This window comes from Podarcis tiliguerta (genome assembly GCF_965153285.1).
Source record: "Podarcis tiliguerta genome assembly, chromosome: 18".
NCBI classification, from domain to species: Eukaryota; Metazoa; Chordata; class Lepidosauria; order Squamata; family Lacertidae; genus Podarcis; species Podarcis tiliguerta.
Genome location: NC_139551.1, coordinates 9,823,589 through 10,106,204, shown reverse-complemented (window position 1 = coordinate 10,106,204; position 282,616 = coordinate 9,823,589). Strand labels below are relative to the sequence as shown.

General features: G+C 48.5%; 6 protein-coding genes and 4 long non-coding RNA genes across 24 annotated transcripts; 5 read left to right on the top strand and 5 right to left on the bottom strand.

The window, feature by feature from the left end:
- The first annotated feature begins 1,709 nt into the window (after nucleotides 1-1,709).
- Nucleotides 1,710-46,899, top strand: MKNK2 (MAPK interacting serine/threonine kinase 2). The gene is made up of 14 exons (XM_083421716.1): nucleotides 1,710-1,827; nucleotides 3,748-3,907; nucleotides 13,591-13,672; nucleotides 14,846-14,947; nucleotides 16,175-16,272; nucleotides 21,236-21,315; nucleotides 21,632-21,705; nucleotides 22,722-22,826; nucleotides 24,791-24,846; nucleotides 25,601-25,696; nucleotides 34,869-35,063; nucleotides 36,375-36,539; nucleotides 38,967-39,010; nucleotides 40,611-46,899. The coding sequence occupies exons 2-14, from the start codon at nucleotides 3,860-3,862 to the stop codon at nucleotides 40,870-40,872; spliced, it is 1,407 nt and encodes a 468-aa protein (XP_083277842.1). The 5' UTR covers nucleotides 1,710-1,827; nucleotides 3,748-3,859; the 3' UTR covers nucleotides 40,873-46,899.
- LOC310668669 lies at nucleotides 45,729-56,947 on the bottom strand. Its single transcript, XR_014506777.1, has 2 exons — nucleotides 56,895-56,947; nucleotides 45,729-47,464 (listed from the first exon to the last, which is right to left on the bottom strand). It is a non-coding gene; the product is annotated as an uncharacterized lncRNA (long non-coding RNA).
- BTBD2 (BTB domain containing 2) lies at nucleotides 52,009-77,575 on the top strand. 4 transcript variants are annotated; one of them, XM_083421657.1, is made up of 10 exons: nucleotides 56,818-57,311; nucleotides 60,747-60,866; nucleotides 62,934-63,090; nucleotides 63,856-63,961; nucleotides 65,864-66,061; nucleotides 70,583-70,775; nucleotides 72,765-72,852; nucleotides 73,553-73,699; nucleotides 74,062-74,150; nucleotides 75,512-77,575. In XM_083421657.1, exons 1-10 carry the CDS (start codon nucleotides 56,842-56,844, stop codon nucleotides 75,552-75,554), a joined length of 1,611 nt encoding a protein of 536 aa, XP_083277783.1. In that variant the 5' UTR covers nucleotides 56,818-56,841; the 3' UTR covers nucleotides 75,555-77,575. The 4 variants fall into 4 exon arrangements, with proteins under 4 accessions (XP_083277784.1, XP_083277783.1, XP_083277782.1 ...); XM_083421658.1 differs by lacking the exons at nucleotides 56,818-57,311; nucleotides 74,062-74,150 and adding an exon at nucleotides 52,009-52,408; XM_083421656.1 differs by lacking the exon at nucleotides 74,062-74,150 and having other exon boundaries at nucleotides 56,819-57,311; nucleotides 72,765-72,840.
- LOC310668673 lies at nucleotides 59,016-60,527 on the bottom strand. Its single transcript, XR_014506781.1, has 2 exons — nucleotides 60,401-60,527; nucleotides 59,016-60,034 (listed from the first exon to the last, which is right to left on the bottom strand). It is a non-coding gene; the product is annotated as an uncharacterized lncRNA (long non-coding RNA).
- Nucleotides 77,576-82,589: 5,014 nt separating the features above from the next.
- CSNK1G2 (casein kinase 1 gamma 2) lies at nucleotides 82,590-139,287 on the bottom strand. 3 transcript variants are annotated; one of them, XM_083421725.1, is made up of 13 exons: nucleotides 139,120-139,251; nucleotides 115,124-115,729; nucleotides 101,668-101,708; nucleotides 101,315-101,384; nucleotides 98,293-98,441; nucleotides 96,981-97,215; nucleotides 95,554-95,639; nucleotides 94,962-95,046; nucleotides 92,926-93,074; nucleotides 91,296-91,379; nucleotides 88,378-88,485; nucleotides 83,646-83,752; nucleotides 82,590-83,326 (listed from the first exon to the last, which is right to left on the bottom strand). In XM_083421725.1, the coding sequence occupies exons 2-13, from the start codon at nucleotides 115,308-115,310 to the stop codon at nucleotides 83,272-83,274; spliced, it is 1,356 nt and encodes a 451-aa protein (XP_083277851.1). In that variant the 5' UTR covers nucleotides 115,311-115,729; nucleotides 139,120-139,251; the 3' UTR covers nucleotides 82,590-83,271. The 3 variants fall into 3 exon arrangements, with proteins under 3 accessions (XP_083277851.1, XP_083277852.1, XP_083277853.1); XM_083421726.1 differs by lacking the exon at nucleotides 88,378-88,485 and having other exon boundaries at nucleotides 139,120-139,287; XM_083421727.1 differs by lacking the exons at nucleotides 88,378-88,485; nucleotides 139,120-139,251 and adding an exon at nucleotides 118,576-118,775.
- LOC310668676 lies at nucleotides 89,132-89,492 on the bottom strand. The gene is made up of 2 exons (XR_014506784.1): nucleotides 89,292-89,492; nucleotides 89,132-89,255 (listed from the first exon to the last, which is right to left on the bottom strand). It is a non-coding gene; the product is annotated as an uncharacterized lncRNA (long non-coding RNA).
- A 14,471-nt stretch (nucleotides 139,288-153,758) lies between the features above and the next one.
- KLHL26 (kelch like family member 26) lies at nucleotides 153,759-169,483 on the top strand. Of its 4 annotated transcripts, none has more exons than XM_083421588.1 (3): nucleotides 153,759-153,965; nucleotides 161,481-161,663; nucleotides 167,308-169,483. In XM_083421588.1, the coding sequence occupies exons 1-3, from the start codon at nucleotides 153,847-153,849 to the stop codon at nucleotides 168,887-168,889; spliced, it is 1,884 nt and encodes a 627-aa protein (XP_083277714.1). In that variant the 5' UTR covers nucleotides 153,759-153,846; the 3' UTR covers nucleotides 168,890-169,483. The 4 variants fall into 4 exon arrangements, with proteins under 4 accessions (XP_083277714.1, XP_083277713.1, XP_083277715.1 ...); XM_083421587.1 differs by lacking the exon at nucleotides 153,759-153,965 and adding an exon at nucleotides 155,407-155,537; XM_083421589.1 differs by lacking the exon at nucleotides 153,759-153,965 and adding an exon at nucleotides 158,300-159,140.
- A 6,251-nt stretch (nucleotides 169,484-175,734) lies between these two features.
- Nucleotides 175,735-227,242, top strand: CRTC1 (CREB regulated transcription coactivator 1). 7 transcript variants are annotated; one of them, XM_083421613.1, is made up of 14 exons: nucleotides 175,736-175,923; nucleotides 205,128-205,244; nucleotides 206,649-206,786; nucleotides 207,513-207,574; nucleotides 208,133-208,227; nucleotides 209,175-209,260; nucleotides 209,521-209,564; nucleotides 210,917-211,137; nucleotides 214,014-214,150; nucleotides 214,746-215,003; nucleotides 217,856-217,957; nucleotides 223,867-223,953; nucleotides 224,389-224,569; nucleotides 225,908-227,242. In XM_083421613.1, exons 1-14 carry the CDS (start codon nucleotides 175,795-175,797, stop codon nucleotides 226,117-226,119), a joined length of 1,869 nt encoding a protein of 622 aa, XP_083277739.1. In that variant the 5' UTR covers nucleotides 175,736-175,794; the 3' UTR covers nucleotides 226,120-227,242. The 7 variants fall into 7 exon arrangements, with proteins under 7 accessions (XP_083277742.1, XP_083277740.1, XP_083277743.1 ...); XM_083421619.1 differs by having other exon boundaries at nucleotides 175,775-175,923; nucleotides 224,374-224,569; XM_083421616.1 differs by lacking the exon at nucleotides 214,746-215,003 and having other exon boundaries at nucleotides 175,735-175,923; nucleotides 224,374-224,569.
- Nucleotides 227,243-230,211: 2,969 nt separating this feature from the next.
- Nucleotides 230,212-234,214, top strand: LOC310668657. The gene is made up of 2 exons (XR_014506762.1): nucleotides 230,212-230,660; nucleotides 230,730-234,214. It is a non-coding gene; the product is annotated as an uncharacterized lncRNA (long non-coding RNA).
- Nucleotides 234,215-234,412: 198 nt separating this feature from the next.
- On the bottom strand, nucleotides 234,413-279,491 carry COMP (cartilage oligomeric matrix protein). The gene is made up of 18 exons (XM_083421667.1): nucleotides 279,392-279,491; nucleotides 268,870-268,921; nucleotides 267,263-267,435; nucleotides 265,972-266,109; nucleotides 263,963-264,040; nucleotides 261,871-262,029; nucleotides 258,980-259,084; nucleotides 257,730-257,837; nucleotides 256,448-256,607; nucleotides 255,431-255,549; nucleotides 253,141-253,193; nucleotides 251,258-251,451; nucleotides 249,354-249,532; nucleotides 248,332-248,380; nucleotides 245,997-246,193; nucleotides 241,976-242,148; nucleotides 237,161-237,300; nucleotides 234,413-235,328 (listed from the first exon to the last, which is right to left on the bottom strand). The coding sequence occupies exons 1-18, from the start codon at nucleotides 279,455-279,457 to the stop codon at nucleotides 235,279-235,281; spliced, it is 2,193 nt and encodes a 730-aa protein (XP_083277793.1). The 5' UTR covers nucleotides 279,458-279,491; the 3' UTR covers nucleotides 234,413-235,278.
- Between the last annotated feature and the right edge of the window lie 3,125 nt (nucleotides 279,492-282,616).

Below are 282,616 nucleotides of genomic sequence, written 5' to 3'. Positions count from 1 at the left end.
CAGCAGCAGAAAACACTCTGCACATGCTTTCAGGTACTCTTTACCCTCCCTCTCCTGCCACAGAGGCACTCTGCCCATGCCCAGGGGCACTCCCTTCCTGGAGGAGACGGCAGGGGCAGAAAACTCTCTGCACATGTTTAGAGGCACGCACTGTCTTCTCTCTCCTGTCGCAGAGGCGCTCTGCACATGCCCAGAGGCATTCCCTCCCTAGAGGATACAGCAGAGCAGAAAACACTCTGCACATGTTTAGAGGCACACTCTGCCTTCTCTCTCTTGCTGCAGAGGCACTCCCTTCCTAGGGGAGACAGCAGCAGCAGAAAACACTCTGCCCATGCTTTCAGGTACTCTTTACCCTCCCTCTCCTGCTACAGAGGCACTCTGCCCATGCCCAGGGGCACTCCCTTCCTGGAGGAGATGGCAGGGGCAGAAAACTCTCTGCACATGTTTAGAGGCACGCACTGTCTTCTCTCTCCTTCCGCAGAGGCACTCTGCCCATGCCCAGGGGCACCCCTTTCCTAGAGGAGACAGCAGGAGCAAAAAACTCTCTGCACATGTTTAGAGGCGCACTCTGCCTTCTCTCTCCTTCCGCAGAGGCACTCTGCACATGCCCAGAGGCACTCCCTTCCTAGGGGAGACGGCAAGAGCAGAAAACTCTCTGCACATGTTTTCAGGTACTCTTTACCCTCCCTCTCCTGCTGCAGAGGCACTCTGCACATGCCTAGAGACACCCCTTTCCCAGAGGAGACGGCAGCAGCCGAAAACTCTCTGCACATGTTTTCAGGTACTCTTTGCCCTCTCTCTCCTGCCGCAGAGGCACTCTGCCCATGCCCAGAGGCAACAGGAGCAGAAAACTATCTGCACATGTTTCGAGGCATGCACTGCCTTCTCTGTTCTGTCACAGAGGCACTCTGCCCATGCCCAGAGGCACTCCCTTCCCAGGGGAGACAGCAGAGCAGAAAACTCTCTGCACATGTTTAGATGCACACTTTGCCTTCCCTCTCCTGCCACAGAGGCACTCTGCCCATGCCCAGAGGCACTCCCTTCCCAGGGAAGACAGCAAGAGCAAAAAACTCTCTGCACATGTTTAGAGGCGCACTGCCTTCTCTCTCCTGCCGCAGAGGCACTCTGTCCATGCCCAGAGGCACCCCTTTCCTAGAGGAGACGGCAGGAGCAGAAAACACTCTGCACATGTTTGGAGGTGCACTCTGCCTTCTCTCTCCTTTAACAAAGGCACTCTGCACATGCCCTGAGGCACTCCCTTCCTAGGGGAGACGGCAAGAGCAGAAAACACTCTGCACATGTTTTCAGGCACTCTGCACATGCCCAGAGGCACTCCCTTCCTAGGGGAGACGGCAAGAGCAGAAAACACTCTGCACATGTTTTCAGGCACTCTGCACATGCCCAGAGGCACTCCCTCCCTAGAAGATACAGCAGAGCAGAAAACACTCTGCACATGTTTTCAGGCACTCTGCACATGCCCAGAGGCACTCCCTCCCTAGAAGATACAGCAGAGCAGAAAACACTCTGCACATGTTTTCAGGTACTCTTTACCCTCTCTCTCCTGCCGCAGAGGCACTCTGCCCATGCCCAGAGGCCCCCTCGCTGCCTCTCCCCGCTGGCCTCTGCCGGCTGCTGCCCTTCCCTTCCCGGCCCGGCCGGCGGAGGCGGAGGCAGGGGCGGGCCGGCGGGGCTCAGCTGATGCAAGCGGGGGCCGCCTCCGCCGCCTATATAAGGCTCCGCGCGGCGCCTGCTCGGCACCTCCCTTCCCGAGCCCGGCTGTGCCTTTTCCATCTACAGTGGCGCCAGCACTGCGGAGCCCGAGTCTCGGTAAGGGGGATCGCGGGCCGGGTGGGTGGGCTGCCGAGGGCCGGGTCCGACTCTTTACCCCCCCCCCCGCTTGTGTCCCCCCCCCCGATCCCCGGGCGCTTTTGCAAAGCTTGCATTTCCCTTGCATTCGCTATTGCGCTTTGCAAAAAGCGCTTTGCAAAAAACCAGAGACGACTGGATCTCCAATGGAAATGGGGGGGGGGAGAGAGAGAGAGAATGGTTGGGGAGAAGACTTCAGATGGGGGGGTGCGAATGACCCCCCATGCAAATAAAGAAAGCAGGCCGGGAGTATTGCATTCCCCCCCCCCCTTGTTTGCAAACTCATTGCATGGCGCGCGCAGCTGAATCTGCCGTGTGTGTGTGTGTGTGTGTGTGTGTGTGTGTTTTTAAGGGGGGGAGGGGTTTTGCAGTGGGAAAGGAAGGGGGAGGGGCTGGGGAGGCAGCCCTTCACTCCCCCCCCCCCGTTATTCCCTTTTCTCTCCCTATTTTACCGTCTTTTGGTGTCCCCAGATTTGCACCCCCCCCCATTTGCAAAAAATGTTTTTCCTTTTGCAAACCTGGTAGGGCCGGATTGTGGTGTTGTTGTTGTGTTGCAAGCCTGGGGAGGTGTGTTTGCGTGGGGTGGGGGTGGGAGGAAGCTTTGCGGGGTCGTATCCGTTTCACGCCCCCCCCCCCAAATAGTGAGCGATTCTTTTTCTCCTCCCCCCTTTTTACCTTCTTCCTGAATACAATAATAGAAAATGAACTCAACGCGAATGATCACTCCCCCTCCCTTGCTATCCAGGATGTAGGGTTTTTTTCTTGGGGGGGGGTGACTTAGGAAATAGTCCACCCCTCCTGGAAAAAGGGGTGTGTATTTTTGCTGTTAGCCCCCCCCCTCCAATTGCAGATTTTCAGAATAAAATCCAGAGAGCGTTGGGTTATTTTACTGCAAATCTGCGAGTTTCCTTCTCTTAAAGTCTATTCTATCCGCCCCACAAGCTGCAAAATATTATATCTGGTTTTTGTGGGTTGACGGGATGGTGGAGGAAATATTAAAATTTTGTGTTGCTAGGGGGGGATATAACATTCCTCTCCTACCAGTTCTCAGCTGCATCTAACTGCAAACCACTGTTTAGATCTATGGGCATGAGCACTGATTTCAGTGGGTCTACTTGTGAGTAGGGCTTGAGTTGGCTGCATAATCCCTGCTTTTCCAAAAGGCCTGTGTGTGTGTGTGTGTGGTGCCCACCCCCTTTGTACACACCCCCTTTTCCCTTCCTTCCCCGGGGCCTTCCAACATCTGCCTTGGCTCCAAGAATTTTGTTCCCCCCCTTCCTTTGAAAAAAATAAAATAAAATAAAGCAAAACCTCTTTCAAATAATAAACAAGGAATGTTCTTCCTAAGCTTTGCATTGCATCACAAAGGGACGAAAATCTGGTGCAACAGAGAGAGAGAGAGAGAGGGAGATATTTTTGTAATAAAGGCCTTGTGTCGAAGAGCTTGGGAACTGAATCTTAAATGCACAAACTATTATTACTGTGATTATGACGATGATTATGATTATTAAATACGAGGATTCCTGTGCAAAAGGGCCTCTGTTGTCAGAGAAAAATACTTGCTCCCCCCCCCCGAAACCCCCACTTCTTTGTGTGTTTATTTGCAAAATCTCCGCTTGCAATTTTCTATATTTCGGGACGCACTCTGTTCCTGTGTTGTGTTGTTTGTGTGTCATTTGCAAACCGCCGTTCTCATTTTTCTATCCTTTTTCCATGAGTCTGGTGCTTTGCTTTTAAATTTCCTTTGTCAAAAATGAGATCCCCACCCCCCCCAAAAAAAAACCCCAACAGCTATTTTATTGTTATGCGCCCAGTGGCTGAATCTTGAACTTTTAAAAAAATTAAAATAAAACCTTTCTCCTCTTTTCTCCCCTTTTCCAGGGTCTCCATCTGCAGACCCGGACTAGCTTCACCCCAGTTTTTTTTCCTTCTCCGCCCCCCTTTTTCTTTTCTTTACTCCCCCCTCTTCATTTGCATCTTCAAAACCTCCAAAATGGTGCAGAAAAAAACAGAACTCAAAGGTTTCCACCGTTCCTTCAAGGTAAGATAGATTAAAACTATTATTATTTAACAGAAGTCGTGTTGCGGAGTTAATGTGTCTGGGTTTTATTAATGCCTTCTGAAAGTTGCTTCCGTTTTTCTGTTTTTCCCTTTAAAAAAAAAAGTTGCGTTTTTGCAATGCAGTCCCAAGCATATGGACGTATAAAGAAGCCCCATTGAATTCAATAGGGCTTACTCCCAGGTAACTGGGCCTAGGCTTGCAATGCCTTTGTTGCTCATTAATTTGTGGAGAGACTTATGTTTGGGAATCAAAATCTGTGCTGTGAAACCGTTTGCACTGAAACCTTTGGAGCGCGTATATTCATTATAAAAAGGCTTAATTTTTTTTTAAGGTGCATGCAAGCTTCTGAGCTACACAGGACTCCTAGTCAGGAGTGCTGACTCGGGATCCTGTGTGGCACAGGTGGTCTTCCTCAGAGTAGTGGAAAATACTTCCTTAGTAGGCCTAACCCCGAAACTTTTGCTGCTGCAGATATAATAGTAGCATATAATTAATATAATATAATATAATATAATATAATATAATATAATATAATGTAATATAATATAATATAATAATAATCCTACACACTGCTACGTAGAGATGCTGAGGATTGGACCACCTTCTCCCTGCCCTCCGCCCCACCAAAAAGCGAGTTTTTGACCTTGTCTATCAAATTATAGAGGACCATCAGGACTTGAGGGTCTCTGCCCCGAGGAGATTACAATCAAAGGGGGGAAATCAGCACGGGGACATAGCAGGTGGTTGGAGCCAGAGAGGAATAATAATACCTTTATTGTCAACATGCAACCTGAAACCAACCAACATAATAATGATTAAAAGGAACTCGACATAATAACAATTAAAAATAATAATAAATAATGATTTACAACACCTTGTCGTAGGGTTTGTCTTGGTGGGTGTGCGTTGTCAGAAGCAATGCTTTAGCAATAAGTTGTGTTGCAGTTTCGGGCGTCTGCATGGAGCGTCGTACATTTTTACTTTTCTGAGTTGTGTGTGAGATTAATTTCTGCTTCCTAAGAGGAATTAATTTGCCTCCTAGAGAGAAGCCTTTGGCGCTTGCAAGCTCTTTTGAAAGAGAGATCCGGGTGCTTGCATTTAATGAAGGCTTGCTTGCCGTTTCGCTGGTGCCCTGACATGCAATGGTGCTGGGATTTTTGTGTCTGTTTTGCTGAATGAGCAAAAAGAGGGTTGTGTCAGTTCCTTTGACGTGTGTTTAGGGAGACGGCCGGGGCCCGACTTCTGTGTTGTGCAAGTGCCTCAGGGAATCCTGTCCTTCCAAACAGGTTGCCTGAAATGTTTGGGGAGTGATGCAAGTCGTGTGCATCAACTTCCGTGATTTCTGAGCCAACGGCAGTTCCCCCAAACCCTTTGGCAGGCTGGCTCGGTGGCAACATGACCTCTCGGCGTCTCTCTGCTCTCCATAGGCAGGTTTCTAGTCCTCATGGAGGCAGCGATATCGCCCGCACGCTTTCTGCAATTCCTGTTGATCCTCAGATGCTCTCTGCTAGTTGCAGCCAGGTTTCTAGCCCTCATGGAGGCCCAGATGTTGTTGCTACAGGTGTGTGCGTTTGTGTAGCAATGGTTGCTTGTGTCCTGCCTCCTCTGAGTAGAACCTGGTTGGACGCCTCCCAGGTTGCAGCCCGGTTTCTAGTCCTCATTGAGGCCCAGATGTTGTTGCTACAGGTGTGTGCATTTGTGTAGCAGTGGTTGCTTGTGTCCTGCCTCCTCTGAGTAGAACCTGGTTGGATGCCTCCCAGGTTGCAGCCCGGTTTCTAGTCCTCATTGAGGCCCAGATGTTGTTGCTACAGGTGTGTGCGTTTGTGTAGCAATGGTTGCTTGTGTCCTGCCTCCTCTGAGTAGAACCTGGTTGGACGCCTCCCAGGTTGAGTAAATGAGGCCAAACTGGATAATGCCGTACAAGTGTTTTGTTTTTATAATTTCCACGGAACAGGGTTATGGTTGCTGTGACTCAGGATCCCGCAATGTGGCTCCAATTGTCTGAGTGGCAGGTGACCTTTAGCTTGTGAGATGACGGGTTCCTGCCACTCCAAAGGTTCAACACGGGACCCTGCATTGCTTAGAGCCTGGTGCTGATATTGCCAAGGTTGTGGGTTCAAGTCCCCGTCAGGGACAACTGCAGGGCTGCACTCAATTTCAAGCAAAACACCCGGAAAACACTCCCAATATTTTAGCCTTTTTTGAACAGGCAAAAGGAGGGAGGAGTCCCGGGGCCAGACAGGTTTCCACGCCTGTCTCTACTGTCTTGTACCCATTTCACAGGCGGGATAGCCGAGTCCCGGTTGGTTGTTTGGCCCGGCAGATTAATTCCTCCCTGCAGGGCTGCCAACCCTGCGCTCAGAGTCATGGGGTTTGTCCCGTGATGCGCCGCCTCCCTCCCTCCCTGTCTGGTTGCCGAGGGCTCTCCCTAATTATGGGATGCCGGCGTCCTGGTTGGCAGAGGCTGGGAGCCACGCGGGAGGGCTGGTCCTCTGCGGCTCGGAGCCAGACCGGTTGGGCAGGTCGGAAGAGAAGCTGGGAACAGAATCATAAGAGTTGGAAGAGGTTCCCGAGGGTCATCCAGTCCAACCCCCTGCAATGTAGGAATCTTTTGCCCAATGTGGAGCTTGAACCCGCAACCCTGGGGTTTCATTGCAGTTCAGGCCTGGGCTGAATTTGCCAGGAGAACGTTGGAAAGACTGCAGGATGAGACCTGGCCTAGCAGTATCCTGTTCTCCCAGTGGCCAAATTACCCCCAAGAACCTAGGGATGCAGATAGACTGCCTCTGGATGGGGAAGTTCCATAGGAACATAAGAAGAGCTTTGCTGCAGGATCCGGCCAGTGACCCACCTAGCCCAGCTTCTGTTCTCACTGCGACTCACCCCATGAATCTGAGCAAAAGAGCAACTCTCCCCTCTTGCAGAACCGTCTCCTTTTGGAGGTTGTGGCCTCTCCTTCCTTGGAGGTCTTCAAGCCAAGGTTGGGCGGCCATCTGTCCTGGGTGCTTGAGCTGAGATCCCTGCATTGCAGCGGGTTGGACTGGATGACCTTGAGGGGTCCCCTTCCAACTCGCCGATTCCATGCTTTCCAGCAACTGGTCTTCAGAAGCATTTCTAGCCTTCCTGGCAAGTAGCCTTGTCTGCTGTGAAGTTGCCTCATCCTGTTTTTTTAACCCTTCTGGGTTGGTGGGCATGGCTGGCTCCTGCAGCAAGGAGTTCCATAGTTTTAACGGTGCACAAGAAGGGCTTTCCTCTGTCCGTCCCGGATCTCCCAACCGTCCAGCTTTGTTGGGACGTCCGTAAGCGTCTGTGAGAGAGGGAGAAAAGCTTTTCATTCTTTTTCCATGGCGGACGTAATCCTGCAAATGTATGCTTGCTTCCCTCTTCTCCAAATTAAAAGGTAGCACGATTTTTTGCAGCTGGAATAATCCTGCAAACATTGCAGATGAGTAGCCGTGTGGGTCAAGACAACACAGCCATGGGGGTCATCTCGTTCACCGGTCATCTTGGCTGGGCTTCAGCTCCCAGTCGCCACCATAGCCCAATGGTCAGGGATGATGGGATTTGTAGTTCTGCAAAACCCCGCGGTTTCCTTGGCCTAGAGCTGTTTCTGTGTTGGGATGGCGAGGCTCCCTATTATTTACTGTGTTTGTAGCCCGCCTTCTCTGTCCACTGAGCTCAAAGTGGCGTCGTTCCTCGTTCTGGTCAATTAATCACCCCGGCAACCTTGCAGGGTAGGGCAGCCTAGCCAGAGCGGCGATTCCGACAAGACCTTCCCAAAGGGTTTTGCTCTGTCCTTTCTCCTGCAAGAGGCCTGCCTCCTTCAGTCCTTTGCAGGTAGCAGAGTCGGGAGAGTTGAGTTTGTGGCTCGATAGGGGATTCGAACTCAGATCTCGCCTGCTCCAGCTGTGAGATGCCGGTTTTAAAACGGTGCTCAGACTTCCAGAGTGAATCTGTGTGGCGTCAAGGTCGGGCACCGAGGAGTCTGCGACTCCAAACCCTCACTGGCTGATCTCTGGAATATCTCTCGCTCAACTTCAGCCTGCCTCGCAAGGTTGTTGTGAAGATTAAACAGGAAGCTTCCTTGCTGGTCCGTGGAGCTCAGTATTAACAGCAACCAACTGGCAGTGCCTATCCGGGGCTTCCTAGTCAGATATGCGGATGACTGAGCCTAGGCTTTCTGCGTGCAAATCTTCCCTTCATCACAGCGGGTTGGGATAGATGACCCCCTGGTGTCCCTCAAAAATCTACGGTTCTAGGGTAACTATGGGGTGAGAGAGGGAACTTCCTAGTCAGAGATGTTGAGGATCAAACCTAGGCTTTCTGCATTCAAATCTTCCCTGCATCGCAGCGGGTTGGGATAGATGACCCCCTGGTGTCCCTCAAAAATCTACGGTTCTAGGGTAACTATGGGGTGAGAGAGGGAACTTTTTGTAGGGTCCACCGGCCGCCTCCATCCATGCCTTAAGAACATCTCCTATGTTCTTAACCCCACCCCCTGCCCTACAGCCAACCTCATGGGGTTTTCCGCCTGCAGATAACAGCTGCTCTTAGAAATAATCTTATTTTCGTTTCCCTCCCCAGCGCACGCTGAGATCCCGTACTCCGTTCCTCCTTATGTAATGCAAAATCTTTTCTTTGCAACTTAGAATGCGGGTGTGTGCCTCAAACGCCCAATTTTGCACGGGGCTCGACATGCCCCCCCCCTCCCCCCGGGTTGCGTTTCCTGCCAGTATTTTTCCAAGAGATTTCTTGCAAGACGCCTTTCGGGTTGGCAATGGTGGAAGCCTCCCGGCCACCCTGTGACTTTGCTGCCTAATCTCAAATTAATGCCCTTGCACTTATTTTTAAACATGCCGACACACACACACTAGATTCCCTTGCATTTATTGCTTGTCGTGAAAAGCCTGGGTCCTTAAGTCGATAAGTATTGCTGCACAACTCTCCAGTTTTAAAAAAGAGCAATGACTGTGTGTGCAGCCTCAGACCTGGGTTTGTGTGCGCGCACTAGTGTGTTTCACGGGGTGGAAGGAGGAGGCCGCTGAATGGATGCGCGACAGGAGGGTTCCCCCCCCCCCTTTTGCACTCTGCGTTTTGCAAAACTCGCTTGCGGCCGGGTGATGTAACTGGGAGGCCCCACGGAGGGATATTTGGCGCAGCGCGAACATGGGTTATGTAAGCGCATCTTGGGCTCCGCAGTCTGTGCGTTTGGTGCGCAAAGGCGCAAGGGAGTCTCATACGGGGAATTCGCAGAGCCCGGGTTTTGCAAAATCCATAGTGGCTGGAGCAGAGAGGTTGAAGGGGAAACCCGGAAATGGGTCTGTGGGTTTTCCTGTTGTTTTTTTTTGCATTTTTGGAGGGATGGGTGGAAATTAAACCGGCACAAAGGGGATCGGGGGTGGGCGCAAGCAGAGCGGAAAATAATAAGTAATAATAATAATAATTTATACTCCCCACTCCAGTCTGGCTGGGTTTCCTCAGCCACACTGGGCGGCTCCCGAAAACATAGAAAAACACAATAAAATGTCAAACATTAATAGCCGCAATCTTTTTTTAAAAAAATGTTTTTATTAACAATTTCAACATATCAAAACATATCATATCCATTATTTTCTCCCCCTTTCCCCCCCTCAAACTCTCCCTCCCCCAGAGATTTCTCAGCAAATATTATTCTCTACATCTTCCAAGATTATACAAATCCTTACATTATCTGTCTGCCATGTTATCAATCAGTAAATTTGTGTATGTTTATTCAACCTGCCAAGGAGTCCGTCCAACTCGTTTTGTTTGTTTTTAAGTAATTTGTAAAAAGTTCCCATTCTTCTTTAAAGTCACAGTTGTCCTTATCTCGCAGTCAGTTTAGCCAATTCTGCGTAGTTCATCGATTTCTCTTGCCGCTGTTCTTTATTAATAGCCGCAATCTAATACTAAAAAGTCACAATGTGCCCAGCCTCGTGCATTGAGAATGGATTAAAGGGGTGTGGGACAAGGCTGGCTTTCAAAAGAGGATCTGGAGGTGAAGGCTGCGATTAGAATCATAGAATCATGAGCTGGAAGGGAACCCCAGGGGTCATCCAGCCCAACCCGCTGCAAAGCAGGAATCTCAGGCCAAGCATCCATGACAGGTGGCCGTCGTACCTTTGCTTCAAAAACCTGCAAGGAAGGAGAATCTGCAACCTGTCGAACAGCTCTTAAAGTTCTTCCTGAGGTTGAGTTGGAATCTCGTTTCTGGACACGGGTTCGAGTCTTACCATCCGGAGCAGGAGAAAACTAGCTTCTTCTCTGCAACAGAGGGGTGTGTTTGTGTTCAGAGAGCTTGAACAAAACATTTCTCTCTCTCTACTGTGGGAAGCGCTTGCCTCCTTCACCTGAGTAGATTTCATAATAATCGGGAGGACAGCCTGTCTATCCAGGCTGCGGGTTCGAAAGGCGCCGCTTGTGATAAGCCTGCTGCTCCCTCCCTTTTTTGGGCCTGGAATGAGATGGGGGTGGATTTGGTTTGCGGTCAGGGGGTGCTAATGGGTTTACGATGGGAGCGGGGGGCTTAATTCTCGGAGGCTAGTTCCCCCCCAGGGGGAAGAGTTGCTTGAGCGCGTGCAGAGAGCACTCAAGGAGCAGGCTTGGAAACTCAGATATGGAAGCCAGGTGCCAAATCTGAAACTAGGGTTTCCTTTTGGATAAAAGGAATTGCAGGTTGCCTTGTTGGGGCCGGAGGACTCAGAAAATGCGCCTGACTCGGAATTTCAGACGCTGGTTTTGCTGCTGGCGCTGGTCCGGCTGCGACGACGTGGAGATAACCTGGGCGCCATTAGGAAACCTCTGCTTTAAGAATCTAAGAGATTCTTGGAAGACTTGAGTAAATGCTTGAACTATTTGAAAAGCAATAGACTATATGGAAATGGCGGAAATGACTGGCAGAATCCGAGACCAGGGAGAAGAGTTGATGGAGGAAGATTGGAAAAAATTTAAAGTATATTTACAGAAATATTGTAAAATTAATGAATGTTAGAAGAATATTGGAATGAAGTTACATGGTTTTAGCAGAAGTGTTGTTAAGAATTATATGAAAATTAATTTTCAATGTGCTAATGTGGAAAATTTAAGGTTAAATCGTGTTAGGATAAATCAGAGAATGAAAATTGAGGAAGAGGGAAAGGATTTGTTGAACCAGCTAATTCGAACTAGAATACAAAAAAAGGAGGTGCGAGGAAGTCGAGGAAATAAGTAAATGAAAGATATGGATATGAAACTTGGGTGTGTGTTTAAATGTTTTTGTTTTCTTGTTGTATTGTATTTTTTTATTGTTGATGTATTGTCTGTTGAATTTATGTGTTGTGTTTCTCTGTTTCTTCTTTTTATAATTATAAAACATTTAATAATAATAATAAAAAACTATTTGAAAAGCAATTGTAATAAACAGATTACCCTGGTGGGACTGCAAGAAGTTCTGTAAGGAGGACTATTTGAAATATTGCAAGTTAATGATAATTAAAAGTAATAGAGAAATTAAGAAATGCATAATAATAATAATAATAATAATAATAATAATAATAAATTTATTATTTATACCTCGCCCATCTGGCTGAGTTTCCCCAAGTGATAAAGAACAGAAAATCTTCAGAGCTTGTTGGCGGGAGCCTAAAATATTGTATAAGATAAGAACTTACGTTAAATGACTGTTGGAAATGATACGTTAAAAGATTAATAAAAATGTATATAAAAGAAAAGAAAACCTCTTCTTTAGTCCACACTCAATGCCATTTCCATTTCCGCTGTGCCTGTTTCTCTGCCTTACGAGTGAATTGTCGTAAGAGGAAGCTGCGGTCAAGCAACGTAGCTGAGATCGTTGAATTGTCACGTTGGAAGGGACCCCAGCGGTCATCTAGTCCAACCCGCTCCCCCCCAGCGAATAAACATTCTGCTGCGGTGACCACAACCTAGGTTTAAGGTGCCCAGCTTAGATAGCCGAGTTTCCGGGGGGGGGGGGGGGCTCCTACAAAGAGATGTTAAGGATTGAGGGCTGACTAGATGACTCTTGGGGTCCCTTCTAGCCATTCCCCGATTCTGCGACGGCCACTGTTCCCTGAGCTGCTCCTCTTCTACCTTCAAGGTACTGAATATAGAATGTGAACTTGAGGAGCTTGGATGAGAGCTCTGTTGGTTGGCGCGTGGAGCGTGATGATAATGGCAAGGTTGCGGGTTTGGTCACCGTATGGGACAGCGTTACATTGCAGCGGGTCAGACTAGATGATCCTCAGGGTGCCTTCCAGCTCCTAATATTCTACGATTCTATTCCTTAATATAAAAGCTGGGGGTGTATTCAAAGTCCATTTGCCACCCCCACCCCTGTGGCGCAGCCCAGAAAGGAATCTGCCACATGCTTTTTTAATAATAATAATAATAATAATAATAATAATAATAATAATAATAATAAATAAATTTCTTATTTTTACCCCGCCCATCTGGCTGGGCTTCCCCAGGTACTCTGGGTCCAACAAAATATTAAAATACAGTAGTGCATCAAACATTAAAAGCTTCCCTAAACAGGGCTGCCTTCAGATGTCTTCTAAAAGTCTGGTAGTTGTTGTTCTCTTTGACATCTGGTGGGAGGGCGTTCCACAGGGCGGGTGCCACCACCGAGAAGGCCCTCTGCCTGGTTTGCTGCAACTTGGCTTCTTGCAGTGAGGGAACTGCCAGAAGGCCCTCAGAGCTGGACCTCAGTGTCTGGGCAGAACGATGGGGGTGGACACCCTCCTTCTGATATATAAATGTGCAGCTCAGGTCTAGGAGAGGCTTAGTGCGCAGCTCAGGTCTAGCAGACGCCTCCTGTGTTTTCTGCTTCGGAGCACCTGGTGTCTGCAAGCTCCTCGCCTCGCCCTGCCCTGCCGTTCCCAAACAAGCAGTCTCCTCCCTGCTCATTATGGGATGGATCCCCAGCCCCAGCCGGTGGGGCAGCGTTCCGGCCGGGTCTGGTTAGGCTACCCTGCGGTTCTCCTCCCCGTTGGCCTCCTTTTGCGGCCTCAAACCTGTCCACGGAGACTGTGAACTGGGGAAGAGTCAGTTTTCTGGTTTTGTTCTCCCTCGCCCGGCTGTTGCGCAACAGGGAAGAAACCGGTTCGAGCGCTTTCAAGGGAGTCTGCTCCTGCAAAGCTGCAATTGCAGGTTGCTAAGTTTCTAGTCCACAAGAGAAGTTCAAATTACTTTTTATTTTTTTCTAATCGACCGGTTCCGTCCGGGTTGAACGACACACAGAGCTGCTTCTGGAAAAGCAAAACCAGCCCCAAAGTGGCAATGTGTTTTTTTAAAATGTGCAAAATTTTCTGCGCTTGGGTGGCTGGCCAGAAAAAGTTGGCGCCGATGGCGGCTGCCGTTTAAGAAGCTGGCAGCTCAGGTCTAGCAGAGGCCAAATGTGCAGCTCAGGTCTAGCAAATGCTTTTTACTTAATATGCACCTCACGTCTAGGAGAAATTGAATGTGCAGCTCGGGTCTAGCAAATGCTTTTTACTGAATATGCACCTCAGGTCTAGGAGAGGCTAAGTGTGTAGCTCAGGTCTAGCAGAATCCTAGTATCCCCCGGAAACTTCTTACCAGCATTTCCCCCCTTTAATTCTGGCTTGAATGTGACTCTTTCTCTCCCTTCCCCTTTCCTTCTCTACTCCCAGGGCCAGAACCCGTTCGACATCGAATTCTCCCAGTCCACTCACCTGGATTCTGTCTTCAACTTCGAATGCCCCTCTCGGCCCGGTGAGCACCGCTGTTTATTTCTGTTTTGCTTTCAGGAGGAAGAAAATCAGTTCCTGGCCTGGGAATTGTCCTAGGTTTACACCTCTTGAGGTTCAGACCATTTGATGGAGGGTACCTCTATTCCGGGTGGCGCTGTGGGTTAAACCACAGAGCCTAGGGCTTGCCGATCAGAAGGTCGGCGGTTCGAATTCCCGGGACGGGGTGATCTTCCGTTGCTCGGTCCCTGCTCCTGCCAACCTAGCAGTTTGAAAGCACGTCAAAGTGCAAGTAGATAAATAGGTACCGCTCTGGCGGGAAGGTAAACGGCGTTTCCATGCGCTGCTCTGGTTCTCCAGAAGCGGCTTAGTCCTGCTGGCCACATGACCCAGAAGCTGTTCGCCGGCTCCCTCGGCCAGTAAAGCGAGATGAGCGCCGCAACCCCAGAGTCGTCCGCGACTGGACCTAATGGTCAGGGGTCCCTTTACCTTTTTACCTCTACTCCGGGGATTGTGAACTGCAGGGCAGAGGAATGCGGCCCCCGATACATCTCCATCTGGCCCTCATAACTCTCCCATTTATTGCGTTCAGAATGCCACCTTTTCCCTCTAAGCTGGCATTCATGGTTTCCTCCCCATCCTGTGAGGTGGGTTCAGCTAAGAGGCGGTGACTGGCTTTGTGAACAGGTGTCGGGATTTGAACCCTGGTCTTGACCCAGGGTCTCCGAAACTTGGGTCTCTAGCTGTTTTTGGAATGCAGCGCCCATCATGCCCAGCTAGCAGGACCAGTGGTCAGGGGAATTGTAGTCTCAAAACAGCTGGGGACCCAAGTTTGGCAAGCTGCTCTAACCACTGCGCGGCACTGCCCTACTGCGCAAAGGTGAAGCTTTTCTTAATAGCCCCGCCCACATTTGCCTGTAGCCCCGCCCACAGCTGCCATGTGGAACGGCTTCCCCACCCTGGTCTTAATTGCTGTAATGGAGCCTCTGTTTTCAAAGAGAGTCTACCTTGAAATATATTTCTACCTTGAAATATAAGCCGTTGGCTGTTTCATGCAAAATGCAAAGTTTAAGGGCGACCTCAGAACCCAGCACACCCCTGGCTTTAGGGATTGTTGTTTCGTGCCTGGTCCTGGGTTCAAATGCTGCCTTTAACTGTGATTCTCCTCCCCCCCCCCCCCCCAAATCTTGTGGAACAGACATGCCTTCGAGTCAGCCCATCGACATCCCCAACGCGAAGAAACGGAACAAAAAGAAAAAACGCTGTCGGGCCACGGATAGCTTTTCCGGAAGGTTTGAAGGTGAGCGGCTCAAGTTGCTGGTCCTCAGCGTTTATTCTCGAAATCGTCACCTCCCGCCTTCCCCTTGCAGCAAAACGTTTTCCGCTCAGTCCTTGCGGCCTCGTGAGAGGGTCTGTGTCCGCAAGAAGCCTGCAGCAGCAAGAGGGTTTCAGGAGAGATGTGTGTTTATTTATCCAAATTTGCAAACTTTGAAAAAGTAAATAAAGCCCAGACCAGGAAATGATACAAATGCACAAAATCTGCTCCAAAGGCTGGGAAACGAAGTGGTGCTTTTTCAAAGGATTAGACCAGGAGAAGTTTGTTCTCATGCAGTTGTTGGACTACAACTCCCATCCTCTCAAACTCGCAGGGCTGGCAGCCAGGGATTATGGGGATTGTAGTCGCAAAACAGCTGGAGTCCCATATTTGGGAAACCCTGGACGCTTGCATTTAGCGAAAGGTTGGTGTAGACTGCACTGAGCTGGATGAGACCCAAAGGTGTGGCGCTGTTTGAAGGAGAGCTTCCTTTTTAAACCAGCCTGTTCGTTCAGAATCATGAGGACCAGCCCCTTGTTTTATTTTTGCAGGAACGGTGAGAGGCAATGAGGACTAGAACTTTAAACCGGCAGGGACTGCAGCTACGGGCTATTTAACTATTAGGCAGTCTGTCAGTATGCTTTTTGTTGTTGATGATGTTCTGTAATGTGTTTTGAATGATAAAGGGTGGCATGTAAATTGAAATAACAGCAACAACAACAACAATGATGATGATGATGATCTGTAATTTGAGGCGTCTGCAAAATTCAGGCAAAGGTGGACAATGTCAAATCAACAAAGCCATCAGTTAAAATAAGATGATCTGGTGCTTGGGTTTTGATTTTTTGAAGAATGGAAGCCTTTTCCGGATCATTTGGAGAAATACGGCAGCCCAAAGAATCCGTGATCAGGATTCACACTATGAGCAGCAGAAAGAGCGAAAGATTATTGTGCAACGACTGTGTTAAAAAAGAGGGGAGACAGGGAGCAGGGAGATAAGAAAAACATCACGAGACGGGAAGTTGGCGATATAAAAAGAACATTTTAAAAATATATATTGGACTTTTATCTGGAATTTTTAGAATATAAACACAGTTTTTTTTGGAATAAACAAAGTTCAGGCAACGATGCAGGGAATAGCACTTTGATCCCCCGCCATAATTCTCTTGTTTCCTTGTCTCTCTTTCTCTCCTGCCCCCCGCAAACCTTCAGACGTTTACCAACTCCAGGAAGAGGTTCTCGGGGAAGGGGCTCATGCAAAAGTCCAGGCCTGTGTTAACCTCATTACCAACAAAGAGTATGCAGTGAAGGTAAGGGAGCTTGGGGACTTTGGAGTTTGAGCCCCGGGTCGGGCAAGAGATTTCTGCATGGCAGCGGGCTGGGATGGATGACCCTCGGGGTCCCCGCCAGCTCCACAAATCTGTGATTCTCACGGAGGCCGGCCGGGTGCCCTGGTGAGAAGCCTGCAAGCGGGATTCTCTCCCCTTCCGCAACTGCGTTGCGTTTTGGGTGTGGGATGGTCGTGTTGCGCTTTTACTGTTGCCTGTTATGGCTGCCTCTGACCGCAGAGGTGCAGAGCGTAGCCAGTTGTGGCTGCCGGCCATTGATAACCCTCTCCTCCAAACCCTCTTTCGAAGCCGTCCACCTCCTGTGGCAAGGAGTTCCACAGGTCCTGCGTCGTGAAGGTCTTTCCTGGGCCAAAATTGGTGTGTGTGTGTGTGTGTGTGTCAGGAATTTCCAGCATAAAATGTCTTCGGTAGTGTTTTCCCAGTTGGTGTGGTTAGCCGGGATTGTGGAGGGGGGAGAGAGAGAATTAAAGAAATTATTCACAGGTAGGTTTTTGTGAGGTTGGAATAGGACAATTGGAGCTCAGGTGCTTTCCTCCACATGTGGTGGGAGTGTCCCAAAATCCAACTATTCTGGACAACAACCATACGAGAAATATGTAAAATAACCAAGTATTCGAAATCACTCCAGAATTGGCCATACTAAACATCTTCCAAGACAATAATTCCCATTTACACCGCAAAGAACTCATAACCAGCCTACTTTCAGCAGCCAGAAGTATCGTAGCCAGACACTGGAGAGACCTGTCAGGAGTAAGCATGGACTAATGGTACCAAATAGTATGGGAAACAGCCCTACTAGAAAAATTAACTAATAAACTGAAACTGACACGGGGACAAACAGAAGACGCCGCCTTCACCCCGGTATGGCTCCCCTTTATCACATACACAGCCCAACAGGACAATGACAATAATCCACCAACAGCATACAAATCAATATGGCTAACCTGATCCAAAACACCCACCCACCTCACTCACACACGAAAACAAAGACCACCACAGCCAACCACAAATGAACAATCACACCCTGGGCCAGGCACCCCCAAACCTGGCCCTCCAGATGTTTTGGGACTACAATTCCCATCATCCCTGACCACCGGTCCTGTTAGCTAGGGATGATGGGAGTTGTAGTCCCAAAACATCTGGAGGGCCGAGTTTGGGGGTGCCTGCCCCTAGGCCAACCCCAACCTCTCTCACCACCAAAGGAACACAAGCGAACAGCAGAAAACCTGCACAAGCAACACTGACACCAAACCCTACATATATTAAGCAAAATAGAAACATTGCCACCCGACCCCCCCCCCACCTCTTTCCCCCTTTACTTCCTAATGTCTCAACGAATGAAACTGATTTGTAAAAATGTTACATGGAGAAAAGAAAATACGAGAGAGAGGCATTGCAGACACTTTTGTAAATCAGGAAAATCTTTAATAAAAATACATTTAAAAAACTCGGGTGCTTTCCCAGCTCTTACTGTATTTTTTGCTCTATAAGACTCACTTTTTCCCTCCTAAAAAGTAAGGGGAAATGTGTGTGCGTCTTATGGAGCGGATGCAGGCTGCGCAGCTATCCCAGAAGCCAGAACAGCAAGAGGGATTGCTGCTTTCACTGCGCAGCGATCCCGCTTGCTGTTCTGGCTTCTGAGATTCAGAATATTTTTTTTCTTGTTTTCCTCCTCCAAAAACTAGGTGCGTCTTGTGGTCTGGTGCGTATTATAGAGCGAAAAGTACGGTAGCATTTGGCTTTAAGGAACGCCCAAGGATTTGAGTCTCGTGAGAGAGGAAGGAAAGTTTTTCTCCATCGGCTGGCACCGTGTCTGCCACCCTGTTGCAATGGCTTCCTTGTTTTCTGCAGACCCCTGCCTCTTTTTTCACCACCCACCCTAAAGAAGAAATTCCTCTCTGCAGTCTTGCACGAGGCTGTTTTTTTCCAGCGCATGGGAGATGCAGAGCGAGGGCGGGCGGGCGGTGGTGGCAGAACTGGCTGTTGTTTTGTGGAGGCAGAAGTTGGGGAGGGCCGAGGTTGCGACCTGCCTGGGCTGGAGGGGAGGAGAACAGCTGCTGGTCTGGCGCTGGCACACCCCCCCCCTCGCCCCCTTCCCTTTCAAGTGCAGGAGGAACAAGCAGGCCTTTTCATCGGGCTTTGGCTGCAAAACGGCATCTCGGGGCGAGGAGAAAAGTTCAGAGCTCCGTAAATAATCCGATTCTCGCTCCTTATGACTGTGGGTTTGGGGCTGCAGCTCCCGAAAGGAACCCCCTCGCCCCTTTCCGGAGCCAGATTTTGGGTGCAGGTGGGGATATAATAATAATAATTCAATTTGATTCCCTGCCCCTCTTTCTTTTTTTCCTTTCTCCTCCTGTGATGAGGCTGTATTCTAATGTTTTAATGTTGCATTTTAATCTTGTTTTTGAGTTGTATTCATTCAACTTGTTTTTATTATTGGTTGTTAGCCGTCCTGGGCCCAGCCTTGGCTGGGGAGGGTGGGGTATAAATAAAATTTATTATTATTATTATTAATGTAGTACCTCATTGTGAGTCTGCCCTGTTTAGTGTCCATTTCGTGGAATGTCCGTGGCAAACCGGACAAACCAGAACGGGTTACTTCTGGGTTTGCTGCTCGCACACGCGCACTAAATCATGCTTCACGCATGCGCAGAAGCGCAAAACCGCTCATGCGCAAAGCAGCGCTTTGTCGAACGTCCGGGGCTCCGGAACGGATCCAGCACTCAAAACAAGGTACCACTGTATTTATACCCCGCCCATCTGGCTGGGTTTCCCCAGCCACTCTGGGCAGCTTCCAACAAAATATTAAAATACTGTGATACATAAAACATTAAAAGCTTCCCTAAAGAGGGCTGCCTTCAGATGTCTTCTAAAAGTCTGGTAGTTGTTTTTCTCTTTGACATCTGGTGGGAGGGCGTTCCACAGGGCGGGCGCCACCACCGAGAAGGCCCTCTGCCTGCTTCCCTGTAACTTCGCTTCTCGCAGGGAGGGAACCGCCAGAAGGCCCTTGGCTCTGGATCACAGTGTCCAGGCAGAACGATGGGGGTGGAGACGCTCCTTCAGGTCTACTGGGCTGAGGCCGTTTAGGGCTTTAAAGGTCAGCACCAACACCAATATAAATGAACGTATTCCCTCTCTTTTCTTAAGAACTTTGGGTTGAGTGAAAAGTAACAGGCGTGTTTTTCATTTTACAATTTTTATTGTTATTTTGCGTTGCGGACAGTTGGTCGCTGTTCCCCAAACTTAGGTCTCCAGCTGTTTTGGGACTACAATTCCCATCATCCCTGACCGCTGGTCCTGCTAGCTAGGGATGATGGGAGTTGTAGTCCCAAAACAGCTCCAGGCGTGATCTTCTGAAATATTGTACCTAGATTACTCTTTGCGTCCCTTCGAACTCTGATTTTAGAAGGGGAGAGAGAAGCAAAATTTGGGGGGGGTATGTGCATGGGGGGGGAATGCTCCTCTCACAAAAGCAGCCGCCACCCCCAAGCGCATTCATAGAATTGTAGAGTTGGGACCCCTGAGGGTCATCCAGTCCAACCCCCTGCAATTGAGGGATCTTAGTTCAAGAACTCCTGGCAGATGGCCAGCCAACCTCTGCTTAAAAACTTGCAAGGAAGGAGAGTCCACCACCTTCTACCCATTGTCGAACAGCTCTTACTGTCGGAAAGATTTCCTGATGTTTAGTCGGAATCTCCTTGAAGCCATGGGTTCGAGTCCCACCCTCCGGAGCAGGAGAAAACAAATTGCGTATGTGTGTACGCATGCAGATATAGCAATAGACAATCCGTTTATTTTCTCGGCTTAGGAACATTTAACTTTTGTAGCGACAGATGAAAATTAAAAGAAGGGGAACTAAATGCTTCGCCCCCCCAAAAAAGGCACGTAGAACAAGTACCTTCAGGTGAAATAACAAAGCCCAGTTCATGAAAGAAAGAAAAAAACGAGAATAAAAGTCTTGGCATTAAGAGAGAATATTGGTGTTACTGGATTTTCGAGTGTCGTTTTCTGGCCTGTCTCAAAAATGATGGCTTCACTGTACATATGTAATGAAGGAATTTCAAATTATATGTAAAGTGTCTGGAAGTTCTAGTCCTCGTTTAAATCTCAATTTTCTCCATTATCACTGTATTCCAGAGTGGTGGGACCGAGTGCCCGGTGTAAGATTTTTGGGCTCTTTCCCATTGAGTTGCAATTCCTTTTTGAGCTGCTTAGATTTTAAGGACATTTTCGTGATCTGCGATTGTAGGCGTGAGAAGCAAAATAGGTTTTTCTTTGAGGCTGGAGCAAAACAAGGAAGTCCCTGGGTGAGCCCAAGAATGTCTTCGTAAAATACTTTTTTGAAAAGGAAACAGCTGCAAAGGGAACAGCTGTGTTTTGCAAAAAATAAAAAAAAATAAGGAAGTGGTGATTGGGGGCTGGTGTGTTTATGGTGCCTAACTGGGAGCAATTCCATTGCTGCGGAAAATCTTCTGTTGGTTCATGGTACGACCTTAGCTTGAGAGAGGCTGAACTTGCACAGAAATCCCTGCACGTAGAAACAAAGCCTCTCAGGGTCAACAATTCTTGATGTGTTTGCTTTCTAGTTGCGGAGAAACTTGCTTTTTTGGGTGTTTGGGGGAGCATTTGTGTGCAAGGAGATGAATCGTGACGCCGTTTTTAAAAGCAAGATGCTTGGGGGAACGGTCTTCTGTGCCCAAACGGCAGCCTTGCAGCTAGAGAGCTAGCCTTTCAAGGTGGGCGGGGAGTTGCAACAGGACAAGGGTGGCCATGAATGGCGCCTGTTATGCACACAGAATCCCGCAGAGACGAGGGAACGGCTTGAACCCGTGTTAAAAGGGTGCAAAACTCTTGATTGCACCCAACTCGCTGCTTTAAAATCCCTGATTGATGTTCGCTCCTTTGTGTGTGTTTCTCTTTAAAGATTATCGAAAAGCGACTCGGACACATCCGGAGCAGGGTCTTCCGGGAAGTCGAGATGCTGTATCAGTGCCAAGGACATAGGTATTTTTAATTTTATTTTTTGGGTGGCTTAAGCTGTTTTTTAAGGGGTAACTTGGACTGGCAGTGCCCATAATAGTGGCTCAGATAAACCTGAGGTTCCACCAGCAGCTGGTTCGCCCCCGTGAAACCTCCATGCTCAAGAGCAGTCTATCTGCAGCCTTGCTTTTGCAGGCTTCCTGGAGACGCATCCTGTATGGAGAGGGGGGCATGGACCTTTCTTGGACTGACTTGGCAAGGCTGTGCAGCGGGGGTGTGTGTGAGAGAGACGTCCTCTTCCCCCCGTTTTTAAATGTCCTCCCTCTCTTGCTCGCGGCAGGAACATCTTGGAGCTGATTGAGTTCTTTGAAGAGGAAGACCGGTTCTATCTTGTGTTCGAGAAGATGCGAGGAGGTAAGTTGCTGCTCGGGAACGTTTGGCCTGCGGGCCTAATCTGCCCAGCTTGTTTTGGCCCTCCTGGTAGTTTTGGCTGAGCCGTGCCCGCCTGTCCTGGGCGTTGGTCACCCAGGTGATCGGCTCCACCTGCCTGTCCAACTTTGCTTCCAGGGGGGTGAGGAAAGGGATCCCAGCTCGCAGGCTGGATTAAATTATTGACCTGGAACCTGCGAAAAGATTTTATTCTCGGGCCAAGGATGGCTGCTTGTCCTCTGGAAAAGCTTGATCCCTGTGTTTCTGCAGGAGTTGTTGCTATCACCATTTATTAAATCTGTATAATTCCCTTCATCCGGAAAATTATGAGATGAAAAACACAAAATGCATAATAAAAACGAAAGGCAAACCAAAGGGCATCAGGTTGAAGAGGAATGTTTTTGTCAGGCACCTAAAGGTGTATAATGAAGGCACCAGGCAGGCCGCCCTGGGGAGAGCATTCCACAAACAGGGAGCCACCACAGAAAAGGCCCTGTGCTTGTGTTGCCACTCTTGGGATCTCTTGAGGAGGAGGCACACAGAGAAGGGCCTTGGAGGATGACCTCAGGGTCCGGGCAGGTTCATATGGGGAGAGGCCAGTCCTTAAGGGATTGCGGTCCTGAGCCGTTTAAGGCTTTATAGGTCAAAACCAGCAATATCTGCCTCTCCCGGAGTTGGCAGCCCTGCGTGGGGAGCAAATTCCCTGCAGATTTACCTGCCGTAGTTGCAAAGAATGGAGCTGCTTCTCAGACACTACTCAGCTAAATTAACGGATGGTTAATGCAGCCGTTCTACTGCAGAGCAACAGCCTTCCTCCTAAAAAGTTATGTTTCTAGCCCTTTTGGTTCCAAATTGAGAACTGATTCGAGTCAGACCATCAAGTTCGGCATTGTCTGCTGCGCTGATTGTTCCCCAGGCCTGCAAACTTTTATTTTTTGCTGCCTGAGATCGCTAATATTGCTCTGTCCCCTCTTTTCTCTCCCTGCTCCGATCTTTTCCAGGTTCCATCCTGACACACATCCATCGCCGCCGCCATTTCAACGAGCTGGAGGCTAGTATGGTTGTGAACGACATCGCCAGCGCCCTCAATTTCTTGCACAACAAAGGTCAGCAAATTCTTTGCGAGTCTGCAGATACCACGGGGCTTGTTGGGTCTTATCACTGTTATTTTGTCTGCCAACCCGGAGGGGAAGTTTGGAAGAGGGCAGTCTCAATTCTCAAAGGGACCCCCCCACCCCCAGGAGGAAAGTTTGCAGCGTTTGCAACCTTTCAGTTTAGAGAAAAGGCGAGCGAGAAAAGAGTCGACACAGGAGAAGTTTTATGAAATCACGGAGGAAGCAGAAAGAGGATTTTTTTCCTTCCTCCTAACAACTGGAAATTGTGGAAGTGTGATTCTGGGGAAATAGCTATAACAAACTGAAAAAGATGTTTAGATTTTCATTTGGGGAAAAACAGAATCCTTTCTCCTAGGTATCATGTTAGAGGAAATAAAAAGAATGGTCAGACCAATATTTTATGTATGCAACTACTGCGGCAGGGTTAAAGGTAAAGGTACCCCTGCCCGTACGGGCCAGTCTTGACAGACTCTAGGGTTGTGCGCCCATCTCACTCAAGAGGCCGGGGGCCAGCGCTGTCCGAAGACACTTCCGGGTCACGTGGCCAGCGTGACATCGCTGCTCTGGCGAGCCAGAGCCGCACACGGAAACACTGTTTACCTTCCCGCTAGTAAGCGGTCCCTATTTATCTACTTGCACCCGGGAGTGCTTTCGAACTGCTAGGTTGGCAGGCGCTGGGACCGAACAACGGGAGCGCACCCCGCCGTGGGGATTCGAACCGCCGACCTTTCGATCGGCAAGCCCTAGGCGCTGAGGCTTTAACCCACAGCGCCACCCACGTCCCGCGGCAGGGTTATTGATTGCCAAAAATTGGAAAAGCAGCAGCGTCTCCAACTAAAACAGACTGGTTATCTAAAATGACGGAATACCTCCATATTGCCAAACTAACAGGGAGGATAAGAGGAGATAGGGTAGAAGTGAATAAGGAGTGGGCTATCATTAAGGAATACATCAAAATTTAAGTGGAAAAAGTAGAATTTCTGACAGATACTGAGTGAATCCAGAAAATGATTAGAGTGAAAGGAGAGTAAAGTTAAGATAAAAGGAGAGATTAAAGAAAGAATGAAATGCGTTTAAGCTAGTTGGAAAAATAAAGTAGCATAACGAGAATGGCTGGAAGTCGAAGTCACTTGGTGGGTGTAGGTGTGTAGGTTTGTTGATATGTACAGTATAGGTAGGTATTATATAGAGTAATGTAGGTATGTTTTATGCTATGAAAATTAGGTAGCGTGTTGTGTACGTGTATTGTGTAAATGTATATGTATGTGTTTTATATGTCAATAAAATAAAAAAAAGGAAATTGTGGAAGTGTGGTGAAGGCAGAAAGGCAGGGCTTCTTCAGTGTTGGAAACTGTGGAGCCCCCTTCCTTCAGGAGACCAGGATCTTCAAATGGTACAGTTGGAAGGGACCCCAAGGGTCATCTAGTCCAACCCTCCCCTGCCACGCAACCCAGTGTTAGAAGAGGAGAGATATAGGCCAAGAACCAGGGTTGCTGCTGCCCAAACGGAATGCCTCATGGCCATTTTTCAAGACTGTAATACTTCGGTTCTTGAAATTCCTCTGATAGTGCAGATAAAATACAACGAATAGGATTTTGCAGGATGGGGGATTGGTGTGTGAAAAGGTCCAGATCCGAGGATCCCCAGGCATGCGCCTCCAGGCGGTGGAGACGTCAGGCGCCATCCTGGCTCCCAGGAATCTTCACTTGGTCGCAAGCGGCCGCTGGCCAATTGCAAAATGCTTCTGGCGCCTTTTGAACTCTGCATCTGAAGGGAGGGTGTTCCACAGGGTGGGGGCTGGTTTTCTTAGGGACTAGTGCCTTGGCTTTCTCCTTCTCCAGTCCAGTTGCTGCTTTCATTTCCTCGCTGTGCGAAAAAGGTTTCTTCGATCTTGCAAGAAGTTTAGCCTCTCTGCTTTTGTTTGCTGATGCAGTCTCTCTCTCTTTCCTTTTCAGGAATAGCACATAGAGACTTAAAACCAGAAAATATCCTTTGTGAAAGCTCCAATCAGGTAAGGAGCGGCTTCAAGCACATTAGCAGGATGCTCCCTCTTGTCTTGTCTAAAGAGAAAGTCGCCATTTGGTGTACGATCTGTGGAACTGCCTTCTGCAGGATGTTGGAATAAAGGGCTTGCAGACGAACATGCAGCTGCCCTTTGCAATTTGCTCTACTCCAGATTTTGCGATGTGTTTCTCCAACGAAACAAAAGACTCTTAATCTCCGGGTTCTGGGTTCGAGCTACATATTGGGCAAAAGATTCCTGCATTGCAGTGGGTTGGACTAGATGACCTCCGTGGTCCCCTTCCAACTTTACCATTCTAGGATATTAGATGCAAAAATGGCTCTGTGAATAATGTCCAATAATAATGCCCAACAACAACAACAACTTATTATTTGTACGCTGCCCATCTGGCTGGGTTTTCCCAGCCACTCTGGGCAGCTTCCAACAAAAATTAAAAATACATTAAAATAATGCTTTGAATTGGAGAAAACCCCTTGCAGAATTATGCATATTAGTTAAAAGGGTGAGTTAAGATCAATGCATGTGAAAACATGCAGGAATTTTTAATGTGGACTTCGAAATTTTTCACTGTGATGTGGAAAGCAAAGGTGGGTGGGGGGAATGAACTGAATTTGAGCTGCTTGGGGAGGGAGAAATGAGAAACTGAAATTCATAGGTTTGTCTGATTAATTCTTTCTGGAGCTATGGATTTTTTTTAAAAAAAACAACAACTGGCAAATTCTTTTTCTTTCCTGCAATGCAGGTTTCGCCCGTGAAAATCTGCGATTTCGATCTAGGAAGCGGGATCAAGCTGAACGGCGATTGCTCACCCATCTCCACTCCAGAGTTGCTCACCCCGGTAAGTTCCCCCAAGCGTGGAAAACCCCAATTTATATAAAACGCTTTAAAAGTGGTGCTTGGAAGGAGAATCTGAACTGGGGCTCAACCAACAAAAGTGGCAGCCAGCAGGTTTTGAATGAGGAGGAAGGCTTTATATATATATATATATATATAATTGATGGAATTCAAAGGCATGAGATGTGCTGAAGTTTAGCAGGCTTTAAAAATGGGAAATCCTCCAGGAATTTCAGCGTCCATTCACTGTGATGGCTCAGATGGAAGCCTGCATGCTTGGGGGCAGTCTACCTGTCTGCGGACAAACGCCGGCTCCCTCGGCCTGAAAGCGAGATGAGCGCCGCAACCCCATAGTCTGATTTCCAGAGGTGTCTGGCTGTCCACTGTTGGAATCAGAATACTGGGGATGGATGGATTCCACCCCCACACCCCGATCCATATAGCCTTCTCTGTGTGTTTTGCTGATGTTTTGGCATTGGTGGAAAGAGGTGTTCAGCTTTGTATGGCTTGTCCGTGTGTATGTTCTGTCGTCATTTGCTGCAAGACGGCCTTCTAAAATCCCTTATGGGGGACACAAGAGCCCTTATAGAGTCCTTTGCAGGTTCTCCATCGGTCGGAGAAAATAACAGAGGCCAGCCAGAGAATATTGAGAAGCAAAGCAGCTAGTAAGCCTGATCTTTATTGATCTGTTGCAACTGGGTGCCCCCTTCACACTCAGGAAAGGAGGAGGACCCAGAACAAAGGTGTGCCCGCCCTTACATAGACATTTTAAATTGCCCGCCCTGGAGTCCAAGACCACCCCCATATACATCATACCTACATCACAGAAAGGGCGGTCTACAACAGAAATCTGAGTGCATTGTTTACCTCCTGTCTGGCAGGTTACCTTTTAATGCTCACTTGATTGGATACCCTGGGGAGCCTGGCCAGTCTTTTGCAATGACAAATACTTAGTTCCTGAGCCAGGTCACAGGCTCACCCTATTCATACACAGAAATACCCTTAAGACAGGATTTGTGAAGGAAAAGACAATGGGGAGGCTTTTCCATTTTCCTTGGCCTTGCAGAGAAATTGGTTTCAGGGCTGTTTTCCTGTGCTGCTTCAGATATGTGGTTTATATATTTATGTACGTTTATGAACATTTATCATATATATAAGACCTTAATTTTTTTACTTTTTATTTTATTTAATCCCCCCTTTGCATCTGTAATCTGTTTATTACATCCTTTAACTGGCTTTAACTAATGTGGTGGCTTATGGCGAGTCAAGGATGCCCCTAGGAGACCAGGAAGGGAGATGTTTGCAAAATGGGAGGACGTTGGTTCTTTCCTACCAGTCCCTGACCAATGCAGACTGGTCTTGTGTGGTCGTGCTTCTCCAAGCTGATTGGCGTGCCTTTTTTATTTAGAGTGTTGCCATAGTCAGATTTGATTTCTGGCTCCATCCGGCTGGCTTATTATATTTATTGTGTTTGTTGTTCCCAGGGATGGCCGACGTGCTTCTCCCCTGTGACGTAGATTAGGCTAGCCCCCAACATCACCCCCAGTGAGTTTCATGGTCGGGTGGGGCGATTTAGAATCATAGAATCCTAGAGTTGGAAGAGACCACAAGGGCCATCGAGTCCAACCCCCTGCCAAGCAGGAAACATCATCAGAGCACTCCTGACATATGGTTGTCAAGCCTCTGCTTAAAGACCTCCAAAGAAGGAGACTCCACCACACTCCTTGGCAGCAAATTCCACTGTCAAACAGCTCTTACTGTCATTTGAACCCTGGATAGCTTAGTCCAGGGGTCAGCAAACTTACTGCGCCTCGGGTCAGTGTCTCCAGGGCCCGTGCCCATACTTGTGCGCACACGCTATTTCTGGCGCACTTCCGGGTCCGAGGAGCACCGGAAATAGCTTGTGCGCATGTGCACTGGCCTTCTCTGACCCGGATGTGTGCCGGAAATAACACTTGTTCATGTGCAAATAACGCACAAGGTAATTCCGGTGCTCCTCCGACCCGGAAGTGGGCAGCCGTGCAACGCAGCGCCGGTAAGAGTGGGCGGCAGGGGTCACTGTGGGCCGGATAAACGAGTACCTCCGGCCTTATCCGGCCCGTGGGCCTTAGTTTGGGGACCCCTGGCTTAGTCGGTAGATAGAGCACAAGACTCTTAATCCCAGAGCTGTGGGTTCAAGCAAAAGATTCCTGCCTTGCAGGGGCTTGGACTAGGTGACCTGCGTGGTCGACTTCCAAATTTCACGGCCCGTTCCTGGGGCGCCGCGGAGATTATTAACTTGTGGCGTAGAATTGTGTCGTGAATGTGAACACCGCATCTTGTTCTGTATCTCGGCTATGCGGCTGGTTTGCGTTTCCTGAGAGGCTGTGCAGACTCGAAAAGGTCGCATTGTGTTGGCTGTCTTTTGAATGAAAGAAACAGTCTTGGGGTTTTTTGGGGGGGGGGGCACAGACCTGCAAAATACAAATCTGCATGTGCCGGAAGAAGCGAAGCAGCCAAGGGGCTCCCATTTGCAGCCTCCAGACAAAGTTTTGCAAAAATTAAGTGTTGCAGGGGGGAGGAATTGCCCGAAATTTGGGCACGTTGCAAAGACACAGCCCCCCCCCCCATCCCAGGTTTTGGGTTCCATAGTGCTCTTAATTTATTCCCCTTCCTTTCGAAAGCTTTTTAAAACTTGTTTTCCCACCCTAAGCAGAGAGAGGGGCCACCTACCTCTGGTCTTTCTTGCTCCCGCCCCCCCTCCAAACCACTGCTGAGATGCTGTAAAATTTGCCCCTAGCAACAGCTTGGCTGATTGGCTGTCAGGCCTGAGGTTTGGGGATTTCCTCTCCCCCCCCCCTCCTTCCATCTGTTTCTCTCTCTCTTCCCCTCCCCTTGCTTTGTAGAGGCTGCTCTGACCCATTTCTGCGGTGGGGGGTGGGGCAAGGAGACGGCCAGTCATGGACAGATTTTTTTAAAAAATAAAACTCTTGGACATAAGAGTTTTAGGTAAGATCAAATCCCAGCCCTGTGTGTCAAAAGGGTTATAAATATCACTACGAAAACAAAACACCCTTTGCTTTTTTTGCAAAAAAACCTTTGCATTTTGCAATTTTTTAAAAAAACGCCAAAAAAAACACACTAACCCACACCCTTTGCTATTTTTGCAGCTGCAGCAACAAAATTTGCTATGCAGCCCAGGGTTGTATTCAGTGTTACTCAAGAGTTGACTCATTGGAATTGATGGAAGTGATTCACGTCAATGGGTTCTGTTGATTATTATTATTATTATTCATTGAATTTGTATGCTGGCCTTCATCTGTAGATATCGGGGCGCATCTGCTCTCAGATCGTATTAACACCCTAGATTTAAAGCTCTGTGACGCCGCTTTGAACGGTCATGGCTTTGTCCCTCACAAAGGACGCCCCCCCCCCCCCCGGAAGTGCAAGTTGTTTAGGGTGCTGGGTGCTGTTTGAAGAATACCTGTGCTACAGTTCCCAGGCTGGTTTATTGCTCCATCCCTCCTCCCAGGGAATTGTAGCTCTGGGAAAAAGGGAGGCACAACTCTCAGCACCTTTTTAAAAAAATATTTTTTATTAGGAATTTAAACAGTACATATTATCTTACAGCATATCATCCTTAATTCCCCCCCCCCCAATAGAACAACACCCCCCCCGACTTCCCTCAGTTCCCATCTCTGGTTTCTCTGTAAATGCTATTCTCTGCATGTTACAAAATTGTATAGATCCTTAATTTATCTAACTGAATATTATCATTAAAAAGTATGTGTTTGTTCAAAACCTGCCAAGGAGTCCAGTTCACTTTGTTGCTTCTTTAAATGCTTTGTAAAAGGTTCCCATTCAGATATCCTTGTCCCGTAGTTTATGTGTCAGTTTTGTCGATTCTGCATAGTCCACCCGTTTCTCTTTAGTCGGGATTTCTTCGAACTCTCGGCACCTTTAAAGCTCCCAGAATTCTCTGCAGGGAGCGCCGACTGTTTTAAAGCGTGTTATCCTAGTGATTCGAACTCAGAACCGGTTCTCCGTGCTGTCAGACAGGCAGTCTCTTCCCCACCCTTACCTGGAGACGCACCTGAGGCCTTCTGCATGCCAGGCAGGTGCCCTGCCAATGAACTCTCCCGATAGCTATTGAAACGGTTCCGGCATTAGCTGGGTTGGACTGGATGACCTCGTGGGTTCCCTCTGTGAACCCTAAGCGTGCATCCTTCCCCCGCCCTCTTTACGTGCCCCCGAGGCAGATCGGCTCCAGAGAAGCTCTTCCCTCCTCCCTTTTTGTAAGCCGGCCGGTTGGGCGAGTTACCCAGACTCTGCGCCCTGCCCCTGTTCTGGAGGATTTGCCCGAGTCCGGATAATGTGGATTTGCGTATGTATTAATTTGAGGAAGGGCAGAGTTAGGCAGCTGACGCGGCGCCGGGCGGATTGCCCCTCGGCTGGTTTGAGCCGGTCTCGTTCGGGGAAGGGAGGTTGTGGTGAAAACGAAGAGTGAACTCTGTTTGCCTCGGTTGGTTGGCGACAAGCGAAGCGTTTTGGCGCTGTGTGGTTTTTTGCTGGTCTTGTTTTGCAGCTGCAGTCAACGGTTCCTCTGAGCATGTGCAGAGTTCCCTTTCCAGCACAGAACCCTTTCCTCCTCCTCCTCCCTTTGCTGCGTATCTGGGATTAAGGGACAGGGTTTAGGAGGCGGTGAGCAGGGGGTTCCCTGCTCCTCTCACCGATTTTTAAAGATTTCTGTATGTATACAGAAGAGTTCAGGCAGGGGCGTTCTATTTGAACCAGTTTCACTTTCCACTTCTCAGATGAACCAAGCACACAGTTTCCCCTCCTTTTAAAATCTGCAAACGACAGATTGATAATCCCGAAGCGTATAAACTGATCGTCGTTTTGGAATTAAAATTAATTTAGCGTGGAATAACTTGAAGCTCAAGTTTTCCCCTCTCTCGATAACACACCTGTGTTTTTTTTAAGAGCCAAGAAGGGTGTATTTAAGTTTGCTGAGGATACTAAAATAGAAACACAAGCTCAATGTCGCCAACTGGCTCCTATCAGGGCCATCAGCATTTTAAATCTCCCTCCCTGTGTGTTTTATTGTATTTCGACTATTACTTTTAGTTGATTTGTTTCACTTAATTGGTATTTTAAAATGGATGGGTTTTTTTAAAACGCTGTAAGCTGCCAACTTGGGAGAAGTCGCTGGGGCAACGCAGTCCGGTGGGTGGGGTACAAAGAATAAATGCTGATTATTACTATAAACACATCAAATGAATGTCAGCCTGGGTAGCTCTATTGGCCCTCCAGCTGTTTTGGGACTACAGTTCCCAGCATCCCTGACCACTGGTCCTGTTAGCTAGGGATGATGGGAGTTGTAGTCCCGAAACAGCTGGAGGGCCGAGTTTGGCCATGCCTGGGTTAGATCATGGTGCTGATAATGCCCAGGTTGCAAGTTCAGGACAGCTGCGTATTCCTGCATTGCCGGGGGTTGGGCTGGATGACCTTCAGGGTCCCTCCAACTCTACAATTCTGTGATAATAATTTTTTATGAATGGACTTTGAGGCTCCGATCTCCAAATCTGCCCCCGCCATTTTTGTTTTCTCTCTTTTTTTTTAATAAATATTTTATTGAGTTTTACATAAAAAATAGAACAACAAAGAAAGAGAAAAAACAAACAACAATAAAAAACAAAAGCAAATGCACAATCACACAAACACACAACAACAACAAAATATCAAAAAACAAAAAAATAAAAACAATTTTATCTTCATAATATTCCTTGCATTTACTTTTTTCTCCGAAACCTCCCTTCCCTGTATTCCGAAACCTCCCTTCCCTGTATTCCAAATCATATGTTTAAACAGCAAATCCCTCCCCTCTGTCTTGATTAATTTTTCTCTTAATTTTAATAACTTGATATAGCTTAATAATCGTACATCCTAAAATATTCTGTCTTTTAATTTTGAACTTTTTACTAATAACCTTTTATATTCAATCTAATGTCATCCTAACATTCATTGATCTTAGAATATTTCTGTAAATAATCTTTAAACTTCTTCCAATCTTCTTCCACCGACTCTTCTCCCTGGTCTCGGATTCTGCCAGTCATTTCAGCCAGTTCCATATAGTCCAATACCTTCATCTGCCATTCTTCCAGCGTGGGTAGCTCTTGTGTCTTCCCATTTTTGTTTTCTCCCGGCACTAACTAGATGGATTTATTTTCTTCTTCCATGCAAGAACTGTCCCAGCGGATTGTTTCAAAGGTCTGGTGGTGGGGGGGTTGCCCCCAAATTACAACTCTCTTCCCAAGCCCTTAACTGAACCCCCAATCTTATTCCAGAAAAACACATCTGCTTATCTCTTGTGGGGGATAAATTCTGGGGATACAGCATGAAGCCAAAATTATGTAGAGTCAAAACATGTTGGGTGAGATTCCCACTGGAAGTCTCCCCCCATTTTGGACCGCTTCTTAATTATTATTTTTTAATTGCCAGGCGTATATTAAGCAGAAATGGGCACAAGTGAAACACACAAAAGTTCCTCTTTAACCAAGGCCTTGGGCTGATTGACACCCACTGCCCTTTTAAAAATCTAGGAGGGTGTTGTTAGTTTGTTTTTATTTTTATTATGTGTTTTGAGGGTTTTTAAATTGTAATTTTCTCCCGTGAAGCGCCCTGAGACCTGTGGGCATAGGTCAGTATACAAATTTAATCAATAAAAATAATAACGATATCTGTTCCGATATCCAAAGTCTGGGAAACACCAGCTTTGGGGGCAGTGTGTTCCCCCCAAGAACCTGAGGTCTAGCAGCTTGGTTTGCACTTTTCAAAACAACGGACTTCCACATTTTCAAACCCTTGAGCCTTTTTTTGTGTGAGGTATTTCTGTGCTCCAGAACAGGTTTGGTTTTTTTGCTTTTATATTTTAGCTAGTGTGAGAAAAATGCATTTGCTCACAAAGGACTTTGGGTCAAATATTTGCACCAAGTTCCTTTGCAAGTGCAATTGGACTTTTTTTTTTTGTAAAGGGGTAGGGAGAAGAACATAATTCTTGCAGTTTGTGTATTTGGGGAGATCCCAGCCCTTGCATGTGCAATCCCTTCCCCTTCTTCATCGGACAGAACTATTCTGGCAGGTTTATAGCGGTGCCCTGAACATTGCAAACCCTTTTTCCAGGAAACGCTGCCCGGCTTTTTATAGACCTTGGATGGTCTCCCTCTTCTTGACCCTGAGGGCTTCTGGGAAAGAATGTCCCGGGTTTTTTTGGGGGGGGGGCTTTATGAGGGGTGAAATGTGGGGCAGAGGCATGGTGATCACGTGCCCCCCCAGCTGAAGCAAAACTCAGCTGGTGCCGTCCAGAGAGCATGGCTACTTGGCGAAAGAGAAAATGCTTCCGGGTCTGATGGGACCCCCAGAGCCCATCTAGACCAACCCGCTGCAATGCAGGCATCTCAATTGTAGCATCCAGGACAGATCACCTTCCAACCTCTGCTCAAAACCTCCAAGAAATGATGCCCCCCCCCCCCGAGCAGGATTAGAAATTCAACAAGCTCGGTTGCGGTCGCCATGATGGAATATCCAGGTGCCATTTTCTCCTTGGTGAATTTTATTATTATTCATTTCCGCGCCACTTTATGTTTTAAAGAAGAAGAAAACCTATCTTTCTAATAATCTATCTAATAGCGTTTTATCCTTTACCCCACATAGAATGTTACATTTGTTACTCAACAGCTATATTCCAATTTGACCAAACCACGGTTGCGTTTTAAGGTTCCAGTCCTCAGTGTCTTACCCAATTTCATCCTTTCTAACGTGATTTGTAACACGTTCTGCTGTCTTCTTACACTCCAAACCCCACTGGGGTCGTCCCGTATGGGGAAAAAACTTTTTTATAAATAGACTACGAATGGGTCCCTGCCTTCTTTAAAAGCCTTTAAATTTGTGTCTCTTATCGGTGCTCTCCGCGTATTCAAGGATTTTCATCTGCCATTTTTCCTTGGAGACTGTTCTCTCCTCCTTCCATTTCTGAGCGTAGGGAAACTATAAAGACCGTTGAGGCTTTCCCCCCCGCCTTGGCAATCCAGATGTGTTGCTAAATAATTTCATTGTGGGAGCCGGAGATCTTAGACACTAAAACAACTTTCCATTTGTGTAAAATGTGTGTGTTTCTGAAAGAGCAAACTGGAGTTTCTTTCCTGCAAAGTTAGTGGTTTCAAATCGCATGCATGTGAAATCCGGAACCTTTTCGTTTTGCGGTGGGGGAATTTTGAAAAGCAAAAGTGTGACCCTGCGGCTTTTAACCCTTTCTCTGCCCGATTCCTATTTATATTTTAAATTCGTCGTTATTGATTTAAAATATCATCTTACATATACATTGCAAACAGTTACATCAAAATTAAACACAAAAATATAATAGAAAGAAGATAAAGAAAATAAAAAGCAAAAAAGAGTTAACAATAAGAAATGAATATTGGCTATAACTTCCTGTCTTTTCTAATAAAGTCTTCTGAAAGAAACTTCCAATCGTTCTCGTTGTACTTTTTCTATTATCTTAATTTCATCACACAGTTTGTTTTATAACTTCTCCTGTATATTCATCTAGTATATTTGTTCCATTTGTTCATTATATACAAGTATCATTCAGTTCTGCTAGGATAACATCATTATTACAATATAATCTTATACATTCTCTGAATAGTCTCCATTCTCTGAATTTTTTTTGATTTGGGGCTCCTCTGACTTTTCCAGTCAGCTTTGCTAATTGAAAGTACAGTGGTGCCCCGCAAGACAAATGCCTCGCAAGACGGAAAACCCACTAGACGAAAGGGTTTTCCGTTTTTCGATGCGCTTCGCAGGACGAATTTCCCTATGGGCTTGCTTCGCAAGACGAAAATGTCTTGCGAGTCTTGAGATTTTTTTCCGCTCCCCACCCCCTTTTTCTAAGCCGCTAAACCGCTAATAGCCTTTTAGCAGCTAATCCGCTAATCCCTTAAGCCTTTAATAGCCGCTAATAGCGCTAATCCGCTAATAGGGTTGCTTCGCAAGACGACAAAACCGCTAGACGAAGAGACTTGCGGAACGAATTAATTTCGTCTTGCGAGGCACCACTGTACTCTAGCATGAGTGATTGCCTATCTATTATTGTGGGTGTTTTTTCACATTTCCAACTTCTGTTCTCCTCCTGATTCCAGTGCGGCTCGGCTGAATACATGGCCCCGGAGGTTGTGGAAGCCTTCAACGAGGAAGCCTCCATCTACGACAAGCGCTGCGACTTGTGGAGTTTGGGGGTAATCCTCTACATTATGCTGAGCGGCTACCCGCCTTTCGTGGGCCACTGCGGGACCGACTGCGGCTGGGACCGCGGCGAAGCGTGTCCCGCTTGCCAGGTGAGCAGGCCTCAGGTTCCCTCCTCTTATTCTGTTCCTTGCACAAAGGTTCTGCACTTCGGCAAGAAGAACCAGCTGCACCAATACATAGCTGTCAAGCGTCCCTTATTTGGCGGGACAGTCCCTTATCACAGCGCTGTGTCCCGCTGCTGTCCCTTATTGATGACGTCCCTTAAATTTCCCGGGTTTCAAAGGAAGTAGCTCCTCTCCCTCCCTCCCTGCTGGCCAGGGAGGAGGGAGGCTCCAACTGTGTTGCTTGGCTGCGTTGCTCACCCAATAAGGGAGTCTCAGAACGACTGGGGGGTGGAGCTTGCATGCCTTGTGCCGATCAAATCGGCCGCGTTGCCTGGGGACTCGCCTTTGCTCAGCGCTTCCCAGCAGAGAGGTGACGGTGATTTTCCTTGAGGCTTGAGGCTTCGCTTGGCTGCTGGCTGGGCTTTCTGCCTTTGGCTCGGAGGGGCTCAGAAGTTGAACATACCTGTGTTTGGGAAATCCCTTATTTTGGCTGCTGATCCCTTATTTCCGAGGCTGCTAGCTCCTTATTTTCAAATTTGTAAGTTGACACCAATATTTGTAAGTTGTAAGTTGACACCAATGGTTCCTCTGGATGTGAACGGGATCCGTTCTGGATCCCCATTCGCATCCTGAAGCGAATGCAACCCGCGTCTGCATGGGTCGCGATTCACCGCTTCTGCGCATGACGTCATTTTTAGCATCTGCGCATGCGCGAGCGGCAAAACCCGGAAGTAACGTGCTCCATTACTTCCGGGTTGCTGCAGAGCGCAACCCGAAAAGGCTTAACCTGAAGCGACTTCAACCCGAGGTATGACTGTACATGTGGAAAGGATCTAGGGGTCCTAGCAGAGCACATGAGTGAACAGTGTAAAAGGTAAAGGGACCCCTGACCATTAGGTCCAGTTGTGGCCGACTCTGGGGTTGCAGCATTCATCTCGCTTTACTGGCCGAGGGAGCCGGCGTACAGCTTCCGGGTCATGTGGCCAGCAGGACTAAGCCGCTTCTGGCAAACCAGAGCAGCACACGGAAACGCCGTTTACCTTCCCGCTGGAGTGGTACCTATTTATCTACTTGCGCTGGTGTGCTTTCGAACTGCTAGGTTGGCAGGAGCAGGGACCGAGCAACGGGAGCTCACCCCGTCGCAGGGATTCGAACCGTCGACCTTCCGATCGGCAAGCCCTAGGCTCTGTGGTTTAACCCACAGCGCCATCCGCGTCCCTTTTGTGAACAGTGTAATGCAGCAGTAAAACAGAAAAGGTGATTTTGTATGATTCCGTGACCCTTCCTTCCTTCCAGAACATGTTATTTGAAAGCATTCAGGAGGGGAAGTACGAATTCCCTGACAAGGATTGGGCTCACATCTCTTTCGGAGCCAAAGACCTCATTTCCAAACTGCTGGTCAGGGATGCCAAGAAGCGCCTCAGCGCAGCCGAAGTTCTCAAGCACTCGTGGGTGCAAGGGGTAAGCACAGTGGGGGGGGGGCAGGCGGGAGGGGTTCATTGATTTGGGGTTAGGGTGTTTTTCTGTTTTTTTGCAGCCCCCAATAAATCTGTCCCGTTTTCTCTCTGCATGAAATGAGACATGCCTTTGGTTCATCTAGTTCAGCATTGCGTACACTGACTGGCAACATCTCCACAGAGATTCAGGCAGGCCCCCTCTGGAGAGGGACTTAACCCGGGGCTTTCCCCTGTAAAGATTCCCTTGGCTAATAAGCAAGCCTGCACTTACCGTATTTTTTGCCCTATAGGGCACACCGGCCCATAAGGCGCACTTATTCTTTGGGGGGGGGGAATAAAGGGGTGGAATTTATTTCCCCCCCAAAGAGCAAAGAAGCCATGACAGTGAGCTGGATGGATCCCGCTCGCTGTCCTGGCTTCGTTTTTAGCCTTGGGGCTGGGGGTCCGGGAGCAAAGGCGAGGTTGCGCAACCTCGCCATTGCTCAGGGAGCTTGCGGGGATGGGGGCAGGGGAAGCCCGAGCTTCCCCTGACCCCAGCCCCCAGAACGGGCTGTTGCCCACAAGCCTTACAAGCAAGGACATCTGTGAGAAGCATGGGGTTCGCTCCAGAGTGTGCCCCGTGCTTCGGGCTGCAGGCTGCTGCCCACAAGCCTTGTGAGCCTGGCAGGAACTCCCGCCGTGCTCCCAAGGCTTGCTGGTAGCTTCCTGAAGCCTGTATTCGCCCCATAGGACGCACACACATTTCCCCTTCATTTTTGGAGGGGGAAAAGTGGGTCCTATAGGGCGAAAAATACGGTAACCGATATTGCAGTTGGGGCAGAGGTCCTTTGCCGTCTCTGTGGGCAATTGGGAACTATACATAAAGAGCCTAGTTCTTAACAGTTCTGCGTTTAACAAGTTAGCCTCTGGGAGAAAACCATCACAATGAGGATGCATAATCAGAAGCAAAACAGAGGATACCTGTCTGATCAGGATTCACAGTGTGGGCTTGAAATCTCTGGTGCTCTAGGTGGCGCTGCGGAGCTATCTGAAGGTTCCTCAAACCCTGCCTTTTTTAGAAAAAATAATTTTCCATTTAAACATACCGTATTTTTTGCTCTATAAGACGCACCAGACCATAAGACGCACCTAGTTTTTGGAGGAGGAAAACAAGAAAAAAATATTCTGAATCTCAGAAGCCAGAACAGCAAGAGGGATCGCTGCACAGTGAAAGCAACAATCCCTCTTGCTGTTCTGGCTTCTGGGATAGCTGCGCAGCCTGCATTCGCTCCATAAGATGCACACACATTTCCCCTTACTTTTCAGGAGGGGAAAAGTGAGTCTTAAAAGAGCAAAAAATACGGTATATAATCTCATCATTATTATCCACTTTGGCTCTTTAGAGCCTATCAACTTCCTTCCTACCCACCTCTTGGATTTCAAAGTTAACCTTTATATCATAGCATTTTATATATTTTTCAATTCTAATAAGGCTCATCACAAAATACCTCAAAGTTTAAATAAATATAGAAAGAAAATCTCATTACAGATCTTCAGATAACCCTACTAGTGGTCTTAATTGCATACAATGAGCTTTCAGGTGTTGAATAAATTGACTCCAGTCTTTTTGGAATACTTGATTGGGCTGGTTTCTGATTTTCCCCATTAGCTTTGCCAGTTCCGCAAAGTCCCATCATTTTCATCTGCCATTTTTCTTTCGTTGGTACTTCTTGTTGTTTCCATTTTTGGGCTAAAAGGGGTTTTGCCGCTGTTGTTGCATACATGAACAGTCTTTTATCTTTTCTTGGTATCTCTTCACCTGCTATACCCAGTAAAAAGGCTTCTGCAAAAGACTACAAAAGACTTTGGATGTAATATTCAGTTAGAATCTTGGGGAAGGCTGTGGAATGAAGGTATTAAATTTACTGCACGTAGTTCGCTTAAAGAAAATGTGATGAAAATGATGTATAGATGGTATTTAACACCATCAAAACTTGCTAAAATGTATAGGACAAGATCTAACGAGTGTTGGAAAGGTAAAGAAAAGGAAGATATCTTTCACCATTTGTGGTGGACTTCTAAAAGAGGTGAAGGCTTTCTGGGAAATGATATATCATGAGTTAAAGAAAATGTTTAAAAACACTTTTGATAAAAACCCTGCCTTTCAGATAAAATTTAGCAGTGTGAGAAAGTTGTACCTTAGTAAATTTGCGTTTTCCCCCTCCCTGCTTTTGGGTGTGGGAAGTCGCAGACCAGAGTTGCCCAAACTTGGATCTTTTTTGCACTACAACTCCCATGATCCCTAGCTAGCAGGACCAGCGGTCAGGGATGGTGGGAATTGTAGTCCGAAAACAGCTGGAGGCACAAGTTTGGGAAACCTGTTTGCAGACAGAAAATAATATTATATAATATTAGCTCTCACGCTCTCTCTCGTTCCTTTTTTTCTTTTCAGTGGGCTCCGGATAACACTCTCCCAACCCCAATCATTCTTCAAAGGTAAGAGGAAACCCCTGAACCTCCACCCCATGATTTTGAGCCCCTGTGGGGAAAATTAAGGGATTCTCAGGGCCCCTTTCCATTCTATAATTCTATGACTGTTCTGCCTCCACAATAGGGATGGATAATACCTGGTTTTCAACATCGCGATATATCGCCAGCTAAATGTCATGACGCAGGTGGCGCTGTGGGTTAAACCACTGAGCCTCTTGGACTTGCCGATCAGAAGGTTGATGGTTCGAATCCCTGGGCTGGCCACATGACCCAGAATCTGTCTGCGGACAAATGCTGGCTCCCTCGGCCAGTAAAGCGAGATGAGCGCCGCAACCCCAGAGTCGTTTGTGACTGGACCTAACGGTCAGGGGTACCTTTAGCTTTAAACGTCATGATACACCGATATATCACAATGTCTGAAATAAGGATGGAGCCATGTAGATGCCTTGGCTGGCTTCACAGTTTCCGCCATGTTGTGATTTTTGCATAGCACACACGTAGGTAAAGGACCCCTGACCGTTAGGTCCAGTCGCGGACGACTCTGGGGTTGCGGCGCTCATCTCGCTTTATTGGCCGAGGGAGCCGGCGTACAGCTTCTGGGTCATGTGGCCAGCAGGACTAAGCCGCTTCTGGCGAACCAGAGCAGCGCACGGAAACGCCGTTTACCTTCCCACTGGAGCGGTACCTATTTATCTACTTGCACTTTGACGTGCTTTTGAACTGGTAGGTTGGCAGGAGCAGGGACTGAGCAACGGGAGCTCATCCCAGCACGGGGATTCGAACCGCCGACCTTCTGATTAGCAAGTCCTAGGCTCAGTGGTTTAACCCACAGCGCCACCTGTGTCCCTAGCACACACATGCGCCCATGCTAAACAATACATTGCCAGGTCAAAAATTATGAAATCAATATCGTGATATGGGCTTGAAACCGGTTTTGGACGATATATTGCCCAGCCATACTTCACAGTTGGAGGCACCAATGTTTCTGAAACCCAGGTGCCAGAAGCCACAGGAGGGGGGAGAGAGCTGCTTTTGTGTTCGAATCCCGCTTGCGGGCTTTGCATCTGGTTGGGCCCATGAGAAGAATAGAAATAGAAATAGAAATAGAAATTATTATCTATACCCCGCCCATCTGGCTGGGTTTCCCCAGCCACTCTGGGTGGCTTCCAACAAAGTATTAAAATACAGTGGTCTGTTAAACACCAAAAGCTTCCCTAAACAGGGCTGCCTTCAGATGTCTTCTAAAAGTCTGGTAGTTGTTGTTCTCTTTGACATCTGGTGAGAGGGCGTTCCACAGGGCGGGTGCCACCACCGAGAAGGCCCTCTGCCTGGTTCCCTGTAACTTGGCTTCTCGCAGGGAGGGAACCACCAGAAGGCCCTCAGTGCTGGACCTCAGTGTCCAGGCAGAACGATGGGGGTGGAGACACTCCTTCAGGTCTACTGGACCGAGGCCGTTTAGGGCTTTCAAGGTCAGCACCAACACTTTGACTTGTGCTCGGAAACGTCCTGGGAGAAGAAGATGCTAGGCTTTGCAGGGGCTGCTGGCCTGATCCGGCAGGTCTCCTCTTCTTTCCTAAACACGCCCCCCCCCCCCCGTTCTCCGCAGGAACAGCTGTGCCAAAGAGCTGACGTCCTTTGCGGCCGAAGCCATCGCCGTCAACCGCCAGCTGATGCGGGACGAGGAGGCGGACGAGGCTGCCGTGGAGTCGCACTCCCCCATCATCATCAAAGCTACCTCACGCTCCATGCAGCTCTCCCCGCCGTCCGAGTCGAAGCTGGCCAAGCGGCGGCAGAAGACCAGCATGGCAAAATTGGACGCCAACCAGCATCTGGTTACCCCGTTGGTCCTGGTGGGGGATCACATGTGAACGCTCCCCCCCCCCCAGCTGCCTGTACATCCCCATTCCCCCCCCCTCCCCAATTTTGGACAATATATCTATATATGTATACTGTTTTTGATAGCTAGGGGGGGGGGAAGAAAAGCAAGATCAGAACCCTCTCTTTCAAGTTGGCTGGATTCCAAGGATCTATTATCTTCTTTTTTCTTTTCGTTTTGTATTGTTTCCTGGTCTTGTTTGAACACTGGCTTCTCTCGACTCTCCCCCCCCCAAACACTTCTCCCCCCTTTTTTTCCTTTATAAATCTCTCTTAAAGGAAAAAAGAAAAACCAACTTCCATATTAACTCACCTATAATTTTTTTTTATTAAACTCCCCCCCCCCCAAAGGTTGCATTTTGACACATGTGTAATATATTTTCGCTTTTTTAAAACAAAAAATAAATGGATTTCCCCGCCCCCAACTCCCTCCTGCGTCTTTGGAAATACCAGGTTGACACGCCCCCCCCCCCCCCCGGAAAAGCTTAAAAAAAAAACCCAGGCTACTGTTAACTCTGTTTTCTGTTGCCTCTTTTTATACTGTGAAAATATTGGGGGTTGCGGGGAGGCACACCCTTAAAAGTCCTCAACTTTTTAAAGGTAGCATTTTAAGTATTTGGGTGTATTATTCCTTTTTTTCTCCCATCTCTCTTTTTTTTAATGTGGCTTTGCTGTTTCTCTCCCTCCCTCCCTCCCATTTCTAAAAAACGTTTTGTTTCATTTTCAACCTAACGGAATTCTAGAACTGAAAACACCAGCTGCGGTTTGAGGGGGTGTGGATTTAGGTTTTTGCCCCAGAAAGCATTGTGGGCGCTTATGGGGGGGGGGGTGTCGGGTTTGTAAAGATCCATTTGATTGGGGTGGTAATCGTGGGCAGAGTCCTTCCCTCCCCCCCCCCAATACACCCCCCCCCCGAGAGCTGCCAATTCTGTAAGATTTGGGGTGGGTGTGTTTTGGGCTCTCCGGCGGTTGTCCCAAGAGAGCCGGCCCGGAGTATCAAGGGGGCCGTTCTTGTCCACCCCCCACCCCTGCCCCCCAAAATAACACAGCCCATTTTGTTTCAAACCCAGGTCCCCCCTATTTCTGCGGGGAGGAAAGAGATTGGCGTTGATCAAGATGGATTTGTCGCTGCCACCCCCCATCCCAAAATGGGTTTGTTTTGTCTAATGGAAAAGTCACTGCAAAAAAACACAACAGCCCTGAAATTTGCACATCCCGGCGCCACTGGGCTCCAGCTCCTGTCCGTGCTAAGCCAGCTCAGCTGATGGTCAGGAGGAAGGTGGGCGTTGTGTATCTGGGGCAACAACTTCTAGAGCCACGTTTCCCAAATTCCAGCTGTTCTTGGACAACAACTCCCATGATCCCTGTCTAGCAGGACTGTTGGTCAGGGATGATGGGAACTGTAGTCCCAAAAACAGCCAGAGACCCAAGTTTGGGACACATTGTTCTAGAGGGTCTGTTTTGGGAGGTTCTGGGTGGGGGCTGTCTCTTGCTGTTTCCCGTCCGTTTTGCGGCTGTCCCTCTCCGAGCGAAAAGTTTGGTCTGGTTCAGAGGGGGGGGGTCTTTGCTTGGGGTGGGTGGTCTTGCCTCTCGTTCCTCCATGCGAGGGTGTCTGCGGGGAGACCCTCTTGCCAGCTTGCAAGGTCATGGCATAGCTGTGCCTAAACCCCAGGCCCTTTAAGTGGGGCTGGGGCGGGTGCCACCCTCTTCCCTCCTTGCTGGGTGGGTGACGGGCGATGGGACCCTCTTTGCGTTGTGCAAAGCCCTCTGTCCTGCGATGGGACGAGGCAGAGCTCCATCTCCAGGACACTCTTCAATAGTTTTCAAACCATTTCTAGACCCCTTTGGAGGTTGTAGCCACAGACGAGCGGTTTCAAATAAAATTTGAAGAATTGCCCAGTGGGCCCAGGAATGACAAACCAGCACTGGCGGATTCTCCCTGGTTTGTTGTTGTTTTCTAAGTTCGCTTTATTTCAGTGTGGCAGGTTAGCCCCCCGGCTGTTTAACTTGCTTAAAACTCCTGTCCGGATATGCATATCTGGAATTTTGATAGGATTGTGTTATCAGAGTGATAATTTCTTCTCTTATTCTCTCTCCCCCCCCCCCCCGACTTAAGAAATACTATGCAATAGTTGTCTAGGTAGAGATAGATGATAGCAAAAAAACTTGTTTTTTTTTTTAATTCTTCAGGTAACCCTAACTTCCAGCGGTGGGTGTGAGAGGCGTAATTTGGGTTAGTTTGGCTTGACTGGTCTACTCCTCCCCTCCCACTTTGGATCCCCGCCCCCAAAGAAAACCACAAAAACTGAACACGGTATCTGGGGTTGTGTCCAAAGTCATTCATACTTGCAGTTAGACCGATTGGCATTGATTGACCTGTGTAAGTGCTGTCCATCAATTTCAGTGGTTCTGCTCAGAGTATGATTCCACTCCCCACTCCATCCCGGCTGTGAAATTTATTGTCGCTTTCTTTTCATGAACATTCAGCATCTAGCAAATGTCCTTTCAAGGGGGATGGGGGGGTCAGATTGGGATGTGAGTTTCACTGTGTAAAGTTGGTGAGAGAGTTTCTTTTTTTTAAGGGGTGGGGAACCCCTTTATCTTTCTTTTTAAACCTTGTTTTACATCACATTTTGTTATTTGGTTGTAGAGCTTCATCTTAGGGTAAGAAATACTTGAACATCGGATGGCTGTGCACCAATGCCGGTGCCTTTTTGTCATGAAAGCTGTCTCAAGGCTGCGGGTGACGGCTGTGAGATTGTTTTGGTGTGTTTCACCCTTCCAGGGCAAGAAGCGAAAGCAACTCTTTGTCTCTGGGACTGAGAGTGGCGGTTTCTATGCTGCTTTTGCTTGCAAGAGCATTCGCAAAAGATCTTGCAAGGTTAGCTTCAGTTCCTTGGGTGGAAAGAGGGGAGATTCTCTCCCCCTTTCTCGGCTGTAAGCAGCAGATATTCAGATCTATTTGGGACTGCTTCCCTCTTTGGGCTTATTTTACCTGTCCTAAAAAATTGTGGGAATTGCCAACTTCTGAGGGCATAGAGTCCTCTTGAATGTCCTCGAGATCCTGTACAGTTCCCAGCAATTGGGAGCCACAGTAGATGTGCAGTTCCCAGGATGCCCAGGATTGGGACCCACAGTAGATGCACAGTTCCCAGTGCCCGCAGTACTGGGAGCTACAATGGTTCAGAAACGGGTTTTAACGTTTGCAGTGGCACCGTTAAAATGATAGCTGATTTCTCCCTGGGGTGGGTTGTTGTTTTTTTGCGGCAGGGGCAGGGTGCCGGGCGTACCTTTGAAAAACAGCATACCCTTGTTTTTAAAAGCAGATCTTTTGAGCACAGGAGCGCTACCTGTGGCTTTTTCTGGGTTTTGCCTAAGCCCACTTATTCAGTACTACACCAGTACTGCGCATTTAATATCTCAGAAACACATAGTGGTTTCTGCAGTAGAAGTTGCAGATAGGTAAGTTGGTCTGCAGCCGTGTCGGTTCCTCCAGGAACAACGTGGCCCTCGTTTTCCGCTGACCCTGTTCAGGCGGTGGCAACCGCAAGGTCTGCGAGTGATCCTCGTTGCTTCCGAGAGGGCCAGATAATTTGTATGGGATCATCTTCTTCTTCTGCGTTAGTGATCCTGTTTTGGGGAAGGTGGGTGGACAAGCGCCCCCCACCCCACCCGGTTCATTACTGAAGGGCCAAAATTCAGGAGTGCTGGAAACTCCCTCAACAACAAGCCCATGTTGAGTTGTCGACTCGCAGGGTTGTGGTTAAGCTTGTGTGGTTTGGCTTTCGAACCAAAGTTCTTTGGCAAGAACCACTCCCTTCTCTTTTTCTCTTCCTCTCTTCAAATAAAGGGGACTTCTCAGGATAATTTCAGCGTGTGAAGGACTGCTCAAAGGTTTCCTTTTCCCAACTTCAGTCTTTTTGACTTTTGCCCGACGCTTAATGAAAACAAAACGCCAGAGAGTGTGCATCATTGCGCACTGTTGCAGAATAAAATGATTTGGAGCGCTTTAATGTGGCGGTTCTTCGCTCCCCCTTTGTGCTTATATACCTTCATATGCATACCCTCTCTGGCCAAGGGTGTGCATTATTTTGTGTGTGCAAGCGGGCAACGTTCTAGGATCGCGCCACCACAAAGTACCTGGATTTGGTAGCAAGCCAGCATTAGAAATCATTCGGCGTAATGGAATCAAATCCCATAATGGAAGTTTAATCAAGTCCACCTCTTCTCTCCTGAGTGGTGAATGACTTGCGTCTTTGTGTTTGGGTCTGAGCGTCGCTGAAAGTCGACTCTTCCCGCTCCCCCAATTTCTGATCGGATGATTGTTTTGTGGCTTGAAAACGCCAGGCGATTGTGATGGTTTGGCACGTGGTCCTTTTTGTTTCTTTAAAGAACTGCTGTTGTGAAGACGCAATCTTGCCTGCCCATTCTTGCATTGCCAAGTCAGATCAGGAACCCAGCCTTGCTTGGTTGGGGTTGGCTTTTGCCAACATAGTGATGAGCTCCCCCCCCCCCCCACTCCCCATCTTGCTTAAACTGGGGAGGTAAGAAGTCCGATTCAGTCCTAGCGGGGAGACACAATAAATTGCATTGAAAACAACAGTTACGGCTAACTTGTCTGGTTCCCATTTCAATGGGGTGAGTCGTGACTAGCAAGTGAGCTGGATTTTCTCCCCATGCCCCCCCCAAATATATTTAGGCTTTTCATATATGTGTGTTGAAATTTTGTTTCTGTTTAATGGTTATTCTCAGGACGTGGAAAAAAACCTGATCCTTCTCCTTACTCCCGCGACCGAGCACCTTTTTGTTTGTGTGACCAAAACTGGTGGTGCTTTTGATTTCTTTTTCCCCACCGCTCAATTCAGAGATAAAACGTGTGTTTTCTTCCTCTTCCTTTTAAGGCTCCCTGCCTCCCTTCTTTACTGGGAAATAAGTCTTCCTATCATACAGTCTCACACTACAATACACACCAAAGCTTAGATCTTTTAACATGCAAGGAATTCTGGGCTTTGGAAATGGGGGTCCGGCGAACCTGTGACCTTCTACTTGCTGACCACAGGTTCCCCTTAAATCCTTGGATTTAAGAATACCCTTTATTGGACCGCCTTGAAGTAGCCGCCCACAACCCCCCTGGTTTGGAAGCCGGAAGAGTTTAAACTGAGTTCAAAGTTACTTCTCCCCCATGGAGATATGAGGGACCTCTTGTCTCTATGATGGGGACTTAATCTAGTGTACCCTTTTGACATCATCTTAACCAGCCTTCTCAAGGTTGCTTTCCAGGTATACTATCTTTGGTTTGCGTTATTCCCCCCCCCCCCCAAGTCTTTAAACTGTGCATGGATTTTTAACCCTTATCTTGCCAAAGTTCTTAGTTTAAACTTCTCTTTCTTCCACCAGTCCCCCCTACCAAAATGTTTTTCTTTGTTAAATTCTTTTATCGGGAAGCATATTTTTTTCCCTGTACCTCCTTATTATGAGTTGTATTAACTGCAAATTTGAGGTGGTGGTGGGAATGTCATCGCTTTAAACGACGTCTCCTTCCTCTAGATTTTACGTTTCCTTGGATGTTGGTTAGCAACATTTTACTGTGAAAATCTGTTCCTTTTCACGTCCTTTTTTTTTTTTTTTTGCGGGGGTGGGATTCAGTCCAGGAGAAATATTTTCCTCTGGTTATCAGAAAGACTGCCAAAGGTTTTGTGGAGCTTTTAAATTTAAGTTTATTTTATTTTTTTGGGACATGCAGTCACCTTAACGTACTGTTGGGGACTCTTAATGAGCAGGAAGTCCTTCAGAAAGGGACTGGTTTAAAAAAAAAAAAAGGAGAAATTTAAAAAAGAATAAAAAAAGAGGAAAAAAACTATAAAAATATATAAAAAATAAAAACTTAAGACAACAGCAACCAAGCACTTTATTAACTGATACAGCTTGATGGAATTTTTTCCTTCGTAACACCTTGTTGATGCCAGAATTTTTTGTATTCTGTTTTGTAAGAATTTAATAAATGCATTGAAACACATAAACGAATTGAATGTTTTTGGAGTTGGAGTCTGTCTGTTTTCAGAATATAAATTTTAAAAATGCTACTTAAGGCCCCCCATACTTCCCAATATCCTCTTAGAAATGGTGGAACAACAAGTGACATACCACAATGTCTGCAATAAGGATGGAGCTATACAAGGGCATTGGCTGGCTTCACGGTCTTCACCGCATCATGATTTTTGCAATGCACACACAGACACATCATGATTAGCAATACATTGCCAGGTGAAAAAATTATGAAACCGCTATCACGATATAGACTTCAAGGTATTGGACGATATATCACCCAGTCCTACGGGCAACTAGCATAGCTTTTATAAAAAAAATGGGGCTGATATATAAATGGAAGCCCAGCCAGTAATCTGGCTGCTGCATTTTGGACCAAAGTGAAGGTTCTGAATTTACTCCAAGGGCAGCCCCACAGACAGTGTGTTGCAGTAGTCCAGACTGGAAGTTGCCATGGAGTCCATTCACCTAGTCATCTCTCTAGCAACCAGTTCACCATCATTAAAGAGAAGGGTCAGCAAGCATCCGGGACTGGAAGCCCTGTTCATCATCATCATAATAATAATAATAATAATAATAATAATAATAATAATATTTTATTATTTATACCCCACCCATCTGGCTGGGCTTCCCAAGCCACTCTGGGCGGCTTCCAAAAAAATATTAAAATACTGCAATACATCAAACTTTAAAAGCTTCCCTAAACAGGGCTGCCTTCAAGTCTGGTAGTTGTTGTTCTCTTTGACATCTGGTGGGAGGGCGTTCCACAGGGAGGGCGCCACTACCGAGAAGGCCCTGTGCCTGGTTCCCTGTAACTTGGCTTCTCACAGTGAGGGAACTGCCAGAAGGCCCTCGGAGCTGGACCTCAGTGTCCGGGCTGAACGATGGGGGTGGAGACGCTCCTTCAGGTATACTGGACCGAGGCCGTTTAGGGCTTTAAAGGTCAGCACCAACACTTTGAATTATGCTCGGAAAGTTCAGAGAAGTTTTTTATGTCTGACCTGACGCTTTATTATTTTTAATATTTTGCTGGAAGCCAGCCAGAATGGCTGGGGAATCCCTGCCAGACGGGTGGGATATAAACAATAAAATGATGATGGTGATGACGACGACGACGATGACCATAGGAGTTGAGTGGATGCAGCTGCGCACCACTGCTATGGTGGTGTGGTTGTTACACAGATCCTCCCCCTGTGATGATCATTGCTTGGCCTCAGGTAGCATGGCAAAAGTGTAGCAGGAAACCCCCCCCCCATCATTCAGTTTGTACAGACTTCACACACACTCACACTCACACACTACATACGCTACACTTCTGTTATAAATTCATAGAAAATCAACCATACATCAGATTTGCACTGTTCCACTTTTATTTTACTCCATGAAGGAAGGGCTACAAAATGGGGAAGGTTTGATACAGGCCACCATAATCGCTTGAGCATAGCAGCACATCCACAGGAGCCCTGCCCAGTTGCTATGCCAACCCTGATGGTCCTAGACAAAAGACCATCAACTACACTACAGACTGCATACAGGAGTGGATTCAACACGGACTATAACAAAAGAACAGTGATTGGATTCCCCCTCAGGGGCAGGAAACTGCAACTACCTTTGTCTTCAGAAAATGACTCATGGGAGGGGGAAAGAGGGGAACCAGCCAGGTGACAGGGCACTCAGGTTACCACCACAACTCCTCCCTCAACCCCTCCTTTCTGTAATGTATGCATGATGTTTCTGGGGGTGGGCTTGACCTAGAGGAGGGGAATTTCAAAAGTTTTTATAAGGTCTTGCACACCATTTTTCTGTCTCTTTCCTCTCTCCTGCGAGTGAGGGGAACACCCTGCTGCAACAGTACAATAAAGGCCAAGCCTACAGGCTGGTGATTTGCTCCAATTTACTCTGGTTGGTGTCTTTACTTTTTGTCCAAGGGAGCCCTCGGATTTTTCCAGTAACAAAAGCAAGACCAGAGACAGGAGCAGTGTGGCTGCAGTCTTTTCCCCAAGGGCATATCTGTTGCTCACGCGAAGCCCGGTAGGTGGGGAACTTCAAGCCTTGGGGGTGGGATGCGGCTCTGGGGGTGAAAAACCACTGCGTTAGCCAGCACTGAATTTTATACGCCGCCCATCTTGACTGGGCTGCCCCTGCCGCTCTGAGTGGCTTCATTCCCGGGCTTGTGGCCGCTGTCACCTGCTGGCAGCTTCTAGGAGCCACAGGTGAGAGCTGAGTGCTGGTGGGAACCAAAGGTGGACAAACTGCTCCAGACGGAGCAGGATGTGTCTCCCGCCACCAGAGGTACATTACACATTGTTTAGTTGTGTCTGACGCTTTGTGACCCCGTGGACCAGAGCACGCCAGGCACTCCTGTCTTCCACTGCCTCCCGCAGTTTGGTCAAGCTTCGAGAACACTGTCCAACCATCTCGTCCTCTGTCGTCCCCTTCTCCTTGTGCCCTCCATCTTTCCTAACATCAGGGTCTTTTCCAGGGAGTCTTCTCTTCTCATGAGGTGGCCAAAGTCTTGGAGCCTCAGCTTCAGGATCTGTCCTTCCAGTGAGCACTCAGGGCTGATTTCCTTCAGAATGGAGAGGTTGGATCTTCTTGCAGTCCATGGGACTCTCAAGAGTCTCCTTCAGCACCACAATTCAAAAGCATTCGGCGATCAGCCTTCTTTATGGTCCAGCTCTCACTTCCATACATCACTCCATACACCCTGGTTAAATCATCTCAGGGCCATGAATGAATGTCAAGGTAACCTTGGGAGCCAGTGTGGTGTAGTGGTTAAGAGCGGTAGTCTCGTAATCTGGGGAACCGGGTTCGCGTCTCCGCCCCTCCACATGCAGCTGCTGGGTGACCTTGGGCCAGTCACACTTCTCTGAAGTCTCTCATCCCCACTCACCTCACAGAGTGTTTGTTGTGGGGGAGGAAGGGAAAGGAGAATGTTAGCCGCTTTGAGACTCCTGAAGGGGAGTGAAAGGCGGGATATCAAATCCAAACTCTTCTTCTTCTTCTTGGGACAGTTGCCACCTCTTGGCGCAACCTACCCCACAGGGTTGTTGTAGGGGGTAAAATTAATTGTGTTGGTGGCGGCAGGTACACAGCTTTGTACAGCTTGCTGGATAAATGTCAGACAAGCCCTGTAGCATGATCAGACCAGAGACTCATCTGCTCCAACAACATACAGCCGTTGACTATATGCTTGGATACAGCAGTTGTCTATATGCTTCTGGGAAACTCAACAGCCGGGCATGATCACCTTGGCAACCTCCCTGTTCCTCCTCCCCAGCGACCGTGATTCTCAGGAGTATCCCGCCATCATGCCTAGCAGCCTTGGATAGTCAAAGCTTCCATACAGGTGAGCAAGAGGCCTGGGTTATAAATAAGGCAAACGCAGCTAATTCAGGCACATTTCGAAAAGAGTTTTTGCTTTCTGGTTTTTTCTCTGTGACTCACCTCTTTAAGTCTGATCTTTTGATGTTTGCGCTATAAGTATCTTTTAGGACCCACCCTATTCTTGCAACTACAGTCGTACCCCACAAGACGAATGCCTCGCAAGACGAAAAACTCGCAAGACGAAAGAGTTTTTTGTTTTTTGAGTTGCTTCGCAAGACGAATTTCCCTATGGGCTTGCTTCGCAAGACGAAAACGTCTTGCGCCTTTTTCTTAAAACCGCCAATGCATTCCTATGGGAAACCGTCAATGCATTTCCTATGGGAAACCGTGCTTCGCAAGACGAAAAATTCACAAGATGAAAAAACTTGCAGAACGAATTAATTTCGTCTTGCGAGGCACCACTGTAGTATTTTTTTATATTGAATTGTTGAATATATGCAAGCTACCCTGGGACGTTAGAGTGACGGGCGGGTAAGAAACCAAATAAATAAAACAATTATGTGCAATATTAATCCCCCCCCCATGTTTTCACAATGACCTTCAAATCAGATCATTGCATTGGTTCACGAGTTGACTTTCCACCCTCATCCGCAGTGTTTTTACTCAAACCTTTTCTACTGCATTATATCGTTATTGCAAAAAAATCCTCTATTACAATTATTTTGCCATTTTTCTTCCATTGCTTTTCTCGAATCCTGCCCACGATTTCATTTGTCTGCAATGCTTTCCCAAAGTCCATGAAAGGCCTTTATACTTCTATGAAAAGTTCATCGTTTTCATATCATATCGAGCAGTACATGTGAAAAGGATCTAGGAGTCTTGGTTGACCACAAACTTGACATGAGCCAACAGTGTGACACGGCAGCTAAAAAAGCCAATGCAATTCTGGGCTGCATCAATAGGAGTATAGCATCTAGATCAAGGGAAGTAATAGTGCCACTGTATTCTGCTCTGGTCAGGCCTCACCTGGAGTACTGTGTCCAGTTCTGGGGGCACCACAGTTCAAGAAGGACACTGACAAACTGGAACGTGTCCAGAGGAGGGCAACCAAAATGGTCAAAGGCCTGAAAACGATGCCTTATGAGGAACGGCTAAGGGAGCTGGGCATGTTTAGCCTGGAGAAGAGGAGGTTAAGGGGTGATATGATAGCCATGTTCAAATATATAAAAGGATGTCACATAGAGGAGGGAGAAAGGTTGTTTTCTGCTGCTCCAGAGAAGCGGACACGGAGCAATGGATCCAAACTACAAGAAAGAAGATTCCACCTAAACCTTAGGAAGAACTTCCTGACAGTAAGAGCTGTTCGACAGTGGAATTTGCTGCCAAGGAGTGTGGTGGAGTCTCCTTCTTTGGAGGTCTTTAAGCAGAGGCTTGACAACCATATGTCAGGAGTGCTCTGGTGGTGTTTCCTGCTTGGCAGGGGGTTGGACTTGATGGCCCCGGTGGTCTCTTCCAACTCTATGATTCTATGATTCTATATCTTAATTTCACTGTCAGCTTTCTGCTTAGTAATAAAACCATTTACCTTATTTTTCTCTCTGCCTTCAAGAGAGATGGGGGGGGGGGTGATGTCTTTAGTACATTTGGAGGGGTTTTTGTTTGTTTGTTTTGTTCATTACCAGCAAACTTGTGCTTACCAGAGGGCTCACCCATGAATCACAAAGTTTAAAAAGAAACTGTCCAAAGGAAGCTGAGTTGGGCACAAAGATTAGATGTCAGATGGGTGTCTTTCACCTCTCCAAATGGCAAGGAGAGCCTCTGGGACAGCGAAGAACTGTTGACAAATCCGCTGAAAATAACCCTCCGTAATCACATAGAAATCTGCATCTTTGCAGGGTTGGGCTGCCTTCCTTAACCCTTAAGTCCGATCTATTCATTCGGGTGCTGGCTTGTTCCATCCCTGGGCTCAGGAGAGGAACATTGCAGAACTGCGAGAAGATTCCCAGCGTTATATTGGAATGATTCACTGTTCCTAAGTCTTGCCCCTTCTTCCAATGTGCCTCCGATGGAAGGGGGCGCTTCCTTAAAACGCCCCTTTGCTCCTAGGGTGGCAACAACTCTGGAGGTGGTAGTTGCAGAGGCGACACAGAAGGACAGGTAATCTTATTTATTTCATAATGCTTGGAAAGCGCTCTCGGCGATGCACACAAACAAAACGGGGGACAAAGCACCTCCCTCTGGGAGGAGGAAGAACAATGGATGTCAAAATAAGGGGGAGCGGCGACACAAAAACACTGCACGCTGTCTAAAATGGCATGAGAAGCTTCGCTGAATCGTGGCTGTGAGATTTTGTACATCAAGTAATAGGGAAGTTAACAAGGCTTGCTCCCAAGTGAAATGTATGCATAGGGATTGCAACGTAATAGTCCCTCTGTGTGGGGGGGTGGGGGGGCCACTTGGCAGGTCCAGATTTATTTTTACTTATGTTTTTAATCTGCATGCAGAAGCTAGCTCTCCTTTACCACGTCTGTTCATCCTGTGGTCTGCAGCAACCTCTAGTGTTCATTTGGTGTGTTTCTTTAATGAAGGAAGGATGACGCTCCCATTACATTTCCTTTCCACTGTGGAAATTTCAATGCACTATGCAAAAAAAAAAAAAAAAAAAGAGAGAGAGACATCACCTTGCCAACAAAGGTCTGTATAGTTAAAGCTATGGTTTTCCCAGTAGTGATGTATGGAAGTGAGAGCTGGACCATGAAGAAGGCTGATCGCCGAAGAATTGATGCTTTTGAATTCTGGTGCTGGAGGAGACTCTTGAGAGTCCCATGGACTGTAAGAAGATCAAACCTCTCCATTTGGAAGAAAATCAGCCCTGAGTGCTCACTGGAAGGACAGATCCTGAAGCTGAGGCTCCAAGACTTTGGCCACCTCCTGAGAAGAGAAGACTCCCTGGAAAAGACCCTGATGTTGGGAAAGATGGAGGACACAAGAAGAAGGGGATGACAGAGGACGAGATGGTGGGACAGTGTTCTCGAAGCTACCAGCATGAGTTTGACCAAACTGCAGGAGGCAGTGGAAGACAGGAGTGCTTGGCGTGCTCTGGTCCAGGGGGTCACGAAGAGGCGGACACGACTAAACGACTAAACAACAACATGCATTGAAAGCTGTATCAAACTATTTAAAGCGGTTATGGCTTTAAAGAATTCTGGTAACTGTAGTTTTGATGGTGGAACAGGCTCCCCTGCATGGTGGACTCTCCTTCAATGGAAGTTATTAAGCAGAGGGTAGACAGCCACCTGTCAGCATAGGAGCCAACTCCTAGGGACTGAGGTCCCTTTGCCCCCCCCCCAATAAAATATTTGAGGGATCTGCCCCCCCAAAAAAGTTGAGGTGAGTTTCCATTCAAAGTATGTGTGTGTGTGATGTTATGTGATTATGTGGGGTGGAGCTCATCTCCCCTGCCCCCCAAAAGGACAATATTTTATTCAAGTTGGCACCCCTGCCTAGAGACTCTCTAGCTGAGATCCCTGCTTCACAGGGGGTTGGACTAGATGATGCTTGGGTGTCCCTTCCAACTCTAAAGATCAGGAAGAACTTTCTGACAGTCCAAGTTGTGGATCGTTCTCCCTTGGGAGGTGGTGGATTCTTCTTCCTTTAAATTGGAACCAGTGAAGATCCTAAGTGCCTGGAGGCAGTTGGAGGATGGATGGCGGCTAACGGATTGAGGTTGAATCCTGACAAGACAAATGATGTTTTGGGGGAACAAGGGGTGGGTGGGACTTCCTGGTTCTGAATGGGGTAACTGTGACCCTAAAGGACCAGGTGCACAGCCTGGGAGTCATTTTGGACTCACAGCTGTCCATGGAGGCACAGGTCAATTCTGCATCCAAAGTGGGTGTCTGCCAGCTTGATCTGAAACCCTCCCGGCCTGCTCTGTGTCTCACCAGAATGGTCCATGCTCTGGTTTTCTCCCGCTTGGACTACTGCCATGCGCTCTCTGTGGGGCTACCCTCGAAGGTGGCTCAGAAATGACAACTAATCCAGAATGCAGCAGCTAGACTGGTGACTGCCAGAGGCATACATATATATATATATATATATATATATATATATATATATGAATATAAGTCTCACTTTCCCCCCCAAATTCTGACTGTGAAAAGTTAAAGTGTGGCTTATATTAACGACCTTACGGTATGCAGCCAGGAGCGCAGGGCAAACAGTGCCAGGAGCACCGCAAAGTGGTTGAATCGCACACCTGCCCTGTGCATAGTCCCCTGCCGTCTCCCTCAAAGCTGGGAGGGGAGAGCCCCCCTCCAATTTTAAAGGTGCGGCTTTTATTTGGGCCAGTATGGTACCACGGGTCCTAAAGGATCTTCATTGGCTCCCAGTATGTTCCATACGTGACCTTTAGAGCCCTAGACAGCCTCGGTCCTGTATACCTGAAGGAGCGTCTCCACCCCCATTGTCCATCCCGGACACTGAGGTCCAGCACCGAGGGCCTTCTGGCGGTTCCCTCCCTGCGAGAAGTGAGGTTACAGGGAACCAGGCAGAGGGCCTTCTCAGTGGTGGCGCCCGCCCTGTGGAACGCCCTCCCATCAGAAGTCAAGGAGATAAATAACTATATTTCAGAAGACATCTGAAGACAGCCCTGTATCGGGAAGCGTTTTAATGTTTGAAGTTTTTTTGTGTTTTAATATTCTGTTGGAAGCAGCCCAGAATGGCTCGGACAACCTAGCCCATGGGTAGGCAAACTAAGGCCCGGGGGCCGGATTCGGCCCAATTGCCTTCTAAATCTGGCCCACGGACAGTCCGGGAATCAGCATGTTTTTACATGAGTAGAATGTGTGCTTTTATTTAGAATGCATCTCTGGGTTATTTGTGGAGCCTGCCTGGTGTTTTTACATGAGTACATAGCTGTCAACCTTCCCCTTTTTTGCGGGAAATTCCCTTATTCCAGCACAGTTTCCCACTGTTTCCCGCTGCTATCACGGATTGTTAGATATCCGGTAAACTGTCCCTGGGACAGGTGAGACTGCTGATCCCTTATTTTCGAGGCTGCGGATCCCTTATTTTTGAGGCCGCGGATCCCTTATTTTTGAGGCTGTGGATCCCTTATTTTCGAGGCTGCGGATCCCTTATTTTCGAGGCTGCGGATCCCTTAATTTTGAAATCTGAAAGTTGACAGCTATGCATGAGTAGAATGTGTGCTTTTATTTAAAATGCATCCCTGGGTGATTTGTGGGGCATAGGAATTTGTTCATATAGTCCGGCCCCCCACAAGGTCTGAGGGGCAGTGGACCGGCCCCCTGCTGAAAAAGTCTGCTGACCTAGCCAGATAGGCAAATGTATCAAGAACAGAGTCGTCATCGTTATCATCATCAGCACCATCATCCTTCCCTGACGGTTTCTAAGCAGAGGTCAGGGATGCTTCAGCTGCATTGGGAGGGGTGGCTAACACCCCAGAGGACAGGATCACACTTCAAAATGACCTTGACAGATTAGAGAACTGGGCCAAAACAAAGATGAATTTTAACAGGGAGAAATGTAAAGTATTGCACTAGGGCAAAAAAAATGAGAGGCTCAAATACAAGATGGGTGACACCTGGCTTGAGAGCAGTACATGTGAAAAGGATCTAGGAGTCTTGGTTGACCACAAACTTGACATGAGCCAACAGTGTGACGCGGCAGCTAAAAAAGCCAATGCAATTCTGGGCTGCATCAATAGGAGTATAGCATCTAGATCAAGGGAAGTAATAGTGCCACTGTATTCTGCTCTGGTCAGACCTCACCTGGAGTACTGTGTCCAGTTCTGGGCACCACAGTTCAAGAAGGACACTGACAAACTGGAACGTGTCCAGAGGAGGGCAACCAAAATGGTCAAAGGCCTGGAAACGATGCCTTATGAGGAACGGCTAAGGGAGCTGGGCATGTTTAGCCTGGAGAAGAGGAGGTTAAGGGGTGATATGATAGCCATGTTCAAATATATAAAAGGATGTCACATAGAGGAGGGAGAAAGGTTGTTTTCTGCTGCTCCAGAGAAGCGGACACGGAGCAATGGATCCAAACTCCAAGAAAGAAGATTCCACCTAAAGATTAGGAAGAACTTCCTGACAGTAAGAGCTGTTTGACAGTGGAATTTGCTGCCAAGGAGTGTGGTGGAGTCTCCTTCTTTGGAGGTCTTTAAGCAGAGGCTTGACAACCATATGTCAGGAGTGCTCTGATGGTGTTTCCTGCTTGGCAGGGGGTTGGACTCGATGGCCCTTGTGGTCTATCCCAACTCTATGATTCTATGATTGCGCGTGGGAGGGGGGGGTCAGACTGGATGACCCTGGGGGGTCCCCTTCCAACTCATGGGGGCGGGGCGGCCTTTTAAGCGGGGCCTCCGTCGCTGAGACCGCCCCCGCCGCGCGCATTTGGCCGGGGTCAGACTGGATGACCTTGGGGTGCCCCCCGCCCCCGCGCGCGTGTCTTTGGCGAACCCTCCCGTCGTCACGTCTGAACGTTCCCCGCCTCCCTCCTCCTCTTTCCCCGCCTCCTCTTCGCCCTTCTTCCCTCCTCCTCCTCCGCCGGCCGCCGCCCCTCGCAAAATGGCGGCCGGCGCCGGGCCCGTGGCGGGCGGAGGCCTCCCGCCGTCTTTTACCTCAGCCGCGGCGTCGCCTCAGCAGCAGCAGCCGCCTGCGCCTCCTCCTCCTCCTCCGCCTCAGGCCGGCCCTCCGGCGGCAGCGGCGGCGGCCTCCTCTTCTTCTCCCCTCACGCACAACCACCGCGTCGGGAACCCTCTGCCGGCCTCGTCGTCGTCTTGTCCGGCGGCCCCGGCGGTGGCGGCCGCTGCTTCTCCCGCTTCGCCGTCGTCCTCGCCGCCTTGCCCGTCCCCGCCCGCTCCCCCGCCGCCGCCGCCGGCCTCGCTAGGCCCCCGCGAGCCGGCCTACAACTGGCAGGCCACGAAGCCGACGGTGCAGGAGCGCTTCGCCTTCCTCTTCAACAACGAGGTGCTCAGCGACGTCCACTTCTTGGTGGGGAAAGGCCGAGCGGGGGCCCAGCGCCTCCCCGCCCACAGGTAGGAGGAAGGCGACCCCCCCCCATGTTGGAGGGCCGCCACCCCCACCTCGAAAAGGGTCTGGGGGGGTCGGCCCCCCTGGATTTTAGCCACGTCGATAGTGCAGAAGCAGCCCCCCATTTTATTCACGTCGGAGCCCCCCTGGTTCCCCAGACCCCCCCCCCATGTTGGAGGGCCGCCACCCCCACCTCAAAAAGAGTCTGGGGGAGGTCGCCCCCCCTGGATTTTAGCCACGTCGATCGTGCAGAAGCAACCCCCCCCCCGATTTTATTCACGTCGGAGCCCCCCTGGTTCCCCAGACCCCCCCCCCATGTTGGAGGGCCGTCACCCCCACCTCAAAAAGGGTCTGGGGGGGTCGGCCCCCCTGGATTTTTAGCCACGTCGATCGTGCAGAAGCAAACACCCCCCCCCCCCCCGATTTTATTCACGTCTGGTTGGGGGCAGAGGAGCGTGGGCGTAGCCAAGCCCCCCCCCCCATATAAATAAATAGAAATCAATGGAAATGCATAACTTGACTGAGGTTCTGCGCCCCCCCCCCCCCGTGATAAGAACCCACGTAAGGACTCTATGGATAAGGGGAAAAGGGCAGGTTTTGTTTACAACACACCCCCCCCCAATAACAAATCCGCTTAGGAGCCCCCCCCAAATATCCCATGCCTTTTTGAAATGGGGAGCAGGGGGTGGGGGTTGTTGTTGTTTATGTACTTGGGGGCAACCCTGTCGGATGGGTGGGGCGCAAAGAAAGGACCACGGCATTAGCGTTTTTATGTTGTGGTTTTGTGTTGCCAGTCGCCCCCAGAGCTGCGGGAGTAGGCGATGTGCAAATTTAATGAATGAATGAATGGATAATATATTTGGGGGGGGGGACGTGCACCCACCCACACCCAAGTCAATGGGCATTGCCATTCAGATAGTGTGAGCGCACTACGTCTTGTGGCCAGTTATACAGGGCAGGGCTTATCTGCCTCTCCCCCCCCCTATTTTATTCAAGTTAGCACCCCTGGTTGGGGGGCAAGTAGGGAGGGACAAACCCCCCCCCCCACACCGCTGACCTACTTAAAGGGGCGTGGAAAGAGGGGAATGGCCATGGGCCTGTTATCAGAGCCATGGGCCTTTTTCAAGGGGGAGGCTGAGAACAGTTAAATTTGGAGGGCTCTTAAGGCCAAGTTATTATGGGGGGGCAGGTTACAGTGGGGTTTTGAGTATGATTGGGGGGTGGAGAGAACTGTGCTGTACACATACCCCCCCCCCCGTTAGGCTGTCATTCATTGGATGTGATGGACTTGGCTGTTCTTTATACCGGTAGTTGTTGTTTGTTATGAAAATATGGGTAAAGTTGGGGAGAGGGGGGGCAGTTGTGGGTCCGAGAGAGGGGTGTGTGTGTGTGTGTTTGTGACGGGTAGGGCAGCTGCTGGAGGCTTTTGCTGCTGAGAAGGGCTGTGGGGTGGAAGGGGGCTTCATAGGGACAAATGGCTGTGCAACCCGCAAGGAAGCATCTGTGGGATGGGGTTTAAAGAGGATGCTGAAGGTCTCGGGTTCAATTCCTGACATCTCCAGGTAGGGCTGCGAATATTCCCTGCCTGGAATCCTAAAGAGCTGCTGCAAGCCAGTGTAGGCCCTACTGAGCTATAAGGCTGGTTCTTAGCTTGCTATGAGGTCGCAAATGCATCCTTGCTGGACTGTGTTGTTGTCTTATGCTATTGATTTAGTTTTTATGAATTATGGATCTCACTAGGATTTATCAGATTGCATTATGCTGTGGGATTATATTTAATGGGAAGCAGACTAGAAACAAAATGAGTTTGCTTATTCGCAGCTGGCTTTCCTGATGCACCTGCAGGCAGAGCTGTAAGCTAGCAAGGAGTGAGCTCCAATTCTGGCATGTTAGAGGCTCTGAGTTGTGGCTGGTTACACACTTACTACCCAAAACTAGGGGGAAACTTGCCCTGGAAATATGACACCATAATTCTAAATTACCTAGGTCCACTGATAGATTTATTAGGAGGGCGCATTCAGAAAGGCCCCAGGAAAGATGCAGCCAGTCTGCGTTCTGCTTGCTTGCTTTCGTTACAGAACTATTTGTTATTGGGCAGATAAATTTGTTGATTTCGAACCACAAGGATGTTCATTCTGAGCGTCTGGTTGTTCCTGGCTTTGGGCAAGAAAAATGATCCGGGCTTCAGGTGGAATGGATTAATTTCTACAAGCGTTTTACGTCATGCGTTCTCAGAGCAAGCATGTCTCCTAATTGGTGGCTGTAGCAGTTAAAAGCATATCTGTTTGCAAATAGAGCTTTTGTAGAGCCCAGGAGCGTAATAAAAAAACCCCATCTGATCTTGCAAGTTCCTGTGCCCTTTTACACTATGGAACTGACACCTACTTAGTGTCAGGGCAGCAATTGTGTTCTGAAAGGTTTCTGACTGGTTCTCTCTCCCTCTCCCTCCGCGTGTTAAGGACACTAAGCCAGACCATTGCCTTGAAGGTGGAGGGTCCAGAACTTTGCAGAAGCGAAGGCTGGTAGCTGCACATGGCAGATGCATGTTGCTCCCGTGTTTAGATGAAGTAAAAGCCTGTTGGGTTTTACTTAAGTTCTTAATGCAGTCTAAATATCCATAGCTTGCACTGTAAAACAAACAAACAATTTATTCTGCCATTAATTACAATGCTTGAATTTGGAAGTCATGTTTTTATTCGTGCTTCGTTCTTTTATGTTGAAAAAACACCTTTTGACAGCCTGTTTGAAGGGACGCGGGTGGCGCTGTGGGTAAAACCTCAGCGCCTAGGACTTGCCGATCGCATGGTCGGCAGTTCGAATCCCCGCGGCGGGGTGCGCTCCCGTCGTTTGGTCCCAGCGCCTGCCAACCTAGCAGTTCGAAAGCACCTCTGGGTGCAAGTAGATAAATAGGGACCGCTTACCAGCGGGAAGGTAAACAGCGTTCCGTGTGCTGCGCTGGCTCGCCAGAGCAGCTTCGTCACGCTGGCCACGTGACCCGGAAGTGTCTGCGGACAGCGCTGGCTCCCGGCCTATAGAGTGAGATGAACGAACAACCCTAGTTTCTGGCAAGACTGGCCCGTACGGGCAGGGGTACCTTTACCTTTACTTTTGAAGGACTAAAGAGCGTAGTTTTCAATACATTTGTGTAACATCCAGGTATCACATGGTTGTTAGGGTGCCTGATAAGTTGATAACAACCACAATGTAAATAAACCTGATCTAAGTCTGTTCCTTTTTTTTTAAGCATCGTTTTTATTACTCTGTTGTGTGAGCTGTGCACCAGAGGTTCTGAGGAGGAAGACTAACTTCAGGGCAGCGCACTGTGCAATACGGTTATAGCAAAATCTTAATTTGTGGTTCTTGTTGTGGGGAATGGACGAGATTCAGAGTGCAATCCAGTCAATGCCGGAACCCTCTTGTTTGTTCTTTCCAAATGTCAGGTTTGTGCTGGCTGTGGGCAGCGCGGTCTTTGATGCCATGTTCAATGGCGGGATGGCTACAACGTCCTCCGAGATAGAACTACCCGACGTGGAACCGGCTGCTTTCCTTGCTTTGCTGAAGTAAGCCCCCGCTTCCTCAGGAGGAACACAGTTCTCCAAAGAAACACAGGCAATCATTCTCCAAGGGCTGGATTCTAACAGCGGAGCGCTTGCTTCCCTTCTGCTTTTTTAAAATGTATTTTTAAAGCCACTAGCTCTCATGGTTATCTAGAAATTTTGGGGGAGGATTCTCAAGACGCCAAGCCTTCAGATCTTGTGCAACACCTTAAAGTGGCCTCCTGCCCCACAGCCGGCCTTTGCTTTTCTGTTGAAGTTCTTTTTTCCATCTCCCTCCTTCTTGTAAGTCCTTGAGCAGATTAAACCCTTTTCCCTTACGAGGCAGCAGGGCTGTGCTTCTGAGACCTGGGCAGCCTTAAGAGCCCGGAGATTTGTCTTTAAGTTTGTCCCTTTACCACTGGGCCTGCCTTCGCCAACATGGTGACCTCCAGGCATTGGTTGGGGCTGATGGGAGTTGTAGGGACCCCCAAGGGTCTCCCAGACTGACCCCCTGCAGTCCAGGAATCTCAACTAAAGCACCCAGGACACATGGCCAGCCAGCCTCTGCTTAAAAATCTCCAAGGAAGGTGAGTCCACCACCTCCCTAGGGAGACCGTTCCGCTGTGGAGCAGCTCTTAACATCAGAAAGTTTCTCCTGCTGTTGAGACGGAATCTCCTTTCTTGGTTCTTTGGTTTGGGTCTTCCCCTCCAGAGCAGGAGAAAGCAAGCTTGCTCCCTCCTCCAGGTGACAGCCCTGAGATATTGGAAGATAGCTCTCATCTCTTTTCTCAGTCTCCTCTTTTCCAGACTAAACATGCCCAGCTCTCTCAACCGTTCCTGATGAGAGAAGCTCCCTGATTCATCCCATGGCATCAGAAGCCGGGGGAGGGGGGGGAAGACCCTGAGTCTGAAATCCTGGAGAGCTTCCAGTCAGTGTAGACAATACTAAGTTAGACAGAACCAGTCTCCTGACTCGGTATGAGGTAGCTTCCTGCTTTACTAGAACGGAGATTTTTGTGCATGAGAGAGTTTTAATGAACATGTTTTTGGCTGCAGTCCACAAGGAGTTTGTTTTATTTCATTATTTGTTTATTTCTGCAGTTTGTCGGTCCTCCTTTGTCATGTCGACCTGACCCCCCAGGGCAGTTTCCAACATTCACTAAGTACAATAAACACCTAAAAACGTAACAGTTGTTAAAAGCAATCCAACTAATAAAACAAGCGTAGACATACAGCATAAAAGCAAATAAGAGTAAGTTACTCCCAGGGGGTGGATTATGTGTGTGTGTGTGTGTGTTTGTGTAGCTCGTGGAAACCGAGCTTTTAACTAACCCATGGAAAGCCAGACTGAAACAAGTGAATATACTTTTTAAAAACAAACAAAAATTGAAGGTCCAGGTTTGTTTGAGAGGCAGTATGGTGTAGTGGTTAGAGTGCCAAACTCTGTCTGAGGATAGCCAGGTACAAATTGCATCGCACCCTTAGTCACAAAGCTTGCCAGGTGCAGTTTGAGCAAATCGCTACCTCTCAGGCTAACATTATCCTCACACCCAACCTTGAGAGTTGAAATGGAGGAGGAGTGCAGTGTTATGCTCTTTGGAAGCTGATATTATTTATTATTATTTATTATTATTATTATTATTATTATTATTATTATTATTATTACCCCGCCCCTATGGCTGGGACTTCCCAGCCTCTTTAGGAAGCTTCCAGCACATACAAAAACATAACAAAACAAGCTATAAATGTGATTTAGCAAGTACGCATACCTGCCCTGCCCAGCCTACCATGCTCTCCACTCCGAGAGGTCCATCTTTAATTTTTAAAAAGAGGTTTCTAGTCCTCCTTGTGCCTGAAAATTGCAAGAAAGAGGAGGCAGACACCTCCAGGCTTCTGATGGTGTGCTATGACTGGGCTGCTGCTGAGTCAGGTGCAAAATGGAGACCCCCCCCAACCTCCCATTTATGGGCACGGAGAACCCTTCATACCTAACAACTAACTTATTCCATGCTAGTGCTGTATCTTAAGTCAAAATCCTTGTTTTTAATTGCAGCAGTGCTTTCTTCCTGCCCTCCCTGCTCTCGCTCCCAGGTTTCTCTATTCTGATGAGGTTCAGATAGGGCCAGAGACCGTGATGACGACCCTTTACACCGCTAAGAAGTACGCCGTCCCCGCGCTCGAAGCCCACTGTGTGGAGTTCCTCAAGAAGAACCTCAGGGCAGATAACGCCTTCATGCTCTTAACGCAGGTATGCTTGCACAGGAGGTTCTGTGCTGGCAGAGGCTGTCGCGAGGGGTGGTCCCAACTGGTCTGGAGGGCGTTGGAAAAGGTGTAGGCCGTGCCGGCCAACCTCCGCTGCCCCCCAGTTCTTTGCTGAGACAATGCCTTTCAAACTCTATGGGGAAAGGTTGCATCATTGGGAACTTCTTAGTTCAGAGAAGATAATGTCAATTATTATTATTTTATTATTTATACCCTGCTCATCTGGCTGGGTTGCCCCAGCCACTCTGGGCAGCTTCAAACACATATGAAAACATAGTAAAACATCAAACATTAAAAACTTCCCAATACAGGGCTGCCTTCAGGTGTCTTTTTAAAATTGTGTGGTTCTTTATCTCCTTGACATCTGATGAGAGGGGCTGTTCCACAGGGTGGGTGCCACCACTGAGAAGGCCCTCTTGCTTGGGTTCCCTGTAACTTCACAGTGAGAGAACCCCCAAAAGACCCTCAGAGGAGGACCTCAGCGTCTGGGGTGGAGACATTCCTTCAAGGATACTGGGCCGAGGCTATTTAGGGCTTTAAAGGTCAGCACCAACACTTTGAATTGTGCTTGGAAACGGACTAGGAGGCATTGAAGATCCTTTAGGACCAGAGTTATATGGTCCCGGCGGCCACTCCCAGTCATCAGTCTAGCTGCCGCATTCTGGCTGCTGCCCTCCATAGAGTCCCCCCCCATATTTTAATTAACCTTGTATATTTTTATTTCACTTGCTGGCTGATGACTGTCTTTCAGGCCAGACTCTTCGATGAGCCCCAGCTGGCAAGCCTTTGCCTGGAAAACATAGATAAGAACACATCTGACGCCATCAACGCCGAAGGCTTCACAGATATTGACCTTGGTGAGTAGTCTACTTTGCAGGCTCGGTGGGGATTGTAGCGTTGGTCGGCTGCTTGGATAGTTCTCTGTACTGCTTGGGTTCTGGCTTCCTGAAGGGCTGGAATTGAGCCTGTGTGAATAAAGGAAAAGGCAGAGGAAGCTGTACTATTCACAGAATTTGAGCATTTTCAAATTCATGATATGCATTTTTTTATTGTAAAAAAAAACCACACACACCAACCCCCAAGTTGCTAGACCCCATAGCTGCAAAGCATGCTGCCAAACAGTTCATGCAAAACCCAGCAGGGAGAAGTAGCAGAATAAGACTTTCAGCAAAGGGGAGGGAGTTCTTGCTGTGCCCCTGGGCAGATGTGCATAATTACAAATCTGATTCCTGCAGATTGGCACAGCAGTTCATGGTTGTTGTGTTGTGTGCTGGTGTGTGTGTGCATTTGCTGTTTTGGATACAAGCCTTTGAGGGTCCCAAGTTGATCCCAGAAACAACCGATTGAGGCTGTGCCAATTTGCGTCTGAGCTGAAGCGCCCCTTTGGGCTGCCGGTGGGGAAACTCAGCATGATTGAATGCTCCACCGTACAATATCTTGCTTTAAGATATTCCTGTGCATAGAAAGCTTATGCATCAAGGGTTTTGGCCTTGCCATATCCCTGCACCCAATTTTTATATGTGCATTGTGTGCATGTTTATTATTTATTTTAAATGCATGCAGGAGCATTTAAGCATGCAAGTTTGAAGCAAAACGACACGTAAGCCACGAGACAAGCCTCATTGGTCGGTATTTTGTGTCCCAACTAAGTCGGTCTCTGCGTCAGGCGGCAGAGAGGACATTCTGTCCTTCCGTCTTCCACCAGCCGAATGCCACAATGCCCATTGTCTGGCACACACAGGGTGCTTGCCAACAGAGGGCTCGTTTGTGCTGCTGCATTCCTCCCAAGCCTTGCAGGATGAAAAGGGCGAGTGGGAACAGGGCAGGGCAGCCAGCAGTAGCAGCCGTGGCTGGCTTGCCCCATGTGCGGCCTTCCTCCTTCCGTCACGGCGTACCTCTGCATACGTGCAGAGACTGATCCGTGCAGATTTGAGCCCTGGTTCCTCATCTGTGGCAGCGATCGTCAGGCTGCTTTGGGGGAAAGTTCTGGTCTTCTTGGCAAGGAGATCAGATTGAGAGAGCCCAAGCTCCCTGCTAGAACAGCCAGCCTTTGCTGTGTTGGGAGTGTTGCTGCTGCAACCAGGTCCCACTGACCTGGTGATACTTCAGCTTCGCCCAATAAGGTGCTTAACTTGTTAGCTCGGGTGTCCCAGGGTGTTGCTGTACTACAACTCCCATTGTCCATAGCCAGCTCAGGGATGGCAGGAATTTTACCCCCAGTGGGGTTTTGGGACTGGTCTGGAGAGTACGTGCTCAGGTCTGAGCACTCAGGTGAGAGCTGCATTTGCCCCAGAATTCTCTGCCACTCAGAGCAGTTGGCTCAGTTTGTGAAACGTTTCTCAAAGCTGCCTTTCAAAAACCAGCGAAGCTCCCAGGTTCCTTCCTTTCCTGGATGAAATGGCAATGAAAACAGCTCCATGCCGTCCCCGTTTGCCCTAATGTGTGGATAAGGGACCCTTCAGGGGGTGGCAGCTCCCAGAAGCCCCAGCGTTGTCAGTGGTCGGGATGATGGGAGTTGGAGTCCCGTCAGCATCTTAGACGTTGCAAGAAAGAAACAGCATTCCTTCTGTGTGCAATAAATGGGAACATGCCTCTTCTCAGATTAGGGATGAGGAGCAACCGTGAGCTGGCAGCTGGTGTGGGTGACGGAAATAGCTGCCCAGCAACATTGTGGAGAGCTGTGGCTGCCCCTCTTCCCTGCCCTCAAGCCCTATATCGCCGGGGCCTGCAGCTGACGCCCCACTCTGCTTGCCCGACAGATACACTGGTGGCTGTCCTGGAAAGGGACACCCTTGGCATCCGTGAGGTGCGCCTCTTCAACGCGGTGGTCCGGTGGTCAGAGGCCGAGTGCCAGCGGCAGCAGCTGCAGGTGGTCCCAGAAAACAAGCGGAAAACTCTAGGCAAAGCCCTCTCCCTCATCCGCTTCCCCTTGATGACCATCGAGGAGTTCGCAGCGGGTAAGCGGGGAGCCCTTCTTGAAATCCAGGGGGTCTGGAGACTTAGCAACTCAATGTCACAGGACCCTAAGCGGCCGTGTATCCCAAGTCCAGGGTGTCCGCCCTGGAGCCCTTTCAAGCCCTGCCCAGGATTGAACCCGGGACTTTATGTTGCTGAAGAGCGGCGTCCCCTTTTGGAGCACTCGAGGGAGTATCATGGCTGAACGAAGTCGCAAGCAGGATTCAAAACGTAAGCAGCAGAAAGGGAAAGACGCCGATTGCAATAGTGGAAATAACTGTGGGGTGTAAATGCGTCACGTAATGCAGCAGAAAAAAAGGGTGGGAACAAAAACATCATGGAGTTAAGGGTTAAGGAAAATAAGTATTAAAGTTGGAAGTTTTTAAAAAAAAAATTCTGAAATTTAATATTAAAAAGAGCCTGGGACCTTCTGGAAAGCAGGTGCTCTACTGCCAAACTCTAGGGTCCTTCCCCTAAATTTAAATTAAGATTCTAGTCCTCATGGTCATCCATAAAAGGCCAGCTTAAACAGGAACAGCGGTAGCTGCCTTTTGCCGAATCAGACCTTTGGCCCATCTAACTCAATATTGTCCACACTGACTGGCAGTGGCTCTCCAGGGATTTGGGCTGGAAGTCCTCAGACTTACCTGGGGGAGCCTTCGGGGATTGAACCTTCTGCATGCAGACAGGGTGCTTGCTCTCTTGCACAGAGCAATGGCTAGTCCTGAGTCGCCCTGTGGATTATTTCACTGGAAGCTGTTTTGGCCCACTCCCCTTCTCCCCAAAGCTGCTTGCGAATAAATACAAGCCATTAAAATAAATGTGCAGGGTTACGTGTGCTGCCAGCTCGCGCAGCCCCACAAATGCCTCCTGGGAACAAAGAGGCACTTTTGCCGCTTGCTGTGGGGGGCAAATATCGAGGGGGAAGCCAGGCAGCGATGCGGAGCAGAAAATATTCCTCTGCTGCCGCCGTTTTTTTTCCCATGGGAAAATTCAGTTTCTGAAAAAACAGATTAGTAACACAATGGAAACTACAGTAGTCAAACTGGTTCGTTTCCATGTTATAATGAACGGCATCTTTTAAAGGTCTCTTGCAGGCTTCTCATGAACACCTGGTTGGCCCAGCGTGAGGGCAGGATGCTGAATGAGGTCCCAACTGATTTTGAGGCAGCGTCGGGAAGTTTTCCAATTTATTCCTCCCCCCCCTTGAAAACCCACATCAGTGGGGCAGGCTCTGGAGGGCAGCTTGAGGTGCTGTGACAGAAGGGCTCGGGATGCTTGCAAGAACCAGAGGGTTCAGCGGATTGGGCGTAGCGCCCCCTTCTCTCTCTCTCTCTCTCTCTTTCCCTCCCACCCCCCAGTCCCTGGTTGTTGATACAAGTTCATTGACTGGTTCATCAGCAAAAGTGAAAGGGTTTGTGGCTGGAACATGTAGGAATGTGTAAGACAGCTGGTGTTGATAACTCCCAGCGTTGCAGTTTTGATCCCCTTGTGGTCCCTTCCAGATCTGCGATTCTGTTATTCTATTTATTGCATCTACATCCCACATTTTCTCCCAAGAAGCACATGCTTCTCCCTCCTCCTCATTTAATCCCCACAGGGGATTAACTGCAAGGGAAGTTAGGCTGAGAAGCAGTTACTGGCTGCAAGATCGCTCTGTGAGCTTCATGGCCAAGCGGGAATTCGAACCCTGGTCTCCCAGATCTGATGCCACTAGACCACAGTGGCTGCTGCGAGGAAACTGTTAGCAAACCACAGTTCCCAGGATTACCTGGGGGAAATTGTGATGGTTCAAAGTGGTATAGGTAAAAGGTAAAGGGACCCCTGACCATTAGGTCCAGTCGTGGCTGACTCTGGGGTTGTGGCTCCCTCGCTTTATTGGCCGAGGGAGCCGGCGTACAGCTTCTGGGTCATGTGGCCAGCATGACTAAGCCGCTTCTGGCGAACCAGAGCAGCGCACGGAAATGCCGTTTACCTTCCCGCCGGAGCGGTACCTATTCATCTACTTGCACTTTGACGTGCTTTCGAACTGTTAGGTTGGCAGGACCAGGGACCGAGCAACGGGAGCTCACCCCATTGCGGGGATTCGAACCGCCGACCTTTTGATCAGCAAGTCCTAGGCTCTGTGGTTTAACCCACAGCGCCACCCGTGTCCCCCAAGCGGTATAAGAGTGCTGTAAATGTATATTGTGGATGCAGCACCCACTGGCTTGGTCCTGACCGGGTATTTTGCCAGCGTGCGATGAGCCGTCCTCGGCAGCCATTCTCCAGCCAAACATTCACACATACTACTTGGGGGTGGAGAATGCAGCCTCTGCAGTCACAGTCTTTCTGAACAGACTAGCAGCTGTGCTGCCGCCACACCTTTCCCTCCAGAGCAAATATTTGCTGAAGGGCAGCACGCAAAAGCTGTGAAGCAACTGCCCCCCCCAGGTGGTGGATTTGGGATAAAGTGTGAGAGTGTATGATGTGGGCAGGAGGACACTGTCCATCATAGAATCACAGAATGGTAGCTGGAAGGGACCCCTAAAGGTCATCCAGCCCAGCCCCCTGCAATGCAGGAATCTCAGCTAAAGCTTCTGGGACAGAGGGCCATTCCACCTCTGCGTTGAGGGGAAGGGCCATTGCTCAGCAGCAGAGCATCTCCAGGTGGGATGGGAATGCCCTCTGTCTGAAGCAAAGTTGGAAGAACATCTAATCAGGGATTGATAAGGCCAAGGGCCACATGACCTGAGGCACATGACAGTGGTGGGCGGGGCCAGACGCTAGTGTCTGTGCATACTACTACTACTAAGTTTATATGCCACCCATCTGACTGGGTTACCCCAGTCATTCTGGGCAGTTTCCAGAAAATTAAAACACAGTGAAACATCACACATTTAAAACTTTTCCTATACAGAGCTGCCTTCAGATGTCTTCTAAAAGTCAGATAGTTGTTTATTTCTTTGACATCTGCCGGGAGGGCATTCCACAGGAGGTGCCACCACCAAGAAGGCCCTCTGCCTGGTTCCCTTTCATCTCACTTCTCACAGTGAGGGAACCACCAGAAGACATTCAAGTTGGACTTCAGTGTCTGGGCTGGACGATGGGGGTGGAGATGCTCCTTCAGGGATACAGGGCCGTTTAGGGCTTTAAAGCTCAACACTTTCAGTTTCATTAGATGACCCTGATTTCTAGCAGTGCGGGAAAAGGAGAGGGTCATTTCTCCTGTCCTTATTTTCTTCATGTCGTGTTTCAGCTTTGTAAGCTCTTTCCTAGAAACATGGTAGCAGTGAATTGTAGTTTTGGAGTGGAGAGATATTATTACTATTACTATTAGTATATTGCCGTATGCCTGCAGGTCTCAGGGCAGTTACAACTATACAGTGGTGCCTCGCAAGACGAAATTAATTCGTTCTGCGAGTTTTTTTGTTCTACGAGTTTTTTCGTCTTGCGAAGCACTGCTGTGTATTGACGGTTTCCCATAGGAATGCATTGGCAGTTTTTTTTAAAAAGGCGCAAGACGTTTCGTCTTGCGAAGCAAGCCCATAGGGAAATCCGTCTTGCGAAGCAACTCAGAAAACAAAAAACTCTTTCGTGTGGCGAGTTTTTCGTCTTGCGAGGCATTCGTCTGGATTTAGTTCCCCACGGCAATCTGCTCCATGACCCTGAACAGTTGCCCAGACATGTTCTCCCTCTTCCTCTCTCGGGTAAGAACATCCTAAAGAGTCCTGCAGCTGGATCCGGGCGACAAGGGGCCCGCCTCATCCAGCCTCCTGTTCCCACATTGGCCAGCCAGGTGCCTCAAGGGGAGCCCTCAAGCAGGACCCGGGTGCAAGAGCAGCTCTCCTCTTTCGTGATTCTCAAACCCTGGTATTTGGAGGAATTTACTTCCTCCGACAGTTGGGAGAGAGTGTGGATGCAGCAGCTCATAGCCATGAATCGCCTTCTCTGTGAATATCCTCGTTTGAAGTCACCTGGGTTGGTGACCATCCCTGCGCCTGGCAGGAGCAAATCCCACAGTTTAAACTGCACAATCAAACTACAAAATTCCCCTCCGGAGTAACCTTGGCCGGATGTGACTTGGTTGTGACAATTCAATATTTTTACAGGTGTTTTTTTTTAAAAAAAATGTAGTGCTTTATGTCTTTCGACTTGCTGTCATCTTAATCAATTATAGTCCAGTAATGATTTGTTGCAACCATCGAAGGTGATTATTTAGTGAGAGTTTGAGAGTTAATTTTGCTGTGTAATATTGTATTCCAAACGGATTATCGAACATTACATTACTCAATAGAAGCTGTTTATTTTTCATTACGACCTGCTTGCATCGGACAGGGCTGCTATAAGCCGTGTGAGCTTCGTTGTGCGTTTTGTCGTTTCTTCGGCTTGTAAATGGTCTCGTGCGATGTGGGAAGGCAGCGTACAAATTAAAAGCAAGATGAAATTAAAAGAACAAGGGAGGGACCAAGTGAAAAAACCCAGTAAGCGTGGTATTGACGCTCACGCTGTCCTTGTTGATGTTTCCCGCTGCCTTTCCCCAGGGCCAGCTCAGTCGGGCATCTTGACCGACCGCGAAGTGGTCAGCCTGTTCCTGCACTTCACCGTCAACCCCAAGCCGCGGGTAGAGTTCATCGACCGCCCCCGCTGCTGCCTGCGTGGGAAGGAGTGCAGCATCAACCGCTTCCAGCAGGTGGAGAGTCGCTGGGGGTACAGTGGGACCAGCGACCGGATCAGGTGGGTCCTGGGGCCCTGACTCCACTTGCCTGCTCCCCAGCAGAGAGCCTTCTGCCGCGGCTTGTCCAGCTGGGTTGGGAGGGAGGCTTCTACAACACTTGGAGCCAGATCCTGGCGCCTTCCAGGCATTGCCAGACTACGACTCCCAGCAGTCAAGGGTGACGGGAGGCAGCAGTCCAATGTCCGGAGCGTCCGAGGTTCTCCATCCCGGATTTAAAAAGCAGCATTTCCCTTAAGGTCCATAAATAGCAACACCCTAGAGGTCCCGGGCCCTAAGGAAGTCAGATTAGCCTCAGCCAGAGACAGGGCCTTTTCAACACTGGCCCCAGCCTGGTGGAACGCTCTGCCTCACGAGACCAGGGCCCTGCAGGATCTGATTTCTTTCTGCAGGGCCTGTGAGACAGAGTTGTTCCACCTGGCCTTTGGCTTCGAATCAACTTGATCCCCTTCCCCTCTTTCCTTTTTCCTTTCTCCTTCTGTGATGGAACTCCTATTTGGGGACTTCCCTGGCTTTTTTCTGGCCCACATAGGACCAGTCTGGATAGTTGGCCTTGGTGAAGACTTGACGTTTTCATCCCCCAAAACATTTTTGATTTGAATTCCTACTGTAAGGAGGTTGCATTTTAATGTTGTATTTTAATCTTGTTTCTAAGTTGTATTTCAATCAACTGTTTTTATACCAGTGTTAGCCGCCCTGAGCCTGGTCTTGGCTGGGGAGCACGGGGTATAAATAAAATTTAATAATAATAATACTGCAGGCAAGAGGTGAAAGAAAGGGAATGCATCTTCTTAGACCAGGGGAGGGGAAACCTGTCACCCTCAAGGCAGTGTTCAAAACTCGTGAGGTGCCTGGCACACTTTGCACCTGGATCTCGGCCGTTTGGAACCAAGTGAAGATGCCTGGGCGCTAGGATGGCTTCTGACATCTCCACCATCCGGGGATCCGTGAATCCGGACTGTTTTCACACACTGATACCCCATCCTGTAGAATTCTATCAGTTATATTTTATCCGCCCAATTGGAATGAATTTCAGCAACCAAAATGCTTTTTTCTGTGCATCCTGAGCAGGAGCGGTGAACGACGTTATAGCAAATTGTTGTTGCTTGTCTTTGCTTCCCGCCTCCTGCCCTGCTCACAGTTGTGAATAAGATCCCCACGTTACGAATGGTCCATGTCACCATTAGGAAAAAGAGGTCAGAATAGGCCAGTATATATGTGGACTGTCCCTGGGTCAAGGGACTTTTCTTCTTTCAGTTCGCAAAGTTTTTAAGCCAGCTCAAGGCATCCGAACCAGCCAGATCATAGAATCCTAGAGTTGGAAGAGACCCCAAGGGCCATCGAGTCCAACCCCCTGCCAAGCAGGAAACACCATCAGAGCACTCCTGACATAGGGTTGTCAAGCCTCTGCTTGAAGACCTCCAAAGAAGGAGACTCCACCACACTCCTTGGCAGCAAATTCCACTGTCAAACAGCTCTTACTGTCAGGAAGTTCTTCCTAATGTTTAGGTGGAATCTTCTTTCTTGTAGTTTGGATCCATTGCTCCGTGTCCGCTTCTCTGGAGCAGCAGAAAACAACCTTTCTCCCTCCTCTAGGTGACATCCTTTTATATATTTGAACATGGCTATCTCAGATGTTTAACTGAGAATCCACAGTCAGTCCCTCATTTTAAAAACAAGACTTTTATAGCTGTCTTGCTCAAAAATGGCAACTAGACATTCCATTTTGGCGACTGTAACCTTGATTTAAGGAGCCTTTTGGCACCTAGCTTATATATCTGAGTTTCTAACACTGCCTCCATGAGTTGCTGGGTTCCTCCCTGCGTTGGCCCCCGGCCACCTTGGCTGCTGCGTCAGGGATGCTGCAAGCAGGAGTCTGGTGTCATCTGTGAGACCCCCAAGCCCCCCCCCCCCAGCAACCTTCGCTTGCCTGTATCCAGCAGAATTTTTCTGTGCTTGATCTTCTGTACTTTCCCTCTCCAACCCTCCAGGTTCTCTGTCAACAAAAGGATATTTATCGTCGGATTCGGGTTGTACGGATCCATCCACGGCCCAACAGATTATCAAGTAAATATACAGGTAGAGAACTCTCCAGGTTTTGACTTGGGGCAGGGGGGGGGGGGCAAGGACAAATATCCGCAAAAGGGGCCAGGCAGTTGAAGGGATAAAAGGGGGATCTGCTGAGAAAAAGAGGGAGAGGGGCGTAACTGACTTCCATCTGCTTTTCCGTCCGTCCACCAACCGATGGTCGTTGAGGAAATGTGGTACCCAGCAATGGGAGGCAGCGGAGGGAAGTTTCCCCACAAATACTTTTTAGATGCTTGTTTTTGAAGAAAAGTGGAGCTTCCAGTGGCTGAGCGGAAGATCCCATAGCAAAGGAAAAACCCCGGTAAATCCAGGGTGGGTTGACTTTTATATTAAAAAGTATTTCATGTTGTTAAAAACAACTGTGTGTGTCTGAGCGCAATACTGCAGAGCAGGACAGCATCTGCGAGATCAGAGTTTCCAAAAGCTGTGGGTCTCCAGCTGCTTTTGGACTAAAACTCCCATTCTCCCTAGCTACCAGGATCCATGCTCAGGGATGATGGGAATCGTAGTCCCAAAACAGCTGGAGGGCCAAGTTTGGGAAGCCCAGGGCTAGGTGGACTCGGAGTTCTGGCTCCGTAGGCCAGGGAGAGGAGCTTACATCTTCATTTGCAGAGATGTCGTGAGTTGAAAAGGTTTCCCTTTGTTTTTGTTTTTCCCTTTCTCTGTCTCTTCCTCCCCTGCCTGCCCCCAGATTATTCACACCGACAGCAACACAATCCTGGGCCAAAATGACACCGGCTTCAGCTGCGATGGGTCTTCCAACACTTTCCGGGTCATGTTTAAAGAGCCCGTTGAGATCTTGCCCACTGTCAGCTACACAGCCTGTGCCACGTTGAAGGTAACTCTGCACGCTGGGCTGGGCGGGGGGGGGGGGGAGCTTTTTCTGCGCTTCAGGGAGTGTGCGCAAACATTTTTATATTTGGTTTTGAAGACGTGCTTTGTCCTGGCTTGGGAAGGTGAGGAGGAGGGGACCGCCACAGTCCACCAAGGCTGGCCTTGTGGCTCACTTGCTGCCTGTTCCTATCATTATTTTATTTTAAAATTCCATTTATTATTCCATTTATATATCCACATCTTTTGTACAAGCTCCTTGCTCCTCTCCATTTTATCCTCACAACAAACCCGCAAGGTAGGTTTGGCTGAGAGACGGCGACTAGCCCCAAATCACCCATTTCTGTGGTTTTGTTCTTGTTTTCGTAGTCTTGGGCGAGTAGAATGGCAAGTGGGCTCCTAACGGTGTTAGAAACTCGAATATATAAGCCAATCGCCAAAGGGTACCTTAAACTGAGGTATGTCTAGGTGCCTAACCCCCCCTCCCCCCGATGGTGTTTGTATAGTGGTAATAGTTGTTTTCATTTCATATCTATACCGCTTTATATTGTAAAGTAAAAATCCCAAAGCGGTTGACAACACATTAAAGCATCAAATTTTATTCCAGAATAAAACAAATTCAAATTTCAAGGGAAATATTTCGGATCCTTCTCTCAGGGACATTTGGCTGTCCCCCTATTTATTTACCTACTTAATTTATAGAGCTTCCCCCTAGCAGAAGGGCTCTAGGAAGGCAGGGTGACGTAGCGGTTAGAGCGTCAGACCTGGGAGATCAGGGTTCAAATCGCCACTCAGTCATGAAGCTCACCCTGGAGTCAGTCCCAGCCTTAGTCCACCTCACAGGGTCGTTGTAGGGATTAACATGGGGTGTGTGTATTTAAATCATGCAATCCTTGGAGAAAAAGGTGGGAGTTAAATGTAAAAAAACCAGCTCTTAAGGAAGCTGGAGGGGGTAGCCAGGTGGAGATGTCAGTAGCCCACCTAGTGCCCAGAGATCTCCAAAGCGTCGCAATCGGACGTGCGCCAGTCGCAAAAAGGGCTTGGTGCTTGGGCAATTTCTAACAGTGGTTCCTAAATGTCTCCGCCCCCCCCAACATGGGCCACGCTTTACGGCTAGTGGACCGTTCAGCCCCAACATCAGACGCAGGTCTCTCTTGTGTGTGGGGTCGCCAGCCTTGTAATTGCTCAGGTCAAAATCGCAGCTGTGGAGCTCGCTAACCTAAACGGCCTCGGTCCAGTATACCTGAAGGAGTGTCTCCACCTTCATTGTTCTGCCCGGAGACTGAGGTCCAGCACCGAGGGCCTTCTGGCGGTTCCCTCCCTGTGAGAAGCCAGGTTACAGGGAACCAGGCAGAGGGCCTTCTTGGTGGTGGCACCCGCCCTGTGGAACGCCCTCCTGTCAGATGTCAAAGAGAAGAACAACTACCAGACTTTTAGAAGACATCTGAAGCCAGCTCTCTTTAGGGAAGCTTTTAATGTTTAATAGGTTATTGTATTTTAGTGTTTTGTTGGAAGCCGCCCAGAGTGGCTGGGGAAACCCAGCCAGATGGGCAGGGTATAATAAATTATTATTATTATTATTATTATTATTACCTCAGCTTTGGGGGGCTTTAAAAAGAGGATTGGACAGATTTGTGGCAAAGAAATCTATTGATGGCCTCGGAAAATGCCTCCGAAAACCCCAGGAGAGTTGCTCTTGTGCTTTGAGTCCTGTGTGAGGGTTTAGCCCAGGGGCTTCTGGTCGGCCGCTGAGAGTAGGATGCTGGCCTGGGGCTTGACTGCAAGACTGCTTACATGCTCTCTCCCTTCTCTCTCCCAGGGCCCCGATTCCCACTACGGCACCAAAGGGCTCCGCAAAGTGATCCACGAGTCGCCGACGACGGGCGCCAAGACCTGCTTCACCTTCTGCTACGCCGCCGGCAACAACAACGGCACGTCCGTGGAGGACGGACAGATCCCCGAGATCATCTTCTACACATAGGGGCCACTGCGGGGGGATAGCTCGCTGCCGGGCGGGCGGCCATGTGCTGCCGCCCCCCCTCCTCCCGCCTCATCTCTCCCCCTCCATGCACACCCCTTGCGTGTCCTTCCCAGCTGAAACCCCAGGCCGTCCTCTGCCGTTCTGGCAGGAGGGCTGCTAGCCGGGGCTGGGGGCCCAGCGGGGCCGACACCGGGAGCCCACTGACGGGACGATTCGCTGGCCTGAGTCAGGCCGGGACGGCGGCTAGCGGTTCCTTCTGCCCAGGCCGGCAGCACGGCTCTACCATTGCATTGTGAACGTAGCCGCTTCTACATCCAGCTGTTGCAGTGGGGAGGCGGGTGCAGACTGGCTCTTGCGGATGGACAATCCCTGCCAAAGGAAGCCCCCCTCTGGGCCAGGATCAGGCCGGACAGGGGCATGCGGCAGGGCAAGGAGGAAACGTGTTTCTGACGACTTGTCACCTGGCAAGGCTTGACCCAGAACGCCCTTTCTGCAGGACCCTGGCCAGCCCAGGCTGCTCCTGCCCTCGCCGGACAACTACCTTATCGTGTCACGGGACAGATTTTTTAAAAATCGTTTTGGGGAGGGACTCGTCCCTGAACGCGAGGCAGTGAGGGCGATTCGCAGCCACAAAAAAACTTGCCTTGTTTGAAGAGTAACGGGAGTGGCTGAAGTCCCTGGACTCTGATCGTCAATATGTTGCTTGCTGCTGCTAATAATAATAATAATATAGTGCAACTCAACAATGCATTTTACTCTTCTACGGTCTCCTTTTGAGTCTGGTTCCCATTCACAAGCTGACTGCCGATTTGCTCGTTTGGGGGTTGGTTTTCGAGCTGGGAGACATCTTGCTAGGGCTTCGATGAGCTGCGTTTCCCGAAAGCCCAGCAGCCAAACAGAGGTTTAAAAATCCCCCTAGAAAACCCTGGGCGTCTTGGTGACCTGGCAGAAATTCATCAAACCTAGAAGGCTTTTGTGCTGAAGGTGGGATCCCCACCAGCACTGATTGGAGTGTTCGTTTGCCCATTCCACCCCCACCCCCCGTGAAATCTCCTGCCTGTGGAAACCTGTAAGCAACTTGCCTTGGGCACGCAGCTGTCATCACCTGAATCCTGGCTGTGTTCAAAAGCTGGCGCTGCTGGGCTTTTTGAAAAAAACAAATGCAAAAAAAGTTTCTTTGTGGTAGAGCACCCAGTGCAAGTCCCTCTGTTTGTTACCTGCACTTGTGAGCCTCAATATGGCCAGTATGGATAATGGAGCCATTCCTCAGCTACAAGCTTCTCATCGGTGCAAAAGCCTTTGTAGGTCTTTGGCTTCTTCCGAAGAGTGCATGTTGCTGCAGCAGTGCCGCATCAGTTTTGGGGGGGCTTTCGACTGCCTCTCCATTTGCTCCCCACCCCCACCCCCCTTCTTGAGCTGTGTACATAGACGCCCCCCCCCCCCCCAGTCTGTATATAGAGATCACTGAATAGGTTCCCAACACAGCTACTGACATTTTGGGTGGCTGAGTAGCTTAAATTTAACTGCCGTTGCAGCCCTCCCCACCCCCAATTGGAATCTCACTAGTGCCGCCCTTCTTGGTTATAGGATGTGCTTGGGATGGTGGCGGTTTGTTCACACCAGTCGAAGGCAGAATCATGCCCAGTCGATGGTTCTCAGGCCCTGGTGCGAATCCTGCCGTTCGCAAACTCGCTTGCCCACCATGCCTAGCCCCCAACCTCTTGGAAGGTCCGATGCGCCTGGAAATTTGCTCATGTTAATTACAACAGAAATATAATGAATGTATCAGATGTGCTATATATACATATTATATATATATATATATAATTTTCAGTGTTCACCCTGGTTTCTCTCTCTCTGATTTGTAAATAGGAAATCCAATAAAAGGCAGGTTGTCTTTCAGCAAGGGATTCTTTGTGATTCGACAGGGGGAGGTATACACACACACACACACACACACACACACACACACACGGCAAAAGCGGGGAATTTAAAATGGCAGAGGGAGATTCTTTTGCAGACCAGGTCCTTTGCGTATCAATAGGGAGAGGGAGACTTCATTCTGAACAGTTTGCCTTCCTCGTCTGCCACATACTTTGGATTACCAATGTCTGCGCCCAGCACAGCGACTTAATAACTTCATCTCCAGTATTTGGGTTTCCTACCTAAAGGTAGGACGCGGGTGGCGTTGTGGGTAAAAGCCTCAGCGCCTAGGGCTTGCTGATTGAAAGGTCGCGGTTCGAATCCCCGCGGCGGGGTGCGCTCCCGTCGTTCGGTCCCAGCACCTGCCAACCTAGCAGTTCAAAAGCACTCCTGGGTGCAAGTAGATAAATAGGGACCGCTTACTAGCGGGAAGGTAAACGGCGTTTTCGTGTGCGGCTCTGGCTCGCCAGAGCAGCGATGTCATGCTGGCCACGTGACCCGGAAGTGTCTCCGGACAGCGCTGGCCCCCGGCCTCTTAAGTGAGATGGGCGCACAACCCTAGAGTCTGTCAAGACTGGCCCGTACGGGCAGGGGTACCTTTACCTTTACCTTACCTAAAGGTAGGTCGGTTGCATTTCCTGGCAAGCGACGGAAGATGTGTCCATTTCTTTTTTAAAACAGGGAACCTCAGCCTCAAAAACTCCTAAGCAGGGTATAAATAATGAAATGATTGTTTTAAAAAGGTATTTTTTTGCTGCGTGTTTTTGCTTTGTCGTGTGAGCTGGGAAGCGTGATCCAGGATTTTGCTCGCAGGCGCAGAGGCGCTCCTACTCTTACCATCCTGGAAGCAAAAGAACGGTGCCTGCACATCTTGGTTGGCGGGGGCTCAAGGTGCGCTGCTTCCTGTCTTGACAGCCTTTAAAAACATGAGGAATCGACTGTAAAACGAAGAGATGAAATTGGTGTTTACGGAAAAATTGGAGGCCTTTTTTGGACTATCTCAAAAGTATTATAGCAATATGAAATCATGAGGATTTGAAGGAGCAGCAGAAAAAATTGACAAGACATGGGTTAGTAACCAAAATGTAAGTGAATATTGCTACATCCTTTGAAAAACCTTAATAAAAATTCATATATTTTAAGAAGCCATGGGACTGCTCCCAGTTGAGTAGATCAACTGGGGCCTAGGTGGGAGAAGATAAATGTTCCTTCTGGCAATAAATGAGGGTGAGGGGGATAGGAGTTTCACAGTAGCAGCTTACTTTCAGCATGGACTGCAAGGGAAATCCATTTTGCAGGGTGTCAATGTCCAAAGTGGGCAAGCTTCAAGCTTGCAGGACCTAATCTTTGGGGTTTTTCAAAATCAAAACGTCTACCAGCCAGCTTTTATGAGCGTACAACGCGCACCAGGATCAATGGCCTCTCAGATACTTTTTTTAACAGTCAAGGAGCATTCAGCCTTCACAAAAGTACCCAGATTTTTGCCCTGTCTGAAAGCGCGTGTTAGAAACCCTGGTGGAATAATTCCCCCCTTTTTTGGCAATTGGAGCTCTTTGGACTCCCAACTTCCTGGCCATCGGGAAGCAGCGGTGGCGGCATGAGCCCAACCATTCCTCTTGCAAGCAGCTCAGACGTTATGTGCTTTGCTGGCGCACCTCCACGCGCAAGCAGTCTACCTTGGATTGCCACCCAGCGCAAGACTGGTTCATAAACAGTGCTTGTGGGGTTCCTATTTGGGAGGAAGGTTGTGGTTCAGTGCTTAGGAGCAAGCGCAAGATCCCAGCTTCAGTTTCCAGACAAGGCTTGGAGACACCTGAAACCTCTGCTGCCAGTCAGTGTCGACAATACTGAACTACCTGGACCGATGGTGCGACACTTGGTTCCTGCTAAATCAGCCCTTTATTTAGAATCATTGAGGACCAGCATGGCTAGGAATGTCTGCTGCCTGAAACCCCAAATAGTGTGGTCTTCTAGGTCCTGGTATGACACTGTAAACCAGGGTTTTCCCAAACTTGGGTCTTTTGCGGCTTTTGGACTACAATTCCCATTATCCCTGACTTGCTAGCTATGGATGATGGGAGTTGTAGTCTTAACAACAGCTGGAGACCAAAGTTTGGGAAAGTGCTCTACACTATACCCTGGGTTATTAGGAAAGTCTGGAAACAAAACATTAAGAGTACCACACCCTCCTGTTTCAGCCAGAACCCAAAGAAACATCTTTGCAGAATTTATTTTTCAAGTTTTTTTTAATTTTTTTGTTTTTCAGGGTTTTTTTCCTCTTGTTTTTTGAATTTTTTTTAATTAAAAAAAAAAAAAGCCCCTAAACCTCTATGGCTTTCAAAGAAGCTTCAGAGAAACTTTTATATGCCATTTACCTGTGTACATTTTTGTTTTGCTTAAAGCAGTTAAACTAAAAACTGACAACGCAAAAGTGTCTCTCGCTGCCTCGAGTTTTTGGAATCACATCGGCAACAGATCTCGTCTCTGTGCAGACTCAAATCGATCACCCCCCCCCCCCCGTTTTGTTAAGCAAAAAATAAAAATTATTTTTTTCTAAAACACAACCAAACAAACCACCATTGCTGGGTCTGCAAGATTCATTTTGATGCAAGCTTCTGACAATCTGGCCCCAAACGGCAAAAACCACACCTTGATGTCGACCTCTGTTCTGTCAAGGTAAATCTTTTCAAAGTCTGCCCTTTTTCAAAACCAGAATAATCCACATTGCAACTGGTAATCCAAGCACACTCACATGCACTCTTTTTACATAAACATTTTAATTTTAATTTCTCTTTTACACCCTTCCTGGGACTGGAACTACATTACCACCCCCCCCCCCAAGCATATCATTTAAGGCTGATTTTTTTTAATTCCCTCCCCTCCTCTTTTGCACTGTTTGGGGAACAAGCTCAAACATTGCACGTATCTAAGGAACCCTATTTTTAGTGAAAGTCGCCAGAATCGAGGGTTACAATTTTTTCCTGCCCTTTACCTTAACGCCTCCTCCCATCTTTCCATTCCAATGCCCCCCTTCCCCCCCAAAAAACCCACACACCCCTCTTTTGAGGCACTGAGTTTATAAACCTAAAATCAGGTAGAGCAAGACGATAATCTGAATTTTTTATATAGTTCTTTCTCCTCCCCACACCTTGCCTCTTCTTCAAGTAGCCGCAAAAGAAACAATCGGCCATAAAAGAAAAAAAGGGGGCACCCCCAAAAAAAACCCCCCACCCCATCTTTAAAAGCACACACAACTGAAAACTTAAATTTCGGCTTTTTGCAAGGGGTCCGATGTAGAGAGAGGCATGGGGGGTGGTCAGGGTGGGCCTTGCATTCTGGCACTAACTCCCTCCAACGCAACTTGGGGTCGGCGGGAAGGGGGGGGGTCCTGCCGTCCAGGAACGAGGAGGACTAGAAACTTGAATCCCACTGTTAACCAATTTGACTCTAGCACAATCAAGTGAACAAGACGAGGGCAAGCATACACAGCTTTTGGTGGGTATTTTTTTTCTGTGGGGGGGGGAACAACAGATAGTGGGAACTGAAGCAACGGGGGGGTATTACTAGTGAGGAGGTGCGGCAGTTTTAAGACACGTAGAATTTGGGCGACGTGGGTGCCATTTAGTGCAAGAGACCAAGGATCCCCCCCCCAAAAAAACCTTCCCTGCCCGTCTAATCACAGCCCACCCACCTCACCCAACCATAGCCTGACATTAACAAGTGTCGTGATTACAACATTTGTGGGTGGGGGGGGGGGCAACGACAGGCTATTTTTATTTATTTAAAGGAAGCAGAACATGCTACTCTGGAATAGGTGCGAGGAGAGGCAGTGCCCTCCCTTTCTTCTCTGTATAAAAATATATTTGTCTATAAAGAAGCAGCAAGGCTTCTCAGTCCTTGTTTGGAAGTAACGGACCCCCCCCCCCCCAGTGTGCCCGGGAACTTTGCAGGACCTAGAAGGGCGGTGGTGGGGGTCCGGTTGGCTGGAAGAGATGGGGGCCTTCGTCAAAGTGTGGTCCTAACTGGGAGCATCCTTGGCAGCATTTAAAGATGGCCAAGAAACCCAGAAGGGGGGGGGCGCGCTCCCTACCGCCCCAAAACAACCCCCAAGGAAGGAATCTGCTTCTACGAATTTCCTTGCTCCCTGCAGCAAAATGCACAAGATTTAAAACTGCAGCTATAGCAGACACTGGAATTCGTCACTGTGTCTGATCTGTATTTGGAGGGGGGGGGCACAAAAACAACAGGGTGGATTGTCCTCACATGAATTTGTTCAGCCAAAGTTTCCTTTCCACCCCCTCCCTATGATCTTACGCCACATATCTCTTCCGGGCGGAAGTTTTAGGGGCCACGCTCGACGCCCGAAGATCAGATTTTGATTTTTGGCTTTGGCCACCCCAAACCCTCTCCTTTCTGAACTCCCCCCCCCCCCAATTTTCTCATAGCAATGGAAGTCGTTTTGGGGTTTCATCTTGGCCGGCAGCTGTTCCTGAGATCCAAGGCCCCCCACCCACCCCCAGCGAGTCAGTGGGTCTTTTTTTTTTTAATTAAAGGAGAATCTAGCTTTCTGCAAAACGAACCCCAAAGAATTCTCTAAAGCCCGGTTAATTCCAAGACGCAGGTGCTTCTTTGTATTGCTACCCAAAAAAAGTGCATTGAGAAATGAAGATTCGGAAGTGTAAACGAGCCGCTTTCCTCCCCAGACGCGAAACCCCACTTTGCCCCCCCCCCAGCCGCGCTCGAGACGGGGAGGGCACCCCAGGGACTTCCCTCTGTCTCCACAAAAGGACCTTGGCCACAACTAAATCGGCAGGGGTTGCGGGGAGAAACTTAAGAGAGTTGGGAAGGGGTGTCCGGGGGGGGGGGCACAAATCTAAAACAAAGATACTTTATGAAATAAAAAAAATATATGATGCAAAAAAGTTTGCACCGCTACAAAAACAGAGGGAAGGAGGGGGAGAAAGAAAATAAGGAGACTGTCCCACAAACGCAATGACTAAGATGCAATTTTTAAATTAAGTTAAAGAGACAAAGAAACAGCAAAATGGGGGGGGGGGGAGAGGAGGGATGGGGGGGGGAATATTAGCTGCAGCTGACATTCCCAGCATCGTCCCAGCAAATCTTCTGCAAAGAACTGATTCCCGGGGTTCTTTTTTTGCTTCCAAAAAAATAATTCCGTGAAACCAAGGTGAGGAAGGGGGGAGAGAAGAGCCCAGACAAGTGTGGGGTTTTTTTTCCCCCTTGGAGGGGGGCAGCTGCATAAATAGTTAATGCTTTTTTCTCTCTGCAAAACCAAGGAGGGGCGCGGGCACTTCCAAGGAAAGTTCAGCGACGTGCTTTTTCTTCCTCCTCCTGCCGGTTCCGCTTCCCTCTGCTGCTGTGTCTCTTGGAGGAAGGGGAAAGGAAATAAAAGAAATATATATATATATTCAGGCGGAGAGTGGGGGAGAGGCTTCCCCTCCTCTCCCCGGGTGAGCCTGCGAGCGGAGTCAAAGGCGGGCTTTACGCCACACGGACCCCTTGCGACTCCGGAGCAGGCGGAGGGGAGAAGGCCCGTCCTCTCCCATCCGACCAAAGGATCAAGATCCATTATCCACAGACAGGAAGTGAAAAGGAAGAGGGGCGGAGGGCGAAAACGTAGTCCCGAGGGGACGCCGGCCTCGGCCAAGAGCACGTCACTTGTGGCGCTGGATGGTTTTCCTCTTCCTCCGTTTGAAGAAACAGCAGCACCTGGGAATCGAGGAGAGGAGGGCGTTAGGAGCCTTGCAGGCGGATCAGGCCCAAGCGGGGCACCTCGGACGGGGCCTGAGCACAAGAGAAAAACTCTCCTGCTGCCACTTCCAGAAAGAGGCAAAAGCACTTGTGGAATCAGAGTTCGAATTCGAAGAGTCCTCTCCACCCCCAAGGTCATCTAGTCCAACCCGCTGCAATGCAGGGGTGCAAAACAGGGCTGGATTTGGGCGTCGGACCTGAGCTTCCTCCCCCAGGCCAAGCGAGACTCTGGGTGTGTCCCGTCCCCCCCGCGCGCAAGAAGACTTGGCTTACTCACTTAGTGTCATCAGCCACCTCGACCTCGGCGGGGGCGGTGATGGGGGCATTTGAGTGGCCGGCAGTGGGGTCATCTGTGTTCAGCTCCCCGTTGGTCGAACTCATGACCTGAGGAGGAAGGGAGAGGAGGCAGGTGAGATGGGGGGGGGAGTGCCCGGTGCTTGCACCCCTCTGCCTCTGGGGTTTTGCACAGAAATGCAGAGGTCAGGGTGCATTGGCCCCAGGACAGGACTCCCCCAAACGCAGTGCGTGACATTGAGCCTGGCATTGGGAGCCGAATCCTTTCCGGTGAAAAGTAGCAGCAGCAATAATAATAATAATAATTTGTACCCTGCCCATCTGGCTGGATTTCTCCAGCCACTCTGGGCGGCCTCCAACAGAATATTAAAATACAATAACCTATTAAACATTAAAAGCTTCCCTGAACAGGGCTGCCTTCAGATGTCTTCTAAAGGTCTGGTAGTTGTTTTTCTCTTTGACATCTGGTGGGAGGGCGTTCCACAGGGCGGGCGCCACTACCAAGAAGGCCCTCTGCCCGGTTCCCTGTAACTTCACTTCTCGCAGTGAGGGAACTGCCAGAAGGCCCTCGGCGCTGGACCTCAGTGTCCCGGCAGAACGATGGAGGTGGAGACGCTCCTTCAGAGATACTGGGCTGAGGCCGTTTAGGGCTTTCAAGGTCAGCACCAACACTTTGAATTGTGCTCAGAAACGTACTGGGAGCCAATGTAGGTCTTTCAAGACCGGTGTTATGTGGTCTCGGCGGCCGCCCCCAGTCCCCAGTCTAGCTGCCGCATTCTGGATTAGTTGTAGTTTCCGGGTCACCTTCAAACGAAGCCCCACATAGAGCGCATTGCAGTAGTCCAAGCGGGAGATAACCAGAGCATGCACCACTCTGGAGAGACAGTCCGTGGGCAGGAAGGGCCTCATCCTGCGTACTAGATGGAGCTAATAAACAGCTGCCCTGGACACAGAATTGACCTGCACCTCCATGGACAGCTGTGAGTCCAAAATGACTCCCAGGCTGCGCACCTGGTCCTTCAGGGGCACAGTTACCCCATTCAGGAGCAGGAAGTCCTCCACACCTGCCCACCCCCTGTCCCCCAAGAACAGTACTTGTGTCTTGTCGGGATTCAAAGCAAAGAATTCAAGGGCAGATGCTGAGCCCTTTTTGGTTCGGAGATGAGCAGCGACCCGATTTGGGTAGAAATGTGGGGTGCAGAGTCAAAAAGTCCAAAGACATTTTTCCACAAGGTTTCGAAACCGCTTGCACTGCAAGCCACAGGGTTTGGCTACTCCCTGCAAACCGTGGATTGGGGGAAGAAATCCGGAGTCGGGCACTCTTCCTTCCCGAGGCTTCGCTTTGATGCCTGGTGCAAGGAGAGCAACCTGGCTGCCTTCGTTTGCAAGCCAAGCCATGGTTTCTGATTGCTGGGGGGGGGGGTGGCAGGAGATCGGCCGCTGTGCACAGACCCTGGTTGGTGTTGAGCCAGGCTGGGCAGATTCGAGGGTAAACCATACGTGGAATGAATCTGCCCCTGCGGCTTGATGGAGGTAGAAACTGTCTCTCATGTCTTGTTACACTGCCGTTTCTACGGGGATATACGCTCGGTATTTATCACTCCTGTTATACAAAAATCTCCAAATGGGTCCGAAACTTCAATGTCTAAAACTCCTGATAGAGGACAAGGATCTAGAGATCATGCTAAGGGTGGCCAAATTCTGTGCGACTGCCATAAAACTTAGGGAACAAGCTGTACTACCAAAATGATTAAGGTTTTAAATGACAAGTGATCAAGATTTAATATATATTTTTAACTGCTGCTATATCTGTATTGGAGGGACGCGGGTGGCGCTGTGGGTAAAAGCCTCAGTGCCTAGGGCTTGCCGATCGAAAGGTCAGCGATTCGAATCCCCGCGGCGGGGTGCGCTCCCGTCGCTCGGTCCCAGCGCCTGCCAACCTAGCAGTTCGAAAGCACCCCTAAGTGCAAGTAGATAAATAGGTACCGCTCACCAGAGCAGCGATGTCACGCTGGCCACGTGACCCGGATGTGTCTCCGGACAGCGCTGGCCCCCGGCCTCTTGAGTGAGATGAGCGCACAACCCTAGTCTGTCAAGACTGGCCCGTATGGGCAGGGGTACCTTTACCTTTATATCTGTATTAGGGACACGGGTGGCAACGTGGGTTAAACCACAGAGCCTAGGACTTGCTGATTAGAAGGTCGGCGGTTCGAATCCCCGCAATGACGGGGTGAGCTCCCGTTGCTCGGTCCCTGCTCCTGCCCACCTAGCAGTTCAAAAGCATGTCAAAGTGCAAGTAGATAAATAAGTACCGCTCTGGCGGGAAGGTAAACGGCGTTTCTGTGCGCTGCTCTGGTTCCCCAGGAGCGGCTTAGTCCTGCTGGCCACATGACCCGGAAGCTGTACGCCGGCTCCCTCGGCCAGTAAAGCGAGATGAGTGCTGCAACCCCAGAGTCGGGCCACAACTGGACCTAATGGTCAGGGGTCCCTTTACCTTTATATCTGTATTGTCTCTGTTATACCCAATTGCAATTCAATGTATTCCTGTTGTGTTTTATGATTTTCCTGATATTGTTAGTGAGCCGGAACTGGTCTGTGACTGTAATAATAAAATTCAATTCAGTTGAGCCAGGCTGCACTGGGCAAAATCTGCAAGCAGCCCAGATCTGAACTTGAGGGATGAGAGGGTACATTACTGTAAAAGGCTGGCTCATTTTCAAACCATTATTCTTAGTACCACACAGGGGTTCCTCAAAGAACATACTCAATCACAGGACAGCTGCAACCAACCAGGTTTATAGTCCACTTTTTAGAGAGAACTGTGGGTGTGGTTCAAATCCCTCTCAAGGCCGGGCGTTGAACCAGAAACACCACCTTGCTATTAGCTTTATCCAGAAAACATTTTTGTGGCTCTCGCTGCATTACATGGTTCTGGCTTTTAAGAACATCGGAAGATGAACTGAAAACCAAACGGAACCCCAGGTTTTCAGTCTTAACATTAGAAATTCTGAATTTCATGTGCAAACCTGTAAAGATTAAGAAACCACTGCCGGAAACCATGTTTAGCACTTTCTGGGTGTTCACGAATATTCCCCCCCCCCCAAAAAAATATTCCATTACACGCCCCAACTTCTCTTCTCTAGCCCCTCGTCTGAGAACAGCTTCCTTCAGTCTCTAAAATTCCTTTGCGGACAATTAATATCCCAAAACACTGCAACAGGACAAAGCTTGTACAATTTTAGTTTCCCGTTTACGGCATTCCAGAGCTCTTGCCTCTTACAGAAAAGGCTGTGCCGACAGTGGGGTTCTGTAGGGGACAGGGATATTATTATTGTGGCTGTTAAACATTATTATTATTAACATTGTTATTGTTAATACTATTCTTAAATAATGTCATATATTATTGTTATTGTTATTCATGCTGTGATAAGAAAATGAAATCTTTGTCATATGTATTCGGTAATAAATGGCAAAAGCTGGAAGGATATCTCGCTGAACTCTTGAAACCAAGGTCCTGGAAGAAAATCAACCCTGTCAATAGTGAAACGTTATCCCTCATTCTGGGTTTGCTTATAGAAAATAGCAGTGTTTTTTTTTCTGAATCATGCCTCTCAGGGAACAAGTTGCTGTCACAACAGAAAACCCACCTTCATAAAACTCTGCTGCAGATTTGCAATGACAGAGAGAGAATCCCTGAATTCTTTGGGGGGGGGGGTGTAAATAAATACCGTATTTTTCGCTCTGTAAGATGCACCAGACCACAAGACACACCTGGTTTTTTGAGGAGGAAAACAAGAAAAGAAATATTCTGAATCTCAGAAGCCAGAACAGCAAGAGGGATCACTGCGCAGCGAAAGCAGCAATCCCTCTTGCTGTTCTGGCTTCTGGGATAGCCGTGCAGCCTGCATTCGCTCCATAAGACGCACACACATTTCCCCTTACTTTTTAGGAGGGAAAAAGTGAGTCTTATACAGCAAAAAATACGGTATATATAATTTTATTCTGTTTCTAAACAGTTTTGTGAGGTTTTTTTTTTTAATTATCAAATGGTATGTAGGTTTTATGAAATAAGTAAAACAGACAGGAGGTTTTCTTTAAAAATAAAAAATACCCACACCCACGCTCCCCGTCTTCACCAAATAAGTTTGCCATGGGGGGCGGCGGGGAGGAGAACAGACGCTGGGCTGCATCCAACCTTAGTCCTACTCAAGAGTAGACCCACTGGAGTCAACAGGCACGAGTCCTAGTAATATCTGCGCGTGTACTCCAAGTAGGATTTATCGGTGTAATGCGCCCCCCCCCCCGGGTCGGCTTGCAATATTTCCACTAGAGATCCGGGAACGTTTCGCACTAGCCCCCTTCCCAGAAAAATGGGGGGGGGGGCACATCATGCGTGGACACAGGCAGAGACAGGGGCGAACACATAGGCGGACCCGATTCACCACCAAGGGAAGAGCTGTGCACTCATTTTCTCCAAGCAACACTGGGGGTGGGGGGCACAGGTAAGAGAAAGCAGCAGGGCCTAAAGAGAGGGTGGCAGCCCACGCAAGTCCTACTCAAGAGTAGGCACACTGCCATGGACGAACTGGTGGAAGCTGAGTCCCAAGAGCAGTGCCAATGTTTGCAGGTGCCAATGGGGCTTGGACAGCGGTTTGCAGGTCATGCCCACCCCCCTGCCAGCCCCACACCCTACCCCATACGCCCCTCTAATGTACCTGCACGGACCCCCCAAGCCTGCTGGCCGCAAGGTGGGCTCCTAGGGCTTCCTCGGCAGGCTGCTGGCCAGCCTGAGGGTCCCACACCTCCGTCCCCTCGGGGGACTGCTAGCGACGGGGGGGGGGGAGACGAAAGGGGGGGGTGACAAAGGCGAGAGAGGGGTCAGAAAAAGATGGCGGGGTTGTGGGGAGAGGCGACAAAGAGGGAAGAGGGAAAGAGAGAAAGGAAGAAAAAACAAAACGAAAAAGCATGCAAAACGAAAGAATATAAAACACGCCTGGACGCAAATTCCCCCAGAAGAGGGGCAGGGGGCGTGGGGGACACCGGGGGCGGCTGAACTACGACTCCCAACCTCGACCGCCCACTGGGCTCAAGGGCACCCTCCTCCATCCCTGAATTGAAAAGATAAGCCCCCCACTTTCTCGGAAAGGAAGGCACCTCTGGAGGGATAATGGTTCTGCCCCCTGCTGCCCCTTCTTGTCTTGCAAGGGGGGGGGGGTCCCAGCCTGGCTGGCCTCCAGCTCCCAGCGTCCCTAATGGCTGCCGGTTGTTGGCACCCCGATACCTGCAACGCCACAGGTACCCCAACCCTGAGAGTGACCGCCACCATCCGGAAGGGAAGGGGACAGCGATCGGAGCCCCCATGACCAAACCCTGTTAGATTCGCAGCCGCTGCCGAGTTTCAGGGCAGGTGTGCCTCCAAACACAGGGTTTACCAAATGTGAGTCTCTGGCTGTTTTTTTTTTGGGGGGGGGGGGACTACAAATCCCAGAATGCTTTACTAGCAGGGTCAGGGATGATGGGAATCGTAGTCCCAGAACAGCCGGAGACCCAAGTTTGGGAAACTCTTGACAAATGGCATGGCCTTAGAAAGATGCTAGGGATAGGTGTGTACACACACACACACACACACACACACACCAGGTCACTCTCAAAACACACATTGTGAATTCCTGCATTTCGGGGGGTTGGGCTAGATGACCCCTCGGTGTCCCCTCCAACTCTACGATTCTATGATTCAATGAAATGGCACAAAGATCCCCAAAGGACTTTGGATTTAGAGCACCATTTCCCAAACTTGGGTCCCCAGTTTGTTTTTGGACTACATTTCCCATCATCCCTGACCACTGGTCCTGTTAGCTAGGGATGAGAATTCCATTCCACCTTAAGGAACAGAGGTGGGATTGTTACATGTCACATGTCTGTTTACATTCCAGCGCAGCTTGCTGGGAACTTCCGTTGGGTGTATAGCTTTTGCTTTTCTCTCTGAGATGACACGAGAGAGAGACGACGTGTTTCTTTGTCCTGCTTTATGATTAATAAATCTGTAGTTGGAGTATGCTTCCCCAAGCCTCACACCTATCCTGTGTGCGCAGTTCGATCTGCTGATAGTGTCCCTTGGCTTTGAAGCCCGGGTTGCTGATTTACCGTATTTTTCGCCCCATAGGACGCACCGGCCCATAGGACGCACCATGTTTTTTTGGGGGGGAAATAAAGGGGGAAAAAATTATTTCCCCCCCAGGCGCTTGTGGGGCCGGGAGCGGGGAGAACTGCCCTTCTCCCCGCCGCCCGCCTTCAGATCGGGTCCGGGGACAGCGGGAAGACACGCTGCGCCTCCCCACTGTCCCCGGAGCTTGCGGAGCTGGCGGCGGGGTCTCCCCACTGTCAGCCTCCAAACCACTTTGAGAGACAGCGGGATGGCGGCGTTCCGCCTCCCTCTGTCCCCCGACCTTGTGGGGCTGGCGCTCTCCTGAAGCCTGGAGAGCGAGAGGGGTCAGTGCACACCGACCCCTCTCGCTCTCCAGGCTTCAGCGAAAGCCTGCATTCGCCCCATAAGACGCACACACATTTCTCCTTCATTTTTGGAGGGGAAAAAGTGCGTCCTATAGGGCGAAAAATACGGTACGTCGGAGAAGTGATTATCTTTGCACAGGGCCGCTGGAAGGAGACAGCCCAGCCTCCCGGCCCTCTGCATGCCGCATAGCTAGGGATGTTGGGAGTTGTAGTCCCAAAACAGCTGGAAACCCAAGTTTGGGAAACCTTGTTCTAGACCAGGCATGGCCTAACTTGGCCCTCCAGCTGTTTTTGGGGACTACAGCTCCCATCATCCCTGACCACTGGTTCTGTTCGCTAGGGATGATGGGAGTTGTAGTCCCAGAACAGCTGGAGGGCCAAGTTTAGCCATGCCTGATCTAGACAGACCCGAGGGCTGACTCAGAATAAGGCTATGTCCCTAGCAAATCAACTCAGGGGTCAGAGCACCTGCTTAGCTTGAAGAAGGTTGCAGGTTCAAAACCCCGGCATCCCAGGTTAAGTCTGTCCCTGTCCTGGAGCCCCAAAACTTTGCTAGAAGGCAGCTCTGCACCTTCCCATCGTTCAACACCGTGAGGACTAGAATCTGCTTTTGTTTTTGCGTGCAGAAGGACACGGGATCAATCCTTTGCATACCCGTTGAAAGCAAGCCATTAATTCCGGTTGTTGAAAGGGAAACAGCCCTCTCTGCAGATCTGCTGCCAGTCAGTGTAGGCAGAACTAAGATCTATGGACCAACGCTTTCCCGCCACACCCAGGCAACCATCACGCTCACTCCTATTCAGGAAGGACTTTTCCTCCGACACCGAGGCGCCTCCGTCTCTTCCCACCAGGTGGCGCCAAGCCTCTGCTCCTGCCTCCGCAAGGAGCTGGCCCTCATTGTTCACCTAAGCCCCAGGCAGGCCAAATTTGGCAGCCTTACCCCTCCGTGATCCCCATTCTCTCCCTGTTTTGGCAGAAGTGGAGGAACTTTGCAGGCTTGCCCACCACTCACTCAGGCTCTGGCTGGCCTCTTCTCCCACCCCATCACCACCCCTCTAACTGCCCCACACCCCAATATGGACCCCTGGGGCATGCGGGGGGGGGGGGGAAGAACCCCACTTACCTGCTGTTTCATGTACTGTTGAGTTTTTTCCCTGTTTGGAGCCTGGGCTTGTAAATCACTCTGAATTGTGCCAATAGGGGTCGGCTGCAAAGAGGGGAGGAAAAGGAGACGGGAGCGTGAGATCGGGAACGTCGACGGTACCGCGCTCCTTTGTAAATCGCAGGCTTGGAAGGGACCCCGAGGGTCATCCAGCCCAACCCCTTGCGATGCAGAAATCTTTTGCCCGAGATTCGAACCCAGGACCCCAAGATTAAGAGTCTGACTGTCTAATTGATCCAAAATGTTTTCTTCTGTATCAGAGTGGGGTGTGGGGGGGGGGTATTCCCAGCCATACTTGGGAGAAATCAGGGGTTGCTGCCTTCTGCAATCCAAGCAGCTGATCTGTCACAGAGCCACAGCCCCTCCCAAATGGGTGGAGAAGTTTGGGGAAAAGCTGAATAAAGGGGGAGAGGATAGAAATTTGAGAGAGGTGTTAAGAGCTGATGGGCTCTCTTTCCTTGGACATCTTGAAGCAAAGGTCCATTCGGAATTCGATAATTGCTATATTTCGGGGGGTTGGTCTAGATGACCCTTGCGGGTCCCTTCCAACTCAACAATGATCTAAAAAGAGAGAAATTTCTTTTCCCTCTCTCCACCCACCCGCTTGAGATTTCTAAGGAATCAAACAACCTGCGCAGCTTCAAATCACCACCGTTTCAAAAGGTTCCAACACATATAGGCAAACTCCTGCTCTCTGATCTCAGGAACCACCGTGCAAAATATGGTGGACATAATTGCCGTTTTGAAAGGCCCGCAAAGGGAGCTTTGATTCAACATGGTGTCCACCTGTGTCCAGCAAAATTTGGCGGCGATATATCCAGAGGTGTTCAAACGCAGAATGAACAACTTTACAAAATTACAGTGGTGCCTCGCAAGACGAAATTAATTTGTTCCGTGAGTCTCTTTGTCTAGCAGTTTTTTCGTCTTGCGAAGCAACCCTATTAGCGGCTTAACGGTTTAGCGGCTATTAGCGGTTTAGCGGCTATTAGCGGCTATTAAAGGCTTAAGGGATTAGCGGATAAGCTGGTAAAAGGCTATTAGTGGTTTAGCGGCTTAGAAAAAGGGTGTGGGGAGCGGAAAAAAATCGCAGCAACTCGCAAGACATTTTCGTCTTGCGAAGCAAGCCCATAGGGAAATTCGTCCTGCGAAGTGCATCGAAAAATGGAAAACCCTTTCGTCTAGCGGGTTTTCCGTCTTGCGAGGCATTCGTCTTGCGGGGTACCACTGTAATAATAATAATAATAATAATAATAATTTAAGAAAAATAAATTATTTATACTCCACCCTCCCCAGCCAAGGCCGGGCTCAGGGCGGCTAACAACCAATAATAAAAACAAGTGGAATGAATACAACTTAAAAACAAGATTAAAATACAACATTAAAACATTAAAATGCAGCCTCATCACAGGAGGAGAAAGGGAAAAAATATCGCTGATTTTTTAAAAATCCCCCTGTGGTTTTTAAGGGTCAAGAGTTGCATCTGCCTGCATTTGCTCCGGCCCTCAAAAGGGCTGCCTAGGAGCAAATGCGGCCCCTCAGTTCTCCAACCCAAAGCCAGCCGCTCCCCCCCCCCAAAAACCCCCCAACTCACTAAAGGCTTCCCTGCCCAGTCGTATTCATAATCAAAGACGTAGCCGTTCCGGTCAAAGAGGTCCGTGAAGAGTTTCCTTAAGTAGTCGTAGTCCGGCTTCTCAAAGAAGTCCAGGCGGCGGACGTAGCGGAGGTACGTGGCCATCTCCTCTGCGGGAGGGGAGGGGAGGAAGGCGGAAGAGGCAGCGGTTGCCCAATGGTCAGAGCACAGGCAATCTCACCAAGGGAAGCTAATCCAAAGGGTTAAACTGGATTGGCAGGGCAAACTTAAGGTTCCCAAACCTGGTTCTCCAGCCGCTTTGGTGCTACGATTCACATCGTTCCTGACCTGCAAGCTAGTTCAAAAACAGCTGGAGACCCAGGTTTGGGGGAATTCTGCTGCAGGGAGAGCGGAAGCGTGAGATCTGTGTGCTGGGTAAAGGTAAAGGGACCCCTGACCATTAGGTCCAGTCGTGGCTGACTCTGGGGTTGCGGCGCTCATCTCGCTTTACTGGCCAAGGGAGCCAGCGTACAGCTTCCGGGTCATGTGGCCAGCAGGACTAAGCCGCTTCTGGCGAACCAGAGCAGCGCACAGAAACACCATTTATCTTCCCACTGGAGTGGTACCTATTTATCTACTTGCACTTTGACGTGCTTTCGAACTGCTGGGTTGGCAGGAGCAGGGACCGAGCAACGGGAGCTCACCCCGTCATTGCAGGGATTCGAACCGCCGACCTTCTGATCAGCAAGTCCTAGGCTCTGGGGTTTAACCCACAGCGCCACCCGGGTCTGTTTGCTGGGGGGCGCTTAAATCAGACTTTTGCCAGTGGGGTATTCCAAGCAGACTTTTACGGGGTTGCTGGGTGGCCTTCCCCCAGGGATATTCGGAGGGTCTCTCCCAACATCCCTTGCCGTCAGCGATGCAGGGGCTGCTGAGAGCTTGGCGTCCGGCAACACACCTGTAGGGCATCATGGCACCTTGTGGCCACGTGGATGCACCCGAGGAAGCCTTACAGAGGAACCCAAAGGGAACATCTAACATATGCCACCCTGAAGAAGCAGGGATTTAATTATTATTATTATTATTATTATTATTATTATTATTATTATTATTATTTATACCCCACCCTCCCCAGTCAAGGCCGGACTCAGGGTGGCTAACAACCAATAATAAAAACAAGTTGAATGAATACAACTTAAAAACAAGGTTAAAATACAACATTAAAACATCAAGATGCAGCCTCTTCACAGAAGGAGAAAGGAAAAAGGAAAGCGGGGAAAGGGATCAAGTTGATTCCAAGCCAAAGGCCAGGCGGAACAACTCTGTCTTACAGGCCCTGCGGAAAGAAATCAGATCCCGCAGGGCCCTGGTCTCATGAGGCAGAGCGTTCCACCAGGCCGGAGCCAGTGCTGAAAAGGCCCTGCCTCTGGTTGAGGCTAATCTGACTTCCTTAGGGCCCGGGACCACTAGGGTGTTGTTATTTATGGACCTTGAGGCTCTCCGTGGGGCAGACCGGGAGAGGCGGTCCCGTAGGTACGAGGGTCCTAGGCCGTGAAGGGCTTTAAAGGTCAAAAGCAGCACCTTAAATCTGACCCTGTACTCCACCGGGAGCCAGTGCAGCTGGAAAAGCACTGGGTGAATATGCTCCCATGGCAGAGACCCCGTGAGGAGCCTCGCTGCAGCATTCTGCACCCGCTGGAGTTTCTGGGACAGCTTCAAGGGCAGCCCCGCGTAGAGCGAATTACAGTAGTCAAGCCTGGAGGGGACCGTCGCATGGATCACTGTGGCCAGGGCGGGGCGGGAAAGGTAAGGGACCAACTGCTTGAATGGCGGTAGAGTGTTCCTGAACATGGAGGTTCTATTCAGAGGCCGGTTTTTGTGGACGCTTGCCTCCTCCCACTCCCTCCGCGACTTTACTCTAAGAAAGGTTGCAGAATCGTAGGGCTAAGAAAGGGACACACACACACCCCAGGGGGTCATCCAGTCTGACCCCCTTCTACGCAGGAATCACACCCAAGCCAGTAGTCATTCCTCCCCCCCCCCCGCCCAGTCCTTACCAGGGAAGTTTTCGCACAGCACTTCGACGGGGGTGGCTCTTTTGGTATCGCCAATCTTCTGGTATCGCTCCTTCAGCGTGTCCGCCTGCAATGAGAATTTGGGGTGGGGAATGAGAATTTGGCAAATGCTTGTTGGAGATGTGGAGGAAATAAAGGTGACATGATCCACATGTGGTGGACGTGTGAAAAGATTAAGATTCTTTTGGGGGGGGGGATATGTAAGGTAAAGGTAAAGGGACCCCTGACCATTAGGTCCAGTCGTGGCCAACTCTGGGGTTGCGGCGCTCATCTCGCTTTATTGGCCGAGGGAGCCGGCGTACAGCTTCCGGGTCATGTGGCCAGCATGACTAAGCCACTTCTGGCGAACCAGAGCAGCACACGGAAATGCCGTTTACCTTCCCGCCGGAGTGGTGCCTATTTATCTACTTGCACTTTCACGTGCTTTCAAACTGCTAGGTGGGCAGGAGCAGGGACCGAGCAACGGGAGCTCACCCCGTCACGGGGATTCGAACCGCCAACCTTCCGATTGGCAAGCCCAAGAGGCTCAGTGGCGGTTGAGAAAAAGCTCTTCCATTTCCACAGCGAAACTCACCTTCAGGCCCTGCCAGGGCAGGCTCCCCCGGAGGAAGTACATGAACATATGACCTAACGCCTCCAGGTCGTCCCTGCGACTTTGTTCTGTGAAAGAGACAACAGAGGACATTTTCAGTTTCGGCGTGGTCATCATTTCAGAAACTTCTTTTCTTTTTAAAACCCAAAGAACAAAAGAAGATTGGAGGATGAAACTGATGCACTATGCAGAATTAAATTAATTAACAGGAAGAGTGCAAAATCTGCGGGATCTGAGATTCACAGAAGACTGGTATAAATTTACGGATTATTTGGAAAGTAATTGTGATGATCAGATTACGCTTGTAGGTTTGCGAGAAGTTTTGTAAGCTGGACTATTTGAAATATAGCAAGAAAAAAGGTAACGAGGGGGGCTGTTAGTTAAGATAATTAAAGGCAATAGGAATTTAAGAAATGCAGAATAAGTGATAAGAACGGAGGCCCATCAGAGGGGCTGATGGAAGTCCAAAAAGATTGTATAAGAAATGAAGTTTTGCTGTATGAATGATAATTAATATGTAAAAATTAATAAAAAAAATATTTTAAAACAATTAAATAAAACCCAAAGAACAACACGGAATACAGTGGTACCTCGGGTTAAGAACTTAATTCGTTCCGGAGGTCCGTTCTTAACCTGAAACTGTTCTTAACCTGAAGCACCACTTTAGCTAATGGGGCCTCCCACCGCTGCCACACTGCCGATTTCTGTTCTGAAGCAAAGTTCTTAACCTGAGACACTATTTCTGGATTAGTGGAGTCTGTAACCTGAAGCGTCTGTAACCTGAGGTACCACTGTATATTTACACTCGCTGCCTAGGCTTTCCTCCACACACACCCCTTTTAAAATAAGAGTTTCTGTGTCCGGCACAGAGGCAGCGATTCAGAGATGGCGGCACTATTCATAGAGTAATGCTCCCTTCAACATTCTCTCTCTCTCTTTCTGTCTCTGCCACACATAGAATCCTAGAGTTGGAAGAGACCCCAAGGGCCCTCGAGTCCAACCCCCTGCCAAGCAGGAAACACCATCAGAGCACTCCTGACATATGGTTGTCAAGCCTCTGCTTAAAGACCTCCAAAGAAGGAGACTCCACCACACTCCTTGGCAGCAAATTCCACTGTCAAACAGCTCTTACTGTCAGGAAGTTCTTCCTAATGTTTAGGTGGAATCTTCTTTCTTGTAGTTTGGATCCATTGCTCCGTGTCCGCTTCTCTGGAGCAGCAGAAAACAACCTTTCTCCCTCCTCTAGGTGACATCCTTTTATATATTTGAACATGGCTATCATATCACCCCTTAACCTCCTCTTCTCCAGGCTAAACATGCCCAGCTCCCTTAGCCGTTCCCTATACCGAATCTGCTTTTCCTTGCCCCACCCGACTCCCCCTCCCCATTGGCTGTCTCCCCCTGCTCACCTTTCCCCAGGTGCGTGTTGATGCTCATGTACCGCGCGGTGCCAGTCAGGCTCTTGTGCTCTCGGTACGGGATGTGCTTTTTGGTCTCGGGGTCGATGAACTCTTTGGCCAGGCCGAAGTCAATGATGTGGATGACGTGTTGGCGCTTGCTCCCGGGTCGCCCCACCAGGAAGTTCTCCGGCTTGACGTCTCTGTAAATCAGGCTTTTGGTGTGGACGTACTCCATGCGGGTGATCTGCGGAAGGGAAAATCGCCAGAGCCTCTGTGCCATGCGCAAAGTAGCACTTGAGGGTCTGTGTCCTGGAAAACTGGGGCTTCTTGTAGGTTTGTGCATTTGCCCCAGTTATATTTTATTAAATGTTCAAAAGTTTCACATATGCATATCCAATACATATGTTTTTCTTTTCTTTTTGTCAACCTCTCCTCCTAGGTGTACATTAGGGGTCACCAACCTTTTTCAGCCATGGGCCGGTCCACTGTCCCTCAGACCATGTGGTGGGCCGGACTATTTTTGGGGGGGGGGGTGAACAAATTCCTATGCCCCACAAAATAACCCAGAGATGCATTTTAAATAAAAGCACACATTATACCCTTGTAAAAACACAAGGCAGGCCCCACAAATAACCCAGAGATGCATTTTAAGTAGAAGCACACATTCTACTCATGCAAAAACACGCTGATTCCTGGACTGTCCGTGGGCCGGATTGAGAAGGCGTTTGGGCCTGATCCAGCCCCCGGGCCTCAGGTTACCCACTGTACCCGCTACCCACTGTAGATAAGGCCCCGTTTTCCTATTGCCGCTCTTTGGCTCTCATGCAAAAGACGAAAAAACCCGCATAACGAAAAAACTCGCAGAACGAATTAATTTTGTCTTGCGAGGCACCACTGTATAATTATTTCGGTAATTATTGTATGTCTATTAGTCGCCAACGTGTTCCATGCATCGTACTACAATGGAGATAGACGAAATTAATCCGTTCCGCGAGTCTCTTCGTCTTGCGGTTTTTTCGTCTTGCGAAGCACGGCTATTAGCGGCTTAGCAGCTATTAACGGCTTAGTGGCTTTAAGAAAAAGGAAACAAACTCGCAAGAACTCGCAAGACATTTCATCTTGCGAAGCAAGCCCATAGGGAAATTCGTCTTGCGGAACGACTCACAAAACGGAAAACTCTTTCGTCTAGCGAGTTTTTCGTCTTGCGAGGCATTCGTCTTGCGGGGCACCACTGTACTTCCTCTACAGAGTTGGCAAGGGTGTTGGGGTGTGTTGCACGGGGTCATTCCAAAAAAGGTTGGTGGTGTTCTTCTCTGCTCACCAGTTGGATGGCGATCATAAGGACCGTCTTGAGGGTGAAGGTCCGGTCGCAGAGGTCAAAGAGGTCCTCCAGGCTGGGCCCCAAGAGCTCCAGGACCATCGCGTTGTACTTCCCGCAGGGCCCAAAGTAATAGACCTGAGGTATCCCTTCTGTGGAGAAAAGGGGGAGACAGTTCAGACGACAGCTCTAGAGCTTCTCAAACGAATAACGCAAAGCGGAGTCAGGGACAATTTCGGTTCAGTGCAAGATTGGTTGAATTTCCAGGATGCTCCTCGTGGCTGAGAACTTTCTGGGTTTTTGGGTTTTTTTAAAATTGCATTTTAACCTGCATTTTAATTTCTTTTCTTTTTCTTTTCTTATTATGTTTTTACTGAAATTTTATTGATGTTAGCCGCCTTGAGCCTGGCTCTGGCTGGGGAGGGCAGGGTATAAATAAAATTTATTATTATTATTATTATTATTATTATTATTATTATTATTATTACTACTACTACTACTACTACTACTACAATGCAGGCTTCCTCGTGAGTAGCGTCTAAAATTCACATTTTGCACCTGGCTATCGGCCACCAGGTGAAGAGGCCTGGGTGCCAGAATGGGGATCCTTGGATCTGGACTGTTTTCAAACACCAACACCCCCTCCTGTAGAATTCTCTCCAATATATTTTATCCGCACAATCGGAATGAATTTCAGGAACCAAAATGCTTTTTCTGTGCAGCCCGAGCAGGAGCAGTGAACAACATTATAGTGAATTGTTGTTGCTTTTCTTCACTTCCCCTACTGCACTTCTCATGGTTGGGAATTATACCACTACGTTATGAATGGTCTGAGTCACCATTATGAAAAAGAGGTCAGAATAGTCCAATAGATATGTTGACCGTCTTTGGATCAAGTGACTTTTCTTCTTTTAAATTCTCAGAGCTCTTAACCTGGCTCAAGGTTGTCCTCTGAACTAGCCAGATATATAACTGAGAATCCATCACAGTCAGTCCATCATTTGGAAAATAAGACTTTAGAGCTGTGTTTCCCAAAAAGCGCAACTAGGCATTGTGTTTTGGCGACTGTAACCCTGGTTCGAGACGACGTTTGGCACCTAGCTTATTATATATCTGAGTTTATAACGCTGCCTAGATTCAGCCCCCAAGACCATGATGTAAAAAGAATGGACTTTTAAGTCCCATTTTACAAGTTAAATAGTAATCTCACTAACAATTGAGTCAGTGTGTTCCCCAAGTGCTGTTGTGAAAAGGTTAAGGGCTATCAACACACAGTTTCATTTTTATCGACTTCTTTTATTTTATATTGACTTCTTTCATTTTTTACTTACATCTTCTACCTAAAAGAATTCACCCACCGCTGGCTGTAACAAAACCTGAGCAGTTTCGTAAGGAGCAATAAGGTTATCGACAGAAAGAGAGTTTAAAAGTAGGCTTTGGGCTTTAAGAGATCGTTAAAATTAGCAGCAGAATTAACGAGAGATTGAAACATGTCAACGTCTGACATGGGTCTGGGTTGACTTGCCTAAGCAAACGTATTTTTGGGAGGGACTGAATTCAGGGAACGTCCCTGCCTGGCGTCGACGGGAAGAAGGATAGGAGCAGCAGAGAGACTGTCAATATTATTAACGCTTAATAAATGTATTGTAAGGTAGGCCAGCACGACTGTCGCCCGTCCTGCGGACAGGGAAGGTGAAGGCTGAGAAAAAGAGCAAGGCGGCAGCACAGCTTACGTCAAAAAATCAACACTGGGGGGGCGGGGAAATAGCCCCATCGTCTTTTAGTTTCCGTCTTCTCCAGGGTCACCCTGAAAACACCTGTCTCAAATCTTTACAGCTGTTCCGGAGGCTGTGTTGCAAAACATCCTTTCCAAGCCACTCCTTGCACCATCATAAAGACTAGTGCCCGTTTTTTTTGGGGGGGGGGATTAAGGCGTTTTATTTATATATATATATATAAAACAAGGGATGCGAATGGTGCTTTGGGTTAAACCACTGAGCCTAGGACTTGCCGATCAGAAGGTCGGTGGTTCGAATCCCCGCGACGGGGTGAGCTCCTGTTGCTCGGTCCCTGCTCCTGCCAACCTAGCAGTTCGAAAGCACGTCAAATTGCAAGTAGATAAATAGATACCGCTCTGGCGGGAAGGTAAATGGGATTTGCGTGCACTGCTCTGGTTTGCCAGAAGCGGCTTAATCATGCTGGCCACATGACCCGGAAGCTGTACGCCGGCTCCCTCAGCCAATAAAGCAAGATGAACGCATCAACCCCAGAGTCGTCCGTGACTGGACCTAATGGTCAGGGATCCCTATACCTTTATATATATATAACAAATGTTCATAAATGTACCAAGCAAACATGTACATAAATATATAAACCACATGTCTGAAGCAGCACAGGAAAACAGCCCTGAAACCATTTTGACTCCCAAACTGACCAAGTGAGTTCTCTGCAAGGTCAAAGGAAAATGGAAAAGCCTCCCCGTTGTCTTTTCCTTGACAAATCCTGTCTTAAGGGTATGTCTGTGTATGAATGTCTGTGACCTGGCTCAGGAACTAAGTATTTATCATTACAAAAGACTGGCCAGGCTGCCCAGGGTATCCTATCAAGTGAGCATTAACAGTTACCCTGCCAGACAGGTGGTATACAACGCACTCAGATTTCTGCTGTAGACCGCCCTTTCTGTGATGTAGATATAATGTCTCTGGGGATGGTCTTGGACTCCAGGGCGGGCAATTTAAAATGTCTATATAAGGGCGGGCACACCTTTGTTCTGGGTCCTCCTCCTTTCCTGCGTGTGAAGGGGGCACCCTCTTGAAATAATTCAATAAAGACCAGGCTTACGAGCTGCTTTGCTTCTCAATATTCTCTGGTTGGCCTCTGTTCTTTTCTCCGACCGATCGAGACCCTGCAAAGGACTCTATGAGGGCTCTTGTGTCCCCCATAAGGGAAGAAGGGCAGATTTTCGTTTATTACGGCTTCTTCCGAAGCCCCTTTGGGGAGTGAGAAGTGCAAGCCCGCTACCCACCTGCATTTCCCAGCTGCTTGTAGAACCTGTATTCCAGGTGGAGCTGAGGAGCTCTGGACTTGATGGGTTCCTGGAGAGAGGAAGAGGAAGAGAGAATGGAGATCTGCAAAAATCCCTTTATTTTCGGGTGCAAATGGGGCAACATCAGAGTCTGCCTGCTCAATCAGGCCAGTGGCTCATTTAGTTCAGCTTCCCGTTCTCACAGTGGCCAACCAGATGATAATAATAAATTATAATATATTTTGAAAAACAATGGTCCCCACCTAAAGATGAGGATGGGGAGAAAGAAGAGACAGACCCGTTTAAAAACAGACAAACCCAGAGAATCAACATATTATCGGAACATCACTTACCAACTTGATCGCTACATATTCGTTCGTATAGAGGTTCTTCCCTATAAGAAAGGTTTTTTAAAAAAGAAGAAAAGAATTTAGTCAAAAAAAGAGACAATTACACACACACACACGCAAATCCTAATTTAGGATCTCCACACTAGAAAATTCCACGACAGTTAATCCCAGAAATTTTTGGGTGAAAAAATTCCTGCATTGCAGAGGGTTGGACTAGATGACTCTAGAGGCCCCTCTTCCGACTCCATTATTCTTTGTGAGAGACCTATGTCTGCAAAAGATGGTATAAGCCCACTTACGAATGCTTTCTTAAAAAGGGAATTTTCAATTTAAATATCACTATCTGTTGTGATTACAGTGGTACCGCTGGTTGCGAATGGGATCCGTTCCAGAGGCCCGTTCGCAACATGAAAAGAGCGCAACTGACAGCAGCGCGTCTGCGCACACACGGGTTGCGATTTGCCGCTTCTGCGCATGACGTCATTTTGTGCTTCTGTGCATGAGCGAGCAGTGAAACCCGGAAGTAACCCTTTCCGGTATTTCCGGGTCACCGCGGGACGCAACCTGAAAGAACATAACATGAGGTATGACTGTATAATATTCTGTCCACAAATAGAGTCATACCTCGGGTTACAGACGCTTCAGGAATGGGTTACTTCCGGGTTTCGGCAATCGCGCATGTGCAGAAGCGCTAAATTGCACTTTGTGCATGCGCCGAAGCACTGAATCACACTTTGCACATGCGCAGAAGCACCGAATCGCAACCCGCGCATGCGCAGATGTGGGTCGCAAATTCTGCGGGTTGTGAACATGCATCCCACACGGATCACGTTCGCAACCTGAGCATCCACTGTACCGTGGTCCTCCCCCACTTTTTTCACATCCAATAAATAAAAGGTGTTTCATTGCAATGTTTATCAACACTTAACCATTCCAAAAATAAGATAGGTGGTTGAAAATTAAAGTTTTTCAAGACTCAGCTGAACCCTCGTAGCCCAACCTGGATCGCTGAGACTACCTGCAGGAGCGTCGTTGGATCATTCCCAGGGTTGTTGAGGTTCATTTGACAACAAGGAACCTAAGCCTTTAGTGTTATCAGCCCAGCCCTGCGGAACTCTCTGCCACTTGAGATTCAACACCTGCTGAAAACTTGTCTATTCTGCCAGGCCTATGTAGGCAGTTAAGAACACATCTTTTCCACAATGGTTAAATGGTGTTCTAGGTGGAACTGATGCATGTTTTAACCGTTGTGGGTTTTTGTTTTTTGTATGCTTTTACTGTATTTTTGTTGTAAACTGCTTTTTTTTGGGAAAAAAGTATAAGTATTTTCATATAAATAATATTTTCAAGATCATAAATTGTGCAACACATTCTCCTGATATTCCTAATTCTTTTTTAAACAAGGGTTTCCAGTTACTAAATCCAGTTGACATATTTATTCACATTCTGCACCAAGAATACATTAGCGTCATCCTATTCAATTGCCTTCAAAATTTCCTGATTATACAGTGGTACCTCACAAGACGAATGCCTCGGAAGACGAAAAACTCGCAAGACGAAAGAGTTTTTCGTTTTCTGAGTTACTTTGCAAGACGGATTTCCCTATGGGATTGCTTCGCAAGACGAAAACGTCTTGCGCCTTTTTTTTTAAACCGCCAATGCATTCCTATGGGAAACTGTCAATGCACAGTGGTGCTTCGCAAGACGAAAAAATTCACAAGACGAAAAAACTTGCAGAAAGAATTAATTTCGTCTTGCGAGGCACCACTGTATTCAGGTTTTTTTTTTCTTGTTCTTCTTCCACACCTCAGATTACATACCGTATTTTTCGCCCTATAGGACGCACTTTCCCCCCTCCAAAAATGAAGGGGAAATGTGTGTGCGTCCTATGGGGCGAATCCAGGCTTCAGGAAGCTCTGCGCAACTCTCGGGAGACCGGCTCCGAGGGTTGCGCACAGCTGCCTGCAGTCCCTGGCTCAGCGCAGCTCTGCGCGGCCATCGGGAACCAGGCGTGAAGTCCCGCCCAGCTCTCGATGGCGGCGCAGAGCTGCCTCCAGTCCCGGGCTCAGCGCACTTCTCCCCATCGCCAGCCCCACAAGCTCGGGGGACAGCGGGGAGGCGGAGCACGCCTTCCCGCTGTTCCCGGACCTGGTTCTTCCAGCCCCACACCTGGGGGGGGGGGAATATTGTAAAATTAATGAATGTTAGGAAATGTTGGAATGAAATTACATGACTTTAGTAGAAACATTACAAGGAGTTAAGTATAAATAAATTTTAAGGTTTTGATGATAATATAAGGTAAAAATAATTTAAGATAACTAAAAGATAGAAAGCAGTGAAAGACGGAAAGGATTTGCTGATATAATTAACAACTGGAATACAAAAATGGGAGGTGTGAGGAGGTCGAGGAAATAAGTTAATGAAAGATAAGGATTTTGATGCATTGTGGGTTTTTTTTTTTTGATGTACTTTTTTTTGGTGTTTTGATGCATTGTGTTTTTTTGCTTTTTTTCTATGTAACTTTTTATTCTTTTTATTCTTTTTTTTTCTCTTCTCTTTTCTCTTTTTTTCTTTTTTGTGTAACTTTTAAACTTTTAATAAATATTATTTTAAAAAATAAAAATAAAATATTTTTTCTTTATCCCCCCCCCCCCAAAATAGGTGCGTCCTATGGTGCGCAAATATGGTAATCCTTGCAAGAGGTAAAGGGTGTGATTGATACCTCTGTTTCATTTGGCCTGTGGCATAATTGCCTCAAAAGTAACTCGTCAGAGTGTTCTGCCTGAAAAAACTCTTGACATCTTGGATGAATTCTTCTCCTTCATCCAATGTGCACCCAATTCAGTTATTTAAATAGTTTCCTCCCACCAAGGAAAGCTCCCAAAGTAGATTACAGACCACTTAAAAGAGGAGAGAGAGAAACAGATCCTGCGTTTTGGGCTTACAATCTAAAAGTGCACAGCATGAAAGGAAAATGGATTTGGCAGGAGGAGGAAAGAAGCAAACGCAAGATTAAGTTATTTGGCAATTTTACACAAGCTGTGAGCAGAAGTGAGCAACTATTCTGCACCATCTATTTTGCGGGAGGCGGGCGGGCGTCCGTGAAATCCCTTAAACGGAGCTGAGCAAAGCCCAGCAGAACAACCCCAGACTTAGGGAAAAGAAGCGTGGGAATTTGAAAACATCCCTGTTTAACCCAGGCATTGGGTGGCGGAAGAAAGCCTCTTCCTGGAACCCCCCGAGATCATCCGAGGGGAAAATGCTTTTCACCGCAACCTGATTTTGGAAAGTTTGCAGATGGCAATCGGCTTCTGCAATGTTTGGAGCGTTTTTCGCTTTTATACGGCGTGTCCGCTTGCCCTGGTTGGGCTCCTTGAGGAGGCAAAGCACAATCTAAATCCCATGAACGATAATAACATGTTGTGCTGGACCCGGGGTAACCCGAGAATCGCAGTCCAGGTCCGGTCCAGAATCCGAAGGTTCTGCTAGGTGTCAATCCGACAGGGCCAAGGCAGGACATGAGGCAGGAAACCAGGCTAGATCTGGTACAGGGTCTAGAATACAGCAATGTTGCTCCCGCAACCTGGGGCAGGGTCCGTCAGCCTTTTATCTTTGTGGGGGTAATGGCCGGTCCTGATCCCCCAGCGACTCACCTCCCTGTTTCGCCTGAAGGTGAGCACTCCTCCTGCGAGTACTCAGGTCTCTCCTTCTCTCAGACCTGAGTCTCTGCAGCTCGGGAGACGTCGGTGGGTTACTAGACCCAGAGGCCGCCTCAGCCTCCCCTGACCCAACCGGTAGTGGAGCAGCTGTAAGCGATGGCCCAGCTGGAGGCAACGAGGTCATCCTCGCATCTGGAGCCAGGGCAGGCTCAGGCCCCTGACTCGGCCCAGATGGTGCTTTGTTGCAGGGGAACCTGTGCAGAATGGGACTCTTCAGGATCAGGCCCAAGACTTGGTTCAGATGATGCCTGAGGCAAAGGATCCAGAGCGGACTGAGACTCCTCTGGTTCCGAGTCCCAGGCCATCACACATGCCCTCCTTCCCCAAGAGGTTCAGAGGGAGGCAACACGTAAGTGGGGCCTTTTTGGTGGTGGCTCCCTGTCTGTGGGATGCTCTCCCCAGAGAGGCTTGCCTGGAGCCTTCATTACATGTCTTTAGGTACCAAGCAAAAGCAGTCCTTTTTGGCCTTTACTTAGAATCATAGAATCACAGAGTTGGAAGAGACCACAAGGGCCATCGAGTCCAACCCCCTGCCAAGCAGGAAACACCATCAGAGCACTCCTGACATATGGTTGTCAAGCCTCTGCTTAAAGACCTCCAAAGAAGGAGACTCCACCACACTCCTTGGCAGCAAATTCCACTGTCAAACAGCTCTTACTGTCAGGAAGTTCATCCTAATGTTTAGGTGGAATCTTCTTTCTTGTAGTTTGGATCCATTGCTCCGTGTCCGCTTCTCTGGAGCAGCAGAAAACAACCTTTCTCCCTCCTCTAGGTGACATCCTTTTATATATTTGAACATGGCTATCATATCACCCCTTCACCTCCTCTTCTCCAGGCTAAACATGCCCAGCTCCCTTAGCCGTTCCTCAGAAGGCATCGTTTCCAGGCCTTTGACCATTTTGGTTGCCCTCCTCTGGACACGTTCCAGTTTGTCAGTGTCCTTCTTGAACTGTGGTGCCCAGAACTGGACACAGTACTCCAGGTAAGGTCTGATATTTAATCTATGGCCTGTTAAAGCTGGGGGAGGGGGTAGTGGTAGGGCTGGGCGATATCTGGCTTTCAACATTGTGATATATCACCAGCTAAACATCGCGATAGACCGATATATCACAATGTCTGAAATAAGGATGGAGCTACGTATAGGAACTGGCTGGCTTCACAATTTTTTCCGCATTGTGATTTTTACACAGCACACACACATCACGATTCCATCATATGCGTTTTTAATGTACACCGTCCTGGGATTTAAAAGGGGGATATATAAATCAAATAAATTGTAATACAGTGGTGCCTCGCAAGACGAAATTAATTCGTTCCACGAGTCTCTTTGTCTAGCGGTTTTTTCGTCTTGCGAAGCAAGCCCATTAGCGGATTAGCGCTATTAGTGGTTTAGCGGCTATTAGCGGCTATTAAAGGCTTAAAGGATTAGCGGATTAGCTGCTAAAAGGCTATTAGTGGTTTAGCGGCTTAGAAAAAGGGGGTGGGGAGCGAAAAAAAAATCTCAAGAATCGCAAGACATTTTCGTCTTGCGAAGCAAGCCCATAGGGAAATTCGTCCTGCGAAGCGCATTGAAAAACGGAAAACCCTTTCGTCTAGCGGGTTTTCCGTCTTGCGAGGCATTCGTCTTGCGGGGCACCACTGTAATTTATTCAAGGAGATTTATGTCAAGGAGATAAGTTACTATACAACCTTTAGACATCTGAAAGCAGCCCTGTATAGGGTAGTTTTGCAATGTTTTACTATGTTTTTATAGATGTTGGAAGCCGCCCAGAGTGGCTGGGGCAATACAGTCAGATGGGTGGGGTATAAAAAATATCACCACCATCCATCATTATTGTTATTGTTGTTATTGTTACTATACCACCCTTCATCAAAAGATCTCAGGGTGGTGTACAACATCAAAACCACATTTTACTGAGCACAGTAATCAAAACATGAAACGAAGCATAAGAATAGACAGCAAGTCATATTTTCAAAAATTAAAAAATTAAAAAAATTAAAAAAGATAATTTATGCACGGTGCAACAAAAAGGAGTCTCCAAGCAGTTTATGCTGCTTAAAAAATAAAGTAACATTAAGAAAATACTTATTAAGCAATTGAAGCTTTTGGGGAAACTTTTAATGTTTAATAGATTATTGTATTTTAATATTCTGTTGGAAGCTGCCCAGAGTGGGTGGGGTATAAATTATTATTATTATCATTATCATTATTATTGATGATATAAAGGTAAAGGGACCCCTGACCATTAGGTCCAGTCATGACCAACTCTGGGGTTGTGGTGCTCATCTCGCTTTACTGGCCGAGGGAGCCGGCGTACAGCTTCCGGGTCATGTGGCCAGCATGACTAAGCCGCTTCTGGCGAACCAGAGCAGCGCACGGAAACGCCATTTACCTTCCCGCCGGAGCGGTACCTATTTATCTACTTGCACTTTGACGTGCTTTCGAACTGCTAGGTGGGCAGGAGCAGGGACCGAGCAACGGGAGCTCACCCCGTCATGGGGATTCAAACCGCCGACCTTCTGATCAGCAAGTTCAAGGCTCTGTGGTTTAACCCACAGCGCCACCCGCGTCCCTTATTATTGATATACCATGCAATAAATAAGTATACAAATTGTTTTTCAGGGTTACAAAAATAAGTGCATAAATACAATTTTTTAATTTAAAAAATCCACGTTTTAAAGGAGCGAAACTGATTAATTAATTAGAGGAGCAACAGCTCAGGAACAGCCACTCACACAGAGACGCTCCGCTCAGCCTCCTCTGCTAGAGAGCAGAAGGCTTTGCACGGTCAACAGATGCTTCTCAATGTGTCAAGGGGTGGGGGACAAATTTCCAATTCTCTGATGGCCCCATGGAAAGCTGGCAGCCTGTCCCTTCCCGAGCGGAGGGCAAGGAATGCTTTGAGGTCACGGTGAAACAGCCAAACGTTCCTTCGCTGTCCCCCTCAAAACAATTTGTCCTTGTGGCTTTCGTACGTGCAAATCTCCCCCCCTCCTCTCTCGCACCTGCTCCCGGGCGTCAGGGCTTTGCATCCCTCCTGACCTTTCCTGTTCCAGAGGCGTTCCAAGCATTTAATTTAAAAAATAAAAATAAAGGAAATGAAAGAATACGGACCTCGAGGGTCCGATTGCAAGGGTGTCCGGCAGAGGGAAGCTTTCGCGCCGGGGCTCATTGCCGCCGCCAAGCGGAAATATGACATGTGCCCCCTGCCTTCTCCGGAAAGAAATTCCCACGCGGCAAAATACCGTATTTTTTGCTCTATAAGACTCACCTTTTCCCTCCTAAAAAGTAAGGGGAAATGTGTGTGTGTCTTATGGAGCGAATGCAGGCTGCGCAGCTATCCCAGAAGCCAGAACAGCAAGAGGGATTGCTGCTTTCACTGCGCAGCGATCCCTCTCGCTGTTCTGGCTTCTGAGATTCAAAATATTTTTTTTCTTGTTTTCCTCCTACAAAAACTAGGTGCGTCTTGTGGTCTGGTGCATCTTATGGAGCGAGAAATACGGTACCTTTGCCGCATTCGCTTGCCTGCTTGCCCATCCCAATCCGCCCCATAAAACGGCCACAGAACCTCTCTGTGTTGCAAAGGATTCTGGGGCACCCGCCAATTTCTGCCCCTTCCTGGGGGGAAAACGGATTTCGGGTGCTCGGCATGGAGGTTTTGGTGGTGGACTACAACTCCCATTGTCCTTTGCTATTTCCCACACTGCACGGTGGGAGTTGTAGTCCAGCAGCGCTGGGAGGGGGCCACCTGGTTTGCCACCCGGCCACTTCCAAGCTGGACTGCTGCAATGCTCTGCCCGTGGGGCCGCCCTTGGAGACAGACTGGAAACGACCACCGGAGGAGGAGAAAGCTGGTTTCCAAAAAAAATGGGTGTGGGTGTGTGTTTATAAATAAATAGGACAAAAATATGATGCCCGCACTGTTAGAAACTCAAATCTATAGGCCGGGCAATATAGAAAGGAGGTATGCAAATTAAAAGGGAAGTGGAATTAAAAGTACAGGGGTAATAACCTATATTTGCAACATGGATGACGCCGTCCGTTTGCATAAAGTTTGTTTTGCACAGAGAAAGCAACTATGTGAGAAGTAAGGTTACAGGGAACAAGGCAGAGGGCCTTCTCGGTGGTGGCGCCTGTCCTGTGCAACGCCTTCCCAGCAGATGTCAAGGCAATAAACGACTATTTTACTTTTAAAGGACAACTGAAGGCGGTCCTGTTTAGGGAAGTTTTAAAAGTCTGATGCTGTATTGTTTTTAATATTCGGTTGGAAGCCGCCCAGAGTGGCTGGGGAAACCCAGCCAGATGGGCGGGGTATAAATATTATTATTATTATTATTATTATTATTATTATTATTATTATTAGCGACTACAACTCCTCTGCTCAGTCCTGTGGATATTTTGCTGGGTCTCGTGCGTTTAGTCTTAAGGTCTAAAAACTTTTGTAGTAATTTAATTTACGCAGAGACAGCCGTGTTCCTTGCAAACACAGACACCCTTCTGAAAAATCCTACACAGTTCCGCAGCGGCTGCTACTTCACTGTGTGGAACGCCTTTAGTCTAAAAGCTCCAGGAACTTTTGATTCTGTATAAATATAATTTGCATATGTTCACCGACACCTCCTGACACACACAGATAGAACTCATTTTCTGTAAAATTCAGCTCAATTCACAGTGGGCTGCCTTATTTTAAGGTCTACAAACTTTTTGAGTTTCCAGAAATTTAATTTGCACAGAGAATAACACTGCTCTCTGCCCAGGTACCCCAGATTTGTGAAAAGTCCTGCTCAATTCCATGGCCACAGACATCTCAGTGACCCTCCATCATGGATGCTTGGGCTGTTGATTCCTGCGTTGCAGGGGGTTGGACTGGATGACCCTCAGAGGTCCCTTCCACCTCTACGATTCTTTGATTCTATGATTGCTTTCAAGTCTGGGTTTTTGCGGGGTTGGGGAACTGACAATTGCAACATTCAAAATACCATAGAATCATAGAGTTGGAAGAGACCACAAGGGTCATCGAGTCCAACCCCCTGCCAAGCAGGAAACACCATCAGAGCACTCCTGACATATGGTTGTCAAGCCTCTGCTTAAAGACCTCCAAAGAAGGAGACTCCACCACACTCCTTGGCAGCAAATTCCACTGTCAAACAGCTCTTACTGTCAGGAAGTTCTTCCTAATGTTTAGGTGGAATCTTCTTTCTTGTCGTTTGGATCCATTGCTCCGTGTCCGCTTCTCTGGAGCAGCAGAAAACAACCTTTCTCCCTCCTCTATGTGACATCCTTTTATATATTTGAACATGGCTATCATATCACCCCTTAACCTCCTCTTCTCCAGGCTAAACATGCCCAGCTCCCTTAGCCGTTCCTCATAAGGCATCGTTTCCAGGCCTCTGACCATTTTGTTTGCCCTCCTCTGGACGTCTTTGAGGAACATGACTCGGAAAAGGAAATCTGATCGGGGCATAGCTGTCAACTTTTCGCTTTTCTTGCGAGGAATCCTATTCGGAATAAGGGAATTTCCCTGAAAAAAAGGGAAACGTTGGCAGCTATGGATCTGGGCTTGGGTGGAGTGAATGCAGGAGCAAAGAATAAATAAACCAGAGGGTGGGAGCTCCAGCTGAGCGGAGATCTGTCTGTCTGTCTGCCAGGGGGTGGCCGGAACGAGAGGCTTGGCCTGCGGGCGGCGGAGGATAAAGGAGGAGAGATAATCCCTGGCATTTGGGAGGATGTAGCGGAAAATATAGCCTTAGCAGCAGAGCAATGGAGAGGGGCTACTCTCCAGCTGGCACCCGGGACGAATAATGCCACGGAAACAGACTGGTGCTGCCAGGGTCTGCAAACATTGCTGGTGCTCAGCTAGGCGGCAGGATCACAGCGTTAGAAACTCAGATACGCAAGCTAATTGCCAAATGCCACCTGAAACCTCGGCTGCGGTGGCCGCAACAGAATGATCTGGGCAGTTTGACTGGCAACTGCAACTCAACGGGGAAACAGCCCGAAATCTTGCAACAGATGCTAACTCTGGAATGTGTGAGTCTCTGGAGGCGGTTGGAGGATGGATGGCGGCTAACGGATTGAAGTGTTGTTTCTGGGGGGCAGGTAGGTGTGGGGGACTCCCTGGTCTTGAAAGTGGTAACTGTGCCCCAGAAGGACCAGGTGAGCAGCCTGGGAGTCATTTTGGACTCACCGCTGTCCATGGAGGCACAGGTTAAATCCGTGTCCAGGGCAGCTGTGTACCAGCTCCATCTGGTACGCAGGCTGAGACCCTATCTGCCTGCGGACTGCCTCGCCAGAGTGGTGCATGCTCTGGTTATCTCCCGCTTGGACTACTGCAATGCGCTCTATGTGGGGCTACCTTTGAAGGTGACCCGGAAACTACAACTAATCCAGAATGCGGCAGCAAGACTGGTGACTTGAACCATACAACTCCAGTCCTAAAGGATCTACATTGGCTCCCAGTACGTTTCGGAGCACAATTCAAAGTGTCGGTGCTGACCTTTAAAGACCTAAACGGCCTCGGCCCTGAAGGAGCGTCTCCACCCCAATCAAGAAGCGAGGTTACAGGGAACCAGGTAGAGGGCCTTCTCGGTGGTGGCGCCCACCCTGTGGAACGCCCTCCCGTCAGATGTCAAGGAGATAAAAGAACTGACTTTTAGAAGACATCAGAAGGCAGCCCCGTATAGGGAAGTTTTTGATCCTTGATGTTTTCTTGTGTTTTTAATACTAAGTTGGGAGCCGCCCAGAGTGGCTGGAGCAATACAGTAGATGGGCAGAATATAAATAATAAAATTATTATTATTAATGTAGCTGTAATGGAGAAAATCATGCGCAATTTGAGATTTCAACAAGGCCTAGAACCTGAGGGCACTTTATATATGATTTGGCATGCACTGTGGAACCATAATTTCCAAGACAACCCTGACTGTAAGCCTGCCAGATCGGGATTTATACTTGACCATCACATTACGCTGAGATTCTATTTCTACCCATGTGCAACTGCACTCATTCTGCTCTGGTCAGACCTCACCTGGAGTACTGTGTCCAGTTCTGGGCACCACAGTTCAAGAAGGACACTGACAAACTGGAACGGGTCCAGAGGAGGGCAACCAAAATGGTCAAAGGCCTGGAAACGATGCCTTATGAGGAACGGCTAAGGGAGCTGGGCATGTTTAGCCTGGAGAAGAGGAGGTTAAGGGGTGATAGGATAGCCATGTTCAAATATATAAAAGGATGTCACCTAGAGGAGGGAGAAAGGTTGTTTTCTGCTGCTCCAGAGAAGCGGACACGGAGCAATGGATCCAAACTACAAGAAAGAAGATTCCACCTAAACATTAGGAAGAACTTCCTGACAGTAAGAGCTGTTCGACAGTGGAATTTGCTGCCAAGGAGTGTGGTGGAGTCTCCTTCTTTGGAGGTCTTTAAGCAGAGGCTTGACAACCATATGTCAGGAGTGGTCTGATGGTGGTTCCTGCTTGGCAGGGGGTTGGACTCGATGGCCCTTGTGGTCTCTTCCAACTCTATCATTCTATGATTCTATACCTGCTTCAGAGTTTTGCCTCTCACCTTTTCATTTTTCACCTGTCGTTCTAATCATCCTCCCCATTTTATACACGCACAGCTCCCGCTAGCAGGAAAGGCCCGTTATCCAAAATCTCAGTTAAGTAATTATACCCGAACCTTGATACACGAGTGGCTGATTCAGATATCCAAACCGCCAGAGTGTGCCCACTTCCACAGCTGCTTGTGTTTCGCTGGTCAGCGGAAGCCATTTTTGGGTAGAAACCACAAAGGGAGGGAGAGAGATGGAACAAACCAGGGAGCAGGAGAAACGAGAAGTACCAGGTTCCTCCCATTTGTTTGACTTTTGCTGGGGGGTCTGCAACAGTTTGGGACAGAAAGCATGCATCAAATGTCCCTATAAATAATGGGAATCGTCAGCCAGCTCATTCAGGAGTCATTCTAGGAGTCTTGGTTGACCACAAACTTGACATGAGCCAACAGTGTGACGCGGCAGCTAAAAAAGCCAATGCAATTCTGGGCTGCATCAATAGGAGTATAGCATCTAGATCAAGGGAAGTAATAGTGCCACTGTATTCTGCTCTGGTCAGACCTCACCTGGAGTACTGTGTCCAGTTCTGGGCACCACAGCTCAAGAAGGACACTGACAAACTGGAACGTGTCCAGAGGAGGGCAACCAAAATGGTCAAAGGCCTGGAAACGATGCCTTATGAGGAACGGCTAAGGGAGCTGGGCATGTTTAGCCTGGAGAAGAGGAGGTTAAGGGGTGATATGATAGCCATGTTCAAATATATAAAAGGATGTCACCTAGAGGAGGGAGAAAGGTTGTTTTCTGCTGCTCCAGAGAAGCGGACACGGAGCAATGGATCCAAACTACACGAAAGAAGATTCCACCTAAACATTAGGAAGAACTTCCTGACAGTAAGAGCTGTTTGACAGTGGAATTTGCTGCCAAGGAGTGTGGTGGAGTCTCCTTCTTTGGAGGTCTTTAAGCAGAGCCTTGACAACCATATGTCAGGAGTGCTCTGATGGTGTTTCCTGCTTGGCAGGGGGTTGGACTCGATGGCCCTTGTGGTCTCTTCCAACTCTAAGATTCTATGATTCAGCAAACCATTTCCTGGGAATGCATTGCATTCAGAAAGCAGGGTGGAATTTGAAAACAGTTGGGAGTTCTTGTTATTAAATATACCAAGAAAAAAGCACATCAAGAACTCAGGCCAATGTAAGTTTCAATAGTGAGAGTGGTCCCTACTCGCAAGTCAATAGTCAATAGTAACAAAAACTAATCCATTCAAAAGTATGTATTCTGACAAGGATTACAAACTCAAATAGAGATTACAAACTCTAACAGAGACTACAAACTCATGAAAATATGTTAACACAGTAATTTGTTACAGAATTAGAGAGAAGAGTTTATGAGTAGAGATAAGTTCATGTTAGTCCATAGTCAAATTCATCATTTCAATCATTGAGCAGAATTCAGAAGTCAATTATGGATCAGAAACCAGGACAGGGCCCTGTTTTGATGTATTCACCTTCATCAGCTGGAACTATCAAATATTACATGAAAATACATTTAAATTCTAAATTATCATAAATTATAATTTGTAAAACAGTATTATATAACATTTGGTTCCTTACCTAATTTTTAAAAGGGTTCTACATATTTTTATGAGTCTGAGTTTGTAATCTCTATTTGAGTTTGTAATCCTTGTCAAAATACATACTTTTGAATGGATTAGTTTTTGTTACTATTGACTATTGACTTGCGATGGTGCTGGAGGAGACTCTTGAGAGTCCCATGGACTGCAAGAAGATCCAACCTATCCATTCTGAAGGAAATCAGCCCTGAGTGCTCACTGGAAGGACAGATCCTGAAGTTGAGGCTCCAAGACTTTGGCCACCTCATGAGAAGAGAAGACTCCCTGGAAAAGACCCTGATGTTGGGAAAGATGGAGGGCGCAAGGAGAAGGGGACGAAAGAGGACGAGATGGTGGGACAGTGTTCTCGAAGCTACAAACATGAGTCTGACCAAACCGCGGGAGGCAGTGGAAGACAGGAGTGCCTGGTGTGCTCTGGTCCAGGGGGTCACGAAAAGGCGGACACAACAACATTGACTTGCGAGTAGGGACCACTCCCACTACTGAAACTTACATCAGCCTGAGTTCTTGGTGTGCTTTTTTCTTGGAATTTGAAAACAGGCCACGGTGCAGAGACTCACCTAGTCGAAGCTCCCCAAAGTTCCCGCACCCGATCTTCTTCCCGACACGGAAGTTCGGGCCGACCATTAAGACTCCAGAGTTGGTCCCGGACGTCCGGCTCCCGTGCGTGTTGCGGCTGCTCCCTGTCTTAGACATCCTTCGCCCTTCCTCCGCGTCCCCTTTGCCTCCTCTCTTATCAAAATCCATAAGTTTGTGGTACCCTGGCCTCTCCACGGTTACGCTGCTGCCATGCAAATCCGAGGGCCGAAACGTTGCGGGGGCCGGCTGGGGGGGTCAGGGCGGGGAGAGGGCGGGGTAGGGGGGTCGGGGGAAGGAGGGGAAGGGGAGCACGAAAGCGAGAGAAGAGGTAAAGGAGGTCGAAAACGGCGGTTCTCTTTTCTTGGTCAGTAAACCATCCCGGGTAGAGGAGGAGGAGGAGGAGGAGGGGAGGGCTCCAGGGGGCGGACCGTCACCCGCATGTGCTGCGCTAGTGGGCCGGGGGTCCTCTCCTCGAAGGGGCCGTGGGGGTTCCTTCCGGCGCCTGCAGCGGGCTGCTCTCCGAAAACGGTGACATGGCGGCAAGGGGGAGATTGAGAGCTGTCTTTCGGCAACGCCTTACGTCCGAGCTGGAGAGGGAACAGAGTGCAGGTTAGCATAGGAAACAAGCATCCGCAGAGTTATATTTCAGGTACAGTGGTACCTCGGGTTAAGTACTTAATTCGTTCCGGAGGTCCGTTCTTAACCTGAAACTGTTCTTAACCTGAAGCACCACTTTAGCTAATGGGGCCTCCTGCTGCCGCTGAGCAATTTCTGTTCTCCTGAAGCAAAGTTCTTAACCCAAGGTACTATTTCTGGGTTAGCGGAGTCTGTAACCTGAAGCATATGTAACCCGAGGTACCACTGTATCATAATTTCTAACCATTTTTTTTCATCACACTAACTTTAACCATAAAAAAACTTCACATTTTATCACTAACAAATAATACTATTTTAAAATACACTATCTTCTACTTCTAAATCCACTTCCAAAGCTATTCTAAGATTTAAATATTAACATATTTCTTCAAATATTCCTTAAACTTCTTCCAATCTTCTTCCACCGTCTCTTCTCTCTGGTCTCGGAGTCTCCCGGTCAGTTCGGCAAGTTCCATATAGTCCATCATGAGAGCCGTTAATTCTACAGTCGTACCTCATGTTACGTCCATGTTATGTTCTTTCAGGTTATGTCCCGTGGCAACCCGGAAGTACCAGAAAGGGTTACTTCCAGGTTTCACCACTAGCGCAGAAGCACAAAATGACGTCACGCGCATGTGCAGAAGTGACGAATCGCAACCCACGAGTGCGCAGACATGCCGCTGCGGGTTGCGCTCCTTTCACGTTGCGAACGGGCCTTCAGAATGGATCCCGTTCGCAACCAGAGGTACCACTGTATTGCAGGCATGTCCAACAGGTAGGTTGTGATCTACTGGTAGATCGCGGGGTGTTCCTGGTTGACCTCTGGCCCCTAAGCGATCTCCTTACAAAAAAGCAAAAAAACACACCTCCCAACTTTGGCTTACTAAAAAAAGCCCCACAACTTTGGTAGATCATTGCCCATTTTTTTATACTGTGAGCAGATCGCAGTCTATTGGGAGTTGGACGTCCCTGTTCTATTGCATTCCTCCTGTGGCGTTTATGTGGCTCTCGCCCTCCATGTTCAGTCTCCCACGGCAGCTCTGAGAGGTAGGCTGGGCAGAGAGGCAGCCCACAAGTGAGCTTAGTGGCCGATTCATTATCTGCTGGTATAGCATGAGCTAGACAGCATCTTAAAAAGCAGAGACGTCACCTTGCCAACAAAGGTCCATATAGTTAAAGCTATGGTTTTCCCAGTAGTGATGTATGGAAGTGAGAGCTGGACCATCAAGAAGGCTGATCGCCGAAGAATGGATGCTTTTGAATTATGGTGCTGGAGGAGACTCTTGAGAGTCCCATGGACTGCAAGAAGATCAAACCTATCCATTCTGAAGGAAATCAGCCCTGAGTACTCACTGGAAGGACAGATCCTGAAGCCGAGGCTCCAATACTTTGGCCACCTCATGAGAAGAGAAGACTCCCTGGAAAAGACCCTGATGTTGGGAAAGATGGAGGGCACAAGGAGAAGGGGATGACAGAGGATGAGATGGTGGGACAGTGTTCTTGAAGTGACCAGCATGAGTTTGACCAAACTGCAGGAGGCAGTGGAAGACAGGAGGGCCTGGCGTGCTCTGGTCCACGGGGTCGCTAAGTCGGACACGACTAAACAACAACAACAAATAGCATGAGCAGAGCTAGGAACTCAGATATAGAAGCTCATTGCCAAATGGCCCCTGAAACCTCGGTTGCAGGGGCCAAAATGGACCTGGGTGCAAGAGCTCCCTTCCGTCCCACAACAACTGGCATTCAGAAGCATTTGTTCCCCCATCGCTGGAGGCAGAGCAGAGGCCTTGTGGCTAGTAGCCATCGACAGCCCTCTCCTCCGCCACAGATTTGTCCAACCCTCTGGTAAAGCCATCCAAGATTGGTGTCCACTGCTGACCCCTGCAGCAGAGAGTTCCACAGGTTAGCTGTGAGCTAAGCATCTCACAGCGCCATCACTTTCTCAAGACCCTCGGAACGCAACTGCGCTCATGATCCCAGGAAACTATGGTCCAGAATTGCAGTTTTGATTTTCTCCCTTAGGGAAGCATTTCACAATCAATAATATTATTAAGAAGAAGAGGAGGAGGAGGGGGTTGTGGCTGGTGGAAGGGGCAGGGGGGAACTTTCCCCCAAAGAACCAAAACACCCAGTTTTTAAAAGGTGCCCTGGATTAGGAAAGGCCTCTCATGAAGAGGGGAGAAATGGAAGCAAACTCCCAAGCGACTGCCAGCGAGGCGGAGGAAGGCGGGATCATCCTAATTAAAGAGGGAGCTAAAGAGGGTTAATTTTGTTATTAAATAATAATCTGACTTCTTGCCAGTGGAAAGCCGGCGTGTCAAGGAAACAGGTCTGCTGAAGGACTAGCTTTCTACACGCATGGAAATAAAGATGAGCCCAGGAATAAAACAACGTTCTAGCTTCTCGCCAGGGGAAAGCTAGCATGACAAAGGGACAGGAACGTTGATGGGCTAGTTTTCGATGCGGAAGGGAAGCTTTTCAGATCCTGTGAACGAACGCTGTTGCCGCCCAATAGCCTCACACGTCCAAAGTTCTCCCCAAGATTCAAGATACCAGGAAATTGCCAAGTTTCTGAGCTCAGTAAACACAGGCATAACAGGAGGGGCTGCACATCCTACACTCCAAGACGCTGGGAGGAAGCAGAGAACGGGCGAAAGGGCCAGGGGTCCCCCCCCCTTGAGCATCCCCACGGCACCCAGGTGACCCATTGAAAGCAGGATCCTGGGACTCCAAACCAGAACCAGAAGTCCAACTTGTTCCCACGGTGTGTTGAACACACATTTTCCAGCTTCCTTACCCTCCTGTTTTGCTTCCTTGTCTCCAGCGAGGCGGCTGCAATTTCCCCAAATGTATATCTCTATCTCCCGATTTGCACAAGCGTGGTTTTTCTTAGGGAGGGGAAAAAAGAAAAACCTTGCCGTGGAACAGCCTGGAGAAAAGCTTCCGTGTGTGTCTCTCTCTGTCTCTCCAGCCCAGCAAACGGAGACTCTTTTTCTATTTCCTGGTTTGACTGCCGAAAGCAGGCGGTTAGAGGAGGGAGGAAGCGCCACCAAGCAAGTTCTCAGAGACCTAGCGAGCGCATCGGCCGACTCTACGTCAAAGAGGAGGAGGAGGAGGAGGCCGGGCTCTGGGGGAAAAGGAAGCCACATCATAAACAGACGAGCGGAACCACGGTGCCGGCAGAAGCACGGCAGCGCTGGCGGCGAAGATTTGGCTAAGAGTGGGGCTGCCCAGGAGGGACACTGCCCCCTCCACAAATCCATGCGCACACGGCTAATATGTGCCGCGTTCAGTGCTGTGTTACAAACGCAAAATATATCAGCTGTCCCCGAGAGCTTGTAGGGAGCTGCGGCTCTTGCAAAAGTCTCTGCCCAGTTTCAGAAACACTTTCTCCACCAGCAAAAAAGCAGCAACCCGTTTTCTTTCGGTTTTTTCCTGTTATCAACACAAAAAGTACAGCAGCCATGGAGCCGGGTTTGCATATTTTCATGTTGCAAACCGGCCCGAAATCTGCCGATGAAAGGCTGTCCACAAATGTTAATAATACAGTGGTACCTCGGGTTACACACGCTTCAGGTTACAGACTCCACTAACCCAGAAATAGTACCTCGGGTTAAGAACTTTGCTTCAGGATGAGAACAGAAATTGTGCTCCGGCAGTGCGGTAGCAGCGGGAGTTCTCATTAGCTAAAGTGGTGTTTCAGGTTAAGAACAGTTTCAGGTTAAGAATGGACCTCCGGAACGAATTAAATTCTTAACCCGAGGTACCACTGTACAGTGGTGCCTCGCAAGGTGAAATTAATTCGTTCTGCAAGTTTTTTCGTCTTGTGAATTTTTTCGTCTTGCGAAGCACCACTGTGTATTGACGGTTTCCCGTAGGAATGCATTGACGGCTTTAAAAAAAAAGGCGCAAGACATTTTCGTCTTGCGAAGCAAGCCCATAAGGAAATTCGTCTTGCGAAGCAACTCAGAAAATGAAAAACTCTTTCGTTCTGCGAGTTTTTCATCTTGCGAGGTACCACTGTAATCGTATCAGCCGTCCGGTGTAAGGAACACGGATATAGTGGAAGCTTGGGTTGCAAACGTGATCCGTGCAGGATGCACATTCGCAAGCCGCAGTGTTCGCAACCCACAGCGCTGCGTCTGAGCACGCACGGGTTGCAATTCTGCGCATGCGCAAAGCGCAATTTAGTGCTTCTGCACATGCGCCGAAACCCGGAAGTAACCCGTTCCGGTACTTCCGGGTTTCGGCGCGTCCATAACTTGAAAACACGCAACCTCAAGCGTCTGTAACCTGAGGTATGACTGTATAAGTGAATCGTCTGGGAATTGTAGCTCTGTGGGTGTTGTCAGGAGACACTCTATCCTCCTCCCAGAACTACAGTTCCCAGAGTGCTTTGATAATCGTTCCCTCTTCACTGGGAACTCTGGGAGTTGTAGTTCATGGAGGGGAATATGGGGTCTCCCAACAACTCTCTGCTTCTCTTAGCAAACTACAGCTCCCAGAATGCTTTGCAGGAAGCTGCCACTGTTTAACGTGGCGTGATCCCGCTTTAAATGCAAAGTGCAGATCATAGAATTGTAGCGTAGGAAGGGGCCACGAGGGTCTTCTAGTCCAGACCCCTGCAATCTTTTGCCCAATGTGGGATTCAAACCCAGGACCCTGAAATTAAGAGTTTCATGCTCTCCTGACTGAGCTGGTGTTCAGCAGCCATACCAGATTATTCCAAATCACTACTGAGTTCGCACTGCGCTGCAATTAATTGCTTTGATGCAAGGTTTGAAATTAACAGGGCTCCAGGTGAATTTTGCGCCTAAAGATTCTCCATTTGCAAGCACCTCCAAAAGCCTGGGTGCCATTTTTTGTGTCTGGCTGACACCCAATGATTACTGAAATGTATGTGCCTCAAAACATATGTTAAAAATAGACAATATGTTAAGGAGTTTGACAATAAAGAGAAGTATGGTACCAATATTGGTAAACACCAAATTAAACATGTACAGTGGTACCTTGGTTTACGAACTTAATACATTCCGGAAGTCCGTTCTTAAACCGAAACTTTTCTTAAACCGAGGCACGCTTTCCCTAATGAGGCCTCCCGCCACCGGTGCCCTTCCACCGTTCAGCTTCCGTTCTTAGACCGAGGTAAAGTTTGCAAACCAGGACACTACTTCCGGTTTTGCGGAGTTCGTGAACCAAATCGTTCTTAAACAGGGCTGTTCTTAAACCGAGGTAAAAAGGTAAAGGTACCCCTGCCCGTACAGGCCAGTCTTGCCAGACTCTAGGGTTGTGTGCTCATCTCACTCTATAGGCCGGGAGCCAGCGCTGTCCGCAGACACTTCCGGGTCACGTGGCCAGTGTGACATCACTGCTCTGGCGAGCCAGAGCCGCACACGGAAACGCCGTTTACCTTCCCGCTGGTAAGCGGTCCCTATTTATCTACTTGCACCCGAAGGTGCTTTCGAACTGCTAGGTTGGCAGGCGCTGGGACCGAGCGACGGGAGCGCACCCCGCCGCGGGGATTCGAACCGCCGACGTTTCGATCAGCAAGTCCTAGGCGCTGAGGCTTTAACCCACAGCGCCACCCGCGTCCCTATAAACCGAGGTACCACTGTATTAACAATGATATTAACAATGTGTCACTAATGTGAATTGCATGTTAAAGGTAAAGGGACCCCTGACCATTAGGTCCAGTCGTGGCCAACTCTGGGGTTGCGGCGCTCATCTCGCTTTATTGGCCGAGGGAGCCGGCGTCCAGCTTCCGGGTCATGTGGCAAACATGACTAAGCCGCTTCGGGCAAAACCAGAGCAGTGCACGGAAACGCTGTTTACCTTCCTGCTGGAGTGGTACCTATTTATCTACTTGGACTTGACGTGCTTTCGAACTGCTAGGTGGGCAGGAGCAGGGACCGAGCAACGGGAGCTCATCCTGTCGCGGGGATTCAAACCGCTGACCTTCTGATCAGCAAGTCCTAAGCTCTGTGGTTTAACCCACAGTGTCCATGAACTGTATGTTAGTTCATGCTTATCAAAATAATAATTAAAAAGTGTTGTCAACCCCCCCTCCCAAATGGCGACTAGACATTCTGTCTTGGCACCCACAACCCAATTTGGCTCCTGGCTTTTCTACCCCAGTTTCTAACTCTCCTTTGATGGATTGCTGCCTTATTTATAGGCTATGCATTTTTAATCTGTTTTACCGGGCTTCCAATCTCTGACAATTTTTCACGCCGTCCTTACAGCCAGCCGCTTTGTTTTCAGTGTCGCGGCTGCAAAAGCAGGGGGCAAAACAGCACACCAAAACCAAAGGCCGCAGCCACATCTGAAGACCGCTGGGCGACCCTCGGGGGGAAAGTCAGCCTCCCTCTTTTCCACCTCGTCCCACCTCGCAAGGTTGTTGTTAAGGATTTAAAAATATATAGGCAGGGGAAACGACCATATACAGTCATACCTCGGGTTACAGCCGCTTCAGGTTGCATTTTTTCGGGTTGCGGACCGCAGAAACCCGGAAGTACCGGAACGGGTTACTTCCGGGTTCCAGCGGTCGCGCATGTGCAGAAGCGCTAAATCGCACTTTGCGCATGCACATTATTGGAACCCGCGAGTGCGCAAAATGAACATGCATGCCGCACGGAACACATTCGCAAGCAGAGTGTCCACTGTATAGTCTTTAAACAAAGCTTTGGCTAAAAATATGCTATATATAAAATGAGGAATAAAAAATGTGCCACGATTGTGGGGGGTTTTTTTGTGTGTGTTTCTGCACTCTTGAAATTGTGCATTTCAGCTGGTGGGGAGGTTCCGGAGCTGCCTTTAGCACAGTTGATCTTTTTCCAGGACTAATTCAAATGTTTGTGTGTTGACTGGAATAATTTCCTGCCCGCAGCCTGTTGTGTCTATAAAGCAAGCGTTGCCAGACCCCCCCCTCCCCCCTCACCACCCAGCCAATAAATATTAAAAGTCCCTTCTCCAAAAGCCAGAATTCTGGCAGCAGGCCAGCAGATAACCCTACTTCCCTAATTCCCCAGCCACCTAAAAACACAGAAACGTTTATCCAGCGTTTCTGGGTTAAACTGGTCACCCACCGCCCAGAGTGGCTGGGGCAACCCTGTCAGATGTGTGGGGTACTATATTATTATTATTATTATTATTATTATTATTACTATTATAAATTTTATTTATACCCCGGCCAGAGCCAGGCTCAGGGCGGCTAACACCAGTAAAATTACAGTAAAAACATAATGGGAGGGGAGGAACCAATTTAAAAGACAGTGGAACCTCTGAGGAGAATGCAACCCGCAGGGGCGCATCTGAGCGCATGCAGGTTGCGATTCGCCGCTTCTGCACATGCGTGTAATGTCATTTTGCGCGTCTGCGCATGCACGGCTGGTGAAACCCGGAAGTAACCCTTTCCGGTACTTCCGGGTTGCAACCTGAAGAAACGTATCATGAAGCAAACGTAATACGAGGTATGACTGTACAGGTTAAAATGCAATTTAAAATGCAGCCTCATTTTAAAAGTACAGTGGTACCTCGGGTTAAGAATTTAATTCGTTCCGGAGGTCCATTCTTAACCTGAAACTGTTCTTAACCTGAAGCACCACTTTAGCTAATGGGGCCTCCTGCTGCCACCGCGCCGCCGGAGCACAATTTCCGTTCTCATCCTGAAGCGAAGTTCTTCACCCAAGGCACTATTTCTGGGTTAGTGGAGTCTGTAACCTGAAGCATCTGTAACCTGAAGTGTATGTAACCCGAGGTACCACTGTAGCCGATAGATCAAAACCATAAGGGGAGGGAAACATAAGGGTCAGACTGAGTCCAAACCAAAGGCCAGGCAGAACAGCTCTGTCTTGCAGGCCCTGTGGAAAGATGTCAAGTCCCACAGGGCCCTAGTCTCTTGGGACAGAGCGTTCCACCAAGTCGGGGCCGGTACTGAAAAGGCCCTGGCCCTAGCTGAGATCAGTCTAACCACCTTGCGACCTGGGACCTCCAAAATGTTGTTGTTAATGGAGGACCTTTCTTCAGAGGAGGACAAGTAGTTCTGGACCCACTTGTGCCTTCCACCACCACTGACCCTAACCTCCGCTGTCTATGCTCTGGTAACTTCTTGGCTAGATTACTGCAGATCACTCTCCGTGGGGCTGCCCTTGGAGATAACCCAATCGCGCAGAATTCGGCCACTGGGATTAGCAAGCAGGATCAGAAGGTCTGGGTGTATCACACCAGTTCTTGCCTGAACTGCGCTGGCTACCCAGTTAAGTTTCTTGTTGGTTTCAACCTCTAAAAGCCCTAGATGGCTCGGGACCCCTTATCCCTCAGGGGGGACACCTCTCTGCCCGTGGACCAGCCTGGAATCCGCTTCCAACCTGTTCAGAATTAGCCCGGTGCCAGACACATTTTGCACCCGGCTATCGGCCACCTGCGACCAAGTGATGATGCCTGGACACTAGGAGGGCTCCTGACATCTCCACAATCCGGGGATCCTTGAATCTGGACTATTTTCGCACACTAATACCGCATCCTGCAAAATTCTATCCGTTATCTATGATCTGCACGATCGGAACAAATTTCTGGAGCCAAAATGCCTTTTCTGTTCATCCGGTTGGAATAGGCCAATATACCGTATTTTTCGCTCTATAAGACGCACCAGACCACAAGACGCACCTAGTTTTTGGAGGAGGAAAACAAGAAAAAAAATATTCTGAATCTCAGAAGCCAGAACAGCAAGAGGGATCGCTGCGCAGCGAAAGCAGAAATCCCTCTTGCTGTTCTGGCTTCTGGGATAGCTGCGCAGCCTGCATTCGCTCCATAAGACGCACACACATTTCCCCTTACTTTTTAGGAGGGAAAAAGTGAGTCTTATAGAGCAAAAAATACAGTATATGCGGACTATCACTGAATCAAGTTGACTTTTCCTCTTTTAAGTTCTCAAAGCTATTACGCGAGCTCAGGGTTGTCCTCTCAACTAGCCAGATGTTTAACTGAGAATCAATCAGATTCAGTCCATCATTTGACAAATAAGACATTAGACCCGTCTTGCCCCAGAATGGAAACTATAGACATTCTGTTTTGGCTACTGCAACCTTGGCCTTAAGGAGTCCTTTGGCTCCTGGCTTATATATCTGAGTTTCTAACCCTGCACCCACCAGTAAGCATGTGGCCCCCAGAATATTTTTGCAGTTGGGAACGTGGTCCTCCTGCCAGAACAACAGTCATACCTCAGCTCCTGAACGCCTTGGGAGTCGAACATTCCAGCTCCTGAACAATCGGAAACTGGAAGTGATTGCTTCGGTTTTCAAATGTCTTTTTCGAAGCCGAACGTCCGATGGGAGTTTCCTGCGGCCAATCAGAAGCCGCGCTTTGGAAGTCGAACGTTTCAGGAGTCGGAACGGACTTCCAGAACGGATTCTGTTCGACCTCCGACGTATGACTGACAGAATCATAGAATTCCGAAGCCGAGAGAGAACCCAGAGATCATCTAGTCCAAGGGTCAGCAAACCTTTTCAGCAGGGGGCCGGTCCACTGTCCCTCAGACCTTGTAGGGGGCCGGGTTTTTGTTTTTTTTAATGAATAAATTCCTATGCCCCACAAATAACCCAGAGATGCATTTTAAATAAAAGGACTCATGTAAAAACACATTGATTTCTGGACTGTCCGCGGGCCGGATTTAGAAGGCGATTGGGCCGGATCCGGCCCCCGGGCCTTAGTTTGCCTAGTCCAGGCATAGGCAACCTCAGCCCTCCAGATGTTTGGGGGCTACAACTCCCATCATCCCTGGCTAACAGGACCAGTGGTCAGGGATGATGGGAACTGTAGTCCCAAAACATCTGGAGGGCCGAGTTGGCCTATGCCTGATCTTGTCGAACTCACTGCAACAAATACGGAACTCACTGCAATGCTTCTGTATTTTGCGCTGTAGCCAAACGTTCTGCTACCTTTCCCAAAGGAACATCCCTGACGCCCCCAAACCTTGCAAAAACAGGACGGCACAGAAACTCTCGACGGCCACAAGAGGGGAGGGAGAGGAATGAATGCCGCCTCTGTCTCTTCCAGATGCTAAAAATCAGGCCAGCTCTAATTCTCCGCCTACCGTGATTCCAGGGCTCCACCTTTTCTAGGCAAGCCAGCACACACCTGGTTGGAATATACAGATATTTATATATGATGCAGTGCAATACCGAAGGGAGTGACGAGATGTCACAATGGAAAAAAAGAAAGCACACACAAATCTTTAAGCAGCGCCGTGCGGGAATTGCAGAGAAAACAGGAAAGCACTAAAAATAACGAGCGCACACAGATTTTTGCAGCGCTGCATAAGCCAGGGGTCTAAATAAAACATTTCCCCGCCCATGCAGGAAAAATAAAGGAAGAGGAGGGCTTGGGGGGAAGGTGTGGTGAGGACAAGATGCCGTGCGCAGGATCCTATCGCCCCAGGAGAGTTTCAGGTTCTCCCAACCCAGGGGAGAAGTCGGCAAGTCTTTTAAACAAGGCTCGGCAAATCTCCGCTCCCCGGATCTCCCGGGACGAACAATCAGAGGTTCTCTCCTGCGTGAGATCAAGCGAAGGAGCAAAACAAGCTACCCCGGGATCTTGGGTCGCAGGTGGCGCGAGAAACACACTCCCTGCGACTCCCCTGCAAGGCACGGCGGTGGCTTTTAAGTTTCCTTCGAATATAAAGGTGACACGATACACATAGAATCATAGAGTTGGAAGAGACCACCAGGGCCATCGAGTCCAACCCCCTGCCAAGCAGGAAACACCATCAGGGCACTCCTGACATATGGTTGTCAAGCTTCTGCTTAAAGACCTCCAAAGAAGGAGACTCCACCACACTCCTTGGCAGCAAATTCCACTGTCAAACAGCTCTTACTGTCAGGAAGTTCTTCCTAATGTTTAGGTGGAATCTTCTTTCTTGCAGTTTGGATCCATTGCTCCGTGTCCGCTTCTCTGGAGCAGCAGAAAACAACCTTTCTCCCTCCTCCATGTGACATCCTTTTATATATTTGAACATGGCAATCATATCAGTGTGGAGAGCCAGTGTGGTGTAGTGGTTGAGAGCGGTAGTCTCGTAATCTGGGAAACCGGGTTCGCGTCTCCGCTCCTCCACATGCAGCTGCTGGGTGACCTTGGGCCAGTCACACTTCTTTGAAGTCTCTCAGCCCCACTCACCTCACAGAGTGTTTGTTGTGGGGGAGGAAGGGAAAGGAGAATGTTAGCCGCTTTGAGACTCCTTAAAGGGAGTGAAAGGCGGGATATCAAATCCAAACTCTTCTTCTTCTTCTTCATCACCCCTTAACCTCCTCTTCTCCAGGCTAAACATGCCCAGCTCCCTTAGCCGTTCCTCATAAGGCATCGTTTTCAGGCCTTTGACCATTTTGGTTGCCCTCCTCTGGACACAGAAAACTCTGGACACAGGAAACTCTGGTGGTGTTTCCTGCTTGGCAGGGGTTGGACTCGATGGCCCTTGTGGTCTCTTCCAACTCTATGATTCTATGATTGCAATATACCACCAGCTAAACACTGCAATATACCAATATCTGAATATATCGCAATGTCTGAAATAAGGATGGAGTTATGTAGAGGCATTGGCTGCATAGCACACAAAAACACACACATCACAACTCGCGATATATTGTCAGGTCAAAAACTTCAAAACGAATACAGTCATACAGTTACAGCCACTTCAGGTTGTGTTTTTTCGGGTTACGGACTGTCGAAGCCCGGAAGTACTGGAACGGGTTACTTCCGGGTTTTGGCAGCCGTGCATGCGCAGAAACGCTAAATCGCTCTTTGTGCATGCGCCAAATCTTAACCCGTGCGTGCGCAGACGCACCACTGCGGGTTGCAAACATGCATCCCACACAGATCATGTTCGCAACCCAAGTGTCCACCGTATAAAGCTATGGGCTTCAAGCCAGTTTTGTGCCTCCAGCCTAGCTCTTGCAAACCGGTCAGTGGAGGTGTTTAAAAGGGGGGGCATTTTTTTGGGAGAGGCTGGCCTCCCCCTCCGCACACAAAGCTTTTGCTCCGCCATCGTAAAAGAGGACTAACGCCCGGGAAGAATGGCAGATGAAGCTGATGGACTACATGGAAATGGCGGAAATGACTGGCAGAATCCGAGACCAGGGAGAAGAGTCGGTGGGAGAAGATTGGGAAAAGTTTAAAGTATATTTACAGAAACACTGCAAAATTAATGAATGTTAGAAGAATGCTGGAATGAAGTTATATGGTTTTAGCAGAAATGTTATGAAGAATTAAGCAAAAACTGATTGTTAATGGGTGGAAAATTTAAAGTTAGATTGTGTTAAGATAAATTATAAAACAAAAAACTGAGAAAGAGGGAAAGGATTTGCTGAAATAGCTAATTGAACTAGAATACAAAAAAGGGAGGTGTGAGGTGGTCGAGGAAACAAGTAAATGAAAGGTAAAGATATGGAAATATTGGAGGTGCTTTTAAATGTTTTCGTTTTTTCTGTTGTTTAGATGTATTTTTTTGTTTTTCTTTTTCTTTTTGATGTATTATGTTAAACTTTTTATTGTTGTTGTTTTTTTCCTTTTTCCTTTGTAATTGTTAAACCTTTAATAAATATTATTTTTTTAAAAAAAGTAAAAGAGGACTAACGGAGAGTCGGAGGGGCAGCTCCACCATGTTGCCCCTTCGCAGCCCTCATTCCCCAGCTGTTTTTGCAGTAGCGCTTGCAGCCCCCCCCCCGCCTGCCCTGGAGAAATGCGATGCCTGCAATTTGGCTCAGGGCGGCTGTGAATAAGGCGTTTCATGCATGCTGTCCGTGCAGGAGAGCGGCCGACAGACATGCCTGTGTGCTCGCGCTCCTGAAAGAAAAACAGCGATTTGCAGGACGCGCAGATACGCTACCGGTCTCTCCAAACAGGCTCCTAGCTAGAGCCAATCGGGAAGTCTAAGAAACCGGAGAAAGGGAAAAAGAAACAAGTGCCGTTCTCAAACAGGCAGAGCTGCTTTCGAAGGAGCAAAGTCTGCCATCTTGGTTCAGCCTGGCGCCCAGCACCATCCGAACGTATCTGTGCCATTCAGGGCAGTGCTAGAATTCCCCCAGGCGCCTGGCGTGTTTCCAGTTGCAAACAGGTGGAGGCCTCCAGGTGCTTCCTGTGAATACCTTACCTGCCCACCCCCCCAAAAAAACCCTGCACACATTCCACTTCTCTTTTCTCGCTTTCTGCACTAAGTTTTCCTAGAGCAGGTTTATAAATAGCTGTCTGCCTTGCGGCATGCCAGGTCTACCTCCGGGCAACGTTGAAGTTGGAAGAAGATTGACACTCCCTTTTCTTTTCTAAGCTCTAGGAGGTTGCTCTTGACCTGTCCCTAAAATAATATATTTTTTATAAAAAAACTGGCCAAAAAAATACTGCCGCCGTTCTTTGTCAAGCTTGAGCACTGCACTGTGTGGGGCAGCCCTTGGAGAGTGTCCGCGATCTCCAGGTGGTTCAGTTTAAGAAGGATGTGGACAAGCTGGAAGGTGTGCAGAGGAGGGGAGACCAAGATGCTCAAGGGTCTGAAAAGCAAGCCTGATGAGGAATGGTTGAAGGAGCTGGGGATGATTAGCCTGGAAAAGAGGAGACTGAGAAGAGATAGGAGAGCCAGCTGTTGCATGGAAGAAAAAGAAGAAGAAGAAGAAGAAGAAGAAGAAGAAGAAGAAGAGGAGTTTGGATTTGATATCCCGCCTTTCACTCCCTTTAAGGAGTCTCAAAGCGGCTAACATTCTCCTTTCCCTTCCTCCCCCACAACAAACCCTCTGTGAGGTGAGTGGGGCTGAGAGACTTCAGAGAAGTGTGACTGGCCCAAGGTCACCCAGCAGCTGCATGTGGAGGAGCGGAGACGCGAACCCGCTTCCCCAGATTACGAGACTATCGCTCTTAACCACTACACCACACTGGCTCACCACTACACTACACTACACCACCACTGGAAGATGGAGCCAGCTTGTTTCCTCCTGCTCTGGAAGGCAGGACCCAAACCAACAGCTTCAATTGACAAGAAAGGAGATTCTGACTAACTACAGTGGTGCCCCGCAAGACGAATGCCTCGCAAGACGGAAAACCCGCTAGACGAAAGGGTTTTCCGTTTTTCAATGCGCTTCGCAGGACGAATTTCTCTATGGGCTTGCTTTGCAAGACGAAAATGTCTTGCGATTCCTGGGGTTTTTTCCCGCTCCCCACCCCCTTTTTCTAAGGCGCTAAGCTGCTAATAGCCTTTTAGCAGCTAAGCCGCTAATCCCTTAAGCCTTTAATAGCCTTTAATAGCCGCGAAACCGCTAATAGCGCTAATCCGCTAATAGGGTTGCTTCGCAAGACGAAAAAACCACTAGACGAAGAGACTCGCGGAACGGATTAATTTCGTCTTGCGAGGCACCACTGTATCAGGAAGAACTTTCTGAGTGTACCAGCTGTTTGACAGTGGAACAGGTTCCCTTGTGAGGTGATGGACTCTCCTTCCTTGGAGGTTTTTAAGCAGAGGCTGTGTGGCATTCTCTGTCACGGATGCTTTAGTTGAGATTCCTGCATTGCTTGGGGTTAGATTGGATGACCCTCGGGGTCCCTTCCAACTCTTAAGATTCTATGACAAGGGGCTCTGAAAACAGGGACTAGGCCATGACAACTGGGCTTTCCCTCCTTTCCTGGCTTGATTTTCGGTACAGTGGTACCTCCGGTTGCGAACAGGATCCGTTCTGGAGCCCCGTTTGCAACATGAGTAGAACGCAACCTGCGTCTGTGCGGGTCACGATCGGCCACATCATTCTGAGCACCTGCGCATGCGCGATAGGCAAAACCCGGAAGTAGCCCGTTCCGTTACTTCTGGGTCGCTGCAGGACGCATCCTGAACCGAACGTAACAAGAGGTATGACTGTACAGTGCTTGAGAGCAGTACATGTGAAAAGGATCTAGGAGTCTTGGTTGACCACAAACTTGACATGAGCCAACAGTGTGACGCGGCAGCTAAAAAAGCCAATGCAATTCTGGGCTGCATCAATAGGAGTATAGCATCTAGATCAAGGGAAGTAATAGTGCCACTGTATTCTGCTCTGGTCAGACCTCACCTGGAGTACTGTGTCCAGTTCTGGGCACCACAGTTCAAGAAGGACACTGACAAACTGGAACGTGTCCAGAGGAGGGCAACCAAAATGGTCAAAGGCCTGGAAACGATGCCTTATGAGGAACGGCTAAGGGAGCTGGGCAGGTTTAGCCTGGAGAAGAGGAGGTTAAGGGGTGATATGATAGCCATGTTCAAATATAGAAAAGGATGTCACCTAGAGGAGGGAGAAAGGTTGTTTTCTGCTGCTCCAGAGAAGCGGACACGGAGCAATGGATCCAAACTACAAGAAAGAAGATTCCACCTAAACATTAGGAAGAACTTCCTGACAGGAAGAGCTGTTCGACAGTGGAATTTGCTGCCAAGGAGTGTGGTGGAGTCTCCTTCTTTGGAGGTCTTTAAGCAGAGGCTTGACAACCATATGTCAGGAGTGCTCTGATGGTGTTTCCTGCTTGGCAGGGGGTTGGACTCGATGGCCCTTGTGGTCTCTTCCAACTCTATGATTCTATGATTCTATGATTTGAAGGAACAGATTCACCAAGAACCACTAAGCAAACTATCAATGGAAAGGAGTGGGGAAAAGATTTTGGAGGCTTTTTGGAAGAGCCTTTAAGTTGCTATTGGTTGACAACATAAATTCATCTTCTAATGTGGTACCTTCCCCACTTTTGGAACTCATTGCCTATTGACGCATTTGCTTGCCAAAACAGTTTTGTTTAGGTAATGCTGACATGTGATTTAACCGTTTTTTCAGCTTTTCGGTGATTGTAATTTAAACAAAAACTCATCCGGGTCGCTTCATTTATTAAACTTTGCCGAGGCGGCTTTGCAAAACTCGGCGTGTGTGGGGCAGCTGGCTGGAGGTGTGGAGAGGATTTCAAACTTTCGGCCAAGGCGTCTCTGCTGCAAAGCACCTGCTGCCTTATAATACAGAGTCAGACCCTCTGCACTGACTGGCAGAGTATCAGAAGGCATTGGAACGCAGCACTGTATCAGAAATTCAGGTTCCAAAGAATGTTCGCAAACCGGAACACTCACTTTTACGGTGTTTGGGAGCCAAAGCGTTCGACTTGCACCTCATTTCAGCTCCTGAACGCCGCAAACCCGGAAGTGACTGTTCTGGTTTGTGAACGTTCTTTGGAACCCGAACGTCTGACGCGGCTTCCGGTTGGCTGCAGGACAGCCAATCAGAAGCCGCACTTTGGTTTCTGAACGTTTTGGAAGTCAAACGGACTTCCGGAACAGATTCCTTTCGACTTCCAACATACGACTGCATTATTCTCACCAACTGCACTGTTAAGGTTCCAGATCTGGCAGTTCTAACAAACCGGGAGAAAAGGAACTGCCTTACCGAGTTAGTCCATCTAATTCAATATTGTCAACACTGACAGGCAGCAGCTTTCTCCAGAGTTTTGGGCAGGGGACCTTCTCAGCGCTACCTGGGGAGATAAATGGGACCCTCTGGACAGGGCGAGAAACTCAGATATAGAAGTTAACCGCCAAATGGCACCTTAAACCTAGGTTACAGTCGCCACACTGAACTGTCTAGGCATCGTTCTCCCCCCAATGAAATAATAGTAATCAGTGCTTTTTTCTTCTTAAAAAAAATGTTCAGGGGTACAGTCATACCTCGGGTTACAGACGCTTTGGGTTGCGCGATTTCGGGTTGCGCACTGCACTGAACCCGGAAGTACCGGAACGGGTTACTTACGGGTTTCGGCGCTTGTGCAGAAGTGCTAAATCATGCTTTGCGCATGTGCAGAAGTGCCAAATCGCAACCCGTTCATGCGCAGACGCGCCGCTGCGGTTTACAAACATGCCTCCCACACGGATCACGTTCGCAACCCCAGCGTCCACCGTACTCTCGTTTTCCTACTCATATTGAAATACTGTCCCTCAATGAGGCCAAACTTAAGATTCACAAAATGTTTAGGGGTGTGCGTACCCCTGTGTCCCCCCCAGAAAAAAGCACTGATACTATACTACTACTACTACTACTACTACTACTACTACTAATAATAATAATGTTGTACCTTGGATTCTGAACGTTTTGGCTCCGAAAACCACAAACCCGGAAGTGAGTGTTCCAGTTTGAGAACGTTCCTTGGAACCTGAACATCCAATGTGGCTTCGGCAGCTTCTGATTGGCTGCAGGAGCTTACTGCAGCCAATCGGAATCTGCACCTTGGTTTCCGAACGTTTTGGAACTTCTAGAATGGATTCAGTTCGACTGAATTCAGGTACCACTGCAATAATAAAATTCCACTTCTATACTGCTTTCATTTAAATTTCAATACCTCCTTTCTATATTACTAGACAGAAAGTGGTTTGTGAGCTGAAGAAACCACAGGACAGGCAGCAGAGATCACACACCTAATAAGCATCTGATCCAAGAGAAAGTCACAATAACTTTAAAGAATAAACAACTTACAGAAAACAAAGCAATGTCAAATAAAGAAATATTAAACAACCCGTTAGAATGTAATAAAAAGGTAAAGGTAAAGGTACCCCTGCCCGTACGGGCCAGTCTTGACAGACTCTAGGGTTGTGCACCCATCTCACTCAAGAGGCCAGGGGCCAGCGCTGTCCGGACACACTTCTGGGTCACGTGGCCAGCGTGACAAGCCGCATCTGGCGAGCCAGCGCAGCACACGGAAACGCCGTTTACCTTCCCGCTAGTAAGCGGTCCCTATTTATCTACTTGCACCCAGGGGTGCTTTCGAACTGCTAGGTTGGCAGGCGCTGGGACCGAACAGCGGGAGCGCACCCCGCCGCGGGGATTCGAACCGCCGACCTTTCGATCGGCAAGCCCTAGGCACTGAGGCTTTAACCCACAGCGCCACCCGCGTCCCTAGAATGTAATAGTAAAATGTAAAACGCTTTTTATAGAATCATAGAATGATAGAAGAGTTGGAAGAGACCACAGGGGCCTTCGAGTCCAACCCCCTGCCAAGCAGGAAACACCATCAGAGCACTCCTGACATATGGTTGTCAAGCCTCTGCTTAAAGACCTCCAAAGAAGGAGACTCCACCACACTCCTTGGCAGCAAATTCCACTGTCAAACAGCTCTTACTGTCAGGAAGTTCTTTCTAATGTTTAGGTGGAATCTTCTTTCTTGCAGTTTGGATCCATTGCTCCGTGTCCGCTTCTCTGGAGCAGCAGAAAACAACCTTTCTCCCTCCTCTAGGTGACATCCATTTATATATTTGAACATGGCTATCATATCACCCCTTAACCTCCTCTTTTATATTAACCTCGGCTATCATATCACCCCTTAACCTCCTCTTTTATATCACCCCTTAACCTCCTCTTTATATTAAAGGGAAAAAATAACAAAGCAGTTGACAACACATTAAAACGTCAAATCAAACAACCCAGAATAAAACAAATTCAGGCTTCCAGTAAAATATTTCAGATCCCTTTCTCAGGGATATTTGGCTTTCCTCCCGTGGACACTCGGGTTGCGAATGCGGTCCATGCGAGATGCACGTTCGCAACCTGCAGCACCCGCAACCCGCAACAGTGCGTCTGCACATGTGTGGGTTGCAATTCAGCACTTCTGCGCATGTGCAAAGCGCGATTTAGTGTTTCTGCGCATGCGCAACCGCCAAAACTTGGAAGTAACCCGTTCCAGTACTCCCGGGTTTCGGCGATCTACAACCCAAAAAAACGCAACCTGAAGCGTCTGTAACCTGGGGTATGACTGTACTTAATTTATAGAGCTGCCCCACAGCAGGAGGACTCTAGGAAGGCAGGGTGGTGTAGTGGTTAGAGTGTCGGGAGATCAGAGTTTGAGTCCCCACTCAGTCATGATATGATAGCCATGTTCAAATATAGAAAAGGATGTCACATAGAGGAGGGAGAAAGGTTGTTTTCTGCTGCTCCAGAGAAGCGGACACGGAGCAATGGATCCAAACTACAAGACAGAAGATTCCACCTAAACATTAGGAAGAACTTCCTGACAGTAAGAGCTGTTTGACAGTGGAATTTGCTGCCAAGGAGTGTGGTGGAGTCTCCTTCTTTGGAGGTCTTTAAGCAGAGGCTTGACAACCATATGTCAGGAGTGCTCTGATGGTGTTTCCTGCTTGGCAGGGGGTTGGACTCGATGGCCCTTGTGGTCTCTTCCAGCTCTATGATTCTATGAATCTCACTGGGCGACCTTGGAGTCTCAGTCACAGTCTCTTGGCCCACCTCACAGGGTCGTTGTGGGATTAACTGAGATGGGGGGGTGGACCATGGACTCCTTGGAGAAAAAGCTGGGAGATAAATGAAATAAACGAGCTCTTCTGCTTATCTGCTTAAGAAAGCTGGAGGGGGCAGCCAGGTGGATATGTCAGTCGCCAGCCTGGCCCCCAGAAAGATCTCCATGCGGTTTAATGTTTTAATGTGTTGTCAACTACTCAAAAATGAAAGTAATAATAATATGTACCATTGCAAAAAGAAAGAGAAAAAGATGGTGCCTGTACATTCTGCTGTGGCGACAACAAGCTAGGTTTAAGGTGGCATTTGGAGATAAGCTAATATATCGGGAGGGACGCGGGTGGCGCTGTGGGTTAAACCACAGAGCCTAGGGCTTGCCGATCAGAAGGTCGGCGGTTCGAATCCCCGCAATGACGGGGTGAGCTCCCGTTGCTCGGTCCCTGCTCCTGCCCACCTAGCAGTTTGAAAGCACATCAAAGTGCAAGTAGATGAATAGGTACCGCTCTGGCGGGAAGGTAAACGGCATTTCCGTACGCTGCTCTGGTTCGCCAGAAGCGGCTTAGTCCTGCTGGCCACATGACCCAGAAGCTGGACGCCGGCTCCCTCGGCCAGTAAAGTGAGATGAGCGCCGCAACCCCAGAGTCGTCCGCGACTGGACCTAACGGTCAGGGGTCCCTTTACCTATACCAGGGGTCTGCAACCTTTAAGACAAAAAGAGCCACTTGGACCCGTTTCCGAAGGGAAAAAAACTGGGAGCCGCAAAACTCGTCATTATAAAAATAACTTTTTTGTCACTTTTTTATTATTTCTTTGTTTGACCCCTCAGAATTACTCCTCCTCATAGAAATAAACGTTAAATTAACAAGTTACCTTTTTGTGTGTGTGTGTTCTTCACTCCCCTTCAAAACAGTGACCAGTGTACATGCCCCTTACAATGTAGCGGGCGGGCGGGTGGGAAGGTGACGTCGGGACGGTGCGTGACTAACGCACGCACCGCCCCCATGTGACGTCACAGGCAGTACAGTGCCCGCCACAGTAGGGAGTGTTGGGGCGCACAATGGGCCTCCTCCCCTCGCTAGTATCCACCCCGGAGCCGCGGCAAAGGTGTAAAAGAGCCACATGTGGCTCCGGAGCCGCGGGTTGCAGACCCCTGACCTATACCATATCGGCGTTTTCAACCCTGTATCAGCTGATGCCACAGAACTAGAAGCAAGTCACTGTTTCCCATGCGCAAGTGCTTTTAAGCTAACCACTGTGGAGCAGGAGATTCTAATGCGCCTCTCAGACTGAGCCTACCTCGCAGCACTGTCAGGAGATTTAAGAACCACGGCGAAACATAAGGAGTGGGAAGAGGCTTAGCTGATGGGAAAGGCTGTAGCTCTGCGACAGGGGGGCGGGTTCAGCTCCCACCTTCCTGTTTAAAACCACAAAAACCCTGAGGACTAGAGTCTTAAGCTTATTTTCAATGGAAGTGGTGTACCTCAGTGGTAAGAGGACTTTCTTTGCATTTAAAAGGGCATTTCCAGGCTCAGCTGGCAGAGGTCTCCTGCCTAAAAGCCCAGAGGGCGGCTGCCAGTCAGTGCAGCAGGTGAATGGTTCGACTCTGTCAAAGGCAGTGTGGTGTAGTGGTTAAGAGCGGTAGACTCGTAATCTGGTGAGCTGGGTTCGAGTCCCCGCTCCTCCACATGCGGTTTTCTATTCTTCCGTGTAATGCAAATGTTGAAGCCAAGGTTGTGGGTTCGAGTCCCACACTGGGCAAAAAGATTCCCGCATTGCAGAGGGTTGGACTAGATGACCCTCGTGGTCGCTTCCAACTCTATGATTCTATAAACAATTTCCCTTAGCCTGCATGGGAACAAAACAAAACTTCTCCAGTGTCTTGTCAAGCTGTTTAGAAAAAATAAAGAAAGATCCCTAACTGAACACGACTGGCCTCATAAGCCAACCCCTTCTTTCAGAAGTTCCTAAACACCACATTTTATTTTTGAAGCTGTTTCTCAGCATTTCACTCGCTAGGAGGAGGAGGGAGGGGGGGAATCCGATGTATTTCCTGGTCAAATGTTCTACTGCCAGAAGGATTCGCACGCTTTGGTTTATCCGTTCCAGAAAGGCCTCGCCAGAATATAACAAGACCCAAGATAGTGACTTTGCAAACACAGTTCCGGGCAAATAAATCAGGGTTTTTATATATACAGCCTGCCTAGCAGATTGCTTTAAAAACCTGCCACGAAGACACTTTGCGCGCACACACACAAGCAGAAACATAACAGGTTAGTGCTTGGAAAATAAAATTACAGAGAGAACAAGAATCCAAATGGGTGGTCCCCTTCACTCGGAGCGCCGCAGGCCTGCCCCCAGAAGGAAATCTTCCCTATTCCCCCATCTCCAAAACCCATGAGACATTTTGGTTTTTGACTGTCTGGGGGCAATTTAGGACGATAAGCAGAGAGAGAGAGAGAGTGAGAAAGAAGAGATGTTCCCTGCATAAAAAACCCCAAGGATTCCAAATCCCTTTATATGTTTCACATCAAAACACTTTGGGGGGGAGGCTCTTTTTGGGAAGTTGGTAAGTGGCAGGATGCAGAAAAGATGCAAATAAATGAGTTCTTTTCTTTAATAACAAAACAAAAGACTTGCTACAGAGAACAGAAGGTTCCAAAGGGGGGGAGGAAAACAAACCAGTATTGCAACAGTTAGATTTTCACTTTTTCTTTTTGCAATTTGGGGGGGGGGGGTGCTTTCCTACTAAGGAGGGATGAAAGAGAAACTCTAAACGAGGAGGGAGGAAGAGAAAAGACAAGGCCTGGTCTGAGATGGGTGGAAAAGAAAATGAGGTGGATTTGCCAACCTGGGGGGTTAAAAGGCACTCAGCTACAGCTGCACTGACCCTCATCCCCCCCCCAAAAAAACTCCCCTTTTTGTTAAAGGTTCGTTTCATTTCCTCCTTTTGTCTCCCCTCCCCCTCACCTCTCTTTTTCCCTTCCTTTTCCACGAACACACCCTAGCTATGGATGTTGCTAAACTACTGTTTTGGAAAAAGGGACTTTTTTGTTGGGGGGGGGGTGTTGAGAAAGAGGCCCAGTTCCCACAGGGAGGAAATGATAAAAGACTCCCAGAATAACAACTGTTTACGATGAATTCTTTCCTTTCAGTTGCAACCATCATCATCATCATCATCATCATCATCATCATCTCATTTCTGTTTCAAAAGATAACCCTCCAAGTTAGAAACCACCACAGTTCAGGAACCACTTTCCTCCGCTCTTCAAATTGGGGAAGAAAATTTTAAAAGTTTTTTTTGGGGGGGGAGGGGGTTTCCAAAAACAGCACTGAAAATATAATACAGCTTAAGCATTGCTCTTTGTTTTGCAAAAGGGAAGACAAGGGAAGTTAAGAGCAAAACAAATAAGGAGGCCTAGGTCACAGTTACCTCTTTTTCTTTCTTTTTTGGGGTAAAGAAAAAAAAAAGGAGAACAAGCCTCTCTTCCAGTTCACACAAACACATGTCTCTGTCCCACACAACCAAAATCCACTTTTTAAAAAACTGGTCCCTCTCCCCCTTTAAAGTTGGAAAGGCTTGTGGAAAGGAGGTGGGTATTTTATGAAATTCCCTCCAACCTAAATGCAAACGCACTACAAAAAAAATAAAAATAAAAAGGGAAGGCTGCGAGGGTGCTTTATTTATTCCTTGAGAGAAATTGGGGTGTGTGGAGGAGAGAAAAGCAACAGGGCCAGCAGGCCTTTCTCTCCCCCCCCCCAAATCTTTCCAAGTTTAACTCACACCCAGCTAAGCCTCCTTCTTTCTCCCCCCTCCCACCAGCAGCCCCCCACCAATAAATTGTCTATAAATGTGTTGCAATAGGGCTGGATCAATGTGCAAAAAGATTAAGACCCCCCTGGCCCAAAATGCAGCTTCCTCTTTCCTACCCCCTCGGAAAAAAATTGCATTGCTGGCTCTTTTTCTGTCCCCCCCCCCCAAATAAATTGCACCTATATAAAGCAATGCAAATGGGGGGGGACTGGGCAGCAGCCCCCCCTTCCAAAGCAACAATTCAGCCCCCCCCAAAAAGACTCACCTGGCTTCCTTCCCCCTCCCCCTGGCTCTTCAGGGGTGGGGGCCCCCGGGCCTGCCCCCCTCCAGGCGCCCCATTTGGCGCTCCGGTCCCTTTCAAGCTCTTTCGCCTTCTGAGCAAAGCCAAGCAGGGAAGGGACGCCAGCGGCGTAAGGCCCGGCGGCGCTCTATGGCGCTGACGTCACGCCGCCGGCGCAAGCCGCCTTGGTGAATCCGGGGCTCCGCTCCGGAGCTGGCTTAGGCGACTCCGGAGGGGGGGCCCTCCGCGCAGGCGCAGAAAGGGGCGGGCGGGAGGGGAAGAGGAAGAGGCCGGCGGGCAAAGAGGGGAGAGGTCGGTGGTGCTCTGAGAGACACTTCCGGATTCCCGTTGGAGGGATCGTCCATGTGCGGGGCCAAATCTGGACCAGTCGGCCTTTGGAATAATTCCAGGACCAGAACTTAACCCGACAGCAGCCACGAAATTAAGAGACGCCTGCTTCTTGGGAGGAAAGCAATGACAAACCTAGACAGCATTTTAAAAAGCAGAGACATCACCTTGCCAACAAAGGTCCGTATAGTAAAAGCTATGGTTTTCCCCGTAGTGATGTATGGAAGTGAGAGCTGGACCATAAAGAAGGCTGATCGCCGAAGAATTGATGCTTTTGGATTCTGGTGCTGGAGGAGACTCTTGAGAGTCCCATGGACTGCAAGAAGATCAAAGCTCTCCATTCGGAAGGAAATCAGCCCCGAGTGCTCACTGGAAGGACAGATCCTGCAGCTGAGGCTCCAAGACTTTGGCCACCTCAGGAGAAGAGAAGACTCCCTGGAAAAGACCCTGATGCTGGGAAAGATGGAGGGCACAAGGAGAAGGGGACGACAGACGAGATGATTGGACAGTGTTCTCGAAGCTACCAGCATTGACCAAACTGTGAGAGGCAGTGGAAGACAGGAGTGCCTGGCGTGCTCTGGTCCATGGGGTCACGAAGAGGCGGACACGACTAAACGACTAAACAACAACCACAACAAAGGGCCAGTGGTGTAGCGTGGGTTTCCAGTGCACGGGGCTGTGTGGAGGGAGGGAAACAGATGGAGCATGTGTGTACATTCAACTCCCTGGAAAAGACCCTGAAGTTGGGAAAGATGGAGGGCACAAGGAGAAGGGGACGACAGAGGACGAGATGGTGGGACAGTGTTCTCGAAGCGACCAGCATGAGTTTGACCCAACTGCGGGTGGCTGTGGAAGACAGAAGTGCCTGGCGTGCTCTGGTCCATGGGGTCACGAAGAGACGGGCACGACTGAACGACTAAACAACAACAACTGGGCTTATTTTATACGCGCCAAATCTTATGGGTTTTTTTATTTTATTTCATTTTTTAACTTCCATCTCTTGTCATACAGTTGTCTCTTATTTATTGAATATTTGCAAACAAATTGTGAACGGATAAGAACATGGGCAGGAACGTTATTGTAACAACCTGCAGTTTCATAGGAGTGTATATTGAAAGTAGACGGATAAATTAACAAATTTAAGTTAATCTGGAGGCGCGGGAAATATTAAAAAATAAATTGAAGGAACGGCAGAAAGAGGGGGAAGGAAGTCGAGTTTTGAAATGTTGAAATGACTGTAAAATTCTTGAAATGTATAAACCTGGAAATAAATAAATAAATGTCTCTTGCTATTTATTGTTATCTCCCTCCCCCATCTCTCTCTTTATGTGTGTGTGTATATATATACAGTGGTGCCTCGCAAGACGAAATTAATTCGTTCTGTGAGTTTTTTCGTCTTGTGAATTTCTCGTCTTGCGAAGCACGGTTTCCCACAGGAATGCATTGACAGTTTTAAGAAAAAGGCGCAAGACGTTTTCGTCTTGCGAAGCAAGCCCATAGGGAAATTCGTCTTGCGAAGCAACTCACAAAACAAAAAACTCTTTCGTCTTGCAAGTTTTTCGTCTTGCGAGGTACCACTGTATGTGTATATATATATATATATATATGCAGGTTTTGGTGTCCTCGGGTGTCTTCCCGTGTAAAAGTTGGGGTGTCTAGGCGACGTTTCGACGAGGTCTCACTCGTCATCTTCAGGCTGGTGCTTTCGGCTTCTTGTTACTGGAACAGAGCAGGATCTCAGTGTTTGAGTTCCTATAAATACTGTTGAGGAGGTGTGGTGTATAGCCTCCAATGTTCTGGGCAGAGAGGAGGTTCCCAGGCTAGTGTGCCTTTTCTTCTTTTGTTCCTTAATTACTTGAGGGATATCTTGAGTGATTTCTTGAGTGATTTCCTGAATCCCACTTAGGTGGGTCATTAGGTGTGGATTAGTTGCTAAAGCCTTCGTGTCTTGAACTCTTGAACTTTGTGAAGAGTTTTTCTGAGAAGATGGCTGTACTGCACTTGGTTGTGCTCTGGCTTGGCTTCGTGTATAGGGGCGAGCTGTGGTTTTGTGGCCTGTGCCAGCCAGATCTGTGTAGGGATTGCAGGGGGGTGCAGCATCCGGAGGTGCCACCCTGGTTTGGCTACTGGATGGTGTCTGTAATTTATCTGTGGAGAGGGTCTGGGTTTGGGTCTGGTGTGGTTGATTGGTGATGGCGTTCTGTGTGCCTCTGGATCTGGTGTCAGATTTTGTGGGGAGGGCTAATTTCCAGATGTCTGGCAAGCGGGATGTGTCGTCACGCTTGTTCATGTTGTGAGGGTGTTTCTCTATCTCGATGGCTTCCATGATTATTCTCTTGTGGTGATGTTCCATGTTAAAGAGCAATTTGGAATCTGCAAAATTAATTTCGTGTCCTGTTTCTTTCATGTGTTGGAAAAGAGAGGAAGTTTTTTCTTCTTTTTTGACGGCATTCTTGTGTTCTGCGATCCGTGCATTTATTCGTCTGTTTGTTTGTCCAATGTACGTGGCTGGGCAGACTTTGCAGGGTATTTCATAGACCCCTTGGTTTTCCAACTGAATTTTATCCTTGGGGTTTCTGAGGATATTGGCTATTTTTTGGTTGGTGCAAAAGGCTGTTTTGATATTGTGTTTATGGAGGATTTTGCTAATTTTATCTGTAGTGCCCTTGATATAAGGAAGGAGGGCTATGCCATTGTTTTCTTCTGTGTCTTGGTTTTTGGGGGGTGTTTCTTTTTGGATTAGCTTCGTAACCCTGTTTTGCTGGTATCCTGTTTTGCTGGAAGCCTTGACAGCCATTCAAAACAAATACAATCCCCCCGAATACATCTTGGACCTGACCAACCACTGCCTAACCAACACGTACTTCATCCACAATGGACAAAGATACAAACAGATAGAAGGAGCACCTATGGGATCACCCCTCTCACCGGTCATCGCTAACCTGTACATGGAACACTTTGAAACCAATGCTTTAGACAAGTCAGAACACAAACCCAAACTTTGGCTCAGATATGTTGACGACACCTTTGTAATTTGGCCACACGGGAAGGAAAAACTGGATAGCTTCCTCACACATCTCAACAGCCTACACCCCAAAATACAATTCACTATGGAAATAGAAGCCAACAACCAACTTCCCTTCCTTGACGTCCTAATCTACAAAAAACCTGATGGCTCCCTAGGACACACTATCTACCGGAAAAAAACACACACCAACCGCTACTTACATGCACAATCACACCACCACCCTGCACAAATAAACTCCGTAGCCAAGACTCTCATCTCCAGAACCAAACGCCTGGCTGACGAAGACCACTTGACAACTGAGTTACAGAATCTCTCAAATGTGTTAATTGCCAATGGATACCAGCAAAACAGGGTTACGAAGCTAATCCAAAAAGAAACACCCCCCAAAAACCAAGACACAGAAGAAAACAATGGCATAGCCCTCCTTCCTTATATCAAGGGCACTACAGATAAAATTAGCAAAATCCTCCATAAACACAATATCAAAACAGCCTTTTGCACCAACCAAAAAATAGCCAATATCCTCAGAAACCCCAAGGATAAAATTCAGTTGGAAAACCAAGGGGTCTATGAAATACCCTGCAAAGTCTGCCCAGCCACGTACATTGGACAAACAAACAGACGAATAAATGCACGGATCGCAGAACACAAGAATGCCGTCAAAAAAGAAGAAAAAACTTCCTCTCTTTTCCAACACATGAAAGAAACAGGACACGAAATTAATTTTGCAGATTCCAAATTGCTCTTTAACATGGAACATCACCACAAGAGAATAATCATGGAAGCCATCGAGATAGAGAAACACCCTCACAACATGAACAAGCGTGACGACACATCCCGCTTGCCAGACATCTGGAAATTAGCCCTCCCCACAAAATCTGACACCAGATCCAGAGGCACACAGAACGCCATCACCAATCAACCACACCAGACCCAAACCCAGACCCTCTCCACAGATAAATTACAGACACCATCCAGTAGCCAAACCAGGGTGGCACCTCCGGATGCTGCACCCCCCTGCAATCCCTACACAGATCTGGCTGGCACAGGCCACAAAACCACAGCTCGCCCCTATACACGAAGCCAAGCCAGAGCACAACCAAGTGCAGTACAGCCATCTTCTCAGAAAAACTCTTCACAAAGTTCAAGAGTTCAAGACACGAAGGCTTTAGCAACTAATCCACACCTAATGACCCACCTAAGTGGGATTCAGGAAATCACTCAAGAAATCACTCAAGATATCCCTCAAGTAATTAAGGAACAAAAGAAGAAAAGGCACACTAGCCTGGGAACCTCCTCTCTGCCCAGAACATTGGAGGCTATACACCACACCTCCTCAACAGTATTTATAGGAACTCAAACACTGAGATCCTGCTCTGTTCCAGTAACAAGAAGCCGAAAGCACCAGCCTGAAGATGACGAGTGAGACCTCGTCGAAACGTCGCCTAGACACCCCAACTTTTACACGGGAAGACACCCGAGGACACCAAAACCTGCATTCCTGTACCCGTGAAAATCTACGAAAGCATATATATATATATATATATATATGATATATATATATATATGTTGTTAAGCTGTGGGTGAACATATCAGACGACACAGCGATTCTTCAAAGCAGCTCTTTATTTGTAAGCTGGAACAGAACTGAACTGAACTGAACAGCAAACAGCTCAGGCGGCCTGCTTTTATAGGCAGCCGGCTGTCAACATTGTGGCAACAACAACCCAGGGTTTCCCTGATGTGGACTTGAGTGAAAACTATATACATGATCCTCCTGGTGGTCAGGTGGAGAACTTCAATACAGAACATATGTTGTTCTTGTTGTTTAGTTGTTTAGTCGTGGAAGGAGAGTCGAGTGCCTTCCGAGGGATTTCCTCCCGCTGTCAAACAGCTCTTGCTGTCAGAAAGTTCTTCCTGGAGTCAGAATCTCCTTTCTGGTCGCTTGAAGCCAGGGCTTTTAGATAGATCGGTTGGATAGAGTGTGGTGCTAACGATAACAATAACGGTAATGATACCAATCTTATACCCTGCCCATCTGGTCAGCCCTCCTCAGCCACACTGGGCGGCTTCCAACAGGAATCATAGAATCATAGAGTTGGAAGAGACCACAAGGGCCATTGAGTCCAACCCCCTGCCAAGCAGGAAACACCATCAGAGCACTCCTGACATATGGTTGTCAAGCCTCTGCTTAAAGACCTCCAAACAGTGGAGTAGCGTGGGTTATCAGCACCCGGGGCAAGGCAAGTAATTTGCACCCCCTAACCCGTGGATTTGCGCCCCCTAACCCTAACCCCCAGATGTTGCGCCCGGTGCGGCCGGCCCCCCCCTGCACCCCCCACGCTACGCCACTGCCTCCAAAGAAGGAGACTCCACCACACTCCTTGGCAGCAAATTCCACTGTTAAACAGCTCTTACTGTCAGGAAGTTCTTCCTAATGTTTAGGTGGAATCTTCTTTCTTGTAGTTTGGATCCATTGCTCCGTGTCCGCTTCTCTGGAGCAGCAGAAAACAACCTTTCTCCCTCCTCTAGGTGACCTCCTTTTATATATTTGAACATGGCTATCATATCACCCCTTAGCCTCCCCTTCTCCAGGCTAAACATGCCCAGCTCCCTTAGCCGTTCCTCATAAGGCATTGTTTCCAGGCCTTTGACCATTTTGGTTGCCCTCCTCTGGACACGTTCCAGTTTGTCAGTGTCCTTCTTGACCTGTGGTGCCCAGAACTGGACACAGTACTCCAGGTGAGGTACTGTATTCAGAGCAGAATACAGTGGCACTATTACTATTACCAAACGGAGGACATAGATGATGCCTTCCTGGAACAGATGGCCAAGCATGCAAAAGGAAGGGAGATAGTAGTAATGGGGGACTTCAATTACCCAGATATTTGTTGGATGTCAAACTCAGCCAAGAGCATACGGTCAAACAGATTCCTCACTGGCCTTGCAGACAACTTCATTGTCCAGAAAGTGGGAGAAGCAACAAGAGGAACAGCCATTTTAGATCTGGTCCTAACCAATGTCGATGACCTGGTTAATGGGGTAGAAGTGGAAGGATCATTAGGCGCAAGTGATCATGCTCTTCTGAAGTTTACTATACAGCGGAAAGGAGCAGCCAAGCATACTAGGACTCAATTTCTTGACTTTAAGAAAGCCGACTTCATAAAACTTAGGGAAGTGCTGGGTGAGATCCCATGGACAGTAATACTAAAAGGAAAGGGAGTTCATGATGGCTGGGAGTTTGTTAAGAGGGAGATAGTAAAAGCACAACTTCAGGCAATACCAATGAGACGGAAACATGGAAGGTGCCTAAAGAAGCCAGGGTGGCTATCTAAAGAACTTTTAACTGAGTTAAGATTAAAAAAGGATGTGTACAAAAAATGGAAAAGGGGGGAAACCACCAAAGAGGAATTCAAACAAATAGCCAGCACGTGTAGACACAAAGTCAGAAAAGCTAAAGCACAGAATGAACTCAGGCTTGCTAGAGAGGTTAAAAGCAACAAAAAAGGCTTTTATGGGTATGTTCGTAGCAAAAGGAAGAACAAAGAAACAGTGGGGTCACTCAGAGGAGAAGATGGTGAAATGCAAACAGGGGACACAGAAAGGGCTGAACTCCTCAATGCCTTCTTTGCCTCAGTCTTCTCCGATAAAGAAAACAATGCCCGACCTGAAGAATTTGGAGCAAATGATTCAGCAGAGAAAACACAGCCCAGAATAACTAAGGAGATAGTACAAGAATACTTGGCTAGTTTAGATGTATTCAAGTCTCCAGGGCCAGATGAACTGCATCCAAGAGTATTAAAAGAACTGGCAGATGTGATCTCAGAACCACTGGCAATCATCTTTGAGAATTCCTGGAGAACAGGCGAAGTCCCAGCAGACTGGAGGAGGGCAAATGTTGTCCCTATTTTCAAAAAGGGGAAAAGAGAGGACCCAAATAATTACCGCCCAGACAGTCTGACATCAATACCAGGGAAGATTCTGGAGCAGATCATTAAGCGAACAGTCTGTGAGCACCTAGAAAGGAATGCTGTGATCACCAATAGTCAGCATGGATTTCTGAAAAATAAGTCATGTCAGACGAACCTGATCTCATTTTTTGACAGAATTACAAGCCCGGTAGATGAAGGGAACGCAGTGGATGTAGCCTACCTTGATTTCAGCAAGGCATTTGACAAGGTGCCCCATGATATTCTTGTAAAGAAGCTGGTAAAATGCGGTCTTGACTATGCTACCACTCAGTGGATTTGTAACTGGCTGACTGACCGGACCCAAAGGGTGCTCATCAATGGTTCCTCTTCATCCTGGAGAAGAGTGACTAGTGGGGTGCCACAGGGTTCTGTCTTGGGCCCGGTCTTATTCAACATCTTTATCAACGACTTGGATGATGGACTCAAGGGCATCCTGATCAAATTCGCAGATGACACCAAACTGGGAGGGGTGGCTAACACCCCAGAGGACAGGATCACACTTCAAAACGACCTTGACAGATTAGAGAACTGGGCCAAAACAAACAAGATGAATTTTAACAGGGAGAAATGTAAAGTATTGCACTTGGGCAAAAAAAATGAGAGGCACAAATACAAGATGGGTGACACCTGGCTTGAGAGCAGTACATGTGAAAAGGATCTAGGAGTCTTGGTTGACCACAAACTTGACATGAGCCAACAGTGTGACGCGGCAGCTAAAAAAGCCAATGCAATTCTGGGCTGCATCAATAGGAGGAGTATAGCATCTAGATCAAGGGAAGTTATAGTGCCACTGTATTCTGCTCTGGTCAAACCTCACCTGGAGTACTGTGTCCAGTTCTGGGCACCACAGTTCAAGAAGGACACTGACAAACTGGAACGGGTCCAAGAGGAGGGCAACCAAAATGGTCAAAGGCCTGGAAACGATGTCTTATGAGGAACGGCTAAGGGAGCTGGGCATGTTTAGCCTGGAGAAGAGGAGGTTAAGGGGTGATATGATAGCCATGTTCAAATATACAAAAGGATGTCACATAGAGGAGGGAGAAAGGTTGTTTTCTGCCGCTCCAGAGAAGCGGACACGGAGCAATGGATCCAAACTACAAGAAAGAAGATTCCACCTAAACATTAGGAAGAACTTCCTGACAGTAAGAGCTGTTCGACAGTGGAATTTGCTGCCAAGGAGTGTGGTGGAGTCTCCTTCTTTGGAGGTCTTTAAGCAGAGGCTTGACAGCCATATGTCAGGAGTGCTCTGATGGTGTTTCCTGCTTGGCAGGGGGTTGGGCTCGATGGCCCTTGTGGTCTCTTCCAACTCTATGATTCTATGATTCTATGATACTTCCCTTGATCTAGATGCTATACTCCTATTGATGCAGCCCAGAATTGCATTGGCAAATAATGGGGGGCATTTGATATGTCCACACGTACACTGAAAAGGAGTTCAAAATGGGGAGGTTTTGAGTGGCCTCATTTAGAGAATATGGGGATAGAGACACCCAGAGTTTGGAAGGAATGTATCCCTTTGTGGGGTGGATGAATAATAATAAGAATAAGAATAATTCTTATTTATACCGTGCCCTCCCCAGCCAAGACCGGGCTCAGGGCAGCTAACACCAGATATTAAACAATTGATTTAAATAAAACTTTAAAAACAAGATTAAAACGCAACATTAAAAGGCAGTCTCATTTCAGCATGAACTCAGATAGGATCAGATATTCCCCCTTCTGCACACAGGGAACCCTGAATTATGGGCCTCCCAGTAACACCAGTCCTCTAGATCCTGACAGCCCACCCACACCATATACATACTTACAGAATGAAAAAAAAGCTAGGAGGTGTGATTCGGTTTAAGGTCTGCAACAAAAAGAAATGTCTCATTCTGCCTGCTTTACTTAACACTAGGCAAAAATTTGCATTCTCCACTCTCGTATGGGAGGCGTCCCATCGGATCCCGGTGTAATGGCTGCTGGGAAATCCTCGCTTCTTTTCTTTATCTCTTTCCTTTTGAGGAAGAGGCGGAAGAGGCGACGTAAAGTGGGAGGGGCTGGGAAGGAAATGAGGTTTTGCGGCAACAAGGCGGGGGAAGGTGCTTTGCGACAGTGTCGGGACTTACGGCAGCTCGTTAACCCTTTCCTTTCCGGTTGATTTTTCCAGGTCCTTCCTATAGCAGTTTGTTTTTCTATTGATTTAGGAATCCTTTAGGTTAGATTACTGCAACGCGCTATCTGAATTCTGAATCACAGAATCATAGAGTGGGAAGGGACCTCTAGGGTCATCTAGTCCAACCCCCCTGCAATGCAGGAATCTTTAGCCCAAGCTGGGGCTCGAACCCACAACCCTGAAATTAGATCTCATGACAGTTTGGAAGCTTAAGCTGGTGCAGAATTTGGTGGCAAGACAGTTTGAGCATATTGCACCGATCCTGACCCGATTGCACAGGCTGCCCATTGGCTTCAAAGTGCTGGTTTTGACCTATAAAGCAATAATAATAATAATTTTATTTACGGTATACTCCATCCATATGGCTGGGTTGTCCCAGCCACTCTGGGCAGCTTCCAACATATATAAAAACAGTGAAACGTCAAACATTAAAAACTTCAGATGTCTTCTAAAAGTTGTATAGTTGTATATTTCCTTGGCATCTGCCAGGAGGGCATTCAACAAGGTGGGTGCCACCACTGAGAAGGCCCTGTGCCTGGTTCCCTGTGTTAACGGAGAAATCTGAGGGCTCCCTTGGACAAAAAACAAGGACACCAGCCAGGAATAGCAGAGCAAAACAGCAGCCAGTCGGCTTGGTCTTGATTGAAGACTGTCGCGACAGGACTCCCACCTGCCACCAGGTGGAACAAGATGGAAGCCCTGACAAAAGAGCCCCCAAATTTTTATTAGCTAATCCCCATGTTACACCCCCCCAAACTACATCACTAATGCATCATGGTTACATCATGAAAGGGGAGGTCTGGTGGCAGGAATCTGAGTATCCTGGACCCTGCCCCATGGTTCTCCTTGCCCTCCACCAAACACCCATCAAGTGTAACAAAAGAAGATATTTACATTTCCCTGTTTCCCAGCCAAGTGAATCCCACCCTTTTGTCTTCATCTGGGTTTGTTCTTTCTGGAATGGCTACCTGTCTGGCACTCAGGTATCAGGAGGCCAGGGATTATCACTCAGGCAGAGGGGCTGCTGAGTAGCTGAGCTCACATGTCTATATGAATTTCTGAAGTTTCCCCAGTGAGCCAGTACATAGAGACATTTATCAGTGAATTCTTACATTTGGTATTGTGCAGCAAAGGCCCTTTGAATAGATAGGAAGAAACTGTGATGAAGTGTTTTGTGGGGGCAAAACACAAAAGTGATTGTGCTGGTTTTGGTAGTGGGCTGCATGTGCCCGATATCTGCTGGAGGGGCAACCCCCCCCAACCTATACATAAATTCCTGCAACACCTGTAACCTCACTTTATTAATCACACCAATATTAAGGAGAGCATGAGGATCTGAATCTCAGGGCCGGGATTCGAACCCCATGTTGGGCCCAAGATTCCTGCATTGCAGGGGGTTGGGCTGGATGACCCTCGGGGTCCCTTCCAACCCTACAATTTTTTCATTCTGTAAGTATGTATATGGTGTGGGTGGGCTGTCAGGATCTAGAGGACTGGTGTTACTGGGAGACCCATAATTCTGGGTTCCCTGTGTGCAGAAGGGGGAATATCTGATCCTATCTGAGTTTATGCTGAAATGAGACTGCATTTTAATGTTGCGTTTTAATCTTGTTTTTTAAGTTTTATTTAAATCAATTGTTTAATATCTGGTGTTAGCTGCCCTGAGCCCGGTCTTGGCTGGGGAGGGCAGGGTATAAATAAGAATTATTATTATTATTATTATTATTATTATTATTATTATTCATCCACCCCACAAAGGGATACATTCCTTCCAAACTCTGGGTGTCTCTATCCCCATATTCTCTAAATGAGGCCACTCAAAACCTCCCCATTTTGAACTCCTTTTCAGTGTACGTGTGGACATATCAAATGCCCCCCATTATTTGCCAATGCAATTCCGGGCTGCATCAATAGGAGTATAGCATCTAGATCAAGGGAAGTTATAGTGCCACTGTCTTCTGCTCTGGTCAGACCTCACCTGGAGTACTGTGTCCAGTTCTGGGCACCACAGTTCAAGAAGGACACTGACAAACTGGAACGTGTCCAGAGGAGGGCAACCAAAATGGTCAAAGGCCTGGAAACGATGCCTTATGAGGAACGGCTAAGGGAGCTGGGCATGTTTAGCCTGGAGAAGAGGAGGTTAAGGGGGGATATGATAGCCATGTTCAAATATATAAAAGGATGTCACATAGAGGAGGGAGAAAGGTTGTTTTCTGCTGCTCCAGAGAAGCGGACACGGAGCAATGGATCCAAACTACAAGAAAGAAGATTCCACCTAAACATTAGGAAGAACTTCCTGACAGTAAGAGCTGTTTGACAGTGGAATTTGCTGCCAAGGAGTGTGGTGGAGTCTCCTTCTTTGGAGGTCTTTAAGCAGAGGCTTGACAACCATATGTCAGGAGTGCTCTGATGGTGTTTCCTGCTTGGCAGGGGGTTGGACTCGATGGCCCTTGTGGTCTCTTCCAACTCTATGATTCTATTCTAGGATTCTATTTTTGCCTGCCCCCTCAAAACTAACCTCGTGGTTGTTTTATTTTTAAGCAAAATCACATTTGTTCCATTCACACTTCACACCTTTGTGTTTTTTTTTACCGCATGGGAAATGTCATTTAATGTATCCCTCCCTCAAAAGACTTTTCATGGATAGAGAATCATAGAATCAAAGAATTGTAGAGTTGGAAGGGACCCCAAGGGTCATCCAGTCCAACCCCTGCAAAGCAGGAATATTTCGCCACACCTGGGGCTCGAAATCACGACCCTGAGACAAACGTTTTAAATAAACCATAACTACCCCTCTCCAAAACATGATATCTCTCTGTCTCAAGTCTGTGCGTTTTCAAATTGAACACTTACTCATACAATGTATCTGGGATATTTCATTTATGTCATGAACTTTATCGAGCTGTCACATGGTATGGAATAATATTTTTTTTAAGCACTGTATCTTATCTTATTTACCTTATGAACTCTACCTAGCTAGGAAACGGTGCTTTTAAAGCAAACATTTATTTGCACTGCACACCCCCAATATATTTATCTGGATATTTACAGGAGTAGTTTGTAAGATAAACTATACCACATATAAGATACCGTATGTTTAAAGGAAGCAATAATTTATACTTCCTTATGTGCTCTCTCTATTTGGCTATGAATAAATAGTTTATATGTATTTTCTATACTTAATATAGAAAACCTCTATCTTCAGTACATTTTATTTTATTTTATTGCTAGGGCTAGTGGCTGATGCAAATAAAGATTCTTCTGATTCTGATTCTAAATAAATTATAAGATAAACTATCTTATATTTATAAGAACGTTAAGGTATGCTTTACGTTGCATGGAAAATATATACAGTATTGTGCCTTCGGCCGACCCCTGTGATACAGTGTCTCTGCTTATAGCACTTACGTGTATTGTGCTATAGATAGATACTATAATATATATAACTCGTTTATAAGGTACGCTGTCTATAACAATATAACTATTTCACTCTGCCATGTCTTCCATTATCTTATTCTTCTTCTTAAGGAAAAATTCACAACCCTCATTTAAATACATGCAAAGCAACAACAGCAACACTGAAACAGACTGACTTGATCTTAACAGAATTAAAATTGAAGCCTTAACAGAATTAAAATGCAAAGAGATTGCAATAAAAAAAAGGTGGCCTTTCGTGAATAGCGGCATTTGCGTGCTTTTTGTGTTTTAAAGGAAACATTTGGTATTTGCACTGCTAATTGCGATGAGAGCTATAGATAAGAATCATTATAAAAAATGAACATACAGTATATATTTTAAGAGAGACAAGTAGATGTGCTTTTAAATGGACATTTATATTTCATATACTGTAATGCTGTGTGCGCCTGTGTGCTTTCAAACTGACATTTATATTTTATATTATGAGGGAAAGGCAATGAGCCTGTGTGCTTTTAAGTGGATATTTACATATTATATATTGTGTATAGATGGGCAAGTCTGTGTTCGTGCGCATTCAAACTTAGCATTTATATTTTCTATATTAGAGAGCAAGTCTGCGCCTGTGTGCTTTTAAACTGATATTTATATATTATATAGTGTATCTCTGAGATGAGATTTTATATTTCATATTAGAGAGAGGGACAGGCAAGTCTGCACCTGTGTGTTTTTAAAATGAGATTTTTCTAAATATATCGAGAGGTCTGCGCCTGTGTGCTTTTAAACTGATATTTACATATTATATAGTGTATTTCTCTAGAGATGAGATTTTATATTGGAGAGAGGGACAGGCAAGTCTGCACCTGTGTGTTTTTAAAATGATATTTATATAAATATATCGAGAGAGGTCTGCGCCTGTGTGCTTTTAAACTGATACTTATATATTATGTAGGGTATCTCTCTAGAGAGATGAGATGTTATATTTATATTAGAGAGAGGGACAGGCAAGTCTGTGCCCGTGTGCTTTTAAACTGATATTTATATAAATATAGCGAGAGAGATCTGCCCCTGTGAGCTTTTAAGCTGATATTTATATATTGTATAGGGCATCTCTCTAGAGAGATGAGATTTTATATTTTATATTAGAGAGAGGGACAGGCAAGTCTGCGCCCGTGTTTTTAAACTGTTATTTATATAAATATATCGAGAGAGGTCTGCGCCTGTGTGCTTTTAAACTGATATTTACATAGTATATAGTGTATCTCTCTAGAGAGATGAGATTTTATATTAGAGAGAGGGACAGGCAAGTCTGCGCCTGTGTGTTTTTTAACTGTATTTATATAAATATATCGAGAGAGGTCTGTGTCTGTGTGTTTAACTGATATTTATATGAATATATTGAGGTCTGCTCTGCGCCTGTGTGCTTTTAAACTGATACTTATATATTATGTAGGGTATCTCTCTAGAGATATGAGATTTTAGATTAGAGAGAGGGCCAGCCAAGTCTGCGCCCGTGTGTTTTTTAACTGATATTTATATAAATATAGCGAGAGAGACGTGAGGAGGCCCGTGTCTGAGGCGATCTTTCCACCCTTCTCCTGAGGTAATACGAGAAAAAGGCGGGCTGGCCTCGACCCCGCCTCTTGCCCCGCCCCTCGCCCCGCCCCTCCACCGCGTCGTCACGTCCCGCCTTCCCGCCTTCCGGCCTGCTCTGAGGCGCAGCGTCGGCGTCGCCTGGAAGGGGAAGCCGGGCCTGGCGAAGGCCTAAGGCGGCGTCGGCGTCGGCGGCGGGCAAGATGGCGGAGTCCGGAGGGGCCGAGGCCTTCGCCTCCGCCGAGCGGCCGCCCACGCCCAGCGTCGCCGGGGGAGGCGGAGGGAGCGGCGGCGGCGGCGGAGGCGGCGGCAGCAGCAGCAGGTGAGGAAAGAGGGAGGAGGAGGGAGGAGGAAGAAGAAGAAGAGGGGCGCCCGCTCTTGACGCGGGAACTCCCTGCACTTGACTATTTGGGACCCGTTATTCTTGCTGCTTTGCTTTCCTTGCAGCACATCATTTATTAAGATTTTTCTGTATATTTTTTAGCGCTGTTTTTGCTGTTATTGTCATGCTTAGTGCATCGGTTAGTTGTTGCTTTATGTTCATTCTACATTATTTGTCATTATCATAGCATTTAGCATATCGTTGTTGCTGTTCTTTCGTTATTCTGCGTTATTTGTTGCTATCATAGAATTGTAGAAGTGGGAGGGACCCTGAGGGTCATCTAGTTCAACCCTCTGCAACGCCCAGTGTGGGACTCGAACCCACAACCCTGGGATTAAGAGTCTCGTGCTCTGCTGAGCTGTCCCAGTCTTTGGGGTATCGTTGTTTCTCTTTTATTTTATCACATGCATATCATTATTTTGCAGCATTTGTTGTTGTTGGTTAGAGCCTGGTGCTGGCAATGCCAGGGTTGCAGGTTCGATCCCCGTATGGGGCAGCTGCGTATTCCTGCATTGCAGGGGGTTGGACTAGATGATCCTCAGGGTCCCTTCCAACTCCATGATCCTACAATTCTGCAATTTACTATGTCGCTATTCTGAATTTATCCTGTTACTATCATTACTATTTTATATCACTGGTCATTATTATATTTATATCATTGCCATGGCTTTATTTTATCATATGTCTCGCATAATTCTTTTATATTGTTATCATATTGATTATATCTTTGTTAGTTTTATTTTATTGTGTTCCTATCATTGTTATTTTACGTTTATTATCCTTATCATTGTTACTGCTTTATTCCTATCATTATTGCTTTACATTATTTATTATTTTATCACAATATATTTTTGTTGTGTTGTGTTGTTGTTACTTACCGTGTCTAATTTGTGGCTGGGGCAACCCAGTCAGATGGGGCAGCATATAAACAAATTATTACTAATTATTATTAGTAGTAGTACTACTACATGTTACATTTATTGCTCTCATTTTGACCATCGTGGTTGTATCAACCACAGAGTAGTAGTAATAGTAGGTGTTGTAATAATAATAATAATAATAATGTATATAAACTCCCCCTTCCTGAAACACGGCCCATCAAACAGCATAGAGTCATATATAACTGTAGAGTTGGAAGGGATCCATAGGGTCATGTAGTCCAACCCCCTGCCATGCAGGAATCGTTTGCCCAGTGTGGGACTCGAACCCAAAACCCTGAGATTCAAAGTCTCATTCTCTACCAACTGAGCGACCCCTCACCCCTCGACAATTCAGCTGAAGGATTCTGACAGGTATCACAAGTAAGTTTGTTGTAGGTAAGTTCAATGGTAGGTCGCTTTGTTGAATGGCTATGTGCATTTTGTGCTAAAAAATGAGCAAGCTTTCCGGTTTCACAGAGTACTTCTTCAGGCTGGACGTTGGAGGTGGAGATAGTTGTCCTCGACCACGTTGCAAAAGCCCCAGTCTCCAGCTTGAGAGACAGAACACAGGAAATGGCCTTTTATATCCCAGGTCAGATAATGAGGTCGATCTCGCTCAGGGTATTGCCTGCTCTGTGTTGACCGGCAGCTGGACTGTTGACATCAGGCAGACACCTTCCCTGTATTCTTTCTGACACCTGCTTAAAACATTTTATTCTAGGCTAGCTTATCTAGACAAGTAAATTATGACTTAGAGAGAGAAGGTACTACCATTTGTTTTAATCATTGTTTAAATATTTTTAATACCTGCTTTTAAAAAAAACACGACAGTGTTTAATGATTTCTTTTATATTGTGAACTGCTTAGAGCTTCTTAGTTTTATAAAACGAATGATCAAGTGGTATATAAGTTTTGTTTAGTAACAACAACAACAACAACAACAATAATAATAATAATAATTTTTATTGCACCCTGCCCATCTGACTGGGTTATCCAGCCACACTTCCAGCATATATAAAAACGTAATAAAACATTACACATTATAAGACTTCCTACTACAGGGCTGCTTTCAGATGTCTTCTAGGAGTCTGGCAGTTCTTTATGTCCTTGACATCTGATGGGAGGGTGTTCCACAGGACGGGCGCCACTACCGAGAAGGCCCTCTGCCTGGTTCCCTGTAGCCTCACTCCTCACAGTGAAGGAACCCCCAAAAGGCCCTCAGTGTCTGGGCTGGATGACGGGGTGGAGACGCTCCTTCAGGTATACAGGGCCGAGGCCGTTTAGGGCTTTAAAGGACAGCACAACACTGAGTTGTGCTCTGAAAAGTACTGGGAGCCAGTATAGATCCTTTAGGACTGGTACTACATGGTACCGGCAGCTGCTTCCAGGCACTAGTCTGGCTGCTGCATTCTGGATTAGTTGTTGTTTCTGAGTCGCCTTCAAAGGTAGCCCCACGGAGAGTGCATTGCAGTAGTCCAAGTGGGAGGATAGCTAGGGCACGTACCAGAGTAGATGGGTCTCAATCTGATAGAATAGAATCATAGAATCATAGAGTTGGAAGAGACCACAAGGGCCATCGAGTCCAACCCCCTGCCAAGCAGGAAACACCATCAGAGCACTCCTGACATATGGTTGTCAAGCCTCTGCTTAAAGACCTCCAAAGAAGGAGACTCCACCACACTCCTTGGCAGCAAATTCCACTGTCGAACAGCTCTTACTGTCAGGAAGTTCTTCCTAATGTTTAGGTGGAATCTTCTTTCTTGTAGTTTGGATCCATTGCTCCGTGTCCGCTTCTCTGGAGCAGCAGAAAACAAGCTTTCTCCCTCCTCTATGTGACATCCTTTTATATATTTGAACATGGCTATCATATCCCCCCTTAACCTCCTCTTCTCCAGGCTAAACATGCCCAGCTCCCTTAGCCGTTCCTCATAAGGCATCGTTTCCAGGCCTTTGACCATTTTGGTTGCCCTCCTCTGGACACGTTCCAGTTTGTCAGTGTCCTTCTTGAACTGTGGTGCCCAGAACTGGACACAGTACTCCAGGTGAGGTCTGACCAGAGCAGAATACAGTGGCACTATTACTTCCCTTAGTGGCACTATTACTTCCCTTCTGATCCGTGGAGCGAGGTATTTGCTCCTAAGCAAGAGTGAAAACTTGCAGCCCCCTAACACAGGTCAGTTGTGCTTTAGCCCTTAAGAGATTCTGAGTGTCCTGCATTCTCGATTCAGTTTAAAACATATTGGTGGACGTTAAAAAAACCACACACCTGCCCAAGGGGAGACCCTGCGGGACTTAAGTTTTATCCCACTACTGGCCTATAGGGCTTCTAAGATCCTTTCCAGATCTAAGAATCTCCTCACTCCGTGCACTTGCTCAAGAGAGGTGTTGTGCTCTTGTTTTGTACGGTGGTGAAAGATCTGAATTGTTTCAGTAACCATGGATACCGCTAATTTATCTGAAGGAGGCTGACTGTATTATATGTATATATACTTTTTAAAAAAATTCTAATTGCCATTTTAGAAGCGGAAAATGTGCCTTCTGTGCAGGCATGTAACTTGAGGCACTAAGTGAGCAGCGTTTAGTAGAATAGCATTAGGTTTTAAGTATCCTTAATACTTCCCTCCTTTATTTTCCGGTTTGTGTGCCTGGGATAAAGTTTAAGACTACTACTTTTTCCCCTGTAGTACAAATCCAGAATGATGCATCTTGTGCTCATCAAAGCATTTGATGAAAAAAAGTTAAGGGTCGTGGGATAGGATTAGGATTATTTTCCACATACACACGAAATGTGCATTAAGCCAAGCCACAGTTCATTCTACCAAGCAGCTGGGAGAACTCAGTCAGTAGAGCTTCTGACTCTTAATCTCGGGGTCATGGGTTCAAGCCCCACCTCTGGCAAAAGATTCCTGAGTTGCAGGGGGTTGGACTAGATGACCCTCGTGGTCCCTTCCAACGCTATGATTCTATAAACAATTTCCCTTAGTCTTCTAACTGCTTCTGCACGTCTCCAATCAAAAGGAGTCGGAAAGAATAGCTTGTTCACAAACGGCATCGTAGCTTTGTTGTATCTTAATGGGATCATTTCGGTGCTGAACTGTCTTAAGAGTTTGTTCATTGGATTTGTTCTGTTTAAGATTTTCTGTACCTCCTTTCAGCCACAAAGGCCCCATGGGGGATACCCAAAACAGTAAGCAGTGCACAGTACAGTAAAATCAATAGAATACTATTAATAACTGGGAGGGGAAAATGGATACGTCACTACTGTAATACCATCCAACAGCAGCAGAAAAGAAAGAGTGTTTTTTTTAAAAATAAATAAATAAACAATTTTAGCAGAACTTATCAATCAAGAGTTAATTGAAATGGGGTGGGCCATTCCTCCGTAGGGGATGAAAGTTCAGATATAGTGATAAGGGGGATCCGGTCCTTTCTTTTTCTGTTTCTTCTTACTTTAGTTTCTTTCTTCTCTTTATTTCCTGTAGATTGGTTTGTTTCTTTTACTGTGTTTTTGAAAACTTCATTTAAAAGCCCCCCCCAAAATTAACAGGGCATCAAATTTCATTCTGGGCGCTAGGAAGGGACATGGGGTGGCAGAGAGTGTGTGTGAGAGAACCGGGTGTCCTGCTTATTTTTTTACTGCCCCCCCCGTCACTTACCTTAAGGAAATGTGGCCCTCCCCAGAAAAAAAGAGTTCCCCGTCACTGAATTAAAACAATCCAGAAAAGATGTTTACCATGTGCCTAAATCAGTGCTTCCCAAACTTACGCTTCTCAAGCTGTTTTTGAACTACAACTTCCATCATCCCTATCTAGCAGGGATGATGGGAATTGTAGTTTTTAAAAAGCAGCTGGAGATCCAAGTTTGGGAAACCCTGGGCACTAAATTCTCCAGAAGAGATGAGGCCAAATGGACCTTCTAGGAGAGAAGGTTCTGGTAAGGATTACAAAAAAGCTAGCCGATGCAAGGGGTTGTGGATGTCCCAGCATATTCAGATGTGGAGTGGGAGAGATTTGGGAACCCTACTTCCTGCTTCCAAGCCCTAGTCCTGTGAGCTAGCCAGGGGCACCACACCTGGACGCTGTCACAATGGCCACTTCAGCCCAGCTCAGGGGGAATCCATCTGCCTCAGCTGGCAGCTGCAGTGTGCTTTCATGCTTCTCATGGCACCCAATGTTGGTGGTCCCAGACTGATCAGGTAGGTGCCAGTCTGAGTAGTTGTGGCTGAATTGTGAAAAGACCCCTGCTTGCTCTTTGGTTGAAGCAGGCTTGGGAACCAAGTTTACTTAGGAATCTATTGGGATACCTGCCCTATACCAGGTTCCTCCAGCTCAAAATCATCTACACCGACTGGCACTGGCAGTTCTAATAAGAATAGTAATAATAATTTATTTATACCCCGCCCATCTGGCTGGGTTTCCTTGGCCACTCTGGGCGGCTCCCAACCGAATATTAAAAACACAGTACAGCGTTAAACGGGATGCAGGTGGCGCTGTGGGTTAAACCACAGAGCCTAGGGCTTGCCAATCAGAAGGTCGGCGGTTCGAATCCCTGCGACGGGGTGAACTCCCGTTGCTCGGTCCCTGCTCCTGCCAACCTAGCAGTTCAAAAGCACGTCAAAGTGCAAGTAGATAAATAGGTACTGCTCGGGCGGGAAGGTAAACGGCGTTTCCGTGCGCTGCTCTGGTTCGCCAGAAGCGGCTTAGTCATGCTGGCCACATGACCCGGAAGCTGTACACCAGCTCCCTCGGCCAGTAAAGCGAGATGAGCGCCGCAACCCCAGAGTCGTCCGCGACTGGACCTAATGGTCAGGGGTCCCTTTACCTTTACCTTACAGTGTTAAACATTAAAAACGTCCCTAAACAGGGCTGCCTTCAGATGCCTTTTAAAAGTAAGGTAGCTGCTTATTACCTTAAAATCTGATGGGAGGGTGTTTCACAAGGCAGGCGCCACGACGTCTCCAGGGTTTCAGGCAAGAAGATATTGCCAGCTATCCCTGGAGACACCAGCAATTGAACCAGCGACCCTCTGAGTTCAGAATAGACCACTCTGTTCAGGATAGACCACTATGTTAAGAATAGACCATTCTGTTCTGCCCTGGTCAGACCACACCTGGAGTCCTGGGCGCCACAATTTAGGAGGGATGTCGACAAGCTGGAAGTTGTGCAGAGGAGATGATCAAGGGTCTGGAAATCAAGCCTTGTAAGGAATGGTTGAAGGGGCCGGGTATGTTTAGCATGGAAAAGAGGAGATCATAGAATCATAGAATCATAGAATCATAGAGTTGGAAGAGACCACAAGGGCCATCAAGTCCAACCCCCTGCCAAGCAGGAAACACCATCAGAGCACTCCTGACATATGGTTGTCAAGCCTCTGCTTAAAGACCTCCAAAGAAGGAGACTCCACCACACTCCTTGGCAGCAAATTCCACTGTCGAACAGCTCTTACTGTCAGGAAGTTCTTCCTAATGTTTAGGTGGAATCTTCTTTCTTGTAGTTTGGATCCATTGCTCCGTGTCCGCTTCTCTGGAGCAGCAGAAAACAAGCTTTCTCCCTCCTCTATGTGACATCCTTTTATATATTTGAACATGGCTATCATATCCCCCCTTAACCTCCTCTTCTCCAGGCTAAACATGCCCAGCTCCCTTAGCCGTTCCTCATAAGGCATCGTTTCCAGGCCTTTGACCATTTTGGTTGCCCTCCTCTGGACACGTTCCAGTTTGTCAGTGTCCTTCTTGAACTGTGGTGCCCAGAACTGGACACAGTACTCCAGGTGAGGTCTGACCAGAGCAGAATACAGTGGCACTATAACTTCCCTTGATCTAGATGCTATACTCCTATTGATGCAGCCCAGAATTGCATTGGCTTTTTTAGCTGCCGCGTCACACTGTTGGCTCATGTCAAGTTTGTGGTCAACCAAGACTCCTAGATCCTTTTCACATGTACTGCTCTCAAGCCAGGTGTCACCCATCTTGTATTTGTGCCTCTCATTTTTTTTGCCCAAGTGAAAGATAGAAGTGGAGATAGAATAGCCATCTTCAACTACCTCAAGGGCTGTCAGATGGAAGGTGGAGCAAGTTTGTTTTCTCCTGCTCCGGAGGGTAGGACTTGAACCCAAGGCTTCAAGTTACAAGAAAGAAGATTTCAAGTAAGCATCAGGAAAAACTTCCTGATGGTGAGAGTTGTTTTACAGTGGAATAGTCTCCCTGGCTTGCTTGTGGACTTTCTTGGCGGTTTTTAAGTAGAGGTTGGATGGCCATCTGTCCTGGATGCTTTCGCTGAGATTCCTGCATTGTAGGGGGTTGGACTGGATGACCTTTGGGGCTCTCTTCCAACTCTACACTTTCAGGAGGGCATCATAGACCTTGTGGGAGAGGGGATGTTGGGCTGGATGTGCCCCCTTTGGCCTGATACAGGCGTGCTTCCGAGCTCTGCTCACCTTCCTACGGCCCTGATTGTGTCAGTTATACAGGCCAGCAGTTTGAAAGCCTCTCTCTCTGTTTCCTCTTTCCCCCCATATCACCCCCTCGTCCTCGCAGCATGGCAGACAAGAGCAGCACTCTGAAATGCACTTTCTCCGCCCCGGGCCACAGCGCGACACTCCTGCACGGCTTGGCCTCCCTCCGGGCTCAGGCCCAGCTGCTGGATGTCATCCTCACCATCAACAACGAGGTGTTCCAGGTCCACAAAGTTGTCCTGGCTGCCTGCAGTGACTACTTCAGGTGAGAGACCCGCAGCACCCCCTCACCTCTGCTCCAGCGTTAGGAGCTCAGATAGCAAAGGTAAAGGGACCCCTGACCATTAGGTCCAGTTGTGGACGACTCTGGGGTTGCGGCGCTCATCTCGCTTTATTGGCCGAGGGAGCCGGCGTACAGCTTCCAGGTCTTGTGGCCAGCAGGACTAAGCCACTTATGGTGAACCAGAGCAGCGCACAGAAATGCCATTTACCTTCCTGCCAGAGTGGTACCTATTTATCTACTTGCACTTTGACGTGCTTTCAAACTGCTAGGTTGGCAGGAGCAGGGACCGAGCAACGGGAGCTCACCCCATTGCGGGGATTCGAACGCCAACCTTCTAATTGGGAAGCGCTAGGCTCAGTGGTTTAACCCACAGCGCCACCCACGTCCCTGGAGCTCAGATATGGTACCTTAAACCTAGCTTACGGTTGCCACAATGGAATGTGTCTTTCTTTTTATAACAATTTTATTGAAAGCATTTTTAGAAACATATTAAACAATAACACTGAAACTCATTTATAAGAAAATACAGAACACTATTGTACAGAAAAGAGAAAGAGGAAAAAAGAATAGACTTGAAGAATAACTGAAAAGACCCTTTGTCACATTTATATTGTGCATATCTTATCATTTACCCACACTCCGAAAGGCAGGCTCCCCCAGCTCTCACCTGGGTGCCTACCTCGTCTCCCAGTCTCCCACCCTGACTGAGATCCTTTTAAAAAAACAAAAACAAAAAACAATTTTATTGAAAGTTTTTAAACATATTAAACAATACAATTCAAACTCACACATAAGAAAACACAAAACCTAATTGTATGGAAAGGAGAAAGGGTAAAAAAAGAATAGAGTGAGAAGAACTAAAAAGACCCTTTATCACATATTGCAGCATGTTGGGGGGTTGGACTAGATGGCCCTCCGGGTCCCTACCAGCGCTACAATTCTATGATCTCCACTTCATTGCTTGACTGTAGCTTGCTCTTAGAACAGTTCATTTGTCCCAATATGCAAGAAGGAAATGGAAATGAAGATGGCATGAACTAATGGACTAAAGCAGAGGTTTTTAAACTGTGGTCTGTGAGTTCCATTTGGGTGGCCTGTGAAAAGGCTACAGCACAGTCAAATATCTCTGTACTCAGCCCTGCGCTTAACTTTCCTTGATGTGATGATGGAGGAGGACTAAGGTGCCCAGAAGAGGGGTCCATGAATCGTGCAGCAGCAGCAGCAGGACGTGTGTCTGTTGCTTCTCGTGAGTCAGCTGTCTGGATGGAGAGGTCAGTTGCCGGAAATCTCCACATCAGCACAGTTGGACCTGTGACTGGCAGGAAACCGTCCCTGTTGGTGTTAGGTGAAGCAGGAGGGAGGGCGGGAGACCATCTCGTAAAACGGCCCCTAAATCTGTGGTACGCAGGGCATCTGTTTTGCATGTGGAAGGTCCCATGTTCAGCCTGCAGGCAGGGCTGTGAGAGGCTCCTGCTTGCAACAGCGGAGAGCCTCTGCCAGTCAGTGTGAACACTACTGAGCTAGATGGGCCATTTAATCCGACTCCGTGTCAGGCAGCTTCCAGTGTCCCCGAGAAGGCAGATGGAGCCTATGTGGAGCTGCTGTGTGGCCAGGGATTGCCAGGGATGTTGGGAGTTGTAGTCCTACAACATCTGGAAGCAAAACCCACATGCAGGCCCCGAGTTCAAAAACACTCGCCTCACCCCTATCGCCAGCAACTGGTATTCTGAAACATTACTGTCTCCGACTGTGGAGACAGAGCACAGCCATCCCGGCTAATAGCAGTTGAAATTAGGCCCCGTGATTTTAGCAGGTTTACTCTATAAGTAAAACTGAATTGAACACCACCCTGTTTTTCTTATCCCCTTTTAAAAACTGAATTGGCACCGACTAAGAGCAGGGACGGTGGTGGCACTGTGGGTTAAATCACAGAGCCTAGGACTTGCCGATCAGAAGGTCGGCGGTTCGAATCCCCGCAATGGGGTGAGCTCCCATTGTTTGGTCCCTGCTCCTGCCAACCTAGCAGTTCGAAAGCACGCCAGTGCAAATAGATAAATAGGTACCGCTCCGGCGGGAAGGTAAACGGTGTTTCTGTGCGCTGCTCTGGTTTGCCAGAAGCGGCTTAGTCACGCTGGTCACATGACTGCAGCATGTGCTGTACGCCGGCTCCCTCGGCCAATAAAGCGAGATGAGCACCGCAACCCTAGAGTCGGTCACAACCTAATGGTCAGGGGTCCCTTTATCTTCCCTTTAAGAGCAGGCGAAATAAAGTGCTCCACAGAACACATCTTCACAGAGGTGTGGCGATAGACGTGAGTATAAAAAGGGGGCTTATAGAGTTTCGTGGAAGAGGAGCAAAGAGGCACCTGTGGCTTATTAGCTGTGATGTTTAGGAGCGTTACCAGGAACGTTTTGGCCCAGCCTCTGCGGAGGGCTTCTGCTATTGTGTAAACTTCCTGGAGGCCCCTGATTCTCTGCAGTGGCCGGCCGTGGGTTCCATAGGGTTGTGCGGCTGCCGCAGTGGGAACTGTAGTTCAGAGGGCAGCAGGCTGGGGAAGGCTGAATCCGACGGGCCTCTGCTCTGATCTAGCAGGGCGCCGTCAGACCATATAACACTGGTCCTAAAGGATCTACGCTGGCTTCCAGCATGTTCCCGAGCACAATTCAAAGTGTTGGTGCTGACCTTCAGAGCCCTGAAGGAGTGTCTGCACCCCCATTGCCCAGCCCGGAGACTGAGGCCCATCTCAGAGGGCCTGCCTTCTGGCGGCTCCCTCACTGTGACAAGTGAACTTACAAAGAACCAGGCAGAGGGCCTTCTCGTTGGTGGCGCCCTCCCCGTGGAACGCCCTCCCATCAGATTGTCAAGGAAATAAAGAACTATCTTGACTTTTAGAAGGCACCTGAAGGGAAGGTTTTTAATCTTTGCTGTTTTATTGTGTTTTCAGTATTTTGCTGGGAGCATCTCAGAGTGGTAGGGCAACCCAGTCAGATTGGCAGCATATTATTATTATTATTATTATTATTATTATTATTATTATTACTACAGTGGTGCCTCGCAAGCCGAATGCCTCGCAAGACGGAAAACCCGCTAGACGAAAGGGTTTTCCATTTTGGAGGTGCTTCGCAAAACTAATTTCCTATGGGCTTGCTTCGCAAGACGAAAATGTCTTGCGAGTTCCTGCGGGGTTTTTTTCCTCCCCCCCCTTTCCCAAGCCGCTAAGCTGCTTATCAGCTGATCCGCTAAGCCGCTTATCAGCTGATCCGCTAAGCCGCTTATCAGCTGATCCGCTAAGCCGCTTATCAGCTGATCCGCTAAGCCCGCTAAGCCGCTAATGGGCTTGCTTCGCAAGACAAAAAAACCCGCAAGACGAAGAGACTTGCGGAACGAATTCTTTTCGTCTTGCGAGGCACCACTGTATTATTATTATTCCTTCAGCTGTGCTCCCGCTTCTGAGCCTGGCGACTCACCCCTCCCCACCCGCACAGCGGCTTGCTTTGCATTCCCCCTTCAGACTTGATATCTGGGGGGCTTGGGAAAACTACCACCGCCATTGGGGCAGAGGATCTACTAGGCTCAAAGCCTTGGCCACGTCCCTGCTGGGTGTACGTGTGTTGTTCTGAGCATATAGAAGTGGCGAATTAGAGCCCCAATGCCCATCTCCTACACTGGCCACTCCGTGCTTGGCACTGACAACTCTTTCTCCGCCTTCTTGCAGCTACTGGTGTTAACACCCTCCTTGCTTTTTTGGCTACCTTCCGAGTTTTGTGTGTGGGTTATTATTATTATTATTAACTTTATTGCCGTAAGTTTCCCTAGTAACATCAAACCCCAGAGGTTTATTGCTCTTCCTAACAGGCGAGTGATTATCGGAGGCAGATGCTAATGGCTCTTGTCCGACTGAATTTGTGCGCTTATGGTGCTGGGCCATAAGTGCATCAAGAGCTTCTTTGATAACTTGGGTATGTAGAGGATCTAGTCGCATGTTCCTCCCTTTCTGTCCCCCCGCCTTGCCCCAATTTAGGTTCAGATCAAGGGGGCGAGGGAGAGGTGGCTCTGAAAAGCTTTTCGCCTCTTTAATCTGGATTTCAGGGCTACGAAGTGTCGTCTTCTAACAACACCAGGATTATTTGACCGTGCCTCTCCGGACTTTTAGCTTGCCGTTGTTGATAAAAAGCCTTTCTCCCGCTCCACAACAATGGAGCAGCTTAAGATATGCCGGCATCATAATGCATAAAGCTTCCATTTGTGGCCCCTGATGAACAATAACCATTTAGTGGCTTAGCCGGTCACTGAGCTGGGGGGGGGGGGGAACTCAGCGCTTCGATTTTCCAGAGTAAAATTGACCTACATCTGGGCTGGGCTTAGACAAACGAGCGACAGATTCTCTTCTTCCCACAGACCCCCATTGTTAGTCGGCTCCCTTTTCATTTACCTGTCTGCCCAGCCCTTTCCTGTCTGGTAGCATCTCAAGAGGATGCTTGGATAGTTCGCTGACATTTCACCTAAATATGCCAACAATTTCAGGGCTCCAGAAAAGCCGAATGCTGGTCAGAATAGAAAGTGGTGAGAAGCCACCAGAGAAGGGCCAGGGCAGATTTCTCTAGGGCGGGAGTTTCCTTAGCCGTGGGGCAGCTGCAAAGATTCTTAAATTTTATTTTTTGTTATTGTTTTTTAAATTTCTTGGCCACTTTCTTTACCAAGGTAACTTAAAACACATAAACATAGAGCACAAAAGAAAACACAAAAGGTAGGGGTGAACCATCCCAAAGAGGCTACGGATAAGTAAAAGTCAAAGGAAGGCCTGGTAGAAATGGAATACATTTGCCTGGCGCCTAAATAATACGCAACAATTGGAAAATATTTTGCAGAATACTTAAAAACTCAGTGTAAAGATGTTAAAACTCAAATAGGATGTGAGTAACAGTAGCAGTGAGGGTAAACTTTTTGTTTTTTCTTGTGAGATAGGGTGAACGTATAGAGTAACTATAATATGCCACATAAATTCAAATTTTGAGGGAACCAGGGAGGGTGGGAGCGGAAGTCATAGCTGGAAGGATTGATTGGTAAATTTAAAATGTTACTGAATTGCTTATTTGTTAAATACTACTACTACTACTATGGGACGCGGGTGGCACTGTGGGTTAAACCACAGAGCCTAGGACTTGCCGATCAGAAGGTCGGTGGTTCGAATCCCCACGACGGGGTGAGCTCCCGTTGCTCGGTCCCTGCTCCTGCCAACCTAGCAGTTCGAAAACACATCAATGTGCAAGTAGATAAATAGGTACCACTCTGGCGGGAAGGTAAACGGCGTTTCCGTGCGCTGCTCTGGTTCGCCAGAAGCGGCTTAGTCGTGCTGGCCACATGACCCGGAAGCTGTATGCCGGCTCCCTCGGCCAATAAAGCGAGATGAGCGCCGCAACCCCAGAGTCGTCTGCGACTGGACCTAATGGTCAGGGGTCCCTTTACTACTACTACTACAGCTGGCCGATGGGTTAAAAGGATAACTTTAACTTGGTGGAAACGGGAGTCAACACAGGCAGCCTTTGGGGAAGCTGCCTGTGTTGACAAGCTAGGAATGGTGAATCTGAACACTCTCCTCTCTCTCTTGGGCTCTTTGACATCTAGGGCCATGTTCACTGGCGGAATGCGGGAAGCCAACCAGGACGTGATTGAGCTGAAAGGCGTCTCTGCGAAGGGCTTGAAGCACATCATCGAGTTTGCCTACAGCGCCGAAGTGACGCTGGACCTGGACTGCATCCAGGATGTCCTCGGGGCGGCCGTCTTCCTGCAGATGGTGCCGGTGGTGGAGCTGTGCGAGGAGTTCCTCAAGTCTGCCATGAGCGTCGAGACATGCCTCAACATCGGGCAGATGGCCACCACCTTCAGCCTTTCTTCCTTGAAGGAGTCAGTGGACGCCTTCACCTTCCGCCACTTCCTCCAGATTTCCGAGGAGGAGGACTTCCTCCACCTTCCCCTTGAGCGCCTTGTCTTCTTCCTCCAGAGCAACAAGCTCAAGAGCTGCAGCGAGATCGACCTCTTCCGGGCCGCCATCCGCTGGCTGCAGTACGACCCGGCGCGCCGTGGCAACGCCAGCCAGGTCCTCTGCCACATCCGCTTCCCGCTTATGAAATCCTCCGAGCTGGTGGACCACGTCCAGACTTTGGACATCATGGTGGAAGACGTCTTGTGCCGGCAGTACCTCCTGGAGGCTTTCAACTACCAGATCCTGCCCTTCCGGCAGCACGAGATGCAGTCCCCCCGTACTGCCATCCGCTCGGACGTGCTCTCCCTCATCACCTTTGGCGGCACGCCCTACACGGACAACGACCGCACCGTGAGCAGCAAGGTCTACTACCTGCCGGACGGCAGCGCCCGGCAGTTTAAGGAGCTGACGGAGATGGAAGTGGGCAGCAGCCACACCTGCGTGGCGCTGCTGGACAACTTTGTCTACGTGGTTGGCGGGCAGCACCTGCAGTACCGCAGCGGCGAGGGGGCGGTTGACGCCTGCTACCGCTACGACCCGCACCTGAACCAGTGGCTGCGCATCCAGGCCATGCAGGAGGGCCGGATCCAGTTCCAGCTGAACGTTCTGCATGGCATGGTCTACGCCACGGGGGGCAGGAACCGCTCCGGCAGCTTGGCCTCGGTGGAGAGGTACTGCCCGCGGAGCAACGAGTGGAGCTACGTGTGCTCGCTCAAGCGCAGGACGTGGGGGCACGCCGGGGCCGCGGTGGGGGGCAGGCTGTACATATCGGGCGGCTACGGGATCTCGGTCGAGGACAAGAAGGCCCTGCACTGCTACGACCCCGCCATGGACCAGTGGGAGTTCAAGGCCCCCATGAACGAGCCGCGAGTCCTGCACGCGATGGTCAGCGCCAACAGCAGGATCTACTCGCTTGGGGGCCGCATGGACCATGTCGACCGCTGCTTTGATGTCCTGGCGGTGGAGTACTACGTCCCCGAAGCCAACCAGTGGACGACGGTAAGCCCCATGCGGGCGGGGCAGTCCGAGGCGGGCTGCTGCCTGCTGGAGAAGAAGATCTACATCGTCGGGGGGTACAATTGGCACCTGAACAACGTGACCAGCATCGTACAGGTGTACAACACGGAGACGGATGAGTGGGAGAGGGACTTGCACTTCCCAGAGTCTTTCGCTGGCATTGCCTGTGTGCCGGTTATCCTGCCACAGACCACGGCTCGGAGGTGACCACCCTGAGACTTCAGCCCAGTCTCCCAAGGCATCACATGCCATCAAAGATGCACATTCTGGCCTGCCCCGTTTTGGAAAATAAAATGTTTTGTGTCCACGGCAGGCGAGCAAGGTCTTCCACCTTACCCTCTTGTCCTCCGTAACTTTTCGACAACTTGTGTTCCGTCCCTGCTGGGTTGGAGGAGGTTCAAAGGAAGACTGAGCTAGGATTGTGGTGGGGTTTGTACGAGAAGGGATGGGTGGTGCTCCCCCCTTAACTCCTCCCCCCTTCTTGCAGGTATTTTTTTATTTTAAAAAGAAGCTCCTTTCTCCTCCTCTCCATCCCCCAAAATTATGAACTGCAGAGTTCTCACTGCACCCCAAAGCATTGGTGCATGTGAGTTCATTTGGTCTGGACAGTTTAAAAGAAAACAAAAACAAAAACTATGGACGTCCCGAACTTCCAAAAAAGCAATAAAGGAGGATGAGGGGGTGGGCTGGGGTGGAGGAACTCGCAGAGGAGATGAAAAATGTGTGATCTCATCCTAGGAGGTGTGCCTGTTCACCCCCCTCCCCCTTTGAAAAGCACATTTTAAACACAAGTACATCACACACCAGTTTGGGTAGTCTTCTTTCTCTCTCTCTCAAAAACCGTAGAAGGAGTTCCCAAACCACGTTCTGTGGACCACCGGCAGCCCACGGGCTTAATCCCGGTGGTCCGCTGCGTGCCCCTGATGGAACGGCAATAGAAGCTGCTGCTCTGTCACCGTAAGTGGCCTGAGAGGAGTGGAGAGGATTAGCAGCAAAATGGAACAGGGAGCTAGAATTGGGATATTCAAAACAACATGTAAGGAATAAAGCAATTCAAACGCAATTGTGCAGCGCCTAGCACAGCGCGATATCGGGCAGAAAAAGAAATTGAGCTTAAGGTTGGTGCTGCCACCCTGCTTCCCCATGTTGTTCTCGCAGGACAGCAACGCTCCCCCAGATTTCTTGGGGCTGCCTTTCCCAAGTCAACTGGCTGCCCACCCTCTGCCCCAACACAGCGTAACTCTGTTGCTGCAGGAGTAACTCTGGTCTGGGCCAGAGATGGGCCAGGGAGGTGCTTTCTGGGTTGGTTTGATTCCAAATAAGTGTTGTAGATTATTATTTTTATTACAGTGGTGCCTCGCAAGACGAAATTAATTCGTTCTGTGAGTTTTTCCGTCTTGCGAATTTTTTGTCTTGCGAAGCACGGTTTCCCATAGGAATGCATTGAAAATCAAAGGAAACAAACTTGCAAGACGTTTTCGTCTTGCGAAGCAAGCCCATAGGGAAATTCGTCTTGCGAAGCAACTCAGAAAACGAAAAACTCTTTCGTCTTGCGAGGCATTCGTCTTGCGAGGTACCACTGTATTATTTATTAAATTTGTATGCTGCCTTCTGCTCAAAGATCTCTGGGGCAGTTCACAATGTAAAATTACAATATAAACAACACAAAATACATAATGAAAATGACAACAACAATCTAATAACCCCCCCCCCCACAACACATTTAAAAGGGAGGGCATTGTCAATCAGCCAAAGGCCTGGTTTAAGAGGAACATTTTGCCTGGTGCCTAAAGGTGTATAATGAAGGTACCAAGTGAGCCTTCCACAAACAGGGAGCCACTGTAGACAAGACCCCGTTCTGCCAGGTCTCACATCACCACACACTGCCCCTGGGCACCTGCCAGTCCACCCTGCACCCTTGGGCGACCTCCCCTTTAATTTTTAAACTGGCCTTGATCCTGCCATTTTTAATTTCCTACAATGCCTATAGTGCGCTGCTGCCCTGCGGTATCATGGGAACATTTGTGCCTGGTGGCAAGCTTGCTGCTCAAAAGACAGGAAACATTTTTCTGCTTTGCACATGGATTGTAGAAACACAGAATTGTAGAGTTGGACGGGGTCCTGTGGGTCATCTAGTCCAACCCCCTGTGATGCAGAAAAGCATCCCTGGCAGGTGGTCCTTGGTTCAATCCCAGTGGCAACTCCAGGTAGGGCTGGGGAAAACTACTTGCCTCAAACCGTCAGAGTAGACAATACCAACCTATGTTTCTAGAGGGGTGCTGCATAGTGGAGCTGGCCGGAGGTTGCCATGCCTTATCCCTGAAGCCAGCCATGATTACATTCCACGGAGTGGAGTTAGCACAGCTCCTCCTCTGTAGTTGCTCCCTGAGCTATAGTAGCCCCTTTGCTGTAGTGTTGCTGCTGGCTGAGACTCTCTTAATGCATTTTAACCGCACAGGCCTGAGCCACAGCTTATAGGATGGAACAAGCTACACACCCACAAAACAAAGTGAGCTGTTTGGAACAGGCAAGAATGCCTCCCTGGCCGTTCATGCCTTTTGCTAGTCAGCTTTTTCGCTTCTGTCTTAACAAATCGTGAGCTCTTGGAGAATTTCCCACCCCTCCCTGCCAAGATGTGAAATTAAAGCAGGCTTTTCTAAGCACGTTTCGATGCGTTGACGTTCCAAATTATTTTGATGCACTTAAAAATGTTCAAGCGGGAGGCTCGCCGCCTCTCCCCTCTCACAGGAAAGTAAAGTAAGGGGGAGGGGAGATGCAGAAATTTAATTATTTGAAATGCAGCATTTTTTTCAGAGGATGTGTTCTGCATGTGTCAGTGGTCCACAACTTTGAAGCGGGATGAGATTTCTAACCAAAAGACTTGTTTTTTGTGTGGTTTTAACTTGAGAGTTATAAAACGCACAATTTTTTTTTACTCCAATGAGATTTATTATTACTGTTCATTTCATTTCCATACCGGTTTATATTTCAAAGAAATAATCTCAAAATGGTTTGCAACACATGAAAACATCAAATGAAACAATCCAGAATAAAAATTAATGCTTCAAGGGAAATCTTTCAGATCCTTCTGTAAGTGACATTTTAGGTAAAGGGTAAATGGACCCCTGACCATTAGGTCCAGTCGTGTCCAACTCTGGGGTTGCGGTGCTCATCTCGCTTTACTGGCCAAGGGAGCTGGCGTACAGCTTCCGGGTCATGTGGCCAGCATGACTAAACCGCTTCTGGCGAACCAGAGCAGCGCACAGAAACGCCGTTTACCTTCCCGCCGGAGTGGTACCTATTGATCTACTTGCACTTTGATGTGCTTTCGAACTGCTAGGTTGGCAGGAGCAGGGACGGAGCAACAGGAGCTCACCCCATCGCGGGGATTCGAACCGCCGACCTTCTGATCGGCAAGTCCTAGTCTCTGTGGTTTAACCCACAGCGCCACCCATGTCCCATTTGCTTTCCCTCTATTTATTTACCTACTTAATTTATAGAGCTTCCCCCTAGCAGAAGGGCTCTAGGAAGGCAGGCTGGCATAGCGATTAGAGTGTCACACCTGGGAGATCAGGGTTCAAGTCCCCACTCAGTCATGAAGCTCACTGGGCGACCCTGGAGTCAGTCCCAGCCTCTTAGTCCACCTCACAGGGTCGTTGTATGGATTAATGGGAGCGGGTGGGAGTTAAATGCAAAATAAATCAGCTCTTTTGCTGACCTGCTTAAGGAAGCTGGGGGGGCCAGTCAGAGGGAGATGTCAGTTGCCAGTCTGGCACCCAGAGATCTCCACGTGGTTGCGATGGGTAAATGTCACCCCACTTCAAAGTTCTGGGGAATATCAAACACTGGACCCAACCAGCACAGGTAGTAAAAAATTCAACCTGTGGACACCAGTTTGAGGAAGCCTGTGCAAAAGAGAGGTGAGTTACTGCAGGGAAATTGCAGCACTTAACAACAGTGTGTCAAAAGGAACATAAATTGCAGGTGTAAGGTACTTCTCATGGAGCTTTGTGACTGCCTCAATCCTGCTTTCCTGGGTATCCTCCTCTGGATTTGGGGAATGGGACGGGAGGATAAGATCTAAGTCAGTTTAGGTTGGGAAGGAGGGGTGTGCTTGTTCTCGCTCACACAGCGTGCCTGCGCCCGTGGAGAGCGGCCTCATTTGTGGGTCTACAACCACTTCGCCTCCTTTCGAACTGCAGCCTCCATGCTGCAAGAACTCGCTGGTATTTATTTTCAATAAAAACGAGTTTTGATACTGCTCTGTGAAAAGTACCTGGGGTGTTTTCGGCCAGAGTTTCGTTCTTGGTGGTGGTGGTGTCCAGCAACGCTCTCCTTAAGTTCTCAGTGCAGAAGGGGTACAAAAGTGTGCTTGGGCTTCTGTCAGATTTGCGGCAATGAAAAAGCCTGCCTTGCCTCCTCCGTGCCATTTGGGCCGAGGGCTGACTCCTAGTGAAAAACAAAACTGCATATGGTCCCGTCCCCCCCATTGTGGAGACTGGCCAAAACATGACAAAACACGAAGAGATGGAAAGTTTCTAGAAATAAAAACATGGGGTTGTCTCCAAAATTAGTCATGCTTGGAGTTTACACATTTAAAAGAGAATTGGCATGGCTAACTGAAGCCCGTGGATCCGACCCACTTACCAATGTTCCATTAACTTAGGACTAGAGTCCGTCTTAGCATTGAATATAGCCCACTGTCTCTACTTTGGAGTCGGATGCAAGGTGCGCTTCGCATCAATGAAGGCAACTGCTTCAAATACGCAGAAAGGTTGACTTGCAGAACTCTCCGCCACTGCATGTCGCCATGGTCTTTTCTGATGAGATAGCTCTCAAAGAGGATTATGGGAAATTCATGGTGGTACCAGAGACCGATATCTGAAACATCTATTTCTGCAACCTCCATATCCAGAGAGACTTCATAGAATTTATCTGTATTTTGATAATTTTATATGTTTCTAATTGCTTTTTTGGGGGACGCGGGTGGCGCTGTGGGTTAAAGCCTCAGTGCCTAGAGCTTGCTGATCGAAAGGTCGGCGGTTCGAATCCCCGCGGCGGGGTGCGCTCCCGCTGTTCGGTCCCAGCGCCTGCCAACCTAGCAGTTCGAAAGCACCCCTGGGTGCAAGTAGATAAATAGGGACCGCTTACTAGCGGGAAGGTAAACGGCGTTTCCGGGTGCGGCTCTGGCTCACCAGAGCAGCGATGTCACGCTGGCCACGTGACCCGGAAGTGTCCTCGGACAGCGCTGGCCCTTGGCCTCCTTGAGTGAGATGGGTGCACAACCCTAGAGTCTGTCAAGACTGGCCCGTACGGGCAGGGGTACCTTTACCTTTAATTGCTTTTTTATTTTTAAAATGACTATTTTGCACCACGTTATGTAAACAATTTAAGGGATGCTGGGCTGCATCCAGAGCTAGCCCTGCTCACAGATTAATGGACAGGACTAATTTAGGTCCATTCATTTCAATGGGTCTGTGAGCAGAAATGAGTTGGTTTCAATCAATATATTTATTGATTGAATCAATTGAATCAATATATTGTTATACTGAAGCTGAGGCTCCAATACTTTGGCCACCTCATGAGAAGATAAGACTCTCTGGAAAAAACTCTTGATGTTGGGTAAGATGGAGGGCACAAGGAGAAGGGGATGACAGAGGACGAGATGGATGGACAGTGTTATAGAAGCGACCAAAATGAATTTGATGAAACTCTGGGAGGCAGTGGAAAACAGGAATGCCTGGCACCCTCTGGTCCAGGGGGTCATGAAGAGTCGGACACGACTAAACAACAACCTATATTGTTTAATAAAATGTTCAGAGGCAGCCTGTCACTGAACATCAGAATAAGTAGCCTCCCCTCTGCTGTGGCTTTTCATTTTAGTGCCATCATTTGGGGGTAGACTGCTCCTGTCTGTGGAGGCTCCATTATTTCTCATAACTTCATATGTCAGATATGGAGCAACAAGAGCGGGGGGGGGGGTGTATTGGAGGCTTAAACTAATCAGGAAATTGAGAGAGGGGGAGGTTTAATTATTGGGGGGGGGGAGCTGGCCTACCAAGCAAGGAGGGCCAGAGAAAGGAGATACAGCACTGCGCATGCGCCTGCGGCGAAAAGCAGCGGAGGGATGTGTATGATAAAGGTAAAGGGACCCCTGACCATTAGGTCCAGTCGTGGCCAACTCTGGGGTTGCAGCGCTCATCTCGCTTTATTGGCCAAGGGAGCCGGCGTACAGCTTCCGGGTCATGTGGCCAGCAGGACTAAGCCGCTTCTGGCGAACCAGAGCAGCGCACGGAAACGCCGTTTACCTTCCCGCCGGAGCGGTACCTATTTATCTACTTGCACTTTGACGTGCTTTCGAACTGCTAGGTTGGCAGGAGCAGGGACCGAGCAACAGGAGCTCACCCCGTCATGGGGATTCGAACCACCGACCTTCTGATCGGTAAGCCCTAGGCTCTGTGATTTAACCCACAGCGCCACCCGCATCGCTATGTGTATGATAAGAGAGGAGCAAGCGCGGCGCATGCGCCATGTCGCCTCGTTTCCTTGCCCCCTCCGCTGCCGAGTTTGCGCGCTGCGGCTCCCCTCGCCTCTCGCCAGCCAATCCCCGCCTCGCTTCCCCCCTAGTCTGCCCATTTCCAAGCTCGCGCGTGCGCAAAACCAACATCTCCCTCTGGCTTCCTCGCCCCCCGCCTTTTAGGCCACGCCTCCTGTCCCCCCTCCCTCTCTTTCTATTTTGCGCCTGCGCGTTGTTGCACCCCGAGTTCTTTCCTCCCTCCGTCCAGCCCCCTTCGCGCTCGCGCGTGCGTACTGCGCTCCGCAAGCCGTCCTCCTCCTCCCCTCCCTCCTCCTCCTATTCTGCCCGTTCCTACGCCTGCGCAGTCGGGCGCCTGTGGGCGGAGCGTGCGCAGTCGCCCGCGCCGCCTCTCCTGCCAGACCTCTCCGACTCTCGCGCCTGCGCGCTCGCCCCGATTTTGCTTGTTTGGTTGGCGGCGCGGCGGGAGGAGGGAGAGAGGGAGTGAGGGCGCGCGCGGGTGCGCAGGCGCACTGGCGCCCGGAGCGGGAGGGGGCGGCGGCGACGGCGGCGGCGGGAGGGATGCGGACGGGGGAAGATGGCGGCCTCGTCGAACAACCCGCGGAAATTCAGCGAGAAGATCGCGCTGCACAACCAGAAGCAGGCCGAGGAGACGGCGGCCTTCGAGGAGGTCATGAAGGACCTCAGCCTCACGCGCGCCCACCGGGTGAGCCCGGGCCCGAGGGGTGGAGGAGGCGCTGGGCGGACGCCCCCTCAGGGAGGGAGCCCCTCACGGCCGCCTCAGGAGGGAGGACGCGGGATGGAGGCGGTGGGAAGCCCCTCAGGGAAGGAAGCCCGCGCTCGCCTCAGGTCCGGGAGGGGGGAATTAAGCGCGGTGGGGGGGGAGTGGGGGGGTGAGAAAGGAAAGAGGGAGGAATGGGATGGAGGCGCCTGGCTGACTGAAGGGAGGGACGCTTCAGCATCACTTCATACGTTTGCGTGCGAGGGGAATATTATGTGCATTTGGGAGGGGGGTCTTTGAGGGGTGAGGAAGAGGAGGGAGGGAGGAGGAGGAGGAAGACACCCCCCCCAAGGAGGGAAGCTCAGCATCACCCCATCTGCGTGTATGAAGGAAAAGTATACATACGTACATATACACGCACACGCAGGCATGCTGCCCATCTGGGTGTCTTTGAGGGGTGAAGAAGAGGAGAGAAGTGGTGGGAGGAGGAAGGCCGAGGGAGGGGGGTGAGAAACGGGCTGGGGGGGGGTTGGATGCGCTTGGCTGACATACCCCCCTTCTTAGGAAGCCCAGAATACTCTCTCCTCAAGGCATAGCTGTCTTAAAATTCCTTTATTGCGAATAGGATTCCTCGCAAGGAAAGGGAAAAGTTGACAGCTATGCCTCAAGGGTGTGTTTGAGGTGAAATGATTGGTGTGGGGGAGTCTTTGAGGGGCAAGGAAGAGGATAGAGGAAAGAGAGAAGAGGGGGGAAGAGGGAGGGATGGGGGGTGTCGGCTGGCTGGCATCCCAGCTGACATCTCCTTAGGAAGGGGAGCCCAGAATGGCCCCTTCCTCTGCCTCTGGGGTGATGGAGGGGGGAATGGTAGTACTGGGGTTTGGGGGGCTATGGAGGAAATGGTGATGCCCTAACTGGTTGACACCCCTTAGGAAGCCCAGAATACCCTCAAAGTGGCACCTCTTCCTTGTCCCCCCCTTTCGGAAGGGAGAGTTGAAGGACTGCCCTCTCAATTATATCCTATTGGGGGGTTGCTGAGAGGTCAACACATGATCCCTGTTTTCTCTATCCCTTCCCCCCTTCCTAAAAGGGTAGTTTACATTTGAGGCAAATGGGGGGGGGGGGTTGAATTTAGGGAACTGGTTACATACCCCATTTTTCAGGATTTTAAAAGGCCATACACAAACACACCCCATTTATGGGTGTGAGGGGAAGGGTTATTGGGCGGATGTGAAGGAAAATTAGCTATTTGGGGAAACGGGGTTGAGGGGGGGGGGGCGGCGAGATGTCCTGTCCCCCCCTTCTTTCTCCACTTCCTTAGAAAGAGAATTAAGTGGCCTCAGTTTTACGACAAAGGAAAATGGGGCTGTTCTGAGGGTGGGATAAATTGGGAGGAGTGACACCCTATTTTCCTTCTCCCCTAAGAAAAGATGTTAAAAGCCTTTTTGGTGGTTTGAGGTTACAATATTGACACGTGTCTGTGTGTGTGTGTGAGAGAGAGAGAGAGAGAGAGAGAGAATTTAGGGTGTGATATCCCCTTCCCATCCTTCAGTAAGGGACTAAAGGACTGCTGCCCCACTTTACAGGTGTGATTAGAAGGGGGGAAGGTTGTAGCTAAATGTAGCAGGACAGCAAACAGAACCCCCTCTCCCCACTTTCTGAATTCAGAAATGTGTGCCAGGTTGAGGGGGGGATCAAGAATCGCCCTTCCTCAAACCCATGGGTCAGGAATGGAAATGGGGATTAATACACAAAAGGGGAAGAACTGCTGTCTCCCCTCTTTCTCCCTGCTCAGAAAGGTTGTGTGTGTAGGGTTAAGGACCCCCCCTTCTCAAATTATAGTGGAGGGGTCTGAAAAATTAAAGAGGGGAATTAGGTGAAGGGCACCCATAGGAATGGGTTGACACCTCCCCCGAAGGAAACAAGGGGGGCAGTGACCATCCTGTCCCCCAATGCTTTGGAATTATTAAATGAAAGGGAGCAGAAGAGAAATAAAAACACTGGGGGAGTGAGTGGAAAGGACCCCTCCAACTATTTGCAGAGGGGGTGGTTCTTTATGTCCTCTCCTTTTTCTGTCTGTGGGGGAAATGGGTTGGGTGACTCTAGCAAGCAGAGTGGGGTGATTCCACTTGCCCCCTTGCACCCCAGTAGAAAGTCTGGGACAGAATACACCACCAGTTCAGTGGAACTCTTAAACTGGGGGATAGGAGAGATAAACATTAAAAAGATAGTGTAGAGGTAAGTGGGATCTGATGGGAGAGGGACCTGAATAACTTTCCCTTCTCTGAAGGTTTGAGGAATTAATATATTGTGGGGGAATATTGAGAGCAGGTTAATTACCCCCCCCCCAAATACGTGAAGTAGACCGTTATTGGTGCATCCCTTCCTTTTTGACAGGTAAGGGAAGGTCTGCTCATTTCTACTGCCTTATGAGGAATGTGGGAAAGTTGTGAAGATGCTCTCCTGCCCTGATGTATAGGGGGAGGCATTAATAACCCCCCTCCCAGTTTATGAATTGGGGATGAAAACAAACCAATGCTGCATATATGGGGTTAACTAAATTCTCCTGTTATTATGCTGTGAGTGGGAGTGGATAATTTACTCCCTTCTTGTTATCTGTACAGTATAATGAAAATTCTTAAGGGAGATTAAGGAGCCCTTTCCATTTATTTGCATGTGGGGAGGTCACCATGGGGGATTATTTTGGGGAGTGGGAACTGCTAATGAGCTCTCCAGTTCATGTCTGTGTTGAGGATTTAATGACCCATTTTCTATTATCATTATTTATTCTGCTATTCTGTATTTCTTAATCACTTTCTAAAATATTGGCTCAATGTGATTTACACATAAGATAATTAAAAACAGTGAAAAATACGAAAGCAACAAATGAATCAATTCTCCCTATAAGGGTGTGGGAGAGAATTGTGAGGGAGGGGTTCTGAATTATTCTCCCAGTGCTTGTGTGTTTTGTTATGGGGATATGAATAATTTTTCTTGCATTTAAATTTATAGCCCACCCAAAGAAACCTAAGGGGTGTTTTTATTTGCAGGGGATTGTGGAATAAAAGGGTGTGCTGATTTCTAATTTAACATGGAGAATTGTGAGAGCGGGGAGTTTATGTAACCCCCTCCTCATTGTATTTGAATATCAGGTGTTGATAAAGTTCCCTTGTGTGCATGTGAGGGAAAGGAGAAAAGCTTAATAATGTGTATGTAAATTGTTCCGAGGGGGGTGGCTAACCTGTAGCCCCCCAGATGTTATAGTCCGATGACTCCCATCAGCCACAAACGATGGAATCTGGAGGGCCACGGGTTAGCCATACCTCTGGTAAACGAAAGGTTTGTTTCTAAATCCATGAGTATGTCTTTGTGCATGTGTTCAGAACAGAGGAAATCATTAATAATATTTACTAATTTGAGAACTTGCAGCTGTCCAGTAAAGCCAAGGCGAACCTTTTTTTTTATTTTTCATGCTCAGTCGCAATGAAGAGATAACATATGACTCCTGTTAGCATAGATGCTGTTTGTTGGTGGGGGTGAGTCTGCTGCAGTTAATATTGTGTATGGTTGAGGAGTTATGGTGGGAGTGCTTTGTGGACTCGGTGCCTTCTCTGATATGTGTGCTTGCGCTATGACCGGTTATCGTAATGCCCATGAGTGCACATGGATTGTGATCAAGTTGCTGCCTTTATCCAAGAGTAGGAGGGCACAAGCATTACATTTCTTCTGCAATAATGCCACTTTATTTGACCAGGTTGGGAGGGGGGGCCAGGATTTGAGCAGCACATCCTCATGCCTTTCTCTGTGTGTAGAGCAGTTGAAGGGCGATACGGGCTCCTCATCACAGCACTTCAGCATTGCTAAAAATGTGCGGTGCGCACAATTCTTTAATGCACTAAATTGTCTGGTTTAGTGTGAGCTTTCTTTGCTATGGAATTCGAATTTAGTTTGTCTGGTGTGGCTAATGATGCACCTACAACCTGGCACCTTACAATTCATTTTATAATGTTCTCTCTTAGTAATATGGCATTGTTGGCATTTTCTTACAAACGGTGGAAAGTTAATAGCTACCTCTGGGGTTAGGAGAGTCAGTTGTACGAGAGTGTGTTAGCCACTGTGCTCTTGCAAAGTTGATGGCACTGTTAACACACAAACACACCATGGCAAGAGAGCAATAGAGACCTCACCGCCTGGAGCTCCTTTCACCAACTTGCCTTCCTCCAGATGTGTTAGATTTCTTTGTCCGTCTACCCTGACCACTTTCCCCCAGTGCTAGAAATTAGCCAGGTGCCAGGCACGTTTTGCGACTGGTGCAGGTCCAGTTTTGGCCAAGTGAAGAACTCTGGATGCCAGGTTCATGCCTGGGCAAAGCAAAATGCCACTTAGAGAAGGATCTGAAAGATTATCCTTGAAGCTTGAATTTGTTTTATTCTGGGTTGTTTGATTTTATGTTTTAATGTGTTGTAAGCTGCTTTGAGATTTGTTTTTTAAAATATAAAGTGGTATAGAAATGAAATGAATAATAATACTACCAATAATAATCACCATTGGGGGGGGAATGGTGCCAAGACATACCGTTGTGGTGACTGCAACCTGTTAGATTATATCTCTGCCTCCCACACTGGCGGCCGTGAATCAAATGCCATCTAGAGGACCACAGGTTCCCCCATCCCTGACAATACCCTAGTTGGCATAGGGATCATCATCAGTTGATTATGCATATGGTCTGTTTCTTGATGGAATGCAAGGCTTGCTTTTCAGTATCTAACACTTAGGCACCCCCTGTATTAGTTGGGGTCACCCCGAAGCAGACTGACACTGCAGCAGGGTTGGGTGCTGTCTCAAATCTTTCCAGTTAAGGGTAGAAAAAGGGGCTCTTAAGAACAGGAGACTAGCCTGCTGGGTCAGACTGGTGGCCCAACTAGTCCAGTATTCTGTTCTCACAGTGGCCAACCAAATGCCTCGGTGGGAAGGCCACAAACAAGATCTGAGCACAAAAGCCCCCCCCCCCCCCCGCAATGGTTTTCAGCAATTAGGATTCCTCAGAGCCTGCAACTGTAGAGGCACAGCATAGCAATCATAGCATGAATTTGTCTCTTGGATTATTCCCCCGGCCCCACATATCAAGCATACAATCATTGGCCTGTATTTGGGTCAAGTGAGCAGCCAGGCTTTTGTTCTGTTTGGGCTGCTGGTGATCATTACATCTTTTTAAAAAAAAAAATTGGGGCCAATCCAGATTAAGGCGCTGAGGATGAGATGACTGAGTTTGGGAGATAACATTTTGGGGCAGGAGAAAGAAACAGCGAGGGTAGCAATGAAGCTCAATCTTCACTGCTGATTGAGTGTGCGGGGGTGTCCCCTGGGAATATGTGTTAGTCGGCTGATGCAGCGTAATACCCATTTAACATATTCTCTCTAAATTCATTTTCATCTGCTGGGCAGGATCGGCAGTCTAAGCACGCTCCCTTTAACACTGCTGTCTCTGTCACAGGTGCTGCCTTGTAAAGCTTTGTGGAAATGTCATGTCGTCTCAGAGGGTCTGGGTTCAAGGGGCTTTTGCTACGTAAGGGTCGGCAGAGTAGCCTTTGGCCTCTCAGGGACTGCAGCACCCATCAGCTGTGCAGCTGTGGATGATGCGAGTTGTAGTTCAAATCACCCAAAGGGTGTAAACTTGATGCAGACAAGTTAATAGCTGGTGGCTCTTTCTGAATTTCTCACTGCCCTCACACTGGGGCAGACTATTGCAGAAAAGCAGGTGTGATAGATATAAGAGATTTTAAAAGGAGCTGTGGTGTGATGTTCTGTTGCAGGGGGTGGGTGTTTATTGTGTGATGTTTTCACAGTGGGCTGACAGTATAGTGGTGCGTGTTCCGTTTCAGTGTGCCAGTACATGGAAAGAATATCTTTTATGCACCCTTGTGCCTGTAGTATTCTCTCTCCCTTGCATCTACAAATGTGGTACCAAAAGAGACCCGGTGAAATTCTTTTGCATTTGCAGAACCAGTGTGTGACAGGGGTCTCTTCTGCCTAGCAATCTGTTCTCATTCCTCCCACCTGCACATTGAGTCAAGAGGGGGGGGGGTTGTGGTGGCAAATACCCCATGGATAATGTCCCTGCTGCACCTTAATTGGCGCCAAGGGCTCTAAAGCACACCTCTTCCAGCTATGCCTAGTCTCTTGCGGTTTGGGCAAAAACACGTAACTACAAATTATAGTGTGATTATGGAGGTTGTGCCTCCGGCCTGGTCTTCTACTGAGGCATTATCTGTCATAGGTGGTTTAAAAAATGAAATCACCCCTCTTTCATCTACCATTCCCTTACGTGTGCAAGGAATCGCAGGTGCTTGTGTGTGTGTGTGTGAGAGAGAGAGAGAGAGAGAGAGGGGGGGGGGGACAGGGAGAGCGGCAAAATGAAATTATAATAGGCCAGGAACAATTGAGCATAGTGTTGATTCTGTCAAAAAGAAGTTTCCTCTTTTGACTTCCTGGTGTTGGGATAGTGTCAATATTTGCTTTTCAGAGGTTCGGAGATAAGCCTAGATAAGGAACAAAGATTACATTTTACTTTTTCTCTATTTTTTTGTCAATGGCTCTTTGGCTGAAATTGTGGATGGACCTGGGTGGTATCAGGTGTTTGGTGACTGAAGTGGCCTAACCCTTCTGTTGACTTTGGATCTGTTGTTACTCTGATAGCAGAACTTTTTGAAGAGTCAGCTCCATCATTGAATTCCACGCTGCACCCCCCCCCCCCAAATGTGCCCCAGGGGTTCAGTCGTCTTGATCAGCTGTTAGTTTTGCCAGAGATACACTCTGAGGAGGGGTAGGAACATTTGTCCAAATTTGTCACATGGTGACTTCCACCTGAACTAGGGAAGTTTTTAATGACTGATGTTTTAATGTATTTTTAATCTTTTGTTGGTAGCTGCCCAGTGACTGGGGAAACGCAGCCAGATGGGCGGGGTATAACTAATAATACAACAACAACAACAACAACAACAACTACATGCTTCTGGATGCCAGCAGCTGGGAAACGCAGGAGGGGAGAGTTCCTCTTATTCTCAGATCCTCCTTGTGCGTTTCCCAGAAAAGTCACCTGGTTGGCCCCTGTCAGAAGAGGAGGCTGGACTAGGTGGGCAGTGGGGTCTGAGCCAGCAGGCTCTTCTTATGTTTGGCAGTTGAAGGGAGCCTGGTGGGCTTGAAGGGGAAAGGCTGCCACTCAGTGGAGTCTCTGCTTTGCACAACTTACCTGCTTTGATCTTTAGCATCTTCAGGTAGGACTGGAAGAAGACTCCCTGCCTGGAACCCTGGAGATGTGCTGCTGCCAGTCAGTGGAGACAGCACTGAGTGGGATGGATGACTCTGTATCAGGCAGCTTCCTCTCAGTGTTAAGAATTTCCCAGGTGCCAGGAGAAATGAACTACCGTATTTTTTGCTCTATAAGACTCACTTTTTCTCTCCTAAAAAGTAAGGGGAAATGTGTGTGCGTCTTATGGAGCGAATGCAGGCTACGCAGCTATCCCAGAAGCCAGAACAGCAAGAGGGATTGCTGCTTTCACTGCGCAGTGATCCCTCTTGCTGTTCTGGCTTATGAGATTCAGAATATTTTTTTTCTTGTTTTCCTCCTCCAAAAACTAGGTGCTTCTTGTGGTCTGGTGCGTCTTATAGAGCGAAAAATACGGTAGATAATAAAAATAACAACAATAAAAATGATTCTCCTTGCCAAAAACAAAGAAGGTGCCTAGACCAGGGGTCAGCAACCCATGACTCCGGAGCCGCGGCTCCAGGGGCGGATCCTAGCGAGGGGAGGAGGCGCATTGTGTGCCCCAACACTCCCCACTGTTTTAAATGTCACAATGGTTTTGCGGCTCCCAGGTTTTTTTTCTTCGGTCCAAGTGGCTCTTTTTGTCTTAAAGGTTGCAGACCCCTGGCCTAGACATTCCGTTGTGGCGACTGCAACCTAGGCTTAAGGTGCCAATTAGCATACATAGCTGCATTTCTAACCCTGCTGTCTATGTTCTTCTGGGACAGTAGCTTCCTATTGCAGACCCCTTATTTACAGATATTCTGCCCAGGCTGCTTATATTTTCCAGCTAGCTTTTCACTCTGGAGGCTGGTTTCTTTGTCTTGATACCTGTGGAAACATCATGGATGAAGTATGTTGCTTGCTTTCCCTTCAAAGTAGCCTTTCCCAATGTGTGTGTTTGTGTACACACACACACACACACACACACACACACAATAAAATAAATGCCAGGAACATCTGGAGGGCACCTGGTCGGGGACGGTTCATCTAGGCAAAATAGTCTTTGTCACTGATGACTGCTTATGTTCTGTTCCTGTTTGAGATGTCTGCAGGCAGAGCAGATGGCTAGTGGGAGAAGCTTTGCTGTGCTGCTAGCTTTGCCCTTAATTTAAAGAAAAATAATAACAATCATTTAAAAGGGAGCAACCACGTACGCTTTAGCACTCTGGGAATATTTTAATGGTATCAAATAACGATGGTCAGCGGAGAACAACCAATCAGTGTGCTAATAATAAAAAGCAATAACAGTGGTAATTAGCAAGTCAAAATCTCCTGCTCTGGAGAGTAGGATTCAAACCAATGGTTTCAAGGTACAAGAAAGGAGATTCCGACTAAATATCAGGAAAACTTTCTGGCAGTAAGAGTTGTTAGACTGTGGAACAGTCTCCCCTGTTCTCCTTCGTTAGAGGTTTTTAAGCAGAGGTTGGATGGCCCTCTGTCACGGATGCTTTAGTTGAGATTCCTGCATTGCAGGGCATTGGACTAGAGCAGTGTTTCCCAACCTTTGGTCTCCAGCTGTTTTTGGACTACAACTCCCATCATCCCTAGCTAGCAAGACCAAAGGTCAGGGATGATGGGAATTGTAGTCCAAAAAAGAGCTGGAGACCAAAGGTTGGGAAACACTGGACTCTTCCAACTGTAATTCTATGGAAAGGAGTGCTGTGCCATTATATGTGAGGTTCAGTTTTCAAAAATTGGACTGGGGGCAGGCAAAAATCTGCCTCCCCCCCCCCGCCCTGCCTCCTGGAAGAAGTGATAACTTTTTCATCGCTAAACTATGGAATTTGTTCCTGCAACGGGCACCAAGTTGTGTGGCTTTAGAAGAGGATTAGACATGTTCATGGAGGACAAGGCTATCAATAGCTATTAACCACAATGGCTGAGACTTACAAGTGGGGAGAGCACTGCTGTTGAGCCCGTCTACCTTGAGGGCTTCCTGTTTGGGCACCAGGTTGGTTGCTGTGAGAACAGGACTCTGGACTAAATGGGCCCCCTATGGCTTGATTCATTTTGTAACATGATGGCACCATTGATGACAAATGAAGCCTCATTCCGAACACAAGAAGAGATTACACACCTTTTGTCTAGGCATCTGAGGTACACTCCTCGCCAGGGATGTGGTGGCTTTTTTTGGTAAACTTTCTCATATCCAAGTAACTTGCATAGAGTAATTTGCATTGGAAGATTTTCCTGAAGCCCTTGCTTGTCTTGTACTTGTCTTTAGCAAAGGAAAGCTACGGCCTTCAAAACCGCCAAGCTTCCCTCATAGCATCTTTGAAGTGGGCACTGTCTGTCCATTGTTACTCATGAAGTTAGAAAAAGGTAGAAATTCTATGAGGAAATTAAAGCCCTGGAAAATCCTCTGTTTTGGAAAAGTTATTGCTCCCTACCTTGCTAACCCTGGCTGTGTCCAATTGATACAGAACTACCTCTGGTTGGAAGTTTTGGGGTTAGGCATCCCCTTTCCAACAACACTTTGGAGGTCCCGAGCCTCAAGGAGGTTAGATTGGTTTCAACTAGGGCCAGGGCCTTTTCAGAACTGGCCTCGACTTGGTGGAACACTCTGTCACAAGAGACTAGGGCCTTTGGGAATTTGACATCTTTCTGTAGGGCCTGCAAGACGGAGCTGTTCCGCTGGGCCTTCGGTTTAGATTCACTCTGGCTTTTTTGCTGGCCCATGTAGGACCAGCATGGATAGCTGGCTCGGGTGAATATCTGATGTTCCCTCCCTTTATGGTCTTGATTTATGGGCTACTACTAAAATGAGGCTGCATTTTAAGCTGTATTTTAGTTAACTATTTGTTGTTGTTGTTGTTTCCATGACGTTTTATTGTAATTTATATTTGGTGTTAGCCGCCCTGAGCCCGGCCCTGGCTAGAGAGGGCGGGGTATAAATTAAAAAATACTATATTATAATTATTATTATGTTCTGCCATAGCTCTTATCGACTCTTGCCTGGCAAGATTAGGAGGGCTGGCAGCAATTTTTTAAAAAAAAACATATTTATTAAAAGTTTAAAAGTTACAGAAAAAGAGCACAAAAAAGAAAAAAAGAAGAGAAAGGAGAAAAAAAGAATAAAAAATTACATTAAAAAGAGCAAAAAAACCAACAACAACACAATACATCAAAACACAAAAAACACACGAAAACAATTAAAAACACATCCATATTTATCCTTATCTTTCATTAACTTATTTCCTCGACCTCCTCGCACCTCCCATTTTTGTATTCCAGTTATTAATTATATCAGCAAATCCTTTCCATCTTTCACTGCTTTCTATCATTTAGTTATCTTAATTTGTTTTAACCTTATCTTACCATCAAAACCTTAAAATTTATACTTAACTCGTTATAATATTTCTACTAAAGTCATGTAATTTCATTCCAACATTTCCTAACATTCATTAATTTTACAATATTTCTCTAAATAGATTTTTAATTTTTTTCCCCAATCTTCCACCGTCTCTTCTCCCTGGTCTCGGATTCTGTCAGTCCTTTCTATCAGTTCTATGTAGCCCATCAACCTGGTGATCTTCTATCCGAGGCTCTTAACTCTTCTCCATGTCCCTTCTGCAGGTCTTCTTCATATTTATGCATAGACTTTACTTTACCTTCTGCTGAGCTTGTTCTTAGTTTCCTTAGGGCTGGCAGCAATTGTCTCAGCAGTGCAGGGGGAGGGTTGCTTTCTATTTTCTTTAACAGCTACAGCCTTGTGAACAGTTCTGTACACTTTTGCCAAGAGGGTGCAAAAAATATCAGAGGGAAAGGGGAGGTGCCTTCCATGTAGGGCAGTGCACAAAGCACTGCACACACAACAGATTTCAACTCAGCACTAATTCCAGGGCACTTCATAGAACCGTAGAATCGTAGAATTGGGAAGGACCCAAAGACTCATTTAGTCCAACCCCCCTGCAATCCAGGAACCACAATTAGAGAATCCCTGACCTGACAGGTGGCCATCCAACTTCTGCTTTAAAACCTTCAGTGAAGGAGAATTCACCACCTTCCCAGGCAGTCAGTTCTGTCGTTGAAGAGCTCTTGCTGTCAGGAAGTTCTTCCCAGTGTTGAGTCGGAATCTCCTTGTCATTTGAATCCATTGCCTCGAGTTCTCCCCTCTGGAGCAGCAGAAAACAGTCTGGCTCCATCTTCTGTGTAGCAGCCTTTCAGGCACCTGAAGATGGCTCTCATGGACATGATCTTTTTTCTGTACAACATCCTTTGCTAACCTGGTGCCGTGCAGGTGTCTTCGGCTCCCGGATCTCCTCACCCCCTGCCAAAGGTCTCCAGAACACCAGCTTGGCAAAGGGATTGCCACGCAATAGTGTTTTTCAGGAGAACCGGTAGTTCGGTTGTGGGAACAACGCCTTTGCATACAGGTGGCTCCAGCTTCAATTGTTCCTTAGCAATTCCAGTGAAATGATCTCTCAGGTAAATGATGATGAAGGAAGTCCTCTCCTCCCCTTGTGTCCCTGGCTAACAGTCAGAGTAGACAATACTGGCCTAGGTGGATGCAGTCTGTCATGGTATAAAGCAACTTCTTTTGTTGTTATCTCAGAATTTAAGATGTTGGTTTATGGGAGCTGAGAGAGGGAGTTTTGACTTAAAGCACTGTGGGCTTTTAAACCTTGAGACTGAGGGCTGGTTGTGTCCTTCCAAGCCTCTATCTGGTCCTTTCTAACACTCAGTGTTAGAAACTCAGATAATATAAGCCAGACACCAAATGGCTCCTTAACCCAGGGTTATAGTCACCAAAACGGAATACCTGGTTGCCATTTTGGGGCCAGACTGCTCGAAAGTCATATTTTTCAATACAACTTTTTGGTTCCTGAAATTCATTCTGATTGTGCAGATAAAATATAACAGGTGTGTGGAAACATTTCATACCCTAGGATCTCCAGGCACGCACCTCCAGATGGTGGAGACATCAGGTGCCATCATAGCATCCACTTGGCTGCAAGTGGCCAATAGCCAGTTGCGAAATGTGCGTGGCAGATTTCGTATGCTGGGCCCACAGCCCTGCTGCATATCTGGAACATTTGTACCTGGTTGGGATGTGCCCCTGAAGACATCTCTTGCTTCTCCGGATGGAGAACAGAGAGGGTGTGTGTAGAACCTAGCCTACTGTACAAGCATAACTTTTACATCCATTGCTCCGTCCCCCCTTGGCCTCCGGCCCTGCTTGCCACTGCTTTGCGCCCCCCGGAAGGTCACCCAGAAGGAAATGCGGTCCTCGGGCTGACTTAAAACCCACCAAGTGAGTTTGTTGCATCTTATGCTTCTCTCTATCTCGACATTTCGCTGGCTCCCAATAACGTATAACAACTGCATCGGAGCTGGGTGCCCCCCTAATGTCCCCGGGAAGTGATAGGGAAGCGACCATTGGCTGGCTCCTGGGACTGCTGGAGGTTGAGGTATGCAGGCTCCCTATCCTCTGCTCCAGGGGGATTTGATTGATAGTGTGCAGGGGCCACCAGGCACGGGAATCTGTGCATAGACTGTACCTTTCAGGTGGGTAGGGTGTGATGCGTCCCTCACCTCTGGCTGCTGGCAGCTGCAAGCCATGAAGGGCATGATTCTGCCACGTTTTTGAGTGTCCCAGGGAAGGCAGTTCCACACCTGGAGAGACACCCCTCCTGCTGTATATGGTGCAGCACCAAGCTTTTATGATGGTGTTCATGGAGAGATGAATGGCAATCTTTGATGCACAGCACCACCAGCCATTTTGCTGCTACTTCTCTCCCCCCCGCCTCCCTCCTGTTTTGTTTGGTTGTATATGAAATTAGACGGAGTTGGTGCTTTCTTTTCTTCTGCTCTTCTGCGCCTTCCTTTTTAAATTTTTATTTATTTATTTTGTTTTGGAACCAGCACCTTGGCTATCCCTTTGCTTCTGCGGAGGCAAAATGCCCCCCCCCCCACATTATTGTGTGTCCCCCTCTCTCTTGTCTAAATTCCTCCCCTTCCTCACCACCACAATATTTGTGAGCGTTCACCGTCATGTTCGCTCTCTCACATTCTTCCTTGGTTGCAGCAGAGGCTGTGAGCCGCTGCTTTTCTACAGCTTGTTGGCTGTGCTGTGCCCCCGCTTGGATGTCAAACCATTTTTTATTTTCTTGTGATCAACCCCCCCCCCTTCCAAATCGCACACATGGATAAACACCTACGATTGTTTGGTGTATAGCCTTGTGTTGGCGGCCCATGATACCTCCTCCTTATTCCTTTTTTTTTTTTTTAATCTGAGCTTGCGGAGCTCTTATTCTCTTAGATCCTCCTCCCTTGGAAACAATTTCAGCGTGAAGAGCGAATAAGCCTCTGATTGAGGGGGCGGAGGGGAGGCGCCTTTCGCAGTTAGCAGGGAGTATTCTGACATTTCTGCTGTAATGCTGAGAGTGGGAGGCAGATGGTTGATGAAGGGGACCATGCAGCAGCAGCACCACCAGAGATGCTGAAACGATGTGCTTCTGTGATGCGCATCTCTGAAGTGGGAGAGGGTGGTGGGGAGTCCATCTTGCCAGTCTGGGGTGGTGGAAGATTCTGCTTAAATTGGGGAAGGGGGAGCTCTTACCAGGAGGGTGAAATGGTTCCTTTAGAGCACAGGTTCACAAACTTATTTGGCCTACCACCCCTTTCAGAAAACAATTACTCAGTCCCACCCCCCCGAAAGCTGCCTTCTTTAAGTGAACAAACAGAAAGATGCCGTGAGAAATTTGCATTCTTTGATGCATCTGTGTTTCTGCCTATGCCCTACAGCATAGTAAAGAAAGATTTTGTTGTAAATAAGACACCCTGAAGCTTGAAATTATAAAAGTATTTACCGTATTTTTTGCTCCATAAGACTCACTTTTTCCCTCCTAAAAAGTAAGGGGAAATGTGTGTGCGTCTTATGGAGCGAATGCAGGCTGCGCAGCTAACCCAGAAGCCAGAACAGCAAGAGGGATTGCTGCTTTCACTGCGCAGCGATCCCTCTTGCTGTTCTGGCTTCTGAGATTCAGAATATTTTTTTCTTGTTTTCCTCCTCCAAAAACTAGGTACGTCTTGTGGTCTGGTGCGTCTTATAGAGCGAAAAATACGGAATTTAAATCAACCCTAGTAGCATTCACGTTGCACACAGAAAATTGAGATAACAAAGGATAATATTAAAATAAAAACCACTAACACTTCCTGGGCCTGGGTGGAGCCGAAAAGGGTTCACCCAAGCCCAGAAAGAATCCTTTCCTCCAGCATCATCGTCACATCCTGGGGAGGCATTGTCGCCGTCCCACAACGGCGCCCGACCTGGCAATAACACAACAGATGAAACATATACGAACGGTTTCTCAAAATTTTCTTCTCTTCTTCTTTATGCTTTCACCGCCTCCTTATTTCTTTTCAACCCCCCCAATTGCACCTGTGACTACCACCCCCCTGGATCGTTCCAGCCCTCCCCCGGGGGTGATATCGCCCACATTGAGAAACGCTGCTTTCGAGAGTGTCTCTTCCCCCCACACTTCCCCACAATGAACAAAGGAAGCTGCCTTATATACCACCTGGCTCACTGCTGTATGCACTGACTGGCAGCAATTAGCTCTCCAGGATTCCAGGCAGGATTCTCTCCCTGCCCTACCTGAATATGCTGCCAGGAGCTGAACCTGGGACCTCCTGCTCTGTCCGTGATGCCAGTTGCCCCAGCTTGATCAGCACCTGCTACCTGCTGTGCTTCTACTTCAGCTCTTTTGTTAATGGCAGAGTGAAGGGAGCGTTGACATTTGCTGTTTGATACATCACTTAATACGGCAAGCCAATACACCACTTTGCATACAGCGCTTCATGCATACTGAACTAGTGTGCGCCCTTCCCCTGAAAGAAAGAAAGAAAAAAAGTGCCCACCCTTTTATTCCAGTTGTCAGTTGTTCCGATTTTTGCACTCATGGCTGCAATCTGCCCCGAGTCTTCACCACAAAGGGCAGGTAAGGGATCTAATAAATAATAACAGTTTGTTTCTCTCCTAACTAACCATGATGGTAAACCAAGGTTTGTTCTTGGCCTACCATTGTGGTTTGCTAGCAGAGAAACAAACCGCAATTGTGGCTTTTTTGTGTGCGACGGCAAGCCAGCCACTGGTTTGCTGCCTCCTCTGCGTGTGAAAGGAAAGAGCCACTAGCAAACTTCTGAACGAACAGTATCCACCAGCACGCCATGTGCTCTTGCTAAACCATCATTAATTTTAACAATAGTTTTATTATCTGCAAACTGGGAGTAGGTGTCTCTGTTTTCTTCCTCCTCTTCCTTGTTCTTTTCCTTATTCTCTCAAACCCTCACACCTTTTCACTTCTCTTAAAAAATTGTAAAATGGTAGTAGTGGATTTGCGATATTCCCTCTTGCTTGCCTGTATTGAGAGAGGTGCACAAGGGACTTACCTGCATGGCTGGAATGTAGCCTGTTATGCAGAGCTGCGTCTTGAGCTGCTCCCCAATTTTTGCCTCAGGTCCCACCCATCATTGCCCCACTGCCCTGGAAAGTTTCTCAGGATGGAGTGTGGCCTCCTGGGCTGGAAAAGATTCCCCACCCTAATCTCAAGCTCTGTTTAGCATTCAGAAAAGTACATGTGAAAAGGATCTAGGGATTTTGGTGGACCACCAGCTTAACATGAGTCAACAGGGTGATGCAGCAGCAAAAAAAAGCGAATGCTACTCTAGGCTGCATCAACAGAAGTATAGCGTCCTTATCAAGGGAAGAAATAGTGCCTTCTGCCTTGGTCAGACCGCACCTAAAATACTGTGTTAAGTTCTGGGCACTACAACTTAAGAAAGATGTTGACAAGCTGGAATGTATGCAGAGGAGGGTGACTGAGATGGTCAAGGGTCTGGAAACCAGTGGTTAAGGGAGCTGGGTACGTTGAGCCTGGAGAAGAGGAGACTGAGAGGAGGTATGATAGCCATCTTCAAATATCTAAAGGGCTGTCACATGGGAGATGGAGTCAGCTTGTTTTCTCCTGCTCTGGAAGGTAGGACCTGAACCAATGAATTCAAGTTACAAGAAAGGAGATTCCGACTAAACATCAGGAGGAACTTTCAGATAGTGGGAGGTGTTAGAGTGGGACAGACTCCCTGAGTGTTTCCCTGGATGGTCCTGGCAAAGAGACATCCCAGGCAGCGAGTATCTTTCCCTAGGCCTGAAGAATCTCCCCTTGATGTCAAAACCAAGAATGGCTGTTGCAGGCTGGCACTAATAAGCCACAACACCCAGACAAGAAGTGATAGACTGGTAAAATGAATGGGGGTGAAGGTCTTCCAGAAGGCAGGCACCTTTTTCTATCTCCAGTAGTTACTGGTGAGTTGCTTTGCTGTGAGGAAAACTGGGGTGGGAAGGAGGAGGAGAAGGAGGAGCCACTCGCTAGTAAGGATTTGTTAGCAAAGGTTTACTCCTTTGTTTTGTTTCTGCGATACGCTGATTGCTTTAATTTTGCTCGCAAGCCCACCCTGGGAAACGAAGAACTGAAAGGCGTTTTAAAACACGCTAAGATGAGTAGGCTCTAGGGTTGTTGCATCCAGCGTTAGTCTTCTTCAGAGTAGATCCTTTGGAATTAATTGGCATGATTAACCGAGGCCCATTAATTTCAGTAGGCCTACTCAGAGTACAACTTAGTGGTTCCCTTGTGATTGGAACGTCACGGCTTGTAAGCAGTCGGGATGAGAGGAAGAGCTGATTTCACTCAGAGATAGCATGCCTCATCGTCCTCACCAGCCTTGCCAGACTGGGCAGAGCCTCCCTGCTCCAGTGCTGCCTGTCCCACCCACCCAGTTTTTGCGCTGCCTCTTCAGGTGTGAGCCACGTGCAAACCTCCTCTATTCTCATGGGTTGCGTCGTCAGCCGTGTCAAACATTCAGGGCTTTGTGTGTGATGGAGGAGAGCGCTATCGACAATGGCTGTGCTCTGTCTCCACGGTCAGAGATGTTAATGCTTCTGAATGCCTGCTGCTGGAAGCCCCAGGAAAAGAAAGTGTTGTTCTTGTGCCAGTGGCGTAGCGTGGGTTGTCAGCACCCGGGGCAAGGCAAGTAATTTGCACCCCCTAACCCATGGATTTGTGCCCCCTAACCCGTGGATTTGCGCCCCCTAACCCTAACCCCCAGATGTTGCGCCCGGTGCAGCCGGCCCCCCCTGCACCCCCCACGCTACGCCACTGTCTTGTGCTCAGGTCCTACTTGTGGGTTTCCCATAATTGGCTCAGTTGGTTAGAGTGTGGTGCTGATAATGCCAAGGTTGCAGGTTCGATCCCTGTATGGGACACCTGCGTATTCCTGCATTGCAGGGGGTTGGACTAGATGATCCTCAGGGTCCCTTCCAATTCTATGATCCTATCCTGTGACTGATCAGCCCATGTGGGAACAGGATGCTGGACTCGACGGGCCGCTGGCCTGATCCAGCAGACACTCTATCTTCTTAAGTTCTTATGTGAATGTGTTTCCTTCCTTCCCCTTCCTCAACAAATGCCCTCTTAATTGCAGATCCTTTCTATTATTATTACTGCAACTGCTACTACTAAAGAAATGGCAATTAGGAGTCACTGCTAGCCTTGGGAAATGCCATTTTGGGCCTGTAGAGAACTTTTGAATCGGGTTCGTTCCTCCCGCGGCTCAGCTGGGGCTGCCATTCATTTGCATCGGCTTGCTGGCAAACAATGGTGACTGTTTCTATATGGCGCTGAGCAATTTGCAGTCCGAAGCGCAAGGACCTAACACGTTGCTGATTGGCAGCTTCTCTCCAACTTTCTAAGCGGCTTTGGGGAATGAATGTGGTCCTGTAACAGTTTTCTAGTAAGCCTTCAAACGTTACCAGCCTACAAACATACTTGCTAGTTTCTAGTTTGTTCGAGGGCGGGTTTTTTCCCCCCCACCCCGCCAGTCCTTGATACCTGATATATATAGCTCTGCATCGCTATCTATATCAGTGGACCCACCCCATTCTTTTTGTTTTAAACTGATATTGTCCTTTTAAATTGCCGCGGTTAAGAAATTACATCAACCGGTGGCATAGCGCCGTTTGCCGGTACCTGGGGCAGGTGTGCTTGCACATGCCCCAGATGGGGGCAGAGTGCATCCGTCCAGCCCTTGCCCTCACTTCCAGGTGCACAGAGTGAAGAGCACCCTCTGTACCCCATCCAGGGCACGAGGGCTCACCTGGCATGGGCTGGGGAGTGCAGAGGATTCTCTTCATACTCTGTGCTCCCCAACTTCTGCCAGTGGCAGGCAGGTGCTTGAGTGCTGAATAAGGCACAGAGGGTGCTGTTTACCCTCTGCTCCCCAGGGTGCAATGGGGATCTTTTTGGGGGGTACCTGGTTCATGCTCCCCCTCCATTGTGTATCTGGGGCAACGGCCTTGCTGCCACATCCCACTCCATGCCACTGACAACAGCAGCAACAACAAAAACAAGAGGAACGGAAATCCTTGATGGTCAGCTTTGAGATGAAGGCTAGAAGAGGCTAGTTTTTAAAAAAGAAAAGGCTTTACCATGTGAACTGGCAGAAGTGGGGTGTGCCACCCTGTTCTCCTTCCACCAACCTACTTGACTTCCATGCTGAGTGCGGAGGATCATTCCTTCCTCCACCAGCTCCCTCGGTCGCCTGCATGGAATCACCGATCGCCTGTGGCTACCAGGCAACTCAACCGGGTTACAAAACATCTGTGTCATCGAAGGAAAATATTAAGTGTCCCCAGAGTGGACTCTTGCCATGTGCAGCTCAGACTGTAAACTGGGTTTGTGTTGATACGGTTTATGCGAAGTCTGGGAAACTCCCCCCCCCCCCAACTTTGGCACAGGCAGATTGAAAGCAACGCCCACCGTGTGGGTGATGGAAATGAAACTTGAGTGGAGGTGCATCTCCGCCAAGGAGGTGAGTGCGTGTAGATACAATTGTCTGTAAAGCCAGCGGAGAACAAAATGTACTTTTAACTGTATGCAAATAGGAGCCTGGCAAGACTTACCTCATTGCAGAGCCTGCAGTTAAGTTATGGGCTGCATCAACATCCGTGTGTGTGTGTGTTGTTCTAGAGCTAGATTCTGTGATGCCAACTGAGCTGACATGCAGCGGCTTTCTTCTTCTTCAAACAGTCCAGAAATAGCAAGTAACAGGTCAACTTTCTCCTAAGTGCTGTGGCCGGCTACTTTCTCCTTGATTGAATTTCTCCTCCCCGTAAATCCTTGTAAATGGATCTGCAAGCACAATATTAAAGGGATATTTTGTCCTCTGCAGTCGGGTGGTGCTGAGCTGGGCCTTTTGAACTGGCGTGTGTATGTGTGTGCTGCTGCCTTGAAATGACTAACTCTTTCACACCACGGTGGCTAAGAACAGTGTTTTGTTGGCAACCAGGAAAGGCAGATTCATTGTTGCAGAAGTCTTATTAATTCCATTGAATCTGCCACTTTTTAATCTGCCAGCCAGGGCAGCTTGCTCAGAGCAAGAAGGCCGCTGCAGCAGCTGTTGGAATATCAATACAGTGGTACTTCGGGTTACATACGCTTCAGGTTACAGACTCCGCTAACCCAGAAATAGTACCTCAGGTTAAGAACTTTGCTTCAGGATGAGAACAGAAATCGTGCTTTGGCGGCGTGGCAGCAGCAGGAGGCCCCATTAGCTAAAGTGGTGCTTCAGGTTAAGAACAGTTTCAGGTTAAGAACAGACCTCTGGAAAAAATTAAGTTATTAACCCGAGGTACCACTGTAGCTGGGACGCGGATGGCGCTGTGGGTAAAAGCCTCAGTGCCTAGGGCTTGCCGATCGTCAGGTCGGCGGTTCGAATCCCCGCGGCGGGGTGCGCTCCCATTGTTCAGTCCCAGCGCCTGCCAACCTAGCAGTTCGAAAGCACCCCCGGGTGCAAGTAGATAAATAGGGACCGCTTACTAGCGGGAAGGTAAACGGCGTATCCGTGTGCGGCTCTGGCTCGCCAGAGCAGCGATGTCACGCTGGCCACGTGACCCGGAAGTGTCTCCGGACAGCGCTGGCCCCCGGCCTCTTGAGTGAGATGAGCACACAACCCTAGAGTCTGTCAAGACTGGCCCGTACGGGCAGGGGTACCTTTACCTTTACTTTACCACTGTAGCTGCTGCTGCTGCTGCTATGTATCTTTAGCATTATACATTTGCTAACGGAAAGCAGAATTAGCCTGCTGTGGTTGCTTTTATTGCAGCCTCCCCCAATTTGGTGGCCCCCAGATGTTTTGGACCACTGTCCGCAAATAAAGAGCTTTTCTCCCTCTCTCATACAATGCTAGAACTTGGAGCCAGAAGAGTTGAATATTGGAATATTCAGGATAGGCAACAGAAAGGACTTGGCACGGAGCATATCTAAGCTATGAAGCCCATTCCCACGAGATGTGGCAACAGCCATAAATTTAGATGGCATTAAAAGGGGATTACACTCATTCATGGAGGATGAAGCTGTCAGGGTCCACTAGTCACGATGGCTGTATGCTACCTCTGGGAACAAAGCAAGTTGCTATCCAAAACAGTGCTAGAAACTCAGCTATATAAACGAGGCGCCAAATGGCACCTTAAACCTAGGTTACGGTCACCACAGCAGAATGTGTAATTTGCCCAGGGGTTGGATTAGATGATCCTCGGGGTCCCTTCTAATGCTACAAGTCTGTGGTTCTGTGATCTTAGCTGCCGTATTTTTTGCTCTGTAAGACTCACTTTTTCCCTCCTAAAAAGTAAGGGGAAATGTGTGTGCGTCTTATGGAGCGAATGCAGGCTGCACAGCTATCCCAGAAGCCAGAACAGCAAGAGGGATTGCTGCTTTCGCTGCATAGCGATCCCTCTTGCTGTTCTGGCTTCTGGGATTCAGAATATTTTTTTCTTGTTTTCCTCCTCCAAAAACTAGGTGCGTCTTGTGGTCTGGCGTGTCTTATAGAGCGAAAAATACAGTGCATTGCTTGACTGTAGCTTGTTCTTACAACAATTTACTTGTCCCCATATGCAAGAAGGAGAAACGTGCACAATGGAAAGGGAAATGACATTAACTATGGACTAAAGCAGAGGTTTTTAAACTGTGGCCTGTGAGATCCATTTGGGTGGCCTGTGGAAAGGCTGCAGCAAAGTCAAATATCTCTATACCCAGCCCTGTACTTACTTTCCCTGATGTGATGATGGAGGGCTAAGGTGCCCAGCAAGGGGTTCCTGATTTGCATGGCAACACAGAAGCACATGATGCGCTACTGTAGCTGCCCATGAGTCAGCTGTCTTGATGGACATGGTCAGGTTGGTCATTCGCCAACCGGACACCCAGAAATCTCCACGTAGTCGCAGTTGGACTTGCACAGTAGCAAAATGTGCCTGGAACCTGGGGAGTTTCAAACACTGATTGGAACATCCCACCCACTCTGGGAGGCCACAGGTAATGAAAGGCCTAGTGGAAAAGCAGCTTTTTGCCTGGTGCCTAAACCTGTGTAATGGGAGGTGAGCCTCCCTGGGGAGAGCATTCCACAAAGAGGGAGCCACCACTGAAAAGACCTGGTCTCGTGTTGCCATCTTTGGGACCTCCCTTGGAGAGGTCATGTGAAGAAGGGCCTCAGATGATGAGCGCAAGGTTCGGGTCAGTTCCTGTGGGCAGAGGCGGTCCTTGAGGTCCTGGGGTTCTGATCCATATAATGCTTTATAGGTCAGTTAGTCCAGAAACCAATTGCATTGCCTTTTGCTTGAACTGGGACCAGGTGTGTTTTTGCAGCCGCGGGACCACAGCTCCGTGGGGCTGAGAACAAGCTGTTCTTCTTGGGCAAACCCACTGAATTAAACAGACTGCCTTAATTGAGCTGTGTGTTTCTTATTTGAGACTCTTAATGTATGGCTCACTAAACGGAGCGTAGCAGTTTAAGTACTCGAGAGTGTATAAAGAGTTCCTGTTTTATGGTGCCTGGCTCCTTGCTCTTCCTTGATCAGTGAGGGAACAGATCGAGCGAACGTGGTGAATGGATTTATCCACCCACCCTGCATGTTACTCTCCAGAAACAAGGCATGGTTAGCAGCGTCAGACGTCTAAATTTGAGTCTCTTACTGGAACTGGAATGACATCTCCAACTGCAGACCTCAAGTTCTCAAAGCTGTATGGCTGATTGCCTAAATTTATCAGATTTATGCCCAGTTTCCAGCCAAGATAGCCTCCCAGTGGTGCAGTATAATTAGAAGGACATAGATGTGGGTTTTCTTTGCATGGTACCTTGGTGATTGGTGCTCGCAGCGCTGGAGCTGCAGGTTGAGAGAACAGGCTGACGAGTGGTCTAAGATGTGAAAAAGTTCCTTTTCTTGTTCTTTCACAGAGTCTTTGGGCCACTGTTCAAAATCAGCCGGGCACATTTTACACCTGGCTTTCGGCAACTTGCAACCAAGTGAAGCCTGACATCCCCGCCATCTGGGGATCCTTGAATTTCAATCCTTTAGAATTCTATCAGTTATATTTTATCTGCACAATCTGAATGAATTTCTGGAACCAAAATGCTTTCCCCATGCAGTCTGAGCAGGAGCAGTGAACATTGTTACAGTGAATGGTTATTGCTTTTCTTCACTTCCCTCACTTCACTGCCCTGCTCAGAGTTATGAAGAATATTCTCACATTCTGAATGGTCCATGTCACCATGAAGAAAAATAGGTAGGAATAGGCCAATAGATGTGTGGACTGTCCGTGGATAAAGTTGATTCTTCTTCTTTCAGTTCTCAAAGTTCTTAACCTGGCTGAAGGTTGTCATCTGAACTAGCCAGGGTTTAACTAATAATCACAGTCATTTGAAAAATACGACTTTAGGGCCGTCTGGCCCCCACATAGCAACTAGGCATTCTGTTTTGACGACTGCAGCCTTGATTTAAGGAATCATTTGGTACCTAGCTTATATATTGGGAGTTTCTAACACTGCTTTGGGCTGCTTCTCATTCAGCCTTCAGAGATTAGAGCAGAGAGTTTCCTGAACAGGCTCATTTCCTGGAAACGGACGCATTCACGGAGCAGGCCTGCACGTATCAGAGCCAGCCTTCCTCCTTTCTTAAGTAATGCAAGAATCCCCTTTGGCAGGCGCTGTCCGTAACCCCACTCCATAGCACCTGCGTGCAGAAGGTCTCCAGCTGCTCTCCGTGAGACCTCTCAGCCTGAGCTGCTGCCTACCAGTGCAGGCAACACTGCTTTAACGTTAGGCAAGGCCCCTTTCCTAGGGGAAAAGCAAGCAACCCAGCAGATGTCAGGGTGGGAAGGGAGGACATTTCAGGGAGTTTGTTGGCGGAAAGGAAAGGGCACCTCCTTTTATTAAAGGTAAAGGTAAAGGTACCCCTGCCCGTACGGGCCAGTCTTGACAGACTCTAGGGTTGTGCGCCCATCTCACTCAAAGAGGCCGGGGGCCAGCGCTGTCCGAAGACACTTCCGGGTCACGTGGCCAGCGTGACATCACTGCTCTGGCGAGCCAGAGCCGCACACGGAAACGCCGTTTACCTTCCCGCTAGTAAGCGGTCCCTATTTATCTACTTGCACCCGGGAGTGCTTTCGAACTGCTAGGTTGGCAGGCGCTGGGACCGAACAGCAGGAGCGCACCCCGCCGCGGGGATTCGAACCGCCGACCTTTCGATCGGCAAGCCCTAGGCGCTGAGGCTTTAACCCACAGCGCCACCCGTGTCCCCCTCCTTTTATTACCCCTCCCCTAAAAGGTCCTTTCCCACGTTAGCACTCTTTGGTCACTTGGCAAGGCCAGCATCTTCCTACTCCTCCCTGGAGTGCTTCCCTGGCAGCTTTATTTATCTTACACCCATTGGCTGCCAATCAGCACCAGACTGGCATTGGGCACGTCCCTCCCTCCCTCTCTCTCCTGCTCCCCCCCCCCCGCCACTACCTGCCTGCGCGTGCTGCCTTTCTGCCACCCAGCCACTACGCTTTTCCGCGAAGAATGTAAACATTCCCTCCTGTTTGCTTTCTGATTTATCAGGAGCTGTGCCCGGTTACATAACTGCATATTCATGGCTGCAGCTAAAAATAATTTAAAAAACACCAGGAACAGAAAAAGCTATTTTTATCCCGCTCGGCAGTGGGCATCTCTTGCTTTTTGTGCGAGTGTGTGTGTCTCTCTCTGCGTCGACGCTTTATTTTGGTCACTCCTTTCATCTCAGGAGTAGGCGTTTAGCTAAATTCATTTATTTTATTTCATCTGTCATGGATGTTTTGAGTTGAGGTTCCTGCATTGCAAGGGGTTGGACTAGATGGCCTTGGAATCCCTTCCAACTCTATGATAAAATGTATACCCCGCTTGATTGTGAAACAAAAAAATGCAAAATGCCTCAAAGCGGTTTACAAAAAGAGTACAGTGGTGCCTCGCAAGATGAAATTAATTCGTTCTGCGAGTTTTTTCGTCTTGTGAGTTTTTTTCGTCTTGCGAAGCACCGCTGTGTATTGACGGTTTCCTATAGGAATGCATTGGCGGTTTTAAAAAAAAAGTCGCAAGACATTTCATCTTGCGAAGCAAGCCCATAGGGAAATCCGTCTTGCGAAGCAAATCAGAAAACGAAAAACTCTTTCATCTTGCGAGTTTTTCGTCTTCCGAGGCATTCGTCTTGCGGGGCACCACTGTATGTTGATGAAAACAATCAGAAGCAACAATTTAAAGCACTGAAAAAAATTAAACAGGACAATAAGCTAAAATAGATTAAAACACACCATCAATATTCGGCATATTGTCTAACCTAAATTGTTTGACTGACTGGCAGGAGTGGGAAATCTTAGGCCCTGGGGGCCAAATGTGCTGCTCCGATCCTCTCTGTATGGCCCTTGGGATTCTCACCGTCCCTCTTCTCTGTCTTCCTCAAGGGCTTTTGCCTGATTAGACTGTCTCTGATGATGCCTCTTGGTTGCCTGGATTGAAGGGATGCATAGACACTTTGGTCTTTTGCACGCTTGGAGTGCAGCCTCTGATTCACAGATAAGAACATGGGTAGGCAAACTGAGGCCCGGGGCTGGCCCAGATCCAGCCCAATCGCCTTATAACCTGGCCCGGGGATCAGGGTGTTTTTACATGAATAGAATGTGCCCTTTTATTTAAAATGCATCTCTGGGTCATTTGTGGGGCCTGCTTGGTGTTTTTACATGAGTAGAATGTGTGCTTTTATTTAAAATACATCTCTGGGTTATTTGTGGGGCATAGGAATTTGTTTTCTCCCCCCCCCCCAATATAGTCCGGCCCCCCACAAGTTCTGAGGGACAGTGGACCGGCCCCCTGCTGAAAAAGTTTGCTGACCCCTGGATAAGAGCCTCATGCATTGTTCTGTCTCCTTTTCCTCGGCCCCTGCCTGTCACTGCGATGCAGCCCCTTAGATGCTTCCCTCTGAGAGAATGTGGCCCACCCCTGCTATCATCTCTCTCTGCGATAGGAGGGCCTGGGACCTTCTCTACGCCTAAGCCCCAGGGCATAGCCTGAAGGCCTGAGATGCAGCCATTTTTTGCTGGAGCTAAGCAGACCTGTGCATGCTCCATGCCTAGAGGGGCACCATCTGCACTCCTGTCGCAGAAGAGAGCCAGCGCTCAGGTAGGGTTAGCAGTGCCAGACTAGGACCTGGGAGATGAGGGTTCAAATCTCCACTCAGCCATGCAGCTCTCTGGGCAATGATCCTCAAGGCTTCTCTCAGCCTAACTTACCTCACAGGGTTGTCGCGTGGATCAGTGAGGAGGGGGCGGACCATGCACGCCACCTGGAGCTCCTTGGATAAAATAAGTACAGTGGTGCCTCGCAAGATGAAAAGAATCCGTTCCGTGAGTCTCTTCGTCTAGCGGATTAGCACTATTAGCGGTTTAGCGGCTACTAGCGGCTATTAAAGGCTTAAGGGATTAGCGGATTAGCTGCTTAAAAGGCTATTAGCAGTTTAGTGCCTTAGAAAAAGGGGGTGGGGAGCGAACCCCCCCCCCAGGAATCACAAGACATTTTCGTCTTGCGAAGCAAGCCCATAGCAAATTTGTCCTGCGAAGCACCTCCAAAACGGAAAACCCTTTCGTCTTGCGGGTTTTCCATCTTGTGAGGCATTCGTCTTGTGGGGCACCACTGTAATAAGGGAGGCAGGCCATGAATATGCTCTGCCCATCCCTAAGTGCTGCAGCAGAACCACCCGTAAGTAGAACCTCCTCCTCCCAAGGCACTTTACCTCGGGGAGTTGCAGGTGCCCGGCCCCAGCAAAAAGAGAATGCCTTCTTTTCTTGTGAGGCTTCCCCCCACTTTGGCTCTTGGAAGCAGATTGCTGGAACAGGCCAGCCTGAGCCAGCAACGGGCTGCTGCTCTCATCCGCCTACTCTGCGCCGCCTAGCCCTCAGCAATGGGCCGTGCGGATCGATGGGGCGGCGGGAGTCTTCTGTTTGCTCTGGGATGGGAAGGTGCGCCACGGCTGCCTCATTAGGTCCAGGGCCCAGCCTGGCAAGAGCGGCGCATCTGCTGATTGATAAAATGTTTCTGGCTCCCGGTCCGTTCCGCCTTGACTTCCAGCGGCCCGTATTGATTACATTTCATTTCTTTTTCTTTTTTTAACTAAGCTGCATTAATAATGTAAAAGCTCTCAGGACGTTTCTAGGCTCTGGGTGTAATTGGCAGGGGGCTGCTGGTCTGTGCGTGTTTGTTTTAATAGAGCTCCTGGTTATGTCTGCTTAAATGGCTTGCTTACAGATCCTGCGTAAAAATGGTCTGCTGATTTCAGCATGTTCCATATGGAAGGGCCGTCGCTCAGCTGCAGAGCACAAGCTTTGCATGCAAATGGTCCCAGTTCAATCCCTGGCATCTTTAAGCAAGGCTGGTGGTGGTTGTTGTTGTTGTTATCCTGCACTTTACCCTTTCTTTCTTTCTTTCTTTCTTTCTATTATTATTTTATTATTGTTAGCCTGCCCTTTACCCTTTGTTGTTTAGTTGTTTAGTTGTGTCCTCCTCTTCGTGACCCCCTGAACCAGAGCACACCAGGCACTCCTATCTTCCACTGCCTCCCACAGTTTGGTCAAACTCATGTTGGTAGCTTCATGAACACTGTCCAACCATCTCGTCCTCTGCCGTCCCCTTCTCCTTGTGCCCTCAATCTTTTCCAACCCCAGGTTCTTTTCATCATGATAATGTTACCAACTGGTCCTGTTTTAAGAAGGGGAAGCAAAGTGCTTCCTAAACCTTTTGAGACTTCAGGAATGGTGTTTGTTTTTGTGTGGTTTAATTTGTGGATTAAAACCCAAGGCAAACTCAAAAAGACGCTCATATTTTCTTGATCAGATTCTGGAGCAGTGGGTAAAAAGATCCTCTTTGCATCTGTGGGGACCACAGAGCTAATATGGTAACCATTCTGTGTTCACTGGTTGTCTGATATTCATTGGGTGGTTAGTATGTGAAATCTGTTTTGGACTACAACTCCCATCAGCCAGCATGGCCATGTGTCCCCAGGGCTGATGGGAACTGTAGTCTGAGACTTCTGCAAGGCACCAGGAAAGACTGATCTGTGTTATCAACGACCTGTATATATTTGTGTTGCTTTCACCGGATCTGCTGCTTCCAGCTTCTATTTGCGTACTGCTGTGTTGAAGCTGATGATGTGTTTAAAAGGGGTTGCGGGATAAATCTTAATAACGTATAATATCCCCTCCCCTTCCTTTTGTGTCCAGCTAATCAGGAACTTGGCGTCAGGATTTGGTTGTCGGGAATGGCGATGCTTCTTTCAGCATGGGCTAGTGTTTCCCAAAGTGGGCAGTACCTCCCTTGGGGGGTAGTGGGGTTATCTAGGGGACCCTAAGAGGCAGGGGGCTCTGTGGGGTGTAAATGCCTATCAGACTTTGAAAAGCTGGATCAAGTTCATCAGTTTCATTGAATTCATAAAATGAAATAGTTTTGATTGGATATTGAATACCTGTGCAATTGATTTTGAATTTTATTGTGTTCATATCTTCCTTAGTGGGTTGTGCAAACTGCTATTCTTAATTATGCTTTGTGTAGGGTAGGGGGTTACTGGAGATGCGTTTGTGGAGCCGAGGGGGTGGGACCCCCCCAAAAGTTGGGGAACCACAGGAACACACTGAAAATGCCTCCTTGTTCCCGTTCTTCCTGTTCATGCCTGGGTCAGGCCAGAGGTAGATGTCTAGACCAGCACCCTTTTTTCCCTGCTCTGCGCAATTGGATGCCTCCATGCAGCCCACAGACTCAGGGACCAGAAGGCAGGACTCCCCCTCCTCTTGTTAAATGGGCATTCAGAGTCAAGCTGCCTCGGAAATGTGGCTGTTGCATCTGTACCAGCCCTCATGGCGCGCAGATACCCATGGGCACGAGTTCTTCAAATTGGCCTGAGGTTGGCTTGGCTTTTTTTAATAAATATGTAATTAACATAGTTTATATGCCACTTGATTGCAATAAGATGTTTACAAGATTCCAAAGCAAAGAAATGCAGTCACTTCCAGAAAGTACAGCTAGCGGGTACCTGCTATATCTCAACGGGCATCCTATTCCACAGGGTAGGAGCAGCAACACTAAAAGCCCTGCTGCAAGTTAGTATGGAGCGGGCTTCCCAGACCTTTGGAGCACACGGGAGAAGCTTTCCGGCAGTCCTCAGTGATCTGCTGCTTGTGTAAGGGACAAGACAGTCTCTCAAGCAATCTGCTCTTTCAGTTATGTAGGGTCTTGAGTATCAACACATTGAACTTGGCTCAGTAGCAGCCAGTGCGAGCAGAGCATTACAGGCAACCTAGCCCCTGCGTTCTACACCAGTTGCATCCTCTCAACTAATCCCAAAGGTATATCTATTGCAGAAATCCAACTGTGAGGTTAGTTGGGCACAACCTTGCCAGGTGCTTGGGTTCCATATCTCCTCCTGGCCAGCCCAGGATTGTTCCTTCTCTACCTGGAACCTGCACAGCTTAATTAATCTTCCTCTTTCTCTGTTTTCTAGCTACAGCTACAGAAAAACCAGTATTTGCAGTTGGGCCAGACCCGTGGCCAGTACTATGGAGGATCCCTGCCAAATGTCAATCAGATTGGGAGCAGTGCTATGGACCTGCCTTTCCAGGTGAGGGTTGCCCTTTCTGCCATCGCCAGATATTTCTCTTAATTTCTTTTTTTCCCTCCATCTAAAAAGCAATATCCAAATGCTGCACTAAAAGGAGCTGTATACATTATTTTGTCATTCATTTATAGATATGTATATATATGTTTGTGTGTGTGTGTGTACAGTGGTGCCTCGCAAGATGAAAAGAATCCGTTCCGCGAGTCTCTTCGTCTTGCGGTTTTTTTCGTCTTGCGAAGCAAGCCCATTAGCAGATTAGCGCTATTAGCAGTTTAGCGGCTATTAGGCTTAAGGGATTAGCGGATTAGCTGCTAAAAGGCTATTAGCGGCTATTAAAGGCTTAAGGGATTAGCGGATTAGCTGCTAAAAGGCTATTAGCGGCTATTAAAGGCTTAAGGGATTAGCGGATTAGCTGCTAAAAGGCTATTAGCGGCTTAGATCAGCTGTTAAGCGGCTTAGATCAGCTGTTAAGCGGCTTAGCGATCAGCTGTTAAGCGGCTTAGGGGCTTGGGGAAAAGGGGGGGAGGGGGAAAACCCCCCCAGGAATCGCAAGGCATTTTCGTCTGGCGAAGCAAGCCCATAGCAAATTCGTCCTGCGAAGCACCTCCAAAACGGAAAACCCTTTCGTCTAGCGGGTTTTCCATCTTGCGAGGCATTCGTCTTGCGGGGCACCACTGTATATTGAATCCTGCACCTTCCTCCAAAGGAACCCAGGACATTGTGTAGAATAATAATAATAATAATAATGATGATGATGATGATGATGTTATTATTTATATGCCACCCATCTGACTGGATTGCCCCAGCCGCTCTGGGTGGCTTCCAACAAAATATCAAAACACACAAAAAAACTCCAATATTAAAAACCTCCCTAATTGGTTCAGACACCTGTATTCAGGTCCCATAAATTGATATCAGACTGCAAAGTTGTTTTGTTTTTTTGGTGTGTGTGCATATGCAAATATTACTAGTAATTCAGTTTTGAATGGCCACCTGTCCTGGATTCTTTAGCTGAGATTCCTGCATTGCAGAGGGTTGGACTAGATGACCCCTGGGGGTCTCTTCCAACTCTGTGATTCTATGAATAATACCCCACAAATATTCTTGCTTGGTCTGTAGGAAATTACTAGCTACTATGCAGGAGAAAGGCCAAGCATGTTTCTCAGTTTTGAAAGACTATGTAAAAGATTTGAAAGCGTTTGTAGTATCCTTGAAACTGATGGACTTCAAGCACACAATTATTCCTATGAAGTCAGGTTAAACTTCGCTAACCATATGCATGAAAGCAATTTGCCACACTGGTAGAAGTGGAAGAGACCCCTGAGAGTCATCTGGTTGAATCATCTGCAATGTTGTCACAGGGTTGTTTTTCCCATCCTTTCAATGCCCATTTGCCTTTCTCTTCAGACTCCGTTTCAGTCATCAGGATTGGACACCAGCAGGACGACCCGGCACCATGGGCTGGTGGACAGGGTGTATCGCGACCGGAACCGCCTTGGCTCTCCCCACCGGCGCCCGCTGTCCGTGGATAAGCACGGCAGGCAGATATCCTTTGGCTCAGCATTGCAGCCTAGAGCATAGGAGGGGATGCATGTGCCTGGGAGATGTTTAGGAAGGTGCAGCTTATCAGTAGGTGCTGGGAACACACGGAAACCTGAACTGGTAACACATTAAAAATACACTGTGCACAAGGAAAGAGAGACCAGGAAGGAAGAGGAAAAAAGCAAGCTCAGGCGTCAGTTCTTTAAAAAGCAGTTCTGAGAATGCATATCTGGCCTGGAAGCAGCCCAGTGGCAGGAGGCATCTGGTGAAGCTGGTCTTTCAGCGGAGGCGACTTAACGTGCCCTGCTTCCCATCTCTCCCACATTTACGGCCCTACTAGAAGCCCCCCTTTCATTCTGAGGTGGGATGTGGCATAGCCCTAGTTAATTTTCATCTGAAAGGCCATGAAGCCAGAGAAGGATGAAGCAGAGCTTTGAGATCAGCTTTAGCCAGAGGTGAGGGGAAATGTCAGGTGAAAGGAAAGAAGAGGAAGCAAGGCATTGAGAGAGGGAGAGAGAACAGAAAGCAAACACCGTCCGAACACCGTTTTGTAGCTCTTCCCCATTAAGGGTTTCCTTGCAAAACTGGGGGCTTGCCCTGTGCTGACCATGTGGTGTCTGTGTGTAAATATATGACGCCCAACACTGTCGAACACTTAAAACTTTTATTGCTGAAACTTTCCCAAGAAGCTCTGGATACCTTCCCGTCTTCCTTGACTGCCCGACTCACGTGGACAGCTGTCCGTATGGTACCGTCTACCTGTCGCCTCCTTCAGACACAAGCTGGAGGAGGTACGTAAGTGCTGGTTTTTGAACTTGGTTGCAAAATGCCCCGTTGATCCTCCTCCTGTCTAGCACAGTCCTGCTTTAAAAACTGCAATTCTTTGTCGGGACAGGGGTGGGCAGGTGGGGAGAGAGAACTGCAGACAGGGAGCCTCCTGGATTGGGCCACTGGCCCATTGAGTCCAGCATCCTCTTCTCACAGGCCCCATAGGAAACCCACAAGCCGGACCTGAGCCCAAGTTCACACTCTGGCGGTTTCCAGACACTGGTGTTCAGAAAATGCCAGTTAGGGATGCTGGCATTCCAAGATCCTGCTCTGAGCTCCCTTCATCCAGTTTCTGCCCAGCTGCTCCTTATATATCTCCAACCACAGAGAGCCCACAAGGCAGCCTCTGTCCTGTTGTCGAACAACTCCTTTCATTAGGAAGTTTCCCCTAACATTTAGCCAAGATCCAGACAGACGTCAAGCTACTTGGCTAGTGATTTCCTGCGCTCCTTTTCAAAACCGGGTGGGAGGTTGGCCGCTTTCCAGCTCTGATAGGTTTTTGTCTGCCCTTTCTCAACCAGGACCAATTCAGATTCTGCCCTGCACCAGAGTACGATGACTCCCACCCAGGCGGAGCCTTTCTTAGCTGGCTCACAGGACATGCAGCAAAAAAGAGGTGAAGTATATACAGTATACAGTGGTGCCTCGCAAGACGAAACTAATTCGTTCCGCGAGTTTTTTCGTTGTGCGAGTTTTTTCATCTTGCGAAGCACCACTGCATTTAAACACTAACAACGGTGGGGAGGGGCGGGGAGAAGCAGGACAGCTGCCGCAGCCGGTACCTCGGACTCACCCGCGCGTTGTGGCCACCGCGCGACGCGGCTGCTGGAGGGCGGCGGGGCTCAGGAGCGCGACTCTGGCTGCAACGCTGGCTGCTGGTGGCAACGGCTCTCTGAGGGGAGCGCGCAAGGGACGGCAGCGGCGTGAGGCAGCCGGAAGGTCGGCCGTCAGCCGGAAGGTCAGAGGGAGCCGGAGGAGCCGTCAGCCGGAAGGTTGGAGGGAGCCGGAGGAGCGGGGAAGCGAGCGTGCGTGCGTGCAGTGACCGTCGCCATGACACGAGAGGCAGGGCCGTTTCGTCTAGCAAAGCAAGCCCTTAGGAAAATCCGTCTTGCGAAGCACCTCAAAAAACGAAAAACCCTTTCGTCTAGCGAGTTTTTCGTCTTCCGAGGCATTCGTCTTGCGGGGTACCACTGTATCTGTTTTGTCACTGAACATGGGAGGGAGGCGGAAAGGACTTTTAATGAATAGTCTGAGACTTCAAAAAACACACCCACCCTCAATAAAAGCTGTAAATTACACAATGCAACTTACAACCACAGAAATAAGGTTGGTCCTAAAAATATACATATCGAAAGTCAGGTCAGTACACATAAAGGACCTTTTTTTTAGGAAAGAGGAAGAAGAAGGGAAAGCAACAAATATGCATAGACTTTCAATTTGTGTTTTTTTTTTTAAAATGCAGTTTAGTTTTACCCACTTGGGTCCAACAGAGTCTTGTTTTCAGGGTACCTTTTGCTGATCTTTAATGAGATTTCCCCCCACCTTTAAATTAATTTCTTGTAGTCTTACTGTTGGCCGTCCCAGGCATGGAGGAAGACACAGCGGATACAGAGAAGAACCTCTCGAAGCAAGGGTGGGAAGCTAAGAAGGTAAAGGCGCTGATTCTGCCCCAGTGTGACATGCTGCACAGCTGCATAAACTTGTTCCAACCCCTGGGGAAAGTTGGGTTTGCTTCTAAGGCTTAGTTAAGAGCGTTCAGGGTGGCAATACCTTTTGGCTTGTAAGCCAGAGCTCTCTTTTGAAAACAAGGCGTCCTGACAGTTCATGATTAGATTCTGCAGCCTATATAAGTGATGCAGAAGAGGAATGACTCTGTCTCTCTTTCTGTCTCTCTCTCTCTCTCTTTCAGACCGGATCCTCAAGGCCTAAATCCTGTGAGGTTCCAGGAATCAAGTACGTGAAAGAGTCGGGGTTGTTTGGTTTCTGCATTGGTAGGGCACTTTGGCTGGCTTTTTGTAGAAACAAAGGGTTATATCCCCCGTTGGTCATACTCTGAGCAGACCCACTGAAATTGGTGAACATCCTAGGCCGAATTAAATTCAGAGGGGTCTGCTGTGAGTATAACTTAGTTGGATCCTTCCCTGTCGTCTGTTGTCCCTTCCTGTGGGTGTGCTGGGAAGAGTCATATCCAATCATGGAGTTGGAAGGAACCCCAAGGGTCATCTAGCCGAACCCCCTGCAAGGCAGGAATCTCGGCTAAAGCATCCTGGATGGATGACCAACCTCTGCTTAAAAACCTCCAAGGAAGGAGAGTCCGCCACTTCCCAAGAGAGTCTGTCCCACTGTCCATCAGAAAGCTCTTTCTAAAGTTTAAGCCAGGGCTGCCCAATTACCTTCTCAATCTGGCCCATGGGCGGTCCGGGAATCCGCGTGTTTTTACATGAGTAGAATGTGTGCTTTTATTTATAATACATCTCTGGGATATTTGTGGGGCATAGGAATTCGTTCATTCCCCCCCCCCCCCATGATCCGGCCCCCCACAAGGTCTGAGGGACGGTGGACCGGCCCACGGCTGAAAAAGGTTGCTGACTCCTGGTTTAATTGGAATCTCCTCTTTCTTGTAACTTGAAGCCATTGGTTGGGTCCCTACCCTCCGGAGCAGGAGAAAACAAGCTGGCTCCGTCTTCCATGTGACAGCACTTTAGATTTTGGAAGATGGCTATTGTATCTCATAGAATCATAGAATCATAGAGTTGGAAGAGACCACAAGGGCCATCAAGTCCAACCCCCTGCCAAGCAGGAAACACCATCAGAGCACTCCTGACATATGGTTGTCAAGCCTCTGCTTAAAGACCTCCAAAGTAGGAGACTCTCCTATGTAACTGACAACAAAGATAGTGTCATTGCTTTAGCAACTCTAGGAAATAGGTACAGTGGTACCTCCGGTTGTGGACAGGATCTGTTCTGGAGCTCCGGTCGGGTCCTGAGGTTTCCGCAACTGGAGGGACCGCTTCTGCGCACGCTCGCGCGGCGAAACCCGGAAAAATAGTTCCGGGTTTCCTACGTCTGCATCCTGAAGGATTCACAACCGGAGGTGTGCATATCCAGAGGTACCACTGTAGTTGCAACTCATTGGGGAGTCCCAAGAACAATGGGAGGCAAGGCTTAGTTGAGACATCGTGGGAAAGCCTAACTGTGGTGTGGCACGGTGCTTGAACTGAGATAACTATGTGATCTTGGGGTATTTTTGTCTGTCAAATGGTTCACTTTTCTTCCCCTCCCTCCTGGTTTCTTCTTGAGCACAGCATCTTTCCGTCAGCTGACCAGGAAAACACTACCACACTTATCCCCGCCACTCACAACACGGGTGGCTCCCTGCCGGACCTGACAAACATCCACTTCCCCTCTCCTCTCCCGACGCCGCTGGACCCAGAAGAGTCCCCTTTCCCGTCCCTCAGCAGTTCCAACAGCACCGGGAACCTTGCGGCCAACTTGACGCATATGGGCATCAGCACAGCCAATCAGGGTAAGGGGTGTGGCTGCTGCAGCTGCTGCCCAGAATGACAGTGTGACTTCACTTCCTGTCTTGCAATGCCACTTCCTGTCTAAGGTCACTGTTCACTGTTGCAAACCTCCTTTGTCTAGTTTGTCGTGGGTGGAGGGAGATCTGAAAACTAAACCCTGTCTTTGTGAAGTACCATATTTTTTGCTCTATAAGACTCATTTTTTCCCTCCTAAAAAGTAAGGGGAAATGTGTGTGCGTCTTATGGAGCGAATGCAGGCTGTGCAGCTATCCCAGAAGCCAAAACAGCAAGAGGGATTGTTGCTTTCGCTGCGCAGCGATCCCTCTTGCTGTTCTGGCTTCTGGGATTCAGAATATTTTTTTTCTTGTTTTCCTCCTCCAAAAACTAGGTGCGTCTTGTGGTCTGGTGTGTCCTATAGAGCGAAAAATATGGTAATTCCGTTTTACAGAAAGCCAAGCGTATCTGGCGATGGGGAGTGGCAGTTAGCAGGCGGAGGCCCACAGAATGATAGAGTTGGAAGGGACCTAGAGGGTCATCTAGTCCAACCCCCTGGGATGATGCTGGGCAGAGCCCTCTTCCTCTGAGGGTAGAAGAGCATCGGATACCTCCAGAATACAGTGGTTTAATTTTTCTAAGACAACTTTCAGCCCCCTTTTTGGCTGTGCCTCTTACACCCATTTTGCAAATCGCTGTTTAAAAGTTCCGTTTCTTTCTCCTTGTCCCTCGTCACAGCAAACCTACGAAACCCAAACTTTTGGGGTAGAGGGAAGAGAGCCCCCGAGCTCCTTAGAAAGAGGGTGATTATGTTGATTTGTTTATTACATTTATATACCACCCTTAATCCAAAGATCCCAGGGAGGTTCACAACAGAAAAATAACAGAACAACAATATAGATCATGCATATGTGGTCGAAACCAAAAATCAAAAAGAAAAAGAAGGAAAGGAGAGAAGCAGTGAGGGAAGGGGGAGAAGACTGGCAAAGCCCACATGTCGTGTATATCATGTAAACAGCTCTGAAGAGGGGGCCCAAATCTCAGGAAAGGTGTGCTTTTTTCTGGGCAGAAGTAGCTTTTTCATACACTGCAAGATAGGAAAGGCCCTTCAACCAATCAGCTATTGGAGGAGTTGGCTAGTCCTTCCAAAACCACTAATCATCAACCTCATCATCATCATCATCATATTTATACCCCGCCCATCCAGCCAGGTCTCCCCAGCCAGTCTGGGCGGCTCCCAACAGAGGACTAAAAACTGAATAAAACTTCAAACATTAAAAACTTCCCTAAACAGGGCTGCCTTCAGGTGTCTTCTAAAAGTCAGATAGTTCTTTATTTCCTTGACATCTGATGGGAGGACGTTCCACAGGGCGGGCGCCACTTCCGAGAAGGCCCTCTGACTGGTTCCCTGTCGCGTTGCTTCTCGCAGGGAGGGAACCCGCCAGAAGGCCCTCGGTGCTGGACCTCAGTGTCTGGGCAGAACAAGGGGGTTGGAGGCGCTCCTTCAGGTATACTGGGCAGAGGCCATTTAGGACTTTGAAGGTCAGCACCAACACTTTGAATTGTGCTCGGAAACGTACTGGGAGCCACTAATGCATGCAGGTTCCAGGATGTTAGGATATAATGGAGTATAACATAGGATGGAAACCCTGTAGATTCTACACCTGGCACATTCAGCACGCAGCGGGATGGAAATGAAGCTGCAGCCTCAGATGTAACCTAACTTAGCCCCTCTCGTGCTGCCCAGGGGGTCATCTCGTTTGGGAGTTGAGTTTATTAGGTTGCCAGGACAGCTGAGCATGGTAATAGTTCTCAGCCCATGCGGGTGGAGAGAGATCGTAGAGTTGCTGCCGGTCATTGCAGACCAGGCCTGGGGGAACCTGCTGCCCTCTAGAAGTCGTTGGACTCAGCCCCAGTTGACGTGGACGGTGGCCAAGAGTGATGGGAGTTTCAGTCTTAGAATATCTGTCACCGTAGGCAATTCTGAAGAAGCTGCCTTATACAGAGCCCATAGAATCGTAGAATGTTAGGAGCTGGAAGGGACCCCTAAGCGTCATCCAGCCCAACTTTCTGCAATGCAGAAATCGCAGCTGAAGAACCCCTGACAGATAGCCAGCCAAACCTCCAATAATAGAGAGTCCACCGCTTTCCAAGGGAGTCCAGATTGTGTATTTTGAAGCGCGTTCATAGAATCATAGAGTTGGAAGAGACCACAAGGGCCATCGAGTCCAACCCCCTGCCAAGCAGGAAACACCACCAGAGCACTCCTGACATTTGGTTGTCAAGCCTCTGCTTAAAGACCTCCAAAGAAGGAGACTCCACCACACTCCTTGGCAGGAAATCCCACTGTCAAACAGCTCTTACTGTCAGGAAGTTCTTCCTAATGTTGAGGTGGAATCTTCTTTCTTGTAGTTTGGATCCATTGCTCCGTGTCCGCTTCTCTGGAGCAGCAGAAAACAACCTTTCTCCCTCCTCTATGTGACATTTAGTTTACAAATCCATTCCTCCTTTGTGGGTATAGTTTGTGACTTCCACCTAGCAGCAATCACTATTCTAGCAGATGTACTTGCATATAGAAAAATTCTTCACCCCACCCCACCCCTGTGGTATCTCTTCATCTATCAGTCCAAGGAGATATGTCTCTGGTTTCTTTATTATTGATATTTTCAACATCTTCTTTAGTTCTTCATGTACTACTACGCTAAATTCCTTAATTTCCTCACACCACCACCACATATGAAATCCAACCTATGTTGGAGATGTGGTGGAGAAATAAGCGTGTTCTAGGGTTAGCCTTGCCAGAACTACCCTTTGGCATGGGAACAAGTGATGGGAAGACCTCCATGGGAGCCCGTGTGCTGATGTTTCCCTCCGTTTGCCGCAGGGATGACGACGACGCAGACCTCTTCCCAGCAGCACCGACAGCCACCCACCGGCCCCCTTTCGCTGAACGCAGACTCCAGGAGAAACCAGCCCCAGCAGGTCTCCCCCACGCTCTCGCCTCTGTCGCCAATCACTCAGGTACGCAAGGGATGCGATGGGGGCCGCTTTTCTTGGGAGCATGCTGTGGGGTAGGCGGACGAGGCTTGGGTCTGGGGTTTCCACAATCCATCGCTAGTTTTGACAGAAACGCTGGTGCTGAAGAGGGGTGGCAGAAAAGATCCGATGTTGTTCTGAGTTACTGGTGCCAGCGAACTTGGTGGCCGAGTGGAGATTTGAACCCTGTCTCATATCCCAGCTCTTGATAACCTAGCCTTGGAATCGTTGAATTGTGGATTGGGAAGGAACCCTGAGAGTCATCTAGACCAACCCCCTGCAATGCAGGAATCTTTTGCCCAACGTGGGGTTCCATGACCCTGAGATGAAGACTCTCAAAGTTTATTAAGTGGCCCAGTGAGACCTCTGGGCACTTTGGAACGTTTCAAACACACAAGCACACATACGTTTGAGCACCTCTTATTTCTGCCAGGTGCTGGCTGTTTCCACAGACCACTGGTAGGGACCCCTGCTCTCGGACTGGGTCATCTGAAGGAGAGCGCCCTGGCCTCCCCGCCTGCCCTGTGACCCAGGGGAGGCTGTTCCTCACTGCCCTCTCCTGCCCTGTCCCCCTCCCCAGGCCGTGGCAATGGACGCCCTCTCCCTGGAGCAGCAGCTCCCGCCCTACCCCTTCTTTACCCAGACGAGCGCCCAGCAGCAGCAGCAACAGCAGACCCAGGTGGCCAGCGCTCTCCCGCCCAATGCCTCCCTGATGCAGACGTCCGGCCTGCAGCGAGGGGTGCAGCTGCCCCCGCTCTCCGTCACCGTCCCTTCCACAATCCCACAGTCTCCGCCCGGAAGCCAGACCCAGACCTCCATGGGGATAGACATCAGTTCGGTAAGCTGGACTGGGGACGGGCTGGGCGGGCAAGGTAGGGAGCCCTGGGGGGGTGTGGGTCTAGGTCTGGGTGGGTGTGCGCGCGGAGGACTTGCAAGATCTCCTGGGTCATGCAGGAATAGGGCAGCGAGAAGTTGCCACCTTTGCAGAAGTGTTGGTCTGCCATCTACCTTGCAGGTGTCTGACCTCTTTAGAACTTGAACTGCTTCTCTGTAGACAAAGCAGATGGCTTCCAAACCCAGCTTGGCAGTCACTGCTCCTGCTCTGGGAAATGAGTCGCTACGGAGATTTCTCCAAAGGGTGCATGTTAGGAGAAAGGACTGCAATTTCAAGGGGTCTGTGTTGGGCGTTCCTAAGCAGGCTTTAGGTAACAGCTTCAAGGCAGAGGGCAGGCCTGTCTCCCAAGTCCGGCCGTGCGCTCTGTCGTTCTGCTCAGGGTGTCTTTAGGGGAGCCCTTGAGAGCGCCCGTATATTTCCTTGTCTTGGCAAAAGGAAATGGGCCTGCTGGCTTCTCGGGACATCAGCCTGAGTGGATTATCAGGATTCACAGGAAACGGTCATGCCCTCTATCCCAGGCTTTTGGCTTGATCAAAGGCAGCTTCTCCTGGGGAGCCTCCCGTCTCAGCCTCTGCCAACGCCAGGCCCTCTCACTGATCTGGCATCCTACAGTTGTGCTAGCTGGGAGGGTGGGGTGGTTTTGGGAGTCGCTGCCCAGCAAATGGCAAAGGCTGGGTTGAGTCCCTGGCTTCGAGCCTCGGGGTCCTCAGAGGATGGAGGTGTCTCACCTGCCTCACCTGAGCTTCCCACTGACCATAGAGGATGCAGGAGCAGCTTTGCTCAGGCTTGAGCTTGCAGCCTTCCCCTTCGGCCCCTTTCTGTCTCCCCCAAACTCCTCTTCACGCGTTGGGAGCGGTTGGCAGAAGCGCTCTCTCTTTTTAGTGTTACGAAGCAGAGCTTGTGTACGTGTGGCTTTTCTTTCTTCTTTAAAGGCAGCGGGCCAGAAAATTCTGCAGCCTTTCTAAACGATGCCAACTTCTTGACACCCTGCTTCTGAATTGGCTAGGGGTCCTCCCCAGCCCTGACCCTCAGGCCTGGGGGGTCTAATCCACAGGAGGAGAGAGTTGCTCTTGGGCTCGGATCCTGCTTGTGGATTTCGCTTGGGGACATCTGGTTGGCCACTGTGAGAACAGGACGCTGGACTAGAGGGGTCACTCGCCTGATCTGGCAGGCTCTTCTTAGGTTCACACCCTGGTCCAAGCAACCCTTTGCACCAATGAGGTCTGTGTGTTTAACGTTGGACACTGAGGTTCCCAGGAAGTCCAAAATCGCACACACACACCCTTTTTCTCCTGGGATTTCAGTGCATGCATCCACACCCAGTTGCCATTACTATGACTACAGTGGTGCCCCGCAAGACGAATGCCTCGCAAGACGGAAAACCCGCTAGACGAAAGGGTTTTCCGTTTTGGAGGTGCTTCGCAGGACGAATTTCTCTATGGGCTTGCTTCGCAAGACGAAAATGTCTTGTGATTCCTGGGGGTTTTTTTCCGCTCCCCACCCCCTTTTTCTAAGGCACTAAGCTGCTAATAGCCTTTTAGCAGCTAATCCACTAATTCCTTAAGCCTTTAATAGCCGCTAATAGCCGCCAAACCGCTAATAGCGCTAATCCGCTAATGGGCTTGCTTCGCAAGACGAAAAAACCGCAAGACGAAGAGACTCACGGAACGGATTCTTTTCGTCTTGCGAGGCACCACTGTATTATTATTATTATTATTACAGCCCCTGGACAAGTCAGGGGCGGGCAGGGGAGAAGCACCTTGCTGCAAGACAGGAGTGGAGAGTTCACTGAGCACAGATCTCCCCAATTTTAGGTGCAGGTGTGAGAAAGCGAAAGAAGGGGCTGTGTTCTCCGGAGTGGGCTGAGCCAGGTGCACAAGCAGTGTGCCAGCCTTAAGCGGGATCCGTGGAGGAGAGGACTTACTGCTGGCTACTAGCCATGCTGGCAGGGTTCCCCCTCCATAGTCAGAGGCAGGCCATGCTGCTGAATCCCCGTTGCTGGAAACCGTGGGAGGGGAGACCTGGTGCTCAGACCCCGTTTGAGGATCAGGCCAATGATCAGTAGATGGGAGGCGGCGCTGAAATTAAGCCCCGCATAGATAAATGTATGCGTATTTATTCCAATGTAAATGCATAGAAGTACCTGTGGCTGGGAGAAACTACAGGAGGGGAAGGTGTCCCTGTGCTCAGGTCCGGCTTGCGGGATCAGGCCCACTTAGCCCAGCTTCCTGTACTCACAGTGGCCACCTAGATGCCCCCATGGGAAACCAGCGAGCATGACCTGAGCAGAATGGCAACTCTCCCCACCCCACCTCACCCGACACGGTGGCTTCTGGTCGGACAGGAGGCAGGGCTAGATCAGCTTTGGCCTGACCCAGCGGCAGCGCTCTTCTTACGTCCATGCGGGTCCTTTCCCTCCAGGAGTTTTGGGGGAAGCCTGACTAGGAAAGGGATGTTTAAAAAACCAGCTGTCTCCTCAGTGCCTTTCCTGTCATTCTAAGGAGCAGAGGCATTTGGAATACAGCGTATGGTTCCTGGCTGCACCTTGCTCTCCAGGAAGCCGGGGAGGAAGTCCAGAAATGATTGTACCCCCCCACTTTTTTCTGTCCATGATCTCTCGGGGCATTGTTTAACCGGTACTAGCTGACTCCCTGGGTGTTCATACAAGGGCTTTTCTTCCCTCCCATCTCTCTCTCTCTTTCTCTCCACGAAAGAACCCTGTGATTTCATCTGCCCTTTCTCCTTCCCCCTACCCTATTCTCTCTCTCTTTCTCTAACTCTGTGTCCTTCTGTAGGGTTCACTCCAGCAGTACCGCAACAATGCTGGCTCCCCGGCCAACCAGTCTCCCACCTCTCCTGTCTCCAATCAAGCTTTCTCTCCTGGCAGCTCCCCTCAAGTAAGGGACTGACTGCATCTCTGTGTGTGTGCGTTCTCTCTCTCTTTCTCTTTCTCTCTCTCTCTCTCCAGGCCTTTCGCTTCCATGCTTCTCAATGGGTCTGTCTTATTTTCTCTCTCTTCCCACTCCCTCTTAATGTCACATTGTCCAATTTTTAAATATATATCTTTATTTATTGAATTTCTATACCACCCTTCGTCTGAGGATCCCAGGGCGGTTTACGATAAAAAACGCAAATACACATAGTAACAGACAAAAACAATACCCCCCCCCTCACTTCCAGCTATGTCTAGATGAGTGCTTTAAATAAGGCGTAAAAATAGGGTTTGCACTGAACATATACAATGCTGGTAGATTCATACTGCTTCAGCTATCGCCTAGGTTTTTCTAAACGTGCAGACTGTTTTGATAATCTAAGAGGTTTCCCCCCCTTAAAGCACACACATGGGTTTGAAATGACATGAGTTGAAGGGTGGCAACTTTCTGCTGTTAAGTTGTAAACAACACACTTCAGAGTACAAGGTGCAGCTTCTGGTTTTCTTCGGTATCGTCCATCACTGTTTTTTGCACTAGGTACGAATCTTACTCGGCTTCTCAGGGGTCACTGGAAGCGATATTGTATAATAACTATTAATATTATTAGTGCCATGAATTTCCTGCGCTTTGTCCTACATTAAACACACAGAGACCTACTTTTGAGTAGACATGTAGACAGATGTTTTGGACTAAAACTCCCAGCTGCCCCGTGATGGCTGGGCTGGAGAGCGCAGGTTCTTTAAAAGAACCCCCCCCCCAAAAAAATAAGCATGTTTGCTAGGTTTAAAAAAGGCCAAGTAACAAAAAGAGGGGAAAGAATCTCCAGCCCTTAACACAGAGCTCTTAATCCATCACACACAGTCCGAGTTCCAAAAGTGAGTTTCAGAAATCCATAGGGAGAAGAGGTTTAGTTAAAAATTGTATTGAAAGACCAAAAGAAAAATCAAATCGTGGGACTTAAAGTGTGCGTATAAAGACTTTGTTGTCCCACTGGCACCTTGGAAGATAAAACAGACCCAAACGGCAAATACAGTGGTGCCCCGCAAGACGAATGCCTCGCAAGACGGAAAACCCGCTAGACGAAAGGGTTTTCCGTTTTGGAGGTGCTTCGCAGGACGAATTTCTCTATGGGCTTGCTTCGCAAGACGAAAATGTCTTGCAATTCCTGGGGGTTTTTTTTCGCTCCCCACCCCCTTTTTCTAAGGCACTAAGCTGCTAATAGCCTTTTAGCAGCTAATCCGCTAATCCCTTAAGCCTTTAATAGCCGCTAATAGCCGCTAAACTGCTAATAGCGCTAATCCGCTAATGGGCTTGCTTCGCAAGACGAAAAAAACGCAAGACGAAGAGACTCACGGAACGGATTCTTTTCATCTTGCGAGGCACCACTGTAGTGGGTTTGGAGGCCTGCTAACACTCCTGGAACGAGTCGGCTAAGTCAGCGCACAGCAAAGACCTGCCGTAGGCGTCATGTTAATTGCCCACACAGCTGACGGCAGCCGGAGCACATGAAACCTTTTAGTACTTTCGTATTCAGGGAAGGCAAAGCACCGCTCGTTCCCAGCTCTCATCCCACAACGTGGGAGCAGTTGAAACAAGGGCATCCTGATCAAATTTGCAGATGACACCAAACTGGGAGGGGTGGCTAACACCCCAGAAGACAGGATCACACTTCAAAACGACCTTGACAGATTAGAGAACTGGGCCAAAACAAACAAGATGAATTTTAACAGGGAGAAATGTAAAGTATTGCACTTGGGCAAAAAAAATGAGAGGCACAAATACAAGATGGGTGACACCTGGCTTGAGAGCAGTACATGTGAAAAGGATCTAGGAGTCTTGGTTGACCACAAACTTAACATGAGCCAACAGTGTGACGCGGCAGCTAAAAAAGCCAATGCAATTCTGGGCTGCATCAATAGGAGTATAGCATCTAGATCAAGGGAAGTTATAGTGCCACTGTATTCTGCTCTGGTCAGACCTCACCTGGAGTACTGTGTCCAGTTCTGGGCACCACAGTTCAAGAAGGACACTGACAAACTAGAACGTGTACAGAGGAGGGCAACCAAAATGGTCAAAGGCCTGGAAACAATGCCTTATGAGGATCGGCTAAGGGAGCTGGGCATGTTTAGCCTGGAGAAGAGGAGGTTAAGGGGTGATATGATAGCCATGTTCAAATATATAAAAGGATGTCACATAGAGGAGGGAGAAAGGTTGTTTTCTGCTGCTCCGGAGAAGCGGACACGGAGCAATGGATACAAACTACAAGAAAGAAGATTCCACCTAAACATTAGGAAGAACTTCCTGACAGTAAGAGCTGTTCGACAGTGGAATTTGCTGCCAAGGAGTGTGGTGGAGTCTCCTTCTTTGGAGGTCTTTAAGCAGAGGCTTGACAACCATATGTCAGGAGTGCTCTGATGGTGTTTCCTGCTTGGCAGGGGGTTGGACTCGATGACCCTTGTGGTCTCTTCCAACTCTATGATTCTATGATTCTATGATTCTATGAATCAGCAGCAGTTAGAAAGGGTTTTAAAATGGTGAAGCATCGCATAGCGGGAGACCTCAGGCAGTCTTGGGTGCTGCTGCTTCTTGGTGGGAAAATCAGGGGTGGCCAACCTTTCACACCCTCCGTTGTAGAGTTGGAAGGGACCCTGAAGGTCATCTAGTGCAACCCTCACAATGCAGAATCTCAACCAAAGCATCCATGATAGAGGAGGGGTCATCCAACCTCTACTTAAAAACCTCCAAGGAAGGAGAACAAGGGAGACTGTTCCACTGTCAAACAGCTCTCACTGTCAAAGTTCTTCCTGATGTTGAGTCTGAACCTCCTTTCTTGTAACTTGAAGCCATCAGGAGAAAATCAGGGAAGGCCAAGCTTTCGCCCTCCATCATCCCATCATCCCATCATCCCCTGCCCATATAGGCAACAGCAAAGGGAGGTGGGAGTTGAGGTCCGGCAGCGCCTTGGAGGGCCACCGCCTTTCCCCCTTCCCTACGTTAAATTTAATGTACGGGTCTGGCCACTTGATTCGATAGCCTTGTAAATAAACCGGGGTCGTGCCACTGTATTCTGCTCTGGTCAGACCTCACCTGGAGTACTGTGGCACCACAGTTCAAGAAGGACACTGACAAACTGGAACGTGTCCAGAGGAGGGCAACCAAAATGGTCAAAGGCCTGGAAACGATGCCTTATGAGGAACGGCTAAGGGAGCTGGGCATGTTTAGCCTGGAGAAGAGGAGGTTAAGGGGTGATATGATAGCCATGTTCAAATATAGAAAAGGATGTCACATAGAGGAGGGAGAAAGGTAAGGTTGTTTTCTGCTGCTCCAGAGAAGCGAACACGGAGCAATGGATCCAAACTACAAGAAAGAAGATTCCACCTCAACATTAGGAAGAACTTCCTGACAGTAAGAGCTGTTCGACAGTGGAATTTGCTGCCAAGGAGTGTGGTGGAGTCTCCTTCTTTGGAGGTCTTTAAGCAGAGGCTTGACAACCATATGTCAGGAGTGCTCTGATGGTGTTTCCTGCTTGGCAGGGGGTTGGACTCGATGGCCCTTGTGGTCTCTTCCAACTCTATGATTCTATGATTCCAAGCAAGTTTTCCTCTGAGCACGACCTACGGAAATCAGTATACCCAAGCGAGTCATGCCCATTTGATTTCCCCAGGTCTGCTCTGAGGACGACTGCATGCTGGCTGCAGCCCTTGGTTACAGAGGGCAGGAGTAGACTGAGCACCGGCACCTAGCCACATTAGCTATGTGGGGCCTCCCAGCTCAGGCACACTCTACCTCTGAATGCCGCCTGCTTCTGGTGTGGTGGAGAGAGCACCAGCGGTTGTCGGCTGTCATAGCAAAACAGAACCCTTGTTCGCTGCCCCCAAACACCAGGTGGTGGCGACAGGTGGCTGCTGCCATGTCCTTCCTGCCAGGTTTAGGGGGCATCTGCGGAAAGGAGGGTGCCAGGCCATGTGGCCTCGTCCCCCCCCCCCCGCCTTCCTCGATTCAGAAGGCCGAGAAAACTTGGAGCACAGTTTGCAGGGGACAGGTTCATGCAGGAAGAAAAAAGCTGTGAGCCAGCCTCATGAGGAAAGGTTCTGGTGTGTGCATTTGTCTTTTTTTCAGTTTATAGAAAAGACTAGCAACAGGCAATGGGATAGAAGCCTATACAAAACTAGAAAGTGGGTGGAGAAAACATTTTTCTCCCTCACACAAGATGCTGGACCTCATGGGCATTCAGGGAATTTCTGGCCTTCCTTTCCGCAGCGCTCAGCCATTCAGTTAACAAAAGCTAGCAAGCCCCTCTCCCTCTTCGGTTCTGCAGAGAGAGCCTTTGGCTTCCGCAGCCAGCGGAAGAGGCCAGGTCTTGGATCCCAAAGTGCTGAAGTGATGAAAAAAAGCCCTTCCCCTTTAATCACGTCTCCTCCCCCCCCCCCCACCTCCCCGGTCTCTGCTGGCAAAGTTATTAAAAACAGTGCAGTTAAGGATCCTCAAGGGGAGCAATTTTTTTTATTAAAAAATTGCATCTGTATCACTTTGCACGGCTGCACGGTTGTAAAATGAGAGTGGTTTCTCATAGACCTGCTGGTGTGGAGGAGGTGGTCAGATTATAATAGCCCAGCAGAGAAAGGTTAGGACAGAGGGATTCCTGAATTTAGGTCGATAGTGGGGGAGGAGGCTCGCTTGCTGCTGCCCGTCTTGGCTGTTTTTTAAGCGCAGGACCAGGCTTGCAGAATCAAACTGGTTGGATTTTTTTGCAAAAAAACCTCTTTAGGTCTTATAAGAGACCTTTTGAGAAGGTCTCCAGAAGGCAGGGTAAAAGGAACTCGAAAGATTCGCTTTGCTTTGCCTTCTTCATTTTGAAGCAGTTTGGGGAATTGTAGCATTTGGGAGCTTCTCAATCAGGCTTTGCCAAGCTGATGTAATCTGTGCATGACTAGCGTTGGTTGGAAATAGTAATAACAGCCGTAGGAGTAGGAGTACAAATAAAAATATGATTGGGCCACAACCAAGCGCATCTCATCAGTGTCTGATGAGCGTTGGATACGACGAGTCATAAGCACAGTGGTAGTAGGAATAAAAAATCTTGCTGTCGTTCCAAGCAAGCTTCCTAACCAAATGGGGAGGGGGGCATCTCAGTTGCTGCTGTTTTGGGTAGCACAGCCCCTTATCCTCTCCATTGCTCCACTGGCATGCAGTCATGTTGGTCAGGACAGTTTGCAAACCAGTGTGGTGTAGTGGTTAAGAGCGGTGGACTCGTAATCTGGTGAACCGGGTTCGCTTCCCCGCTCCTCCACATGCAGCTGCTGGGTGACCTTGGGCCAGTCACGCTTCTTTGAAGTCTCTCAGCCCCACTCACCCCACAGAGTGTTTGTTGTGGGGGAGGAAGGGAAAGGAGAATGTTAGCCGCTTTGAGACTCCTTAAAGGGAGTGAAAGGCGGGATATCAAATCCAAACTCTTCTTCTTCTTCTCATCCATCAAAGCCTTTCTACCCCTCTCCCACCCTCTGGGGCAGACATGCTTCTTCAAACCATGTGCGACCCCTTCACTTTTGTCCCCTCTCTCCCTTTCCGGCCTGTGTGTTTCTGGCATGGTGGTGGCAGCAGCATAGCCCCCATCTAAGGTGGAAACCAGGTTACTGTGCCCCCCAAGTCCCATCTCCTCCTCTAGAAGCTCTGCTCTGCTCTTGAATTCATCATTCTGGGGCTGGTTGGTAGTTAGCCGGTGGGTTGGGGTGGGGTGGGGATTTCACCATGCAGCCTTCAATTCAGCATCCTCAAGGGCGGTCTTGGCAGACTGTCTGCTGCCCCCACTCTGGATTTCAGCAAAGGGCTCTTCTCTGCACTGATTCTCCTCCTCCTCCTCCTCCTCCTTGCAGCAAACATCTATCCTGGGGAGCGTCTTCGGGGATTCCTGTTACGACCAGCAGATGACGGCCAGGCAGGCAAACGCTTTATCTCATCAGGTGAGAGCGCTTTCTGTGACTCCCAAGCACCCCTTGACTGGAGGTTCAAATGGGATTGGTGGTTTCGACTCTTCACCGCCCAGAGAGGTTTGGTTCATCGGGTGGTCAGATAAAACATTTGTTAAATTTGTATGCCGCCCTTCGTCCGTAGATCTGGGGGCGGTTCGCAGCGTCAAAATGCTAAATCACCATTTTAGTCATGGTTGCAAAGTGGAACGTAGAATCATAGGATTGTAGACTCGGAGGAAGGGTCCCCAGGGGTCATCTAGCCTAGCCCATGGTTCAGAGCAGGATGCCCTTGGGATGATGATGATGATGATGTATAACTTGTATCCCCACCCATCTGACTGGTGGGTTATGAACCCCGCTGGCTTTTCAGCCCAGCCCAGCAAGGCTCTTTTATTAAGTTCTTACCTCCAGGATTCCTTCCTCCAGCTTGAGCAGTTCAACATGATTGAGAACGCCATCAGCTCCAACAGCCTCTACAGCCCCTGCTCCACCCTCAATTACTCCCAGGCGGCCATGATGGGCCTCACCGGAAGCCACGGGAGCCTCCAGGACGCCCAGCAGCTCAGCTACGCCAGCCACGGGAACATCCCAAACATCATCCTCACAGGTGGGTCCGTGGTTTGGCGCCTGGGGGGTGGGACTGGCTGCGCATCGCCACCCCTTGGACCTTTGCAGCTGCTGAATTTCTGAACAGCAGCAGCTGGTAGGGCAGAAGGCAAGGGAGCCCAACAGCAGGTGGCACTGCGGCCGGCGAGAGACAGAGCCAACAAATTAGAGTTTTCTCCTCCTCCCTGCTGATTTCCTCCTACAAGGAGCAATCGGTCAACCAGTCTTTATGGCAGTCAAAGACCAGCCGGCGAAAAGAACGATAAAAACAGGTATAACTGCTTCAGCACCAAGGGGCAGAAGAAGTAGGCAGAGCTGAGAATTTCACATGTGCTCATATGCATTAAAAGCAACACTCCGTCAGCTAAAGTATGTGAGCCAGAGTTTAAAATTGGTATTCATTCGCTCACCGTCACTGTCACCATGGCGTGGCCCGGCCTTGTTGCCATAAAACATAATTTTGTGTCGGGCCTGGTGACCTCCAAGTCTTGGGGGGGCTAACAAGGGGGGACAGTGAGAATCAGGAGGAGGAGGCTGGCAGGCAGGGCCACCCCCCAGACTGGTTGCAGGACAGAAGGCGGGCAGACAGAGGCTGGCGGGGCAGTGCCCATTATGCCTTCGCAGAGCAGACTCCATTGTTTCTGGGCCAGACAGTGTAGACCACGGGTCAGCAAACTTTTTCAGCAGCCATTACACTGTCCCTCAGAACTTGTGGGGGGCCAGACTATTTTTTTTAAGAAATGAATTCCTATGCCCCACAAATAACCCAGAGATGCATTTTAAATAAAAGCACACATTCTACTCATGTAAAAACACCAAGCAGGCCCCACAAATAACCCAGAGATGCATTTTAAATAAAAGGACACATTCTACTCATGTAAAAACATGCTGATTCCTGGACTGTCCACAGGCCGGATTGAGAAGGCGATTGGGCCGCATCTGGCCCCCGGGCTTTAGGTTGCCTACCCCTGGTGTAGCCAGAACTGTGCTACATGGACTCAAGGGTCGGACTCGGCACAAGGCGAATTCCTACGTTTTCCTTGTTCGGCAAACCATGAGGACTAGAACCTAGTTTTTCTAGGAAGAGCTGCATCTTAGCTACAGGGCTTCACATGCCGCTTTCCCCAGGTGCAGCCCCCTGCAGCATCTTTGGGTCGGGCTGGGAATGTCCCCCACCCTGGGTCTGACTGTCTGAACAGCTTCGTGTGTTGCTAACACCTGAAGTTAGCTCCTGGGTTGCCCCAAGGAGTGGGTCAGGTGGAAGAGGAGCAGAGGCTGATCCTAACCAAAGGTCTGTCTGTCTTTCTCTCTCTCCCTCCCTCCACCCTGCCCCTCCCAGTGACCGGGGAGTCCCCTCCCAGCCTGTCGAAGGACCTGACCAGCTCTCTGGCCGGCGTGGGGGATGTCAGCTTCGACTCTGATTCCCAGTTCCCCCTGGACGAACTCAAAATCGACCCCCTGACCTTGGACGGGCTGCACATGCTCAACGACCCCGACATGGTCCTCGCTGACCCCGCCACAGAGGACACTTTCCGGATGGACCGGCTGTAGGGGAGGGGGGGGGAAGAGGGGGCGCGTCGCCGAGAGTGAGAGAGCGCATGCCAAATCGCAAATAAAAGGTGTACCAAGTCTCGGCGCCCGCAGAGGCAGGGACCGGCCCACCTCGGGTCCGTCGCACCTGAGAGCCGGGCTCGTTCCACCCTCACAGAGCAGCTGCCCACCCCCCTGTCTCTCCCCCCGCCCTCCAGAGGCCACTGGTTTGGGAGAGGACCTCTTTATCCACAAGCCCCCCCTTGCGCCCTTTCCGTTCCTCTCTCCCTCTGCTTGCCACCAAAGTTCGGTCCTTGTTCTCCTTTGCACTAAATGGTTTCTCCGTGTTTGTCTTTGGGAAGGCGGGGAGTGGGGCGGCAGTAGAGGAGGCTGCTCCCCCCCCCTCTTCCTCACCCCCCCTCCCCGGTGGCTGGGCAAAGCGCTCTGAAAAGGTGAATAGATAGTTCTTATTTCCTCCCCACACCTCTGTTGAAACTACAGAGTCTCTGGTTTCGGTTACAGAAACAGCCACTTCTGCATGAAGCCAGGAGCTTGGGGGGGGGGGCGCTGGGGGTTGCACAACAGACATGTGACTCCCCACCACCCCTGAGTTCAAAAGCTACGTTGTGGATATTGCTGCTTTCCTTCTGGGAAATGGGGTGGTTGGGGTTTCAATGCAGGAGGTAGTGGGGAGAGTCCGGTGAGCCCTCCAGAATAATTTCCCGAGGCAGATGCTTGGTTTTGAAGGATGGGGAGGGATGCAAATGGTTTGTGATCTCCTGCCCCCCCCCTTTTCGCTAGCCTTGACTATCACCCAAAACTCTATTGCTGCCTGTTCCCCCGTTTGCCTCCTTGCTCAACAGTTGCAGAAACATCTCTAAATCCAGGGATTTAGCTGCCCGAGCCGCCTAACTCCTCTTTCCGATTCAAAGGACTTTTTTGGCAGGGGGTGGGGGACAGGTAGAGGAAGAGGAGGGGCAATTTATGCCGCATACTTCCGTTACCTAAAGGAAGGAGCTGCGATTTCCTCTGGGTTGAACTCTTGCAGGATTATTGCTGTCCAGCGTGCAAGTCTCTCCCCCCCTCCCCTCTTTGCATGGCAAAGGCAGTTCCCGCCCAGTATTAAAGGAAAATATCTCACGTGCATGATTTGTTATTTTTTAGCAGGGAATAGCGAAGAAAATCCGGTCAGCCTTGGAGGGGCGCCGAGCCAGACTGAGCCCCCAAATGGTTGCTGAGGGTGGCAGAATCAGAGGGGAATCGTTTAAGGGGACCCCAAGATGTACACACACGCCTCCTGCTTGCAAAGCGGACAGAGATGTTCTCTCCTTTGTTGTCTCAAGCGGGAGGCGCGCTTTGGCGTGGGGCAGTTTTTTGGACTGACTCCGATGTGCTTGTCACTTTCCGTTGGCAGAATCTCGTGCCAAGTGCCCCTGGGGTGTTTGTGGGTCCCTGAAACACATGTCTGGAACTCTGAATTCCTCTCGCAGGCATGTTTGTGAGTCTGAATGCTTCAGGCAGGGTCTCCCTGCTCCCCACCCCCCCAAACACTTTTCTTTTACGGCATCCCATTCTCCAGCTCAGGTCCCTGGTTTTCTGTGCTGCTTGGGAGGAAGCGAACCTGCCACTTGCCGAAAATGCTAACCTGCTAGCCTCCCGTGGCTCCCTTGGCCTGGCTGGGCAATATCTCAAGTCCTCTGGGCCTTCTTGGCTGGCGCAGCAGAGCTCACCTCCCCGCCGTCCCCTCTTCTGCTCTGAGTTGGCCGGACAGCGTTCAACTTGAGTCCCTGCCTTGTTGTCCCTCGGGTTCTGGGTTTGAGTCCTGCCATAGCCCTCCCCGAATGCTCTCTCCCCGGCGAGATACAGCTGGGCCTCTGGGCCCCTGCATGTGCCGCTAGGAAGTCCCGTTCCGAGTACATGTCTGCTTACACTCCGCCTGTGCCATCCTTTGTTTTACGACTTTTGCACTAAAACCGTGCTGTCTCCTAGGCGTTCTGTGTGGGCGCTTCGACGCAGTGCTTTCCCCCCCAGCCCTTTCGACTCCCAAGAAGTGGCCTCTCCCATTGTTATATAACCCGTATCAGTATTTTAGCCTCTAGTACTCGCCATGGTCTGCCCATTTCAAGCCTGCACGAGGAGGAATCCCGTCTGCTAAAAAACAAACAGGAGGTGGTAACTCTCCTGCTCCGAACGGTGAAAGCAGGGATCTCGTCCTTTGGCCTCCAGCGATCCTGTCAGAATTCATTGGTCCGACTCTCTGGGATGCCCTTCCCTCAGATCTCAACATGTGCACAGTCCTCTTCAGTCTTTGGCCTGCCATTTGGGGATATGGAATTGGAAGACTCGTTTCCTGGTAAAGACACGCAGCTCTCGAACCGGACAGTTTTATAGGGAGATGTAAAAATCTCTCCTCCTCCCCTTTTCTAAATTACACATGTACATAGGAGAGCCTGCGTGCGGATCAACTGTAAGTAGTTTTACAAAAATGGCCTTAATATATATCTATATATATATATCTATATATCTGTATACACACGTGAAACACAAACAGAAAAAAACCTTTCTGGATTTGTTTGAGGGTCACCGAGGATTAGGGACCATTTCCTCTGGAGGGGCACTGTTTAAATTTCTGGTTTGTGTTTCATTTGTTGCTGTTGCTGGATGGTGAAAGATGGCAGGATCGTAGCGCAGGATATTTCGATGTGCTCGATGTCTTTCTTCCCAGTAGGGGGCAGCGTCATTCTTAATTTATCATGTTGAGTATCCAAGCGATGACTTTAGCACAATTACTTCCTCCGTTAATGCACCTTATATTCTGCTTCTTTCTGTTTTTTCATCATGGGGGGGGTAGTGTTTCTATCCTCACCCCCACCCTCAATTCTGTGTTTAAGGCCAGGCACCCGGAGGTTTTGAGATCCATGCTCTGTCTGCATCGAAGCTTGCTTAAAATTGCTTATTTTGAAGGGGGCGGAGCTGAAAGCTCCCATAGCCTTCCTTTTGGGGGATTCTACCCACCATGATTCTGTTCCAGGGGAGAATGCTTTGTGGCCGTCGTTGAGCAGAGAGGAAGTCCTGCTTCGTTCAAAAGTGTTGTTCGTTTCTCAGTTAGGGTCAGGTTGAAAAGAGCAGCTCTTCCGGTTAGGTGCCTGGCTTGTGTCTGCATGGGCACAGTGGTACGTTTGTCTAAGCCGTTCCCTCTGTACTCTCCTTTCCTCCCACCCCCTTTACCCTCCCAACAACCCTGTGAGGTTGGTTAGGCCAAGAGATGGCAGCTGTCTCAGCTGCGCTGAGTGGTCATTTTATCCTGGGTCTCTGTGGGCCTTAATCGGACACCAGCCTGGTCCAGTATTGCTCTGTGTGTGTGTGTGCGCCAGCTAATAATACTGTGTAAACGAGGCCAGCTTCACCCCTGCAGTGCCCTTTCTCCTTATAATTTGGCAAGAAAATGTTCCCAGTGAGGAACCGAGTGCAGAATTCGACGTCCCTCCAGTTTCCATCAGGCTCCGCTTGCTCCACAGCACCCCCACTGGAGCAGGCCAGGAGGGGTACTGCGCCTTCTCATCCCAGTGGCAGTCCCAGGAGGGGTCCTCTTTCATTGCCGATTCTGGTCTGCCTCCTGAGGCGCTTGGGTGCGCCCACAGAGGCCACTGCCTGCCAGGCAGTACAGGCTTCCATAGCTTAGCTGGTAAGAGCACGAGACTCTGAATCCCAGGGTTGTGGGTTTGAGCCCCATGTTGGGCGAAAGGTTCCTGCTTTGCGGGGGGGGGGGGCTAGATGACCCCTTGGGGTCCCTTCCAGCTCTACAAGTCTGTGATTCCTAGCAGGAGCTTTGCTGCCAGCCCAAAATATTAGCAAGGCGTGTTAGAGCCCTAGAGCTGATTTGGGGGGTATGGGGCAATTAGTCCAATTCTGTAGAGTTCAAGTATCTTTGCAATCAACAAGGCTCCATTCTGGGGGGGAAAAAACCACGTCACATTCCTTAAAGCAGGATCTTTTCCTTTTAAAATCCCCACCAAATTGTGGGTCTTTGAAAATGGAAGTTGGCCCCCAAAAGCCCCTCTTGGCATCAAGTGGCTAATGAATTAAATGGCGATGATGACTGACATTCTCCATTTCCATCCTTGCAAGCTGTGTGAAGTGTTCCTGAGCATATGCAGAGTTCCGCTGCCCCCTCCTCTCCCCCTGTAACCCCCATGCCCCGACGGACATGGCCCCTTCTCTGGTCCTGGTTTTCTAGGGGGGGGGTGTGTGTCTCCCCACCTGCCCTCTGGGTGGGCTCTGGCGGCCAGCGGGTGTCGAGAGGCCAGGATGGGTATCAGAAGCGATGGCGAGGACGGCAGGCTGTCGGAAGAGAGGCGGGGTGCTGGTGTTTTAAATCCACAATGCTTTCCGTCAGCTTCGAAAAAGCAGGGGAGGTATCCTGAGCCAGAGTAAATGACTATCTATACATATATATTGGTGTGTGTGTGCGCGCGCATGTGTATGCAAACTGCGATGGAAGTGTAAAAAAAAAGCAAGACTTAAAAGTGGCGCAGGGAGCGGGGTACAGATCCAGCAACTGGGTCAGGCCAAAGGGGGCCCGGCCCAGCCCCCTCTCCCCACAGCAGCCAACCCAGACCCCAAGCAAGCAGGGGGCTAATTGTCCGGATGTCCTCGGATACAGGATGCTGGGCTCGGTGGTGGTCAGACCCAGCTATGCACAAATTGGGGGCGGGTAGGATAAGACATCCTCACCCCCATCCCTGCCCAAAAAGGCCAAATTCGGGGGCGGCCTCTGCCCATTGCATGGCCAGGGAAAACTGAACCCTGTTATCGCTGTGGCTTTTCTGCATGTTTGCAGGAGTCTTGCTGGGGGCTCCTTGGAAATCTATCTCGGACCGGCAGCAGCAAGAGACTGAACTGTCCCTTTTTTAAAAAAGGAAAGCTACTTCTTTCTCTCCCCCCACCCCTCATTTTTCTGTGGTGGTCCCATTTCCATCTTCCCTTTCCTGCCTCCGTCCTTTCAAGGCAGCCATCTCCCCCCCACCCTTTTTTTCTTAGGTAGAATTCCTCTCCGGAAGAGGACTACCTAGATACTACACCCATGGCTTTTGAAGAAAGAAAGAAGGCACTTTGATTTACGTTTTTTTAATTAAAAAAATTCCCTTGTCACTGTGAAAACACCTGTGAAAGAGCAGTTGAATATCTGAGTATGCATTCTTCTTCTTTTTAGGGGGAAAAAAATGGGGAACCCAAACAAAAAGTTAAGTGTTTTTGTGTTGTAACTTTTCTTTTTTAATGAACCGGTTTAACCTTCCTTTTATTTTCAAAACCTTTAGGCTTTGTGCGGAATTCCCATATTGCAATATGTGAACTGGGGGTAGGTGCGGAGGGTTTAAATAAGCAACACACTACGTTTATGGAACTTCGGTCGATATCTTTGTGCTTTTCGTTGTATTTATTATTATTATTTTTTATTTTTTTAAAAAGGGGGGGGGAAACAACTTCCTTTCGGGGAGGGGGAGGAGGGCACGGTGCGTGTGTGTATATAAATATATATATATATATTTTAAAAAGTATATATAAATAAATGTGAGCTTGGCCAGTTTCTACTGTGTTTATAAAGGAAAGGCGTGGCTTTTTGGGGGGGGAGGGGAACGCAGGCTGGGGGGGGGGGAGATGCTTTGAGGCGGCCGCAGCAGCAACAGCTTGGTACTTTCTGCCTTTTGGGGTGTTGGGTTTTGGTTTTCATCCCCCTTTTACATAAGAACCGAAAGCAAAAAAAATGTATAATAGCTGTTGGTATCTTAGCATGTGTATTGAAGCAAAGGCTGTCTTGGCTCAATATCCCTGTTCTCCACCTGCAAGTTGGACGATCTCACGCCTGTGGTTGAGAATTCATTGCCTTTTTTTTTGCTTTTTGCCTGGTTCCCTTCTCTCCTCTCCTATTCGCCCCCCCCCCCCACCCCAAAGCCTTCTCGGTATATCGATAACAATGACAAAATTCCCAGCGTGAATCGTTCTCCTCCCTGCACCCAGCCCCAATTTTCAGGTGTGTCAAAAACGGTGGAAAGCCCACCTTTGGGACAGGGATGGGTGGGAGGTGGGCTCTGAGATGCCTCCCCCCCCCCCCGACACAACTTATATATACAACCCAGTCGGATGGGCGGGGTTCAAATAATAAAATGATTATCACCATTATTATCAATTGCTGCCACATCCACACGGTGTTCTGTTACTGTATGGCACGGCTGACCTGAGCCGGACGTGTCTTCTCCTGGCACAGCCTTCGCCAACATGGCGCCCCCCCCCCCAAAAAAATGCTGGACTGGCGGGTTTTTGGGGGCTGGGGCTGGGTGCGCAGTAGAAGCTTCTCTGAAAAAAACCCCCCACAGAGCTTTAAAACGTAACTGGGCAGATCAGCAGAGGCTTAATGCTCTCCCTGACCCCCCCCTCCCAAAAATGAATGAGCCAAGTGGGTCAAAATACTTCTCCCCATAACCCCTCCATCCCTTTGCAAGTGTGTGTGATTGGGGAGGGGGGATGTGAAGTTTGACGTATCCCCCACTTTAAAAATCTCACAAACAGCAAGTAGGAGTCAATTGAATTCAGTGCAAATAAACATGACTTGCTGAAATAAAAGGAGGGAGGGTTGTTTTAGGGTTTGTCTGTTTTTGCCAAATTGGGCGGGAGGATTAAGTGTTTTTTTTGGGGGGGGGCGTGGTGCCGTTTTGGATGCACCCCCCCCCCCCAGTTCTGGAGATACCTGTCAGTTCTAGATTACAGTTCTGTTAGTTTCAAAGCCTTCATTTGCAGCTGATAGTTTTTAGAAAGACCACAGGGACTAGCTGCATGGTTTTTTTTGTTTAAAACCCTAACCGACCAGCGCATAGAAATCAGCCCTTTTGCAGAAGCCGCTCAAAACTGTGCCAGGAGAGGGAACGGCTTAATCTCAAGATCCTTGATTTGGAGAACACTTAGCTAAGGCAGGGCTTGCAAATGCGGCCGCAACTCTTTGGCTGCCCTGCCATACGCAACAGAAACACCAGGATTAATTCTGCAAGCTTTTGCAGGTTGCATCTGCTGTCGGCCATATTCCGAGTAGTCCTATTGAAACAGACGGATGTGGCCAAACGGGTCTGGTGGATCTGCTCTGAGCAGAACTTAATTGGGCTGCAACCCTAACATCACTTTCTTTTTTGGGGGGGGGGGGATAAGACCATGCCTAGACGTTATTTCCCCCTTCGATCCTAACTAGTTCCTAACTCTATTATGGGCATGAGCAGTTGCACATTAAACGTAATTATCCATATTATAATAACCATATTGCTAGAGACATCCAGAACATTAACGCAACTTAGCAAGTAAACAAAATGTGCTTAGTTCTAGCTGTTAGTCGGGTGGTAGCTTTTCAATACATGGCTTTCTTTTGGGGGCAGGGAGGAAATTTAATTTTTCTCTCCCTCCCCCCCCCCATTTCCTTTGGGGCACCTGAAAGTGTAAAAGAACACCAGGGGAAATGTGGGTTTTCTCTGAATAAGGTAGATTCAGCTGTGTTTGGCAGCTTTCCTTACAGACAGGCAGCTAAAAAACAGTAACACAAAAATCATATTTTTTTGGGGGGGGGGGAAGGCGGATTAAAAGGGTGGGAAGGGAACAGTCTTTTGTTTTCTGTATTTTTGGACCGTGTAACATCCTGTTCTTTATAGTTTTTTTTTAAAAAACAAAAACATGAGGACTAGTGGAATGACTTTACTGATATATGCAAATCCTACCATTGAGTTACAGGTTTTCTTGGGGGGTGGGGAGGGGGGGTACTTGGGGGCAGCAGCAGCACAGGAACTCTGGAGCATAGAAGCTTAATTTATTGTGGCTTTTTTCTTGGCAAAAAAAAAAAAAAGGAACCCTGAAGGTGGCTTTGTAAGCGTGTGTGTGTTTTTTTCTTCTTTTTGCAAACTTAAGAACATGACAATGATGTGAAAAAGCGGCAAAACTCTGTGTACATTCTTTTTGATCTCTCTTTTTTTGGTTCGTTCGTTTCCTTTTTTTCTTTCTTTCTCTGTGAAGGCTTTTTTTGTCTTTGTAACTTTGCATTATTTGTAAATGAAATGTAATAAAGTTCAGCTGTTTTTCTCTCCGGCTGCTCAGCTCTGCTTTTCTGAATAATTGTTGTTAATTGCAAAGCTGCTTTGCAATGGGTTAAAAAGGGGTGGGTTTTTTTTTGCAGAAGGCCTTCCTCTTCCCTAGCCAGACGGCAGTTTTGCTTTTTGGGATCTCTCCTGGCTTTCAGAGAGCCTGCCCTGCGGGCAGCGTCAAAAAACAAAACACAAACTTCTTGTCCTTAAGACAAAGTAATTTAATTCTCAAAATTCTCTATACATACATATTTTTAAAAAAGTGCTTTCTCTGCGTTTCTTCTTATTGCTTCCGAGAAGGTGCGCATTTCATTACCTGCCTTTAATGCGCCAGAGATTCAGGGCCGAGGAATGAGCGTGCAATTGGGTTTGGGAGGAAGCCCTGTGCCACGTTTACCCGGGGTCACCTGCTCAGACTGGCAGCCGCCCACCAGGCTTCTCACCACCTGAGCTTTGAGGGGCTGAGGATCTAACCAAAACAGGGGCACCTCTGCAGGCCAGATTGGATTAGCTCAGCACACATTTCCCTCCCTGTCCAGTTTAAAGCTGGTTCAGTCATACATTTCTCAAAATTGGTTACTTGCAAGAATATGCCCATTTTCTCACATCGCACCACCCCGTTTTTGCATGAATCGCTGATCTGTGCCTGGACAGTGATTCACGCAGGGGTGCAACGGTGAGCCCCACTTTCTTGACATCAGACCCGAACCCCCCACCTAGGGCTGGAGCAGAAGGAAGCAGCCTCCCCCTGCTGGCGAGTGCTTTGGAGTTCTTGGAGAGATTCTCCTAGCCAGCCTCTCCCCTCCATGCTCTCAAGCGCCTCCGCTGGAACAGCTGGATTAGCTGCTACTCTTCTGCACGGTGCAGAGCATTCAGCAGATTCGTGGCCAGTGAGGGATTCCAAGGGGGCTTCCGGTTACTAGGGAAAGGGAGGCGCAGCGATGCCAGAGGGCGGCTGGGCGGCTGCTGCAAGGTATTGCTGGACTGTCCATAATTTGATATATCGTAAAAAGAGCAGGAAGCAGAGGGGTGAGTATGTGAGTCTCGGGCCAAGCCTAAAAGGCGCTTAGTAGTCTTGCTGGTTCCGGTAAGATTCGTAGTCCTCTGGGATCGTGTCTGTGAATGAGAGAACAGGAGGCAGGGATCTTAGAACGGGGTTACCAGACGTCCCCGTTTCCCGGATTTGCGAATAAGTCCCCGGACAAATTCCGTCCCCGGAATGTCCCCGGATTTCATCTAATGTCCCTGGGAAACGCAGCAGCGGCCGTCTCAGCAGCCCGGAGCAGTTGGCTCTGGCTGGCTTCAGGAGCTGCTCAGAAGTCCCCATATGATGGTGGTTCAAGGGCTCTAAGACGCAGCTTCCGGTCTGCCTCCACCTTCCCTGACCCCAGCAACTCAGCTGTGAAGGGAGGCTTCATGCTGCCTATCGGAGCAACCTCCCAACTCCTACTTATGTGCAAGCAGGAGGGGGCAGGGATCTCTCAGGCAAGGGGAAGCCTCCCTGCCCAGCTGAGGGATCCCTGCCTCCTCCTGCTTGCACGTAAGTAAGAGTTGGGATGGGGCTGCTCCAAAAGGCAGTGTGAAGCCTTGCTTCCTAGCTGAGGAATCCCTGCCCCCTCCTGCTTGCACGCAAGTAGGAATGGGATTGGGGCTGCTCCGATGGGAAGGGAGGCATCACACTGCCCAAGCCTCGCCACCGCCGCTGCTCTCGGCCCTCCTCCGCCTTCCATGCCTGCCCCACCGCACACCTCTCCCCCCCCCACCAAAGAACCAACAACTCGGGCTGCCCAGGCTCATGGAAAAAAGGAGATAGAAGCCTCGGAGGAAGGGGAAACATGGCGGTTGAGGTCAAGGTGGCAGTCGCCCCCTCTGCCACTGTCCCAAACATGTAGTAATTAAAGTGGTGCCCCGCAAGACGAATGCCTCGCAAGACGGAAAACCCGCTAGACGAAAGGGTTTTCCGGTTTGGAGGTGCTTCGCAAAGCGAATTTGCTATGGGCTTGCTTCGCAAGACGAAAATGCCTTGCGAGTTCCTGCGGGGTTTTTTCCCTCCCCCCCCCCTTTTCCCCAAGCCGCTAAGCCGCTTAACAGCTGATCGCTAAGCCGCTTATCAGCTGATCCACTAAGCCCGCTAAGCCGCTAATAGCCTTTTAGCAGCTAATCCGCTAATCCCTTAAGCCTTTAATAGCCGCTAATAGCGCTAATCCGCTAATGTGTTTGCTTCGCAAGACGAAAAAAACCGCAAGACGAAGAGACTCGCGGAACGGATTCTTTTCGTCTTGCGAGGCACCACTGTAATTAGTGTCCCTGGATTAATTGGAAAAAATCTGGTAAGCTTATCTTAGAATGGTAGAGTTGGAAGGGGTCCTGAGGGTCATCCAGTCCAACCCCCTGCAACGCAGGGAGTTACAGAATCCCACAGATTTGATGATGCGACTGTGGGAGCAAAGCGCTTTGGTACACTCCTCCCTGGCCAACACTCTTCCTACAGCGGCTAAATACCCATAAGAAACTAGGAATCCGGATAGACTGCCACTGGACCTGGAGGTTCCACAAGAACATAACGAACCTGTTCTGGATCAGGCCCATCTCGTCCAGCGTCCTGTTCTCATAGATGCCAACCAGATGCCCCCACGGGGAGCCCCCAAGCAGGACCTGAGTGCGAGAGCCCTCTCCCCTCCTGGGGTTTCCAGCAATTGCTATTCCGAAGCATCACTGCCTCCAACAGGTGAGTCCCAAGGGAAATACGACCCCAAGACCCACAACTTGCCGGAGTCTGCAAAAGCAACTGAAACTCACTTTCGTTTTGCTTTTGTGTGAAGCCCAGTCACTAAATCTTTCTTAGCTTCACCCCTTGGCATTAAAATTGGCATGGCTTTGAAGGCTGCACCCAGGGATGGGGAGAGAGGATGTGTGGGGCTGGGCGGGAGGGAGTGGGGCCTGCTCACCGTTGCAGCGATACCGCAGGTTGGACCAGATGATGTTCTCCTGGGAGAAACAGAAGACCCCCAGGCGCCCGCCTCTCATCGTGGTGTCCAGGACAACGCCTGTGTCGGCCACCAGCTCAGGACCCTCGTAGAAGCGAGCCCTAGAGAGGCAAGGAAAACCATCAAGGATTCTAACACCAGCACATTTGTGGCAAAAACGTGAGGGTCTCGGAGGCAGGAGCCTCTGCTTGAAAATAATAATAATATTAAAATACCGTAATACATCAGACATTAAAAGCTTCCCTAAACAGGGCTGCCTTCAGATGTCTTCTAAAAGTCTGGTAGTTGTTGTTCTCTTTGACATCCGGTGGGAGGGCGTTCCACAGGGCAGGTGCCACCACCGAGAAGGCCCTCTGCCTGGTTCCCTGTAACTTGGCTTCTCGCAGTGAGGGAACCGCCAGAAGGCCCTTGGCGCTGGACCTCAGTGTCTGGGCAGAACGCTGGGGGTGGAGACGCTCCTTCAGGTATACTGGACCGAGGCCGTTTAGGGCTTTCAAGGTCAGCACCAACACTTTGAATTGTGCTCGGAAACGTCCTGGGAGCCAATGTAGGTTCCTGCCTCCGAGATGATTTTTTGAAATAATAACACAAAATCTCTTTGGAAATGTTGTTGTTGTTGTTGTTTAGTCGTTCAGTCGTGTCCGACTCTTCGTGACCCCATGGACCAGAGCACGCCAGGCACTTCTGTCTTCCACTGCCACCCGCAGTTTGGTCAGATTCATGTTTGTACCTTCGAGAACCCTGTCCCACCATCTCGTCCTCTGTCATCCCCTTCTCCTTGTGCCCTCCATCTTTCCCAACATCAGGGTCTTTTCCAGTGAGTCTTCTCTTCTCATGAGGTGGCCAAAGTATTGGAGCCTCAGCTTCACGATCTGTCCTTCCAGTGAGCACTCAGGGCTGATTTCCTTAAGAATGGATGCGTTTGATCTTCTTGCAGTCCATGGGACTCTCAAGAGTCTCCTCCAGCACCATAATTCAAAAGCATCAATTCTTCGGCGATCAGCCTTCTTTATGGTCCAGCTCTCACTTCCATACATCACTACTGGGAAAACCATAGCTTTTACTATACGGACCTTTGTTGGCAAGGTGATGTCTCTACTTTTTAAAATGCTATCTAGGTTTGCCATTGCTTTCCTCCCAAGAAGCAGGTGTCTCTTAATTTCGTGGCTGCTGTCACCATCTGCAGTGATCATGGAGCCCAAGAAAGTAAAATCTCTCACTGCCTCCATTTCCTCCCCTTCTATTTGCCAGGAGGTGATGGGACCAGTGGCCATGATCTTCGTTTTTTTTGATGTTGAGCTTCAGACCATACTTTGTGCTCTCCTCTTTTACCCTCAATAAAAGGTTTTTTAATTCCTCCTCACTTTCTGCCATCAAGGTTGTGTCATCTGCATATCTGAGGTTGTTGATATTTCTTCCAGCAATCTTAATTCCGGCTAGGGATTCATCCAGTCCAGCCTTTCGCATGATGAATTCTGCATATAAGTTAAATAAGCAGGGAGACAAAATACAGCCTTGTCGTACTCCTTTCCCAATTTTGAACCAATCAGTTGTTCCATATCCAGTTCTAACTGTAGCTTCTTGTCCCACATAGAGATTTCTCAGGAGACAGATGAGGTGATCAGGCACTCCCATTTCTTTAAGAACTTGCCATAGTTTGCTGTGATCGACACAGTCAAAGGCTTTTGCATAGTCAATGAAGCAGAAGTAGATGTCTTTCTGGAACTCTCTAGCTTTCTCCATAATCCAGCGCATGTTTGCAATTTGGTCTCTGGTTCCCCTGCCTCTTCTAAATCCAGCTTGCACTTCTGGGAGTTCTCGGTCCACATACTGCTTGAGCCTTCCTTGAAGAATTTTAAGCATAACCTTGCTGGCGTGTGAAATGAGTGCAATTGTGCGGTAGTTGGAGCATTCTTTAGCACTGCCCTTCTTTGGGATTGGGATGTAGACTGACCTTCTCCAATCTTCTGGCCACTGCTGAGTTTTCCAAACTTGCTGGCATATTGAGTGTAGCACCTTAACAGCATCATCTTTTAAAATTTTAAATAGTTCAGCTGGAATACCATCACTTCCACTGGCCTTGTTATTTGCAATGCTTTCTAAGGCCCATTTGACTTCACTCTCCAGGATGTCTGGCTCAAGGTCAGCAACCACACTACCTGGGGTGTACGAGACATCCATATCTTTCTGGTATAGTTCCTCTGTGTATTCTTGCCACCTCTTCTTGATGTCTTCTGCTTCTGTTAGGTCCTTACCACTTTTGTCCTTTATTATGGTAACCTTTGAACGAAATGTTCCTTTCATATCTCCAATTTTCTTGAACAGATCTCTGGTTCTTCCCATTCTGTTGTTTTCCTCTATTTCTTTGCATTGCTCATTTAAGAAGGCCTTCTTGTCTCTCCTTGCTATTTTTTGGAATTCTGCATTCAATTTCCTGTATCTTTCACTATCCCCCTCGCATTTTGCTTGCCTTCTCTCCTCCGCTATTCGTAAGGCCTCGTTGGACACTTTGCTTTCTTGCATTTCCTTTTCATTGGGATGGTTTTCGTTGCTGCCTCCTGTATAATGTTTCGAGCCTCCATCCATAGTTCTTCAGGCACTCTGTCCAGCAATTCTAAATCCTTAAACCTGTTCCTCACTTCCACTGTGTATTCATATGGGATTTGGTTTAGATTGTATCTTACTGGCCCAGTGGTTTTTCCTACTTTCTTCAGTTTAAGCTTGAATTTTGCTATAAGAAGCTGATGATCTGAGCCACAGTCAGCTCCAGGTCTTGTTTTTGCTGACTGTATAGAGCTTCTCCATCTTTGGCTGCAGAGAATATAATCAATCTGATTTCGATGCTGCCCATCTGGTGATGTCCATGTGTAGAGTCGTCTCTTGTGTTGTTGGAAAAGAGTGTTTGTGATGACCAGCTTGTTCTCTTGACAGAACTCTATTAGCCTTTGCCCTGCTTCGTTTTGAATTCCAAGACCAAATTTGCCAATTGTTCCTTTTATCTCTTGATTCCCTACTTTAGCATTCCAATCCCCTATAATGAGAAGAACATCCTTCTTTGGTGTCACTTCTATAAGGTGTTGTAAGTCTTCATAGAATTGGTCAATTTCAGTTTCTTCAGCACCAGTAGTTGGTGCATAAACTTGGATTACTGTGATGTTAAAAGGTCTGCCTTGGATTCGTATCGAGATCATTCTTCAAGCCCCTTCGCCACGGCAAGGCAGTGATCCATGAAGGGGTCTTTGGAAATAACCCCAAATAAAGGCCCCTTTGTACCTTAGGAACTTGCCTTATCTGGTTTTGTTTTTAAATACGCATTTCACAAAACAAGACAAATAACTGGAAACTGAAAAGGGTGCTTATAACCTCTTGCTATGTTTGAAATAAATTTTGCAAGGGTGTCTTGCGTTCAGCGACAACAGAAAACAAGAAGACACAGTATTTTATTTTATTTTTTAAAAAGAGATTGCATTCAAATTCATGCACCAACATGATAAAAACAGACAGGCATCAAGCGCCGTCAAAACCTGCATAGAAGCAGGAAGTCAAGAGGCTGTTGGGCTCTGCTGAGGAGGGAATCCCAGAGCTACAGAGATGTAGTGATCAGGTGGGATTGCTATGAGGAATTATAAAAATGTGGAGCAAGCCATTTGTGTCAGCAATGAAAGCATTGTGTTGACTGGGTTTGAGACATTTTGATATGATTTTTCATCAATCCATCCCTCTGCATCTATGTCCTATTTCTCTTGCTTGACACAGGTTAGTTGCCGGTTGCCGTGCCAGGCATCCTAGGCCATAAAAGATAGGCAGTTTCTTTGATGTAGCTATTGTTAGTTTTGTTAATCTTAGGGCCAGGAAGAGAGTTCACAAGGAGATGGTAAATACTGTTTCTTGCTGTTTATGACCTCCGGAGTTTCCTAAAAGCATTTACTCTCCGATACGTATGCATGCTCAGAGTAGTCTTTGTACTTAAAAGTTAATTTCTTCTGATCTAACTTTGTCCCACGTGCGGGTTTTGAAATGTTCAGAGGAAATCTGATTGGTTCTTTTTTCTTCTTCAAAATTTCAAATTAATTTTCCCAAAAAAATTTAAGACTAACAAACAAACAAACATACATACATACATACATACATCCTAATTGTAATTAAACCAATCTTAATAACATTGTTAAGTGACTTCCTCAAATCCCCCTGGTTGAATTTCATTGTACAGTGGTACCTCAGGTCAACTACTTCATTCGTTCCGGAGGTCCGTACTTAACCTGAAACTGTTCTTAACCTGAAGCACCACTTTAGCTAATGGGGCCTCCTGCTGCCGCCACACAATTTCTGTTCTCATCCTGAAGCAAAGTTCTTAACCCGAGGTACTATTTCTGGGTTAGCGGAGTCTGTAACCTGAAGCATATGTAACCTGAGGTAAACACTGTATATCATTTTAACGGTTTTCCAAAATCAATTTTCTCAAAAAAAAATTAACTTGATCACTTAACATCTTTCATTCTTTCTAAACATCTTAATTCCTAGAAATCTGATTGGTTCTTATGTACACTGTGTAAAAAGTTTTTTTGTGAATAAAACGACCTGGGTCGAGGGGTGGACAGGAATTATTATTATCCGCACCCCTCCCAGAGTCTTGCTGGTTCAAGCCTCTGTGTGTATTTTATTATCAGAGTCTAATCCTTTGCTTTGGGAACGCCTCACAGGACCATCACTGAGCCAGGCCTTTCCGCCGGGCACCCATCCCTGGCGCACCTGCGCACCTGTGCCCCTGCCACTTACCGGATGTAGCCCACCTGGGGCCGGTGCTGCAGGAACCAGCGGTAGGAGGTCTTGTCCTTCCAGCCGACGTTGCGAGGGTCCTTCCAGAGCAGCTTGACCTGGTTGGCCGTGTCCCCTGTGTGCCACAGGGAGTTGCGGAGGTATTCTCCAGGGCCCGTCTTGGACTTCACTGCCTGGGATTGGAGGGAAGGGCAGGGGAGTTCAGAAAGCAGGAGCGGAGAGGTGCTGTGCTCTTTGTGGTGCTTAGTTAATCTTGTAAGAAGTTCCTCAGGAGGCTTAGTTAATCCTACATCATGTGTGAACAGTTTTTGGGAACTTTGAAGCTTGTTTCCACTGAAAAATTTGATGACTACAGTGGTGCCCCGCAAGACGAATGCCTCGCAAGACGGAAAACCCGCTAGACTAGGTTTTCCGTTTTGGAGGTGCTTCGCAAAACGAATTTGCTATGGGCTTGCTTCGCAAGACGAAAATGTCTTGCGAGTTCTGCGGGCGTTTTTTCCCTCCCCCCCTTTTCCCCCAGCCCCTAAGCCGCTTAACAGCTGTTCTCTAAGCCGCTTAACAGCTGATGCTAAGCCGCTTGACAGCTGATCTAAGCCGCTTATCAGCTGATCCACTAAGCCGCTAATAGCCTTTTAGCAGCTAATCCACTAATCCCTTAATAGCCGCTAATCCCTTAATAGCCTCTAATCCCTTAATAGCCGCTAATCCCTTAATAGCCGCTAATAGCCACTAAACCGCTAATAGCGCTAATCCGCTAATGGGCTTGCTTCGCAAGACGAAACAAAACGCAAGACGAAGAGACTCGCGGAACGGATTCTTTTCGTCTTGCGAGGCACCACTGTATATGAAAGAACTCGGTGTGGGCTTTCCCACCAGGAAGCTGGCTGGTGTTGCCAAGCCCAATGTGATCATCAGTTGCAACGGAGATGTTATAACCATCAAAACAGAGAGCAGTTTAAAGAACACCGAGATTTCCTTCAAACTGGGGGAACCGTTTGATGAGACCACAGCAGATGACAGGAAAGTAAAGAGTATTGTAACATTAGACAATGGGTCGCTCAATCAGTTGCAGAGATGGGATGGCAAAGAGACCACAATAAAAAGAAAAATAGAAGATGGAAAGCTGGTTGTGGAGTGTGAAATGAACAACGTTATCTGCACCAGAGTGTATGAGAAAGCATGAAGATAGACTCCTGTGTGGTTAGTGGGACACAGAAGCAGGAGAGTTGGCTGGTTCGGGGAGCAGAGCCCCACAAGGCAGTTGCTTTCTCCAAAGAACTGATATGTTATTGATAGAACCGTTCCAAAGAACCTGTATACAGCATTCAAACTAAAAGTATGGTGACTATTCAATAAAGTGCTTAATGATAAAACATCAAAAAAACGAAGATCATGGCCACTGGTCCCATCACCTCCTGGCAAATAGAAGGGGAAGAAATGGAGGCAGTGAAAGATTTTACTTTCTTGGGCTCCATGATCACTGCAGATGGTGACAGCAGCCACGAAATTAAAAGCCGCCTGCTTTTTGGGAGGAAAGCAATGACAAACCTGGACAGCATTTTAAAAAGCAGAGACATCACCTTGCCAACAAAGGTCCGTATCGTTCAAGCTATGGTTTTCCCAGTAGTGATGTATGGAAGTGAGAGCTGGACCATAAAGAAGGCTGATTGCCGAAGAATTGATGCTTTTGAATTCTGGTGCTGGAGGAGACTCTTGAGAGTCCCATGGACTGCAAGAAGATCCAACCTCTCCATTCTGAAGGAAATCAGCCCTGAGTGCTCACTGGAAGGATAGATCCTGAAGCTGAGGCTCCAAGACTTTGGCCACCTCATGAGAAGAGAAGACTCCCTGGAAAAGACCCTGATGTTGGGAAAGATGGAGGGCACAAGGAGAAGGGGACGACAGAGGACAAGATGGTGGGACAGTGTTCTCGAAGTGACCAGCATGAGTCTGACCAAACTGCGGGTGGCAGTGGAAGACAGAAGTGCCTGGCGTGCTCTGGTCCAGGGGGTCACGAAGAGTCGGACACAGCTAAGCGACTAAACAACAACAATGATAAAAAAAGAAAGAAAGCAGGAGCGGGTTGTGGGGGCTTGCTTGAGCCCCCCACCCAGATGTGGTTGGAGAACCACAACCTGTCAGCGTCAGCAACCCGACCCTCTCCTATTTACTGTATTTTTCGCTCTATAGGACGCACCGGACCATAGGAGGGGGAGAACAGGGGGAAAAAAATTCTCCCCCTCTCTGCTCATCGCCCCTTCAGCGAAGCAGCAGGAGAAACGGAGCCCCTTCCATTTCTCCTCCCGCTTTGCTGAAGGGGTGCTGCGCAGAGAGGGAAAACTGTGCAGCGCCTCTCCAGCGAAGCGAAGCCTGGAGAGCAAGAGGGATCGGAGTGCACCGACCCCTCTCACTCTCCAGGCTTCAGGCAGCTATCCGCAAGCCTTCGGAGCGCAGTGGGAACTCCTGCTGCACTCCGAAGGCTTGCGGATAGCCGCCTGAAGCCTCCGGAGCACAGTGGGACTTCCCGCTGCGCTCTGGGGGCTTCAGGCGGCTTCAGCGAAAGCAACGCGAAGCCTCCGGAGCGCGGGGGGAGCTCTCCCTCTGCGCTTCGGAGGCTTTGCGTTGCTATCGCTGAAGCCAAGGAGCCTGCATTCACTCCATAAGACGCACACACATTTCCCCTTAATTTTTGAAGGGGGAAAAGCGCGTCTTACAGAGCGAAAAATACGGTATACAACCCGCCTTTCTCACAGGCTGGGGTTCAAGGTGGCTTACAGCATTTTAAAAATAATGGTTGTAAACATTTTTTTGGCGATCACTTTCATTCGTAAACCGGTTTTGAGGTTTTCTTTTCAACACTCAAGCACGTGGACCTTACGAAATCAAAGAAACAAACATCGTGGAATGCGAAACAATTCTAACGAACCAGTGTAGTCAAAATGCATCCGAACACATTTCGAACCTGCTTGTCATAGAACTGTATTTTGTGTTTTTTTATCCAGTATTTTTATGTTGTGAACCGCCCTGAGATCTATAGATGGAGGGCGGTATACAAATTTTAATAATAATGGAGTTAGAAGGGATTTTGAGGGTCCTTAGTCCAACCCCCTGCAATGCAGGAATCTCAACTACGCCATTCATGTCACACACAGAGAGAGGAGATCTTGAGCCTTTTCCTAGAGAAAAAGACTAACAAGGGCAGAAGGACGTGGCTGAGGTGATGAAAGCCTGCCTAGGGTAGCTTCCAGATGACCTGATCTGATTGCTAGGAACATTCGATTCTGATTTGAGCACTTGGCCATGGTCCCATCAGCCCCGGCGGCAGACGGCTGCCCTAGCAGGGGATGATGGGAGTTGTAGTCTAGGACATCTGGAGGACAACATGGGCACCCAAGGCTGCCTTAGGCTCTTCCCTGGTGGCCGGCCAGAGCCTTTGCCTTGTGTCTGCAGGAGAACTGGCTCTAAACTGCTTGAACAGCCAAAATGCAGACGAGATTTGGGAGAAGGCAAGTGAGATACGGGATGCGGGTGGCGCTGTGGGTTAAACCACAGAGCCTAGGATTTGCTGATCAGAAGGTCAGCGGTTTGAATCCCCGCAATGACGGGTTGAGCTCCCGTCTCTCGGTCCCTGCTCCTGCCAACCTAGCAGTTTGAAAGCACCAGTAGATAAATAGGTACCACTCTGGCAGGAAGCTAAACGGCGTTTCCGTGCACTGCTCTGGTTCGCCAGAAGCGGCTTAGTCCTGCTGGCCACATGACCCGGAAGCTGTACACCGGATCCCTCGGCCAATAAAGCGAGATGAGCGCCGCAACCCCAGAGTCAGCCACGACTGGACCTAATGGTCAGGGGTCCCTTTACCTTTAATTGAGATACAGATCAGCCGTCGGGGAAAAGATCCCTGCTTCTCCATTCTCGTTGCCAGAGAGGAGAAACAGAGATTTTGTGTGGCCTGTTTCGTCCCCTGTTTTCCTGGCTTGGCCCGCGGCGTCTGGGCTCCCCCTGGGCTCCTCAGCCACCTACCTTGAGCTGGATCCCCGGTTCCGCCACAGCCCGGAAGGGGTTGGCCTGCCAGTAGGTCTGCTCCATCTGCTTCCACATGACCACGTAGAAGCTGGCGCTGTCCTGGTAGCCGAAGATGAAGCCGGCGTAGTCATCGTCCGTGGCCGTGTTCACGTGGAAGGTGCCCTCGAAGTCCACCCCGTTGAATGCGGTGTACCCTCAAGCAAGGGAGAGAGGGGTCACCGCCACAGAATTTGGGGGCGGGGGGCGGCTGGTGGTCTTGGCCTGCAACTCCCGCCAGCCAGCAAGAGCCCCTGAATGGCTAGGGGTGGGGAGGTGCAGTCCAGCAGCGCCTTGAAGGGCAGACGTGGCCCAGCTGCAAGCATGGGAATCCTGTCTCAGACCCTTGGCCCAGCTAGCTCAGTACTGTCTGCACGGACTGGCAGCAGCTCTCCAGGGCTTTAGGAAGGGTTGTCTCCAAGCTCTAGCTGGAGAAGCCCCCAGGGACTGAACCTCGGACCTTCTGCATGCAAAGCAGGTGTTCTCGGCCCAGTATACCTGAAGGAGCGTCTCCACCCCCATCGTTCTGTCCAGACACAGAGGTCCAGCACCGAGGGCCTTCTGGCGGTTCCCTCCCTGCGAGAAGTGAGGTTACAGGGAACCAGGCAGAGGGCCTTCTCGGTAGTGGCACCCGCCCTGTGGAACGCCCTCCCACCAGATGTCAAAGAGAGCAACAACTACCAGACATTTAGAAGACGTCTGAAGGCAGCCCTGTTTAGGGAAGCTTTTAATGTTTAATAGACTACTGTATTTTAATATTCTGTTGAAAGCCCCCCAGAGGGGCTGGGGAAACCCAGCCAGATTGGCAGGGTATAAATAATAAATTATTATTATTATATTATTATTATTACTATTATTCTACCCCTGAGCCATGGCCCATCCGCCCCACATCACTATCGGGGCAAGTGCTGGGGCCAGGTCAGCCAACAACTCACAAGATGCCAGTGAAGTTAACACTTTATTCAAAGGAAACAGCTCAGACCAGTGAGCATAGCAACTCTTCCAGGTAATAATAATAATAATAATAATAATAATAATAATAATAATAATGTTTTATTTATACCCCGCCCTCCCCAGCCAAGACCGGGCTCAGGGCAGCTAACACCAGGTATAAAAACAATTGATTAAAATACAACTTAAAAACAAGATTAAAATACAACATTAAAATGCAGCCTCGTTTCAGCAGAAACTCAAAGACTTTTTTGGGGATGAAAATGTCAAGTCTTCACCAAGGCCAACTATCCAGACTGGTCCTACGTGGGCCAGAAAAAAGCCAGGGAAGTCCCCAAATAGGAGTTCCATCACAGAAGGAGAAAGGAAAAAGGAAGAGGGGAAGGGGATCAAGTTGATTCCAAGCCAAAGGGCAGGCGGAACAACTCTGTCTCACAGGCCCTGCGGAAAGAAATCAGATCCTGCAGGGACCAGGTCTCATGAGACAGAGCGTTCCACCAGGCCGGGGCCAGTGTTGAGAAGGCCCTGGCTCTGGTTGAGGCTAATCTGACTTCCTTAGGGCCCGGGACCATTAGGGTGTTGCATAGGGTGCATAGGGTGTTCCTCCGTGGGGCATACCGGGAGAGGTGGTCCCGTAGGTATGAGGGTCCTAGGCTGTGAAGGGCTTTAAAGGTCAAAACCAGCACCTTAAATCTGACCCTGTACTCCACCGGGAAGCAGTAGGTCTTGCCCCAGTGCGGAAGTTGTGAGGACTGAAGTACCCACCTTCCCACAACTCCCTAAGCCCTCCCCTCCCCAGGTTCTTCCCTTGCAACCTGAGGCTCCTTGGCTGTCTCTGCTTTGCCCTCTGCACATTCTGGGAGACCGGGGGGGGGGGGAGCTGGTCACAGCAGGAGGGGGAGACCCCCTGGCTTCTTCAGCAGCCTGCCTCATCTCTGCCTCTTGGCCTCCTTCCTCTCCTGCTTCAGCTCCTGTCTCTGATTCTGAGCTGCTCTCTGCCACAGACTCCTCCCGCTCACTAAAGCCTGTTGCCTCTTCAGCTTCTGACACTCCCTCCACCCAGTCTTCTCCCTCTGACTACTCACTGTCACCCCACCACCCCTCATCGGGCTCTGAGCCTTCTTCCCTTGGGGGTCCCCCAAGCTGGTGCCTCCCCCCACTCACCCACATCCAACCAGCCCATGACAATCACTTTTATCGACAAGCCCATGACATTTATATTCGGATGACACAGCTGTTCACTGATATTCTTTATTGGTGGCTGGTTTTTATGAAGACTTTGTGAAAGAATATGAATAATGGTGGGGAAAGGGTGTGGGAATTATGTGTGAAAAATATCACTTACCGACGGCCAAACCCGGGTCGCTGTTCATGGTCTGAACAATCTCCATTCCCTGCAGATGAGAGAGAGAGAGAGAGAGAGAGAGAAAGAAAGAAAGGGTGCTTTTTTCAGTCTGAGAGCATCATTCAGGTGGTTTGGAAGCACTAACTGGACTACTGCAAAGTGCTGAGTGTGGGGCCACCTTTGAAGACCACCTGGAAGCTACATCCGGTGTAGAACAGCTGGGGAGCTTTTTCAGCCGTTCAGAAAACATAACACTGGCTGGGTCAGCGTCCCTATTTGCTTTCATCTCAAAGCCAAGGCTGTGGTAAGTCACAAAACTTTAGAAGCTACACAACTTGGAAACTAAATATCTGAGGAACGACTCCCTCACATCCATCTCCCTGTGCCACCCCTGGAGATTTGGCTCCCAGTACGTTTCTGAGCACAATTCAAAGTGTTGGTGCTGACCTTTAAAGCCGGTCCAGTATACCTGAAGGAGCATCTCCACCCCATCGTTCTGCCCGGACACTGAGGTCCAGATCCGAGGGCCTTCTGGCGGTTCCCTCACTGCAAAAAGCCAAGTTACAGGGAACCAGGCAGAGGGCCTTCTCGGTGGTGGCACCCGCCCTGTGGAACGCCCCCCCATCAGATGTCAAAGAGAACAACTACCAGACTTTTAGACGACATCTGAGGGCAGCCCTGTTTAGGGAACCTTTTAATGTTTGAGGCATTACTGTATTTTAATATTGTGTTGGAAGCCGCCCAGAGTGGCTGGGGAAACCCAGCCAGATGGGCGGGGTACAAATAATAAATTATTATTATTATTATTATTATTATTATTATTATTATTTATTATTATTACTAGTTCCCAGGGCCAGACAGAGACATTTGGAGGGCCACATTCACACCCCTCTTCTGGACAGCCCCCTCCACACCTGGGCGTAACTGAACAGGGACAAGGAAGGAAGCGTATTCTGCGGAAAGCTTTTCCTTCCGCCTTTGACCACGGCAGGAAATGGGGTACGTAAAAGCCCCCAACTGACCTGGTTGAGGACAATCCAGTTGGGATCGATCTGCGCATCTCCCTCAGGATCCAGCACCACCGTCTGAAACGCCCGGAAGTCGGTCAGCGTCACCTGGGCATTCTCTGGGCAGACGTCTATGCGGTCGACCACCAGGTCCTTATCGAAGTCGCCCTGGCAGGCGTCCCCAATGCCGTCTCCTGCAGCGGGAAGAGGGGGAAGAAGGCTCAGTTTCCTAAGAGCAGCTCTACCCCCAGGGGGTTCCCGTTGGATCAGTGGCGTAGCGTGGGTTGTCAGCACCCGGGGCAAGGCAAGTAATTTGCGCCCCCTAACCCGGGGCAAGGCAAGTAATTTGCGCCCCCCCCCCCGCTGCACTGTCCCTCCCCCAGATAGTCCCTCTCTCCGCACTGCACGCCTGGCACCCTCCCCTCCACAGTGGGCGGCGACCCGGCGGCTCGGATCGGATTCGCACAGCCAGCACTGCAGTGAGAGAGAGAGAGTGAGCCAGGAAGGGGCAGAGAGCTGCGAGTGCGAGCGCGCCCCCCCGATGTTGCGCCCGGTGCGGCCGGGCACCCCTGCACCCCCCACGCTACACCACTGCGTTGGATCACGGAAGGACCCAGGCAGGGTGTGGTGGGGCGGGAAGGTCACAAATGCCAGATGCCGCTAGAATAAAAGTTAGGATTCAGAGACTTTCCTTTTTTACTTATTTTATGCAGCGTAGGCTCGGGTTGCAAACGTGATCCGTGCGGGATGCACGTCCACAACCCACAGCGCTGCGTCTGCACACATGCGGGTTGTGATTTGGTGTTTCTGCGCATGTGCGACCACCGAAACCCAGAAGTAACCCGTTCCAGTACTTCCGGGTTTTGGTGCGTCTGTAACCTGAAAAAACGCAACCTGAAGCATCTGTAACCCCAGGTATGGCTGTATTTATTTACATTTCTAGGTCTCTCTTCTGCCCACAGGCGTTCAAGGCAGCTACTGAAGTTGGAAGACAAATGGTTTTTTAATTAAAAAGAACAACAGCAAGTTGATGGATCTCATGGATTCGAAGTTATTGTTATGAGTTTGGCGGGGGTGTCAGTCTGGACGATACCCCGGGCCGCTTCCAATCCTGTATACAGTGGACGCTCAGGTTGCGAATGTGATCCATGCAGAATGCACATTCGCAACCTGCAGCAGCGCATCTGCACACATGTGGGTTGCGATTCAGCGCTTCTGTGCATGTGCAGAGTGCGATTTAGCACTTCTGCGCATGCACGACCACCGAAACCCAGAAGTAATCCATTCCAGTACTTCCAGGTTTTGGAGCATCCATAACCCCAAAAAACGCAACCTGAACCGTGTGTAACCCGAGGTACGACTGTATTGCGGTGGGTGGGGGAGCGGGGGAAAATCTATAAGAGTAAGCATGACCAACCAGTACTTTTCTCAAGGCCATGCTTTTGGTAGGCTAGCTAAGACCTGCAATTCTACAGACCCAAAGAGGCTGCCCTGTTGCCATAGAGACGTGTGGGTGGTCGTTCTCCCACCTCACCTGGCTGGATGCCACACCATCGTGGGATGGAGAGCAGGTGGCCACAGGGGTGTGTGTGAGTTTTGCTGATGACTTGGGTGGGTGGAGGAGAGAGAGAGAGACACGTCTTGCTGTGTGCAGGATTTGGGTCTCCAATTGGGGAAGCAAGATCTGCCGAGGCGTTAATGCTGTGAGCCTCTCTGCCCTACACTCAGGTAAATAAAACCATACAAGCTAAAAGAGACCACAGTCTCCTCTGAGCAAACACCTTTGCAGTCTTTCAGCACTCTGAGAGGGGACAGCACCTAACGAACCGCTCCAGGTGAGGCCGTGGCCAATGACAAAACCAGAGAGGTGGCCTGATGAGGTTTCTGCTCTTTTTTGCAAGGCCTGTTCTCTTGCTTACTGTCTGTGTCTTCCTGCCCGGGGTTAGGGACCAAGCGGCAGTTGTCTGGTCCGGGGGGCCTGCGGTCAGGGATGCCGTCGTTGTCGTCGTCCTCGTCACATTCGTCCCCGATCCCGTCCTGGTCAGAGTCCAGCTGGGAGCTGTTGGGCACCGAGGGGCAGTTGTCCCTGGAGTCCTGGTGGCCGTCTCCATCCCTGTCGTGCAGAGAGAGAGGAAGGGAAGATTGAGGCTTCAAGAGCAAGGGAACATTGGACCACATGAGAAGCTCAGAGTCACCACTTTGACCCGACGGCAAGCAATGACCCAGCAAAGGAGAAGATAGAAGAGGAATTGGCAGTGGCTAGGTCTCTTTCTAGGGACGCGGGTGGCGCTGTGGGTTAAACCACAGAGCCTAGGACTTGATGATCAGAAAGTCGGCGGTTGCTCCCGTTGCTCGGTCCCTGCTCCTGCCAACCTAGCAGTTCGGAACCACGTCAAAGTGCAAGTAGATAAACAGGTACCACTCCGGCGGGAAGGTAAACGGCGTTTCCGTGTGCTGCTCTGGTTCGCCACAAGCGGCTTAGTCATGCTGGCCACATGTACGCCGGCTCCCTCGGCCAGTAAAGCGAGATGAGTGCCGCAACCCCAGAGTCGGCCACGACTGGACCTAATGGTCAGGGGTCCCTTTACCCTTTACCTAGGTAGGTCTCTTTCTATGTCTCCTTTTTAACAGGTCCCTCTAAAGTAAACCGATTCCCTCAGGATGAATGGACAAAAGTCAACGATTATTTAGCTAAAGTTGTTAAGTTAAACTAATTGGAAATAGCTTGCAGGCAACAGATAGGCTTAGGAATTTATATAACTTAAGTGATATTTAACATGTACAATTTTGAATTGAAAAAATATAAGGATGTGAATGGACTAAGTATATAAGAATTAGGATTTGGAAAGCCGTTATAAGGATATGAATGGAAATTCAACCAAGGGGAAGCGAGGAAGTCACTTAACAATGTTAATAAGTGTAATTTTAATAAGGTTATGATTTATGTATGTTTGTGTGTTTTGTTTATAATTTTGTGAAAATTAATATTTTTTAAAAAAATAAATAAATAAAGGATGTCACATAGAGGAGGGAGAAAGGTTGTTTTCTGCTGCTCCAGAGAAGCGGACACGGAGCAATGGATCCAAGAAAGAAGATTCCACCTCAACATTAGGAAGAACTTCCTGACAGTAAGAGCTGTTTGACAGTGGAGTTTGCTGCCAAGGAGTGTGGTGGAGTCTCCTTCTTTGGAGGTCTTTAAGCAGAGGCTTGACAACCATATGTCAGGAGTGCTCTGATGGTGTTTCCTGCTTGGCAGGGGGTTGGACTCGATGGCCCTTGTGGTCTCTTCCAACTCTATGATTCTATGATTCTAAGTAAACCGATTCCGAGCTCTGAAATTCCTTGGCTGAGCTCTAGCCCTGACCCTGGACCCAGACTCCCAGGTTTCTTTCAAGGTGAATCCGGACCACACGCTCCACAGGAGGCTGCCTGCTGTATCTCTGCATGAGCTAGTCTTGTCCTTCAACCATCCCCCGCCCTCCTGTCCTCCATCCATCCAATCTGCCAGGTTGGGTGCAATCGGATCTTAAGATGTAGTAGAACTAAGTGCCCTTGAAGGCGTCTGTCTGCCGCATCTCTGTATGAGTCCCTGCTCTGGGTGCTCTTGCCTGTCAGAAGAGGCCATTATTGCACGAATCCAGTGGTGTGTGCTACCCTGAGGGGAGATCATGATTCTCTCTCAGTTGCTCTTACTTTTGGGTGTCATGATAGGTCTCAGGACTGTGGCAGTTCAGCAAAACAACTCCTACAGGTGCTCCCTAGTTCCTACCCCCCAACAGGTGAAGCCATTTCTATAACTTACCGGTCTTGGTTGGTATCACACAGGTCTCCGACGAGATCGTGGTCAGTGTCTTTCTAAATAACAGGAAGCAACAGCTGCATTATTTGCTTAAAATAAAATAAAAAAGTTTACAGGAGCAAAACAAGACTTTGAAATCCGTGACTCTTAATTTAGGGTTACCAGATGTCCCCGGTTCCCGGGGACAGTCCCCGGATTTGCAAATCTGTCCCCGGACAATTTCCGTCCCCGGAATGTCCCCAGATCTGCGAATCTGTCCCTGGGAAATGTGGCAGTGGCAGCCTCAGCAGCAACACATCATATGGAGACTTCAGGGAGAAGAGTCAATGGAGGAAGATTGGAAAAAAATTAAAGTATATTTACAGAAATATTGCAAAATTAATGAATGCTAGAAGAATATTAGAACGAAGCTATATGGCTTTAGCAGAAGGGATATCAAGAACTATATGAATATTAATTGTTAAAGTGGAAAATTTAAAATTAAATTAGGTTAGGATAAATTATAGAATAAAAATTGAGGAAGAGGGAAAGGATTTGTTGAATTAGCAAATTTGAACTAGAATACAAAAAAGGGAGGTGCGAGGAAGTCGAGGAAATAAGCGAAGGAAAGATATAGATATGAAATTTGGGTGTGTGTTTAAATGTTTTTGTTTTGTTTTTGTTGTATTGTTGTATTGTATCTTTTTATTGTCGGTGTATTGTTTGTTGAATTTATGTATTGTTTTTCTTTATTGCCTTTCTTTCTATAACTATAAAATATTTAATAAATATTATTTAAAAAACAAAACAAAACACATCATATGGAGACTTCCAGTGAGCAAAAATGGTGGGCACCGCGGCAGCAAGCAGCTCCTGAAGTCAGCCAGAGCCAACTGCGCTACCAGGCTGGCTCTGGGCTGCTGCCTGCTGCCGCCGCCGCCACTGCCAAAGGGGAACCGGGGACGTCCGGCGGTACAGATCTCCTGCCCCCTTCCCCCTTTGTTTTGACTGATCTGGGGAGGCTCGGGAGTCGCTGCTGGCCGGTTGTTGCTCGGTTTTTGAAAAACTCTGTGCATTTATGTTTCACAGGGTGCGAAAGAAGGGCGTTAAATCTTTATACGATATGCATGTGTGCTTGAGCCCAGGGTCTTTTGCCTCACCATCCTCACTACTGACTCCCCGTTGCTATTCAGCTTCAAAAAAGAGAAAAGAACCACAGGTATGAAGTTTACGGCATGTAATGTCTTAAGAGAGAATATTATGAAAATGATATACAGGTGGTACATGACACAAGTCAAGCTTGCAAAAATCTATCATTTGCCCGATAATAAATGTTGGAAATGTAAAGAAACTGAAGGTACATTCTTTCACCTCTGGTGGACGTGCCCAAGGATTAAGGCTTTCTGGGAGATGATTTATAATGAAATGAAAAAGGTATTTAAATATACCTTTCCGAAGAAACCAGAGGCCTTCCTCCTGGGCATGGTCGGCCATTTGGTGTTAAAGAAGGATAGAACTTTCTTTATGTATGCTACAACAGCAGCAAGAATACCTATTGCAAAGTATTGGAAGACACAAGATCTACCCACCCTGGAAGAATGGCAGATGAAGGTGATGAACTACATGGAAATGGCAGAAATGACCGGCAGAATCAGAGACCAGGGAGAAGAGTTGGTGGAAGAAGATTGGAAGAAATTTAAAGACTACTTACAGAAATATTGCAAAATTAATGAATGTTAGAATGATGTTGGATTGAGGTTAAGTGGTTTTTAGTAATAATGTTACGAAGGAATATGTAAAAACGGATTGTTAACAGGTGAAAATTCAAAGTTACAATATATTAAGATCAAAGATAAGGATAAAAGTAAAGAGGGAAAGGATTTGCTGAATAAATAATTTGAACTGGAATACAAAAAAGGGAGGTGTGAGGAGGTCCGGGAAACAAGCAAATGCAAGATAAGTTATGAAAGATTGAATTGTTTTTAATTGTCTTTTATTTCTGTATTTTTCTTCTTTTTCTTTTTGTAATGTTCTGAAAATTTTAATAAATATTTTATAAAAAAAGAAAAAAGAAAAAAGTGTCCCTGGAGTCATTGAAAAAAAATCTGGTAACCATATCTGAACTGCAGGGGGTGGGGAACCATGTCTACCTACAGCCCCTATTTCAAACTTTCTCTTGAAAGATCTCAGCCATACAGACATTCACCTTCAAGGCCAGTCTCTAGGCATCCTTCAATTTGCTCTCCCACCCTTGGGGAAAGACCCATTTGAACCACACGCCACCAACTCATTCCTTTCTCCAGGAAGCGCTTACCTGGTCCGGGTTGCTAATCAAGGGGCAGCTGTCGCAAACGTCTCCAACCCCGTCACCGTCGCTGTCCCTCTGGTCTGGATTGGGGATCCTCACGCAGTTGTCCAAGACATTTTTAATCTCTGCAGAAGCGGGAGGCAAAAACAGCCACGGTCATCATCAAGAGTGTGGCATCTTGCCTGGCCTGGAAAACTCTAGGATTCTTCTCCTGGAAGAGGCATCAGTGCTTATGCCAATGTCAGGAAGGAGAGTTTGGATTTGATATCCCGCTTTATCACTCCCCTTCAGGAGTCTCAAAGCGGCTAACATTCTCCTTTCCCTTCCTCCCCCACAACAAACACTCTGTGAGGTGAGTGGGGCTGAGAGACTTCAGAGAAGTGTGACTGGCCCAAGGTCACCCAGCAGCTGCATGTGGAGGAGCGGAGACGCGAACCCGGTTCCCCAGATTACGAGTCCACCGCTCTTCACCACTACACCACAGCTGCCTCTCACAAAAATTGAATGCCTGATCCACAGTTCTTCTGGGAGCTTACATTAAAAATAAATAAAACGTTTTTTCAAAAAGCCTCCTGGCCAATTAGTTGTGTGTCTCTTTGTTGATTAATTCAGAAGGTGTGTGTTTTAATTGACTAAATAGACCATCTTTCCACTCCGACAGAGATGGGCTTTCTCAGTCATGTTGTGGAAGGACAGGTGGTGTCTCTGAGATGCCAGGTTGGAGCAGCTACGATTGCCTTCTCCTGTCCATCCCTTTGTCTCAGGCCTGATCCGGCACCCAGGCTCTTCTTACATTCTTGCGGAGCCTCCAGTTCCAGAGCCAGTCTATCTCTATTTCTAGGCTCTGTGGGGGATTTGGCCACTGTGAGAAGAGGTTGGCCCGATCTAGGAGGCCTGCTCTTATGTTCATCACCATAATAATTTGTGACTATTATTGCTGTTAATCCACCCGCTCATCCTCATCTATCCTGCTCCTCAGCCCCTCTGTCGTTGAAATCGCTCAGGGGCCCCGCAGGTACTCACTGTCTCCGTCCATGTCATCGTCGCACAAGTCCCCCCGGCCGTCTCCGTCACTGTCTCGCTGGTCGTTGTTCTTCACGTTCCGGCAGTTGTCACAGGCGTCGCCAAAGCTGTCCTGGTCACTGTTGCGCTGGTCTGAGTTGCGCACAAACACACAGTTGTCCTGGGTGGGGAGAGGAGTTGTGAGTCAGGGGAGGGGGCTGAAGAGATACGGGAGGGCGAGAGTTTGCCTCTGGACTGGAACCCTGAGCCTGTCTCTAATTATTATTATTATTATTATTATTATTATTATTATTATTATTATTATTATTTACAGTGCTACCTCAGGTTAAGTACTTAATTCGTTCTGGAGGTCCATTCTTAACCTGAAACTGTTCTTAACCTGAAGCACCACTTTAGCTAATGGGGCCTCCTGCTGCTGCAGCACCACTGGAGCACAATTTCTGTTCTCATCCTGAAGCAAAGTTCTTAACCTGAGGTACTATTTTTGGGTTAGCACAGTCTGTAACCTGAAGCGTATGTAACCTGAGGTACCACTGTATTATTATTTATACCCCGCCCATCTATCTGGGTTTTCCCAGCCACCCTGGGCGGCTTCCAACAAAGTATTAAAATACAGTGGTCTGTTAAACATTAAAAGCTTCCCTAAACAGGGCTGCCTTCAGATGTCTTCTAAAAGTCTGGTAGTTGTTCTTCTCTTTGACATCTGGTGGGAGGGCGTTCCACAGGGCGGGTGCCACCACCGAGAAGGCCCTCTGCTTGGTTCCCTGTAACTTAGCTCCTTGCAGTGAGGGAACCATCAGAAGGTCCTCGGCACTGGACCTCAGTGTCCGGGCAGAACGATGGAGGTGGAGACGCTCCTTCAGGTCTACTGGACCGAGGCCGTTTAGGGCTTTCAAGGTCAGCATCAACACTTTGAATTGTGCTCGGAAACGTACGTCTCTTGCACAGGCAGCATTCTCCTTCCTCTATCCTTCCTCCAAGCATTAATTTCAGAGGGTTTAGCCTGAGCAGAACTTCACGGAAGGCAACCCAACAATCCAAGCTTCAGAAAAAAGCACCATATATTTAAAGCACACCTCCCCCCCCTACGTAGTTCGCCCTTCACACAACTACCCAGCAGCCTTCACCAACAACAAGGTTTCTGATTTTAACACACACGTGCAATCGCGTTGCTTATTGGAAACTGCCCTCCCTTTTGTGCTCGACAGCTTTCCTTGGTCCTGAAAGCAAAAACGGAACGGCGCTTGTCTACTTGACGTGCACCCAAGACAGGAGTTCAAACCTCGGTGTTTATTATCCCATCGCCGTCGGCGTCGTCATCGCAGGCGTCTCCTATTCCATCTCTGTCCGCATCCTCTTGCCCGGAGTTGGGGACAGTCACACAGTTATCCTGGAAAGGGAGACAACGGTTAGGCTTTTAAGGTGTTTGCGTGTGTGCCTTACGGGGAGCTGCCGGCCAGGACCTCCTGCATGAAAAGCAGGCCTTACATCCTTTCCCTTTCTTTGACCAATAAGGTGGTCAAAGTACTCATTTTTACATCCTTAATATATCAGTGACTTCCCCTCTTTTCTTTCCACAGTTCATTTTAGGTAAAGGTAAAGGTACCCCTGCCCGTACAGGCCAGTCTTGCCAGACTCTAGGGTTGTGCGCTCATCTCACTCAAGAGGCCGGGGGCCAGCGCTGTCCGGAGACACTTCCGGGTCACGTGGCCAGCGTGACGAAGCTGCTCTGGTGAGCCAGAGCCGCACACAGAAACGCCGTTTACCTTCCCGCTAGTAAGCGGTCCCTATTTATCTACTTGCACTCTGACATGCTTTCAAACTGCTAGGTTGGCAGGTGCTGGGACAGAGCAACGGGAGCTCACCCCGTTGTGGGGATTCGAACCGCCGACCTTTCGACTGGCAAGCCCTAGGCGCTGAGGCTTTTACCCACGGCACCAGCCGCGTCCCCACAGTTCATTTTACCTATCATAAATCCCTGCATATTTTACAAAAACTATACCATTCAGTATTCCATTATCAAAACTTATTTACACTGTTGAATTTATCTTAATGCTGCCAGGGTTTTCAACTGTACGCAGTTATTTCCCATATTTTCAGTAAACGTTTTCCAGTCTTCTCTAAATGTACATTCTTCTCGTTCTCTTATTCTATATATTAAGTCTGCAAGCTGCGCGTATTCTGTCAACTTAAGTTGCCGTTCTTCTTTGGTTGGGACCTCGCTCGTTTTCCATTTTTGGGCTAATGAAACACGGGTCGCAGTAGTGGCAGACATAAATAATTATTTCTGACACCTGGGAATTTCAGTCTGAATAATCCCCAACAGAAAGGACTCTGGGGGATTTTTTGGGGGGGAGAGAAAGCACTTTTAAACATTTTTTCCAATTCATTATGGATCATTTCTCAATACTCCTTTACCCTTTTACAAGAGTAAAAGGAATGGAACTCTTAAGTCTGCCTAAGCTGCGCTCAGACAAGGAGAGGCATGGTCGAGGGTGGAGAGGGCCTTGGGCGCTGAGAGTCTCTTCTTACCTTGCGGCACTTCTTGTCTGTACAGCGAAGCTTCTCGTCGGGAAATCCGTCAATGTCAGTGTCTTTGCCGCAGATGAAGCCATTACCGGCCCACCCAACGATGCACTGAAAGCAGACGGGGTACAATATTAACCAAGGAAGGCAGACCTGTTAACACTGGTTCCTCACTTTTCTAGTCTTCACCACACTTCTGCACATGTTTATTATTATTATTATTATTATTATTATTATTATTTAATTTACTTAATCATTTTTTCAATACAAGCAACAAACGCAAAAGACACGTACAACAAAAACCATAATAACACAATTTGACAATTCAGATTTGAATACTGATATACCTAGGACTACACGTTTTTAACAATATTTCCCCACCTCTCTCTCCTCCCCCTACTTCCCCCCACTGTCCGCCTTATCGCTTAAATATTCCTTCCAGATTTCTTCATATTTATCCATTCTTAATTTGCGTCGACATGCAGTTTGTTCGTATGTAGCTAATCTGTCCATATTATCAATCCATGTGCTCAATGGAATCTTTTTGCAGCTCTTCCAATTTATGCGTTTATTATTATTATTTTAAAAACTTGTTCTCTGTTAAAGTCGCCGTGCTTCCTTTAACTTTGCCTTATGCACATTTTTTTTTTTTGCAAGCAATTTCCTGAAACATTGTGCGGTTTTGAATCAACACAATGCATTTTCACACACAGCAACAAGAACAAAAAGGACAAAAAGAACAAAAAGCTCTCCCCTTAAATCAACGCAGATTAGAGATATAAAAATTTATTGGAACCAGGGGTTCCACATTGGCTGTCTCCACTAGAGGTTATGTGTGTTAAAAAAACTAATATGAGAGGAAGCTGGATTACCTATGGAGACCTAGTGGTTAAAGATGGAGAAAAATGGAGATTGAAGCCATATGAACAAGTAAAAGAGTATGTGTTTGATTGGTTTAATTATTACCAGATAAATGATATGTTTAAAAAAGATCTGAAAGAAAAGGGTTACAAAGGAAAAGAGTCAAGATTTCAAACGGAAATAGTAAACAGTGACAGTAAAATAATTTCCAAAATGTACAGAATGTTATTGGAATGGTATACGATGGATGAGGAAGTCAAGTTGGTAATGATCCACTGGGCTAGGGATTTTGGGTACAATATATACTGGGAAGATTGGGTGAAAATATGGAACAACAACTTGAAGTTTACAGCATGCACCACATTAAAAGAAAATACGATGAAAATGGTATACAGATGGTATATCACACCAGTTAAATTAGCAAAGATGTTTAAAATTAATAATAAGTGCTGGAAATGTAAAGAGAAAGAGGGAACTTTTATTCATATGTGGTGGGAGTGCAAAAAAGTGAAAGGGTTCTGGGAGAGGATATACAATGAATTAAAGAAGATGTTAAAATACAGTTTTGTAAAAAGACCAGAAACTTTCCTTTTAGGAATAACGAGGAATGATATTAATAAAAAGGACTGTAAACTTTTCCAATATGCGATAACAGCAGCGAGAGTATTGATGGCCCAGAGGTGGAAACAGGAAGAACTGCCGACTTTGGAGGAGTGGAGAATGAAGTTAACAGATTACGCAGAACTGGATAAATTAACTGGGAAAATTAGATACCAACGAGCCCATAAATTCAATGAGGACTGGGAAAAATTTTCGGAGTATTTGAAAGATGTATGTGATGAGCAAACAACGCTAGTGGGTTTTAAAGAAGTTTTGTGAGTAAGATAAGGAATATTGCAAAAATGTAAACAAATATGTTAAGATATTTATTTATTTACTTATTTGTTTAGTCTAAAAGGAAAACAAAAAAAAAGGAAAAGGAAAAATGGTGATACGGAATTTGAGAAATGTGTAGGAAAATTTTTTATTACGGATGATTGGCAGAAAAGTTGAGGGAAGTCCACATAAAATTGTAAATATGTTAATGGGAAATCTGTATGATTGTAAATATTTATGTAAAAACTGAATAAAAATGAAATGGAAAAAAAAAAATCAACGCTGATTAAGGTATGAGCGAAGGGAGGGTATTAATTTCTGGAGGGGCACGTGTCTGACTGTCTGGCCACTAGGGGGCGACAGAGACTAAACAAAACAAAGGCTTTGAGCCGTAGAAAACTTTGCTGTTCTAATTGCAAAAAATGACCCATACATTCTGAATCTTAAAGCATCAGTTTTAGAAGAGGCGTATTTTGTTGTTCTTTTGCATCAGCCCCCCCCCCACCCCCGGATTTGGTGAGGGAAATATTTAGAAATAGATTTGAATGGAGTCTTCGCTTTTCTGTTTATTATGGACTTGCAGAAACCTGAAATTCACATTTCTAAGGGTGAGCCGGGGGAGAAAAACACACCAGCCAGCTCAGTCTCCTCTAGTCTGCAGAACTTTGCAGCTTCCCCGTTCGCTAGATCTGGAGATGCTTAGGGAGAGACGTGAGGAAGAGGAGGAATCATAGAATCATAGAGTTGGAAGAGACCACAAGGGCCATCGAGTCCAACCCCCTGCCAAGCAGGAAACACCATCAGAGCACTCCTGACATATGGTTGTCAAGCCTCTGCTTAAAGACCTCCAAAGAAGGAGACTCCACCACACTCCTTGGCAGCAAATTCCACTGTCGAACAGCTCTTACTGTCAGGAAGTTCTTCCTAATGTTTAGGTGGGATCTTCTTTCTTGTAGTTTGGATCCATTGCTCCGTGTCCGCTTCTCTGGAGCAGCAGAAAACAACCTTTCTCCCTCCTCCAGGTGACATCCTTTTCTATATTTGAACATGGCTATCATATCACCCCTTAACCTCCTCTTCTCCAGGCTAAACATGCCCAGCTCCCTTAGCCGTTCCTCATAAGGCATCGAGGAGGAGCCCAAAGGAGGCTCTGAACTCACCACACAGCTGAGTGTTCCATCGCGTTCCACAATGCAGTCCGCTTTCTCGTGGCAGGGGCTGAGATCTCCGTTGGGACATCTTCGCTCCATCTTGCTGCGGCAGCCGGAAACCTGGTCCCCTGTGAAGCCAGGCTTGCAAGCCCCACACTTGTAGGAGCCCTGCAGGGAGAAGAAACGGGGTGGTTTGCAGTGGGGCATTTGCAGGGGTGGCCAAGCAGCCGAAAGGATGTCCTCTCGCCTCCCTGGATACGTGAAACCTGCCCTGTTGTTTTGTGGTGCTTTTCTGTTTCCCTTCCACCAATCTTGGGACACCCTTCCTTTTGGGAAACACAGGCCTTTGTGTACCGTTGTTGTAAACAAAAATCTGCCCTTTTTTCCCTTACGGGGTATCCAAGAACCCATACAGAGTTCTTACGTAGGTTCCCTGTTGGTAGGAGAAAATAACAGAGGCCAACCAGAGAATACTGAGAAGCAAAGCAGCTAGTAAGCCTGATCTTTATTGATCTGTTGCAACAGGGTCCTCACTCACCCGTAGGAAAGGAGGAGGACCCTGAACAAAGGTGTGCCTGCCCTTATATAGACATTTTAAATTCCCTGCCCTGGAGCTCAAGACCACCCCTCCATACATCATACATACATCACACAAGGGGTGTAACCCAAGACCATCCCCCAGATACATCATACCTACATCACAGAAAAGGCGGTCTACAGCAGAAATCTGAGTGCATTGTTTATCTCGTCTGACAGGTTACCTGTTTAATGGTCACTTGATTGGATACCCTGGGGAGCCTGGCCAGTCTTTTGTAACGATAAATACTTAGTTCCTGGGCCAGGTCACAGGCTCACACCCTATTCATATCTTAAATGTGCCCTTAAGACAGGATTTGTGAAGGAAAAGATAACGGGGAGGCCTTTCCATTTTCCTTTGACCTTGCAGAGAAAACATTTGGTCAGTTTGGGAATCGAAAATAGTTCCAGGTCTGTCTTCCTGTGCTGATCTATGTGTGTGCTTGGTCGGTACACTTATGAACATTTAACATATATCTAAGACCTCAAAATTCCGATCACACCGTGTGCTTTGTCTTGCTTTCAACGGGATTCTCAGTGTGCAAATGTAGGTCTCTTTCCTTTGCTTTCGGTGTGCTGGGCACCCCCAGGTGGGTGCCATTTGCACCTCTAAACATGAACGAGACAACTGTTGATGCATCTAGCTGTTACCTGGCATAATTTAAATGGGATAGACGGAGCCAGGTGAGAGGCACTCTCAGGATAATTGTCTGCAGCGAAACTAAAATGCAGTAGTCAGGAATCTAACATCTTGAGCTGCTCCCCCTTTTGTTGAAAGGAGGTGATACGGAAGGGGGGGGCATGTCTTCTTCACCTCCTTCTTCGCTACAATATATCCATTTATTTCCAATTGTCAATGACAAAAGGGACTAAAATCTATAAAATTCATAGAAAATCAACGTGCCAATTTGCTCAATTTCTCTAGGACTCCATGACACCTCCCCTGTCCTCCATAATCCCTCAAGCAAGGTGTCAAGACCCTAATCCTGTCAAATCACTCTGCCAAGCCTTTCCTCCGGGCAATGCCAGGTGGCAGACTATGCATACATGAACCATTGACTTCTCATCGCTGGTACTCAGGATGTGCTTATCTGCGCATATCTCCAGCTCTGCATATTCCCCCCTCCCTCCTCCATATGTTAATCCTGTGTAACCCAACCTCTTCTTAATATATTCATGATGTAATCTGTGTAACCCAACCTCTTCTTAATGTATTCATGATGTAACTGGGATGTATTTTGCACTGTATTCTGGGACATGGAGGGAAGTTTCAAAAGTTCATGTCACCCCTTCCTCGCTGTTCAATCTCGCCTTGAACCTGTTGTGCAATAAACTTGGATCTTCTGCAGTTTGCTCCTGTCTCCGGCTGAACTCATTTTCCTCCGCAGGGACCCGCGGACTTAGTCCGACGAGCTGGGTGGCAGAGCAGCCTCGCACCCAGATTTTACCATAACAGAGGGGTGGCGGTTGCCTTTTGCGGCGGGACAGAAGGAAGGTCTGGTCTGAGGCAACTGCCAATAATTACCCGAGTGTTGGTGCAGATGGAATTGGGGACACAGGATCTGCCCATCCCTGTCTCGCACTCGTTGACATCATTGCAGACCTGCGCAGGAAAGAACAGAGAGGGAAGATTTGTGCCTGTTTACCTGGCGGCAAAAACCAGCGGACTGTCCTGTTGTGGCAACTTTAAGGGCCAACACGTTTATTATGTCATAAGCTCCCGGGACCGGGCCTGAGTTTCTGCAGTAATAAATCTGTTTGTCCTCAGAGGTGCCGCAAGACCTTTTGGCTGTTTCAAAGGCATTTTTGGGTGATCAAGTATTTGGGAAGGTCAATAGCTCCACGGGGAGACACAGACGTGGCCTGCAATAAGCAACTCCTTCCTTGCATCTCTGCATTTGTGGCTGCAATAGGTAAAGTCTGCTCTCTAAGGGAGAATCGCCAGTTTAAACGCTGCTCAGGCTGCACACAAAAAGGGCTTCGGTAAATAATTAGACCAAGAGCTAGGGTGAAGATACTGGGGGAAGATGGACCAGAGGTATGCTTGGAACTGAGCAGCCTTGTATAGAGGCACTGCCAGGACTAGAACCCAGAGCCAGGACCCCTCTGCAGCTGCTATGCAGCACAGCGTCAAAAATGGAAACAGGAGCAGAAATTGCTAGTATCCATTTATTCACCCCGGAACCAAAATCAACCTGGGAAATATGGTATTTGCTGTCGTTTTCTACTGTCAGCTCACAAACGATTCATAACTGATTTCATACACCCATCCCCATTCTTTTTGAAATGAATGGGGTTGTAATAATGCAAATGGATTGTGGCTTCGGGCCCTCGTATTTACGGGACCGCCTCTCCTGGTCTGCCCTGCAGAGGACATTAAGGTCCATGAATAACCATAGTTTAGAGGCCCCAGGCCCTAAGGAAGTCAAACTACCCTCCACCAGGGACAGGGCCTTCTCAGTGGTGGCTCCGACCTGGTGGAATGCTCTGTCCCATGAGACCAGGGTCCTGCAGGATTTAACCTCCTTCCATCGGGCCTGTAAGACAGAGCTATTCTGCCTGGCCTTTAATTTGAATTCAGCCTGATCTTTTATTTCCCTTCTCTTCCCTCCCCCTCCCCTTTTATGAAGATCACCCGCTCTGAGACCCCACAGCTAATTCTCCCCTGGCCTCCTCGCTGGCCCAAGTAGGACCAATTCAGCCAGCTAGCCCTGGGGATTATCTAATGCTTATTAAATGGATTTCCCCTAAATTGATTTCTGAACTTTGAATTTTATTGTTATTCATTTTTTTATACTGTATTTTATGCTGCTTTTACAATTAAGTGTTTTTAATTTGTTGTTAGCTGCCCTGAGCCTGGTTTTTGAACCAGGAAGGGCTGGGTATAAATAAATAAAAATATTATTATTATTATTTATTCCTGTAGGCTACATAATTTCACCAGAGAAGACAAGAGAGGCAGATGACATGGCCTTGGGCAGGAGACGAACCGCAGCGGAAGAGAAACAGGATATTGGGCAGAACAGCAGGCAATGCCTTCTTCCGTCCTTGTTCCTATCAGCCCTCCTGCATGCAGGCCCAAGGAGCACAAACAGGCTGCCTGGCCCCTGACTTAAAGGAATGGCAAAGAAATGGAAAACTGGGAAGAACCCAGTGGCGTAGTGTGGGGGGTGCAGGGGGGCCCGGCCGCACCGGGCGCAACATCTGGGGGGGGGCACGTTCGCACTCGCAGCTCTCTGCCCCTACCTGGCTCACTCACTCTCTCTCACTGCAGTGCTGGCTGTGCGAATCCGATCCGAGCCGCCGGGTCGCCGCCCACTGTGGAGGGGATGGTGCCAGGCGTGCGGTGCGGTGCGGAGAGAGAGCGAGGGACTATCTGGGGGAGGGACAGTGCAGCGGGGGGGGCGCAAATTACTTGCCTTGCCCCGGGTGCTGACAACCCACGCTACGCCACTGCCACCCCGCTTCTCTTTCCGCAGCTGTGCTCACCACCACAATCAGAGGGCATAAAGATCCTACCCTACAAAGAGTTACCTGCTTGTTCGCCCTGGCGAAAGCCAGACCGACTCCTTCCAGTATGGGACCAGTGTAGCCAGTAGGGCAGGGGTTGCAGTGGAAGCCGGGGGCTGTGTTGACACACTGGACTCTGGGGAAGCAGGGGTTTGCTGCACACTGCAAGGAGAAAAGGTTTTGCATGATTATAGCATCGCTAAGGGACGCGGGTGGCGCTGCGGGTTAAACCACAGAGCCTAGGACTTGCCGATCAGAAGGTCGGCGGTTTGAATCCCCGCAATGATGGGGTAACCTCCCGTTGCTCGGTCCCTGCTCCTGCCCACCTAGCAGTTTGAAAGCATGAAGTGCAAGTAGATAAATAGGTACCACTCCGGCGGGAAGGTAAACTCTGTTTGCCAGAAGCGGCTTAGTCCTGCTGGCCACATGACCTGGAAGATGTATGCTGGCTCCCTCAGCCAATAAAGCGAGATGAGCGCTGCAACCCCAGAGTTGGTCACGACTGGACCTAATGGTCAGGGGTTCCTTTACCTTTATAGCATCGCTGTAACAGTGGCTGTCAAACAGGTGTGTGTGTGTTTGCAGTTCTGATAGCACCATTTGGGACACTGGCTTGCATTCCCTCCATTGCTCTGCTACCCCCTCCCATGGCAATCTCTTTGGATCGTGTCCTCTCCCCCCCCCCCCCGGTCACATCCTCAGTTGGAGCAAGGTGAAAATGAGGCCAGTGAGCTTGTCCAACATGCCTCCCCCACTGTGTGAATCACGAACACCTCCCGTAATTCTATGCGGTTCTGGAACACCGGCCTTCACATGGAAAGCAGACAATTTGGTATGGGGGTGAATAGGATTCAAACCTCAGCAGTCTGAGTGGTCCTAGAACAATAGGATCCAGAATGCAGCAGTCTGATTGGTCCTAGAACAATAGCATTCAGAATGCAGCAGTCTGATTGGTCCTAGAACAATGCAGCAGTATGATTGGTCGGCAGGAGCCACCCAATCCAGCTCCAGATAGAAGTGAATCCACAACCTGATTGGCCTACAGGAGAATTCCGGAATTAGCCAATCACGTGCAGCCCTTTGTGTAAATCATGTATATAAATCAGATACTCTGAGGGGACTTCCATTCCCTCCTCACCACTATGAGCTGAATAAAGAGCATGAAATCCACTCTCGACTCTGAGTGGAACCCAAGCCAATCTTAGTGGTTCCCCTCCACTCCCAAGCCAGTTGAGGAAAAAAAGATTCAGAAGAGATCTATGGCTTTCTGCTGCCTCCCATCTTTTACGCAGAAGGAAAGGGGGACCCTCCTGACCTCGTCGATGTCGCTGCAGTGGGTCCCGTTCCCCGTGTAGCCCAGAGGACAGGCCCCGCAGCGGAAGCCGGTGGGGGTGTCCGTGCAGGTGACCCCCGGGAAGCAAGGATTCGGGTAGCAGCGATTAAGAGCCGCCACGCTGATGCCGGGGCCAGTAGCTCCTGTGCCGATCCCTGGAAGACAAGGAAACAAAGGCGTTGGGCTGCCCCCACTGGAGGCTGGTCTGTTAGGGGCGAATGGGGCAATGCCCCACCAACCACAGTCATCTGCCTCCTGTCTGCCTTCTCCCTCACAGCCAGCTGGCCGCCTCTTCCTCTGTCTCAAACCAAGTTAAAGGTAAAGGAACCCCTGACCATTAGGTCCAGTCGTGACCGACTCTGGGGTTGTGGCACTCATCTCACTTTATTGGCAGAGGGAGCCGGCGTACAGCTTCCGGGTCATGTGGCCAGCATGACTAAGCCGCTCCTGGGGAACCAGAGCAGCGCATGGAAATGCCGTTTACTTTCCCGCCGGAGCGGTACCTATTTATCTACTTGCACTCTGACATGCTTTTGAACTGCTAGGTGGGCAGGAGCAGGGACCAAGCAACGGGAGCTCACCCCATCGTGGGGATTCGAATCACCGACCTTCTGATCAGCAAGTTCTAGGCTCTGTGGTTTAACCCACAGCGCCACCCGCGTCCCTCAAACCACGTTAACACCATACATTTAAAGCATTATGGCGCCACTTGAAACAGCCTGAAGCGAGATGAGCGCCGCAACCCCATAGTCCCCTTTGACTGGACTTAACCATCCAGGGAACTGTTATCTAACCACAGAACTTAGGACTTGCTGATCGGAAGGTTGGCGGTTCAAATCCCCGCGACGGGGTGAGCTCCCGTTGCTCCGTCCCTGCTCCTACCCACTTAGCAGTTTGAAAGCACACCAGCGCAAGTAGATAAATAGGTACCACGCCAGCGGGAAGGTAAACGGCGTTTCCGTGTGCTGCTCTGGTTCACCAGAAGCGGCTTTTTCATGGTGGCCACATGACCCAGAAGCTGTGTGCCGGCTCCCTCGCCCAGTAAAGCCAGATGAGCGCCGCAACCCCAGAGTTGTTGTGACTGGACCTAACGGTCAGGGGTCCCTTTACCTTTACCCGTGTGGTGCTGATAATGCCAGGTTGCAGGTTTGATCCCCACATGGGGCAGCTGCACATTATTTCTGCCTTGCTATGTGCTGGACCAGGACTAGCGGCTGCCATTAGTGGGCTGCCAGGGAGCAAGGGAGAGGGAAAAAGGCCGAGCTGCTTGTCCTTCAGCTGCAGCCAGGCAGAAATTGCAGTGCACACCCAGCCATGCGCTATTAGGCGATTAGGGGCCACGCCTTGGGTGGGGCTCTCAGGCGGCAGCCCTCTGGCCCCTTACGGCTGGCTGGTTGCACCTGGCAGGTGAGATGAAATCTGGTTGCAATAAGGACCCTGTGGTCCTCTCCCTCCTTTGCAGGAGGGGACGCCTGGAGGCCAGGATGCCTCTGGGCATGCACAAAGTGCCATTCACTCCAATTGCTAGCTTTTAAGGAATGCATTTCATGTTTTGGGTCTGTATGGAGATACCTTTGACAGAGACTTACCACAAGCATCGCACTCCATCACGGTGTTCTTCAAGAAGGTGAGCTCCTTGATCTGCAAAACAATGGTGAAAATAAACACCAGTTTACAGCCCCTTCCTTGGTGATTGGGGGTGGGGGGGTGGGGGGGGTAGGAAAGCTGAGCTTCCGACTCAAGGCCAAGTATACAAAAGCAGAGCGGAGAAAAATTATTTCTGAGGTTTTTCTTCTTCTGAACCTCCTAGAAAAAAAGAAAGCACCTCAAAGTGCAAGTGGACAAATAGGTACCACTCCGGCGGGAAGGTAAACGGCATTTCTGTGCGCTGCTCTGGTTCGCCAGAAGCGGCTTAGTCCTGCTGGCCACATGACCCGGAAGCTGTACGCCGGCTCCCTCGGCCAGTAAAGCGAGATGAGCGCCGCAACCCCAGAGTTGGCCACGACTGGACCTAATGGTCAGGGGTCCCTCTACATTTAGCTACAGGGGCAGGGGCCAGTTGTTGGTTTTTTTGCCCCGGGTGAAACCTCCAGAGGGGCGCCATGGAGGCTCCCAACCTGCTTGTGTGTGTGTGTGTGTGTGTGTGTGTGTGTACACAAATGTGTATGGGGGGGTGCCAATCTGGGTCTTTGACCCCGGGTGAAATAAAGCCCAGTTTCGCCCCTGCTTTTTGCCCAGGGTGGAGATAACGAGGCCAAATGCCAATTAATGTATTGCCCAGCGTGTGCCGTTTTGAGTTCCCTAGGGGCGCTCCTGAGAAAAACGAGGAACTATCTGTTAAAACTGGCTTGGTAGATAAAGTCTGGACCCCGTTCCCATCTGGATTTGGCCTCGAAGGCAGGAAGAACTACCCCAGCCGGGGAACAGCAGAAGGTCTACTTGAGGTAATCACCTCATCCGGCAGAAAGCCGGAGGGTCACTATTTGCTTTCCAGCTTGCAATTAAACTGTGGCCAACGTTTTGCGGTTTTTCAAGAAGCTTTAATCTAACCCAGACCTTCCTGTAAACCTGGGCAGCGCAGGCCTAAAGGGACCCGTGGTGGTTTTAGCTTCCACTGCCAGATTTTTTATTTATTTTAATTTCTTTTTGCGTTTTGTGGGTGGGCGGTTTGTATATTTCAGGAGAAACTGACAAACACCGTCCAACCTCAAAGTGACAAGGGCATGCGCGACCTTATTTTGGAGATATGCCCCTTTTTGAAAACGTATATTTCGAAATGGTAGAGGCTGAAGATGGATGGGTGTGCAGTTAGAAGAGAGCAGCGCAAAGAGCTTGTGAAAAGTTCATTTTCTTTTTATTCAGAAGTGGCAGAGCAGAGGAATAACCTTGTGAAGTGAAAGGATAAGAAAGAGGGATTTATATCTAGATGCTGGGATAGAGAGGATAAGGAAAACAGGAAGACACAACGAGAGATAAAGGAGGTGCTGTGGGATTGGTGGAAGTCATTGTTTGTTTTTATTTTTAGTGTTTATATTATTAACTTGTATGATATGGATTTGTGGGGTTTTTTGTATGCTGGCTTTTGGGTTTTGTGTATTTTTCGTGTTGTTGTTGTTGTGTGGAAAATACAAATAAAATTTATTATTAAAAAAAGAAAAGAAATGGCAAGGCAGAAGGACTGCTTTGTGAGATAGCGTGTTCTCCAATAAATGAGAGCACGTGTTGCGGTGTGGGCCAGTTAATTAATTTGGCACGTTGTCGCTGTCAGTCGAGCTTCCACCATCAGGAGCAGCCTACCTTCAACTAGAAGCATATTACATATTAATCTTGTTGCCAGGTAAGTTAATAGTTGTTGCCTGGCATTTGTGATTGGATAACCGGGTTGCTGGGGCAAATTGTATGTTGCAAATTGGGTGGGTGGGACCATAGTCTTTAAATATTGGTGCACTCTGGTTTCTCTTTCTCTTTGCAGAGTGCATCGGATCACCCGCCCGCCTGTCCCCTTTTCCGGTTGACCTTGCTTTGCCTGTCATGGGGTCGTCTGCCTTGGCGCAGGGGCCTAGTAGGAATTTTGCCATTTGGTGATTGGCTGTGCCATTTGGTTTTTTTCCCCCCCATATAATATTTTATTAAGATTTTTCAAAACATTACAAAGAAAAAAAATAGGAAAAAAAAACAATTAAAAACAGTTCAATCTTTCATAACTTATCTTGCATTTGCTTGTTTCCCGGACCTCCCCACACCTCCCCTCTTTGTATTCCAGTTCGATTTTTTTATTCAGCAAATCCTTTACCTTTATCCTTTTCTTTGATCTGAATATATTATACCTTTAAATTTTCACCTGTTAACAATCCGTTTTTGCATATTCCTTCATGACATTATTACTAAAAACCCCTTAACCTCAATCCAACATCTGTGCCATTTGGTTTTTGCCTACTACTCTGCAATTCGTCACAACTTGTAAGGTTGCGGTTAGGCATTGGTTATAACATGCTGGTGGTGGAGGGGTCAGAATAGGCTGTGCCTGCCCCTCCTATTGCGCTGAAGGGAATTCCCTTAAAGGAATCCTGGGGCTTGCCATGATTTCGTCCAATCCCTGTCATGGGACCAGGGCCGCCCAATCCCTGTCATGGGAATCCTTGTCATAGGACCGGGCCGGCAAGCTTTCGGGGAGCTGCTGGGGTGAGCCGCGTGGGTCCGACGCTTAGCTCAAATGACCCCCAAGTTTGACTTTCCCTTCTACTGGCTACCGATCGGACCTCGGGATGTCAGTTCTGTCCCAGGCGGGGGGACAGATAGTCATAACCAATGTCTAAACAACAAATTTTGTATTTTAATAAAGTTGTGGCCAAAATAGTGCCCCAAAAAACAAAACTAAATTACGTGTTATGTGTGAAGTTATTTGAGGGGTGGCCTGGGGACCTACACACGCAACAAACTAGACCCAACAGTGAGCAACCATGATGTCCCCCACCCAACAGCACAATAAGGAAAACTAATCCCTGTAATATGCTTCTAGTTGAAGGTAGGCTGCTCCTGATGGTGGAAGCTCGACTGACAGCGACAACGTGCCAAATTAATTGTTAGTGCTGGGCCCATAAGTTGCCATAAGCCCCTCGTCTTCCTCAAGTGTAGTGGGTTTTTGGAGAGGGTTGGTCTGGGTTTAATGGGTATGATATTAATGAATGTGATGGGCGGGAATAAATTAAGGTGACTTTATGTAGAAATGATTTATTGGAATGGGCAAGCACATGTGATGAAGGGGAATTGAACTGATCTGAAGCAAGGAGGGTTGGGAAATTAATTTGGGGGGTGTCTTTGTGTAAATGAAAAGAAGAACGAACTGGGTGTGGGTAGCAAATGCATTGAATAATTCATCTGGGCTGATGTGGGTGGGGGATTATTCTGGTCTGCCCTTCCGTGACACTGAAAATCCAAATTTCAACTCCAGGCAATAGAAATGGCTAAGTTTATGGTCCAATCGGACCAAAAAATATTAAAAGAATGGGGACGTGCTAAAGAGTATATGAAAAAACATTGTTCTGGAGTAAGCCTGTCAGTAGGTAATGAATGAAGCTTTGCAGGGTTAAAGAAAGAGAAAAATGGTGCAAAAAGTATAAACATAGAGGTAATCTACATTAAAGGTAAAGGTCAAGGTAGCCCTGCCTGTACGGGCCAGTCTTGCCAGACTCTAGGGTTGTGCGCCCATCTCACTCAAGAGGCCAGGGGCCAGCGCTGTCCGGAGACACTTCCGGGTCACGTGGCCAGCGTGACATTGCTGCTCTGGCGAGCCAGAGCCGCACACGGAAACGCCGTTTACCTTCCCACTAGTAAGCGGTCCCTATTTATCTACTTGCACCCAGGAGTGCTTTCGAACTGCTAGGTTGGCAGGCGCTGGGACCGAGCGACGGGAGCGCACCCCGCCACGGGGATTCAAACCGCCGACCTTTTGATCGGCAAGCCCTAGGCGCTGAGGCTTTAACCCACAGCGCCACCTGCGTCCCAATCTACATTAGACACAACCATTTAGAAAGAGTAAAAATTTCGAGGTCTTAGAACAAAGGAAGGAAGTCAATATGTGTATACGTATGTAATGATTAGAAGGATGATATGGTTTTATTTGTAGATGTGTGTTTTTGTTTTTTGTTGTTTTTTCCTCATGTTTTTTTCTTGTTTGTACTGCTTTATTTTGGATTTAATGTTTGTAATTTTTGTTGTAATTTTGCATTGAAAATAAAATAAAAATAAAAAAAGAAAGAAATGGCTAAGTTTATGCAGACCTCATTGTCCTCGTAAACCCCAAATCTTTTAAGTGCCTAGCCATTCGACCAGACAGCCCACACCTTCTTGTTCTTGTTCCTCCCCACAAGTTGCTATGTGCAGCTTCCATCAATATGCAGATGACACCTGGTTCTATCTCTCTTTCAAATCAGAACCAGTGAAGGCGGTGAAGGTCCTGTGTGAGTGCCTGGAGGCGGTTGGAGGATGGATGGTGGCTAACAGATTGAGGTTGAATCCTGACAAGACAGAAGTACTGTTTTTGGGGGACAGGAGGTGGGCAGGTGTGGAGGATTCCCTGGTTCTGAATGGGGCAACTGTGCCCCTGAAGGACCAGGTGTGCAGCCTGGGAGTCATTCTGGACTCACAGCTGTCCATGGAGGTGCAGGTCAGTTCTGTGTCCAGGGCAGCTGTCTACCAACTCCATCTGGTATGCAGGATGAGACCCTCCCTGGCCGCGGACTGTCTCGCCAGAGTGGCCTATGCTCTGGTTATCTCCCGCTTGGACTACTGCAATGCGCTCTACGTGGGACTTCCTTTGAAGGTGACTCAGAAACTACAACTAATCCAGAATGCGGCAGCTAGACTGGGGACTGGGAGCGGCCGCAAAGACCACATTACACTGGTCTTATTATTATGTGCAGAGGTAGCCTGCCTCTGAGCTTTGAGGCTCTACCTAGCCACTGAGGCAAGCAGCGGCCAAAAGACTTTGCCCATGTTGATTCCCCCCCCCCCAATGCCTTAAGAAAGTAAACAGATTGGGCCAAACAATGCCCCCAAAGTCCAGCATACTGTTCTTGCAGTGGCCAGTGTTTACATTACTGCCTTCTACTGTGGAGGCAGCGCATATAGCCAATGTGGCTGGCAGCCAAAGTGATGATGATGATGATAATGATGATAATAATAATTTATTTATACCCCGCCCTTCTTGGTTCAAAAACCGGTCTCAGGCGGCTAACAACAAATTTAAAACACTTTAAAACACTTAATTATAAAAGCAGCATACAATACAGTATAAAAACATGAACAACAATAAAATTCAAAAATCAATTAGATAATTCCCAGGGCTAGCTGGCTGAGTTGGTCCTACTTGGGCCAGCGAGGAGCCCAGGGGAGAATTAGCTGGGGGGTCTCAGATCGGATGATATTTATAAAAGGGGAGGGGGAGGGAAAAGAAGGGAAATAAAAGATGAGGCTGAATTCAAATTAAAGCCTTTTCCTCCATGAATAGAGAATAGGGGGTCATTGATGGGGCGAGGGCCAATGCTCCGTGTTCTGCCAGTGGGCAACCGGATGCCATTATGGGAAGCCCACGAGCAAGACCTGAGTTCAAGAGCACGCTCCCTTCCTTCATAAAAGGGGTTTCTTTCTTTTTGAAAAGACAGGCCCCTGATGGACGGGACTGCTAGGTCCATCCGGCCCCCGGCGAGAGGCTTGCGAGTGGAGGCATCCCAGCTGCCTGGGGAAGAGCTGACTTCATCTCGGCAAGGACGGCCGGAGAGGAACGCACGACGGCGACTCCCCCCGGAGGCCCCCCCCGGCTCCGCAAGAGTTTGTCCTGGCACAGAGAGGGCCAGTCTGCTTTTCCAGTTTGCTGGCAGGGAGAGGCGGCCAGGGAGCCGGGGGTGGAAGGCAAAGCGCGTCTGGAATGTGGAGTTACACAAGAGAGAGGCAGCCGGACAAAGCAGACTTTGCATGGCCAAGGGCGGAAGACCCCCAGACGATGCTTCGCCCTCAGAGCATCGGCGCAGCCATCTTGCTGCACGCCCTCCAACATTTATCCAGTGGGAACAGGGGTGTCCTAAGGAAAAGCGGGACGTTCTGGGATCAAATCATAAACCGGGGCGGCTTCTGTAAATCCAGGACTGTCCCTGGGAAATAGGGGTGTGATAGGAATTCTGAGGTCTTAGATATATGGTAATGTTCATAACATTATGCGGGTGGCGCTGTGGGTTAAACCACAGAGCCTAGGACTTGCCGATCAGAAGATTGGTGGTGCGAATCCCCGCGACCGGGTGAGCTCCCGTTGCTCGGTCCTTGCTCCTAACAACCTAGCAGTTCGAAAGCACATCAAGTGCAAGTAGATAAATAGGTACCACTCCGGCGGGAAGGTCAACGGCATTTCCGTGCGCTGTTCTGGTTTGCCAGAAGCGGCTTAGTCCTGCTGGCCACATGACCCGGAAGCTGTATGCCGGCTCCCTCGGCCAATCAAGCGAGATGAGCGCCGCAACCCCAGAGTCATCCACGACTGGACCTAATGGTCAGGGGTCCCTTCACCTTTACCTTTAATGTTCATAAGTGTACCAACCAAGCACGTACATAGATCAGCACAGGAAGACCAACCTGAGACCATTTTGATTCCCAAACTGGCCAAATGTTTTCCCTGCAAGGAAGGGAGGGGGGTGTCAGGAAACCTCCCCATTGTCTCTTTCCTCACAAATCCTGTCTTAAGGGCACATTTAAGATATGAATACGGTGTGAGCCTGTGACATGGCCATTATGAAAGACTAGCCAGGCTTCCCAGGGTATCCAATCAAGTGAGCATTAACATGTAACCTGTCAGACAGGAGATAAACAACGCGCTCAGATTTCTGTTGTAGACCGCCTTTTCTGTGATGTAGGTATGATGTATCTGGGGTGGTGATCTTGGGTTACACCCCTTCTGTGATGTATGTATGATGTATGGAGGGGTGGTCTGGAGCTCCAGGGCAGGGAATTTAAATTGTCTTTATAAAGCTTTGCACACCATTTTTCTGGGTCCTCCTCCTTTCCTGAGTGTGAGGGGAGCACTCTGTTGCAACAGATCAATAAAGATCAAGCTTACTAGCTGCTTTGCTTCTCAATATTCTCTGGTTGGTCTCTGTTATTTTCTCCTACCAATAGGGAACCTATGTAAGGACTCTAGATGGGCTCTTGGATACCCCATAAGGGAAAAGGGCAGATTTTGTTTACAACAAGGGCATTTGGAGGGCCTAGGATGCTGGGGAAAAACACCCTCTGGGAAGCCAATGTGCTTCTCCTCTGCTATGTGGCATAGAGAGTCTGTTATGCTGGCATTCCCGCTAATACCAAACGCGGGTGGCCAGTGCCAACGGGTTGGAGCCCAAAGAAGGACCGTTGAGAAAGTGGGGCTTGAGTCCTGGTCTGACTGCACTGGCTACCAGTGAGTTTCCAGGCCCAATTCAAAGTGCTGGTCCTGACCTATACAGCCTTAAACGGCTCAGGACCGCAATACCTCAAGGACTGCCTCTTTCCATATGAACCTGCCAAGACCCTGGGATCACCTTCCGAGGCCCTCCTTCATGTGCCTCCTCCTTGAGAGGTGCGGAGGGTGGCAACATGAGAACGGGGCCTTCTCTGCGTTGGCTCCCCATCCGTGGAATGCTCTCCCCAGGGAGGTTCGCCTGGCGCCTTCATTATACCCCTTTAGGTACCAGGCAAAAATGTTCCTTTTTAATCAGGCCTTTGATTGACCTGATGGACATCCTATGCCCTTTTAAAATGTGGCTCTTTGGGGGGGGGGTTGTTATTGGGTTATTGCTTTTATTGTAATTTTATATACTGTGATCTTATTGTGTGAACCGCCCTGAGACCTCCGGGTATAGGGTGGTATATAAATTCAATCATCATCATCAATCATCATCTCACTTGTGGGTTTTCTGCAATGGGCATCTGATGACCAGAGACCTACCCTTCCTTCTCCCCCTAGAGATTTATTTGCTCCTAACTGGAGCGGCAGGACGTAAGCAGAGATCTGTTGGGTGAGCCAGAGGGAAATTCCACCCCACATTTTGTTTCCGCTGGGTGTGCAGCAAGGCACCTCTGGGGACAAGTAGACAAGCAAGGCAAAGTAAGGCAAAATCACCTTCTCCCAAACTCGCCGCTGCCCTGTGGTCTGTCCCAATAATCTCGTCCTGGGGGTGGATAAATTAATTGGTTTAAATAAGGGGTGGGGAACTGTGGTGCACCCACAGCCTAATTTCCAGTGCCATGGGGGGGGGGGAATGAATGGAGTGATGGAAGGAAGCTGAGGGGGGGGGAGTCCTGTTCACACATCAGGGGTGCTCTGTCCCTCTCTTGTCGGGTGGGAAGGAATATGTCTAGGTTTGTCATTGCTTTTCTCCCAAGAAGCACGGAATTAAAAGATGCAATGACAAACCTAGACAGCATCTTAAAAAACAGAGACATCACCTTGCCGACAAAGGTCCGTATAGTTAAAGCTACGGTTTTCCCAGTAGTGATGTATGGAAGTGAGAGCTGGACCATAAAGAAGGCTGATCGCCGAAGAATGGATGCTTTTGAATTCTGGTGCTGGAGGAGACTCTTGAGAGTCCCATGGACTGCAAGAAGATCCAACCTCTCCATTCTGAAGGAAATCAGCCCTGAGTGCTCACTGGAAGGACAGATCCTGAAGCCGAGGCTCCAGTACTTTGGCCACCTCATGAGAAGAGAAGACTCCCTGGAAAAGACCCTGATGCTGGGAATGATGGAGGGCACAAGGAGAAGGGGATGACAGAGGACGAGATGGTGGGACAGAGTTCTCGAAGCTACCAGGGAATGTGACCCTCAATAGATTTTATTTATTTTTTAAAAAGCTCCCTCTCTCCCTTTCAGGAGATTTTGGAGGCCTTGGATTGGCCCAGACTTTCACTCTTTATGTTCAGGATCCTTTTTTTGCGGGAAATTCCCTTATTCCAGCGCTGTTTCCCGCTGCTTCCCGCTGCTATCCCGGAATGTTAGATATACCGTAGACTGTCCCTGGGACAGGTGAGGCTGCTGATCCCTTATTTTGAAATCTGAAAGTTGACAGCTATGTTAATTGCTTCTTGTCCATTATAATCAGGGCTACAGAATCAGTTCTCAGGGTTTTTCTCAAACGGTAGCCATGCTCAGACAGACCCACTGAAATGAAAGGACACGGTTTACTCCAGTCCATTAGTTTAGGTGGGTGCAATGGAGAAGAGGCTTCCCCAGGTGTAGCACCTAAGGTAAGGTTACCAGATGTCCCCATTTCCCAGGGACGGTCCACGGAACGGCTAAGGGAGCTGGGCATGTTTAGCCTGGAGAAGAGGAGGTTAAGGGGTGATATGATAGCCATGTTCAAATATATAAAAGGATGTCACCTAGAGGAGGGAGAAAGGTTGTTTTCTGCTGCTCCAGAGAAGCGGACACGGAGCAATGGATACAAACTACAAGAAAGAAGATTCCACCTCAACATTAGGAAGAACTTCCTGACAGTCAGAGCTGTTCGACAGTGGAATTTGCTGCCAAGGAGTGTGGTGGAGTCTCCTTCTTTGGAGGTCTTTAAGCAGAGACTTGACAACCATATGTCAGGAGTGCTCTGATGGTGTTTCCTGCTTGGCAGGGGGTTGGACTCGATGGCCCTTGTGGTCTATTTCAACTCTATGATTCTATTCTATGATTTACAAACCAGTCCCCATACAAAATCCATTGAAGTTGAAAAGTGTCCCCGGATTCATTGAAAAAAAAATCTGGTAACCTTTACCTAAAGCCAGAATTCGGCATCTGGGGTGGGATGCTGACCAACGTCGCCCTGCAGCCTGCATCCTCCACATGCAGTTTCTTTGCAAGTTTCTAGTCCTTATGAAAGCTTGGCAAGCACCAGAGAACACTGCAAATGAGGAAAACCCTGCCGCTTGGGTTGGATAGAGGTGACCCCATGCAAAATAAATTATCGCTCTACCAACAGTGGAATCCTGGAACTGAAATATTTGTCAAATGCTTAAGGATAACCATTGTTGTTGTTGTTATAAAAAAAAGATCTGGTGTGCAAATAGCCTGTGCACAATTAGTGCATAATTTGATGGTGGGGAACGGCTTTCGTCTGCCACGCCGGGATCAGGTGTTTTAGAATGGCTATGTAGGGTTCAAGTGTTTTAATCTTTTTCTCCTTTTTAACTTAAAAGTAAGGGACGCGGGTGGCGCTGTGGGTAAAAGCCTCAGCGCCTAGGGCTTGCCGATTGAAAGGTCGGCGGTTCGAATCCCCGCGGCGGGGTGCGCTCCCATTGTTCGGTCCCAGCGCCTGCCAACCTAGCAGTTCGAAAGCACCTCCGGGTGCAAGTAGATAAATAGGGACCGCTTCCTAGCGGGAAGGTAAACGGCGTTTCCGTGTGCTGTGCTGGCTCGCCAGAGCAACTTCGTCACGCTGGCCACGTGACCCGGAAGTGTCTCCGGACAGCGCTGGCCCCCGGCCTCTTGAGTCAGATGGGCGCACAACCCTAGAGTCTGTCAAGACTGGCCCGTACGGGCAGGGGTACCTTTACCTTTAACTTAAAAGGAGGAGGGTGTGAATGGCATCGCGCCCCACCTTACCTGCTGTTTCAGCAGTTCTGTGATCTGCCGCAGAACCTGGTTCGTCTCCCTCATCTCTGAGAGCATCTGGGGCGAAAGGTCTCCGCCTGCAATGAGAATGCATCGGATATTTTCCCGTTACTTCACGGCGCAAGAGAATCATGGGGCTGACTCTGAGCTAAGGCGCCTGCTCAGCCCCATATTCAGCCTTTTGAACACAATTATCTGACCAGTTAGAAATCACAGGGGAGCTGCCTGCCTGAGTCACTTCAGAGAAATCTTGAACTGGGAACAAGGTATACCAGTTAAGCAGAGAAGCCATCTTCAGTCACGCTCTGTGGAAGTAAAGCAGCAAAACCAGCTTTTTTCCTCTTTTTACAATTAAAATCTGCCCCCTTGCAGTTAAAGTCTCAATCAACTTTTGTTTTAGTTGATCAATCTATTCACAGAGATAATTCAGTTTGGTGGCACCTGAGACCCAACCCCTGCTCCCTGCTCTTTGTCCAGCCAGCCACCTCAACCGATCAACTGCTGCGATTGCTGTCCAGCAACAGGTAGCTTGCATCGGAATAGGGAGGTTCCATTTTAGCTATCTTGACCAACAGCCATTGATAGACCTCTCATTCTCCATGAATTTATCTAATTCCCCCTCCCCACTTTAAAGCCACCCGGCTGCTGCTGCTGCAGCAACATCTTGTGGCAGTGAGTTCCACAAGTTAAATTATCTGCTGAGTGACATACTGAAATTCATTTTGTGGATCGGTTGGTATTAAATGGATGAACCCAAGTGAGGAAATACTATGCAATATATATATACACACACATATACACATACACACACACATACATACACACATTTCTATCCACTTTTTCTTCATCTATACTTTATTTAACCTTCTTAATCACTTTTCCCCGTTAAACGAAAACCTCCATATTTTTTTTAGGGGAGGGCCTATAGCCTAGTGGGTAGAGCAGGTTCAAACCCAGCACCTCCAGGGAATCTCTCCCTGCCTGACCTCTTGGGGGAGCTGCTGCCAGTCAGTGCAGACAAAACTGCACTAGATGGGCTAATGGCGGCTTCCTGTATAGGGAATCGTAGAAATTGTAGAGTTGGAAGGGGCCACGAGGGTCATCTAGTCCAACCCCCTGCAACACAGGACTCTTTTCGCCCAACCTGGGGCTCAAACACACGACCCTGAGTTCAAGAGCCCTCACGCTCTGCGGCAGGCATAGGCAAACTCGGCCCTCCAGATGTTTTGGGACTACAACTCCCATCATCCCTAGCTAGCAGAAGCAGTGGTCAAGGATGATGGGAGTTGTAGTCCCAAAACATCTGGAGGGCCGAGTTTGCCTGTGCCTGCTCTACGGACTGAGCTGTCCCACTACAGGGTGCAAATAGAGCCAGGATAACTTTGGTCACCTTTTTCTGCACTTTCCCCACAACTTCTTAAGGTCCTTTTTAAAGACAAGACAGGGCAGTTAGTAATAATAATAATAATAATAATAATAATAATAATAATAATAATAATAATAATTTTTATTTATACCCTGCCCTCCCCAGCCGAGACCAGGCTCAGGGCGGCTAACACCAGGTATAAAAACAATTGATTAAAATACAACTTGTGGTATGTGCACATCTGTGGAGCTAAAACTTCAGGGTTAACTCGTGTTTGTTTGTGTGTGTGCGCCTGCCTGTAATTGCAATTACACGTCGTTCCAAGCCCAATTAAGCCCTGGAAACTGGTAGCTTTTCATCCACCCCACCCTGCAAGGTAAATTGTCCAGAAGTTCGTTCCACAAGTCCGTTCCTGCTCAAACTTACAAACCCTCGGGTTTTTTAGACTTTAAAAGGTTGCAGCTTCCAGTGTTAGATCATATGCCCCCCCAAAAAAACAAAACACACCCCAGGAGCTATTCTCCAAACCCCACCAAATGACTTGCCCCCACAATTGCAGATCAGCCATTTCAGGTTGTGACTGAGGTGTGACAGGGTATGAAATTCAGGTTGTGACAGGGTGTGAAATGCGCCCCTTGAAATTATTATTATTATTATTATTATTATTATTATTATTATTATTATTATCATTATTATTATTGCAATCCAGGGCTAGATGCTGCCTCTGGTTTTGGGAAGAGGAGCTAATCCTCTCTTCCCCCCACCCTAGAAAAACCACCTCCCTCCCGCCCTCAATTTTGATCTGCCAGGATGCTGGGCCGGGGGCCTTCTTTGTAGTGGCACCAACATTTTGATCTACTCACTCTCCTCCAAAGCCTTGCCCCTCTAAGACCTCCTACCTGCATCTGTGTTGTTGTTGTTGTTGTTGTTGTTAATAATAATAATAATAATAATAATAATAATAATAATAATAATAATAATTTATTTATACCCCACCCATCTGGCTGGGTTTCCCCAGCCACTCTGGATGGCTTCCAACACAATATTAAAATACAATAGTCTATTAAACATTAAAATCGTCTCCCTAAACAGGGCTGCCTTCAGATGTCTTCTAAAAGTCAGATAGTTGTTGTTCTCTTTGACATCTGCTGGGAGGGCGTTCCACAGGGCGGGTGTCACCACCGAGAAGGCCCTCTGCCTGGTTCCCTGTAACTTGGCTTCTCGCAGTGAGGGAACCGCCAGAAGGCCCTCGGAGCTGGACCTCAGCGTCCGGGCAGAACAATGGGGGTGGAGACGCTCCTTCAGGTATACTGGACCGAGGCCGTTATGGGGCTTTACAGGTCAGCACCAAAACTTTGAATTGTGCTCAGAAACGTAGCTGCTCATTGGGCTCTGGCATGCTCTGCGCACCCTTCCCAGGAGTGCGCTGTGCTCCTAACGGGACCGTTATTGATTATTGCTCATCCATCCTGGTGTGATAAGAGCCCTCCTCACTGAGGACTGCTCACATGCCCTGACTGAACTATTGGTAGAGAGGAGCATCTTTAAAACTTTTTAAACAAATACAAAATTAATAATACTGTCCCCACCCCATTCAGGGCTTACACACTCCCCCCCCCCCATTTTCAATAAGGACACTCTGCCTATTTTCTGGTATTCTGCCCCTCTCCACCACCCAGTGCCCAGTGTTCCCATCCCCCCCCCTTTTATTTTTTGGGGCGATGCTTTTTTCAAAACGGTCTGGAAACACACAGGATCCTGTGTTCCTGTCTTGCTGTTGGAAATCATACAGCCCCTAAATCTTCCTTTCTCGTTTCCGTGTCAAGTGACAAAGCGTTAATTCAGCTTGC

Bases quoted from the DNA above. Each gene is read 5' to 3' on its own strand.
- MKNK2 (XM_083421716.1), top strand. From the start codon at position 3,860: ATGGTGCAGAAAAAAACAGAACTCAAAGGTTTCCACCGTTCCTTCAAG. The intron at 21,316-21,631 runs GTATTTTTAATT...TGCTCGCGGCAG, and splicing joins TATCAGTGCCAAGGACATAG to GAACATCTTGGAGCTGATTG. The intron at 21,706-22,721 runs GTAAGTTGCTGC...GATCTTTTCCAG, and splicing joins GTTCGAGAAGATGCGAGGAG to GTTCCATCCTGACACACATC.
- BTBD2 (XM_083421655.1), top strand. From the start codon at position 56,842: ATGGCGGCCGGCGCCGGGCCCGTGGCGGGCGGAGGCCTCCCGCCGTCT. The intron at 63,962-65,863 runs GTGAGTAGTCTA...CTTGCCCGACAG, and splicing joins CTTCACAGATATTGACCTTG to ATACACTGGTGGCTGTCCTG. The intron at 73,700-75,511 runs GTAACTCTGCAC...TCTCTCTCCCAG, and splicing joins CAGCCTGTGCCACGTTGAAG to GGCCCCGATTCCCACTACGG.
- CSNK1G2 (XM_083421725.1), bottom strand. From the start codon at position 115,310: ATGGATTTTGATAAGAGAGGAGGCAAAGGGGACGCGGAGGAAGGGCGA. The intron at 91,380-92,925 runs GTGAGTTGGGGG...CCCTCTTTGCAG, and splicing joins ACTGGGCAGGGAAGCCTTTA to CCGACCCCTATTGGCACAAT. The intron at 88,486-91,295 runs GTAAGTGGGGTT...CCCCGTCGCTAG, and splicing joins AACAGTACATGAAACAGCAG to CAGTCCCCCGAGGGGACGGA.
- KLHL26 (XM_083421588.1), top strand. From the start codon at position 153,847: ATGGCGGAGTCCGGAGGGGCCGAGGCCTTCGCCTCCGCCGAGCGGCCG. The intron at 153,966-161,480 runs GTGAGGAAAGAG...TCGTCCTCGCAG, and splicing joins GGCGGCGGCAGCAGCAGCAG to CATGGCAGACAAGAGCAGCA. The intron at 161,664-167,307 runs GTGAGAGACCCG...TTTGACATCTAG, and splicing joins GCCTGCAGTGACTACTTCAG to GGCCATGTTCACTGGCGGAA.
- CRTC1 (XM_083421619.1), top strand. From the start codon at position 175,795: ATGGCGGCCTCGTCGAACAACCCGCGGAAATTCAGCGAGAAGATCGCG. The intron at 209,261-209,520 runs GTAAAGGCGCTG...TCTCTCTTTCAG, and splicing joins AAGGGTGGGAAGCTAAGAAG to ACCGGATCCTCAAGGCCTAA. The intron at 217,958-223,866 runs GTAAGGGACTGA...TCCTCCTTGCAG, and splicing joins CTCCTGGCAGCTCCCCTCAA to CAAACATCTATCCTGGGGAG.
- COMP (XM_083421667.1), bottom strand. From the start codon at position 279,457: ATGCTCTCAGAGATGAGGGAGACGAACCAGGTTCTGCGGCAGATCACA. The intron at 253,194-255,430 runs GTAAGCGCTTCC...CCTGTTATTTAG, and splicing joins TGATTAGCAACCCGGACCAG to AAAGACACTGACCACGATCT. The intron at 235,329-237,160 runs GTGAGCAGGCCC...TCTCATTCACAG, and splicing joins CCTGCGGTATCGCTGCAACG to ACACGATCCCAGAGGACTAC.